This window comes from Prenolepis imparis, unplaced genomic scaffold, assembly GCF_030444845.1.
Source record: "Prenolepis imparis isolate NDT839.2.m4 unplaced genomic scaffold, iyPreImpa1.0 SCAF_5, whole genome shotgun sequence".
In the NCBI taxonomy this organism is placed as follows: Eukaryota; Metazoa; Arthropoda; class Insecta; order Hymenoptera; family Formicidae; genus Prenolepis; species Prenolepis imparis.
This window is the reverse complement of record NW_028141163.1, coordinates 8,367,063-8,654,672: the sequence shown is the minus strand read 5'-3', so window position 1 is coordinate 8,654,672 and position 287,610 is coordinate 8,367,063. Positions and strand designations below refer to the sequence as shown.

Below are 287,610 nucleotides of genomic sequence, written 5' to 3'. Positions count from 1 at the left end.
AATGATTCTGTAATCAATGTACTATTAAAATGTATAATCGATGAATTTTTGGCTCGTCTTTAAATATTAGAAATCGATACTTTTTTGCCGCTGAATCTATGCGACGCATCCTTATTTTATGTTTATCATATTAAAAAATTTGTACGCTGGTGTCTGCTTGGTACCAAAAGATTCTGTAATCAATGTGCTATTAAAATGTATAATCGATGAATTTTTGGCTCCCTTTAAAATATTGGAAATCGATACTTTTTACCGCTGACCCTATACGACGCAACCTCATTTTATGTATATCAAGTTAAGAAATTTGTACGCTGGTGTCTGTTTGGTACCAAATGATTCTGTAATCAATGTACTATTAAAATGTATAATCGATGAATTTTTGGCTCGTCTTAAAATATTAGAAATTGATACTTTTTTGTCGCGGACCCTGTCCGACTCATCCTTATTTTGTGTTTATCATATTAAAAAATTTGTACGCTGGTGTCTGCTTGGTACCAAATGATTCTGTAATCAATGTACTATTAAAATGTATAATCGATGAATTTTTGGCTCGTCTTAAAATATTAGAAATTGATACTTTTTTGACGCGGACCCTGTGCGACGCATCCTTATTTTATGTTTATCATATTAAAAAATTGTACGCTGGTGTCTGCTTGACACCAAAAGATTCTGTAATCAATGTACTATTAAAATGTATAATAGATGAATTTTTGGATCGTCTTGAAATATTAGAAATTGATACTTTTTTGACGTGGACCCTGTCCGACGCATCCTTATTTTGTGTTTATCATATTAAAAAATTTGTACGCTGGTGTCTGCTTGGTACCAAATGATTCTGTAATCAATGTACTATTAAAATGTATAATCGATGAATTTTTGGCTCGTCTTTAAATATTAGAAATCGATACTTTTTTGCCGCTGAATCTATGCGACGCATCCTTATTTTATGTTTATCATATTAAAAAATTTGTACGCTGGTGTCTGCTTGGTACCAAAAGATTCTGTAATCAATGTACTATTAAAATGTATAATCGATGAATTTTTGGCTCGTCTTAAAATATTGGAAATCGATACTATTTACCGCTGACCCTATGCGACGCCATCTTATTTTATGTATATCAAGTTAAAAAATTTGTACGCTGTTGTCTGTTTGGTACCAAATGATTCTGTAATCAATGTGCTATTAAAATGTATAATCGATGAATTTTTGGCTCGTCTTAAAATATTAGAAATTGATACTTTTTTGTCGCGGACCCTGTCCGACGCATCCTTATTTTATGTTTATCATATTAAAAAATTGTACGCTGGTGTCTGCTTGGTACCAAAAGATTCTGTAATCAATGTGCTATTAAAATGTATAATCGATGAATTTTTGGCTCGCTTTAAAATATTGGAAATCGATTCTTTTTACCGCTGACCCTATGCGACGCATCCTTATTTTATGTATATCAAGTTAAGAAATTTGTACGCTGGTGTCTGCTTGGTACCAAATGATTCTGTAATCAATGTACTATTAAAATGTATAATCGATGAATTTTTGGCTCGTCTTAAAATATTAGAAATTCATACTTTTTTGACGCGGACCCTGTGCGACGCATCTTTATTTTATGTTTATCGTATTAAAAAATTTGTACGCTGGTGTCTGCATGGTACCAAAAGATTCTGTAATCAATGGGCAATTAAAATGTATAATCGATGAATTTTTAGCTCGTCTTAAAATATTAGAAATTGATACTTTTTTGACGCGGACCCTGTGCGACGCAACCTTATTTTATGTATATCAATTTAAAAAATTTGTACGCTGTTGTCTGTTTGGTACCAAATGATTCTGTAATCAATGTGCTATTAAAATATATAATCGATGAATTTTTGGCTCGTCTTAAAATATTAGAAATTCATACTTTTTTGACGCGGACCCTGTGCGACGCATACTTATTTTATGTTTATCATATTAAAAAATTGTACGCTGGTGTCTGCTTGGTACCAAAAGATTCTGTAATCAATGTGCTATTAAAATGTATAATCGATGAATTTTTGGCTCCCTTTAAAATATTGGAAATCGATACTTTTTACCGCTGACCCTATGCGACGCAACCTTATTTTATGTATATCAAGTTAAGAAATTTGTACGCTGGTGTCTGTTTGGTACCAAATGATTCTGTAATCAATGTACTATTAAAATGTATAATCGATGAATTTTTGGCTCGTCTTAAAATATTAGAAATTGATACTTTTTTGTCGCGGACCCTGTCCGACGCATCCTTATTTTATGTTTATCATATTAAAAAATTTGTACGCTGGTGTCTGCTTGGTACCAAATGATTCTGTAATCTATGTACTATTAAAATGTATAATCGATGAATTTTTGGCTCGTCTTAAAATATTAGAAATTCATACTTTTTTGACGCGGACCCTGTGCGACGCATCCTTATTTTCTTTTTATCATATTAAAAAATTTGTACGCTGGTGTCTGCTTGGTACCAAAAGATTCTGTAATCAATGTGCTATTAAAATGTATAATCGATGAATTTTTGGCTCCCTTTAATGTATTGGAAATCAATACTTTTTACGGCTGACCATATGCGACGAAACCTTATTTTATGTATATCAAGTTAAGAAATTTGTACGCTGGTGTCTGTTTGGTACCAAATGATTCTGTAATCAATGTACTATTAAAATGTATAATCGATGAATTTTTGGCTCGTCTTAAAATATTAGAAATTGATACTTTTTTGTCGCGGACCCTGTCCGACGCATCCTTATTTTGTGTTTATCATATTAAAAAATTTGTACGCTGGTGTCTGCTTGGTACCAAATGATTCTGTAATCAATGTACTATTAAAATGTATAATCGATGAATTTTTGGCTCGTCTTTAAATATTAGAAATCGATACTTTTTTGCCGCTGAATCTATGCGACGCATCCTTATTTTATGTTTATCATATTAAAAATTTTGTACGCTGGTGTCTGCTTGGTACCAAAAGATTCTGTAATCAATTTGCTATTAAAATGTATAATCGATGAATTTTTGGCTCGTCTTAAAATATTAGAAATTCATACTTTTTTGACGCGGATCCTGTGCGACGCATCCTCATTTTCTTTTTATCATATTAAAAAATTTGTACGCTGGTGTCTGCTTGGTACCAAAAGATTCTGTAATCAATGTACTATTAAAATGTATAATCGATGAATTTTTGGCTCGTCTTAAAATATTAGAAAATGATACTTTTTTGTCGCGGACCCTGTCCGACGCATCCTTATTTTATGTATATCAAGTTAAGAAATTTGTACGCTGGTGTCTGTTTGGTACCAAATGATTCTGTAATCAATGTACTATTAAAATGTATAATCGATGAATTTTTGGCTCGTCTTTAAATATTAGAAATCGATACTTTTATGCCGCTGAATCTATGCGACGCATCCTTATTTTATGTTTATCATATTAAAAAATTTGTACGCTGGTGTCTGCTTGGTACCAAAATATTCTGTAATCAATGTGCTATTAAAATGTATAATCGATGAATTTTTGGCTCCCTTTAAAATATTGGAAATCGATACTTTTTACCGCTGACCCTATACGACGCAACCTCATTTTATGTATATCAAGTTAAGAAATTTGTACGCTGGTGTCTGTTTTGTACCAAATGATTCTGTAATCAATGTACTATTAAAATGTATAATCGATGAATTTTTGGCTCCCTTTAAAATATTGGAAATCGATACTTTTTACCGCTGACCCTATGCGACGCAACCTTATTTTATGTATATCAAGTTAAGAAATTTGTACGCTGGTGTCTGCTTGATACCAAAAGATTCTGTAATCAATGTACTATTAAAATGTATAATATATAAATTTTTGGCTTGTCTTGAAATATTAGAAATCGACACTTTTTTACCGCTGACCCTATGAGACGAAACATTATTTTATGTTTATCATATTAAAAAATTTGTACGCTGGTGTCTGCTTGGTACCAAAAGATTCTGTAATCAATGTGCTATTAAAATGTATAATCGATGAATTTTTGGCTCGTCTTAAAATATTAGAAATCGATACTTTTTGACTCGAACCCTGTGCGACGCATCCTTATTTTATGTTTATCATATTAAAAAATTTGTACGCTGGTGTCTGCTTGGTACCAAAAGATTCTGTAATCAATGTGCTATTAAAATGTATAATCGATGAATTTTTGGCTCCCTTTAAAGTATTGGATATCGATACTTTTTACCGCTGACCCTATGCGACGCAACCTTATTTTATGTTTATCATATTAAAAAATTTGTACGCTGGTGTCTGCTTGACACCAAAAGATTCTGTAATCAATGTACTATTAAAATGTATAATAGATGAATTTTTGGCTCGTCTTGAAATATTAGAAATTGATACTTTTTTGACGCGGACCCTGTCCGACGCATCCTTATTTTGTGTTTATCATATTAAAAAATTTGTACGCTGGTGTCTGCTTGGTACCAAATGATTCTGTAATCAATGTACTATTAAAATGTATAATCGATGAATTTTTGGCTCGTCTTTAAATATTGGAAATCGATACTTTTTTGCCGCTGAATCTATGCGACGCATCCTTATTTTATGTTTATCATATTAAAAAATTTGTACGCTGGTGTCTGCTTGGTACCAAAAGATTCTGTAATCAATGTACTATTAAAATGTATAATCGATGAATTTTTGGCTTGTCTTAAAATATTAGAAATCGATACTTTTTGACGCGGACCCTGTGCGACGCATCCTTATTTTATGTTTATCATATTAAAAAATTTGTACGCTGGTGTCTGTTTGGTACCAAATGATTCTGTAATCAATGTACTATTAAAATGTATAATCGATGAATTTTTGGCTCGTCTTAAAATATTAGAAATTCATACTTTTTTGACGCGGATCCTGTGCGACGCATCCTTATTTTCTTTTTATCATATTAAAAAATTTGTACGCTGGTGTCTGCTTGGTACCAAAAGATTCTGTAATCAATGTACTATTAAAATGTATAATCGATGAATTTTTGGCTCGTCTTAAAATATTAGAAAATGATACTTTTTTGTCGCGGACCCTGTCCGACGCATCCTTATTTTATGTATATCAAGTTAATAAATTTGTACGCTGGTGTCTGTTTGGTACCAAATGATTCTGTAATCAATGTACTATTAAAATGTATAATCGATGAATTTTTGGCTCGTCTTTAAATATTAGAAATCGATACTTTTTTGCCGCTGAATCTATGCGACGCATCCTTATTTTATGTTTATCATATTAAAAAATTTGTACGCTGGTGTCTGCTTGGTACCAAAATATTCTGTAATCAATGTGCTATTAAAATGTATAATCGATGAATTTTTGGCTCCCTTTAAAATATTGGAAATCGATACTTTTTACCGCTGACCCTATACGACCCAACCTCATTTTATGTATATCAAGTTAAGAAATTTGTACGCTGGTGTCTGTTTGGTACCAAATGATTCTGTAATCAATGTACTATTAAAATGTATAATCGATGAATTTTTGGCTCGACTTAAAATATTATAAATTGATACTTTTTTGTCGCGGACCCTGTCCGACGCATCCTTATTTTGTGTTTATCATATTAAAAAATTTGTACGCTGGTGTCTGCTTGGTACCAAATGATTCTGTAATCAATGTACTATTAAAATGTATAATCGATGAATTTTTGGCTCGTCTTAAAATATTAGAAAATGATACTTTTTTGACGCGGAACCTGTACGACGCATCTTTATTTTATGTTTATCGTATTAAAAAATTTGTACGCTGGTGTCTGCTTGGTACCAAAAGATTCTGTAATCAATGTACTATTAAAATGTATAATCGATGAATTTTTGGCTCGTCTTAAAATATTAGAAATTGATACTTTTTTGACGCGGAACCTGTGCGACGCATCTTTATTTTATGTTTATCGTATTAAAAAATTTGTACGCTGGTGTCTGCATGGTACCAAAAGATTCTGTAATCAATGGGCAATTAAAATGTATAATCGATGAATTTTTAGCTCGTCTTAAAATATTAGAAATTGATACTTTTTTGACGCGGACCCTGTGCGACGCAACCTTATTTTATGTATATCAATTTAAAAAATTTGTACGCTGTTGTCTGTTTGGTACCAAATGATTCTGTAATCAATGTGCTATTAAAATATATAATCGATGAATTTTTGGCTCGTCTTAAAATATTAGAAATTCATACTTTTTTGACGCGGACCCTGTGCGACGCATCCTTATTTTATGTTTATCATATTAAAAAATTGTACGCTGGTGTCTGCTTGGTACCAAAAGATTCTGTAATCAATGTGCTATTAAAATGTATAATCGATGAATTTTCGGCTCCCTTTAAAATATTGGAAATCGATACTTTTTACCGCTGACCCTATGCGACGCAACCTTATTTTATGTATATCAAGTTAAGAAATTTGTACGCTGGTGTCTGTTTTGTACCAAATGATTCTGTAATCAATGTACTATTAAAATGTATAATCGATGAATTTTTGGCTCCCTTTAAAATATTGGAAATCGATACTTTTTACCGCTGACCCTATGGGACGCAACCTTATTTTATGTATATCAAGTTAAGAAATTTGTACGCTGGTGTCTGCTTGATACCAAAAGATTCTGTAATCAATGTACTATTAAAATGTATAATATATAAATTTTTGGCTTGTCTTGAAATATTAGAAATCGACACTTTTTTACCGCTGACCCTATGAGACGAAACATTATTTTATGTTTATCATATTAAAAAATTTGTACGCTGGTGTCTGCTTGGTACCAAAAGATTCTGTAATCAATGTGCTATTAAAATGTATAATCGATGAATTTTTGGCTCGTCTTAAAATATTAGAAATCGATACTTTTTGACTCGGACCCTGTGCGACGCATCCTTATTTTATGTTTATCATATTAAAAAATTTGTACGCTGGTGTCTGCTTGGTACCAAAAGATTCTGTAATCAATGTGCTATTAAAATGTATAATCGATGAATTTTTGGCTCCCTTTAAAATATTGGAAATCGATACTTTTTACCGCTGACCCTATGCGACGCAACCTTATTTTATGTATATCAAGTTAAGAAATTTGTACGCTGGTGTCTGTTTGGTACCAAATGATTCTGTAATCAATGTACTATTAAAATGTATAATCGATGAATTTTTGGCTCGTCTTAAAATATTAGAAATTGATACTTTTTTGTCGCGGACCCTGTCCGACGCATCCTTATTTTATGTTTATCATATTAAAAAATTTGTACGCTGGTGTCTGCTTGGTACCAAATGATTCTGTAATCTATGTACTATTAAAATGTATAATCGATGAATTTTTGGCTCGTCTTAAAATATTAGAAATTCATACTTTTTTGACGCGGAACCTGTGCGACGCATCTTTATTTTATGTTTATCATATTAAAAAATTTGTACGCTGGTGTCTGCTTGGTACCAAAAGATTCTGTAATCAATGTGCTATTAAAATGTATAATCGATGAATTTTTGGCTCCCTTTAAAGTATTGGAAATCGATACTTTTTACCGCTGACCCTATGCGACGCAACCTTATTTTATGTATATCAAGTTAAGAAATTTGTACGCTGGTGTCTGTTTGGTACCAAATGATTCTGTAATCAATGTACTATTAAAATGTATAATCGATGAATTTTTGGCTCGTCTTTAAATATTAGAAATCGATACTTTTTTGCCGCTGAATCTATGCGACGCATCCTTATTTTATGTTTATCATATTAAAAAATTTGTACGCTGGTGTCTGCTTGGTACCAAAAGATTCTGTAATCAATGTGCTATTAAAATGTATAATCGATGAATTTTTGGCTCCCTTTAAAATATTGGAAATCGATACTTTTTACCGCTGACCCTATACGACGCAACCTCATTTTATGTATATCAAGTTAAGAAATTTGTACGCTGGTGTCTGTTTGGTACCAAATGATTCTGTAATCAATGTACTATTAAAATGTATAATCGATGAATTTTTGGCTCGTCTTAAAATATTAGAAATTGATACTTTTTTGTCGCGGACCCTGTCCGACTCATCCTTATTTTGTGTTTATCATATTAAAAAATTTGTACGCTGGTGTCTGCTTGGTACCAAATGATTCTGTAATCAATGTACTATTAAAATGTATAATCGATGAATTTTTGGCTCGTCTTAAAATATTAGAAATTGATACTTTTTTGACGCGGACCCTGTGCGACGCATCCTTATTTTATGTTTATCATATTAAAAAATTGTACGCTGGTGTCTGCTTGACACCAAAAGATTCTGTAATCAATGTACTATTAAAATGTATAATAGATGAATTTTTGGATCGTCTTGAAATATTAGAAATTGATACTTTTTTGACGTGGACCCTGTCCGACGCATCCTTATTTTGTGTTTATCATATTAAAAAATTTGTACGCTGGTGTCTGCTTGGTACCAAATGATTCTGTAATCAATGTACTATTAAAATGTATAATCGATGAATTTTTGGCTCGTCTTTAAATATTAGAAATCGATACTTTTTTGCCGCTGAATCTATGCGACGCATCCTTATTTTATGTTTATCATATTAAAAAATTTGTACGCTGGTGTCTGCTTGGTACCAAAAGATTCTGTAATCAATGTACTATTAAAATGTATAATCGATGAATTTTTGGCTCGTCTTAAAATATTGGAAATCGATACTATTTACCGCTGACCCTATGCGACGCCATCTTATTTTATGTATATCAAGTTAAAAAATTTGTACGCTGTTGTCTGTTTGGTACCAAATGATTCTGTAATCAATGTGCTATTAAAATGTATAATCGATGAATTTTTGGCTCGTCTTAAAATATTAGAAATTGATACTTTTTTGTCGCGGACCCTGTCCGACGCATCCTTATTTTATGTTTATCATATTAAAAAATTGTACGCTGGTGTCTGCTTGGTACCAAAAGATTCTGTAATCAATGTGCTATTAAAATGTATAATCGATGAATTTTTGGCTCGCTTTAAAATATTGGAAATCGATTCTTTTTACCGCTGACCCTATGCGACGCATCCTTAATTTATGTATAGCAAATGAAAAAGTTTGTACGCTGTTGTCTGCTTGGTACCAAAAGATTCTGTAATCAATGTACTATTAAAATGTATAATCGATGAATTTTTGGCTCGTCTTAAAATATTAGAAATTGATACTTTTTTGACGCGGACCCTGTGCGACGCATGCTTATTTTATGTTTATCATATTAAAAAATTTGTACGCTGGTGTCTGCTTGACACCAAAAGATTCTGTAATCAATGTACTATTAAAATGTATAATAGATGAATTTTTGGCTCGTCTTGAAATATTAGAAATTGATACTTTTTTGACGCGGACCCTGTCCGACGCATCCTTATTTTGTGTTTATCATATTAAAAAATTTGTACGCTGGTGTCTGCTTGGTACCAAATGATTCTGTAATCAATGTACTATTAAAATGTATAATCGATGAATTTTTGGCTCGTCTTTAAATATTGGAAATCGATACTTTTTTGCCGCTGAATCTATGCGACGCATCCTTATTTTATGTTTATCATATTAAAAAATTTGTACGCTGGTGTCTGCTTGGTACCAAAAGATTCTGTAATCAATGTACTATTAAAATGTATAATCGATGAATTTTTGGCTTGTCTTAAAATATTAGAAATCGATACTTTTTGACGCGGACCCTGTGCGACGCATCCTTATTTTATGTTTATCATATTAAAAAATTTGTACGCTGGTGTCTGTTTGGTACCAAATGATTCTGTAATCAATGTACTATTAAAATGTATAATCGATGAATTTTTGGCTCGTCTTAAAATATTAGAAATTCATACTTTTTTGACGCGGATCCTGTGCGACGCATCCTTATTTTCTTTTTATCATATTAAAAAATTTGTACGCTGGTGTCTGCTTGGTACCAAAAGATTCTGTAATCAATGTACTATTAAAATGTATAATCGATGAATTTTTGGCTCGTCTTAAAATATTAGAAAATGATACTTTTTTGTCGCGGACCCTGTCCGACGCATCCTTATTTTATGTATATCAAGTTAATAAATTTGTACGCTGGTGTCTGTTTGGTACCAAATGATTCTGTAATCAATGTACTATTAAAATGTATAATCGATGAATTTTTGGCTCGTCTTTAAATATTAGAAATCGATACTTTTTTGCCGCTGAATCTATGCGACGCATCCTTATTTTATGTTTATCATATTAAAAAATTTGTACGCTGGTGTCTGCTTGGTACCAAAATATTCTGTAATCAATGTGCTATTAAAATGTATAATCGATGAATTTTTGGCTCCCTTTAAAATATTGGAAATCGATACTTTTTACCGCTGACCCTATACGACCCAACCTCATTTTATGTATATCAAGTTAAGAAATTTGTACGCTGGTGTCTGTTTGGTACCAAATGATTCTGTAATCAATGTACTATTAAAATGTATAATCGATGAATTTTTGGCTCGACTTAAAATATTATAAATTGATACTTTTTTGTCGCGGACCCTGTCCGACGCATCCTTATTTTGTGTTTATCATATTAAAAAATTTGTACGCTGGTGTCTGCTTGGTACCAAATGATTCTGTAATCAATGTACTATTAAAATGTATAATCGATGAATTTTTGGCTCGTCTTAAAATATTAGAAAATGATACTTTTTTGACGCGGAACCTGTACGACGCATCTTTATTTTATGTTTATCGTATTAAAAAATTTGTACGCTGGTGTCTGCTTGGTACCAAAAGATTCTGTAATCAATGTACTATTAAAATGTATAATCGATGAATTTTTGGCTCGTCTTAAAATATTAGAAATTGATACTTTTTTGACGCGGAACCTGTGCGACGCATCTTTATTTTATGTTTATCGTATTAAAAAATTTGTACGCTGGTGTCTGCATGGTACCAAAAGATTCTGTAATCAATGGGCAATTAAAATGTATAATCGATGAATTTTTAGCTCGTCTTAAAATATTAGAAATTGATACTTTTTTGACGCGGACCCTGTGCGACGCAACCTTATTTTATGTATATCAATTTAAAAAATTTGTACGCTGTTGTCTGTTTGGTACCAAATGATTCTGTAATCAATGTGCTATTAAAATATATAATCGATGAATTTTTGGCTCGTCTTAAAATATTAGAAATTCATACTTTTTTGACGCGGACCCTGTGCGACGCATACTTATTTTATGTTTATCATATTAAAAAATTGTACGCTGGTGTCTGCTTGGTACCAAAAGATTCTGTAATCAATGTGCTATTAAAATGTATAATCGATGAATTTTTGGCTCCCTTTAAAATATTGGAAATCGATACTTTTTACCGCTGACCCTATGCGACGCAACCTTATTTTATGTATATCAAGTTAAGAAATTTGTACGCTGGTGTCTGTTTGGTACCAAATGATTCTGTAATCAATGTACTATTAAAATGTATAATCGATGAATTTTTGGCTCGTCTTAAAATATTAGAAATTGATACTTTTTTGTCGCGGACCCTGTCCGACGCATCCTTATTTTATGTTTATCATATTAAAAAATTTGTACGCTGGTGTCTGCTTGGTACCAAATGATTCTGTAATCTATGTACTATTAAAATGTATAATCGATGAATTTTTGGCTCGTCTTAAAATATTAGAAATTCATACTTTTTTGACGCGGACCCTGTGCGACGCATCCTTATTTTCTTTTTATCATATTAAAAAATTTGTACGCTGGTGTCTGCTTGGTACCAAAAGATTCTGTAATCAATGTGCTATTAAAATGTATAATCGATGAATTTTTGGCTCCCTTTAATGTATTGGAAATCAATACTTTTTACGGCTGACCATATGCGACGAAACCTTATTTTATGTATATCAAGTTAAGAAATTTGTACGCTGGTGTCTGTTTGGTACCAAATGATTCTGTAATCAATGTACTATTAAAATGTATAATCGATGAATTTTTGGCTCGTCTTAAAATATTAGAAATTGATACTTTTTTGTCGCGGACCCTGTCCGACGCATCCTTATTTTGTGTTTATCATATTAAAAAATTTGTACGCTGGTGTCTGCTTGGTACCAAATGATTCTGTAATCAATGTACTATTAAAATGTATAATCGATGAATTTTTGGCTCGTCTTTAAATATTAGAAATCGATACTTTTTTGCCGCTGAATCTATGCGACGCATCCTTATTTTATGTTTATCATATTAAAAATTTTGTACGCTGGTGTCTGCTTGGTACCAAAAGATTCTGTAATCAATTTGCTATTAAAATGTATAATCGATGAATTTTTGGCTCGTCTTAAAATATTAGAAATTCATACTTTTTTGACGCGGATCCTGTGCGACGCATCCTCATTTTCTTTTTATCATATTAAAAAATTTGTACGCTGGTGTCTGCTTGGTACCAAAAGATTCTGTAATCAATGTACTATTAAAATGTATAATCGATGAATTTTTGGCTCGTCTTAAAATATTAGAAAATGATACTTTTTTGTCGCGGACCCTGTCCGACGCATCCTTATTTTATGTATATCAAGTTAAGAAATTTGTACGCTGGTGTCTGTTTGGTACCAAATGATTCTGTAATCAATGTACTATTAAAATGTATAATCGATGAATTTTTGGCTCGTCTTTAAATATTAGAAATCGATACTTTTATGCCGCTGAATCTATGCGACGCATCCTTATTTTATGTTTATCATATTAAAAAATTTGTACGCTGGTGTCTGCTTGGTACCAAAATATTCTGTAATCAATGTGCTATTAAAATGTATAATCGATGAATTTTTGGCTCCCTTTAAAATATTGGAAATCGATACTTTTTACCGCTGACCCTATACGACGCAACCTCATTTTATGTATATCAAGTTAAGAAATTTGTACGCTGGTGTCTGTTTTGTACCAAATGATTCTGTAATCAATGTACTATTAAAATGTATAATCGATGAATTTTTGGCTCCCTTTAAAATATTGGAAATCGATACTTTTTACCGCTGACCCTATGCGACGCAACCTTATTTTATGTATATCAAGTTAAGAAATTTGTACGCTGGTGTCTGCTTGATACCAAAAGATTCTGTAATCAATGTACTATTAAAATGTATAATATATAAATTTTTGGCTTGTCTTGAAATATTAGAAATCGACACTTTTTTACCGCTGACCCTATGAGACGAAACATTATTTTATGTTTATCATATTAAAAAATTTGTACGCTGGTGTCTGCTTGGTACCAAAAGATTCTGTAATCAATGTGCTATTAAAATGTATAATCGATGAATTTTTGGCTCGTCTTAAAATATTAGAAATCGATACTTTTTGACTCGAACCCTGTGCGACGCATCCTTATTTTATGTTTATCATATTAAAAAATTTGTACGCTGGTGTCTGCTTGGTACCAAAAGATTCTGTAATCAATGTGCTATTAAAATGTATAATCGATGAATTTTTGGCTCCCTTTAAAGTATTGGATATCGATACTTTTTACCGCTGACCCTATGCGACGCAACCTTATTTTATGTATATCAAGTTAAGAAATTTGTACGCTGGTGTCTGCTTGGTACCAAAAGATTCTGTAATCAATGTACTATTAAAATGTATAATCGATGAATTTTTGGCTCGTCTTAAAATATTAGAAAATGATACTTTTTTGTCGCGGACCCTGTCCGACGCATCCTTATTTTATGTATATCAAGTTAATAAATTTGTACGCTGGTGTCTGTTTGGTACCAAATGATTCTGTAATCAATGTACTATTAAAATGTATAATCGATGAATTTTTGGCTCGTCTTTAAATATTAGAAATCGATACTTTTTTGCCGCTGAATCTATGCGACGCATCCTTATTTTATGTTTATCATATTAAAAAATTTGTACGCTGGTGTCTGCTTGGTACCAAAATATTCTGTAATCAATGTGCTATTAAAATGTATAATCGATGAATTTTTGGCTCCCTTTAAAATATTGGAAATCGATACTTTTTACCGCTGACCCTATACGACCCAACCTCATTTTATGTATATCAAGTTAAGAAATTTGTACGCTGGTGTCTGTTTGGTACCAAATGATTCTGTAATCAATGTACTATTAAAATGTATAATCGATGAATTTTTGGCTCGACTTAAAATATTATAAATTGATACTTTTTTGTCGCGGACCCTGTCCGACGCATCCTTATTTTGTGTTTATCATATTAAAAAATTTGTACGCTGGTGTCTGCTTGGTACCAAATGATTCTGTAATCAATGTACTATTAAAATGTATAATCGATGAATTTTTGGCTCGTCTTAAAATATTAGAAAATGATACTTTTTTGACGCGGAACCTGTACGACGCATCTTTATTTTATGTTTATCGTATTAAAAAATTTGTACGCTGGTGTCTGCTTGGTACCAAAAGATTCTGTAATCAATGTACTATTAAAATGTATAATCGATGAATTTTTGGCTCGTCTTAAAATATTAGAAATTGATACTTTTTTGACGCGGAACCTGTGCGACGCATCTTTATTTTATGTTTATCGTATTAAAAAATTTGTACGCTGGTGTCTGCATGGTACCAAAAGATTCTGTAATCAATGGGCAATTAAAATGTATAATCGATGAATTTTTAGCTCGTCTTAAAATATTAGAAATTGATACTTTTTTGACGCGGACCCTGTGCGACGCAACCTTATTTTATGTATATCAATTTAAAAAATTTGTACGCTGTTGTCTGTTTGGTACCAAATGATTCTGTAATCAATGTGCTATTAAAATATATAATCGATGAATTTTTGGCTCGTCTTAAAATATTAGAAATTCATACTTTTTTGACGCGGACCCTGTGCGACGCATCCTTATTTTATGTTTATCATATTAAAAAATTGTACGCTGGTGTCTGCTTGGTACCAAAAGATTCTGTAATCAATGTGCTATTAAAATGTATAATCGATGAATTTTCGGCTCCCTTTAAAATATTGGAAATCGATACTTTTTACCGCTGACCCTATGCGACGCAACCTTATTTTATGTATATCAAGTTAAGAAATTTGTACGCTGGTGTCTGTTTTGTACCAAATGATTCTGTAATCAATGTACTATTAAAATGTATAATCGATGAATTTTTGGCTCCCTTTAAAATATTGGAAATCGATACTTTTTACCGCTGACCCTATGGGACGCAACCTTATTTTATGTATATCAAGTTAAGAAATTTGTACGCTGGTGTCTGCTTGATACCAAAAGATTCTGTAATCAATGTACTATTAAAATGTATAATATATAAATTTTTGGCTTGTCTTGAAATATTAGAAATCGACACTTTTTTACCGCTGACCCTATGAGACGAAACATTATTTTATGTTTATCATATTAAAAAATTTGTACGCTGGTGTCTGCTTGGTACCAAAAGATTCTGTAATCAATGTGCTATTAAAATGTATAATCGATGAATTTTTGGCTCGTCTTAAAATATTAGAAATCGATACTTTTTGACTCGGACCCTGTGCGACGCATCCTTATTTTATGTTTATCATATTAAAAAATTTGTACGCTGGTGTCTGCTTGGTACCAAAAGATTCTGTAATCAATGTGCTATTAAAATGTATAATCGATGAATTTTTGGCTCCCTTTAAAATATTGGAAATCGATACTTTTTACCGCTGACCCTATGCGACGCAACCTTATTTTATGTATATCAAGTTAAGAAATTTGTACGCTGGTGTCTGTTTGGTACCAAATGATTCTGTAATCAATGTACTATTAAAATGTATAATCGATGAATTTTTGGCTCGTCTTAAAATATTAGAAATTGATACTTTTTTGTCGCGGACCCTGTCCGACGCATCCTTATTTTATGTTTATCATATTAAAAAATTTGTACGCTGGTGTCTGCTTGGTACCAAATGATTCTGTAATCTATGTACTATTAAAATGTATAATCGATGAATTTTTGGCTCGTCTTAAAATATTAGAAATTCATACTTTTTTGACGCGGAACCTGTGCGACGCATCTTTATTTTATGTTTATCATATTAAAAAATTTGTACGCTGGTGTCTGCTTGGTACCAAAAGATTCTGTAATCAATGTGCTATTAAAATGTATAATCGATGAATTTTTGGCTCCCTTTAAAGTATTGGAAATCGATACTTTTTACCGCTGACCCTATGCGACGCAACCTTATTTTATGTATATCAAGTTAAGAAATTTGTACGCTGGTGTCTGTTTGGTACCAAATGATTCTGTAATCAATGTACTATTAAAATGTATAATCGATGAATTTTTGGCTCGTCTTTAAATATTAGAAATCGATACTTTTTTGCCGCTGAATCTATGCGACGCATCCTTATTTTATGTTTATCATATTAAAAAATTTGTACGCTGGTGTCTGCTTGGTACCAAAAGATTCTGTAATCAATGTGCTATTAAAATGTATAATCGATGAATTTTTGGCTCCCTTTAAAATATTGGAAATCGATACTTTTTACCGCTGACCCTATACGACGCAACCTCATTTTATGTAGATCAAGTTAAGAAATTTGTACGCTGGTGTCTGTTTGGTACCAAATGATTCTGTAATCAATGTACTATTAAAATGTATAATCGATGAATTTTTGGCTCGTCTTAAAATATTAGAAATTGATACTTTTTTGTCGCGGACCCTGTCCGACTCATCCTTATTTTGTGTTTATCATATTAAAAAATTTGTACGCTGGTGTCTGCTTGGTACCAAATGATTCTGTAATCAATGTACTATTAAAATGTATAATCGATGAATTTTTGGCTCGTCTTAAAATATTAGAAATTGATACTTTTTTGACGCGGACCCTGTGCGACGCATCCTTATTTTATGTTTATCATATTAAAAAATTGTACGCTGGTGTCTGCTTGACACCAAAAGATTCTGTAATCAATGTACTATTAAAATGTATAATAGATGAATTTTTGGATCGTCTTGAAATATTAGAAATTGATACTTTTTTGACGTGGACCCTGTCCGACGCATCCTTATTTTGTGTTTATCATATTAAAAAATTTGTACGCTGGTGTCTGCTTGGTACCAAAAGATTCTGTAATCAATGTACTATTAAAATGTATAATCGATGAATTTTTGGCTCGTCTTTAAATATTAGAAATCGATACTTTTTTGACGTGGACCCTGTCCGACGCATCCTTATTTTGTGTTTATCATATTAAAAAATTTGTACGCTGGTGTCTGCTTGGTACCAAAAGATTCTGTAATCAATGTACTATTAAAATGTATAATCGATGAATTTTTGGCTCGTCTTAAAATATTAGAAATTGATACTTTTTTGACGCGGACCCTGTGCGACGCATCCTTATTTTATGTTTATCATATTAAAAAATTGTACGCTGGTGTCTGCTTGACACCAAAAGATTCTGTAATCAATGTACTATTAAAATGTATAATAGATGAATTTTTGGATCGTCTTGAAATATTAGAAATTGATACTTTTTTGACGTGGACCCTGTCCGACGCATCCTTATTTTGTGTTTATCATATTAAAAAATTTGTACGCTGGTGTCTGCTTGGTACCAAATGATTCTGTAATCAATGTACTATTAAAATGTATAATCGATGAATTTTTGGCTCGTCTTTAAATATTAGAAATCGATACTTTTTTGCCGCTGAATCTATGCGACGCATCCTTATTTTATGTTTATCATATTAAAAAATTTGTACGCTGGTGTCTGCTTGGTACCAAAAGATTCTGTAATCAATGTACTATTAAAATGTATAATCGATGAATTTTTGGCTCGTCTTAAAATATTGGAAATCGATACTATTTACCGCTGACCCTATGCGACGCCATCTTATTTTATGTATATCAAGTTAAAAAATTTGTACGCTGTTGTCTGTTTGGTACCAAATGATTCTGTAATCAATGTGCTATTAAAATGTATAATCGATGAATTTTTGGCTCGTCTTAAAATATTAGAAATTGATACTTTTTTGTCGCGGACCCTGTCCGACGCATCCTTATTTTATGTTTATCATATTAAAAAATTGTACGCTGGTGTCTGCTTGGTACCAAAAGATTCTGTAATCAATGTGCTATTAAAATGTATAATCGATGAATTTTTGGCTCGCTTTAAAATATTGGAAATCGATTCTTTTTACCGCTGACCCTATGCGACGCATCCTTAATTTATGTATAGCAAATGAAAAAGTTTGTACGCTGTTGTCTGCTTGGTACCAAAAGATTCTGTAATCAATGTACTATTAAAATGTATAATCGATGAATTTTTGGCTCGTCTTAAAATATTAGAAATTGATACTTTTTTGACGCGGACCCTGTGCGACGCATGCTTATTTTATGTTTATCATATTAAAAAATTTGTACGCTGGTGTCTGCTTGACACCAAAAGATTCTGTAATCAATGTACTATTAAAATATATAATAGATGAATTTTTGGCTCGTCTTGAAATATTAGAAATTGATACTTTTTTGACGCGGACCCTGTCCGACGCATCCTTATTTTGTGTTTATCATATTAAAAAATTTGTACGCTGGTGTCTGCTTGGTACCAAATGATTCTGTAATCAATGTACTATTAAAATGTATAATCGATGAATTTTTGGCTCGTCTTTAAATATTGGAAATCGATACTTTTTTGCCGCTGAATCTATGCGACGCATCCTTATTTTATGTTTATCATATTAAAAAATTTGTACGCTGGTGTCTGCTTGGTACCAAAAGATTCTGTAATCAATGTACTATTAAAATGTATAATCGATGAATTTTTGGCTTGTCTTAAAATATTAGAAATCGATACTTTTTGACGCGGACCCTGTGCGACGCATCCTTATTTTATGTTTATCATATTAAAAAATTTGTACGCTGGTGTCTGTTTGGTACCAAATGATTCTGTAATCAATGTACTATTAAAATGTATAATCGATGAATTTTTGGCTCGTCTTAAAATATTAGAAATTCATACTTTTTTGACGCGGATCCTGTGCGACGCATCCTTATTTTCTTTTTATCATATTAAAAAATTTGTACGCTGGTGTCTGCTTGGTACCAAAAGATTCTGTAATCAATGTACTATTAAAATGTATAATCGATGAATTTTTGGCTCGTCTTAAAATATTAGAAAATGATACTTTTTTGTCGCGGACCCTGTCCGACGCATCCTTATTTTATGTATATCAAGTTAATAAATTTGTACGCTGGTGTCTGTTTGGTACCAAATGATTCTGTAATCAATGTACTATTAAAATGTATAATCGATGAATTTTTGGCTCGTCTTTAAATATTAGAAATCGATACTTTTTTGCCGCTGAATCTATGCGACGCATCCTTATTTTATGTTTATCATATTAAAAAATTTGTACGCTGGTGTCTGCTTGGTACCAAAATATTCTGTAATCAATGTGCTATTAAAATGTATAATCGATGAATTTTTGGCTCCCTTTAAAATATTGGAAATCGATACTTTTTACCGCTGACCCTATACGACCCAACCTCATTTTATGTATATCAAGTTAAGAAATTTGTACGCTGGTGTCTGTTTGGTACCAAATGATTCTGTAATCAATGTACTATTAAAATGTATAATCGATGAATTTTTGGCTCGACTTAAAATATTATAAATTGATACTTTTTTGTCGCGGACCCTGTCCGACGCATCCTTATTTTGTGTTTATCATATTAAAAAATTTGTACGCTGGTGTCTGCTTGGTACCAAATGATTCTGTAATCAATGTACTATTAAAATGTATAATCGATGAATTTTTGGCTCGTCTTAAAATATTAGAAAATGATACTTTTTTGACGCGGAACCTGTACGACGCATCTTTATTTTATGTTTATCGTATTAAAAAATTTGTACGCTGGTGTCTGCTTGGTACCAAAAGATTCTGTAATCAATGTACTATTAAAATGTATAATCGATGAATTTTTGGCTCGTCTTAAAATATTAGAAATTGATACTTTTTTGACGCGGAACCTGTGCGACGCATCTTTATTTTATGTTTATCGTATTAAAAAATTTGTACGCTGGTGTCTGCATGGTACCAAAAGATTCTGTAATCAATGGGCAATTAAAATGTATAATCGATGAATTTTTAGCTCGTCTTAAAATATTAGAAATTGATACTTTTTTGACGCGGACCCTGTGCGACGCAACCTTATTTTATGTATATCAATTTAAAAAATTTGTACGCTGTTGTCTGTTTGGTACCAAATGATTCTGTAATCAATGTGCTATTAAAATATATAATCGATGAATTTTTGGCTCGTCTTAAAATATTAGAAATTCATACTTTTTTGACGCGGACCCTGTGCGACGCATACTTATTTTATGTTTATCATATTAAAAAATTGTACGCTGGTGTCTGCTTGGTACCAAAAGATTCTGTAATCAATGTGCTATTAAAATGTATAATCGATGAATTTTTGGCTCGTCTTAAAATATTAGAAATCGATACTTTTTGACTCGGACCCTGTGCGACGCATCCTTATTTTATGTTTATCATATTAAAAAATTTGTACGCTGGTGTCTGCTTGGTACCAAAAGATTCTGTAATCAATGTGCTATTAAAATGTATAATCGATGAATTTTTGGCTCCCTTTAAAATATTGGAAATCGATACTTTTTACCGCTGACCCTATGCGACGCAACCTTATTTTATGTATATCAAGTTAAGAAATTTGTACGCTGGTGTCTGTTTGGTACCAAATGATTCTGTAATCAATGTACTATTAAAATGTATAATCGATGAATTTTTGGCTCGTCTTAAAATATTAGAAATTGATACTTTTTTGTCGCGGACCCTGTCCGACGCATCCTTATTTTATGTTTATCATATTAAAAAATTTGTACGCTGGTGTCTGCTTGGTACCAAATGATTCTGTAATCTATGTACTATTAAAATGTATAATCGATGAATTTTTGGCTCGTCTTAAAATATTAGAAATTCATACTTTTTTGACGCGGAACCTGTGCGACGCATCTTTATTTTATGTTTATCATATTAAAAAATTTGTACGCTGGTGTCTGCTTGGTACCAAAAGATTCTGTAATCAATGTGCTATTAAAATGTATAATCGATGAATTTTTGGCTCCCTTTAAAGTATTGGAAATCGATACTTTTTACCGCTGACCCTATGCGACGCAACCTTATTTTATGTATATCAAGTTAAGAAATTTGTACGCTGGTGTCTGTTTGGTACCAAATGATTCTGTAATCAATGTACTATTAAAATGTATAATCGATGAATTTTTGGCTCGTCTTTAAATATTAGAAATCGATACTTTTTTGCCGCTGAATCTATGCGACGCATCCTTATTTTATGTTTATCATATTAAAAAATTTGTACGCTGGTGTCTGCTTGGTACCAAAAGATTCTGTAATCAATGTGCTATTAAAATGTATAATCGATGAATTTTTGGCTCCCTTTAAAATATTGGAAATCGATACTTTTTACCGCTGACCCTATACGACGCAACCTCATTTTATGTATATCAAGTTAAGAAATTTGTACGCTGGTGTCTGTTTGGTACCAAATGATTCTGTAATCAATGTACTATTAAAATGTATAATCGATGAATTTTTGGCTCGTCTTAAAATATTAGAAATTGATACTTTTTTGTCGCGGACCCTGTCCGACTCATCCTTATTTTGTGTTTATCATATTAAAAAATTTGTACGCTGGTGTCTGCTTGGTACCAAATGATTCTGTAATCAATGTACTATTAAAATGTATAATCGATGAATTTTTGGCTCGTCTTAAAATATTAGAAATTGATACTTTTTTGACGCGGACCCTGTGCGACGCATCCTTATTTTATGTTTATCATATTAAAAAATTGTACGCTGGTGTCTGCTTGACACCAAAAGATTCTGTAATCAATGTACTATTAAAATGTATAATAGATGAATTTTTGGATCGTCTTGAAATATTAGAAATTGATACTTTTTTGACGTGGACCCTGTCCGACGCATCCTTATTTTGTGTTTATCATATTAAAAAATTTGTACGCTGGTGTCTGCTTGGTACCAAATGATTCTGTAATCAATGTACTATTAAAATGTATAATCGATGAATTTTTGGCTCGTCTTTAAATATTAGAAATCGATACTTTTTTGCCGCTGAATCTATGCGACGCATCCTTATTTTATGTTTATCATATTAAAAAATTTGTACGCTGGTGTCTGCTTGGTACCAAAAGATTCTGTAATCAATGTACTATTAAAATGTATAATCGATGAATTTTTGGCTCGTCTTAAAATATTGGAAATCGATACTATTTACCGCTGACCCTATGCGACGCCATCTTATTTTATGTATATCAAGTTAAAAAATTTGTACGCTGTTGTCTGTTTGGTACCAAATGATTCTGTAATCAATGTGCTATTAAAATGTATAATCGATGAATTTTTGGCTCGTCTTAAAATATTAGAAATTGATACTTTTTTGTCGCGGACCCTGTCCGACGCATCCTTATTTTATGTTTATCATATTAAAAAATTGTACGCTGGTGTCTGCTTGGTACCAAAAGATTCTGTAATCAATGTGCTATTAAAATGTATAATCGATGAATTTTTGGCTCGCTTTAAAATATTGGAAATCGATTCTTTTTACCGCTGACCCTATGCGACGCATCCTTAATTTATGTATAGCAAATGAAAAAGTTTGTACGCTGTTGTCTGCTTGGTACCAAAAGATTCTGTAATCAATGTACTATTAAAATGTATAATCGATGAATTTTTGGCTCGTCTTAAAATATTAGAAATTGATACTTTTTTGACGCGGACCCTGTGCGACGCATGCTTATTTTATGTTTATCATATTAAAAAATTTGTACGCTGGTGTCTGCTTGACACCAAAAGATTCTGTAATCAATGTACTATTAAAATGTATAATAGATGAATTTTTGGCTCGTCTTGAAATATTAGAAATTGATACTTTTTTGACGCGGACCCTGTCCGACGCATCCTTATTTTGTGTTTATCATATTAAAAAATTTGTACGCTGGTGTCTGCTTGGTACCAAATGATTCTGTAATCAATGTACTATTAAAATGTATAATCGATGAATTTTTGGCTCGTCTTTAAATATTGGAAATCGATACTTTTTTGCCGCTGAATCTATGCGACGCATCCTTATTTTATGTTTATCATATTAAAAAATTTGTACGCTGGTGTCTGCTTGGTACCAAAAGATTCTGTAATCAATGTACTATTAAAATGTATAATCGATGAATTTTTGGCTTGTCTTAAAATATTAGAAATCGATACTTTTTGACGCGGACCCTGTGCGACGCATCCTTATTTTATGTTTATCATATTAAAAAATTTGTACGCTGGTGTCTGTTTGGTACCAAATGATTCTGTAATCAATGTACTATTAAAATGTATAATCGATGAATTTTTGGCTCGTCTTAAAATATTAGAAATTCATACTTTTTTGACGCGGATCCTGTGCGACGCATCCTTATTTTCTTTTTATCATATTAAAAAATTTGTACGCTGGTGTCTGCTTGGTACCAAAAGATTCTGTAATCAATGTACTATTAAAATGTATAATCGATGAATTTTTGGCTCGTCTTAAAATATTAGAAAATGATACTTTTTTGTCGCGGACCCTGTCCGACGCATCCTTATTTTATGTATATCAAGTTAATAAATTTGTACGCTGGTGTCTGTTTGGTACCAAATGATTCTGTAATCAATGTACTATTAAAATGTATAATCGATGAATTTTTGGCTCGTCTTTAAATATTAGAAATCGATACTTTTTTGCCGCTGAATCTATGCGACGCATCCTTATTTTATGTTTATCATATTAAAAAATTTGTACGCTGGTGTCTGCTTGGTACCAAAATATTCTGTAATCAATGTGCTATTAAAATGTATAATCGATGAATTTTTGGCTCCCTTTAAAATATTGGAAATCGATACTTTTTACCGCTGACCCTATACGACCCAACCTCATTTTATGTATATCAAGTTAAGAAATTTGTACGCTGGTGTCTGTTTGGTACCAAATGATTCTGTAATCAATGTACTATTAAAATGTATAATCGATGAATTTTTGGCTCGACTTAAAATATTATAAATTGATACTTTTTTGTCGCGGACCCTGTCCGACGCATCCTTATTTTGTGTTTATCATATTAAAAAATTTGTACGCTGGTGTCTGCTTGGTACCAAATGATTCTGTAATCAATGTACTATTAAAATGTATAATCGATGAATTTTTGGCTCGTCTTAAAATATTAGAAAATGATACTTTTTTGACGCGGAACCTGTACGACGCATCTTTATTTTATGTTTATCGTATTAAAAAATTTGTACGCTGGTGTCTGCTTGGTACCAAAAGATTCTGTAATCAATGTACTATTAAAATGTATAATCGATGAATTTTTGGCTCGTCTTAAAATATTAGAAATTGATACTTTTTTGACGCGGAACCTGTGCGACGCATCTTTATTTTATGTTTATCGTATTAAAAAATTTGTACGCTGGTGTCTGCATGGTACCAAAAGATTCTGTAATCAATGGGCAATTAAAATGTATAATCGATGAATTTTTAGCTCGTCTTAAAATATTAGAAATTGATACTTTTTTGACGCGGACCCTGTGCGACGCAACCTTATTTTATGTATATCAATTTAAAAAATTTGTACGCTGTTGTCTGTTTGGTACCAAATGATTCTGTAATCAATGTGCTATTAAAATATATAATCGATGAATTTTTGGCTCGTCTTAAAATATTAGAAATTCATACTTTTTTGACGCGGACCCTGTGCGACGCATACTTATTTTATGTTTATCATATTAAAAAATTGTACGCTGGTGTCTGCTTGGTACCAAAAGATTCTGTAATCAATGTGCTATTAAAATGTATAATCGATGAATTTTTGGCTCCCTTTAAAATATTGGAAATCGATACTTTTTACCGCTGACCCTATGCGACGCAACCTTATTTTATGTATATCAAGTTAAGAAATTTGTACGCTGGTGTCTGTTTGGTACCAAATGATTCTGTAATCAATGTACTATTAAAATGTATAATCGATGAATTTTTGGCTCGTCTTAAAATATTAGAAATTGATACTTTTTTGTCGCGGACCCTGTCCGACGCATCCTTATTTTATGTTTATCATATTAAAAAATTTGTACGCTGGTGTCTGCTTGGTACCAAATGATTCTGTAATCTATGTACTATTAAAATGTATAATCGATGAATTTTTGGCTCGTCTTAAAATATTAGAAATTCATACTTTTTTGACGCGGACCCTGTGCGACGCATCCTTATTTTCTTTTTATCATATTAAAAAATTTGTACGCTGGTGTCTGCTTGGTACCAAAAGATTCTGTAATCAATGTGCTATTAAAATGTATAATCGATGAATTTTTGGCTCCCTTTAATGTATTGGAAATCAATACTTTTTACGGCTGACCATATGCGACGAAACCTTATTTTATGTATATCAAGTTAAGAAATTTGTACGCTGGTGTCTGTTTGGTACCAAATGATTCTGTAATCAATGTACTATTAAAATGTATAATCGATGAATTTTTGGCTCGTCTTAAAATATTAGAAATTGATACTTTTTTGTCGCGGACCCTGTCCGACGCATCCTTATTTTGTGTTTATCATATTAAAAAATTTGTACGCTGGTGTCTGCTTGGTACCAAATGATTCTGTAATCAATGTACTATTAAAATGTATAATCGATGAATTTTTGGCTCGTCTTTAAATATTAGAAATCGATACTTTTTTGCCGCTGAATCTATGCGACGCATCCTTATTTTATGTTTATCATATTAAAAATTTTGTACGCTGGTGTCTGCTTGGTACCAAAAGATTCTGTAATCAATTTGCTATTAAAATGTATAATCGATGAATTTTTGGCTCGTCTTAAAATATTAGAAATTCATACTTTTTTGACGCGGATCCTGTGCGACGCATCCTCATTTTCTTTTTATCATATTAAAAAATTTGTACGCTGGTGTCTGCTTGGTACCAAAAGATTCTGTAATCAATGTACTATTAAAATGTATAATCGATGAATTTTTGGCTCGTCTTAAAATATTAGAAAATGATACTTTTTTGTCGCGGACCCTGTCCGACGCATCCTTATTTTATGTATATCAAGTTAAGAAATTTGTACGCTGGTGTCTGTTTGGTACCAAATGATTCTGTAATCAATGTACTATTAAAATGTATAATCGATGAATTTTTGGCTCGTCTTTAAATATTAGAAATCGATACTTTTATGCCGCTGAATCTATGCGACGCATCCTTATTTTATGTTTATCATATTAAAAAATTTGTACGCTGGTGTCTGCTTGGTACCAAAATATTCTGTAATCAATGTGCTATTAAAATGTATAATCGATGAATTTTTGGCTCCCTTTAAAATATTGGAAATCGATACTTTTTACCGCTGACCCTATACGACGCAACCTCATTTTATGTATATCAAGTTAAGAAATTTGTACGCTGGTGTCTGTTTTGTACCAAATGATTCTGTAATCAATGTACTATTAAAATGTATAATCGATGAATTTTTGGCTCCCTTTAAAATATTGGAAATCGATACTTTTTACCGCTGACCCTATGCGACGCAACCTTATTTTATGTATATCAAGTTAAGAAATTTGTACGCTGGTGTCTGCTTGATACCAAAAGATTCTGTAATCAATGTACTATTAAAATGTATAATATATAAATTTTTGGCTTGTCTTGAAATATTAGAAATCGACACTTTTTTACCGCTGACCCTATGAGACGAAACATTATTTTATGTTTATCATATTAAAAAATTTGTACGCTGGTGTCTGCTTGGTACCAAAAGATTCTGTAATCAATGTGCTATTAAAATGTATAATCGATGAATTTTTGGCTCGTCTTAAAATATTAGAAATCGATACTTTTTGACTCGAACCCTGTGCGACGCATCCTTATTTTATGTTTATCATATTAAAAAATTTGTACGCTGGTGTCTGCTTGGTACCAAAAGATTCTGTAATCAATGTGCTATTAAAATGTATAATCGATGAATTTTTGGCTCCCTTTAAAGTATTGGATATCGATACTTTTTACCGCTGACCCTATGCGACGCAACCTTATTTTATGTATATCAAGTTAAGAAATTTGTACGCTGGTGTCTGCTTGGTACCAAAAGATTCTGTAATCAATGTACTATTAAAATGTATAATCGATGAATTTTTGGCTCGTCTTAAAATATTAGAAAATGATACTTTTTTGTCGCGGACCCTGTCCGACGCATCCTTATTTTATGTATATCAAGTTAATAAATTTGTACGCTGGTGTCTGTTTGGTACCAAATGATTCTGTAATCAATGTACTATTAAAATGTATAATCGATGAATTTTTGGCTCGTCTTTAAATATTAGAAATCGATACTTTTTTGCCGCTGAATCTATGCGACGCATCCTTATTTTATGTTTATCATATTAAAAAATTTGTACGCTGGTGTCTGCTTGGTACCAAAATATTCTGTAATCAATGTGCTATTAAAATGTATAATCGATGAATTTTTGGCTCCCTTTAAAATATTGGAAATCGATACTTTTTACCGCTGACCCTATACGACCCAACCTCATTTTATGTATATCAAGTTAAGAAATTTGTACGCTGGTGTCTGTTTGGTACCAAATGATTCTGTAATCAATGTACTATTAAAATGTATAATCGATGAATTTTTGGCTCGACTTAAAATATTATAAATTGATACTTTTTTGTCGCGGACCCTGTCCGACGCATCCTTATTTTGTGTTTATCATATTAAAAAATTTGTACGCTGGTGTCTGCTTGGTACCAAATGATTCTGTAATCAATGTACTATTAAAATGTATAATCGATGAATTTTTGGCTCGTCTTAAAATATTAGAAAATGATACTTTTTTGACGCGGAACCTGTACGACGCATCTTTATTTTATGTTTATCGTATTAAAAAATTTGTACGCTGGTGTCTGCTTGGTACCAAAAGATTCTGTAATCAATGTACTATTAAAATGTATAATCGATGAATTTTTGGCTCGTCTTAAAATATTAGAAATTGATACTTTTTTGACGCGGAACCTGTGCGACGCATCTTTATTTTATGTTTATCGTATTAAAAAATTTGTACGCTGGTGTCTGCATGGTACCAAAAGATTCTGTAATCAATGGGCAATTAAAATGTATAATCGATGAATTTTTAGCTCGTCTTAAAATATTAGAAATTGATACTTTTTTGACGCGGACCCTGTGCGACGCAACCTTATTTTATGTATATCAATTTAAAAAATTTGTACGCTGTTGTCTGTTTGGTACCAAATGATTCTGTAATCAATGTGCTATTAAAATATATAATCGATGAATTTTTGGCTCGTCTTAAAATATTAGAAATTCATACTTTTTTGACGCGGACCCTGTGCGACGCATCCTTATTTTATGTTTATCATATTAAAAAATTGTACGCTGGTGTCTGCTTGGTACCAAAAGATTCTGTAATCAATGTGCTATTAAAATGTATAATCGATGAATTTTCGGCTCCCTTTAAAATATTGGAAATCGATACTTTTTACCGCTGACCCTATGCGACGCAACCTTATTTTATGTATATCAAGTTAAGAAATTTGTACGCTGGTGTCTGTTTTGTACCAAATGATTCTGTAATCAATGTACTATTAAAATGTATAATCGATGAATTTTTGGCTCCCTTTAAAATATTGGAAATCGATACTTTTTACCGCTGACCCTATGGGACGCAACCTTATTTTATGTATATCAAGTTAAGAAATTTGTACGCTGGTGTCTGCTTGATACCAAAAGATTCTGTAATCAATGTACTATTAAAATGTATAATATATAAATTTTTGGCTTGTCTTGAAATATTAGAAATCGACACTTTTTTACCGCTGACCCTATGAGACGAAACATTATTTTATGTTTATCATATTAAAAAATTTGTACGCTGGTGTCTGCTTGGTACCAAAAGATTCTGTAATCAATGTGCTATTAAAATGTATAATCGATGAATTTTTGGCTCGTCTTAAAATATTAGAAATCGATACTTTTTGACTCGGACCCTGTGCGACGCATCCTTATTTTATGTTTATCATATTAAAAAATTTGTACGCTGGTGTCTGCTTGGTACCAAAAGATTCTGTAATCAATGTGCTATTAAAATGTATAATCGATGAATTTTTGGCTCCCTTTAAAATATTGGAAATCGATACTTTTTACCGCTGACCCTATGCGACGCAACCTTATTTTATGTATATCAAGTTAAGAAATTTGTACGCTGGTGTCTGTTTGGTACCAAATGATTCTGTAATCAATGTACTATTAAAATGTATAATCGATGAATTTTTGGCTCGTCTTAAAATATTAGAAATTGATACTTTTTTGTCGCGGACCCTGTCCGACGCATCCTTATTTTATGTTTATCATATTAAAAAATTTGTACGCTGGTGTCTGCTTGGTACCAAATGATTCTGTAATCTATGTACTATTAAAATGTATAATCGATGAATTTTTGGCTCGTCTTAAAATATTAGAAATTCATACTTTTTTGACGCGGAACCTGTGCGACGCATCTTTATTTTATGTTTATCATATTAAAAAATTTGTACGCTGGTGTCTGCTTGGTACCAAAAGATTCTGTAATCAATGTGCTATTAAAATGTATAATCGATGAATTTTTGGCTCCCTTTAAAGTATTGGAAATCGATACTTTTTACCGCTGACCCTATGCGACGCAACCTTATTTTATGTATATCAAGTTAAGAAATTTGTACGCTGGTGTCTGTTTGGTACCAAATGATTCTGTAATCAATGTACTATTAAAATGTATAATCGATGAATTTTTGGCTCGTCTTTAAATATTAGAAATCGATACTTTTTTGCCGCTGAATCTATGCGACGCATCCTTATTTTATGTTTATCATATTAAAAAATTTGTACGCTGGTGTCTGCTTGGTACCAAAAGATTCTGTAATCAATGTGCTATTAAAATGTATAATCGATGAATTTTTGGCTCCCTTTAAAATATTGGAAATCGATACTTTTTACCGCTGACCCTATACGACGCAACCTCATTTTATGTAGATCAAGTTAAGAAATTTGTACGCTGGTGTCTGTTTGGTACCAAATGATTCTGTAATCAATGTACTATTAAAATGTATAATCGATGAATTTTTGGCTCGTCTTAAAATATTAGAAATTGATACTTTTTTGTCGCGGACCCTGTCCGACTCATCCTTATTTTGTGTTTATCATATTAAAAAATTTGTACGCTGGTGTCTGCTTGGTACCAAATGATTCTGTAATCAATGTACTATTAAAATGTATAATCGATGAATTTTTGGCTCGTCTTAAAATATTAGAAATTGATACTTTTTTGACGCGGACCCTGTGCGACGCATCCTTATTTTATGTTTATCATATTAAAAAATTGTACGCTGGTGTCTGCTTGACACCAAAAGATTCTGTAATCAATGTACTATTAAAATGTATAATAGATGAATTTTTGGATCGTCTTGAAATATTAGAAATTGATACTTTTTTGACGTGGACCCTGTCCGACGCATCCTTATTTTGTGTTTATCATATTAAAAAATTTGTACGCTGGTGTCTGCTTGGTACCAAAAGATTCTGTAATCAATGTACTATTAAAATGTATAATCGATGAATTTTTGGCTCGTCTTTAAATATTAGAAATCGATACTTTTTTGACGTGGACCCTGTCCGACGCATCCTTATTTTGTGTTTATCATATTAAAAAATTTGTACGCTGGTGTCTGCTTGGTACCAAAAGATTCTGTAATCAATGTACTATTAAAATGTATAATCGATGAATTTTTGGCTCGTCTTAAAATATTAGAAATTGATACTTTTTTGACGCGGACCCTGTGCGACGCATCCTTATTTTATGTTTATCATATTAAAAAATTGTACGCTGGTGTCTGCTTGACACCAAAAGATTCTGTAATCAATGTACTATTAAAATGTATAATAGATGAATTTTTGGATCGTCTTGAAATATTAGAAATTGATACTTTTTTGACGTGGACCCTGTCCGACGCATCCTTATTTTGTGTTTATCATATTAAAAAATTTGTACGCTGGTGTCTGCTTGGTACCAAATGATTCTGTAATCAATGTACTATTAAAATGTATAATCGATGAATTTTTGGCTCGTCTTTAAATATTAGAAATCGATACTTTTTTGCCGCTGAATCTATGCGACGCATCCTTATTTTATGTTTATCATATTAAAAAATTTGTACGCTGGTGTCTGCTTGGTACCAAAAGATTCTGTAATCAATGTACTATTAAAATGTATAATCGATGAATTTTTGGCTCGTCTTAAAATATTGGAAATCGATACTATTTACCGCTGACCCTATGCGACGCCATCTTATTTTATGTATATCAAGTTAAAAAATTTGTACGCTGTTGTCTGTTTGGTACCAAATGATTCTGTAATCAATGTGCTATTAAAATGTATAATCGATGAATTTTTGGCTCGTCTTAAAATATTCGAAATTGATACTTTTTTGTCGCGGACCCTGTCCGACGCATCCTTATTTTATGTTTATCATATTAAAAAATTGTACGCTGGTGTCTGCTTGGTACCAAAAGATTCTGTAATCAATGTGCTATTAAAATGTATAATCGATGAATTTTTGGCTCGCTTTAAAATATTGGAAATCGATTCTTTTTACCGCTGACCCTATGCGACGCATCCTTAATTTATGTATAGCAAATGAAAAAGTTTGTACGCTGTTGTCTGCTTGGTACCAAAAGATTCTGTAATCAATGTACTATTAAAATGTATAATCGATGAATTTTTGGCTCGTCTTAAAATATTAGAAATTGATACTTTTTTGACGCGGACCCTGTGCGACGCATGCTTATTTTATGTTTATCATATTAAAAAATTTGTACGCTGGTGTCTGCTTGACACCAAAAGATTCTGTAATCAATGTACTATTAAAATGTATAATAGATGAATTTTTGGCTCGTCTTGAAATATTAGAAATTGATACTTTTTTGACGCGGACCCTGTCCGACGCATCCTTATTTTGTGTTTATCATATTAAAAAATTTGTACGCTGGTGTCTGCTTGGTACCAAATGATTCTGTAATCAATGTACTATTAAAATGTATAATCGATGAATTTTTGGCTCGTCTTTAAATATTGGAAATCGATACTTTTTTGCCGCTGAATCTATGCGACGCATCCTTATTTTATGTTTATCATATTAAAAAATTTGTACGCTGGTGTCTGCTTGGTACCAAAAGATTCTGTAATCAATGTACTATTAAAATGTATAATCGATGAATTTTTGGCTTGTCTTAAAATATTAGAAATCGATACTTTTTGACGCGGACCCTGTGCGACGCATCCTTATTTTGTGTTTATCATATTAAAAAATTTGTACGCTGGTGTCTGCTTGGTACCAAATGATTCTGTAATCAATGTACTATTAAAATGTATAATCGATGAATTTTTGGCTCGTCTTAAAATATTAGAAAATGATACTTTTTTGACGCGGAACCTGTACGACGCATCTTTATTTTATGTTTATCGTATTAAAAAATTTGTACGCTGGTGTCTGCTTGGTACCAAAAGATTCTGTAATCAATGTACTATTAAAATGTATAATCGATGAATTTTTGGCTCGTCTTAAAATATTAGAAATTGATACTTTTTTGACGCGGAACCTGTGCGACGCATCTTTATTTTATGTTTATCGTATTAAAAAATTTGTACGCTGGTGTCTGCATGGTACCAAAAGATTCTGTAATCAATGGGCAATTAAAATGTATAATCGATGAATTTTTAGCTCGTCTTAAAATATTAGAAATTGATACTTTTTTGACGCGGACCCTGTGCGACGCAACCTTATTTTATGTATATCAATTTAAAAAATTTGTACGCTGTTGTCTGTTTGGTACCAAATGATTCTGTAATCAATGTGCTATTAAAATATATAATCGATGAATTTTTGGCTCGTCTTAAAATATTAGAAATTCATACTTTTTTGACGCGGACCCTGTGCGACGCATACTTATTTTATGTTTATCATATTAAAAAATTGTACGCTGGTGTCTGCTTGGTACCAAAAGATTCTGTAATCAATGTGCTATTAAAATGTATAATCGATGAATTTTTGGCTCCCTTTAAAATATTGGAAATCGATACTTTTTACCGCTGACCCTATGCGACGCAACCTTATTTTATGTATATCAAGTTAAGAAATTTGTACGCTGGTGTCTGTTTGGTACCAAATGATTCTGTAATCAATGTACTATTAAAATGTATAATCGATGAATTTTTGGCTCGTCTTAAAATATTAGAAATTGATACTTTTTTGTCGCGGACCCTGTCCGACGCATCCTTATTTTATGTTTATCATATTAAAAAATTTGTACGCTGGTGTCTGCTTGGTACCAAATGATTCTGTAATCTATGTACTATTAAAATGTATAATCGATGAATTTTTGGCTCGTCTTAAAATATTAGAAATTCATACTTTTTTGACGCGGACCCTGTGCGACGCATCCTTATTTTCTTTTTATCATATTAAAAAATTTGTACGCTGGTGTCTGCTTGGTACCAAAAGATTCTGTAATCAATGTGCTATTAAAATGTATAATCGATGAATTTTTGGCTCCCTTTAATGTATTGGAAATCAATACTTTTTACGGCTGACCATATGCGACGAAACCTTATTTTATGTATATCAAGTTAAGAAATTTGTACGCTGGTGTCTGTTTGGTACCAAATGATTCTGTAATCAATGTACTATTAAAATGTATAATCGATGAATTTTTGGCTCGTCTTAAAATATTAGAAATTGATACTTTTTTGTCGCGGACCCTGTCCGACGCATCCTTATTTTGTGTTTATCATATTAAAAAATTTGTACGCTGGTGTCTGCTTGGTACCAAATGATTCTGTAATCAATGTACTATTAAAATGTATAATCGATGAATTTTTGGCTCGTCTTTAAATATTAGAAATCGATACTTTTTTGCCGCTGAATCTATGCGACGCATCCTTATTTTATGTTTATCATATTAAAAATTTTGTACGCTGGTGTCTGCTTGGTACCAAAAGATTCTGTAATCAATTTGCTATTAAAATGTATAATCGATGAATTTTTGGCTCGTCTTAAAATATTAGAAATTCATACTTTTTTGACGCGGATCCTGTGCGACGCATCCTCATTTTCTTTTTATCATATTAAAAAATTTGTACGCTGGTGTCTGCTTGGTACCAAAAGATTCTGTAATCAATGTACTATTAAAATGTATAATCGATGAATTTTTGGCTCGTCTTAAAATATTAGAAAATGATACTTTTTTGTCGCGGACCCTGTCCGACGCATCCTTATTTTATGTATATCAAGTTAAGAAATTTGTACGCTGGTGTCTGTTTGGTACCAAATGATTCTGTAATCAATGTACTATTAAAATGTATAATCGATGAATTTTTGGCTCGTCTTTAAATATTAGAAATCGATACTTTTATGCCGCTGAATCTATGCGACGCATCCTTATTTTATGTTTATCATATTAAAAAATTTGTACGCTGGTGTCTGCTTGGTACCAAAATATTCTGTAATCAATGTGCTATTAAAATGTATAATCGATGAATTTTTGGCTCCCTTTAAAATATTGGAAATCGATACTTTTTACCGCTGACCCTATACGACGCAACCTCATTTTATGTATATCAAGTTAAGAAATTTGTACGCTGGTGTCTGTTTTGTACCAAATGATTCTGTAATCAATGTACTATTAAAATGTATAATCGATGAATTTTTGGCTCCCTTTAAAATATTGGAAATCGATACTTTTTACCGCTGACCCTATGCGACGCAACCTTATTTTATGTATATCAAGTTAAGAAATTTGTACGCTGGTGTCTGCTTGATACCAAAAGATTCTGTAATCAATGTACTATTAAAATGTATAATATATAAATTTTTGGCTTGTCTTGAAATATTAGAAATCGACACTTTTTTACCGCTGACCCTATGAGACGAAACATTATTTTATGTTTATCATATTAAAAAATTTGTACGCTGGTGTCTGCTTGGTACCAAAAGATTCTGTAATCAATGTGCTATTAAAATGTATAATCGATGAATTTTTGGCTCGTCTTAAAATATTAGAAATCGATACTTTTTGACTCGAACCCTGTGCGACGCATCCTTATTTTATGTTTATCATATTAAAAAATTTGTACGCTGGTGTCTGCTTGGTACCAAAAGATTCTGTAATCAATGTGCTATTAAAATGTATAATCGATGAATTTTTGGCTCCCTTTAAAGTATTGGATATCGATACTTTTTACCGCTGACCCTATGCGACGCAACCTTATTTTATGTATATCAAGTTAAGAAATTTGTACGCTGGTGTCTGCTTGGTACCAAAAGATTCTGTAATCAATGTACTATTAAAATGTATAATCGATGAATTTTTGGCTCGTCTTTAAATATTAGAAATCGATACTTTTTTGCCGCTGAATCTATGCGACGCATACTTATTTTATGTTTATCATATTAAAAAATTTGTACGCTGGTGTCTGCTTGGTACCAAATGATTCTGTAATCAATGTACTATTAAAATGTATAATCGATGAATTTTTGGCTCGTCTTAAAATATTAGAAATTCATACTTTTTTGACGCGGATCCTGTGCGACGCATCCTTATTTTCTTTTTATCATATTAAAAAATTTGTACGCTGGTGTCTGCTTGGTACCAAAAGATTCTGTAATCAATGTACTATTAAAATGTATAATCGATGAATTTTTGGCTCGTCTTAAAATATTAGAAAATGATACTTTTTTGTCGCGGACCCTGTCCGACGCATCCTTATTTTATGTATATCAAGTTAATAAATTTGTACGCTGGTGTCTGTTTGGTACCAAATGATTCTGTAATCAATGTACTATTAAAATGTATAATCGATGAATTTTTGGCTCGTCTTTAAATATTAGAAATCGATACTTTTTTGCCGCTGAATCTATGCGACGCATCCTTATTTTATGTTTATCATATTAAAAAATTTGTACGCTGGTGTCTGCTTGGTACCAAAATATTCTGTAATCAATGTGCTATTAAAATGTATAATCGATGAATTTTTGGCTCCCTTTAAAATATTGGAAATCGATACTTTTTACCGCTGACCCTATACGACCCAACCTCATTTTATGTATATCAAGTTAAGAAATTTGTACGCTGGTGTCTGTTTGGTACCAAATGATTCTGTAATCAATGTACTATTAAAATGTATAATCGATGAATTTTTGGCTCGACTTAAAATATTATAAATTGATACTTTTTTGTCGCGGACCCTGTCCGACGCATCCTTATTTTGTGTTTATCATATTAAAAAATTTGTACGCTGGTGTCTGCTTGGTACCAAATGATTCTGTAATCAATGTACTATTAAAATGTATAATCGATGAATTTTTGGCTCGTCTTAAAATATTAGAAAATGATACTTTTTTGACGCGGAACCTGTACGACGCATCTTTATTTTATGTTTATCGTATTAAAAAATTTGTACGCTGGTGTCTGCTTGGTACCAAAAGATTCTGTAATCAATGTACTATTAAAATGTATAATCGATGAATTTTTGGCTCGTCTTAAAATATTAGAAATTGATACTTTTTTGACGCGGAACCTGTGCGACGCATCTTTATTTTATGTTTATCGTATTAAAAAATTTGTACGCTGGTGTCTGCATGGTACCAAAAGATTCTGTAATCAATGGGCAATTAAAATGTATAATCGATGAATTTTTAGCTCGTCTTAAAATATTAGAAATTGATACTTTTTTGACGCGGACCCTGTGCGACGCAACCTTATTTTATGTATATCAATTTAAAAAATTTGTACGCTGTTGTCTGTTTGGTACCAAATGATTCTGTAATCAATGTGCTATTAAAATATATAATCGATGAATTTTTGGCTCGTCTTAAAATATTAGAAATTCATACTTTTTTGACGCGGACCCTGTGCGACGCATCCTTATTTTATGTTTATCATATTAAAAAATTGTACGCTGGTGTCTGCTTGGTACCAAAAGATTCTGTAATCAATGTGCTATTAAAATGTATAATCGATGAATTTTCGGCTCCCTTTAAAATATTGGAAATCGATACTTTTTACCGCTGACCCTATGCGACGCAACCTCATTTTATGTATATCAAGTTAAGAAATTTGTACGCTGGTGTCTGTTTTGTACCAAATGATTCTGTAATCAATGTACTATTAAAATGTATAATCGATGAATTTTTGGCTCCCTTTAAAATATTGGAAATCGATACTTTTTACCGCTGACCCTATGGGACGCAACCTTATTTTATGTATATCAAGTTAAGAAATTTGTACGCTGGTGTCTGCTTGATACCAAAAGATTCTGTAATCAATGTACTATTAAAATGTATAATATATAAATTTTTGGCTTGTCTTGAAATATTAGAAATCGACACTTTTTTACCGCTGACCCTATGAGACGAAACATTATTTTATGTTTATCATATTAAAAAATTTGTACGCTGGTGTCTGCTTGGTACCAAAAGATTCTGTAATCAATGTGCTATTAAAATGTATAATCGATGAATTTTTGGCTCGTCTTAAAATATTAGAAATCGATACTTTTTGACTCGGACCCTGTGCGACGCATCCTTATTTTATGTTTATCATATTAAAAAATTTGTACGCTGGTGTCTGCTTGGTACCAAAAGATTCTGTAATCAATGTGCTATTAAAATGTATAATCGATGAATTTTTGGCTCCCTTTAAAATATTGGAAATCGATACTTTTTACCGCTGACCCTATGCGACGCAACCTTATTTTATGTATATCAAGTTAAGAAATTTGTACGCTGGTGTCTGTTTGGTACCAAATGATTCTGTAATCAATGTACTATTAAAATGTATAATCGATGAATTTTTGGCTCGTCTTAAAATATTAGAAATTGATACTTTTTTGTCGCGGACCCTGTCCGACGCATCCTTATTTTATGTTTATCATATTAAAAAATTTGTACGCTGGTGTCTGCTTGGTACCAAATGATTCTGTAATCTATGTACTATTAAAATGTATAATCGATGAATTTTTGGCTCGTCTTAAAATATTAGAAATTCATACTTTTTTGACGCGGAACCTGTGCGACGCATCTTTATTTTATGTTTATCATATTAAAAAATTTGTACGCTGGTGTCTGCTTGGTACCAAAAGATTCTGTAATCAATGTGCTATTAAAATGTATAATCGATGAATTTTTGGCTCCCTTTAAAGTATTGGAAATCGATACTTTTTACCGCTGACCCTATGCGACGCAACCTTATTTTATGTATATCAAGTTAAGAAATTTGTACGCTGGTGTCTGTTTGGTACCAAATGATTCTGTAATCAATGTACTATTAAAATGTATAATCGATGAATTTTTGGCTCGTCTTTAAATATTAGAAATCGATACTTTTTTGCCGCTGAATCTATGCGACGCATCCTTATTTTATGTTTATCATATTAAAAAATTTGTACGCTGGTGTCTGCTTGGTACCAAAAGATTCTGTAATCAATGTGCTATTAAAATGTATAATCGATGAATTTTTGGCTCCCTTTAAAATATTGGAAATCGATACTTTTTACCGCTGACCCTATACGACGCAACCTCATTTTATGTATATCAAGTTAAGAAATTTGTACGCTGGTGTCTGTTTGGTACCAAATGATTCTGTAATCAATGTACTATTAAAATGTATAATCGATGAATTTTTGGCTCGTCTTAAAATATTAGAAATTGATACTTTTTTGTCGCGGACCCTGTCCGACTCATCCTTATTTTGTGTTTATCATATTAAAAAATTTGTACGCTGGTGTCTGCTTGGTACCAAATGATTCTGTAATCAATGTACTATTAAAATGTATAATCGATGAATTTTTGGCTCGTCTTAAAATATTAGAAATTGATACTTTTTTGACGCGGACCCTGTGCGACGCATCCTTATTTTATGTTTATCATATTAAAAAATTGTACGCTGGTGTCTGCTTGACACCAAAAGATTCTGTAATCAATGTACTATTAAAATGTATAATAGATGAATTTTTGGATCGTCTTGAAATATTAGAAATTGATACTTTTTTGACGTGGACCCTGTCCGACGCATCCTTATTTTGTGTTTATCATATTAAAAAATTTGTACGCTGGTGTCTGCTTGGTACCAAATGATTCTGTAATCAATGTACTATTAAAATGTATAATCGATGAATTTTTGGCTCGTCTTTAAATATTAGAAATCGATACTTTTTTGCCGCTGAATCTATGCGACGCATCCTTATTTTATGTTTATCATATTAAAAAATTTGTACGCTGGTGTCTGCTTGGTACCAAAAGATTCTGTAATCAATGTACTATTAAAATGTATAATCGATGAATTTTTGGCTCGTCTTAAAATATTGGAAATCGATACTATTTACCGCTGACCCTATGCGACGCCATCTTATTTTATGTATATCAAGTTAAAAAATTTGTACGCTGTTGTCTGTTTGGTACCAAATGATTCTGTAATCAATGTGCTATTAAAATGTATAATCGATGAATTTTTGGCTCGTCTTAAAATATTAGAAATTGATACTTTTTTGTCGCGGACCCTGTCCGACGCATCCTTATTTTATGTTTATCATATTAAAAAATTGTACGCTGGTGTCTGCTTGGTACCAAAAGATTCTGTAATCAATGTGCTATTAAAATGTATAATCGATGAATTTTTGGCTCGCTTTAAAATATTGGAAATCGATTCTTTTTACCGCTGACCCTATGCGACGCATCCTTAATTTATGTATAGCAAATGAAAAAGTTTGTACGCTGTTGTCTGCTTGGTACCAAAAGATTCTGTAATCAATGTACTATTAAAATGTATAATCGATGAATTTTTGGCTCGTCTTAAAATATTAGAAATTGATACTTTTTTGACGCGGACCCTGTGCGACGCATGCTTATTTTATGTTTATCATATTAAAAAATTTGTACGCTGGTGTCTGCTTGACACCAAAAGATTCTGTAATCAATGTACTATTAAAATGTATAATAGATGAATTTTTGGCTCGTCTTGAAATATTAGAAATTGATACTTTTTTGACGCGGACCCTGTCCGACGCATCCTTATTTTGTGTTTATCATATTAAAAAATTTGTACGCTGGTGTCTGCTTGGTACCAAATGATTCTGTAATCAATGTACTATTAAAATGTATAATCGATGAATTTTTGGCTCGTCTTTAAATATTGGAAATCGATACTTTTTTGCCGCTGAATCTATGCGACGCATCCTTATTTTATGTTTATCATATTAAAAAATTTGTACGCTGGTGTCTGCTTGGTACCAAAAGATTCTGTAATCAATGTACTATTAAAATGTATAATCGATGAATTTTTGGCTTGTCTTAAAATATTAGAAATCGATACTTTTTGACGCGGACCCTGTGCGACGCATCCTTATTTTATGTTTATCATATTAAAAAATTTGTACGCTGGTGTCTGCTTGGTACCAAAAGATTCTGTAATCAATGTACTATTAAAATGTATAATCGATGAATTTTTGGCTCGTCTTAAAATATTGGAAATCGATACTTTTTACCGCTGACCCTATGCGACGCAACCTTATTTTATGTTTATTTAATTAAAAAATTTGCGCACAATTAAATTACGTGTATTATACCAAAAGGTTTGTAGGCTGGTATTCTGATGGTACCTTCATAATGTGTAGACTTTTTACTGTTAAAATATCTGAAAGAATAATTTTTGGCGCGTTTTAAAATATTGAAAATTAAAACTTTTAAGCCGCGGACCCCATACTCCGCGGATTCATTTTACGTATATTATAACAAAAAGTTTTTAGGCTGGTATGATGATGGTACCATCATTATGTGTAGTCAATGTACTGTTAAAATATAAAATAGATTAATTTTTGGCTCTTTTTAAAATATTAAAAATTGATACTTTATAGCCACCAACCTATTAAAACTCGGATTCATATATGTATTAAATGAAAAAATGTGGAGGCTCGAATCTATTTGGTGCAGAAATAATTCTGTATATAGTCTGCATATAATGTACTATTAAAAAAAACATTCAATTAATTTTTTGCTCTTTTTATAATATTAAAACTCGATACTTTATTAACGCGAACCCTATATAGCAAAGAGTTATACCTTGTGTATTAAACCAAAAATTTTGTACGCTCGAATCTGTTTGGGGTATAATAGTAATCTGTATAAAATATACTACTAAAAAAGACAATCGATTAATTTTTGGCTTTTTTAAAAATATTCGGAATAAATCTATTCAAATTAACTTTATCTTTGGTCATATTTTAGTTTATTTTCAAAATTTAAGTTCCAGCTTGATTATTAAAGTTATGTGATATGCTTATCTATCTATCATCCTATATAGAAATAAAAACATTTTTTTTAACAATGTATTAATTTTACTTAATACGAGTTCATAGTATCCAACCATACCCAAAAATTATAATTTAAAGTCAATCTTATTTCGCTTAATTAATATTTTTCTTTAATTAGCTGAAATCTTTGATAATTGTTTTGAATGAATCTGATATTACTTGAATAACGAAATAATCAAACTGGAGTTAAATATTTGATAAAAATGCACAAAACGTGCACAAAGATGAAGTTAAATAAATCATATTCTCTTTAAATCTTAAAATTGATTAATCGTCAAATAGAAATGTATTTATACAAAAATCGATAAATATAGGCATATCATATAATTTTAATAAAGTAATAATTAAGCTAAAACGTAATTTTTGGTGAAGATGCACTCCGACATGCTCAAAGATGAAGTTATTTAAATTAGATTTATCCCATATCACTTATCATACTTAATTGACAAATTAAGTGAGGATATTAATTATGCAGGATGGGATTTATTTAAAATAATTTTAGGCGTAGTTGGGTCATGTCAATTCGCATTATGTTTTAAAATTAATCCATCGTCAAAAAAATGATTTTATTTCTATATAAATCGATAACTCGATAGGCATATCAAATAATTTAAATTGAGAATCTTCTCGAATAATTATTATTTAACTTTAATAAGATAATTAATTATAATAATTAATTTGGGATGTTTTTGATAAATTAAACTTCAGCTTTATGTATGTTTGAGTGCATTTTTATCAAAAATTTAACTCCAGCTTAATTATTTCGTTATTCAAGTTGTATGACGCCTATCGATATATCGTCTTATATAAAAACTTTTTTTTTAACGGTGGATCAATTTTAACACCTAAATTTAATGCGATTTGATAATATCCAACCATGTCCAAAAATAATTTAAAATCAATCCCATTCTGCTTAATTAATATTCACCCTTAATTAACTAAAAATTATAATATTTGTTTTAAGATGAATCTGTTATAACTTGAATAATGAAATAATCAAAATGAAGTTAAATTTTTGTAAAAATGCATTAAAAGTTTCACATAGATGAAATTAAATTGATCAGATTCATCCCAAATCAATTATCATAATTAATCAGCTAATTAGAGTGAATATTAGTTAAACGAGATGGGTTTTTTTAAAATTATTTTTGGGCATGGTTGAATACTATCAAATCGCATTAAGTATTAATATTGATCCATTGTTAAAAGAAATATTTTTATTTCTACATAGGACGATAGAACGATTGGCGTATCGTACAATAATACTTGAATAACGAAATAATTAACCCGGAGTTAAATTTTTCATAAAAATGCACTCAAACATGCACAAAAACGTGGTGAAATTAATCAGATTTATCAAATTAATTATCATAATTTATAAGATAATTAAGGGTGAATATTTATCTAAGAGCCAAAAATTTCTATTTAAATTTAATGATATACCTACCAATTTTTACCGAAAATTTAATTAGCAAATTAAATGCTTTAATCTTTAATCAACTGATGTATGTCAAAAATATTAATAAAGCGTTAATTTGCTACTTAAATTTTAAAATAATAATATGTTAAAAATTAAATTTTAAAATAATATATTAAAAAATTAAAATAGTAATATGTTGTAAATAATACGTTATAATACTTTATCCTCGACTAATATTTTTTGACAAAAAATAGCTGATAACTGTCAAAAATATTAACCGAGTTTAAAGTAGCTAATTTCTATCAAAAAATATTAATAAATCCTTTCGTCAATAAAATCATAATTAATCTCGACGTTGTGATTATCTCGATTATCAAAATCTTTATAGAAAATTCTATTTTTTTTTATTCGCACTTTTCGTTTTAGATTTAAATACTCAATTTTTATGCATTGCATAATTAATTAATATATATATATTTTCTTTATGCTTTGATTGCAATGCATGCATAAAAATATGTGAATTAATTATGCAATGCATAAAAATTCATCATTTAAATCTTTAGCAGAGAACAAAAAAAATAGAATTTTCTAATAGAATCTTTCGATCAAAATATCTGCGCTTCTATTAGATTCGCACGTCTGTACACATCCACCACGCTACACGTCTCGTGCGAGACTGATCGCAACACTCTGAGCAGTCGAGTCGCCAAGCATACCCCCCACGTCCACCACGTTGCGCGTCTCGCGCGAGACTGACTCTTCGATTGCGAGACTGACGATCTGACGATCAGTTTCATCAGTTCCGCGCGAGACGCGCAGCGTGGCGGATGTGTGGGGTGTGCTTGGCGACACGGCTGCTCAGTCTTGCGATCAGTCTCACGCGAGACATGTAATGTGGTGGATGTATACAGACGCGGGAATCTAATGGAAGTGCAGATATCTTGATCTAAAGATTCTTGTAGAAATTTCTATTTTTTTTTCTTCTCTCTATTAAAGATTTAAATAATGAATTTTTATGCATTGCATAATTAATTCACATATTTTTATGCATGCATTGCAATCAAAGCATAAAGATAAACGCAACGTTTTAAGCATAATTAAAAACGCAATCAAAATTATGAAAATATTGCAGTTTCTATGATAAAAGACACTGTTATATATCCTTTGACAATTGTTCTAAAAAGAAAGAAAAAAAAAGAATACACACACATAATAGAACATGTGTATCTATGTTAGTAAATCGCGCGCAATGCATATCCTATTCACACGAAAATTGAATTATTCATTCAGAACAGCGCATTTATCAATTTTTTATACTTACCTTTCTTTTATATTAATGTCTTATATTAATTACATTAATTATATTTTATAATTATCTTCTTTATTTAATTCTATAAAAAAAATGAAGCTTAATTTTATTTAAAATTACCTTAGAATTAAAGCGATCAATATTTTGAGAAGCTCGTGTGTGCACAACACAATATAGATAAAATATTTTCTTTATATCTAAAAATATATTTATATTTTCTTTTCCTCTCTAATTTTACGGATTTCAAAATTACCGAGTAGCTGACTATACTTGAATTATGAGATAATAATATTGTCATCTTTTATTTCTTTTATTTCAGATTATATATGTAATCCCGATAATATATATAAATATTTATGCCGTAGATTATAAGCACAGATGTATAGATAACGACCTGTTTTCTCTCGCCCAGGAATACGCATTTGCATGGCGTAAATCCACAATTTCATCACAAAATATTTTATGCAATTTTAAGGATACATAACACGCGCAATAAAAGACTACATTACACTTTGTAATTTGTAATTCTTTAAATAATTTCTCTCATATTTTATTTATTTATTGACATTTTTCTTTCTCTGTACAAAATTTTATATCGAAATAGAATGATTGAATAATTTACAATTATCACGAATTACGTCTGCATTATCTATGATTCGTCTAGCTTCCATTCGATGTATGACTAATAATAGTACTATCATAATTGCATCAATAAGCCGGAAGACAATCATAGATAATTCACACAGAAAAAATACATAATTATTAAATATTAACATGAAAAAAATTGACAAAATATATAACTTTTCGATAGAGATACACACATTCAAGAAAAACGCAAAGAAAAATATTCCAACATAACTTTGACACATATGTATATTGCATTGCATGCGCATTGCTATAAATAATGTAGTCATCGAATAAAAAAAGAACAGAAAATATTGTCTAAAATATTTTAGATTCCATCGTATATATCCCACGCATCTCGGCTGTACAATATTATGATACATGTAAATCTGCTCCTTATACATTCTTTTCTTTCTCGAAGAGGAGCGACTTTTCCGAGAAAGAACACTATCTATCTACTTCTATGTTCTGTATATTCTATAATTTGAAAAATATTTCTTTCCTGACAATATTTTGTCAAGCAATACTTTTGCAAAATAATATCCTCATAATCGTTAGCATATGATTAAACAATTTCTGAAAAATACACAGATCGCTCCGTTATACATTAGTTAACTGCAGAAATAAGTCTTGGCAGTTGGCACTTGGCAGGAATGTCTTCAGAAGGCAAAAACGTTGGCCGTTTGACTCCCGCTATTCGTTCATCACATGTGCACCACCTTCGGCGTGCTGAAATTACAAATCACATATCGATATTTTATTTATTCATATACATTTAATCGCGTATGATCTATGAATTTAAACTATAGAAAAAGATTAACAAAATAATGAATGTACGATTGATGAAATTGAAAACAAAAGGACACCAACGATCTCAGAAGCAATTATCTGCATAATTAAAAATTTGTAATTCTAAAATTATAAGATCTTATCAATAATGCGTACAGTGAAACATATACAAAATAAATTTAAAAATGTTTAATTGTAATTCTAGAGTTAAAATCGTGAAATTTGTCAAACTTTCAATTTAAAAAATTGATTATTTAATATATAATATATGTAGGTATACCTATGTAACAATAAAAACTTATATAAAATTATTAAAACTCTGAAAAATTATAATGCTACATGTATATAAAATTGGAAAATAATAGAATCAATAGATCGCCACCATGATTTTATATAAAAATAATAAGCTATAAAATATATATATATTTTATAATATATTCCTAATTTACCTCTTGCCCCACAACCAATTCAAAAGCACACTCGACTGACTCTGAACATCTCGAGCTGTAAACAAAATATCAACTCATTAATTTGCCATTCGCACTAATACGCAGCTTTATATATTTGATATGTTTACTAACTATTGTATACTTATCAAGGAATACCTACAGAGCGTGTAATTAGCGTTGACCAGCCTCGCGGCTGCTTCAGGTGGCAATGTACTTAAAACATCTCTGTGCGCTAACAAGGACATTTGTTGCGTATGCCTTAACTCCCGTTCGTCCTTTAATCGTACGTCCTTGGCATGACTGACCGAATGCAACTGCGACAATCTAAAGGGAGAAGAATCTAGCTTATATCGAGCTGCAAGCGAGTTAAGATATGGTGAGCAAGGCATTTGAACATCCTGTTGAAGGACGAAATTATTTTTCATTCTTCAACATTACTTGAACTTTGCAGGACAGACAATCTACGAAGAAGCATTCGATTTCTACTGATCGGCAAAATAATTCCGACTTTACGCAATGATCTTAATTAAAAACTTGTATTCTCTAAAGCGAGGTCATCATTGTTCATGGAGTATAACGTAGCAGCGACTAGGACGAAGAAAAATTTGATTAATCCTAGACGAAAAGCCTCGACTTGACTATAAAAAAAAAACTGTCTACCTCGCTCAAAAAAAATTTTTTTTCCAAATATACTATATACTAGAAAATCTATACTCGCGTCGACTTTTGGCATTAAATATAATCATCGATAGCATTAAAATTGGTTATATTGGATGAACCGAATTACAGAAACTAGCACTAAACGTGAGATATAAATATACTCGGATCTTTTTCTGCAAATTGATTACAAGATACTAAATGGATGTACAAATAGAGTGTACTGTAATTACGAAATTTTACTTACTTCAGTGCAAGAGCTTCCTTGTCCTCGATCGGAATATCGATGGCTTCTTTCGCGAGCTCGACTGGTCCCTCAGACTTCGAAGGTGAAGGTTGTTCCACGACGGGTTCGATCACCGCTTGTGAGGCCGATGATAAGTCTTTCGTTGGGCTCGCTTCGGCGCTACCTATCCTCCTCAATTCCTCGTTTATTCGAATCGCATTGGACAATCGCAGCTGCAACGTATCACGCTCTTCGAGCAATTGCATCAGCTCGTGAGTCAATTCTTCGCATCTGACGTCTCTCTGATGAAGCATGTATAATGCGAGGTCCAACTCGCTGGAAGTGCTCTGCTCGTTGTCGGGCATTTGAACGGTTTCCGAACTCTTCGGGGTCGCAGCCTCGATGACGGACACGTCTTTCTTCAAGGCGTTCTGTATCATTTCGTATTCGGATACCTTCTGCTCTAACAATTCCTTCAGCCTGTTCACCTCTGTCTCCCTGGTCGCCAATGTATGCCTCAGCTCGTCCAATTGTTTCTCCTCTTCAGCGGATAGCGCCGAGAGTTCTTCTATACGTGCCTCCTTTTCGAGAATCTGCATCTTCAAGTTGTGAAGTTCAGCGTCTTTGGTGATGCTCAGCTCGGCCAGTCTTCTTTCCTTTTCCGCCAGGTCGTCGATTGTATGCATCAATGCGTTCTCTTTTTGCGACAGCTTAATGCTCCGATCATCCGCAGTTATTCGCAACTGTTTCATCTGCGTCTTAAGGTTCTCGATATCGCTGTCCTTCGATTGAAGTTCTGCAAGTAACTTTTGATTTTCCTCCGATAGCCTCTGCTTTATTTCATTGATCTCGGATTCTTTCTTCTGCAATTCGTTATTCAGAAACTCTTCAGCCTCGATGCGGATCTGCTCTTTTTCCGAAATTAGCCTCTCGATGGCGTTTCTATTCTCCTCGGAGAGTCTCTCAAATTCTTTAAGATGCGAGATTTTCTCTTGTAACTCCACGATAGTCGACTTTAACGTTCGCACTTCCTGCTCCTTGCCGTATAACTCTCCCGTCAATCTCTGCATGCTTTCACGTAGTTCGAAGTCATCCGATTGCGGCTCCATACTGGCTTGCAGACACAATTGCGAGTCTTTCTCGGCTATAACATACTTGAGTTCGTTAATTTCTTGTTCCTTCACGTGCAGCTCGTTCTGCAGCGTGACGATCTCCTCTTGATCATGCGCTGATCTTCGGTCTCTGGAAAACGAACTGACTTCCTCCTTGGAAATATGTTCCTGATTCTGCTCGTTAATGCGCTGCGTCAAAACATTGACTTGCTCTTGCTTCTCCGTCAAAGTCTGCGCAGCCGCTTGCAAGGAAGCTTCCAATGTAGCCTTCTCATTATACAGGCAATTAATTCTGTCTTGCATTTGCTGAATGATTGCAGGATACGTGTTTTCGCTCAAAACGTACTTCAAATGTTCCAGTTCTTGCTGTTTAGCTTCCATCTGTGCCTTTAGCTCGTCTATAGTATTTTGCAACTCCGCATCATCGTCCTTGCCTCTCTTAAAAGCAGGAAGACTGTCTATCAGCTGGGAATTCTGCGACTGTTCATCGCGCAGTCTCTCCAGTTCGGCTCGTTTTCCATTCAATTCTTGACTCACGATCTCCAGCAAAGAATCTTTGTCATACATCATGGCTCTGATTCCTTCCAAATCATTCTCCTTAGCACACAATTCTGTATTCACGTAATGCAACTGCTCGGTCTTCTCTCGCAAATCTTGCCTTAAAGCATCGATCTGCTCTTTATCGCTTTCCAGACGAGTCCGACATGCCTTCATCTCTTGATCGTACTGCAACAAGATCGATTCTTTCTCCGATCTTAAAACTTGAATTTCTTGCCGCAAATTATGAATATACGAGTTGCACTCTTGTAGATCGATCGCGGTTGTCTCTGTGGCGTTCAATTGAATCTGCAGATGTTGGATGTCGGCTAAGTATTCTTCTATTTTTTTTGTGAGCTTCGTTTTCTCCTCCTCATATTGTATCAACTCCTGTTGTTTCTCCCGCAATTTTTCGTTCAACAAATTCGCGTCAGCTTGAGTAGCTCCGATTATTGAATTTCGTTCCGTCAGATCCTCCTTCAAATATACGATCTGTTGTTGTTGCGTCTCCAACTTGGCCGCGCTATCCTGCAATTTCAAGGTGTATTCATCGATCGTCGTTTGCATCGCCGTTAACTTTTCCATTAAATCGCGCAGTTCCTTATCTTTCTCCTCGATCTCTATCGCATGCTTCTGGACTAATTCTTGAGTAGCTTCACTGATGATAGTACTCATTGTTTCTACACTCCTTTGCTGTATTAGCTCGTGTTCTTTGTTGGTAAATGCTTCCTTCAAAGCTCCAAATTCTTGTTTCCTCTCGTCTAGTTCTTTTGTCAAATTTTGTGTCTCCGATTGTAGCGTTGCTTCGGCTTGTTGTCTTTCCACATACTGGACTTGAAGCTCTTGCTTCAAATCAGCGACTTCTTGAACTCTGATATTAAGCAACTCCGTAACTTCTATTAAAGATGTATTGACGGTCGAAAGTTTTTCCTCTGAATTCATTAGAGCATTGATCTTGCTTTCCAAAATTTCCTTCTCTTTCAAAACTTGTAAATTATTCGTCTGTAAATTATTTATCTCCGCTTCTAATCTATCTATTTTCTCCATAAATTCAGTTTTAAGGAAATCGCTGTTTTGTCGCATCGCTGCCACTTGATCATTCGCATCTATTAGACTTTGTTCATACTGCTTCCTCAGCATGTCGTATTCTTCTTTGCTTTTGTTTAAAGCGCTTTGAAGTGCCGCATTTTCGTTATTCAACGTATCTAACTTTTCTCGAAATTCTCCAGAGTTATCATCAATATTCTTCGATTCTAAATTCGCTATCACCGCTTTTTGTTCTTCTAAAAAGTGCTGCAACTGTTCGTTTTCTGCCCCGAGCGCTTCCAATTCGTCTTTCAAATCGTCTATTTCCTCCTTGTACTTTTTCGACATCTCTTCAAAGTTGTCGACAGATTCCACTGATTTTTTCTGAGTCTGATTATGTGCGATAGATTTATCGGTTTCATGTGACGGATCAATCTGATCTTCATGTTGTGAAAAAGAGGCGATATTTTCTACATCAGTTGCATTTTCCTGTAATCGCCACTCTAAGGATTGCACTTTATTATTCAGTTCCTTATTCTGAATACGCAATACCTCAACTTCCATATCCTGTCTTTCCTTCATCTCCATGTATCTTTCATTAGCCGACGTTATTACATCAAGTCGTTTCAGTAAAGCCTCTTTCTCAGTAATAATATTTTTCTTCTCCTCTTTAATTTCGTTAAGAGCTTTCTCCAAGTTGACGATCTGCGTTTTCAATTCCTCTTCGATTGCCGTATCCAGATCGAAAAAGCTGCCAGCCTGCTTTTGCATTTTCAATTGTTGTTGCAAGCTCTCTACCTGTGCCTTGTACTCCTTCAACTTCTTCACCAATTTAGCACTCTTTATCTGTGCCGCTTTATTCTCTTCGGCGATCTTAGCATTCTGCACTTCCAGATTTTTTATTCTGTCTTGCAAGTCTTCTACTTGCACGCGTAATTGCGTTTCGACGCTCGGGATTAATGGAATCACACTGGGCTCGTTAATTAATTGAGCGTCCTCCGTATTCCAACCCCATGCTTCTTCATCGACATTAAGCGGCTCAGACGAGTCCTGATCCCAGCCTAAACCGATATCTAACTGAATGTCTTGTATTTCTTTTTCAATAGGAGCTTGTGCAGATTGTACGGATTCTTGTTGACTAATCGGTTCTTTGATAGCTGTAAGAACTTGTCCTAATTCTTGTTGAACGAATAAACTGTCTCTATATATTCTCAATTCCTGAAGACTCTGTTGTGAATCATCTAAAGCTTGTGTGAGATTCGCGATGAGCGCTTGTGCCTGATCCCTCTCTCGTAAAGCGTTCTCCAATTCAATCTGTAGGTTGCGCTGACTCGTAGACGTTTCTCGTATTGAATCATCATCGTTGACATTCCTCGCTTCTGCTACTAAATTATTAATCTGAAGTTTATACGTTTCCAAGGTGTGATTTTGCTGATCTCGTTCCGTTATTAATGTTTGCACAGTTTCTGTCGTGGAAGCCAATTCTTCTCTTGTCGAAACTATTTCAACGTCTTTAAGTGAGATCTCTGTTCGCAGATTATTTTCTACATCCGCATGTTGTTGCGACTGCATAGTCATTTGTTGATTTACGGCATTCAATTCTGTAATCAATGAGTCTGCCTGCGCATTCTTCTCGATCACAAATTGCCGTAATCTTTCCAATTCCGCTCGAGTGATATTATACTGTTCCTGCAAAACTTTGAGTTCATTCAATTGAGAAGTCACTTTGTCCAATTCCGCATTTAATGATTCCAGCTGCGCGTTCTTCTCAGAAAAAAGATGTTCTACCCTCTTCAACTCGCCTTGTGAATTCTCAAATTGATTCTGTAAGTCTTGGTTATGCAACTTCCCTTCTTCTATATTCTTCAGTAAAAGATTAATTTCTTTCACCTGCTCAGAACATTGATTCTCTTTCTCGTTTAATAAACTCTGCAATCGCTCTATTTCTTTCTTGTCAGCATCCAAAGTAATAGTAGTTGTATCAAGAATCCCAGCTGTTTCCGGAGTTTCATTTTTGCCTTCTTCGTTCTTACGTTTATATTCTTCCAACTCAGACTTCAATTCCGACATTTTCTGCTCGTTCATGGATTTTTGCGTTCTCAAGGCATCGATCTCTTGTTGCAACGTATTTGTTTGGTCCAGAAGTGACTGATTAAAATGCTCCTGAGCATTCATACGCTCTTGCATCATCATATCGTTGTATCTCTGAGACTGATCGTGAAGTAACACGATATTGCCGTATGAATTAGCCAGCTCGTTATTTAGATTTTCAATCTCCGCTTGACGCTCCTGTAAACGTGCCTCTAACGCTTTTACATAATTTTGACACTGCTCGGAATGGTCGCAATGCTGCCTCTCTGTGTCATCCTCTTTCACATCCTGTTCCGGAGGTTGCACAGCTACCATAGTCATAGTCGCAATCTCTTTTTGCAACTGTTCGATCAGCACATGACGCTCTTCCGATTCCTTCTCGGCATTTTCCAGTTTCTCGTTGATCTGCGTTTGTTTGGACAATAGGAGGCCGTTCTCCGCCTGCAAATTCTTTATCGTGGCAAGCTGTGCCACGTATTCGGTCTCCATCACTTGCATACGCACACTCAGTTCTCGCGCCTCTTCTTTTACCTCATCTAGAATTAGTTGTTTTTGCTCGTTTTCCTTGCTTGTAGTTTGTTTATAGAATTCATATTTTGAAGTAATATGTTCCTTCGCCGTTTTCTCCGCCGCCATTTCAAGAGAGATCCATTCTATTTCTGCGCGTTGCCTCTCAATCTCCTCACCCATCTCCGTGTTGTGTTCCATCAGCACTGCCATCTTTTCCTTCAAACTGGCCGATTCCTTTGCGAATTTTTCAGAATTCGCGAGAGCCTCCGCAGTATCGTTCTTCGTCTGCAACAATTTCTCTTCCAGGTCGGCGATCTTGTTGTCCTTTTCCCGCATGGAAATCTCTACCTCCTGTATCTGTTTGTTTTTAACTTCTTTCTCGTCCTTTTCCGTCGTCCACTTCTCCTCCAACTCGGCAACGCGTGCTTCAAGTTCTTGGCATGCTATTTTCTTTTTATTGAAAGTCGCCACAATCTTTTTCATCTTTTCAGATTGCATCTGAAGTTTATTTTCCGATTCTGAAAGCTTTTCTTCCAGATCCGTGATTTTGCTCTCCAAGATAGTCTTCATCTCTTCTGTGACACTTTTATCAAGTAATTCATTCTTTTTCTCTAACTCAGCGTTTACAGCCTCATTTTCCTTTAGTTTCTCGATTAATTCTTCCATAATCTCTTCTAATTTTGTTTTCATCATTTCCATTTCCTCCGTATGCTTGATTCTAAGCCGTTCCATCTGCTTGTATTCATTCGTCAGCTCTGATTGTATGCTTTCAGCATATATAGTTTGATTGTCCAAAATTTTTTGCAATTCCCAAAGTTGCTTTTCAGTTTCAGTCTTATCGTTCTTGATTTCTTCAATTTGTACGTCCAAATTCTTTTTATCCATAAGCAAATTATCGATTTCCTGTTCTTTCTTAATTAATTCATTTTTAATATTCTCATTATCCTTTGATATATCTTCAATCTTTTGCAATAACTCACTGTTTTCTCTTAAGACTTCTTCGTGCTTATCCTGTAACTCGATATAATTTGTTTCTTTATTTCGCAAACTCTCTAATATTTCATTAAATTCTTCTAAAGACTTAGACTGTTCTAATACTTCAGTAATTTTGCTAATATTATTTTTTAGAGTATGAACATCCTCTTCTTTCTGCCTTATTATATCATTGAGTCTCACAATCTCTGCCAATGATGACGATAGAGTAGCTTCATTTTCTTTAAGCTTGATTGAATAACTGTTCAACTCGTCTTGCAAACTGTCCATAGTAATCATTCCATTTTGCAACTGAGCATATTTGGTATGCAATTCTTGTTCTTTCTTCTCAATCTCTGCTTTCAAGACCGTGATTTCATGTTCTTTTGCAGTTACATTCGCCATTTCATCCTGTAATCTTGTTTCGAGCGAATTTATAGTAACTTGAAATTGTTCTTGTAAAGTAAAAGTTGCTGCATCCTTTTCCTTTATCGCTTCTAACAATTCCTTATTATCATTTTCCAACGTCTTAAAGGCTTCCTCTATAGAGATCTTACCTTGCTCTAGAGCTTGCATCTTTACTTGCATATCGTCATATTTGAATTTCCACTCCTCTGCGGTGACAGACATGTCCTTCAATTCGCGTTGCAAACTCTCCATTCTTTCATCTGATACCTCGTAATCCAGCAATTGTTTGACTTTTTTCTGCAATTCTGCCTCCATGCTTTGCAGTTTCATATTCATCTCTTCCACCTGATTTTTATACTCTACGATTAATACTTTGCTATTTTCAAGTTTTTCCTCCAAAGATGCAACAATTACAGTTTGGGATTCCTCGCAAGCAGCTTCCTCCATCTTTCGCGTCTCTGACATTTCGTCAGATGATTTCTGTAAGAGAGTGCTAATTTGCTCATGCAGCTCCTGCCTCTCATAAACTACACTCTCCTTCTCTCGATTCAATTGCTCCAATTTATCAATGAGCTCCAATCTTTCTTTAGAGAAATCATCACAAGTCATCTGTTCCAACTTTAGATTCAACTCTTCTTTCTCTCTAGTAATTTTACTCAATTCTTCTTTCTGATTGTTGATATGTTCTTCAAGCTGTGAAATGGTCATTATCATCTGCGCATTGTCTTTCTCCAATGTCACAATTTTAGACTTTGCGTCATCAGTCTCACATGACGTTATGTTAACTGACTGCTCTACGGAAGCTTCTCGCAATTGTGTCAGCTCCTTTTCAAGGACTTGTTGTCTATCCACTAAAATTTTTATTTGATCAGTATATTCTATTATCTGAACTGACATTTGAGACATTTGCGCTTCGAGATGTTCCTCTAATTTTGTGCGATTTATAACTAATTCAGTATTCTCCGTTGTCAATGTTTCTATACGATCCTGCAGCCTGTTATTTTCTTCCGCAAGATCTCCTACTTGCATCTTGAGCTTAGCAATCTCTGCCATTAAATTGTCATTTTCCTGCGTGAGCGTCTCAACTTGCAATCCCGAGCTGTTATCATCTTTAAGTGTCTCTAAACTACTGTCAATCTTAGAGATACTTAACTGAGCGCCGCACTCTATTTGGCTCAACTGTTCTTCCAGTTTCGTAAGTTTAATAACGAGCTCGTTATTCTCCTGGGTAAGTAATTCAATTTTTGTCACACTGTCGTGCTCTGGAATACGTTCGAAGGATTCCGTGGAACCCGTGTCGGACGAGCCCTTCTCTTCGATTCTGCTCAACTTCATAGTTAAATCACTATTTTCCTGGGTCAACTGTTCAATTTTCTTCAATAATTCACTGCGATCCCCATCGTTTATGGTTTCGAAGGATTCCGTCGAGCCAGCATGCGAACCATCTCTCTCTTCCAACTTCGTTAGCTTGAGCGTCAACTCATTATTCTTCTGTTCTAAATCTTCAATCTTTTTCAAAAGATCGTTTCTGTCGTTTACTTGAATGGCTTCAAAGGATTCTGTCGAGCCGGTATCCGAAGCGCCCTTCTCCTCCATTTTATTTAATTTACTATATAATTCTGAATTTTCCTGTGTCAGAGCATCGAGCTTTTTCAGAAGCTCATGGTATTCAGACTCGGATACAGATTCGAATTTATTTTCACTCTGTTCTTTGTGTGCAGCTTCCAATTGTTCCTCCAGCTCAACAACTTTCATTTCTGCAGTCACTCTGAGATTCTCCGACTCTGCGTTTTCAGCTTCTAACGCCAAAACTTCCTGCTTCACTGTGTGAAGTTCTGAAAAAAGATACGTAACTTTACCTTTGCTAAAGTATAAATTTATGCTAATTCTTAATACCTAATAAATAATATTATATGTGTAGAATTTTAGAAGTATTCTAATCAATAACATCTCACAACGGAGAGAAAAAGAGAATAATAGACATGCCATCAAAAAAAGCAGAATAGATTATAATCTATAGTTCTATCAAAATATAACAAAATTCGATATTAAAAAAATTATTTAATCTGCCTATATACAGATTGTACATTTTATTCCGCATAGACTATTTGATATGACAAATTACCTTGCGTTAAATCTAACTTTTGATTCTCTAAGGTGGCGATTGCATCAATATGCATCTGTATTTCTTTTGTCTGAGATGAAACCTTACTTTCCAGGTCAGCAACACGTTCTTGCCAATCTCCTGCCGAGGCTGTGCAGATCGTACAATTTGCCGATAACATACATGCAATTTCAGTTTCATATTTATAAAACTTAAAACAAGCAGTTATTAAGTGCTCATAGCAAATTTTTCAAAGATAAAAAAGATAAATTTCTTTCTTTATACAATCTGTTAATTATCTCATTATAAATTGCTTCAAAAGATTATTCTTGGAGCAATATATTAATTACGTTTAAACAGCTACATTAATCTTATTGTTAGAAATTGCAAAAATATTGAATAGCATGTTTTTCCAAAGAGAGCAAATAAAATAAAACCTAATTCATTTCTTTACACACACACGTAAACATCCACTGCATAATATTATTATACAATTATATACACATGTACATATTAATATATACATTTTTATTAAAAAATTATATCTTTTCTATATTTATTCAAAATCATAAATCTGCTAATGGCATGTATTTTTTTAGGAACATCTCCTTCTATTTAAAAAATATTCCTTCTTTCTATCCATTTAAAGTTTCAAACACAAATTCATTTAATTTATTCTATATTTAATTGTTAGCATCATATAACGTAGATCGAAAATTAGTCATATGTGCAAAGTATTTTCAACTTTTGTTCATTTCATTATAAAAGCAGATATTGCAATTGCAATTGCAAACAAGCCGAAGAAAAGAATTCACAGTATAATTATTGCAATTCATGCAAATTAATCAATTATTTGTAAGAATAATAAGAAAATGTAAGTGTGATAAATACTAAAAATAAATCTACTTCTATGGATAAATATGCAGCAAACTTTGACAAGTAAAGTAGGTACCATGTGTTATGTCTAATTGTCAATAAATATTCACAAGAAAATTTCATTGATTAGTATTCTCCGTGAACGTTTCAATAATTACAACATACAAAACTACTAGCCGAGAGAAAGGATTCCATCACCAGAAATCAGCCTTAAAAAATATTTTAAAATTTGTGCAATATATTTCATATTTCTATACTCGCGATCACGTTTTTTTCATATATAAAATTTTTCAATAATATAAAGTTGATATGAATTATCATTACAGCTTATTCGCATATCATTTTGTTGCAAAAGACATAAATACTTTTCATAAAGGAAACAGGGCTGTGGAAAATAGGCTGTCTCGATAAAAAAATATTAACACAGATCGCATTGGAAATCCGATAATATAACTAGGACAACGGAAACGTCGGTGATAGAACGTTTGTCCTGGTTCCTACCTTTAAGCTCGTCAAAGTCTACCAGACTCAGCTGAAGGTTACCTTTCTCCTCCTCCAATAATGCCACTTGATTGCCCAATCTAACAAGTTCCGCATTCGTATCGGATACCTGTATACAACGCACATATTCCTATTTTCATAAATATCTGCACAGAAGCAATATCTTAATTGATTAATATATATAGTCCACATAGAAAAAACTAAACGATTATCTAATCATTTCTATTAAATATTCAATAAAATTATTCTATAGAAAATTTATATATATATAAAGTAAAAATATATATAAAAACTTATGTCATTTCTTAATAATTACAATCTTTAATAATTATATTAATAATTTTCTTCTTTAAATTCTTAACGTTAATTTTCTTCTTATTTCTATGTCATATTTCACAAAATCTACAAAATCTTTACAAAATGGAAAATAGAAATGTTGTAACAAAGTCTCACCGTTTTGAAGTCCTCCAATTGTTTTTGCAGATTTTTCACTTTACTTCTGTGTTGGGCCTTTAATTTGATCATGCTTTTATTTAAATCTTCCAATTCCTTTGTCAACTTTACCACTATATCATCTTCTTTAGGTGTCATTTGCTCGGCTGACAATTTTGATATCATATCATTCTTCTCTGTTTCCAATTTATGTACTTGTGTCTCTAAGTTTATAATCTTGTTGGAATATTCTTCATTTCTAGATGACAATTCAGTTACTTGTTTTTGCAGCTCTGTCTTCGATTCTTCTTTCAGAAATTCGTTCGATTGTTTAAGTTCTTCTATGAAATTTTCAAGTTCCGCTATTCTATTATCTTTCTCAATGACTGCACCATTATTTTGAATCGATTTGTTAGCAATAATCTTGTCCTGCAACTCGGCAACATTTTTTTGCAATTCGTACTTTTCGTCGAGAAGCTGTCGATTATTCTGCTCTAATTTCTCTATTCTAAATTGTAAATCCTCGACTGCTGGTGTAGTCACTATACCGGCGCCCGATTCTAACTGAAAAATTCTTTCTTTGGCTTCCACCAATTTCACTTCGTACTCCCCCAATTGCTGAAGAAGATTATCGTTCTTCAACTTCAATGAGGATTCAATAAGAACGAAATTTTCCTGCATCGACTTCATCGCATCTTTAGTCTCCGCTAAAGTATCCATAGTGGAGCGCGAGAAATCCGCACTTGCTGATTCAGCTATTTTCTGTTCTTTAAACTGCTCTTCAAATCTAAATGGTATAAAAAAATAAATAATTCGAAATATCTGAAATATTTTAAGATAATTCTAAATGAAAGATATCATTATATACTAAGATATATATCTTATATTAAGGTAAAAATTTAATATTTTATATATTAATATATGTCAATATATAATCAAATTATATTAACTGACAAGAAATTGTACAATATTTGATTTATAACATAATTTTGTTTAATAACATAAAAAGATTTTAAAATTTCTATTTGTCAAACATCAAAATTTCTTCATTTAATTGGAAATAAATATTTAATATATTTAATATTTAAATTTAAATGTCACTTATGTTAGTTATTTAATTCTATAATGCATAATGTATGTATTATTGAAATATATTACCTATTGATTGTGTGTTCCAATTCTGATATTTTGTTATCTCTTTCTTGCAATTGTTTCAGCAAACTGACATTCTTATCTTTCAACGAAGTTTCAATCAGGATAAAATTTTCCTGCATTGTTCGCATTTCGTCTTTCGTATCTTCGAGAGTGTCCAATGTCGTTTTACCCTTCCTAGAGAGATCCGCGGACATAAGAGTCACCGCCTTCGTTTTGGAATCAATCACAGAATCCTTTTCCTTTAAATTTTCTTGAAGGTCTAGTATAGTAGCTTCCAATTTGACAATTTTGCTATTCAGATCCACAATCTTTTTCTCTTTTTCTTGAATGTCCTGAATTTGAACTGTTGTCATCACCTTAAATTAAAGCATGAAAATGTAAACTTTATCATACTTTTATTAAATTATTTTTAAAAATTATTTTCCAAAAAGTGATATTCTTCTTTTTGTTATATGTTAATAATTATAGAATGATAGATTTAGAAATAAAAATTATATTTAAAGAACTATTGTAAAACTTACATCTGAAGTGATCACAAGAGGCCTAATTGGTGTGACAGCCAATTGATCCTTGTGTATTTCCGCTGCTAAATCTGTTTCATCTAATTGTTGCCTAATAGCCTCCACTTTCTCCTCCATTACTCGTTTTGTTTCCGTCAATTCCTTACTACGTTGTTCGAATGCTTTCCTATTTTCCACCAATTTTCGTTGAAGTAAAGAAGATTTTGCCTTTGGGGTTTTTGCTTGACTTATGTCATCGATTGCATCATCTGTCGTATCCTTTGCTGAAGATTCAGTCTTATGCGAATGCACTGTGTCTTTAGATGATGAAGCTCCTTCTTTACTACGACGTGACAATTTGGCTCTGGATTTGATCTTTGATAATCTTCGTGCATATTCCTTTTAAATATAAAAATAAGAAATATATTATACATATAATCAAAAGAAAGTATTGTTTTCTAATCTTCCGCAAATTTATATCTTAAAATTTATATTTCAAAAGATGAGATTTATGAAATATATTACTTTCATAGTTTATATTACCTGGACCTCTTCTTCTTTCTTTTTTAAACTTTGTTGATTCCTCATCATAATTTCTTTGAGGGACTCCAGTTGATTCTTATTCTGTTCACATGTTTCTTTCGTATGTACCACAGCCTCAGGAATGTTGCCTTCCATCACATCCGATGGTTCCTCCGATGCACTTGACATTATGCACTGTACAAATAGAAATAACACAAACCAGTGCATTATTCGTTTTATAAATTAACTGTCAATACACTTTGACAATAGATAACTGTTAAAGTCAATGGCAGTGAAAATTTGTCTAATATGGCAAAACACAGTATCACCTATTGCTCTCATTTTCTATATCTAATTGGATAGAGCTCAGACTGAGGTAAACTAATTGCATTAAGTCTCGACGCAGACCAAACATTCCACATCCCTCATCATTTCTATGTAAATACTCAGTACAAGCACAACAAATACTATGCAGCTTAATTTTCTACTTTAAGAGTGTCAACAATAAAAGTGGCAATAATATTAAAAAATAAAGAAAAATGTAAGTGCTACATTAATATTATTAAAAATCTTACATCCCATTTTTTTCAATGTATAAACATTGTCAATTTATTCATTATAGGATGAGGTATCGCTGCATGTGATCATTTTCTTTCATTTCTCTTATTATTTGTTATACCATTGTTAAACAAAAATTCAAGAACTTATTGTTTCTATAATTATTTATAAATATTTTATTCATAGTTTTAATTAATCCAGTGTTTTTTAATCATTTATTTTTATTAGCTGCTAATTATATCATAGAAAAAGTTGATTGCAAGTTGTAAGATTCTATTCAAAAAAATATATTGACAAGTAAAATTTCAATAGTTAACACTATGCTGACAAGTAAAATTTGAAATGATAAAATATATATTTCATGAATAAATTCCATTAAATCACATCTTATTGTTAACTAAAACACCATAATTTTTATTATAACAATATATCAACCATTTATTAATAAAAAAAAACAATAAAATGCCTATTCATTTGAATAATTCGAAACTTTTACGAGATGCTATGTTCACAGTTCATTTTAACACAGAATTTGAATTTGAATTTTATTTGTTCCAATTTATACTTTTCTCTGATTTAGGTAACAAAGAATTAGCCATGCTTATATGAGACACCTTGTACATAAAAAATTCCTTAACTTTTTGTTATCTACATATTGTATTGTACATGAATAATGGATAATCTTTAATCAATGATACAATTACTTTCAGCAATAAATATACATATAGGTATTAATAATTCCTACAACAATGAAAAAAGAATAATGATATAAAAATGTTTTGAGTGTTTTGATATATTTGCACATTTACTTTCAATTTTCTGAAATAAAGTCAAACAATATGATAGTAGTGCAAAGTATATGGAAAATTATATTGAAAAAGTGAAGAGAGAAATATTATAAAATAATATATAGTTTATAATATATAAACTGTTATACATATCAGCTTTGTTAAACCCAACTCAAATAATTGCGAATATTGACAATCTAAATACAAAACTGTAAGTCTTTAGATCATCATTGTAAGCCAGTGTGTCAAATTGGTCAAATTATATCATCCCTAAATATAAGATATATCCATCGTCGCAAGTTTTACGATCGAAACAGCTCGAAATCAAGAGATGGGAGTTTCAAAATCTTCATGTATCGAAAACGGACAACTATCATAGTATATCCTCGACTTTGTCGAACACGTAGCGAAGTGACGTAACGTCCTCGCGATGCTAAGACGCACGTGAAAGAAAGCGCGGATCCGATGACATATATTCGGCAGAGAATCGAGCTCGCGATCAGCTGTTCGATCAGGGAAGATGACAAGTAACGACGAAGCGTACGATCGAGGGGGACCAGCCTCGGCAGCGATTTTCTATATCCATCCATACCTTTTATTCGGCGTTGCTCAAAGTGTCAGGAATGTAACGCGTCGCTGCTCATATTTAGGTCGCTTCGTCACCGATCGCAGTCTTTCGACGCTGCAAGCGAAGGCGCGTCAAACGTACATACTCCGGCGAGACAGCCTGTGGTATCTATATCCTCGATCGCCGACAAAATTCTACATAAATCCGTGACGAAATGGACTTTATATCTTATCGCCGTGCCATATTTTCACAGCCGGAAATAGGTTGGAGGTTGGAAATTGGAGACGCCACGTCGCGTCGCGGCGAAATCCCTCACTCCTTAGGAATCCTCTTTATCTTCCGATAAAATTTATCCGACCAAGTTCCGTAGTTCCGTTCCTCGCCGATGCTGGAGTCTGGAGTTTATAGTCCAGCGCCAAGTGTACTGAATCTTTAAATTTCAATTTCGGCTAGAAGAAATTGCGTGAAATCAACCGAAAGCCACCGAATAGTTAGTGCTTTTTCTGCTTCTCTACGTAAGAATTCAAAATTATTCCAAGTTATGCGAATAAACTTGGTATAAAGTAGCATCTCCCCTGGAATAAATAAGCATTTGACAGGTCATTAACATATTCGAATTTCAGCGAGATTTCCGTTATCGTTCGCACCGGTCGTATGATGACTTCGCTGTTTTCGTGCATGTCTCTAATAAGAGACGATTCAAAAGTATCGTTATTCGCGACGAGGGAGATGCACCAGAATAATGCGGGTATCTCGTTCACAATAAGAAGATTGAAGGATGTCCGATAACAGGCAGATATGGTTCCTTCTGAGAATTCCTAACCTGTTGCGTGCTTATCTGTTTATCTCAACGGTAAATCTCGCAGTTATATATATATATATATATATATATATATATATATATATATATATAAATGCATTCCTTATTTTTATTTATGCTTTTCTCATCTCACTTTGATTACCAGATCTAACGAGAAATAGCGTCATTAATTTATTTTCTTATTCGAACACATTCAAATATTGTTTTGATATTGTAATTAGCAGTGTTTGCTGTTATCTAAATAAAATTATATAGATGATCATCTAGATGAAATTTTGGCATTATCTTATCTTTATATAGATAATTAAAAAATGTATTATCTATATCTGCATCTTAGATAAAAAAAAAGTGTTATCTTTACTAAATGATCTAAAATAATATTCAGATAATTTGATTTAGAGTTTCATAGCACATGAAAATATTTTAAGTAGTAGAACTTGAGCAGTAAACGATAAAAACTTATAAATAAAAAGCTATGAATATATTTTTATATCTCTTTTATAATTTCCATTTTTTTATTTTACATTACATTTTTATTTATTTACATTTTTTAACTGTTTACATAAGCGATTTTAAAAATAATATCTGGAAGTTATCTAGATGAATCGTCATATAATTTTATCTTTTATCTAGATATATTTAAAACAAAATCATCTTCATCTTATCTAAGATGAATTTATATATTTTTATTTCATCTTTATCTAGCTAATTTTAAAATCATCTAAGCACAACACTGATAATTAGAAATCACTGGATATGATAATATATCCAGTGATTTCTAATTACATTCATTATAAATGGATATATCCATTATAAATTATTATTTGATTTGATTATTTATTCTAATATCGAGTGTCTTGCAATTAGAGCTTTATAGTCAGCTTCTTTTTTGGAAGAAAATTTAAGGCTTGGGTATATATATATATATTATTTTATTACTGATAACACATAAAACACATATTTAATGAAACGTATGTGACCTGTGATATATAATTGTTTTCGTAATTTGCTGATAAGTCATTAAATTAAAAATAAAACAATAATTTAGATACTAAATTTAAATATACAGTTTTTTTTAATTAAATCGTTTTATATTATATGACAGTAAGACAATGTGCGTATAGGATTCATTGAATTATAATTTTACTTGTATATATGTATTATATTTATATATATTATATATTTATATTTATATATATTATATATATACATAATATGTTTATATATATACATATAAATATGTATATATTTATTTATTTTTATTTATTTATATGCATTATTATATACTGAGAAATTGTGAATATATCAATCTCTTTTTGCAGGATACGAGGACAATACATTGTGTATTGTATACTCGGCGTCGACGCCACGGGACGCAACGGCGCACTTTTGCAATTCACGGTATCTGGTTCGCGTCATCGCCGTCGTCACCGTTGCCATCGGTGCTATCGACCATCCGAGCACATCTCGTCGCGCTTGCTCCACGTCGCCGAGCACCGTGTAGTTTTTCAGCTTGACGTTTGACGCACCGCCGCCGTGTGTGCGACGATGGAGGTGCAGCGGCAGTATAAAGGTAGGGAAATTATGCACGATCGCATTAAAAATACATATAATTCCTCCTCGCCACTTATTGCGACGCACATATTTGCGATTAGTTTTCTTATTTTTTTGCGCCTCGAAACGATACGTCTACATTAACCCAACCGAAGGCCGATAGAAGGAAGTCGATGCTATGTTTACGCTTAGAGAACGTTCGTCCACTTGTCGCCAAGTCCGCGAAGATCGATGTACGCAAAAAAGTGCTTCATTTCCCTTTCCAATTGTAGCAGAAAGGACGTTCTTCTTCCTGAGCCCTAAGTAAAGATAACCTTTGCCAATGACGTCTGAAACGGCGAGATTCTGATAGCGCGAACGTGTTTTCGCGAACGAGCCATTTTGACTATGGATGCAATTTTAGTTGCATTTTTTTCGCCGACAAAGATATATTCGTTTTATTGATGAGCTGAGAAGAAACGCAAATTTTCTACTACGCGTCTTCCTCTTCCGAATGTTTCCCGTAAATTCCACTTTACAAAATTTTATCGAGAAATTTTAGATGCGAGCTCTACGCGCATAAAAGTGGTCTCTCGCTGAATTTTCATTGCGAAAACTGAAAAATCGAAGATGCGAGGAAAACAACAACTTTCCGCGATAAACGCGCGGTTTTTTTTTTTTTTTTTTGCAATATGAGATACATTTGTTTACGGAAAACAATGCAGAGCACTTGCTAATGTGCAAAACGGAGCATTCAACACGCACGATATGCATCATATTGATCAATAACGAAATTTCTGTTTTCATCGAGAGGTTGACCCGGTTTCTATCCTTTCGCGATTATCAAAACATCGATATTTCACTTTCGATATTTCACAGATATTTTTCGACGCTCTCATTCTACGGGAACGAATTTTAATTTTAATTTTAATTAAATTTAATTAATTTAATTAATTTTAATTAATTAAAATTTAATTTACAAATTATAAATATGCTATACTGTGTGCTATATTTGACTATATTTGATAAACAGTTTTCCACATTTCGTGAAAAAGAGTTTTCATGTCAATTTGCAATTTTATTCTATCGAAATGTAAAATTAATTACAGCAAGCTTTACTCAAGCTCGTTCTTGATATACTGGTACCTGTTTATATTAGATCGATCTATAATTTGATCGATTTTAAATACTATACAACGTATAGTATAATATCTTTCTAATACTATATATATATATATATATATATATATGTTGCATTACACACGTACGCTGCTTATACTACTAATTAAATGTAGAATCACGCAATGTATATATTGTTTACATCTGAAACGCACTGATCTATAAATCCTAAGCTACTTATATAAAACAAATCTTATAAGTCAACCTAACTTAATATGATATTGAAGTAGACTATTCCTCCCAGTTATTTTTTCATATGATAATGCAAATGGTATAATAATTATTTAACAAATAAAGTTATAGTAATTACACATCTGAGCAAATTATTTTATTACATTGTAGAATTTCTCAACTATTTGTTTTTCTAAAGCTCGATTTTTTTCTAAAACTTTATATCCAGTTTTAAAATATTGATTTCAATGAATTTTAATTATTTAAACTGACATGGCACATTGATTTTTTGAGCAGTACTTTGAGTTTTAAAATTAAAATTATTTTCCAAAATTACTTTCAAATAAATGTCACATGTATTTGCAAATATATACTATTATTAAAATAGAACACTATTATGTCGTAAGCACACACACAATAATCTCTGCTTTTTTGTGTTCTTCAGTAATTGATATGTTAACATTTAACTTTATTTCGTTATATCTCAGAAAGATTTGTTATTCTTCTTATCTTCGTATTCTTTATCCCAACTGATATCAAATATCGATTATTGTATTTGATACTTAATGTGTTATCAGGTGCTTTACGTTAGGAAATAATTTTATATTATTTACATGAAGGATGCAATGAACGTATATCAATCAATTTCATATTATTATAATTTGTCACCCGAACAAACATCTTGCTATTATCAATATAATACGCCACCTCAATCAATTTTTATTATTTTAATCTATTTCATCTCTTTCATTTAATTTCACCTCTTTTTCATTTAATTTCTCTTTACAATCTTATTTATTTATATATTTAAAAATAGTAGATTTTATAAAGTATAAACGCGTCCTTTTTATATAGAAAATAAAGTGTTTTTATTTAGATGTGAAATTCTACAATACTGTAATGATATATTTTCTATAATATTGTGATGATATATTGTATTTGAATTTGCAACATATAACGTTTGAAAAGTAAATATCATTCAACTGTATTAAACATTACGAAAATAAGAATATCTTACATCATTTATCAATACTTTTAAATTTGATAGAATTTAATGGATTTTCATCTCTTTCAATCAAAATAGACCTGTAACATTAAAATTATTCTCTATAACTAGTTTTGTAACAGAAAATGATAAATATTTTACGCTTATTTATATCAATTCATACCCTTATCATCAATCACAATCAATATCAATTTACCCCACATTAAGGGGAGTATCAAAGATTTACGTATATAAATAAACGCACATTTACACAGTGTACACAAGAGAACTATGTAGAGAAACACCGAGTAGCAAAACTATTCCGATTGACTATAGGATGAAATCCGACACATTTAAACACGACAATGCGATTAAACTCCTCTGTTTACGTGGTAAGATAGGATGTAAACAGCTATATAGCTGTCGAATAGCTATAGAGATAAAAAGTCCCTGATGAGAATGCACATCTCTCTTCCAAACTATACATATTGCAAAGTGGCTTTATCGATATATGAGCTCAGACACTTCTCCTAGCAAAACACTCATAAAAAAGTTACTGCAATCACTAACCAATCAATCGTACATGATGGTTACTTGGATATGCATTTGACATTGTTGGAAATTAAATAATTATAAATAAGCGATGGAAAATAGAAAAGAATTAATCTCTGATTTATCACATTTATTTATTTATTTGATATTTAGATGAAATAAATTAAATAGATTAGAGAAAGAGAAAATTTTTCATTTATTTTATAGTCTATTTTTTTCGCATAGTAGATACTCTCTATCTTCTCTATAAATATAAGAGTAACTTACACATTAGATATTTTTCTTCGAATTGATATTAACGTGAGGATATCATTTGTGTATAGAAAAATCAATAAATCTATAATTGTGTGCTACGCATTATATCGTATTTTATGTTATTGTGACAGATCGTGAATAAATCTATGATAGAGATTAATGATGCATATTTTTCCTCCGTTCGAAATAAGAGACAAGGCAAAGGTAGTGATTCACAAAGCCAGCAGCCAACAATACGTTTATTCATTGATGACGTAGCATTTATCGCGTATAATGTCATGTGCAATTACAATATTGTGTCACATCGGCATACATCAATTAACTCTTCTACACGGCACTGACATTTAATTTATTTCGACTTAAACTGAAATAATATTTTATCTATGAACGTGTTATTATTGATGATTTGTTTTAATTTAGGAAGAGCGCGCTCTCAAAATTTTGCGATGTCTCTTAACACGCTTCAATATTTTTTTATTTAATAGATTATTGATATGAATTAAATTTTTAACGCGCGTATATGGATATTACTTAATACACACTTTGCATTATTTATATCATTTTTGATAACGAAACAAAAAAATTCTTGCAAACTCATCAAACAAGTATCATTATTTTTATTCAATGCAGCGATATAGTTTATTTTGTATTGTCTATATATTTTGTATTGTGTATATATATATATATATATAGGATGAAACTTAACTTTATAACCCAAATTATCTTTGTTATGCATGTAGTTATCGAAAAATGTTTCCAATAAACGCATAAATTCCTATATATAAAAAAAATCTGTTATATTCATGTTCTCCCTAAAACGATAAAACTTTTGTTTATAATATTTTTCAATAACTACATGCATAATAGAAATAATTTAAAATCATATATTAAGTCTAAGTTTTACTCTGTATAAATCTTATTTTTCTTAATATCAAGAATCTATGTTGAAAATATTTAACATTGAAAGCAAAATGTTCGCGTTTGTTGCTAATGAAAATAATCGAACCTATTTCAAGGTTCATTATTTATTATTTCTCGATAATATAAAATGTATTGATATTGAAGATATACATCTAAATTCATTCGTATATCATATATTTAACGTAAGACATAATTGATTCTCAGAGATGAGACATTATATATCATTTTCGATAGAAATAAATTAGTCAGAATTAGACAGACATTTAAAGACCTAGATTTAAATACAAGAGGTACAAGAACATATGAGCTCTCTCGATGTGTCTGTATCAAAGTGCCGTTACTTCAACAACGGTCAGAGATAAAGAGGACACTGAAAAAAAATACTCATTTACACTGTATAATTAGGAAAGCTATCGAAAGATGTGAAAATATGAATATCAAGAGCAAAGTAGCACCAAGCCTCGGATACAGATCCCATCTCCAGGCATCCCTACCCTATACTCTCGTGGCGTAAACAAAGGAAACTGGAGGCGCCGGGGCGACGGGCACGGACGTCCCGTCGTCCGCGGACCTTTACTGGCGAGTCGTGAAACGTCCGCTGGTCAGTACTGGTCAGATGCGGTGAATGATCGGCGAGTTCACACCGCGTTCGGCTTTAAACCGTAAGTGCCACGATAGCACTCGAGGATCCGCTCGAGAGACCAGTTGCGCCTTCCCTCGCTTTGGAACAATATGTTTTGGTTGTGGAGAGCCCCACGGGCCTCGCAAAAGTCGGAATGCAACGCGAAAAGTGAGTGCTCAAACATCGTCGATGCTCGATATTAATAGCGGCAGCTTAAAAGACGCATCTCGTTGATGGATGCGGATGAATTGTTCGGAGCTAACGCGATGCTTCCTTAAAAAAAAATATACCACTTAGCTGTTAAGACATAATTTCTTGCTCTGGAGATATCCATATATACTCCGCTCGATACTTTCGAATATTTTAGTCTTGAATGCTTTTGCTTTTCATGCTTCAATGAAATGTCTAAGGTCTCGTAGGTCTCAGCTGGATCGATTAAGATCGCCTCAACTTGTTCAGAAGATTTACAATTAATTAGAATGTATGAGTATATATATAGAAAACACACACACGAAACAGTTATGTTAATATACATTAGTTATTTATTTTTATCAATTTACATAATTTTTCTTTGCATAAATTTCCATCTTATTTATTGATGAATTCAAATTTTTAAACCTGCTAAATACATTTTGATTATTAGTGACATTCTTTGTATGGAATAAAACTAGTATCTTTTCGCACTTTGTACGAAGTGCGAAAAGATACTAGTTTTATTCCATTGATCTCTCTGATCAATTTTTTTTAAATTTAGATAATGGAAATATTTCTTTATGACTGTTCTAATGATCGATAATTATATTATAGTGTAGCGCATTAAAATAACTTTTATTAGCTTGAGTCATTTATACAAGATTAAAAGGCAATATTATTTTTAATAGAAGGAATAAAATTATCTTCCTTATTCTATTATTTTTGTTTTTTGTCTCATAATTTACTCATTAATCAATTTCTTATATAACTTCAATGTCTTTGCCGTATTTATTCACAGAATCGATTTTTAGATAAAAGTTTAACAAGTTCCCCATCGCATACACGCGACTTTTTTATTTTTAATATTAGATACTTTAGCAACTCTCCTAAATTAAATTTTCATTAAAATAAAATCAACTTGAAATTAATTCAAAATAAGTTCTTATTATCGATTTACGCTTTAAATAGTCTTTTCAAAAGCATTTAATTATCAATATTTAAACGCACTGCAACTCTTTATTTGATTTTCATTAATAAAAAAATTAACTCTGTAATTTTGGCAGTTAAACTGTTAAAAAGATTTATAAATCTTAATAAGAACAATGACTACAAAATAACGTCGATTATTAGGTAGCTTGTGCAATTCGCGAAGCTATCATGTTAATATCTTGATCTCCAATGTGACTTAATGCAAAGAGATTTGATGATTGTGTTGTATCTTCAAAACAGCTATTGCTCTACACATACGTGCAATCATTTTTGAATTATTACATTACATAAATACGTGAATTTGGCTATCATTCTGATTAATACTTTGAGTTTACCTTTGCTTCAAAGAGGCCACATTATTGAAATCTAATTGTAAGATCAAATTCATCATCACATCCTCGTGATTCGGTTCAATTAATATGTATATATTGAAATTCGATAGAGTCAATAAATAGCACACAAAGGGTATTAAAATATGAATAATATGAATATCAGCGGGTGCTTGTGCACTCAAAGAGGTCGATGCGTGAGTCAAATATAACGATATGACTTATCAATAAAAATTTAATCCGTTGTTTTTTTAACAAGTACCACCAACGCATTGAAATAATTGTTTGATAAATTGTATTATTAATTATTACATTTGCTTCGTGTATTTTGATCTTTTTTCAGTTCGTAGTTTATATATATATTGTTATCTAAATATAGCATTTCGGAGTGTTTTGCAAGATAGAACCTAATTACATAACTAGTAACATAAATGGGCAAATTAAAGAAAGTGCGCAGTAAAAGATAGCGCAGTTGAAATCATTTAAGCCTTGTACGGCATAATTCATCAAGATGAGATCACATCATTCTGTTTACAAAATCGCAGTTTGTCCAATTATCTTGTTATCTGTAAGATAAATTCTCCGATTGAACAAATTTCATTGAAAAATCATCATATTTTATCGCAGAATTGATCGATCGTAAAATATGATAATCACAAATCATCGAGTAATTAAATTTCTTTTAAGCATATATATGCATACATTAGAATAGATAGTATACAATTAGATACACTACTAGAATTGTAATAATTAGTTTAATTAGTTACTAGATACATTATATTATTAGTATAGCAAAGAGGTTTTCTTGTTCGTTTATGACTGGTTTTATTTTTTTATATATTGAATCTAAAAATCTTTATCTAGAGAGAAAGAGAGAGAGAGAGAGAATATGTGTTTTAAAGTTGTCACCATTACTTTTACAAATTGTTTAATTGGTTATATATCGATCTTTTTTTAAATAACTTTTAAAAAATAAAGCATTAATTTATTTCAGAAATTTATAATTTTACAAAATTTTAATTTATAAATATTCTTAGACTTAAACTTGATAATTACAATCTTGTTAGAATTGTCTTTCTTTATTTTTGTAAGTATAAAATTTGATTTAGTACAATCTTTTAATTTTTTGTTGTATATATAACTTTTGTTATTTTCAAGAGAGTAATATCTACTGGTTACATTAAGAATAAAACTTTTTTTTATATCGTAAAATGCTTTTTTATATCATTATCTAACTCACGTAATGACCTCTTTGAATACACAAGCACATGCTATTCGTATTATTTATATTTTAATCTTAAATTATCTAACTTATCGCAAATTATACCGAGAGCATGCAGACTCGAAACGATCTGGGCCAACAAACAAATTGTCTCGTTCTTTAAAAATTGAATCACGTTTGCGTCGTTAAACATCGGACAAGATGTTAAACGAATTTTACGACGTATATGAAGTGGCGATTGAAAATTTCCGCTTTTGCTCTATTGCTGGCTTCCAAGTCGAACAATTATCGGATATCGTCGATAGAATACTGATTTGTCTTATGTAATGCAATGACTATTAAATAGTCTTTTCGTAATACTATCATTTTCAATACATTATTATGAATACTCTAACATGAACGTATACTGTGATAAATGAACAATGTGAGGAAAGAGAAAATTCTTAATTAAATTTTTGAATTAAAAGTGTATTAAAAATTCCAAAAGCTTATCTTTCCCACGACTCTAAAATTCAATACATCCGTATTAATACTTATTATTATGCACTATTTACATATATATACATATATAAGATCAGTGGCAGTTTTGCTGTAACAAAACACATATTTACTACGAATATACTACACTGAAAAAACATTTTTAACTTGACTAAACCTTTCAACTAAATTACTATTTTGTTATTTGAACATATGTATATTAGTATATTTAAGTCAAATATAGTTTTATTACATATGTTATATTTAATTTAAATATTTCTACATGTTCAATTAACAAAATAATATTTAGTTGAACGATTTAGTCAAGTTAACAAATTTTTTTTTTTTTTTTTTTAGTGTACGGATAAACTTGTGTCAACAGGAAATTAAATTTGCTATTTTTACATTTTTATGTGTCATTGTCTAACTAGTTACGATAATTAAGGTAATCGTTTTTATGATTAATTTACTGTTTGCAGCGACTTCCGCTATTGGCGATGCCTCGAAAAATCAAACTCCACCAACGCTTCTTTCGAGTTTGAGAAGCGTACTTTTCGTTATCGGAACTGTAGTGATCGGATTCGCTGCCTTTTGCAATTCTCTAACATGGTAATGTAAAATCAATTGCAAATTAATGCAAATTGCATTGTGTTTTATTTTAGGAACTTCTTAGAAATAAACAAACAAATATATACAATCAAACTTTCTGCTCGTTTTAAAATTCTCAAATTTTCAGCTCGTTATTATTTATTTTTTGACCACGCATACATAGAAAAAAAATGTCATATTGAAAAGTATAATTCTTTATTATAATTTTGAAAATAATCACGTTTGTGCAGCCCGATAAAAGAGATTGTAAAATAAGTTAAAACTTGTTATTGTTTAACATCGACACTTCGCACAATCCAATACAACACGTTAAAAAATAAAAAAAAGAACTAACTTCTTGTGTATTTGATGCTATTGAAATGCTATTTGTAATTGTAAATTGTGGCTCTAAAAAGAAATTCTTATAAAAAAAGTTATCTCTCTTTGTACAGAATTAAATAAATTCTCGATTATGATTATGTATTACGATTTATATATTATATATTTCATGATTCATAAATATTTTTGTTACATAATTTCTTCAAATTTTGTTAACTAAAAAAAAATTTTCAGGCATTTACAAAGATTCTGGGGTGCATCTGGCGACTTCTGGCAAGCCCAGTGGGACAAAATTTTAGATAAGTTTGGAGATGACCCTGTAACACTATGGGTTTACGGTAAATAAAAAAAATATATACAATATATTATTAATTTGAATAACAGATTCTTTGATCAATGTTTGGCATTTTCTAAACTAAAATTTTATATAATAATTTTAGTCAATATTAGAGATTTTAGAATGACGTCCCACATATATATAATATATAATATTTGTCATATTTGCTATCATCTATCTTAATTGCATTACATCTGCTGTTTGTGCAATTATACTATTAATAAAAAAAATATATATATATTCACGTACATCGTGATAAACTCGCGTGAACTCGCTGAATGTTGAACGTCAAATTTACTGTCTCATACTTATTTTTATATTGTAGGATCCTTATCTTTGATGATCGTCGTTTATTGGGTGATCGGGGGAATTTACACCATCCTAGATATCACTAATCGACCAGCGGCGCTGCGCAGATACAAAATACAACCCGGCACGAACGAACCAGTGGACAAGAGAGAATTATGCAAAGTGATTGCTCAAGTACTGTTCAATCAGATCGTCGTCGGCTTTCCTATTATGTACCTCGGCTATTATTTCATGGAATGGCGCGGTTATCCCCCAGTTCGCGAGCTGCCGACCTTCCACTGGGTACTCGCCGAGATCGCGATTCACATATTATGCGAAGAGATTGGCTTTTATTATTCACACAGGTACCTAAATTTTATCTAAAAATCAAAGAAATTAATTGTCCATATTAAGTTCTATAAATAATACGCGAAGTAAATTTACTCTCGGAACGGCCACCAATTTTGCCGACTAATATTTGGAATTAATGTCTGGCTAAACACGTAAAAAAAATTAAATAGGTAGAATAAAGTATGGAAATGAGAAACTTATATGCAATGCTAAAACATCATCTATGTCAATTAACATCGATATTGATTCGAGTCATTACGTCTAGAAAAAACTTATGATATGTATAAAATTGAATAGAGGTATATAAAAGACGTACCTATTAAGCAGATAAAATGAACAAGCTTATACATTTTTTTTTTTTGCCATTACCATAGTAATTATCTTTATGCGATTATAAAAAATGATCGCACAATGTTCCTGTAAAAGCAAGTTAAACAAAAAAATATTTCTGCGACGTGTGATGCAGAATATATACATGCACAATAAAAATTAACGCGAAAATTATTGAGTAACTGGCTTATATATAAAGATATCACGATTATTGTACATTTGTACATTTAGACATATGAATTTTGACATAATTATAATATTAAAACCAATTTCTTACGTCACATTTATATACTTTAGTTTTTTTATTTAAACTATTCTAAACTCAAAATAATTGAAATGATATTTATTGACATATGTAAATATATTTGTGCATACTGATCTAAATATGTAGACATAGATATTTATATTTTATATTCTCCATGCGAAATTTTGGCTGCTATTGAATTATCTTGCAGATTTCTCCACAAACGCTCCCTGTACAAATATATACATAAGCAGCATCACGAATGGACTGCGCCCATAGCCGTCACTGCTATGTATTGCCATCCTCTGGAGAATATTGGTTCGAATCTACTTCCGCCTTTCTTGGGTGTATTCATCATGGGTTCCCACGTGGCTACCGCTTGGATTTGGTTCTCGCTCGCGATTCTTTCGACATTGAATGCACACTCTGGTTATCATTTACCGTTCTTCCCTTCGCCGGAAGCGCACGATTTTCATCACTTAAAGTATGTGGATTTCGTCAAAATTCTTTTGTAATTTTAATTCACATTAACACGATCTCGATTTATTTATTATAATAGACATCCTTAACAAAATAGATTTCATATAATAAGATTGAAAATATACAAAAAAACAATTTTAAACAATATTTTTACGATATTGTGATACTGAATATGTATGTATGTATATGTATGTATATGAATATGTATATATATGAATACGTATATATATGAATATGTATATATATGAATACGTATATATATGAATATGTATATATATGTATATGTATAGATATGAATATGATACGATAATATAATATAAATTTAGATGATGTTAGCTTCAATATTCAAAAAACTATTTCATAAGTTTCGATGTGCATACGTTCGTTAATTTTTATAAGTAAACAAGAAGTCTAAAACTTCTCTAATATGTACAAAATTATTTTCATAGATCTTTAAGTTTTTATCAGAATTCCATGCCATATCGCATATCGTAACGTTCATCTTAAGTTTCGCATAAAAAATCTAAATTTATAGTTGCTGTTCAAATGCTTTCAGGTTCAATCAATGTTACGGTGTACTTGGCGTTTTGGACCGCATTCACGGCACCGACACGCAATTTCGCAATTCGCGAAATTACATTCGTCACGTAATGATGCTTAGTATCATACCACCTAGGGAAGCTTTCCCGGATGAGTCAAAGTACAAGTCAAAGTAGAAGGATTTTTCGACGACTCTAAAAGTTTAAATAATTTGAAAAAAAAAAACTCCGCACTGAATGCGATATTTTCGCAATGATAATCGGATTTGAGAACGGCAGATCAATAATCGATCTTGTCCAGTTAGTGATACAACTCTGGTAAGCTTCTTCTGTAAAATTAATTTTAACAAGTACATCCGATCTCGATCAATCCTTTAATCTGCTGATTTTTCTTTTTATCGATAAAAAGAACTCAATACATGAATTTACATTTATTCGTAATATCCGTATATTCTATTTAAAAAATTAAATTGTCGTAGCTTTTAATATTAAATATATTGACTAGTAAATATACTTTTAATCTTCTTTAATTACTTCCTCTTATTACTTTATTTTATTTATTTTTATGACAAAATTTTGAATTTTCAGATTCTTTTTAGATTTTCGATTTATTCAATATATCATGTAGTATAATGTTTAACTTACTCTGATTAAAGGACTGTACGCGAGAAACTCGGCTATCTGCTGATTTAACGATAATGACTGTACATATAAATGTCAAGGTTGGACTGAATAGAAAGTAGCGAAAAGATCTATGAAAATTTAAGATATGAAAAATATATTTATATATATATTTAAAATGTCGACAGGAAAAAAATTGATAAAACAAAAGCGCTTCTAATTTAAGTTGGGAGGGAAAAAATGAAATTTTCATTGAGTATATATTAGACTGAGTTTTAATAAATTCCTCTTTTTAATCAATCTTATAGTTTTCGAATTTATATAAGTTATTTATGTATACAAAATTTATATTATAAATTTATTAATTATCATATTCTTAAAATTATATACATATGACAAATATAAGAATCTCCAGTAATTATTACTCAAATTTTCTTTCAGTTCAACCTGGGCGCCACATTCATACATATTTTCTATAATATTTTTAGCATTAATGCTAAAAAAGATTGTATTAAATATATGTATTTAAGCTGTTACATTCAAGCACAAGTACATTCTTATATTACACCTAGTATGGTGATATTTTAATGAATGATACAATGAATTGATAAATTAGATGCATATATATATATATATATATATACACTTTTAAAGCTTCTTCAATAATTGGAGAGAGATTTACTTTTTTAATGATAAAAAAAACAAAGTAAAAATATGTGAAAATAAAATATCTGTGTGATTATTTTGTATGAAAGTACTGCTTTTAAATTCCTATGTTAATTAATATTTGAAATCAAGATATTATATTTGTAGTACTTTCAAGCATATTGGCATTGCAATGGAAATCTCAGAATGAATAATATTTCGGATATAATTGATATTTTTATATTTAGTTTCATAATGCAGATTTTAGCCGGACTTGGATTTAGTCTTCAAGACGAGATCTAAGCAACTGTACTTCTTTAGGCTAAGTATAACTTATATAGTTGAAACAAAATGTTTTTTTCAACGTTATAGATTTCTCTTTATATATGTAGTACAATTGACAAATATATATTGATTATATAGAAATAGATATATATAAATATATTAATACCGATGATTTTATCTAACAATGAGTCTTTGTTATAACATTATATATTTTTCTTGCAAAAAAGAACTCTATTAGAATTGAATAAAAAACGGAAATATATAATTTTTATCTTATTTTACTAACTAGGGACAATTTTCAATTTTATTTCACAATGTTTCGTCGTCACAGTATTAAGTTCTTAAGACTTCAAATAAGTACAAAATAGAGGAAAATAAATAGAGAATCATGATACTTTGAAATCACCGAAATTAAATTAAATTACCGAAGATTAGTAAGAAACAACATTGGAGATTAATGTCTGAATGTGCAAATATATAAAGTACGCACATAAGTAAAGTTCTCTTTCTGTATTGTGATTTTCACTGAATATAAATATATAAGGCTCGTAATTAATATATAATAACACACACATTACTGAATTTATGTCATATCTATTACAAGCTTATTAATAAAATCTTTACAAATATTATTTCCTCTCTCTCTGTCTCTCTTTATAAAGTTCTTACATATATTATTTTGACGGGTTACAAAATGAGTGATAACACAATAGATAGAGCTTGCAAATATATTTTATAACAATATGAATATTTTTTTACATAGTACAAAAATAATTATTATTATTGCTTTTCGATATATATTTGGTAAAATATATTTTTTAAAGGCCTAAAATGCAATCTTATTTTCAAAAATCACAATCTCAAAAGGTCTTACATAGATTGAGTAATTTCGCAAATCATTGTCCATCATATTTACATAGCAAGACGAACATTTCATGCTGTTTGCTTTGATATTCTGTATATGATAATTGTTAATAAAGTATCCTCGTTATAAGTTATAAGTGAGCTTGAACAGATTAGAAATTTCTAAAACATTCCGCAAAGAAAAATTCTGAATTTTAAATATAATATGAAAAAGGTACAAGTAACAAACTTACAATATATATTACACAAATCGAATAACTCTTTGGTAAAAATTTGTGTACATTATCGTATTTCATATATAATATAGGACAGTATCTTACAAACTACGGTTCTTGCATATGGAAAGATTTGCGCGAATTATTCGCTGAGAGAGCACTTTCGAAATACAAATCTATCTTGCAAATCGAGGATACAAGCTCGATTTTTGGCTTTGTAGAAATTCAGATTGCTAATATTATTGTCAGATTTTTTACAATTGGACCCTCAGTAAATCTTTTGCATTTTTTAAATGGCATTAAATGTGACACGATAGTTATATACATATACAACCTTATCACAATTTTATATATGTGTATGTATGTATAATATATATGTGATAAGATTTATATTAAAATATTTTCACTATTAATATTTCACTAATAATTTTCATTAATAGAAACAAGTTTAAAGAAACATTTTTTTATATATTTATATATGAATTGTACTTATAAATTACTTTAGACTGATTACTTTGTGTTATAAATTTTCTTTTTAAATTCTATAAAATACTTTCAAAATCGTTGTTCAATGCCTTTGACAAAATATATCTCTGTTTTACAATATATATATATATATAATCTCAAAAAAAATAAATATCAACGTATCAATTACCATGTAATAAATTATGAAATTTTCATTACTTATTAATAGTATATAGCAATAGTATAATAAAGAAATTGTATAAGTTTTTGGACATTTTAGCATAGCAAGTTCAGACATTATAATATTATGAATAGTCTTATGTATTGATGGCGTAGTAAAATGTCAAGCCCTTTTTGAATAATAAATATTGTTGTCATTTGGGCATTATTATATGTGAGAAGGAACCAATGCTAAGTGTTACTTAACTGTTTCGAGAGAATATATACAAATTTACAATTATGGAAGAACGCGGAAATTGATGATTAGATTTCCTCTTACGTAACTACACTATCCATTTAGTCTCGCAAAACGAAAATTTTCTCACACGATTATTCTCAATCATTATACATTCCATCGATCAGAAAATCCATCCTTCGGTAGTGTCTCTTATCCCAGCAATCTCGACCGCGTCTGTACAATACAAAAATAATAGCGCCCAGTATTGGTAAAGCAATAATCGTTATAATCACCGGGACGATATAGTCGATTTTTCTCGGCATTCCCAGTGGAGGATTCTTTGTTCGTGAAGACAATCTAGATTCATTAGGCTCCAGTCCGTCAACAGTTGTCACTATAGGTTTAGGTTTCGGTATATGTTTTTCAATATGCGAAGAAGCCTTTGGCGTTGTATGGTTTGTCGCCTCTGTGTGAGATGTAGTTGTATTTGCTGACATCAGACTTGTATTGGAATTCATACTGTGATCTAAACTATTGTTGACATGCAAATTAGTGACATTTAATTTCAGAGTATCAGTGGTAGAAGTTTCAAATTGACTATTGACATGAACAGTTTCCGCAGAGGCAGTTTCCATCACAGATTCTGTATTCTTCGAAATGGTCTGATTAAATGATACATTTGTCACCTGTGGATCCATATTCTGATCTACACCCTTTCTCGGTTTTATTTTCTCCTTCCTAGCAAAAGGGTTGTCATGTCTCTCTTTAGGCACATTCTCTCTTGTTCTGGACTCATCAGGCTTGTTTAATCCATCAACTGTACTACTTTTAATGTTTGCGTGTTGAGTAGTTGTGGATATTGATATAGGTCCTCCTTCTGCCAGCCTTCCGGAATCCCATGACTTGAAATATATTTTACTGTTTTATAAAATTATTTACATAACTTCCTATACATATACATATATATAGAATTATCATATAAAGTTAAATATAAATTCCTGAATGAACAAATATCATAAAGATGACAAATGATAGTAGTATTTAGATAGTGATAGGATAAGCAGAAAAAATAAATATAAATAAGATATAGCAATTTTGTAATTTGTAAGGAAAAAAAGAGAGAGAAATACTTTCAATATACAGCAATGAAATAAATTCCAAATAAAGTAAGAACTGTAAAACAATGTAAAAAATATTTGAAATAGAAATTAAAGATACTAAAAAAAATAAAATTCACAGAATAGAATACAAAAACAAAGTAAGGCAAAAAATATATCAAACAAAAAGAGCAAGTTGTCAAAATGGAAATTGTGAATCATATTTAAAAATACAGAGAAACCATAAAATGTATAAAAGGATAACATAAAACAGCAGGACAGAGAGGAACGCTAAAAGAATAAAAATAAAGCTGAAAATAAAGAAAATAAAATTGACAACTTTCACATATGCAAAAATGGAAAAATGCATTTTACAGCTGATTTACCTTCGACGCTTTCTTATCGCCGACGAAGTCGAATCTGTGCTCGATCGTCGACGATTTGGGCGAAGAATCCGAAGATATCGAGGATGAAATACCATCTGGTCCCGCGTTGACAGATGAGGTTAACGCTGCAGCTAGCAGCGCAATTAGTAATAATGACAGATGTTGAAGATCGATCGTAGCCATATCCGATCGCGTGGCGGATCGGATCGGGAATTTCGAGCAACTCGCTGAGATATTTATGCGTATGTGTGTGAACGAAAAACTAAAAATAAAAAAAAATAAATAAGCTGCACCGAAAGCCACCGATTGCGCCGTAGTTAATCCATGGCATTCTCTCTTTCTCCCTCTCTTTTCTCTTCTCTCTTTCCCTCCCTAACCCCTTCCTAGATAATGGTGCATTTTCACTTGCTGTCACGCTGGATTTCAGCGTGACAGCGTCAAGCATCAATAAAAACAAATTGACGCCTGTTGACACTGGCGTGGAACAACTTAGCGTCCAAGTTTAGATAGCTTGATTCTTTCGTTCTTCGTTCTCTGAAAGCTGAACAAATCCATCTTTTTTTTCTTGACGCTAGCGTCACAAATCGGTTCACGTGTTACGAGTTTATGGTCGATAATGTAGTTTACTAGTCAAGCTCATTGTCAGAGCTACATTGTTGAAACAATTATTACTATTGTGTCACGAATGTACTATAGATCAGATCTATAAAATTGCCTTTAATGTATTCTGTAATTCAGACAACTCTTCTCAAGGTAAATATTTATCTTAATATAATCACTTTGTGATTTATCTAATGCTTATGAGATATATACAGAAATATATGTCTTAAATCAGATATATCAATTAATAGAAAACTAGTTGATCTGAAATTATTGGAGAGACTCGTAGGAAATTGCACTCACATATCATTAATTTATATTTGTATCAAGAATCATCTGATTAAAAAAACATGCGACAACATTTGACAAGTCATAATAGATTTCATTAGTAAACGTATGTGAACGTTTTTATCTCTCTTTTTATTAATCTCATATAATTTATAATAATAATTATAATAATGATAGTAATATGTAATATCTATGATGTAATGTTTTATTTTTTACAGTGGCTCGAAACTGTTGTCATAATTTAGCGGGTAAGAATCTGTTTTTCGAAAACGGTTGCACTAACTGATGAAATCCATAGTGCCATAAATAAATTTAAACAGAAATTATTTCTATTTCCTGTATGAAACATACACCAAGATATGAATCAATCATCTATTCAATATAATATAATAGGTACAAATGTCGAATATATATATATTTTTTTTTTATATTATATATATATATTTATAAATTTTATTCATAAAAACATGTATTTACATGCTATACTTTTTTCCAGACTATCTCGAGTCACAACCTGCGGTGAATGATCTGAATTTGCCTGGAAGAAACGGCTCAATGGAAGGATCTTAGGAATTTTCAGAAAGCAATTAAAACGAGACTCTTACATACCGGGGTGAACACCCCGGATATAGATCACCGCTATAAAAAGATAGAATAAAAATTGTCAAGTATCTCAATCTAACGGGAGTTCTTCTGGAAGCTGTAATGGAACCTTTCAAGTGAGATCTCAACTTATTGCATGTAGATTCTTATGTGTCCGTTTGTTACCTATATTGATTTGTCGAATACTTTGATTTCTTCAGGAATTATTTGAGGAGCAGAGAGGACATCGTACGTTCTGTCGTTAATTGTCTGCTCGAAGGTTCGTTGAGCAAGTTGGCCGACGAATTAATAAAGTACGTACAATTAAACAACAGTTGGACGATTGACGAGACTCATGATTGGAAAAGGTGAATGCCGGATCCTGTCAACGCTAATCCCGGTAAACCGCGAAATTTCATTAGTCGCGTTTTAAAAGCAGCTGTGTGTTGTACTGGCTGGCTTCAGTATTGTATAGCGTCAGTATTAAATATAGAATTTGTATTTATTCAATTAAATCAACGCAGCAAGGTGTCTGACATAATCTCTACCCTGGTGAAGGTGTACAGCAGTCAGGATTTATTTGTCAATGAGCATCGCACAATTTTAGTGAAGGAGTATCAAGCTGCAAACTATTTTCTACGATAAATTTATTAATTGTTAATATATATTAATTATATTAATAATTATTACTATAGGTAGTTATTAACTTTTTACAATTAATGTGTAATTATACATATATCGTGACAATAGAGCTTTACGCATTTTTTGCATAATATTTTTATTTAATCGAGTAAGAATCGGAGTGTGAGAGAGAGAGAGAGAGAGAGAGAGAGAGAGAGAGAGAGAGAGAAACAAACATAAATGTAATTAGAAATTCAAGTTTCATAGCGATCTTTAAGGACAATAAATATTTCTTTAATCGTAATTAGAATCGCAAATATATTTCGTCCGATGTTTTATCGCGTTTAAATTTCGTTGATTTAAATATAAGTCGGATTGAGAATGCGCAGTCTCATTCTCTCAATACGCTCGTAAATACGCGTATGAAATTAAAACCTCTTCGGAATATATGTTTTCCTAAATCATGCCTCTTTGTAAGGTATGTTCTCCGTATCATCTCTCGCCTGAGTTAATAGCAAAGCATATGTGGCAAAGAGGTATGTATTAGGATATAAGTGCGAAGAGGTTTTAATTCAGGCATATTACTGGCGTAAAAGGAAATCATTACAGCTAGTAAACTACATTATCGACCATAATCACGTAACACGTGATCCGATTTGTGACGCTAGCGTCAAGAAAAAAAAGATGGATTTGTTCAGCTTTCAGAGAACGTAGAACGAAAGAATATGCTATCTAAACTTGGACGCTATGTTTTCACGCCAGTGTCAACAGACGTTAGCGTCAATTTGTCTTTATTGATGCTTGACGCTTGACGCTGAAATCCAGCGTCACAGCTTTGTGAAAATGCACCCTAATAACAGAGGGAAGTCTGAGAGAGAGAGAGAGAGAGAGAGAGAGAGAGAGTGAGAAAGAGAGAGATGTGGCGCGTTTGACATCGTTTGACATTCGTTTCACATTGCGTTTTAAATCTTTAGATCTGTACATAGTTATCTCATTAGAACGCAAGAAAGTACGATCTACCTTTTTTTTTACACGACGCATATATTGCAAGTTTAAAGGATTAATATAGAGTTCTTCGAAATCGATGATCAACGATCGTTAATAAAGTACGGTATTTAATTTACAATTCTAACCCTAATAAAAAATGTATGTGTAATTTTATATTCTTTGTAATTTAAATGTTATTTACGGAAGTGCGATTGTAATTAATTTACAAGTTAATCTGTGGCACTGATATACTGACACAGGTGTTTATATACAAAATCATTCTGTTATATTGTAATATATATAGGGTCTTCTCATATAAAATTAGTCAATTATAACTTTAACTAGCTCGTGATTAACTTAGAGAAGCTGCATAATATATGTAAAAAGCTTATATAAGTGCATCAAGATTAGACAGACTGTTGATGAAAAGTGCAACAAAAATTTAATTGCTTATACAATCTTAGGCCTAATTACAATATCTTTCTGCATACATAGAATCTGAATAATAGATTTGTGTGATTATTTTCCACAGTAAAAACACAAGATGCGAAGCAGAAGCAACTCTGGTGTCCGTTTGGACTACTATCAAAGGATTGTTCACAAAATAATTATGAATTATCAGAATCCTGTCACTGGGCTCTTTCCTGCAAGTCCTGATAATGACCATGCTTGGATACGTGACAATGTTTATTGCATACTTGCTGTGTGGGGTCTGTCAATGGCCTACAAGAAGATAGCAGATGCCGATGAAGACAGGGCAAAAACTTACGAATTGGAACAAAGCTGCGTGAAGCTAATGAGGGGTCTGTTGATGGCAATGATGCAACAGAAGGAAAAAGTGGAGAAGTTCAAATCCAGTCAAAATCCACATGATGCGTTGCATGCAAAGTACAGCTCTGTTAACGGTCAAACCGTAGTTGGAGATACTGAATGGGGACATCTTCAAATCGATTCCATTTCTCTGTATCTTTTAATTCTGGCCCAAATGACAGCATCTGGCTTACAGATTGTTTTCAATTTGGATGAGGTATAAATATACTTTATTCTACATTTGTTACTATATTATAAATTTGAAGAGTTATATAACTGTGATATTTATCGCAATAAAACATTCAAATTTTTTTTATTATAAATATGTGATTGTAATTGCATGATATATTTATACAGAATTAAGAAAATATTTTAAATTTAGGTGTTTAATTTTAGGTGGCCTTTATTCAGAATTTGGTATTTTACATCGAATCTGCCTATTGCACACCGGATTATGGAATTTGGGAGAGAGGCGATAAAACTAATCATGGCTTGCCGGAATTAAACGCAAGCAGTATTGGTATGGCCAAAGCTGCGATGGAAGCCATGAATGAATTAGATTTATTTGGCGCGAGAGGTGGACTTACGTCGGTTATTCATGTTCTGGCTGATGAAGCACAGAAATGTCAAGCAGTGCTGCAATCCATGCTGCCCAGAGAATCAAACTCCAAAGAGCTGGACAGTGGTTTACTGTCGATCATAAGTTTCCCTGCATTTGCAGTGGATGAACCTAACTTAATTCACGAGACACGAGACGCCATCATCAAGAAATTGCAAGGACGATATGGTTATAAAAGATTCCTAAGAGATGGATATAAAACACCAAAGGAAGATGTGAACAGGTACTGTAGTGTATTGTTTTATATTTTTAATTTAATTTAATTTAATTCGATTTACTTTGACTAATAATTCTTATCTTTGAAAATAGATTGTATTACGAACCATGGGAGCTTCGTATGTTTGAAAATATCGAATGCGAGTGGCCGCTGTTCTTCTGTTATTTAATATTGGACTATTGTTTCCAAGGCAATAAAGAAGCAGTTGAGATATGTACTAAGCAGTTGGAGGAAGTAATGATTAAAACAGATGATGGTATGAAATTGGTGCCTGAATTATATTCTGTTACATCTGAGGATGTATCAGCGGAGTACGCTGAACCTGGTAGTCAGAGTCGAACAGCTTTAGGCAAATGCCCATTTATGTGGGCGCAATCTCTTTATATCCTAGGAAAATTGCTGCAAGAAGTAAGTAACTCAGAAACTTTGTTAAAACAGATTAAGAATATCTTATTATTATGTCATATTTAACATTACATTTTTTTTGTAACTTGCATATATATTTGAAATATTAAATGTGTTTAAAAGAGATACTGAGTATAATTTATTTTATCTGAAATTTATTTATTTTTTTTTAAATTTAATTTTAAGTTGTATTTTTATTTTTATTAAAATTATAGTATTAATTAATACATTAATAACAAGTTTCGTAATTCTGTCTTATTATAGGGATTTCTCGCGGTTGGGGAGTTGGATCCCTTAAACAGGCGACTATGCAGTGAGAAAAAGCCGGATGTAGTGGTGCAAGTAGTTATCTTGGCAGAAGATACAGAAATCAGGGAAAAAATTGCACAGCACGATATTCATGTCCAAACAATCGCAGAGGTTGCGCCGATCGAAGTACAGCCTGCAAAAGTCCTAAGTCATCTGTACACATATTTAGGTGAATGACTGTGTGAATAAAGTTGCAGATAGAACCTTAGAGACACATGTTACTGAATTTAATTTATTATAATTTAATTATATATTTAATATATTTATATATATATTTAATTAAAATTTAAATATTTGTTGTCAGGACGTAACAAGAAACTAGGCTTATCCGGACGTAAGTCAAGAGATGTAGGAATCCTCAGCACTAGTAAACTGTATTCCTTGCACGATAAGATATTTGCATTCACGCCGCAGGTAAGCAAGCACAATTTTTATGGTGTGCTCTACCATCTCTCTATATCTTTATTTCTTCTTTCTTACGTTTCCTCTTGTTCTCGCACCGAATTGACTAGTTGACAGATATGACCCGCTTCTACATCGCATCGGACTATGAGCTCATGATTGACATATTCAAAGGTGAAATTAATTTCTTGAAGTCTAGTTGGCAGAATATGTTGGGCCGGCCTCTCGTGGTCATGCCCCTCAAGAATATTCATCTAGGTAATTTTAACGATTTCACAAGATCATAGTTGATTTTTATAATTACTAATTTAGGCGTTCTGAAATTCGTTGAAGTTGCCACAATTAAGCAAATTCTGTGGTTCTCTTATATTCTTAGAAATTCTGACAAATTCCTTGCGTGAGATTTTCATTTTCTTAGAAAACCTGTGACTGTCCGCTCTCAACAACTAACGTGTCTGCTTGCATGCATTTGTTATTGAACGGTTCTCTCATTTAACGATTATTTAATCCCCTATGGTTTAATATAATTTTACTTTAATGTAATTTTCAATTTTATCTTTTAATTTTTTTTTTAGTATATATCATATACTTAAAAATGTATTGTAATATAAATTCTAGATTCAATCTCTGTAATAGGTTCTGTAATAATGTAATTCAATTTTGTAATTAGTACATAATATTATCCATAGAGGGTTACGACATGAGCTTTTAATTACTTTTCATTTATGTTATGTTTCATTACATTCTTCATTACTAACATGAGCCAAACATTGAAAGTGGATGAGATTGCGAGTTGTATCGAATATTGAAGATGATTCGACCGATACGAGGCAGGATAAAAACAAAATGTTCGAGAGAGAGAGAGAGAGAGAGAGAGAGAGAGAGAGAGAGAGAGAGAGAGAGAGAGAGAGAGAGAGATTGCTTCCTCTTCAAGCATCAAACAATAAAATTATCCTAAAGATATGGCTTATTATGTGTTCGGTGGTATGCGCGTGTGTTGCATGTGTTAGAACTTTGACACGGAGGAGAACTACACGACAAACGACGTCGACCTGCTTGTCGATACTTTCACAACCACCCTGGCCTTCCTCAAAATCAACTGGAAGCAAATGCTCGGCAGACCAACCGTAACCCTTGTCGCTACTCATAATCATTTAGGTATGCCTTCGTCGGAAGCTTTAGATATCATCCTACAACGAAAAGCTCGTCAGAGATTATATATAACGTAGTGTTGCTGTGAAAATTGTTAACTATATATAGAGTATCACAAAATTCAAGTATAAAAATGCTGTAGCAGAAAAATTAGACAAACAAGCATATAATTTTTTATTTATATTATTTTCAAGCAATAACTTTTTAAATACAAATTTAAAGTTTGGCCCAAGCTGCGATTAAAAATATGTGAATCATGTATATGATAGTATATAATCTTTTATCTAATGGTATAGTTATATCGCAAAATCATTTAACACATCTTATAATTGTTTAAATTTTAAACGAAATTCTTGTATTTAAAAAAATATTGCTATAAAAATTGCATGCATTTTATTCCTTAATTTTTCGTAAATTTTTTTGCTACAGTGTTTTTACCCCTGAATTATCCTGTATAGAAAAAATACAGGATAAGTTATCGTTTCCAATGCAAAAGGCACATATATATGTATATATTATTTATTGTGATTTTTTAAATCAAAATTTAATAATTTTTTTCTAGATCAGGGTAAAATACCATTAGCTATGATAACTACTATGAAGAAACTTAAGAGCGGCTACATCAACGGTACGAGAGTATCATTAGGAAATTTGAATGATTTCTTAAGCACGTCATGTATTACAAATCTTAGTTTCTTGGGGAGTTCCGAAGACGGTCGTCCTGACAAACTAAATCCTCAGGTATATAAAATTCAAATTATATATCTGCTTAAAGATCACAGCACATAAAACATACACATACATACATATAATATTAACAGAATTCTTTTTTGCAAAATATAATCCAAGTATTTTGTCTTATAAATTTTAATGCTGTTTTTCAATCAAATTCCGCATGCTTAGCATATTAATCTGGATGGCATAAAATACATGTATATAATTGATACTTATACATATTAATAAAAATATTAATAAAAATATTGTACATATTAATTACATATACATATTAATTAATTAATTAAAAATAAACATTTTATATATTTAATATTTAATATAAAATAATTTAATTTCTGTGTCCACACAAGATTCAACAATATTTGGAGGAACATCTAATGCGGCCATTTCCTCATCGTACAGGACTTCTCAATAAGCCCGGCCCGATCCGTACAGGGAAAAATCTACGGCGCAAAATGTCAGTGAAAGGCGCGATAAAAAAGACCCGATCCATAGCTGTCGAACGTGAGTAACATTTGTCTCGGATGAAATGGTTTTCAACTTCCTAACTGTGTGCTGATTATATGTTTTTTAAAGAGGATCCTTAAACAATATTGCAATGTCTTCCTACTACCATCTTCTAAGAATGTAAGTGTATTAACTGACTACTATATTATGTCTGATTTCTGTCTTTTAATATTTAAAAAAAAAAATCGTGATTTTAATCGTACTTGTATAATAAAAAAAAACACTGTATGGTGTGATTTATTGTTATTGTCCAATTCTTCTAAAATATTTAATATCATACATATTGTTAATACATAATTATACAGATTAATTATGAATATTTATATACAATTAAAGTTTATATAATAAATAATGTTTTAATATATGAAAAATACAAATATCAATATATATCATTAAATTTATCAGATTAAAAACTGATTTTTGTACCTTTTAGCTGAAATTCTTGGGATGGCAGGGGAAGACCGTAGACATTCTACCGTTTTAAGTATAAATTCATTTATTGAAGTGACAGACACTACATTATCTCTCAATTCCACCCAACCGATGACGGTTGAGCGCACGCCATCGCCAATGGATGAGCTATTGTCGTGGAGAAATTCTTCTAAAACTAAACATAGAACAACATCCGAGACCCAGTACGCTGAAACCGAGGTGGAGGAATTGCTATCTATGCTTCGCGAAACGGAGAGTCTCGAAGAGCAAGGAGATATCCTGCAATATCTTGTTAGTTTTACCTTCACTTATGAAAGATTCTCTATTAAAACTCTATTAAAACGAAATAAATAACATTTTACATATAGGTAGATTCGAAAGGATTATACTTTGACACGGGCGTAAAGGAAGAGGGACATCCCGTTTTGGTGAAGGATCTACTGAAGAGCCTTTACGAAAAGGTTTGTCAGCAGAAAATGTGGGGCATCGTGCGACACAGCGCCGGCATGCTAGGCAAAAGGGTGGAGGACTTAGCGAAGGCGGTCACCGATTTACTAGTGCGTCAGAAACAAGTCACAGTCGGGATGCCGCCGAACAACGAGCATACCATCGTCGCACCTTTGCCGGAGAACGAGCTACGAGCTCTGATCCATCAGGCTTACGGCGACGACGAATCGACCGCCATGTTGACGGAGGAATTGCTCGTTTATTTAGCGATGTTTATCAGAACGGAGCCGCAACTGTTTCACGAGATGCTGAGACTGCGAGTAGGTCTGATCATCCAAGTTATGGCAACGGAACTGTCGCGAACGTTAATCTGCACGGGTGAAGAAGCTTCCGAGCACTTGCTAAATTTGTCCCCCTTCGAGATGAAAAATTTATTACATCACATTATCAGCGGGAAGGAATTTGCCATTAGTAGCGGTACGTTTCGCGATTTAGTTAAAAATTTGAGATACACTCGATTGTACGCTGATTGTATTTGTTCTTGTTGCAGTTGGTCGCGGCAACTTTTCTGTCATCAGTTGCAAATCTAGCAGACTCAGTAAGGTAATATTGTCAGTATGTGATATAAAACTACATTTGACTTAGTTTTATAATTTCCAATACTTAATAACATATTAATTTATAATATACTGACTCATACTTAAATTTTTTAATTTGATATAAATTTATTTTTTGAAATATTTTACTATAACAACTATTTTAATTAACTTACAATTTATATTTCATAAACTTTATATTGAATTCAAGTGATCTCATTATTTACAAATTAAACGAATATGTAGAGAGTTGAAGATATTCTTTTTGCTTTCTATAGAAATCTCAAATTGGTGGTTTCTTAAGCGCTGAACAAAATGCCGATAGTACCGAAGCAGAAGCCGATCGACAAGGTCAGTGGTTACGGAGGCGACGATTAGACGGTGCACTGAACAGAGTACCAAGAGATTTCTATCCACGTGTGTGGCAAGTACTTGAAAAGGTAAGTTTGTAAATCATCATTATCTAATAATTTATATATTTATATATATATATATATATATATATATATATAAATTATTATATGTATATATGTAAATTTTATATAATTTATATAATTTACATATATATACATGTATATAATTTAATATCTTTTAATCCCCCATAAAAATTAATTTTTAACAGTGCAACGGTCTAGCAATTGAGGGAAGAATACTGCCTCAGAATCTCACACAAGAAATGACATCTGGCGAGCTGAAATTTGCATTGGCTGTTGAAACCGTACTGAATACTATACCACAACCAGAATATCGTCAACTTGTGGTCGAGGCTCTGATGGTATTGACACTAGTAACTGAATACAATGTCGTACCGTCTTTGGGTGGACTGATCGAAGTTGAAAATTTAGTACATAAAGCAAATGCTATTTTCTTGGAAGATCAGGTATTTCAATGTTTCTCTTTTTTTTGTTTATATAAGATATATTAATAATGTAAAGTAATACCTAATTGAATTTTTAATTAATCTAATTATCTAATAAATATAAAATATAGCAATAAATAATGAAGGGTCTAAGGAGAAAAAATAGTTTATTTAATTTTCTTATTCTTTCAAACAATTTAAATTTAAATCATCTATTATTTTGTCAGAACTGATATTGATTTAAATCATGATACAATATTTGTCAATTTATTTTCTTTAAGAGAGATGAGCCCTTTATTTTCTATTAAGACTTGCTAATTAAAATGGATAGTGTTGCTATTTTATTATCAAAAAGTATTTCTTTTCTCTACACTTTTTAAGTGCAAAAAACAATTACGAAATTTATAGATGACGATTGATGGTGATGCAACATTATGTTGTGCAAAACCAAAGGAACATCGTGAAATGACAGCTATGGGAACGCTTCTCTGTGGTGGAGCAGCATATATTTGTCAACACTTTTATGATACTGCTCCCAGCGGAAGTTATGGAACGATGACATACATTACAAGAGCCATCGCCTTAACGCTTGATTGTTTGCCGAAGGATGGCGATTTGGAATGCTCAATATCGTAGTAAATATTTTAAAGGTAAATGATCTTTACTTGTAGCAAAAATTATCAATATATAAATATTTCAGATAAATTTGCATTGCGACATTTTATGTATAAATTTCGCATTGTACAATTATTTTGTAATTGAACATTTTTACCTTAATTGAGAGAAGAAAATGACCAAAGTAATTATTAATAAATATTAATTATGAATTGCAGAGAAAGAATGTTAAAATCAATGTTAAAATAATGCTTTGTTATATACTGAACTCTATTGCATATTTTGAAAAAATGAGAAATTGAGTCAGCAATATGTTAGGAGAATAAATTATATTTTGTTGGTTCCAATAAATCTGCTTTATTTATTTATTTTTTTTTATTACATTAATATATTTGTCAAAAAACATTTATTTCAAAGAAAGTTTGTAATGTTCAAGAAATTAAATTGTAACTTTCTTTGTGCATTATCTAACAGAAATTTATCTAGGTAGTCTTCGGACTTTTTGAGAAAGGATTCATTTTGTTTAACCAACTTCTGTAAACACAAAATATTATTTATTAAAAATCTTGAGAAATGCACAAGTATTATATGTAAATAGTATATACATACGTTTCCTCTGGTACTACAACATCCACATTTTCAGCTTCTTTAATTTTATTCTCCTTGAGTTTGGCAATTAATTCTGATCTATATTGAATTTTCAAAGGTTGTGGTACTGTTTTCTTTAATTTTAACCACTTTTGGCAGGCTTCTAAATATGTCAAACCATACCATTCTATTTCCTCTCTTGTATACTGAAAATATATTAATGTTGCCCAATTTATATTCAATATAACATGTCAATATTATCAATATTTTAATATTAAAACAAATAATATTCTTTTTATTTCAATATTTAGTATATCTTGCTTTAAGTCATTTTTTGATACAGCATATAGAGGAAGTACTTACATCCTTCAAGTATTTCTCGTACTTTGCGTACACCTCTTCATGCTTTTCTGGATTATCAGGATATAAAGTTTTATCTGCTAATGCTACAAGTATCTGACGTTTCAATCTCAGAGCAAGTAAAGATGCCAAGTTGCAGGCTTCTGTCTATAAATAAAACAGTAACAATTCTTATAAAAAAAATTATGCTTCTTAAAAATCTTGTAATATATATAATTATACTATACTTTTTCTTTAGCTAGTTAATTTAAGGTTAATGCACCTTTAATAGATAATGATCAAATCCGCAATTTTCATGAATTAAATTCATTGCTCTCTGAGTAACAACAATATTCATATATGTGTCGAGGACTTCGCTGTAGACCACAGACTTTTTCAGAGCAGGCATCCAAAAATGTGGGACTCTTCTTTTATATTTACCCTTCTTTTTAAAGCCTTGTACAACAGATTCTCCTCCCCATATGCCATTATCACTTTCCTTTGTATACAGTAGAGGTATTGGTACATTCTGTACTGGAAGTCTGTAAGCAGATTGTGTTCAAATAATTAATATAACAGACAGTAAATTATTTATGGATAATTATATATATATATATATATATGCAATACATTTGTATAACAAAATGTTATACAAGAATCATTAAATTATTTCATTAGTTAATAATGAGATGTAACATACACTTCTCCACGAGAATTTTTCCAATAAGTGCCCTTCTGTTCAATATAATGAACAGCAGCTGGACTCTTTCTCCATTCTCTCCAAAACTTTTTGTATTCTAGTGGTAATTCTGCACCAATTCCTTTACTCCAACGATTTGGTCTTCGAAAAAAATACAATCGCTGCAACAATTTTGCATATTTGTACTTTTACTTATCTCTTTTATTTACAGAAAAACTTTATGTTTAGTTATCATTAGCAATATTCTTTCACTTAAGTGTGTGTGTGTGTGTGTGTGTCTCAAATCACAATAAACAATTAATATTATAACAGTAAGAAATGTTACATATATGATAAGGTTATATCTCCCATTCAAAATTAAAACAACGTATATAAGAGAGTGTTTTATACGTTGATAATATAAAAATAGATAGACAAAATTTAATTTACAACATATGATCAATCAATATTGTTAAATCAGTGGACAAATATAAATTAAGTTTTTAGGTTAAGTTTTGCATAAGACAATTTTATACACTATATACCGTTGTAGCTTCTTTAATCGAGGAGAGAGACATAACGTTACACAATTCTTGATCAATTAAATAAGAATTATACGAATAAACGTTTTTTCCTAAAATAAATCAACCAACAAGTGCCACACTTTTATCAGCTTACATCTGATAAATGAGGAATCAGAATTAAATGCCATCTACGTATATATACTATCCATATACTATTTGTGCAAGTACGAATCTAAGCAGGGTTCGAATCTTAGCTAAATAGGGTTCGAATCTTAGCTAAGCAAGGTTCACTATTTCTGAAGCCTTCCAGCCAAAAAAGAAATAGGAAGAGCAAGATTCGAATTTCGACTTTCGACTAACAATCGAATAAAGCAGGCTTGATCGATCCGAGATCGATTAATGACGTCATTGATCAATCGCATCATTAATCGATCTTGGGTCGAAGGTAAGGTAAGGTTCCAATCTCGGCAGACTACAAACTTTAGTGTCTTTAGTGATTAGTGCAAACGTAAAATCATTTCTCTGCGATTTTTTCAATATATCTTTCATTTCAATTTCATTAGATGCACGTTCATCGAGATACCCAAGCATTTCCTTCAATCCGAAAAGATTCCTTCACCTCCATATAATGGTCTCTCTTTACTGCTCTGGCATTTCTTCTCCATATATTTACGACGCAACGACTTGGCTATTTTTCACAGGTGCGTATGCGTTTAATTCAGAGTTTTCCAAATCTTTTTGGCTTACCGCCCTTTTTCCAAACATAATTTTTATGATCAATCGGTCGAATAAAAGAAATCTGCTATATATATAGTTACGCATTAATTGTAAAAGTTAATATTATAACCTCATTATTATAACCTTAAGTAATAATAAACTCATTTAATAACCTTTTATCATAAGAAATATAGTTTTCTGATATTCGATTGCGATTGCGTGTAGAAAAGGGTCTTTTTACAATTAATGCGTTAAACATTGCGATGATAGATCTCGAAACGTATTTTTATTGTGCATTCTCAATCTGAATTTAGATCATTGAAAAGTTAGGAGGGGGGGGGGGGGCACGATAAACGATAAAGCATTAGAAGAAATAATATATATTTGAGATTCTAATTAAGATTAAAGAAATAATTATATTGTCTTTATAAAGTATTGTCCTTATAAAGATTGATATTGGAACCTGAATTTTTAATTTGTATTTATGTCACTTCGATTCTTTTATTATGAATAATACGCGAAAAATGCGTTTCAAGACCTATCGTTGCGATATATGTAGTTACACAATTATTGCAAAAGTTAATAATTCATTAATTATAAATTAATAATTTTAATATTTTCTTTTCTGTGATAATATCGAGAGCAATATAATATTTCCTTCATTTATTGAATAAAAGTATGAAATATAAATATCATAATTATTATTATCTTTGAATGCAATCGGTATATATTGAATATATAAATTTTCAATAGATCAAAGTAAATGAAAGAGAGAAAGGGAGAGAAAGAGTAAATGGAAATTTATTCAAGTTTAACAATATATTTTTTATATTTAATTTATTAAACTATGTATTTTTTATATATTTCTATTTGGTAAGTTTGAACAAAATCGAAGAGGACGGAGCTCTCCTTCAGTTTTACCAAAGATATTTCTTTATTATTAATCTCTATCTTACGTAACAATAAACAAATATTAATAATCTCTAAATTATTAATACCAATTAACATATATTATCATTTAATATGATATTGATAACCTTTATAAAATTAATTTGAAATTTTGAGTTTCTCTCTCTCTATAGATTTTTTTAAAAATTAAAACAAAATTGCTGATATATTAAAAAGATTAATACTGCAAAAGTAAACTCATCAAAGTAGTATAATTTCATTAATGGAAGAAATATGTGTGTTATTATGTAACTGAAAATGACATTGTGTATACTTATTTAATTGAATTAGTTTTGTTGACCTCTATATTACTATTACAAAAAACACGATAATTCTATTTTAAAAAATCAAGATCGCCTTACTCTTTTATCAAACAAAAAGTGTTGGGGCAATTTTTATTATGTTGTCAGTTAGAAACTGATAAATGTCTGATGATGATTTTTCTTTGTCAGATAATCGTAAGTGCCTTAAAAATCGTGGTAACCATTACGAGAATCATTTTGCATATATATAGTTATAAAATAAGCTTTAAATATACGACTTCATATATCGCACACTTGGTCAATTCGCATTCGCGTCATCTGCTTGTAAAGAGGTACACTGTTTGTTTCAAACGACAGTACAAAAATAATACTTGTGAGTCACTCCAATCTGTCCACACATTTCACACAAACGCGCGCATGAGAGAATTTACAAGGATATTAATAAATATCAGACTGTGTCTGTATAAGAGACACTTGAAAACACGAGGGAAGACAGCAGGGTGACAGTAAGATGCGGCATTCCCGGTTTAATCTATACATAATCAATTTATTTGATTCAAGATTGCGCGGTGTGCAAAAATATTCCTCCCATAGAAGATTCAATATGAATGATCTATTCGAATTAGACGAGCAAGTTGAACGAATTAGTATCGATGATAATGTTGTAAAATTTAGAGATTTCTTCGAACGAAAATTTCTACGATAGTTATATTTGCTGCTCCTTTTCCGCTTTTTTTTTTTTAAATCTGTATTTAGTTTTATCTTAGGCTGTACAGTGTATATATAATATATATATATATATATATATATATATATATATATATATATAGTATTTTTTAGTGTTTTAACAAACTACTCTGTACAGAAGATTTAATTATTTATTAAAATAACGCTGTACAACTATTTGTGCAAACCATTTTATATTTTTAATCGTCCTCGATATAATCATTTGCAAACATCGGTCGAATTTTCCTATAATCGCTCGTCGAAAATAGAGATTTCGAAATTATGTTGTGCTGTAAATGCAAAACTCGTCATTTCTAAAAACAGTCTCCAAATGTTTTCCGCGTATCTAAAATCATGTGTCGATTTATAAGCAATGATTTTCCCTTTAATAAGTGTTAACACTTTCTTCCTAATTAAATTTATTTATATCGTACATACATTTTCTGTATTTTAAACAAAGCAATGAGAAAAAGGAAAGAATGAAAGCTGAAAATATATTAACAGAAGCAGACCTCTCGTATAATATATTTAATATCACATTTTAATATCATATTGTTCGAATGACAAATGATGTAATCCTATGCCTCGATCTATAATGCGCAATTGAATAAATCGGACATGTTGAAATACATTATCGTAAATATATATAATATTGCATTTTACAATACATTTGTATTGTATATAAAGTTCCATCAAATAATAAATAGTTGAAGACTATATTTAATTAGTATAATTGAACTTATTGCCAGTTTTTCTTTCTCTTTATTCATTTTATATTAATTTTTAATAAAGTACAATTTAATCTAATTTATAGTTTCACACAAATTTCTTTTCTTTCTTCTCTACATAAATTTATAGCAATAAATTTTTAAAAATAATTAATAACATAATCATTTACATAATTTATGTATTTAAATCGTAAATAAATTATTTCTAATTATACATACAGATGATGCAAATGTGGTTATATAGATTATGTATGTACATAAATCGATAGCGAAGAAAATCTGAGATTGGAAAACTAGATTCGCGCGTCTCGGATAATTCTAATAAATGCATAAATAATTTTTCTTACGAGGGGGAGGACAATGCGTAATGAAAAGGCAAATATTTCCGCGAGAAAACGACTTTACGCGCTAATGGATTAAAGGAAGAGGAGATGGGTGGACGTGAAGTATGGGCGGCCTTCTCCCTCGTCGGTTCCTCGGCAACAAACAGGCAGGCCGAATTGAGAACCGCGAGAGAGAACACTCATCGTCTAATAATAATATCTTGCTCAAATTTCTATTTTCAGGCCGATAAATGCGCGCGCGCGCGCGACTTTTATGTAAAAAGCAGCACAAGCAGCCTTACGCGAGGCCGCGATTTCGCATTACCGGATCCGGCGAGCCGGTCCGGATCGAGAGTATACCGGAAGCTACCGCAACCACCGCCGGAAGGTCCGCTACTTCGTAGTAGCAAGCACACGCTATATACAGTTTACTTTCGCGAGCAAATAGTCCGCGGCGCGTAAACTTGTCAAACTTGGCGAATAACGACCACCGCCTGCTACGAGAGTAAATTCGAGTTAGCGGGATAGAACAGAAGTGGTTTAACGTATAACGCTCCGGGAACGTAGAGGTATAGAGGAGAAAAAGAAATGCGAGAGAGACTAGAACGTACTAGAGCGGCTATAGGTGTGCGCTCTCTTGCATATGTAAAAAGAAATTTCGCGATAAATAAATATTCAACTAAATCCAGATGTATAAACTCTCTGACGTAGCTTTGCGCTTCGAGATATACGGCACGACGTTAAATATTCCATCTTTCCCTTTTTAATGTAATCAGCTTTATATATGCAGAGCGCGATGATTCTCTAGCTACGAAATCTCAAAAGCAAATATATTCCGTACTTAGATCTGAAACAAAATTTTTATGAGATAAATTATATCACAGAAGATTATAATTATGATTATTAAAATTTTATTATTTTTAAAATGTTTGAATTTTATAACTTGAGGATACAAAATAATTTATTGCATTTGAGAGGGAGAAAGAAATGTGCGGTTGCACGTTATATTTTGTAAATACTGTTACACCGTATGTGTAAAAAGGAATTATGTAATGCACATTGCAAAGATGTGCTATGCATATAAAATAATGTCGAGTGATTTATATTCTCTCTGCATTTGTTTTCTAAAATTTTCGTCAGATAATTTTCTCGTCAACATTCGAGACACAAATGCATCGTTAAAAATATGCCGTATGAACTTGTAGATTATAACTTATGGATGATATAATATTTTATAATTTTAGATTATAAATATAAATATATATAAATATATAAATAAATTTATTTATTCGTTTATATTTATATATATGGGTGACCGGAATAAAAGCGTTATTTATACGTCGAGTCATGTATGTCAATTATATCTATCGCGTAATTTAGTCTGCCTTTTGATGAATAAGACAAGGAACTGAAAGATCGAGAGCATTTTCTTCTTACATTATATTTTATTAGCTTGTTTATGTTATTTTAAGAGCATCAAAAATAGTTGCGGAAAAATATATGTTCTACACATATATAGTATAATGCGTCCGATCTATGTAATGCTTTACTACTTACAACCGTGTAAAAAGAAAAATACTCTATCGATATAATATTTAATCCAATTAATGCAGTTTAAAATTGCAATCGCAAGCTAGTTGACATAAATTCTTTATATGCAACTTTGTCATAATTTTATTGTGTCTCAGGAGAATCTCCTCAGCTCTGTTACATCTGCCTCCATTTATATTGTCAGATCCACGACAGATATTACATTACGGTGTGCGATAATAATTCGCGACGTCGTCGTCTCTTCATAACCGTAAGCACACATACATACGGTTTGCACGTAGGCACGCGTAACCATATACTTGGGCCTTTTATATAAAGGCATGTGTGCGCACACGTATATCTTCCTAAAAATAGAAATTTGAGCAAGATATTATTATTAGACGATGAGTGCGTGGCCGCTCGCGATTCCTCACAGTGCTTATACCACGTTACGAAAATGCGAGAGAGAGTACGGTCCCCTTGCTTTAACCACCGCCCACGCTTTTCGTTTCTCTCGAGTCGTCGAGGAAACGAAAAATTTCGGGACCGAGGGTGCTCGGACATGCGGAAAACATCAGTTAGTCGAGAAATTGTAGGCCGGTTAAAAATCCCCGAGCAGAGTGGATTGCAAAAAAATATTCGCGAATTATCATCCTTTTTTTAACGATTGTTGTTGAATTAAATTTATACGAACGTACATTGACCACTCTGTCCACACAATTCTCTGATATTTCATGCAATGATTATTGTCATCTTAACTGAAAAGTCTTCATAGAGATATCTAGAATGAATATATTATATATTTATATTCTAATTATGCAGCTAGAATATAATTTGATATAATGAAAAACCTCTTGTAAAGATTTAAAAAAATTATATTATAATAGAAAATATAAAATAAATACATAATACAAGCAATAACTAAAGCGATAACAAGCAAACTAAAAATTATTGGCTTTTGCAGTTTTAATTACAAAATTAATATAGACTATACTAAAGTTTAACTAAATTTTTTTAGCTCTATATTTATTCTATTTTTATATTTAGAAATTTAGAATATAACAAAAATTAAAATTTAATTATATGTAACCGCGTTGTCGTTAATCGATATATTGGAGCAATCAAAATCAAATATCATCTTTCAATCTTTTATAGCCTTTTACGTAAAATCTTTAAGATTTTACGACATTTATAATGACAGTTGATTATCCGATATATCATGAAATTCAATCATAGTTAACACTTACTAAGATTATATTTATAAAGTCGAGGATATTCGTAGAAGAAATCGAACATGTGGAAGCTTCAAACGCTAGCCTCGCATATTTTTCCTATGTTTCACTAACTACTACGAGTATTCATCAGAATTCTTCCTGTCTACCATCTTCGATGTATTTTTACTTTCTACCACGACCATAATTCTTCTCAGGGGCGGAACTTTCCGTCGTGATGCTTTAAAGTGGGTCAAACGTGTGTACCTTTATGTGAACATAGTGCTTCTGCCATTGAAAAAAAAAATGTGTTAACTTGACTAAACCTTTCAACTAAATTACTATTTTGTTAATTGAACATATATTAGTATTTACGTCAAATATACGTTTTGTTAGATTTAATATGTTATATTTAATTTAAATATTTCTATATGTTCAATTAACAAAATAATATTTAATTGAAAGGGTTAGTCAAGTTAATAATTTTTTTTTCAGTGTACCATATACACAAATATCATATAATATTCTATGTAAGGATTATTCTATATAAGAATATATTATTTTCGCAATTTTTTCCCTAAAATTTATAACATATGTATATTGATTTCAAGACAAAAAATTCCAAATTTAGAACCTCAGAATCGAAGATTTCGAGAAATTATTACGAATACGTGATTTACTGAAACTCTCTCTTGAAAATTCTTCGTTTATTCTGATATATCTTTAATTCTGGATAAAAATTTAATTTTCTGATATTAATTTGTAGTATGTGATTGTGCAAGATATACATTTCTGATTTATCTACATTACTGACACTTTGATTAAGCTACCCCTATCGAATCGATTTTATCCAACCGGGAATTATAATATCGCAGCAATATTTTTTTTTTTATTATTCGCTGATAAACATAACGTAACACTAATCTAACGATATGTATAAGCTGTGCCATTCGTCAGACTGCCAGGTCGTTCAATTGCTTTTTTTCTACTTCGATATAAAGATGCGCAAGTTATAGAAATTTATTACATTTTACATCTAGCAATATCCTTTTGATATTTAAAAATATGTGTGTTGATGTGTACATAAATAAATATGTTATATGCAGACTTTGAAGTAGAATATTAAGGCTTTCGGCTTTGAAGTATTCATTTTCGAAAATGTCTTATTGTTTTATGTTTTCTGTTTCATCAATCTGTAATAATTGCTGACGAAAGTCGAATTAGCTCATTTTGGAAAAGATAAAAAAATATATTTCTACATAGATATAAGCATTATAATCGCACTGTAAAAAATATAGACAGCAGCTTAGAAGATTTGTTGAAAATTCATAGATAGTAAGTAGAATGTAAAGAAACCGATTATAATCGAGTTAATTTGATCGAAGCATTTTACTATCGAAAATCTTATTTTTAGCAGCAAAACTTTGAAAAATTTACGAAAAAAAATCATATTTCGGTCTAGAGAGAGAGAGAGAGAGAGAGAGAGAGAGAGAGAGAGAGAGAGAGAGAGAACCCTCAAATCTTATCTCGACAAAATCCCCGCCGTTCGTCGACGGTCACCACTGGTGGTACACCGTCGTCGTCGTCAACAGCACTGACGTTCCCGATGCACACGTGCCGTGTGCAAAGCCTAGGGGGGCTATGACTAGGACGCTTCCGACGCGAGCACAGTCATTCGAATCCAGTATTAGTGCGGTGTAGAGTGCTCGGTGTTTTGTAATCCATTTACTCGAATTCTCCTTTCTCTTTCTCTCTCTTTTTCTTTTTCTCACGCGACTACGATCGATTAGTGGTGAGTATCCAGATAATAGTGTGGACGGATATTATGTACTTCTTTACTACTATCAAATACTACTACTACCCCCCGATGACGATACCCGAATATACTGACGACATACAAAAACATAGCCACTTGTATCGCTTCAAGAAATGCATCTAGAATTGCATTACGAACGTGTTTTATCTCAACTGCGTGTTTTGTTTGTTTTCTCTGTGTCTCTCCCTCTCTCTCATAAAATACTGAAATTTGCATAGTGCCCTGAAAGGTATTTATCAAAGTCTTTGAACGTGAGTCAGGTCAGCTGATGAATTGTCACGTCACTTATAATGTACTTTTTTTTATACAGATCAGTTTACAATCAAGTAATTTCTCATAAACAATTAGAATGATCAAGAATTCGTCAATTTATGTAGTTTATAAAAATCTTGATTTGTGCCTTTACGAAATTTCATTATTAATTATTAATACTTTACCAATTAATATAATAAAATTGATAATTATTTAATTGTCACAAGCTATATATCAACTAACTTTGAATTAGCAGCTTGTTACTATTTTTAAATTATATAAAATGTTCTAGTCTAAATTTTTAAATTGCGTATTTTTCTTAACTTATTCAAGACAGAAGAAAGTAATATAAAAAACATTTCGATTTTGAAAATATAATCAAGTCTTTCAGGTAGAGACTTTTGCTACGACACGTAGTACTTTTATATCTCGAAGAATTTCGAAAATAAGCCAATTCCGAATTTGAGGTGAAATATTTTGTAATTCTGTTTAATAATGTAGACGAAGGAGGAAAATTTAGTTAACAAGATTTAACATTAATCCGCGCGGCCGACTAGACAGATGAACAGGGTGAAGGATATCTATGCTATCTAGGATGGATATGCCATGATGGAAAATCTAATGTCTTTAAGATCTAATCTCGTGCTAGAAAGATTCAAATAGAGTCACGATCACTGAACATAGATTCTACATTATGTTATAATTAGAAATTTGAGATATTAATAAAATTTCATGACCCGCACGGGATCTGTCAGTCAATTTGCTCGTACGATTGAGTGTAAATCATTGAAATGAACAAAGGAATAAAAATAAAAATAATAGAAATATCACATTTTATGTACAAAAATTGAAGATGATACTTAAAATTTTTAAATAGAGATAAATTAATTCCAGTTAAATTTATAATACTAACGATTACTTTGTATACAAAAAATATATAAATATTATTAATATAATTTTTTCATGAAACATTTCTCTGTAGATAAATTATAGACAATACACGTGTTTGCAATATTTCATATGCATAATGCTTAAATAAATTTTACGTAAAATATACAATCACGTGCCCTACTGTCATAAAAGTTATTATTATCTCACACGTTTCCATAACGAGTTGAGACAACCTCGTTAATGTTAAAAATATGCACGCATTCTCTTTGCTATTATTAATTGCCGAAACTCAATCTCTCGTCGACTAACGACGCTAATCAAACTAACTTATCAAATAAATTTAACGAACAAAATATCATTATCAAATTAAGTGAACGTGATTAGTCGAATAGTCTCGATGCCTATTTTGTAAAATCATTATAACGTTATTTGCAAACTGATAGCTAATTGTAAAATAAGAACCTAAATTAAAAAACATAGACTCTCAAACGAATATATTAAAAGACTGTTGTTTAAATATTTATCAATACAAATGATTAATGATATAAATGCGATAAGAATTCACTGATATTTAAGAATATTTGTTAAAAATATTGTTAATTTGTTACAAATGAAGAAGGCACTTAATTTCTTTATACTTTTAATCACAAATTTAAACGATATTATGTAACAAATTAATAATCGAATTAATACGCAGGCACACAAAAAATGGATTTATTTTTCATTCTTTCTTTGCATCAATATTTTGATTGTTCATTTGCTTCGATAGTATGTGATGCAAGATATCGTATTACATCTGAAATGTTTCACTATACCAGTTGTAATTATACATCATACGAGTCATCGGGCGCTTAGGATTTCTTTATAGCGTGACCTAATTTTAGGATCTTAGTTTCATCCGCTTGTTTATGCTATCCGGATGTGATTTATCAAGCTAGTTTGAAACACGATGCCGCAATAATATTTCCGGATATTCGTGAAAATGTTAAACCATCTATTATGAAAGATTATTTGTCTTAATTGTATTGTAATCTTTCTTTTCAAAAACGATTAATCTATCATACAATATAATAATCTATTTTTTCCCGTAGCAAATTATCTCATTAAATACAAAAGACAATAATTATATTAGTAAATAACAAATTTGAATAAAAATATAAATTTTATGGAATAATATTCAATAATCTAGTCAAATGTGACAGTTCTCTCTCTTTTCTTCCTTCTTTCTTTCTCTCTCTTTAAATAATTGATTAACTGAATTATAAAAATAAAGCTAAAATATATATAAAAAATTTATATAATACATTTTATCAATTTTTTATTAATATAATATTAAAAATATATGAAAAAATATGTAGAGCATAAGCTATTTCATACTTTTTTGAAATACGTAAAAAATACGATACTTATAAAATGAAAGATCTTTGCATTTTGCGATAATTATATTCCATTTATTTGACAAACTATCGTTTTTGCTACAAATCTAAAATTCACACAAACGTTTTGTAAAATGAGCATATTTGATAATCGCCAGGTCGATGATTCACCCGTTTATTAGTGCCAACACTTACCGCACTGCAATTAATCATTCTTGGCCATTTTCTATCATTATTTTATTTTCATTTTAATTTTAACTCATCTCGACATATTGCGCAAATCACAATGACTCATTTTCAATAATATAATAGCAGTATTTAAAGCTCTTGTAATCGAACTCTTTGCGTTCATTGACCGATGTATATTGTTTTTTAATAATAAAATGAAGAAAAGAAAGAATAAAATATCTATATATAAAAAATCTAAATTTAATATTTTAAAAATTCTACATAACAAATAAATATAATATAATAAAATTAAATTTCCATGTTTTTATGTACGTAATACACAATCAAGATTATATCAATATTACAAAATATATATATTATGATACTTACATAGCATACAAAATTAATATAAAAAACTTAAAAATTGAAGAATACAGAATCAAATATAAAAAAAACTCTATTTTAGACAAATCTTTTACACATCTTAAATGCAAATCTTATGATTTTTATAGAGAGTTTTACCATATAAATGTAATAACACTTGAACACATAGTACAACTACTTTGCAACTGTTACTGCGTGATAAGACATGCAAGTTATCATGCATTCCATACGTCTCCCAATATGTGTAGGATTAAACGGTAGGGGTAAGAGGAGACCCACTATACCGTGGAGAACCTAGCGCCTTCCCTAATACGGCCTCGCAGATCGCCTGTACGCGTCTGCACGGATATAGACACGTCTGCTCTCTCTTTCTCTCTCTCTCGCGCTCTCTCTCTTTCTTCTGTTGCCCGCGCACTCCCGCATGTTACTACTGCCCGCGCACTCCCGTCTGCTACTACTGCCCGCGCCGCTGTTAACATCGTTACTACTACTAGGCGTGCCATATCGCTACTGTTACTACTTACTGTCAGGAGTAACAGAGCGTATCTGTACAGCCGAATAGTGTGGAACGTTACGACGGAAATTCTTGGTATAAAAATAAGCTAATGTTACTTTCTAAGAAGGATAAAAAGAATACTTAAATATTTAATAAAAATTAGAATATCATTAAATATTGTCATCAAAGTCAATATGATAGTGAATATTATATTGTACTATTTTTATAAGTCGACTAACGAAATGTTTTATTTCAAACGGCTTATTTTTAATGTATTGTTTATTTATTTTAAATACAAACTAATTTCTTTTATCAAAAATTAAAATAATACAATATATGATATATACAGTAATAATATTGCAAATTATGTAAAATCTGCAGATAGAAAAAAAAACAAAAATAATATTAAAAGATATTCTTTAAAGTAAATTTTATGCTTAAAAAATACAGCATAGATCTATCCTTTTTTTTTCATCATTACTAACAAAGAAAAATTATATCTAATAGTAACAATCTAATAGTAACAGACTAAATTATTATGTATTTTCTATTTCGCGCTTATCACATTATATAAAATAATATAGACATTTTGCAAATCTAAGAATTAAACTCGTATAATAAATACAAAAGTAGTGGATGATATAATGCGTGATATAATAGCTACAATGGCAAGAATAGCTTGCGCGAATTAAACTGCTATATAATAGAGAAATATGAGAATCAGAAACACCAGATATTTTATTAAATTATGTGATATAGGACAGATTTGTAGAAAGACATATGTCTCTCTTATCATTATCATAAATACTACTATAATAATATCTTAAATCAGTTATATTTGATTTGTTTATTCTTTTAATTTCTATTACAATCGTTGCATTTATTATTTCTGCAGAATATTAATGCCGCATCATATCAATTATATTACATTGTTATCTTTACTGATTACTTTTATCCTTACTTTTATTATTTTATTATTTCATATACTATTGAAAAATGAAATATTATAATGATATATAATCAACAATCAACTTTGCCAAGTGCTATTATGCACACCCACTACTTTCATGCCATAATATCATCTTGTTGCAATATATCGCGTTTTTGGCAATAATAGCGGCGCACATAAATTTTAAATTTATTTGATAAATAATCAGAGATTTTTCATATAATACAATTTAAGTCATTTCCAATATTAAATAATAAATATTTATTGTGACAATAATATATATAATGCTATTTTCTTTCAATGCTATTATCTTATAATATAGAGCTATCGTTTAGAGTTAAAAAATATCTGTGAATTTTTAAATATACGTACAAATAAATTTCTTGGCTTTTTTGGGCAAATCTTATTTGAAAAAATATGATGTCTTATATTGATTTATATATAAGACTTTTTTATTCCATACATCATTAGTATCATCAGAAAAGTAACAATATGTCTGAAAATAAAAATATCTATAAACGTCATTTATATATTTTCTATTTTAACCCAAAACTCGTTAAGTTCTTATTTACAAAAATAAAAAATCACTCGATCATTTAAATAATTATAATTATTTTCTTTAACTTCTAATATTAGTGTTACAGATTAAATTCGAAAATTCTCTATATAAAGCTATCACCATATCTGTGTGTAAACTATAGGGAGAGACCCGTCCCTATTTATGCTTCTATTCAACGCCCTGGTTGTCGTGCGCGAAATACTTCTCTTCTCCTATTTTACACCCCCGTTCTTCCACTTGCTCGATCGTGCACGCGTTTAAGCTGACCACAGAAATAGAATCGACGAATCAGACGGAAACGGCGGATTGTTTACGTCCTCGTAAACGGTCGGTTAGGTAACCGAGATGAGTTACCGTAACGACGATGATTCCCCTCGATATTAATAAAATCATTTGGTTCGATTTAGCTTTCGCGAATTTGGAATTTCAAAATTGCGGATTTTTTATAAAAACGCATATCTCACGATTGCGTTGTAATACTTTCGTATCGATTTTCCGATGAGATCTTTTTTTAACAATAAAAGTTGTTCTCACGTGTGTAGGGGCGGTTCTAAACAAAACATTAATACATTTTTTAAGTTATATGTACATAAAAAATGATTTAATTTATTTCTCGACTATTTATCTATTTATGATGAATAATTTTGCGACAAATAAATTAATGTAACATGTGACCGTAGTAAAGCGCACGCGGACGATAACGAAATTGTCTTTTTTGTTGTAGTGTAAAAATGCCTTTCAAGCCCGTGGAAAATCCAAAATGCCCTAAATGTGGCAAGTCCGTTTATGCTGCAGAAGAGCGAGTTGCCGGTGGACTGAAATGGCACAAAACGTGTTTCAAGTGCGGTGAGTAAACAAACATAATCTTGTAAATTGGAAATAGAGTGGATGAGTGTTTTCTTATTGGCGCACAATAAATCGATATCTTGAAACTAGAACAACCGGTGTCATTTTGCCACTTAAAAGTTGAAAGAAAGAAAGATATACATATACATGAGAAAATTGTATTACCTGTTTACGTTCGCAGGATACTGAAATCATATCCTGTTACAGTTTTGCACTTTCCCCAATTTTTAGGAAGAAGAAGGGACTGTTACATTGTACTTTAATGTAAATCGCAATTTTTAACATAAATATTTGATTTTACACAGAAAGAGCATAAAGAGAAAATTTATTGCATATTTTATCACAATCGCCTACATTTTCATAAATATTTGTTGGAAACTTGTAATTTATAAAAGTATTTCTGATAATTACAGTTTTTATGATAAAAATAATACAAATTCAGTTAGTGCAATCGCTTTTTAAATAGTCTATTTTAAATAGACACTTCAATAAGTTTAAAGCTATGATTTTTTTTGGAACAGTCTCAATTTTTATCTGTGATAAAAAATTTAAATAATAAGAGTCATATATAAAGTTTGTATTTTTTTTATGTATAATTATAGATTATTTAAAATTTACTTTTTATTCGATGAATATTTAATATACTTTAACTTTAACCATAAAAAGTGTTCTATAAGAATATAGTTAAATATTACGGAAGAGGCATTATCGAATCGCCTATTTTTAGGCCAGTCTAAAATAAATTTTATATACGGATAATTTGTCGCGACTGGATCTGTGTGTTGGTCAAAAATCAATTGACGACTATCCAGTAATGATTTCGGGTGCAATGACCGATATCAATAATTCATAACAATCTTAATGTTGAACATCGCGTCTTGAAGAGACGCAACGCGTATCTATTTCTAGAATAACGTGAATATTATGAAGTTTCGAGAAGTGAATCGTCGGAGTGAATAAGAATCGATTTGACGTATCTTGCGATGGTATCAAAAGTATGTATGTTTTTGAATATTTTATATTACGCGTGTCAATGGCAAATATACATTACACGTCTTCTTTCCTATGTACGTAGGAAAATATATATGTATATATAAATATATATACAATTTACTTATCTCTTTATAAAAAATAACCATGATAATAAATAATAACATCTCGATACTCGGGCTAGAAGAGTAGCTCGAATTCTTCAATAATAAAATACAAATTGAAAAATATAATTAAATACATTTATATTTAAAATATATACTTAGGAAATCGCTGAAGAGAAATATAAGTCGAATATTTTTTAAATCGAAAATAGTGCAGTTTACGGATCTTAATATCGTGTCTCGAGACGCGAGTATACTCAGGAAGAAGCGCCGCAATCTTCAATGACGTGCGACGATCGTGTGTTGCAGGTCTTTGCAACAAACCGCTCGATTCGACAAACTGCACCGAGCACGAGGGCGAGCTGTTTTGCAAAACCTGCCACGGCCGCAAGTTCGGCCCTAAGGGTTACGGATTCGGTGGCGGAGCCGGCTGCCTGTCTATGGACCAAGGCGACCACCTGCAAGCGAAGAGCGAGTGAGTGCATCCACTGTCGCGCAATCTCAACCCCCGATACCCTCTTCTTTTCTTTTTCCTTCCCGAGTAGTCCACAACGCGATTCCGTATCGGAAGCATCTGTCATCCTGTCCCTTTTCACGTATAAAGACACTCTTCCACGTGCGCGAAATTAAAACTCACCGACCGAACAACCGTCGTGAACACCCGTGATCCGTCAGCATGATCCTCCTCTTGGTCAATTGCGTCACCAGCAACTGGGAAGGAGCCGCTGCCTGTACCAGGAAGCAGAAGAGCGTCTACGTATATACGTGTACAGCGTGTCCGATACAGTGAAAAAAATCGCGTTCCTCCTTCCTGTTCTTTCCTCCCGAATTCCCGAAGCATGACAAGGAGAGAATCTCGTCCAACCTGGTTTTTCTTTATCTCCCTCGTGAAGTTAGATCGTAGACGGTCCTTTGTGTCCCGATAGTTGAATCTAGACGGTCCAACAGGACCAGACTGTTCTATTCTCTCACCTTTGTGGAGTCTGTCATCACCGTAGTGTAGACGAGCATGTTACCTTGTCTCTCCGTCTTTTCCTTCAAGGGACCCTTATATGTTGTCCTTACTTTTCCTCACGTCATCGACATTCGATATAAGATATATATCCACGTTCAATCCTTTTCTTTTCTCCAAGTTTGCTCCTCACTGTCTTCTCGTGCGATCGACCGCACACGATTTACCGAATTGTTCTCTGTTCTTTTTTCTTCTATGTTTTTTTTTCTTCTATGCGAATACATGAGCTAGTTTATAGGATCATTTGTACCATCTGTAATAAGTGCCATTAAAAGTGGAAAAAAGGGAAAGATAAAATTGGAAACAAAACAACCAAGCGTGTCTTTCATTAACGAATAACATATGAATTTTTTCCCTTATTTTTCAGTGTGTAAATAGATCAATGTACGAATGACGTACATATGTATAACGAGCAGTATCTTTCAAAGACGCGAAATAGATTCGCGGAGTTGATGTTACGGTCAAAGTTGCAGAATTGTCAAATCCACGCGCGTGATTCTACTTTAAGTTCTATGATGAGAGATTAAAATCGGTAAATTTTAAATGTAGACGCGGAAAACCGCGGTTTTATTATTGCGAAAAAATATAAAGACGATCTTACGATATCGAGGTCCTATCATTTTCTCGCGACTGTAACTTTGACTAAAGTTAAACAACGCAATCTATTTTTGCACGAATCTAATGTAAGAAAGTAGAGAGTGTGCACCATTGAAGCGTGCACCATCGCTGCACGTATACCTTCTTTATCTGTGATTTCGAGCCTTTGCGTACGAAACCCGCACATCTTCGGCCCTTCGTTCCCCTCTCTCTTTCGCCAAGAAAGGGAACGAAGTGTGTATGAAAATGAAACAAAAAAGAAAGACAAAAATACAAGAAAGATATAAAAAAATGAAAGAAACACACGACACACCCCGCTCCCGCCAGCCCCGCCGAACACGAGCCAACCGGGAGGCAACCATTGAACGATATACCGTTGTCACTTTATCACATAGTACGAGCTGCGTGATAAAGAGAAAATACCGAGTACGAGAATGGTGAGCATCGAGTCAAATTGCGCCTCTGCCTCTCTCTCTCTCTCTATCTCTATCTCTCTATCTCGCTGTCTCTTTTTCTCTCGCTATTTTTCCCTCTTTTTTTTCCTTTTCGCCGCGTGACAAAGCAGCTTCTTTTTCTTTTTTGTAGCTTATATACACGTAGCTCTCCCGCATGGCCTCTCTCGCACCACTTCTAATCCTATAATCTCGCTGACACCTTAACTATTAGCGTGGGTGCTGGCGCGTGCGTGCGTGTACGTGCGTGCGTGCCCGCGTGCGTGTTAGTGTATTCGCGTATTATATCGATATAATGAGGTAATGGCGATCTTTCAACACCCCGTTCTCTTAGAGAGATAATGACAATGTTGCGATAACAACGCCATTGAGATGAGCCTTGATATTTAGCGGCTATGTTCTTAGTTTCTTAGGATGCAAAACGTTTACAATCCAGTGCAAACGCACTTGTCGGAGCACTTGTTATGCTCCGTTTCTGAAACGTCTCAGATTCCCTGCGCATTGTCTTTTCATTATATTTTATGGAGTTGATTATCTTTTCACGAAGATTTTAAGAGATACACACATTAAGAATTATTTTAAAAACTTTTAAGAACTTTTACAAAAAATTATTCATCTTTTTGATGAAATATTTGAAACTTTAGGTAAAGAGAAAAAAAATGACATTTAATGATTTTAATTTAATATACGCTGAGAAAAAATCGATCGCGAATTTATGAGCTAATAAAGAAAAGAAATTACCTATCATGTATATCATCCATCATCATTCCTTTAAAAATTATTGTAACATATTTTAAAAATTTTCGAAACATATACATCTGTATATATTTCATTAAATTTGAGATAAAATGATGAATGATTCACTTCGCTTGTTCACTTGGCTTTTCCGCATCTGTTTCGCACCTTCTCATACGTCATTATACCGTAATATAAAACCCCCATCTCAATGGCGCAATTGTCACACTTACAAGAAAGACAAACACACACGATCGGTGTCACCTCACTGTGTCGATGATATTTCAGCTCACGGTACGAATGCGTGCGTGCGTGCGCACGCACAGGCTCTCCACATTGCACCCGATATTTCGCAGCACTTCGTGTATTGTTCTATTTCCTTATTCCTTGTCTCTTCATGTCTTTTTCCCTCCACCTTTCTTTCTCTTTTTCTTCCTCTTTTTTTTGCATTTTTTTCACTGTATGACTATACCGTATTACGATTTGCTTCTCGGCTCTCCTCTCTCTCGGGGCTCGGCGGAAGCCACGTGCCGTGGTTGCAAAGGGGAAAAATTACGCTAATACATTGACTAACACACGCCTAACACAAACTAACCTGTGGTATCATTTGATATATTTATGTCTATTTTGTCTCCTGAACATCCGACGAAAGTTTCTTTGGTGCTCTTCGAATGAGAATTAGATATTAGATGCACAGAAGAAGGAATTAACGTGAAATCAAAATAAAAGTTTTGACGTCGTCTAAGATCTTTTCTCAATTCGTTTTATAATTCGACAAATTTAGATGAATTTGAGATCAACATATTGATACATACATGTATATTTTAGATGTCAGAATTATATTAAATATTGTTGGCTAAAAATTAATAAGCTATATTAATTATTGATAATACTTTTGTGAAGATTAATTATCAAATGAAAAATAATAAGCACCCTCCTCACATAAATGTTATCCACATGACAAGCTAACACCCTATAATACAAAATTTGATATTAAATATTTCCGTAAAATAATTGTGCTAAAGAATCATTTTGATTCTTTCTTTTACAAAAGATTATTCGAAGAATTCTGATTCCGAAGTCGGATGTTTTCTATGAGTTTGATAGTGCTGTTTATTTCTGTAGATTAGTATGTATATAGCGTGTTTAGGTGTGAAATTGACGGATCACCGTATGTTTTAATCATTTCCATAAATTATATACTTGTGCCATGTTTCGCTAATATGTTAGCAGGATATAGATTTTGATATTCTTGCAACTATCGGTCCCTTTAAATTTTATAAGTATTTGATGAGTATATTTTTTTACTATTTTTTTAGAGAATACCTTTTTTCTCATTTGTAAATATATATCAATTCAAAACTCTTTTGTATATAGCATCAATTTTTTTTCTATTTCAATTTTCTTCCTGATTTTCTTTTGTATTGCATATATTTCTATAACGTAATTAATTATTCCACGCATAAAATTTACTTCTTATATTATAGTTTATTTCCATTATACCAACCACCTTACGTGAATCATCAATTTCACATCTCAACGATCTCTTTGTGTGTGTGCTCGTGTTTTTTACAGCTTTCACACTTGCTTAAATATGACATTTAGATATTGAATTGTGGGATTCAAAGGTAAAACAAATTAACGTCGGTAAATATTAATAAATCATAAAATGCCATTTCGTAAAAATTTTATTGCATACTATATATTGCATATTAAAAATTAGATGAATTGTTTTACCTCCTGAATCTTACGATATATAAGCAAGTTTCATTAACAGACGGATTTTAATATACATGGATCTTTTAGGGGTGAATTTTCGCGGGGTTCGAACGCCATTCTCGAGCCGCGGGCTATCGCGAAGGCACCCGAGGGAGAGGGATGTCCTCGCTGCGGAGGATACGTCTACGCCGCTGAGCAAATGTTGGCCCGAGGAAGGGTGAGTACATTCTAAGTACACGTATGCGACGCGCATTTAACACTAAATGCAAGGGTAGATATATCAAAGAAAACAATTTCAATTAAAAATTATTAGATAATATAATAGTGGTAGATAATATAATTTTTTTAAATTATTGCATTATTCTTTTGGTATCAAAGTAAATTGTACGAAGGCTAGCGACGTGATCGTAATCATATGGTTGCATTTAGAGTTAAACGCACAATGATAAATCTCTCGCGTCAACTTGGTGCTTCGACCGATCGTTCGTTCGTGTATATTTTAAAGAATGAAGAATCTTAGTCAGTCAAACTTAATTAAGTATATAATTTAGTCAATTGCTTTTGTTAAAATCCTTTTAATTTAAAATACTATTAAGCTTTTACCTAGCTTTAAGCAAGGAGAGATACTGTCTTTTAAAATGAATCAGTGAAAATATCAATGATTAAGGCGACATGAGATTTCACCGAAATAAAAAACACATTGTGCTTCTCAGTCTTATGTCTCACTATATTATGGCAGTAAAATTTCACTGTAAAATTAGTAATAATCATACATATTTGCAAGATGTAGTTATTTATTTTGAGTTGTTATTTTTTAAGAGAAGGCTTCATACACATAGCTGGAATGAAACACATATAACTAATATTCAAATTCAGAATTAGATACATATTACACTTTCTTATTCTTAAAATTAAAATGTGATAAACAAAACACTTGGTTAACAAACTCAAATATTTTTTAAATATATTGCTACAAATTTATATATATCATATATAATATTATAATATAATTTATCTTATTTATATAATATCGTAATGTAAAATGCATTTTAAAATATCACTGATTGAAACAGCAACTACTAACAGATATTTTCCGAGATTTTACTGATTTAGCAGTACTTATAATTGAAACTATTCACTGCGCTTTTCAGTGATAATACTAATTTCAGAGAAATTTAAGAAAGAGTAGTTTGTAGAAAGTATAAGTAACTTTCGAAATACTTTATACATTGATTTTACAGAGCACGAATATTTCAGATCTAAAATATAATAAATAGTCCTCGTGCTTGAAAAATCTTCTCTAACTCGGAAAAACACAAAATTGCAAGACTCAGATCTTTGATTATTTTTTTCATTTTCATTTTCAACCGATTTCGCATCTAATTTTAGATTGGCGGATGAGAGCCAAAAATAATCCTCCATATACTTCTCGAGAGTCGCGACCTTATTATTCTAAGTACGTGATACCTATGAGTGGGCCGGCCTCGAATCTGGACCGCGGATATTTCCGCGGGCGAGAGCGGCTCGCGGGGGCAACGTGCGGCGCGATTTAGCACACGGAGCAATAAAATCGGCCGCTGACGCGGCGACAGACAGGTTGACGCAATCGGCGTCCTCTCCGTCGCGCTTACTCACGCGTATTTCGGAAAATCTGGACGGAACCGCGCCGCGGTAAAAATGCGCCACACCCGCGGCTCTTTTGCCGCGCGTCTAAATTCGGCGCGCGACGCGTGGCCCGCGTTCTCGTAATCTTATCCAATCTCCATTTCATAACAATGCGAGGAAAAAAAATGGCAGAGGGAAGAAAGGAGGGTGAGAAAGAGAGAGACAGCGGGGGTGTAGAGAAGAGATTGAGAAAAGGAGAAGGAGAGGAGGGCTCGTCTCCCGTTGGTACTAAGCCCAGTAACTTTCTCGGTGGTTTCGTCAGAGAACGTCTTTGGCGAAGCACCAACTGGCCGGCCAATCTTAGTCGGCTCGATACCTAGCGATAAAATGGCTCGCTACCAGAAGAAGCGCCGCTCAGAACCAGAGAAACGGAGACTAATTGCCTGGCCGACAATCTGGTCCAGCGATAATCCGCGCGCGAAAACTGCGGCGATCCATTTTCTTCATATGACTCATCGCATATCGTTGAGATCGCTTATCCCGCAAGAGTTTGATTCAATATAGTTTCTTATTAGCTTCTCTCCTTGAATAAAAAAGCTACACCAAATCGGAAAGTTAAGGATCGCATGGAATATCGCAGCAAATTGTTCTCCAAAGATAGATATGCGTGTAAAATTGGGCATTGATAGAGTTTAAAATATTAAAATGATCAAAAAGAATTATAATTATTACATAACAAGAGATGCAAACGTTTTGATTTGAGTTACCTCTCCGAATAAAAATTATATTACCTTTCAAACCCATCTTACATCTTACATTAAATTAATCGATTTTTAATTTAACTGACTCGATTCATTGGAATATGTATATTGCATTTTTACATTTTATATTAAAGTATTATTATTAGTAAAAGTGATATTACTAATATAAAAAAGAAATTGCATTCAAAAATTATTATATTATATATATAAATTATATATGATTAAAATAGATATATCCATGATTCTTTTTCCTTGTCACAATAAATGTAATTCTTATATAATTAGAATGATATATATCTCGCTATATAATTGTAATAAGATTCATATGACATTATTGATCATTTATTACTTCGTATTATATCTTTGTTGATTTGCAAATCATTCACATCTATATCATATTGTTTTCGATGAGACAAGCGATCAATCTTGTATCAGGATGCAGATACATCCTTTAATTTGAAATCATTGATCTCTGGTATCAAAAATAGAGAAGAAAATATATTAAACTTAAGACATCCTAGGAACTTGAAAATTTTTAAAAGTCGAAAAGATATATCCGGCGATTCGTCGCGGCACCAAGAACGATAAGCGTCTCGTCGTATTTTATTAAATTGCCGTTCTGGTCAATCCTCGTTCTTGTGATAGGCTTACCATAAAATGTGCTTCAAGTGCAAATTGTGTCGTCGAATTCTGGACTCGACGCTTCATTGCGATGGTCCCGACCGCGAGATATACTGTCGAGGTATCTTTCATCTAAAGAATCTAAATAATCCCCTTTTGGCCTTCGCCAGCCCTTGATTCTTTTTCGATTTGTTACACAGATATCCGTACTGACAATTCTCTGTGTTCTGATATGTTGAACGATCGCTATCTAGAACGTACTTATTTATCTGTCTCCGTCTGTTTCTGACTCGTTCGTTCTTGTTATTGTCGCCCACTAAAACTAATTTGTGAATTCTTCCAATGCCGCCAGGAAACAGCCCCCGAACACAAAAGGGCTGCAGAGGCTGCGTAATCAATTATTTTGCTACCTTTTTTCTCATCAACATTGTTATGTAGACACGCGAATATCTGTTTCCCGCTCTATGTCGCGAATTTTGATAATTATGATAAATAAACTAGCATGTTTCAGAAAGAATGACTGCACTTTAGGAAATAACATATATTGACAAATAAAAAAGGCTGTTTGTTTCAGTGTTCAAATATTACTCGATAGGTTTTGAACAAAAAATAATAGAATCGAAATTCTAGAAATATTCCAAATTAAAGTTAAACTATAAGAAGACTATAAATAGATAAAAAAAATAGAACGTTTAATTTTAATAAAACTTTAATTAAAGAGCTAGGTATAAAGATATTGTATGTTGAGTATTATTGAAAATTATAAAGAAAGCTAAAACCAAAGTAAATATATGCTTTTCAACTTTAAAAAATTTTATGAAATTATAATGATTGAAGCAATATACATATATAAATATATTATAAAGTCTAAACGAGAACGCAAATAAAAATTACGAAACACTATCTGTCAATGCTGTCATAAATTTTGAATAATGTACAGAATTATATAACACAATCTAGAATTAATTTAATTTATAGAAAGTCTGATACAAATAATTTATAATCTAATTTAAAATTAAATTGTTATAAAAATATTTTTGAATTATAAACGTAAAAATATTGCGCAATCCATTTCTTTAATATAAATATTTAATATAAAAATATTGATTACTAAATCTTGGCGGACTCCAAGAAGCGCTTTTAATGTCTGCGCTTCTGAAAGATTTCGATTGATAGAAAAACGATATTATATAAGAGCACTTTCACCTTTCCCTAAAATTTTTAGTGACTAACCCACCCTTTGTGTTTCGTGCAGCAATGGCACAGGGAATGCTTTAAGTGTGCCAACTGCTCCAAAAGATTAGATTCCGTCAACTGCTGCGAAGGTCCTGACAAGGACATCTATTGCAAAGGTGAGGACACGGTATGATCGTAAGCACGAAAATATAATGTACAGAATATGCAACGCGATATAACATTAATTTAATTTATAGAGAGAGAGTCTGATACAAATAATTTATAATCTAATTTAAAATTAAATTGTTATACAAAATATTTTTAAATTATAAATGTGAAAATATTGCGCAATGCAAAATTTCTTTAGTATAAATATTTATGAAGATATTGATTTACTAACAATAAGTAAATATTTTGAAAATCAAATTTGCAGCACTGAAAAATAGAATTTTATTTGAACAATTTTATTTGTGCCAAAGTATGAATTAATAAAGAAACTTATTAATTCGTAAATGTTTAAAACAACAAAGAGATTAAAAAATTCGAAAAAAAGCAATTTCGAATATATTCAGAAGATATTAAATAAAACACTTTATAAACTTGAAATACATATAATTCTAATAGATGTAATATCTCTACTTGTAAAAAATATTTTCTGGAGAAACTCTAGAATTATATATTCTACAAATATACACAATTAGAGCTTTATTAAAATTCGAATTGAAGCTTTAATATTACTATATTGCGTTTAATAATCCAATAAAGGATAAGGATGATAATGTCTAGATACAAGAACAAAGTCTGGATAAGATCGCATCGACATATCTGTACGATTATATCTTCGTCGCAGAGCATCATCACGAGATAACGTTAGGCGACGTGAAATCTTTAATCGATATTGTCTGCAGTATGCTACGGAAAGAGATTCGGACCGAAGGGTTATGGTTACGGCCAGGGTGGCGGCGCCCTGCAGAGCGACTGCTATGCCAATGGGTGGGTTTTCAGAGTCGGTACTGAGACGGGAAGCACGCGAGAGAGAGAAATCCCGCCTCGGCTTCTTCACATTTTCACTTATATATGATGCGCTTGTCTGCTTAACAGCTTGCTATCCGAAGAAATTCGGTCCGCGGGGTATCGGCCACGCCGGGATTATGTGGAACGGGCTGCAGTGCGATATAGAGGACGAGGGGTACGCGCCCCCCTTAATTATACCATCACGATCATTTTCGCGCGCGTAAACAGGATGCCCGGAGCGCGCGAGCAGCGACAGCTTCACCTTTGAGCAATTTACTGCCGATTTTGTGTTAGCGTAAAATTCATCGGATTTATTCTTGGCGTTTGTTCATTTTGTCTCTCGCGAGACGAGTAGTCAGTCAATCATTGTAATTTAAAGCATTTGAAACTGAATGAACAAAACTTAATTCTCTTTCCAGACGAATAACAGGATAATGTTGATTATTCTTGTCCCGAGACATTTTTCGTATGAGAATAAGAAATATTCTTTAAAACTAAGTGTAATATTAATTATTAAAAATTAATTAAATTTCAAAAGCAAATATTTAATAATACAATACTATATTTTTCGTTCGGACAGTAAATTTTTTAGGTATCAAGAAATTTTCCAGTGGATATTAATTTAAAATGAATTTTACAATTAAGAATGCGAAAAATAAAGATTTTAAATTAATCTTTAAATATGTAATTTAATACAATTTGTACGATCTCTTTCGAATAGTTAATTATATTTTTGCAAATATGATTATATTCTCTCAAGAGTGTATTATATGTGTGGTATTTAATTTAGTCGATATGAAAGATCTTTTCATTATTTTCTCATATTGCGAAATTTGCTTTAAATTCACACAGAAATTATTTTTCTAATAAAAATAAAATATTAAATATAATTTTTATATACATATACTACGATAATATATACGATAATAAATAAAACTTTAAGAAATTGAATTTTCGCTGAGCAAACATCGGCTTCGACTTTCTCGAAGACTAAAGAAAGATTGTCACTTGCACGTGCCTTTTCCGGAACACTCTGTACACGCGTGCGTTTGTGTGTTTCCGTGTACATACAATATATATATATATATATATATATATATATATATATATCTATCTATATATGTACATATACATATAAACCGACGCCTTAACGCTTTGCGCTATTACTCACCTTGGCATCACAAATCAGCTGATCGTATCGGAATATCGAGTGTTTCTTTTCGAGGATATCTTAATGGCCATCACAACTCAGAAAGATTCACACGTTTTTAAGGAGTACTTACGCGTTCAGTTAGTTGTTGCCAGAGACTCTTCCACATACATTCGACATTCCTTCTGTTGCCACACGGTCTGTAGGATCTTGTGCATGTACTTATGAGAATCGATGATTCAAAGCGAATCTGAAATTCATGTAAAATCGTTACTAATATAACCTTCTGCAACTAGATATCATATCACTACATGTGTAAACTCACGACTCTCATCTTTTCCCTTAACTAAATAAGAAATCAGATGTGTGATGTATAATTTACTTGAGACACCCTAAGATAGAAATTTCGTAATCGCATATTAAGGCTGTAAATTCGATTTTTAATGATTACATTTTTATATGTAAGACTATAGCTCGTTTTATGCATATAGAAATATAAAAATATTGTAATTTTTATTACTATAGAACTCTCTTGATTCAATTACGTTTTTATATTTTCATTCTATTTTTTACGTATATGCAAAGTATTGACTATTTTGCTATTTCACTATTTCATGAAAATGACTTTTATTCCATTTTCGATATCATACAGTATAGAATAATTTTCTTTTAATTTAATTTTAATGACAAATTTTCTAAAGTGTATTTTTTAAATAAAATAATTAATAAAAATAAATGTGTGTATACCTTAACAAGCGATTACCAATTTATCAATCGCCCCATCATTCGCATGCAACTCTGTTCTTTTCCGATTGCATAAACGAGCCGTAGAGATAGGAAAAGCGAGATGAATTAAAATTATATATTCTTTGGAAAATCCGACTTTGTGTGTCTTTCGTTTTCCCAGCATGAATTTTAAATATCTGATGCAATATATACTAGAGATGATCGGACAGAGGAATCAATCGCTTTTTCCTAATCTATACGATTCGACGCACGCGATCGCCGAACGCGAATGATAACGCGAGTGACCCTTTGACGACGTAGTGATGCGGCTCCTCGCACCACCGTGATCGACACCGCGATAATCAAGGCCCCCCCGGGCAAGGGTTGTCCCCGCTGCGGTGGCGTCGTCTTCGCCGCCGAGCAGGTGCTCGCCAAGAGTCGCGAGTGGCACCGGAAGTGCTACAAGTGTCACGATTGCACCAAGACCCTGGACTCTATCATCGCCTGCGACGGCCCGGACCAGGACATCTACTGCAAGACCTGTTACGGGAAGAAGTGGGGACCGCACGGATACGGATTCGCATGTGGCTCGGGATTCCTCCAGACCGACGGGCTCACGTAAGTCGTGCCCGAGTCTAGGACTTTATATATCCGTAACTCGGTTCTTACGCCCGTGTGATACTATAAATACAACTCGATTTATATAACCGAGGTCTCTCAGCCGGGTCTCTATAAATGTGCGTTGAACGAAATGCACCCGAACATTTCAAATGATTTCGTGAAGACTTCCATGACTTTGCTAATTCATGATTTATTTAAATGTAACGCGTTATAACAAGAAATTAAAATCACGACAATTCTTATTAGAGTTATGATAAACTTTTGTCACGAAATTTATCAAGAAAATTTGTAAAAACATTAGTTCATATAAATGGCGATCTCATTATGTAAATGTGAGATATATATCTATTTCTAACATAATTTATTAAAAATGAAAACAAATTTTAGAAAAATATCTTTGAAAAATATGTTATATATACGTATAATCCAAAGAAATTAATAAAAGATTTTTAAATTTCAAATAAAATTGGCACAATAAAAAAATATTAGTTTTAGAGGAATATATTCTGAATTGCAAAATAATACATATATCTCCAATTGCATATTTTATTACTTTTAAGTAAAATTAAATTGTTCAAACGGAAGTATGGATTAAATTTAAACGAGGAAAATTAAATATCAATTGATCAGGATCGTATTGAGACGATTACGTTAATTACCCGCAGGGAGGAAGAAATTTCAGCCAGTCGACCTTATTACAATCCTGACACGACCTCGATTAAGGCGCCAGCTGGGCAGGGTTGTCCCCGTTGCGGTGGCATGGTGTTTGCTGCGGAACAACAGCTCGCCAAGGGCACCATGTGGCACAAGAAGTGCTTCAATTGTGCCGAGTGTCATCGGCCTTTGGATTCTATGCTGGCATGCGATGGTCCCGACAAAGAAATTCACTGCCGCGCGTGCTATGGAAAGCTCTTCGGGCCCAAAGGCTTCGGATTCGGCCACAAGCCGACTCTCGTCTCGATGAACGGAGATCATGCTCCCTCATAGTAAGTGCATTCCGCAGATTCCTGGAAATTTCTGAAACAGAGTAAAAAATGTTATAGTATTTATAGTTGTCAAGGAAACATCAATTTAGCGATCTTAATAATTAACTTACTTGTGATCGTAATTTTTAATAATTATATTAGAAGACATTATTTGGATCGTTAAATATATAGCGAGTCAACTTATACATATAATATAATAATGTTCAGAAGCATATCCTTAAAAAAGAAAAGTAATTTATAGTAATTTATAGTAATTTAATTTATAAAGTATAATATATTAAAACTCTTTCTCTTCATTTTTATTTATAAAAATATTTAAGAGTAGAAGAATCTCTCAATAAATAAGAAGTATATTTTTGAATAAATTTGAGAAATGATTTCTTAATACAGAAATTTAAATAAAAGTTATTTATTTTATATTATCTTAATAATAAGATTTATTATGAATTGATTGTGTAAAAAACAAAATATCGTTGTTTATCTATAATTATAATTTCTTTCAATTTAAAAAATTTTAAATAATACTATTTAAAATTTCAAAAATATTATGCATTTAAAAGCATCTCCATTTTTAAGGAATATCCGATATAAATCAAGCATAATAGTAAATAAATCAAAAACTAATTTTTCAATTATGAGAAAATTAATTTCATTAACTAAATATATGTAAATATACGTACACATAGCTTTGACAGGTCGAAAAGTGTGTTTATGAGTAGCGTAGTTTCTTCTTAGATCATCCTCGTCAGATCAGATCGGCTTTCGATTCCTTCGCTATCCATCACGTTAGATTTTTAGACAATTTAATCGCTTTTTTCGCAGCATCGATGCCAAGCCCCAGGTCGGCCAGAAACGAAACGACGGTCACGGCTGCTCGCGCTGTGGCTATCCGGTGTACGCCGCCGAGCAAATGATCTCGAAGAATCGCGTGTGGCATAAGCGGTGCTTCAGTTGCAGTGCGTGTCATCGTTCTCTGGATTCGACGAATCTGAACGATGGCCCGGACGGGGACATCTACTGCCGCGGCTGCTACAGCCGGAACTTTGGGCCCAAAGGTGTGGGCTTCGGGATAGGCGCGGGCACCCTAACGATGGCCTAACTTGCCACCAGCACCCCTACGCACCCTTCGAGAGGAGAACCCTCCAGTCTTACATATTTATGTAAATATACATCTATATATATATATACATATATATATATATATATATATTGAGGCGTCTCTGACTGTGTATCTTCGATGACAGACGAACGCGCTGCTCCGGAAACTTTCGATTTCTCCTTTCCTAGTTCACGACGATTCGATGATTTCGATGACGGTGCTTTCATTATTTGCGAACGCGATCGTAGCGAAGGATGGTGATGTCTTGAATCCACGAGTTCACAAGAGCGTAAACGGATGAGCCGCTGCAGATTGTTGATAATATCGCGATATAATATTGCACGTTGATTATATTATAGATAAATTAATTATCGATTAATAATCTATCTGTAATATAAATCAAGGCAAAAATTTGAAAATGTCATTTTAATAATGATACGGTTCCTACACACTTTTCTCTTTTCGAAATATGAAGCTTTAATATTAAAGAGATAAGAAATATTAAAAAAATAAAAAAAAATAAAAAAATATTTAGAAACTTAAAAAAAAAAAAAAGATGAGTATGTCAATTATTATGTAATATTATTTAAAATAAGTATTTAAAGCCATCTACTACGAATTTTTTTTACTTTAATTTTAAAACTTCGTATTTTGTCACAGAAGAGATCGAGTGTTGTCATTATTAAAATAACACGATAATATTGCGATATAAATTGCTATAGCGCATTAGCTGATATCGCGCCATATCAATTTATTCTAAATTATCGACAATATGTGGACTTGTTCCTGCAATTAATTAGATCCATCTCGCTTAATCGTCACGATGGCTTGCGGGTTGCTATGAAGATTTCACGAGGTCTGTAAATTGCAAGAACCAAAACTGAATGGCCAATAATTTGGACGGGGATGTTCGACAACATTTGCTCTTCATGGGATTTTCATAGCAATCTGCTCGATGATGCTATGCGCAAACGACTAATCTGATGATGAGCAACGAATGTACGAAACTTTTATTTTCTTTCTCTTTTTTGTTTTAATTTCTTTTTTTTTTCTTTTATTCTTGATCAGGAAATTGGAGATTACGACTCGAGAATCGATCCGCGAGATGTCTGAAGGGGAAGTTGTGAAGATACTAGAGAGTATCTTTGAATTTATATTTCCTTTGGTCAAAGTTGCTCAAAAAATTTTTTTATCTTTGTTTGGAATCTTTCTAGATAATTTTCTCTTTTGCTTCTTGCCACTTATAATCCGAGCTAATGGTTGAAATATCAATTTTAATTTGTCGAAATAAATATGAATTTGAAAATTATCTCACATTTACACAAAAAGCTGAAGGCAAGGATATTTTTAATAAATAAAAAGCACATTTCGTTAATGAAGCAAATTATCAATCAAATTTTTCAGATATTGATTTTTTACATATTGCTCAGGTTAGCATTTTTAATCGTTAATATTGCTCAGAATTAAATGTGTAGAAGTTTAGATGATTCGTTTTTGTCCTTTATATTAGCCATGGTTTGCGAAACAGAATGCATCATATGAATTAAAGATGCATAGCTTTTTAACTGTTTCGACAAATTATGCAATGACGATCGTGAAAACTTCACTACGGACAAGTATTACTCCTACATCGATTTTAACTTAAAAAAAAAAAAACGAAGGTTTCGAAATTTGTAATAATTTATTACCTGGTATCGATTGCAGCCGATATCCGCGGACGATATAAACGTATAAATACGAATAAAAATTTATATAACCGGACTACGACCAGCAGCAACGATGTAATTGACGACTAAGACGAGAAACTAATTTAATTATGATTTTCAATAAATGTATACTTGAAATTCTGGACATTTTTCTTACCCGAACAAACTTAAATAATCGACTAACATTTTTAATATATAAAATATATGTAACACATACCAGATTTCATGCTTTTTTCTAAAGTATAATACTTTGTAATATAACACACACATATATATATATATATATATATATATATTAAAATAACACATTAAATATATAAAAAAATATATATATAATTTAATAAGAGAGAAATAGAATAAATATATGAAGAATTAACATTAAATGTAAAGATGTGTAACAGAATAATAATATAAACGATATATTATATTATCTGAAATGAAGAGTTTCAATGAAATTTAAGAATCATCAGAGTAATTTGAACGGAGAGAGTAAGTATGAATATGGTGTAAAACACTAATTTCATATATTTATAGCAACAACTGTACAAGTTCCGGTTCACACATATCGATAATTACCATTCGTTAATCTTAACAATAATGGCGGGAGCAACGAAGCTGTTCAGAGTTCACGAACGCTTCCTGGCTTGCGGAGATGAGCCTTTCCCCTCTCGTCGCCGTCGCGTGTAATCGATAATCCGCGTCTTTCCCGGACGAGTGAATGTGCGGCTCGCTACCGCGCCAGTAGTATTGTAAAAGTGTCTCGTGTTAAAAAATCACATTCGTTATCGAACTGGGATATGGATTGCCTCGGGACACGATAGAAATTTCCGTATGCTATTGCCCTTAATCTTCAGAGGACTAACGCCTTTCTCTGCAAATACAAAGCGTATTGTCTTTTCTTTTTGCAGTAATCTCTAGATTTTTAATCGCGTTAATGAATAACGATGAATTTCTGCTCGTTAAATATCTGATGCCAATTTCTCTCAATCATAATCGAGATTTTAATCCTTTATGAAATTATAATATTATATTATATCGAAGTATAAATAAATACTTTTCACGAGAAATTGCAATAGAGCGATAACTTTAAATATTTAATTTATTATCAATAAAAAAAAAAGATACGATGGCCGGCCCTCTAAAGATTAAGGCGAATTTGACGAAAGTCTCGATAAAAGAAAAGAAAAATACTTTTGAGTGAACTATACATACCTTCGTCTTAACTAATGTACATTTATACATCTCACTATAAAATAGATTCAGTCGTAAACTATACATATGCAGAATAAGGTGCGCTCGTTATCGGCGCACGACGAACGAGTCACACCGTCGCCGAAATTGTCCATATCGTATATTGTGATAAGACAGGTACCCTCGCTCTTCTTGGTACGAGACATACAGGACGGTATGTATTTATCTTAACTTCCTAAAGAGGAATTCCGCCGATCTGCGAATTAATTTACGAATTTACTCGTCTCTCTCGCGGTACGGCGATTCTCGATATAAGACTTTCTTTGTAGAGTTTGCGTGTATATAGTATCTAAATTTGTTCTTTTCGCCGAATTGAAGATCAATTAATAAATCACAGCTGCAACAACAGTTCTGTAACAAAAATATGTATAGAATTGATGTAATTAATAGTTAGTTGAACTGGCAAAATCTTAATTGAATTTGACTTTACTATCGAATTGCAGATAGTCTTTTCGGATGAATATATTTTGAACGTAGATGGAATTATTTTGATTAATTGATTAAAATAAATTCAATCAATTCTAAATTACTTTCTATTAATTTAGAGTTGATCGAAACTAATTAATAGAAATTAATTTTATTTTCAGAATTTTTTCTGTTCTAATTTGACACAAAACGAATTTTCATATATCGAGAGTCATTTTTATTTCGACATCAAGTAAAATTTCGCTTTTTTTTCTTTTATGGCCTATTGATCGCTGTTCTAATGCTTAATCGATCAGCTATTCGACAGGTCGATGGAATCGCATTAAATCAATGCAAAGTACACTCGATATTTGTATCAAGGATTTTACTGTGGAAGTATACTGTGTGTGTGTTCTGCTACTTATTGTTACATAATAAATATCGCAGCAGATTTTCGCGATATGATTTATAATTTTCAGTATGTAAATCAATCTCGGTAAATTAAGTGTCAGTTAAATCCGGTCTGTCATCTCTGCGTGATTAATAGTATTTTTATAGATACTATTCTACGCTGTGTTTCTTGTTAATTCTACCTCGGCATCAACGAAAATAATAGAGATGAGAAGCACATGCCAGAAACGAGAGTTTAACGTTCCTCGAAAATTATAGTGATACTAAATAGCGTTTTTATCGCTTTGAATATAAAGCTCAGTATACATATAATTATAACGAAAGGAATAAATAAATAAAAAATGATGTAAGATACTTAGATTATTCTCAGATTATATATCTTACGGTTGAATTAATGATCAGAATAGCTGTATCTAATATCACAAATGAATTAACTTCGTTCAAACTTATTGCTTCATTAGAGACTCTTTTGGGAAAATAATTTATTTACAATAAATTAAAGATATGGAATTAAAGAGATGCCTCGCAACTCTATTATTCTTGATATTAATCAAAATTTTAATCCGACACGAATTTAAATTCATTCATTTCACTTTCGATTATTTCGGACTTGTAGTCTCGATTTTTAAACTAGATAGCGATACTTTAAAGCAGCGTTTCCCAAGTTATACCTCCTTTTAAAATTACTTTGTCAATCAATACGATATATTTGTATGATACAATATCGATAGCAGAAATAATAATTTTATATGATGTAATGTACACTACTATCTACAAATACGCCAACGTAAATTAAGATAATATAAAAGATTATCAAGGAAATAATATATATACATGTATAATAATATATTATTCAAATATTTTTCTATACTTATCACAGGAATGCAAAACAAGCATAGCACACTCTGACTCCTCGAAATTTGATGTGTCAAGAATTATTTCTTTTCCGTAAAAAACTTAAAAGATAGTATATATTCAATTGGCTTCTTTCTTCTTTCTAAACAATTCTCTGTACAATAATTACCAATTATTAAATACCAAAATTTGCTAAATGATATTTACCTCGATCTTGATTCTAACGACTTGACTTGGCGTCATCCGAGTAATAACGCTCTGTCTTCTGACAAAGCTGGGAATGTATCTCAGCAGACGCTGCCTCAAAGCAAGCAATCCACATCTGCTGCCCGTCTTCCCGACTGCCTAAAGTATCTTTGTCAAAAATATGTCCTATCGAGGATCCTTCGAGTTCTCGAGGATACCTCTGGTATTTGCGGTTGTATGCCGATATATCGATTCGCGTGCGGGAAATCGGGGCCCAGGGGAGAGAGAAAAAATCTGTGAACGCTCTCCCGAACACGGATGTGCTCTCAGTATATATTTACACACGTAAGGTCAGGCCAGGAGGAGAGACGAGAGTTTAGTAGAGATTCGCGGTCTTCAGAGGCAGCGGGTCCAGCAGGTAGGGCGGCAGGGCCGCCGAGAAGGGCCTGGGGCTGCAGGAGCCCCAGGTACCGCTTCCGCCGCGAATATTAGGCGAGCCGCTGTCCCCGATGCCGTCCGCGGTATGTTTCACGTTCACCAGGCTCTGGTTGGCCATCGGCTTGATCTCGTTCGACGACAGGACGCTGTTTGTTGAACTGCCGGGCGGCGTCGCCGGACTCCTCGGCGAACGACCCTCCGCCTTCACGGTGCCGGTCACCGGACTGGACGCGCCGCTGTCGGCCCCGATACCGCTCTGCGATGTCGACTTCTGCTGGGCCAGTCTCTCCTGCTTGCGGAACTTGGCGCGCCGATTCTGGAACCACACCTGTAACATCGACAAGGATGGCCGACCAATTTTAGGGCCCGTTCTTCCGTCTTCTTCTCCTTCGCGTGATGAAATTGATATAATTCAGTGTTATTCATCAAAAATCAGATGGTAGCAATATACGATAGTGATAGCATTCAGAATATAAGACCAATTAATACAATTATCGTAGCAATAAATTAATCGTTGTTAAAATGGATTATTTTAATATAAAATATAATCAAATATTTTATATCTTTTTTATCCATGTACGCACATGTAGAATCTTTGTTTATGCCATCATTTTTAAAAGGATTATGTATAAAATAAATTTGTTTTTTTTTAATCAATATTATTTTAAATGTAGGTAGTATTTTTTATTTTTGCATTATAATGTCTCGTTGTTAAAAGAAATATATTAGAATATGTAGTGAGGAAAGAAAAATTGATAGAAAAAGTTATATATAGCAATAGCAATAACGATTATCTTCAATAGACAATAAGACACTTCATATATAGGTACTATTAAAATTCAAGTACCTACATATATAAATTAAATACATATACATATAAAATGTAAATTGACAGTTTAATTTAATATGTAGATTGGAAATAATTGATATCTCTCTCTCTCTCTCTCTCTCTCTCTTAAATAAATAATTACGCTTCTGTTCAGAGATGTTCTCAATGGTTCCTATGTTTTAGACATTTAACAAGACTCAAGTTCACGATGTCCATGAGGGATGTTCATGATGAGGGAAGAGCGTTACATCACAAGTATATACGTTCTCTATCGCGAAACGAGAGAGAATATCGCGCGAGAGACGCGATTCACCAGAGTTCGACGCTCGTCAGGGCGAAACCGGCGGAGACCGGATGTTCGGCGCGCTCGTAATTGGCCCTAGCCGGCCAAATGAAATATTTAACGAATAAAATAAACAGACACCTGCGGTGACCTGCATGTTAAAGTAGCGGATTTATTTGCTTTAGCGTTTATCTGACCGGCGGCGCTGCCGCTCATCCACCCTTTTCCCTTTTCCCCTTCAACCCCTCTATCCCTCGTCGCTCTCTGCCTCCCCCCTTCCTCCCATCCTGCCTCCCCTTTGACTCCCTTATACGGTGCAACGATCCCCTTCAATCTCCATCCCTCCTCGTCACTCTCTGAACGTTCGTTTCTCAACGTGCGCGCACGTGAATCCCACCCCCGGATTTTCCAGGGGCGGCTACGCTTAGGACTCGTAGGACGTAACTGCTCGGAGCTGTCGGAGCGAGGGGAGATCGCACGGGGGTGGTTGGAAGGGACGCGAGAGAGAGATGGGGGTGGCGGAGGGAGATACCGCGACAGCGACGGCGGGGGTGCAGGACACCATGATGAACGTGATTGCCCTTTCCGGCTGGCAAACACTGGGGCTATTGGATTTTTATCAGCTGCTGCTGCTGCTGCTGTTGCTGTTGCTGCTGCTGCTGTTGGTCGTCGCGCGTGGCGATTTTTCGCGAAATTCGAGTCGTAACTACGCGGCGAACACCGCGAGCCTGTGTGTATGTGCCGCGTTAATTAATCTGAAATTGATTACACCTGGCGTCGCGCGTCTCTTCGTCATCTATTGTAAAATGATAAAATAAAAAAAAAACGAGACGGCGAAGAGCGAGTCTAGAAAATAAAGCGAAATCAAATTAACTCTTTGAGAAGCTTATAAACTTCTTCTCGAAAGGAAAGAGAAATTCTGTTTTATAAAATTAATGAACACGGTCGTTTAAAAGTTTCACACTATGTACGAGGGAATTGGCATCGATTTTCATAGTAATTACTTATTTAATACAGCGGCATGACTCATTTCTCTGAACGTTTTCGTATAGAGAGACGCGCAGAAAATCTAAATTAAAAAAAAAGAATGAAAGAAAAGGGTGGAAAAGTTTGAATTTAATTAATCTTTGTAGAGCTCTCTAATAAAAAAAATGATCCTTAATGAATCCTGAGAAACGTAAATTTTATTTTTAAAAATGTATTGTATAAAAGTTACTTGGTTTTTTAGAGAGGACATTCTATTCACGTGCTACAGCACGATTTTGTTCTAAAGCTACAAACCCTCTCTAATAAAAAAACCATCTAAACTCAAAGTATGTTGTTAATTTTTTGTAAAGTTATCTCGATCGCCGGCTACGTCATAAGCATGCTTGCCGGGGTACATGCCAAAGACAACGCTAATAATTCGTATTTGGCCACGGACCAAACCTCGAGTAGACCGTAGCATGTGTGCCGTTGTTTGCAGAAGTGATGACGACGACGAGGCGAATTAGGGTGAGAGAGAGCGCGCGCTCGCGCGAAGCGTTAATGTTAAACAAATATACCGCGCCAAAATAAAGTGCAACAAGGCATATCGACAGATGTCCGGCACCTTCTGGATAAATATTTAATCGCCTCTTTATACGGGAACTCTCTCTGTGTGGGAATTTTACCCTCCGCTCTTTTCCGATCATGCGTTTCAATACCTGTTTAGCGCGCGATGTACTTTACCTTATTTTATTATTATTTTATTATTATTATTATTCTATTATTTTTTTATTAAATGAAAGCGCTTCCAAGATTGCAAGACTATTTTTTTTTAATACAACGTTTTTTTCTTTCATGTATCGATTCTCTTTGGCATATATGTAAAAATATTAAGTGTATAAGAAAAAACATACGATTTTTCACTTAAAAACACAAAGATGATTTTGAAATCTGGAAAGGGTTTGTAGCTTTTTAGAACAAAATCGTGCTGTAGCACGTGAATAGAATGTCCTCTCTAAAAGACCAAGTAACTTTTACATAATATATTTTTAAAAATAAAACTCATATCTCTCAGAATTCATTGAGGAGAATTTTGAGTGACTCATATAACTCATAGTGACGGTATAAAATATTGTAATGTATGCATTGATACACTTTTCTACATTCGTAGATATTAGAATGTGCTGTCAATTCACATGGGAACACGAAGCGGTTTTATAATAGCAATAGTTATTTTTGTCCTCGATATTGTTTGATCCCCGACTAAATTCTGTGTTGATGCCGATCAAAGTAAATGTCGAAGCATTAGGAATTCTACAGAAGCACCGCACGATCGTGCAATTTGTGCTACGCTTATCCATCCGGTTCACCCTACGTTTAGGCATCGCCGTGATTTTCCCTTCTCGAGCCAGTTAACCGCGGATTTCGCTCGGTTGCCTTCTGACCCCGGGTCGATCTAATTCGGCATCGGCAAAATATATCCTGCAACATAATTATTCCGATGCCATCCGCCGACTGAGCTCGAGCATGTGTATGCAAAGTCTTTTATAAAGCATATGTAGTCTTATACCATTCTGTATTTTATATAAATGAACTCTAACAGAATTTTATCAAATTTAATTACGAGAAAATTGAATAAAAGTCGCGGAAAAGATAATGCATAATCCAATTCTTGTTAAAAAATATCGATTGCAAATTGGTTAAATTCTACAGATAAGAAATTGAGATATCTTCACATAAAACCATATACAATTTTATATATGAAATTTATATAATGATACACAAACATACATACACACAAAGTATGCATTTTATTGAAAAATGCATTAAAATGCGCATTTTAAAAAAATATTTTGAAATTTAAATCACAATACTTTCTCGTTTTCCAGCTTTAGAAATAAATATATTATCTTTTAACAATTGTGAGAACAGTTTATATCAAAGTATTATAAATAATGATTTTATTTATAATTACAAAAAAAAATATTGATTCTGTATAGAATTAAACTTTACGTATCTGTAATTAATTTGTAATGGAGTCATTTCGACGATCGTACCAATAAAAGCAAATGTCTCCGTGCTACGCAGAGCAAATCGTAATTAAGACTGAGATGGCAGCGTGATGCGCCTTCACCCTAAACTTATTTCCTTAATTGAATGTCTGGACTGCTGCAGTTTCCGCATACAATAGATACAGTAAAACGGAGTACAAGAAAAGTAATTATATTAAATCTGATTAATTTTGCACATAATTCGCTTTTATAAAATACATTAATTGGATTTTTTAAGATGCAACATTGAATATCTAATTGCAAAACTCTTTACTTACTTTTATATAAAAATTACTAACACAATGTTTTAAAATTAAAAAAGAATTTTAAATTAGGTAGCCGTAAAATGTGTCTTCAAGATTAAATCAGTTTTTCTCGCAAAATATTGTTTGTCTTCACTCTCTTCTTCTCAAAATAATAATGTTACATATATATATATAAAATAATGTTGCAATTTTAATATTGCAATATAAATGTAAAATGTATTAAATTAAAGTTAATATTAGTAAGTTTTTCCCAAAAAGAAAAGTCTTTTTCTGCTTTTGGACAATTATTTTATAAATTGTGTAACAATAAGCATAAAATCTAAAATTACCGTAATCTGAAAAATACCGTGAGAAAAGCTGCGCTTAAGTATGCATATTGCAATTTACTTTTTCAAAACATGGCGATCGGACTGCAATAATCTGAGGGCAACGCGTAGATTGCTGAACAGAATGCGCGAAATGACGTGGCCGCGAAACGTGACGGAATTATTCTTGGCGGCTCGCATCCTGGTCGTTTCGTTCCTCTCTTCTTTCCCGGACGGACGTCCTTGATGCGTCGTTCCGCCGCGGATGATACCCAGCAGGACAGTTTTTAATCACTGTAAGTGGATCTACATAGAGCTCGCAATTACCGGCGCACACTCTGGCATGGGCCCCTTGTGTATCAACCCAGCCCCGACACCAGCCGCCAGAGCCCGGGCGAATGTTTTCCCCATTTCATCCCTCCGTGCTACCGACTGCAGCAACCCCTCGGCTCCCGGAATCGTCTCCAGTTCCCAACCCTGTATCCCCCCTCTCCCCCCTGGTTTGTTCCACCTTTCTATCCCGTTTTCTCCCTCTGTTCCCATCCCTTAGACGTCGCATCCTTCTTCCTTTTATAGTCGCTTCTCGTTCTCAGTATTCATCTTTCTTTTGTACCTTCCTCTTTCCTTCTTCCTCAACATTTTGTAGCTTTGGTCTATCTATTTCTATCCTTCCTTCTCTTTCTCTTGGAGTCGTCTCCTCTTTTTTATTTCGTTTTTCCCGCATCCTTTGGATTTTCACGTTTCTTTTTGTCTCCCTTAAGATCTCGCTTGCCTTCTTTTTTCATTGTTCGATATTTCTCCCCTTTTTTCCAATTCCTCTTTCCTCAATTTCTGTTTCTCGCTCCCGGCTTCTCGTCCCTTCGAGGACGAGCTCGCGGTCGTGCTTGTCTCTGTCTTTCACTCCCGCATGAGACAAGGGAATGTCTTGTTTCACTTGACAGCGATGTATCCTATCCCGAGAAATAGAAGGAAATTCACGTTGATTTTTCGACCGCGTCCCTCGTATTTCCGAGGTCTCGAAATTGCCCTGTCCAACTTTCAATTTGTACGTGGGTCTCTCGAATGCTCACTTCAAATAAACAATATTTACATCGAAGCTCAAGTGCCGAATTAATGAAAAATAAAATAGAAAAATTATCTACGCTAATTCTAGTCCTCGCAATCCTATTGCTTTTTATAATTAAAAATAATATAATAATATAATATAAAAAATAGTATAATATAATATAATAATATATTATTTTTTATTTGTATTCACATATTTTGTTAAAGTTTATATTTTTATTATCTATATAAAACTGGTTTTTGAAAACTAAATCTTATAACAATTAAAAATAAAAAGAAATTATATCCTATGCTTTAATAACGACTTTAGAAAATGTTATCATTTCTTTTATTTTTACACGAGTGAATTTAATTGCTGTCTATGCGACAGCAAAAGCAATATGTCACGATCTGACTTGACTGCTGCGCGCTCTGCGATAATAGCCATTCAATTGTTACAAAAATCGACAAATAGTAAATGATAGTTAAATAATAAATATCATTAAATGAAAATATGAACACTTGTACATTAATGTCGTATATTATATATTCAGTTAAGTTATCCGTATCTATAGTAAAATTCTGTACCAAATTAATAATAGTTTAACATTTTTATTTTTTGAATATCCAAATATACAAACTATATATAATAAATATCACTTTTGATAATTAATTATTAAATATTTCAAACGAATCCACACTCTGAAAACTTATTAATTATTCTTCGTGACACTATCTGCAAAAACACAATTCTCTTGTGTATATAATATTTATCTCATGTGCAGGATATTTATAAAAGTATTTAAAAAAAGAATTTTTTTTAAATCACAGCTGATCTTCGCGAAAGTTTGTGTTTTTCGCTTATCTCATATCGATCTGTGTTCACGGGTGAATATTAATCTCATTAGCGGCGAAAAACACGACTTCGATCGCCTGTCCCACATTGGAATGCTATTGTCACCCCTCGCTCCCTTTACAATATTACACTCTGCACATTTGACATCCCAATCTAGAGAAGGAAAGAGAGAGAGTAAGAGATAAAAGAAGGATAGATAAAGAGAGCAGATTTGCACCGTATTATGCACAGCTCTACTACACACACTCTCTCTCTCTACTACGATAATGGAATTGTAATTCATACTGGGTGACATGTGACTCAGAGCAGCGAAACGTGCCGCCACGCGACGGTCTAAGCGCCGTAGTCAATGGGACGTGCGATGTAACGATGTAAGTATGAAGTATCATTCACACATAAGGCTCATCGCAGTTGCAATGTAGTGGAACAAATGCAAAATTCTTAGCTAATTGCAATTTAGTTTGCGCAAATCTAATTTTCTAGTACAGATAGAGATTCATAAATTTTGTGCCAAAAGTGTAATATTTCACATCTGTGAAAGTTATAATCCAGTAATGCAGTCAGTAACATATGCACTTACAAGTTTATTATTTTACTCCGTAACCACTCCCGATTACAAGTACTCGTGAAACAAATATATGTGCCTTCATAAGAATTGATTTATCGCACAATGAAACAGACAAGAAGCTGCAGAAACAAAAGCTAATTTCTATCAATTCATTAATTACATTACGTTAAAGCAAGCGTTACTTCAATGTATTATTTCAAAAGTTTAGAAATGTTTTTTTTATATATTATCAAAATAGTTTTTTTTTTAAATTAAATATAATAATAATTTTAAAAATTATATAAAATGTTCTCAAAATTAAAATACTTCTCATTACGTTATCTTTTGCATCTATGACATATTTATTTGTTCTTCTTATAATATGCATAAATTCTATCCAAAGTTTTTATATTTTATATACTGACTCAAGAGAGATATATGGCACATTTTCAATATATTACGATTACATTTGGTACATTACAACGAGACAAAATTGCATTATTGTTGCATAAACAGGTTTTAAATCGATGGAAGCAGATTTCCTTCAGAAAATCGTCGTTCCTTTACGCGCGGTTTGTGTTGTGTGGCATCGGTCCAATCGGAAAGAAATGTGGGCCAACGTTGATTAATTTCGTGCCACGTTCGTTGCCGAAGCGGCGCAAAAGATGGAAACGTGGTACAGGATCTTTAAGTATAATTCAATCACTGAATGATTCACGACTGTCTCCTCGAAGACAGATGAACCGAGGGGACAAAAATCACCAGTCTTGAGAAAGTTTGCATAATTAGAAAAGCGCAGAGATTCTAGATCATTCAGTCGAGGTGAATATTTTTAACGAATAATCACAACTAATACGTTAACAATTGAGCGATCGTTATCAAAGCGACAAATATAATGCTTGGAACAAAGAATTAATGTAATCTTATAATTTAAAAAGTGAAAGAAATATTATAGAATAACATTAATTCTTTTATTCTATAATATAATAATTATGATGTAGAGTAATGTATTTTTGAACGTATAAAAATAATTAATGTTAATTTACAATTTACTAAAAATATAAGAAAAAAATCTGAAACAATTTATTAAAATCATCAAAACGTTCTTATCTATAGATAAATGAATTTATAAATGTTTTTTGCATACACATTTAATACGATTATAAAAGAGATTAACAGAAAACTACGAGATGCATTCTAAAAGTGAATGTGACATAATCGTGTCTTACACACAGTAACCAGAGAAATTGAATCTACAAAATACACCAATTGTCTCATCACGGGTATATTACGAGTTTTACTAGTGAAATGGTTTCGAGTATCGTGATCGTTTCTATCGATCAAACTCACTTCAATATTCCTCTGGAACGAGCAAAACTATTATCAACAATTGTCAAAACGAATAACACGTTTTTTAAACGCATTTTCGTTCAAAAACTGGTATTGGTACAGTGTTAGTAATAATCTCGACGAAAGACATTACTTTAGTATTGCATAGGTGGATCGTGTGCAGAACTGATTTATCAATATTGCATAATGCAGGACATTAATGTCATCAATAATATATATTCTCGCCAATCCGGGTGAGATCGAATTGTTTCTAACAATAATATCCTAGCTTCTTTTTATCTTAGCATAAATATATTCTTATATGTTCTTACTCAATATATTTATAATATAATTGTGATTATATTTTATGACGAAATATATATATTTTAAATTGCATATTATATATTTTTACAGCAAATAAGTATTAAGTATATTTTTATACAAATGATTTGAAAAAATAGAAATTAAATCTCAAAGAGCAATAAAGTTATAAGTCTCTCGAGTTATTAAATTATAAATCTGGATATAGATAATAAATAAAAGTGTAAATATTAGAGATTTAAGGTTTCAGAGAAACATGATAAAAGATATTAAATTATTATTAAATTATAAAATATATAAATTATTTGTTTCTTGTTTCCTCCAGCATTATTTCGGCTATGTAAAAGTTTTTCAGACATTTACATTACATAGCGTCATTTATATCAGTTTTCATAAGAATTTCAGAAATTGCCTTTATCACATTGATATCGCTTTTATGATCACTGCTCAATTTTTGCCAATATTTTGTTCCATTCGTCGAGAGAGAGTGCCATTCTTACGGAAACATTCTCATTCGCCGTTTTGGGTACCGTGAACGAACAGTCGATCTCATGCACGACTATCAAGTTATAGCCGCTGCATAATGCAACGGATAATGTTACAAATTCAATCATCTTTCGGATATTTTTATCGACATCAGCCGCGCCAACGACGAGCGACGGGATATTTCTACGCGGTGTTACACGCGCACCTCGAGAGAATCTTGACTATCAATAGCACGCTGACTTAGTTATGCGTCCCTACCTAAAGCGCTCTGCCAAGTAGAATTCCGATATCCGTTAGAGCCTGCTTGTGTTGTTGCAAGGTAATCTGATCTAGCACGTTTTACCTCTTCTTAAGATGTCTCGTGAAACTCTGCTGTGTTTCACACTATAATTACGCCCCATAGATCATCGAGCATAACAATATCGAATCTATTTTGCGTTTTTCTACAAATTTATAATTTAATAAAATTATATAAAAGTGATTTGCTCGAAAAAAATCGACGCGAGTTCGATGATGATCACAGAGATGAGAAAATAATGATAAGCACTGCTCCAATTTAGTGATTTAACTTCAGGAATATCGTATACCAAACGGATACTTTGTAGTATATTTTTTCTATTAGAGTCATGTTGAAATCATATTTAAGGTACTGGACAAAAAATAAACTCAATAATATATATATAAATATAATCGTAATATAACATGTTGTATTTATAGAATACGATGGCGTATTTCGTATTTCACACATCATTAATATGAAATCAAAATGAGTACTAGATAGGATGGAGAGTCTAACTTGTTCACAAAAGTAAAATATTTATACTTTTTATTATGTTCAGCAAACATTTATGCATACTGATTTATTGTTATTATATTTAAGCCTTGATTACTTTTAAAATTCTAATGCTTTGCACACAATTTTAAGCAGTAAAATTAGAATGTATTTTAAATGAAAGGTAGAAAATAAAACAATTTTTCTACATATAATATTCGATTCAAAGAATTTAACGGAGATAAATATTTAATTTATATCTCAGACTAAGATACTAAAAATATTAAAAGAACATGAAGATAATCATTATAACTGATTGGATTACATTTTATAAATTAAATACAAAGAAGAAGAAATGGAGAGATAGATGCTTAAGAAAAAAGTCTTTGGCATATCTCTCTCCATGTGTATAACTTAATTTATATTTCCCACTAGAGACAAAACTAGGGGTAAGATAGAGATAATGACACCAACTGATTAGAAAGTATCTTAAATTCAAGGAAAAGGAGAAATAATGATAGATAATGTTCGAGGAAAAGAGTTATAAGGGAAACATTCCTGCGTAACTTAATTTATACTTCACGCTAAGTGAAACTATAGATAGTGAGAAAAAATAGGGGTAGTAATGGCAGCCGATTAGGAAGTATTCTGGAGACAGGATGTGCAGGAGAGGGCAAACGGAGGAAGCCAATGACTCTCTCACGACGCGAGAGGGAGGAAATTTTATCGAGCAGCCGCCATCGACGAGATAGAGGACTGAGAGGGATGGAAAGCAGGAACCGAGGGGATGAATCGGAGGGTTGGAAGACAGCGGGGGTAGGGTAACTCACGGTAGCGAACGAACGAATCACGAATGAAGGGATGAGGAAACTCTTGAGGGACCGTACGTCCTGTCAGGACAGGAGGAGGGTAAAGTCGAGCAGACAAAGGACTTACCCCACCGCGGGAGGATAAACCTCGCCAGAGATGGCGGTCGCGCCGCGAGCCCGCAAACTACTAGAGTATTAATAGTTATCTCGCGCTTCATTATCGCGCGGTCCTCGCTCATGATACGCGAATACGCACACGTCCGATGAAGCGCAATGCGATACATTAAGCGATTACCAAAAGTTATAAAAATGTCCTTTCCAAGATCTATTCATTATTACTTTAGTCAAAAATTGCACATAGAAATAAGAGCTAAATCGAATTAAATTAAAAGAGAAATTCTCTTATGGTGTCCTGTAGAAAAGAGAGAAACTTGAAGAGAGAGAGAAAACTTCTAAATTATAAATTGATTCTCGTATATTCTTTGCAGCTCGATATCTCTGAAATATCTCTTATTGTTAATGAAGAAAAAATTATTATCCACATGCATTTAAATTATATATATCATAAGCAAACATTTAAAAACAAATTTATTAAATATTTTTGAAGAATAAATATTTTTTGTTCTATTATAAGTCTTCACACAGTATCCATATAATTTTACACAATGTCCCCACAGTTGAAATCATACGTAATCGCATATACTTTATAACTATTTATGACCAAGTAAAAATTATTAATTATACCATATAAATTTATTATGACATTAATAGAAAAAAATACAATTTACGTAAAAACGAGAAAAGAAAGATCACAAAGATTGTAAGAGAAATAAAGAAAGCAAACAATAAAAAAAGATTTAAATAAATCCAAGAAGAGAACATATTTGAAGAGATTAAAAAGCATGTGTAAATATCAAGTGAATGAGTAAATAAAGAAATATGTTAAAATAAAGAACGCATGTTTTATATCAGATATCATCGTTTCAGAAATAGCTTTTCTCCTCTCTTTTCTTAAGATAGATTGAATAACTTTATTTCCATTTAGAAAGTTCGAAGACATAGAGTCGAATATATAGCTAAATCAAATTCTATACACATATTTATGATATCAATGATCATATAATTTTTATTATAAATTATTAATTCTAATATTATATTAATTTTCTCTCCCTCTCTCTTTCTCTCTAAAATAATAATGTTGATAAATATAAAATGTTGAAAAATATCAGTTTTTAGATGAAGTCGATAAGAATTATGTATGAATAAATTGATTAATATGGTATGAAAATACATACAATCAAAAGCTAGGTTCTCAAGTTCTCGTACTCCGACCAATACGGTATCAATCACGAAACATTAAGACTGTAGGGTCAAGGGGTTAACGGCAGCTTAAGTAACTGCTGTTGCCAAAATGATCACGCGCGTTGTGCAAAAGTGGATTACACATGTCGGAATATCAAGTCGTCGACGCAAATAGCGGACGATTTGGTTCCATAGTTTTCGACTCGCTATCTCGCCATATAATAATATCGCGATCGTCGATGGCGAACGTTATATTAATCCGCGCCTACGTTTCGAAGAGAGATAAGATTAAATTTATTGCCCCCTTCTCTCTCTTCAAGCTCAAAAGCCAATGAAATCGTCCCGCGATCCTCGTCCGCGCTGGATAATCTGAATGAGATTCGGCGAGAAGGTACTTCGGCGGCGTTAAGTGATGCACGTCAGTCGCGAAGTCTAACTTTAGGACCCGTTAGTGTCTGGAGAGCTTTCTAATCGCGTTACCGTCCATGTACCTCACCTCACCTGTTCTTCCTACGACATCTGCGTCCTCGCGCGAGCAGGTAACTTAGACGCATATGAGGGACGGGGAATTCGACGAGGAAACTGTGACAGGTAGCTTCCTCAACGTGCTCACAAGATCATGTAAATTCGCACAGAGCGAGAACAATTTTCCCTACAGAGCGCTCGATAAAAATAGTGATTATTTTATCACGTTATAAATAATATTTAGATTGTACAGTATCGAATATTGATCAACAAATTGCGTGATAAATAACGTTAATATAATAAATGAATAATAAAATTTTCTCTTTTATGCACATTATAATTTAATAATGTGTGTTAATTTAGATTTGATTGATATAATATTTAGGCACTAATCTTGTACAATATTTGATTAATGCAATATTTCGTTGTATGTCTAGTGTTAAATATAGCTATGTGACTTTATATTCAGTTTTATGTCAAATATTGACACAAAGGAGAATTGAGGCATAGTTAAGCATATTTAATAGTTTTAAAAGTTGATAAAAATATTTAACTTTTAAAACAAATTTTCGTTAACGAAAAATAAACGTCCAAAGAGAACAGCATTAACTAATCATTTTAATAATTTGGGAAAACATCTAGAGCAAAAAAGTATTAAAAAGATATATCTCTATTTATGCGGTGAATTTGCATGCATAATAACTCCAAAATGATGTAAATTGAATTGTGTAAAATGAGATTGATTTTTATGGACAGTTGTTACAAGAAAATTTAGTATGTTTATCTCTTTTAAACAACTGTAATTTTGGGGGAAATTACCCTCATACATAAAAGATACATCTCAATTTGCAATCCCGAATTGCGCAGTGATCGAATTCCCGAGAATTACCATGTAAATAAAATCGTGTAAAACAAGAGGAATTGTTTTGCAAAAAGATCACCAATTGCCATTCAATATAATTCTTTTCTTCTATCGATAGCAGTAAAGAATTTAAAAAATATTATATCTTAATTTTGCGTAGAAACGATTTTTACAATAATATTTGTACTATTCCTAAGTCGTTCATCTTTCGTTCATGATAATCCGTCAAGCGTATTAGACAGCATAATCCATCAGCTCGCGACCTGTAGGTAGCCGTGAAAACGAAAATGGAGTCTGTAATGTAATTACACTACACTCCTTCGGCTAACTCACCCTCAACTTTCCGCCCTCTCTTTGTACGAATAAAGCAAATTGCGCAATATACAATGCAAAATTATATATAAACCGAAAAAGGGACGTACTTCTTTCGCGATATAATTGTGATAAATATATATATTTCAATTAATTCGTATCGATTGTTTTTCATTCAATGTGCTGCATTAATATCCCCGAATTTTTACAAGAAACCTTACATTTTTCCATCATACGAAAAAGCTTTGAATTAATGTAGAATTTAATTAAGAATTTAACGTAGAGTTTCACATGAAAAGGATCGCGCAAAACGAAAAATGCACTTACTTGCACTCTGGCTTCCGTCAGATCGATTTTCATAGCGATTTCTTCTCTGGTGTAGATATCTGGGTAATGCGTCTCCTGGAATGCACGTTCCAGTTCTTTCAGCTGGGCTGACGTAAATGTTGTTCGTATCCGACGTTGTTTTCTCTTCTCCGCGAGACCATCATGCCCTGAATAAGCTTTATATCCCAAACCACCTGAAATTAAAAATATGCAAATGCATTAAAAATAAAAATATGTGATGGCCATATAATAATAATATAATGCAATCTTGAAAATGTGATATTTTTTTGCTTTATTTACAATGGCAAGAAGAATAATAATGCAATAATGCGCGAAATAACTTTAAAATCATGACGCTTATCTTAATTGTGATTGGTGATGAATATTAAAAGACAATCTTTGTGTGCATATGTGTATGTGTGTGTATACACATGAACAAAAACACAACCAGCGAAATATTAATAGTCTGCAAAATGATAATAGCATCATAATAAATAGTAAATGCAACATTTACACTGGAAATATAATTAATTATAAGCGCACACAATTTAAAAATAAATTCTGCATAATACAATTACAAAATTTTATTAGTAAAATAAAATAAAAGAAATTAATTTCCTGCAATAATGTTTATCACACATATTTATTTTTTCAAAGGAAAAGACATACATGTATGTACAATATATATATCTTTTTACGTTTTATACGTATATTAAATGTTAAAAATGTTTAATTTTTAAAAAAATTGCAAGCATTAAAATTTTTTTCCTTTATAAATAAACAACTTAATTTCCAAAATCCATTGAATAGTCATGCTAGAGATGTATATCCGTAAAAGACGTTTGCTTTGCTCAATTAACGTCGCCTCTGATAGCCTTATGATTATTTCGTTTTGGTAGTTATTTATAACTCAGGTTCCTTCATAAAACGTTAATTTAAGCATGACAGATACTATGTTGCATAATCTATTTGTATGACATTCTTGCATGTACCATGTCGAAACAACACATGTGATGTTAAATTCAATCAGGATCAATTATCAAACTAGAGAGAGCGAAGGGAGCTTAGCTCCCCGTTCATGTGTGACATGTTTAGTCCCTTCTAAATCGCTGGAACAAACACAACAAAGCGTCGCACATTCATAGCCCGACGGATTGACGTGAGGATAAAGGAGTTCTTGTTAAGCCAGTCGGAATTACAAATGCAATATTATTTATTTATTAATATACGATGATGTGTGATAATATATTAATATTAATATACGACATAAACTATATATTATTTATCAGCTATTTGTTGACTTGAGTCATTTAGAATGACACAAAAAAACCTTAATTAATAATTAAGTAAAAAAAGACTAAATATTTTAATATAAATATACGATAATATATAAATTATATTTGTTTGAATACTTAACAAGATGTGCTCTGTATAATTGGATTAGATAATTCCAGATATATTTTTTTTATATAATTATAATAATAATAAGCTCTTTCACATTATGACATTTTTTCCAATTAAGATGAAAGTTTCTTGCATAGTTAGATGTTGTCGTTAGATGCAACAAAAATACATCTGTCGCTTCTCGTTAATTAATACATAAAGATTGAAATGTTCTTCTCGAAATTTAAGTAAATTACCAGTACAAACATTGAGAAAATTCTATTCCTCTCTGCTATATGACATTATAATAACAAATTTGCTGAATTTTAAAATTTTAATGTTTTCTTTAAAAAAACTTGGAAATATTACAATTCTATTTTCAACAAAAACTATATAATTAAATGTCGAATTAAAAGTTTGATAAGATAAAGCTTTTTTAAAATTGAATACACACAGAATAAAACTCTTTTTATCTATTTGCACAGAGTCAGATCTTATTACGAGAATAATCTTTGAATTTCTATTATTCGTAATTCAAAAGATTATCGATATCTTATTAAAGAAAAGTCAATTCCAACTTTGGGCAAAGAATATGTCATTAAAATTTGACGCTTAATAGAGTCGCTTGTCTACAGAAAAGAATAGCCACATATCAAATCATAAAACAAAAGTAGTGAGAATCAAAAATAAATCAGACATTCCTTCAGGAATTAAAGTTTCGACAAAATACCTAAATTTTTTTTGGAGGAAGGGGGATTTTGATTCTATCAAAATGCAAAACAATCGAGTATCATCATAATCAGCGAAAATTAGCCATCGCTTGTCTACAGAAAAGAATAGCCACATATCAAATCATAAAACACAAGTAGTGAGAATCAAAAATAAATCGGACATTTCTTTAGGAATTAAAGCTTCGATAAAATACCTAAATTTTTTTGAAGGGAGAAGGATTTTGATTCTATCAAAATGCAAAACAATCGAGTATCATCATAATCAGCGAAAATTAGCCATCGCTTGTCTACAGAAAAGAATAGCCACATATCAAATCATAAAACACAAGTAGTGAGAATCAAAAATAAATCGGACATTTCTTTAGGAATTAAAGCTTCGATAAAATACCTAAATTTTTTTGAAGGGAGAAGGATTTTGATTCTATCAAAATGCAAAACAATCGAGTATCATCATAATCAGCGAAAATTAGCTATCGTCTACAGAAAAGAATAGCCACATATCAAATCATAAAACACAAGTAGTGAGAATCAAAAATAAATCAGACATTCCTTCAGGAATTAAAGCTTCGATAAAATATACCTAAATTTTTTTGAAGGGAGGGGGATTTTGATTCTGTCAAAATGCAAAACAATCGAGTATCATCATAATCAGCGAAAATTAGCTATCGTCTACAGAAAAGAATAGCCACATATCAAATCATAAAACACAAGTAGTGAGAATTAAAAATAAATCAGACATTCCTTCAGGAATTAAAGCTTCGATAAAATACCTAAATTTTTTTTAAGGGAGGAGGATTTTGATTCTGTCAAAATGCAAAACAATCGAGTATCATCATAATCAGCGAAAATTAGCTATCGTCTACAGAAAAGAATAGCCACATATCAAATTATAAAACACAAGTAGTGAGAATCAAAAATAAATCAGACATTCCTTCGGGAATTAAAGCTTCGATAAAATACCTAAATTTTTTTGAAGGGAGGGGGATTTTGATTCTATCAAAATGCAAAACAATCGAGTATCATCGTAATCAGCGAAAATTAGCCGAAAGATAAATAGATAATTAAAAAGTAGTTTAATTCGATCACTCACTCTGAAGATTGATGGCCGATGGGAAGATGGAGGCGGCGTGCCGGTGAACTTCCTGGGACCTGGCTGCCATGACGGAGCACGGGGTCGAGTGGGCCCCGTGGTGCGCGTGGGTGTGGGAGTGCGCGGTGTGATGGGCCGTAAGCGGGGTGCCGCCGGCCCCAGCGCCGGCGGCGGCCGCGTTTCCGGGGTAGCCGGCGGCCCGTGCCGCGGTGTAGCGATAAGCCGCCTGGCTCATCTGCGAGCACGAGCTCAGGTCACCGTAGCTGCATTGCATCTCGCCGGCGGCCAGGGCGCAGCTGGACGCCTCGAAGCCGGCGGCCGCCGCGGCCGCGGCCTGGTTCAGATACGAGTAGTCCATGATGGAGGAGAAATCCCACTTGACGTTACTTCGACGTTACACTTGGTCGTTACTTCGCACGTCCGGGAAAGAGAGGACCCTTCTCGACGACGCGCACGTCTACCGCATTTGACGATCTGTTCCCGAAGTAGAGGGATGAATATAATGTCTCTCGTGTATGAATTTTATTAGGAAAAAAAAATAAAAAAAAATAGAAAACACTCGTTGCGAGAGGATGTGATGATGATGGACGAAGATCTACGCAGATCGCGGTTAATCGGGGGGCCCCCCGTTGACGCGCGCGGATTTCCTGGGCCCGCTCGATCGCGGGTAAGTCCCGGGGTAGACGCGAGGGTAGAAGCGGCACGCCGCTCTCTCTCGGCAACGCTTCAGCGAGACCGGGAACCGGGCCGGGGCCGCCGGCTGGGCTCCTCGATAGCGGCTTATGACGCGTAATCAGATCAGCGATATCAAATTATTGCGATTACACCGCGGATAGGAAGAAGTTTTTCGGCCCGCTTAAGAGCGCCCCGTACGACCGACTGGTGGGTCTCCTCAAAATCAAATGATAAGCTTAATTCAATAACCGCCGGTACCGCGGGTAGGAACGTGGGTGTGGCCGCGGGTTGTCCCCGCGGGGGTTGCGTTTCACGGGGGTGCTCGTTCCTGAGGCAGCTGATTCGTCGACGGTCGAACCATCCCTGTTACGAGAACGGGGGTTGAAACGCCGCCCCGAACGTCGAGCAACGCCGACTTTCATCCCTCCCGAGGTTTACGCAGAGGCCACCCCCGGTTTACAGGGGGTACCAGACGGCCCTCTCTTCCCCAAACGGCCATCAGCCCGAATGAGTGCTATCATTCGATGACGCGCCCCTCTCGGCCACCCCACCCTTGAGCTTTACGATCGATTCCGCGCGGAGACATCGGCGACGGAGGACGCCGCTGTGTCCTGGCTCCTGGCCGCTCCAGTGGACACGAGGAGCCTGCAGGAAGCGACGTCGCGTCCTGTAGAGCGCGGCGAGGACCTTCTCTCTTTCGAGGAGCTGTTTACACCTGCGTGCCGTGCCGTGCCGTGCGAAAGATGTCACACGAGCCGGATTATTCGCGTCGTGTGACGACGCTGAAACCTGAAACATTTTAATTAGACACGTTTTTATCGCGAAATTTTAGATTAAAGAGAGTAATCGTTCCTTGACAAGTTTCTCTTGAATGTGTATAAAAAAATCTGTTTATTTGTATATACAAATTTAATTTAATAATTGCCATCGCTCGGTTTCTTAGTTATTTCAAACTACTTTGTAACCATGAATGGAGTTTATTCTACTCATTTTATTCGTAGTAATATTACTTAAATAGAAAAAAGTATAAAACAATAATAAAAATCTTAAAATCAGTTTGGGGATATTCTTTTTTTTTAAACCTAAAGATTTTATTTATAAAGTATCAAAATATACCAGAGGATGGCTTGATATGGTCGAGAAGATGGCAATTATTATTTTAATTAAATCTGTATTAAAAGAATGATTTTTATATATTTAATATAAAACTGTTAAAAACGAGCTGTCATTTTCTTGCAACAATTTTTATTACAAATTAAAGCTGATATAATTTTAATGAAATAAATAATTGCTCTGTTTTTCAGTTATTATTTCTCTGTACAAGCAAAATGCCAAATTCAATTATGTCGACCACATGGAAAACTAAACTTGCTAAAATTATATCAATTTCGCTATTTAGTGATAAAAATTGTGAGAGAAAAGAAACCCCAAATTTCTCACCAGAAAAATCGATCTCTTACGCACAAAGTGAAAAATTATTTTTGTGAACAGCTTCCAATGTTTGATTGTTCTACTATTAAGCTTTCTTAAACTTTTCTTAAAGCTTTCTCAAACTTTTCTAATTTATTATTACAGCTCATATAGTCGTACTTAAACGCGAAAATTAAAACGATACAAGAAACCTAAGAAATGTTAATAAATATCAATAAATAGATTATATATATCACACATATACACACATAAAAATTAATATTTTATATCCACAAAATAAATTTATAAATCAGCTAATTAGAAAAATAGAGTTGTCTATACACAAAGGGTAGACGACTCTATATATTTTTCTAATATATATGTATATATCGCTCATTTGCTGCAACAATGACATAACTAAAAATTTGTGATCTTTCAGGAAAAATAAATTGTAAATAGTACATGTAGCAACCTTTCTCCCTGTACTAATAAATCAAAAAAGGCGATTTTTTTAGTTATGTCATTGTTGCAGGAAATTATATATCTTTTTATTAGAAAACAGAAGATTGATTAATATATTTATTAATCAATCATGTTTTTTAATAAAAAGAAATATGCACACAGAGAGAATTTTCTCTGATTAATATTTATAATAAAAAATAATATCTATCACAATAAAATCTAAATATATGTTTGATTAATTTTGCTAAACTATGTAGTAAAATTAATCAAACATATTTTATATTTTATTGTGATAGATATTTTTTATTGTGATAAATATTAATTAGAGAAATTCTCATAAAATTCTTTCTGTGCAGCAGTTCGAAATATTAAAATTTGAAAATATTAAAAGTATCATCGCACTTGTTAGTAAAAATTTTTAAATTTTATACAATGATAATAAATTTTATACATATGATAATATCTGTTACATCAACCTCAAGTAACATAACTATTTGAATGGAACTAATTTTACAATGAAATATTTCCATTGTAATATTGTAATCAATGCGCACAAAATTACATATAAATTCGTTTTCTTTAAATCAGTTCCCTAACTTAATTTAACCTTTTACTTAAAAAATATCTTCTCCGATATCATTATTTTCAAGTTTCAATTTCACAAAAACTTGACACGACTTTTGATTATTAAAGTATGCGTAAAAAATATCAGAAAATAAAAAGTTATACAACAAAAGGTGTCCTCATTCGATTTCTGCGAAAAAAAAAAAAAAAAATCCGAATCAATTAAAATAGTCCGCTCTCAAACTAAATCAAATTTAAATCTAAATTCGTCGAGTAAAATCAAATTATTAAAAAGTAACGCAATAATTTTGGGAGATATATATCGCATACTTTTTTTACGCAAGATAAGATACAAGACAAAAGCTTACATACCCAAACAAATTGAAATTTCTCACATCTTCCGCAGGATACGACTGAGATAGCCGAGAGGGGTAAGGGAAGATATGATTTATATTTCAACCTGGAACAATTTACGCGAGACTGGCACGGCGGTGCGCATCGGCCGACCGACTCCTGTGCGACATTCGTTTTGCACTTGTTCTCACGAGAGAGAGTGCCAGGATGAGAGCAGCAGAGTCGCGATGTGTTCCACCCTCTTCCCTGAATCTTATCCCAAGGGAATCCCATTCCCGGCACGTGGAACGTGTGTCGCACGCTGCTGGGCGATCACACGTATACACAATCAAATATTACATAGGCGTATCATTTTCAATAAATTCTGTTTGACGAACAAAATGTTAGATAGATGTAGAAAGTACAATCTTAGCAATCTCGGAAAACAATACCATGCTAATTGAAAAATTCGTAATTTTACAAAATATAGTTGAGATAAAATTAATATTACAAGCTCAAAAATAAACAACATTTCGCATGCAAATTATAAAATCAGAAAAATATCTCTCTTTTTTTTAATGTAGAAAATGAAATTAATATTTGTGTAATAAGTTATCAATATTTTTGCATAAATTATATAATTACAAGAGATATATTTCTTTATTACATTTTTCTCTTTTTTCGATTTCAAAAATTATTGAAATCAACAATAAAAATAATATTATAAATTTTTATAATTTTCCAATTTAAAGAAAATGCAAGGATTACTTCTACAGGATTACGCCACTGTTTGCTGAGGAAACGACACGTACATGAAATGTGTGTATGTCTTTGATATACACGAACGTGTCGGTCTCCCCTTAGTGGCCTGATACATATGTCCTTGATTTGTCCGGAGAATAATATTCTCTTCTGCAAAGTTGATTAAATATTGGTTAGTGATCTCGGACACCCTTGCATCGCCTTTTGGCCCCGAGGACCCGCAGGAATACAATTTAATATTTCCGCGCCCGAAAACAGCGGGTGATCATTTTTCTTTCATGTGAGCGAGTATATCAGAAATTGGCGATGTTTCCGAATCTCTGAGGAAAATCTATAAACAGTACTTAGAATTCAAGTAGTATAAGTCAAGCTTATCGCATCTTAAAACGCTTCAGTCAAGTCTGACAATAGAACATGAATGAAATAGAAAAACGATGATATATATTTATTCTTAGTGTATATTTATCTTGTTTCAATATTTTGATGAGCTATATAAATATATAAAATACTAAAAATAAAAGATTTTCATATCTTATTTTACCATATAGATGTCTCAGATTTCGTAAACAAACCATTTTTCAAATCAAAAAAGTTATATTTTTACAAACATATATAAATGTGCAATGTTAAATAAAAATTACGTTATTATTGGTTACTCCGTTAATAAATATAAAATAATATCGTTTGATTAAAATATATACATATAAATTATTGACAAAAATAAGTATTTTTAAATTAACAATCTTAAAATTTATGTTAATAATTTCAAACATTTTTCAACTATTTATTAAATTTGACAACTACTTAATGTCATTATTCTTATGAACGACATTTCGCCGAGGATAAGAACATATATGTATAATTTTCGATTATTTTTTTATAAACTTTATTATAAAATATTGCATTGTATTAGAGTCTTATCGATGTCCATCGCGTTGCATAAAAATATAAGCAAGCCATTTTTGGGACATCTACTATTTCTTTTTTTTTACAAATATTTTTTTACGTAATATAATTTATTTTAAACTATTTACATATATATATGTATATATTTATATTCAATCTTTTTGAAAACACGCTGTACATTACGCTTTATATGAATATTGTATGAAACTCGAGTACCACAATGTTGTACATAATTACAATAAAAATATAATGTAAAATGAATTTTTTACAGGACGTATTTTATGTTAACAATTTCAGCAAAAATATTTTTTATCAAGTAAAAGTTTCATAATTGTTTACTCTTATCTTACGATTTATGTTCCAGTCTTCACATGCTAAAAATTTTACATCTATAATCATATAGACTGTTCTATCATTATTAGCTAAAAGTTAAATGGCTTATTCTTTGACAAATTTAATATCGATTTGTTTTAATAATCAGAATATCAGAAGTTCGCTTTTTAATGTACTTCACAAACCTAAATATATATCTTGCTTTAGCAGAGATATTTTATTTCTAAAATTTAATAAAATATTTATAAAGCTTAATATTTAATATATTTATATTTTAAGAAATTATAACTAATCTTTTTCGGCGAGATACCTCATCAAATTACTGCTAACTAAAAATCGACTTTGAATTAAAGCATATGTCGTTTTATTTTGTATAATCATGCTATGGGCATTTTTATATAGCTAATGTATATTTCCTAATTAAAAAAACTGTTTAAATATAATTACCCACTCAAAAAAAAATATTACATAATTTACTTATGGATATAGAAAAAATAATTGGATCGGCTATAATTTGTGCGACGTGTTAAACAAATACAAATGTAATATTCTAAGTTAATCTGTTGTAATTTTATTATAAATAAAAAACGTTTTTTTTTCTAATTCGTGCTGTAATTTTACAGACTGCGTTGCTTTCACGTCCAAAACGATACAAAACATGTAGGCATTTTGTCATATAAAATGTATTATGATAATTTACTTACATGACTCCAAGTTGTTCCGAATATTGATGTTATATTCGATACATTGAAAGCTGAATCAGTGATATACATGCATTATCGATCATAGATAGGACTTCGTCTTTTCTTTTTAATTACATTTCGCCTGCTTTCTATGCTTGATAATAAACATTTTATAGCTGATCCAGCTAATTTTCTTACATCCGTGAATCTATTTATGCAAACTTTTCGTAAATGTATTTACTGACATTCCTACTTATATCTTCTTCTAATTTTAACGACATACTTCTCGTACTATTTTGTACATTTATTTGTTATTTCAAAAATTGTAAATTTTTATAACCTGAGTCATCCATAACATACAACTGCATTTACATGTCTAATGTTTAAGAATTCAAGTCATTTAACGAATTTTTCAGTAATATGTTGGTTAATATATAATTCTTTAACTAATATATATATTAAATTCTAATCTTTTGTGTGTATATAAATAAAGAGATATTTTTTTAGTTTGTTAATGAATTAAAATTTTTAATTATTTTTTGCATGTAATTTCCTTCTTCCATATATGTTGAAATAAATAAATTTAAACATGCATTCTATTTAATTAATTTCTGAAGCTTTCCAGGCTTACTGACATTTGTTTAACTTTTTCCTACTGCTTCTCTACTTTTTATCATAATATTTATCATAATAGGCAGTTGATTTAATTACCTTTTAGCGTCCAAAAACTGCATCGATCAAAGTGGAATAAAAATCAAAAGGCATTGAAAGGATCAATAAATATGATCGGCGATCATCGTTACATGTTCGGATAAATAGCGTAATATGGGTTCTTGAACTGTTTCGAATTGTACACACTTGGATCCTCCACAGCGAACGGCTGAATCACGTTGGCGGGCACAGTTTTCTGATTGTGCACATTCGCCACCATGTATTGCGGCGTAGATACGACTTGACCTACCGTCGCTTCCTCCACCAGCTTTCTCTGGGAGTAGATCAGCAGTTGAGGCATAGGCGCGTCGTTCTGCTGCGCCGTGTTGTCCGGCACGGAGACCGCGAACGTGGTCGTCGTCGAATTGGACAACTGCTGCGCTTTGCACTTCTTCGTATGGGCGTACAACGATCCAGCATTGTTGTAGCTTTTGGTGCAGAGCTTGCACACGTACGGTCGCTGACCGGTATGCGTGTACGTGTGCTCGTTCAGCGAGGTCAGTCGTCGGAAGGACTTGGCGCAGACGTTGCAATGATACTTGGCTTCGCCGGTGTGCATGGTGATGTGTCGCGCCAGAGTATTGGCTCGAGCGAACGCTCTGCTACAGTATTGGCAGATGTACGGCTTCTCGCCGCTGTGGGTCCTCAAGTGCAGCTGCAAGTAGGTGCTTTTGGTGAAAGCGCGGCTGCACGTGTTGCACACGTACGGCTTGATGCCGGTGTGCGTGCGCATATGCGCCACCAGCGAGCCGCTTTGGGCAAAGCACTTGCTGCATTTCTCGCAGAGAAATCGCTTCTGCGTGTCCTTCACTCGCTTGTGCCTTTCCACATGGTTCGCCAGAGACTGAGCCTGCGCGAACGCCTTCGGACAGAGTGCACATTTGTGCGGCCTGTTGTGTCGGTCCTGTAAAAATTGTATTATTAAATATTAATATAATTAATAATTTAATTATTCAAAATTTATTAAATATATAATATTTATTGAATAATAAAATAACACGAATAATAAATAAATAATTAATTAAATTGATAAAATTAATTAATTAAATAATAAGTTTTATTATTGAACATGAAGATTAATAAACTTTATTAATGCTTTCGAATGAAATAAATACAAAATTCATAAATAATATTATAAAGATAAACTTACCTTCTTCCGACTCTCGGAATTTTCGTTGACTTTGTTCTCATTATCCTCATCGTCATCATCCTCGTCGTCAGTGTTGCCGAATATTTCCTCCTTATGCTTCGATTGTTCGTGATCCTTCAGCTTGTCAATCCTTGAGAATCCTTTCCCACAGGTCGAGCAATTGAATTTCAAGCCGCTATGCGTCGAGATGTGCCTCTTCAGGTTCCTCTTTGTGGCAAAGAGCTTACCGCACTGCGTGCATTGTAGACTTTCGATCGGTAGGTCGCTGTCGTCGTCGTCCTCTTCTTCCTCTTCCTCCTCGGATTCATTTTCTCTGAACGTTGGTGTCCTCTCCTTCTGCTCGCTCGTTGTCTTATTTGCACACTGATCGAATACGTCACCCGAAATCTCCTCATTGTATTCAGGATGACTTTTGGCGTGAGATAGAAAGGACTTTTGATATATGAATTGCTTTGAGCAAACTTTGCATGTAAATTTAAAGTTTTTCTTCTCCTCTCTCGTACCGTCCAACACGTTGCCACTTCTAGTAACTTTTGCCGATGTTTTAACTTTTTTATCTTCATTAGCTACTTGCGTCTTTTCATCATCCACCGTATGACTTTCATGAGTGTTAAGCACATGGCTCTTCAACTTGGCAATGCTCGAGAATTGCTTGTCACATACATGACACACATAACGCAGTTTCGTCTTGTGCTTATGTTTGTGTTTGTGCACGAGCATATGTCGCTGTAACGATACTTTCGTCGAAAACGATCTCAAGCAAAGCGAACATCTATAATGTCTGGTTGTCCTATTTATCAATGGCTTTTCTTCATCATCGCTACAGTTCATAATGCTTTTCATATCTTGATTGTCCGTTTCTAACATCTCCTTCGAAACGTGATTATTAAAATCTTCCAACGACACATCGTTCTTAACTTCGATCTTCAATCTGTCTCCTCTATTTTCATTCGTTAAACTTCCCGGGGTCTCCTCAGATAATATTAATTGTTCCTGCTTGATGCATCTGTCGTCCATTGTCGAATCAGACAATCGATTCGACTGATCAGTAAGCGAATCGTCCATGTGAGCTTCGTGACATAAGGCTATTTCAGTGTCATGTACACTCTCTTTGAGCATATCGTACTGCGCATCTTTTCCATTTGACTCTGTAATTTCCTCCGTCTTCTGCAGAAATTCGTTATGCATGCAAGATTCGTGATTAATTATCGCATCAGATTGAATAGTGGTGCTATCGAATGTAACAATATCATGGTGTGTATAGATTTTCTGTCCCATAACATGATTATCTTTATCACAAGAGACTACATCAGATAGATTTGTAATTATATGTTTCACCATTGTTGTATCATCCTTCGCGTGTTTGTCGTGCAACATAGGCCGAATCTGCGACTTCAGGATATGACGTAGTTTCATATCGGCCTCTTGAATCTGGCACTTAAAGTCGTAGGACATGTTGAGGAGATGGTTGCAAGATAAACAAATACAAGCTGGAAGACCATCTCCCTCATCCACCTGTAGATTACAAAGATCTCTAGTTAGTTTGATTTTGTAACAATATTATTAAAACAAAAAAAAGTTATATGCGACAACAAAATTAGCAATTTATGAAGCAGTGATATTCGTCTGCCTTCGAAATAACGAATCTGTTGTAATGACAGATGAGAATAATATTGAAAAGTGCTCGTGATGAAAGATCGGGACGAAGTAGTAGCGATTCGAAATAAGCGAGCGAAAACTAACCTGCACGGCGGCGATAGCCATCAGCTTTTCCGGCATTCCGGAGTTGCGGAAGAGCTGACAGGTCTCCGTGCAGGACTTGAGGCAGATCCGGCACTCGTCGCCCACGATTCGCTCCGCGTGAGCCATGTTATTCATTATCACGTCATCGTTCGAAATTGCCATTGATGATACGGAGGCGTAATCTGCTCCGCGAGAAACACAATAATACAGAGCCAGTCCCTACGTGCCACTACGCGGCCGCCATTTGCTCTGACGTGTAATCGACCTCGAGTTTTCATTAATCGATAGACCGATAAGGATCGATATTGACGCTGTCTGAAAAGTTTGAAAATCGCCGCAAAAAATAAAGGAGAGAGAGGGAGAGAGAGAGAGAGATCGGACAAAAAGTTATGATTTCAATTCCATTTTTAAATCAATGGAAAAAAGAATTAAATTAAACATCGTACATACATCGAAAATTATCGCGTACATATATGTATCTCGATTTATTTTACATGGATAAATACGAAGTCAAAAAAAGAATTTATTTTTTAAATCTATTTTTCGATATCTTTAATCTTCTTATTCTAAAATTAAGTCTGTAGAGATCTAAAAGAAATTATTTTCATTACATTTGCCGAGTATCCACATACAAAAGAAACATAATGTCAATAATGTAATAAATCAAACTTTCCATTATCATTAAAATAAATCTACTGTAATGGATATTAACATGGAATATATTGGATATTAAATGTGGGAACAAATATAATACTATTCGTTATTCGTGCTTTTGTCATACTCTTACTTTAGAAAAATTTATTCCATGTATCATGATAAGCTAAGACGACATAACATTATGTTTTACTTTTATTGAGATATTTATATACACATAGATTTTATTTATCGGTACAATTATACAGCTGTATCTTACAAGGTATCATAAGATATATTCATATACAGAGTACCCTGCAATTGTTATTACAATCGGGCAGGGGTAATGAATTTACATAAAAAAAATTAATTGACATAAAATGAAATGTTTTCATGCGAGGCTTAGTTTCTTAGAAAATTTCGATTTTGCAAAATGAAAAATTAACGATCCTTCCTCTTTATTAAAATACGACAAATTTGAATAATTTTTCTATTAAATTATTGAATTCATTTCACCAGAATATGGATTAATAATAATAAAAAATTTTACAAATTTAGAGAATAAAGATGGAAAAGCTTAATATACATTTTTTTACATATAAATTTTCAGAAACTTTGATTATTCTTTATTCTTTTCAAAAAGATGTTACCCCAGTTATACAGGACCCTGTATATATATATTTATATACACAATAATTTTCTCACACTATATGCTAAGTAATTGTACAACATCAGTCTTTAACGAAACGCTCGCTTCTCGTGAATACACGAAACTTTCTCTCGCTTTCTCTCTCATTCTCTTTACATTTTCTCTCGTCTCCAACTTCATTAGAAAAATTCATCGTTTAATTCCAATAATGACTTTCTATCTAATATCTGTACACACTTTACAACTTGGTATCTGATTCTTCTATTATTTTATAATCCTTTTAAGAGATGGATGATATTCTTATATAATGACTAATAACCTGGCACTTAGTATCTGCATTCCTTGCGCATTTACAATTAACAACAATATAATGAAATCTCAACAAGATATTAACAGTTAATATATCAATCACATGAGTTGTTTTAGAAGTCGCATATTTCTGTTAGACATTGGGCGAATTAAAATTAATCAGTGAAATGAGAAAATTAAACACTGAATTGAATGAGACAACTCATTTGTCACCAGCTTTTTTAATGATATTAACTTTATCATATAATTATATTTTTACTAAAATTTATCTCAAACTGAAAGATCGAGCAAAAATCGAGTGCATTTTTCTATTTCTAAAATGTTTACTTTTTGTTTGCTATCTCTTTTTAAATTTATGCGACTTATAGAACAGCACATATAAACTCTATATAAACATTGTATAATTTGTCATGTTGTTTAATTGTTAAGCGCCAAGCTCCACTGATAATAGGTAAAATAAAATCACAGCTTTTTTTTCTTTACGTATAGAGACAGATTTCTCTACATAATTACTGAAATATACGCATTAATTATTGTAAGATCAGAATTCTTTTGATATTCTTTGTCGAAATCATGATATAAACAAAGTATCGTCTGACTGAATGCAAGCATAAATATATAGTTTCAGAAAATGATATATAGTATAAATTTTTAAACACTATAAAACTGTGCGCGGAACATATATCAAGTTTAACTCTAAAATGTTGATATAAAATGTTAATTTTATATTTCAATATTAAAAAATTAGCCATTGTGCAGAAACAATATCATATATTGATAATTAATAGAAATATAATAGCACGCATTTGGAAATATGATATTATTATAATATTAAGTTTATTATTGTAAATGTTTAAACATTTTTTAGAGATTAAAATTCTAAATCTCTAAAATAAAATTAATAATCTTTCATTATGCTTCAACAAGAAAAAATAGAGAAAATTAAATAAAAATAAAAACTGAATGAATTAAGAGAAATTGTCTTTTAACATTCTTATAGTACTTGCTCCAAATAAAATGAAAAAATTGACGTTTTATTTTTACATCTCCTACCCAATAATCTTCTTAAAGTTAACAAATCCGCTTTTTCTTAGTACCTTATTTTAAAACTAATCGCACATATCTCAGGATAGTTCAAAAAATGAATAGTGACAAATGTAAAAATTGTTTCATTTATCCGATAACAGATCTGTAAGAGATGTATGCTAAATATATCCATTTCATGTTCTTATAATACTTCTTTCAGCTAAAGATCATACAACATACGATGTTATATATAACTAATTTAATATGTGAATGCTCATAAATGTACATCTACGGCCTATGATTTAATATGTACATAACGATGCGACATCTTTCTACATAAATAAAATAGAACAGCCTAATATACGCTAATTCTCTGGTAGTTATTCTAACATTAACATTGTTGCTTTTGTCTACGAGCAAATTTGACAAAATATACGTTGTTTTATTAAGAAATAATTTTTTATCACATATTAGCGAAATATCAGCGAGGAAAACCACAAGATAAAAACCTGATAAAATTAGATTATTGAAATATATAGTATATAGTGAAATAATATATAGTGAAAAATGTAGTAAAATTATAATATAAAGAAAATATGTAACAAACAGAATGTATCGTTATAATAAAGACAGATTGTACCTATAATTTATGAGGCTGTTTAAAAAAGTTTATGGTATTATTTTATTTCAGAGAAATCTAAAACATAATTATTTATACTCTCTCTCTCTCTCTCTCTCTCCCTCCTTCTCTGTTGTGTGTATGTATGTATATATGTATGTATATATATATATATATATATATATATACAATACACACACACACACAATTATATACTTCTGTCATGAATAATTGCAAAGTTGTTAAAAGCATTATTGAAAAGATTTGAGTCTTTTTAGATTTTTGCAGCGAAACAAAATTTAGAGACACGTAAGATTTCTTCACATGAGAATTTTTATAGATTGTAATACAGTCAATTCCAAGAGTTTTTAAAAGCTATCTTGTACATAATTTTATATAATAAATGTTGTTGGTATAGCAAATATAAACTGTTGAAATTATATTAATATTGTTACAACATTTAAAATTAATAATTTTCACACATTTAATTTTTGAATTAGTAATCTATTATCAATCTGTGATCATAATAAGTATTATATATAGATTACATATTTCGGGAATCATTTTTAAATGTATTATTTTTAGTAACATTTGTTGAGAGATGCAGTATATAAAATAACTTATAATTTTTGAAGTTCTTGTTCAAGAATCATTATTTGATATAACATTGCTTAAAATTTAAGTAAAACATAGAACAAAAAATAATTATTAAAATCTAATCATAGAATTCAATATTGAAATACTTATCACAATGTTACAAACACCCAATACGAATCTTACTAAAGCTCTAAAGTGGAAGTATGTCGAAGTTTTCAAGGAGTGGATCTATATTATTTGCAGGATCAGAACTAGATAAGATAATTCGTTTCTAATGAAAACATAACGGTCACATTTAAAGTAACTTAAAAACGTCTAGCATAATTCGCAAAATCAGAAACTGTGATTATATTTGTTACTCCTATCGAGCACTGTATAATAACAAGTGTTCTACATAAATCTGCAGTTTTGCATCTCCTTTTTCATCTTTAATTTTATAAGTTATAAACAAAAAATTTAAAAGATCAACATACGAGATGCAAAAAAAACCTGCAAATCGTGAAATAGAGAATAAGCAAAATTCGTCAGAGGTACTTAAAATTTAAAGTGACTATTAACATCACACATTCTGAATTCAGACTCTGGAGTTCGATTTTTACAGCAAAAAAATAATCTTATTTCTCGAATAAATCTGATAGCACAAGCCTTTTTTTCGCATTCATATGCATCCATGAGTTCGCGAGAAGCGAAGTCTCAGCTTCCTATGCGTCTATGCGACATTATTAAACAACATCTGCTTTCTCTAACTTTACCTCTCTCTTTCATTTCCTGAAGATACACTGGGTCCATGTTCGGGTACGTACATGCTACCTGAAAGGAGGAAGGACTACTTTTTGCTATACTGTCAGAGCACAGAGTGCAATCAATGCGCCGGTGCCTTTTTAAGTACCCCAGGATTATGACATCGAGCATGTTTCTCCAACGTCGAGCTGCTCTCTTGTTGCGTCTAGATGTACGATTAGATTTTAGGATGGTGCTCCGAATATACGCGCGATATTCGCCTACTGCAGAAGGGAAACGATTGGTGGACGGCCCTTTACTCAGGGGCCGTAAGCAAGTCCTAGGCCAACTCTCTTTTCGCTTTAGCTTCACTGTAGAATTCCGATGCCGCATCGGTACTGGATGTCGTCACCGTGACGGGCCGGAAGTGTCGGGTCAGCACATAAACTACCGCCTCGTATGTTGCCATTATGATGGCGGTATTCGGAATCTGCCGGATCAGCTGGGTACCAAGACCACGATAGAGACCTCTCGTGCCCTCCTCCGCCCATACGGTGCTCAGAGTTTGCCAAAATGTCCGATATTTGGTACCTTCTTCTCGTAATCGTGTCCTTGCGACTTCTGAAAAAGATAGGAGATTTTATATCCATCTTTAATTTTACGCATCTAACATTTAATCTGTAAAATTATTATCGAAAATTTAATCTGGGAAATTATGAAAACCTATAATTGGTGACAAATTATTTACTTAAAATTATTATTTATTTATTAATTATGTTAATATATCACTTAAATTATTTAAATTGAAATTTTATCTTTAGATCAGATTAATTTTCATATAATCCTTCTCAATTTTTAAAATTAAAATTTAAATAATTATAATCGTATATGTATAAGTATAACGCGCGAAAACAGATTCTTTATATAAGATTTCTGTGACAACACAATATGGTTTTATTGTACGAATAATAAAAGAGCATTCGAAACGTATAATGATAAAATTGGTTTCCTATTGTCATAACAAAATGGCTCGATAATATAATGGTATACAAATGGTCTCTTCTCTGAATATGTTCTGCTAGAAAACGTATGTAAATCTGTGCATAATAATGCTGATTTGCAAAATGATTTTAAAACGCGAATGAAGCATGATAGATGTGGATGAGCATATTATTTTATGCAAACAAAATGTCGAAATGTCGCGAACGAATTCGTAAATAGTATGCAAAGCGTAATTGCATATCGTGTTTGGCACGCGTTGCGTGGCTCGCGTTATCTTTAGAACAACTCGGAATATCTTCTCTGCAAGGCAATGAGAGATATAGAAAGAGAAATATATACTACTCTTCTCAATGAAATCAAAACATTATCCAGCTATACTCTGCGACTTATCTGACACGGGAGAAATTATGCGACCGTAATGAAAGTTAAGATATCACTCGTTAATTCTAAAAGATAATAGATAAATGCACAAAAATTATTTTTTTCAAATTTATGCTACTAATAATTTTAAATAATCAATAAATATAATTTTTTTTATTTATATAAAATAAAAAATTATTAAGCATTGATTGAAATTAGCTTCTACTGTGAGCTGCTGTTCGAATAGTGATATCAACATATAGATCACAAGTAAATAAAATTAAAAGTAAGTACACAAAACAAAAAGTTAAACAAATTTAATTAATCCATGTGTACTAGTATGTCGTAATTACGAATATAATATTCTTACCGTGAGGATAGGCAACGAATGACGCTATTGTTTTCGAAAACGATCCCGCTGCCATAAATTCGATAAAGTCGCGGAACGTCTTTCTGTCGTCTGTTTGTGAAGCTCGTGATCTGTGCGTGGCTAGCCATGCTTTCACCGCTTCATATATCACAAAGTGTATCACAGTCTCACTTATGCCTACGTAGGACGCCACGATGCCTTTATAGAATCCAAGAATACCCTAAAAGCACAACAATCAAAACATATATATGTATATATAAATTTAAAGCTCTTTTGTATCTACAATAATTTCTTTCGAAATTGCATTGATATGTGTAATCGTCAAATAAATATTTTATAGATTCTCTTAAATTTGTGCAATAACAGTCAATTAATAATTTGGAAATCATACTGCTTTTGTTCTATATTACAAAAAAATTAGATACTAAATAATTAGACTAACAAATTGTTCAAGTACAGATTTTTTAAATAGTTTATATATGTAACATATAATTCATTTAATATAATTAATTCATATTAATAATTCATGAGAATTAGGTTTATATAATGTAAATAGGACAATCGTACAAAGATGACTATGCATTTACTATTTAAGCGTGTTAGTAAAAAAAAATCATAAGATTCACGATTTTCTTACATGGTATCTTCGAGCAATGGAATAATAGTGATACGATCAAAAATGACACATCTTATCAGTAATGTTAAACTTGAATCTTTCCCAAAACAGCGAACATGTGATATCTGCGTGCTCGATTTAATGCTATTCTTAAATCGAGCCTTCATATCTGTGATAAGAAAGTTAAAAATATTTGAGATGCCGCTTATATTTCTGTTAAAAACAGATCGGTGTTGATATTAAACATCATAAGTAGATAAAACAATATTTCGAATGATATATATAGACCTATATCAATAATCAATAAGTTAATATAATACAAAATAAGCTAATTATCATCTTATTAACTCTCAAGTTAGAAGAAAAAATGTGCGACTTACTTATTGTGCATTACTATGATTTAATTTAATTTACATGTATATTTTCAAACGTTAATTTTTAATTTTTTAAGTGCATTTTTTACGCTTTTGCTTCGATCGATACTTCAGCTTTAATTTTACACATGGAGTAACGCAATAACGTACAGAGATGATGAAATGAAATAGAAAATATAGAGATCTATTGACTACACGAGCGTGCGTTACTTAACATATTTTTTAAGATATTTTTACATAGATGTACTATTCGCAGATCATGGCGCTAGTTATAAAACTGGCTCAATTCCGAGATGCCGAGTGCGATTTCAGTGCGTGTATGTACTGTGCAGTCACTCTTTCCAAATAAACAATCTCGATTTAACACACGTCCACAGAACGATACTTATGGCAAGCAAATAATATGTTGCAATATTTCGTGTCGATACGAAGTTTCTCGTTATTTCATCTTTTTCTACGAGGAACAATGAATATATTTACTTTATACATTATATATATGTTAAATTAGAAATTAATTTTCATGTAACTTAATTTTCCTTTCTAGGAATTAGATATAATCTTTATTTTATAATAACTTTATTACATTATTTTCTATTAATTGAATATCTAATGTTTATATATTTTGTACTAAATAAGATGAGATAAAAAAGATCGAGACCTGCATAAAACAACAGATCGAATAATCTATGAAATCTTCAAGAAGATTATATCATCATTAAGTAATAATTATTATTCAAAAGTGTATCTCGCAAATTTCGAGTTACTGAATTTCTTCGATTCTAAGAAACTTTCAATACATCTGACGTATTAAAAACTGATTACATCAGTTCTATATCCGACAAAGCTACTTCATTTTAACAAACATTGTTATGCATATATGTACCTACATCGTCGCGGTGATCAAGAAAATAATCTTGGCCGCAACTAGCATTCGTTAAATATCTATCTAATACCCTTGCAACATCATCGCTAATTTCGTGCACTCCTCTATATCGTTTTATATTTGTTTTAATTTGTTATCCCAATTATATTACAATTATTTCATCGATTCGTGCGACATAATTTTGAAGATGACCTCGCGAAACCGATCGATGCTGAGAAGTTGTGTCAGTTTTTACGAAAGAAGAAAAATCGGAAAAGGGGAGGAAGATAGTCGGTTCTAGAAAAATTCAAGTGATAGATGTAGTATGTCTAAAAAGGAAATGTAAGTCAAAAATCAAACAAATCCAAAATTTAACCTTTCTGTTAAATGTTATAATAATTAAAAAAGTTAGTGTATATTTTGTATAATATTTAACTTTATTATTAAACTATTTTTTTAATTTTAACTATTTTTTAAACTATCATCTTATATCAATATACTTAGAGTTTTTATCTTATATGAAACTGTGCTACATTATGATGCTACATCGCATTACATGTCTAGTTATCATTTATTGTTAGATAACTGTGACATTTCGCTTACTTTTAATTAGACTTCTCCTTCTTCTCTCTAATTTTATTTAAATGCTATTTCTATATTATGTAATTTATTTTCTTTCCATTTTATTTTATTTGTTTTATTTCTTAAGCATTATTATAAATTATAAAAGAGAGATTTTCCCTTTTTGACGCTTCCTTTAAGCAATAAAACTTATTTTGAGTATCAAGATGTTTAGATCATGGGGAGAAAGATCAGCAATGACATATTTAAGAGTAAGGAATTCGTGAATATAAAAATTATATGATATATATATATATATATATATATATATATATATATATATTCGGGAGAATCGATATGTAATACGAGATACGTTTTATCGAATTTTTCGGATTTTTAATCGCGAAACGAGAAATAAAATCTATTGTCTTACCGATGTTCGATATATCCTCCGCATGCATTCTATTGCTGTGACTTTTTGTGATCGGTGGTCCAGCTGTAGTCTGGTTTTTACAAACCAAATCGGATTTGTCAATGTACACGCGGTGAAACCTGCAAAGTGAATGACCGTTTATTGAATCCGCACGATGCTTTGTAATGTGAATGGATCACTATGTCTTATTTTTCCAACGGAACATTAATTCAATTTGAATAGCAATTTATTATTCAACAGATATTTTGTAAAAATAAAATATTATTAATTTACATGTATGAAAAGCAAAATTATTAATTCTTGACGTTTTCTACGTGTGTATATTGAGAAAATCGACTATGTGTTTAAGAGAAAATAATTTTTTTGAGAATATCTAAACGTGAATATTTTTGAACAAAATATTAATTTTTCAAATACTTATAAAAAAAGAAATTTATATGGCTAAAATCATTTCTTTTAAATTAATTTTGTAACAATAATACTATGTGAGAAAGATTTATACATAATTTATATATATTGTGTCGCGGTTCTTTTTTGTAAGCTGATTTTATTTTTGACAATTCTCACGCAAAAGAAATTTAAATCCTACAAAAGTATCGAATTGAAGAATTTCTTTCTCTCTCTCTCTTTCTACAATATATTACTTCCTATATTATTTCTCCCTCTTCTCTCTCTCTTAATTTCTTATTTGATAATACTGCGAGAGAAAGTACTTCTTGAAAGAGTGCAGTGCAGTATTTTTAAGTTTACCATAAATAAGTTTTCTCTTTAATAATACTGCCATCGAAATGAAATTAATCTTTTAAAAATATAATATACAATAAAAAAATTAAAATAAAGTTCAGCATTTACAAAATTTAAATAGCGTTAGAAATTCTATAGTATATGTATATGTGCATATTCTTATAGAATATTTAACTAATCATTTTTACATAATAAAAAAATGATAGTTGATTTTTATTTATTGTTAATATCTCTTTCCTTGGCTACTTGTAAAAGAGTGATTTCTCAATGTCTTTACATACGCGTAGCGAGCTTTGTTCCTTATAATGTATAGGAAGTTATATTGTATAGAAGATTTGCTGTTTTCATTAACCCGATTTTGTGAAAGATTACTAGGGCATCACACTATTTGTGCTACAGCACCAAAGACATGTGGATAATTCACGAGACTCATCTGATTGTGAGTTACGTAATCGAGAGAATACCTACTATACATTATATAACATGTACTTTATTATGCGCATGACGACTTGTTTACATTTTACGCTATCGGAAGTTATACTCGACGAAACACAAAATTCAATTCCGTGTTGAAAAAATCAGTATAAATCGAGAAATAAAAATCAAGAAACTGAAGAAGATTGATAATATCATCGTGACTACGCAATTTCGCATAAATATTCAGAGGTACCAAAATTATATAAAAGCGATAGAGAAAAGCTTGAAAAAAAGTTAAATTAAAAATATTTGTTACGGAAAAGCTTGAAGGAAATTGTTTCAATCCGGAAAATAGGATCGCTGATTTGTTGGCGTACATTTAAAAATGCGACTATTTCACAAGTATAAAATTCTGTTCAATTTCATGTTACATTTCTCACTCGAATACTGATTTACTGACACATTTAAAAATAAACCGACTATTTCACAAATATAAAATTCTATTGCAATTTCATGTTACATATCTCACACAAAATACGTGAATACGATATAATCTATAATATTCGAAGCAGGTATACATATGTACGTTTCGAAAAAAAAAGGGAAAATCTGTACTAAATATATAAAGTTGCACTCAAAAGAAACGTTGTAGAGAAATATATTTCGTAATTTTTTAATGAATATATTTAAATGTACATATGTGTACACAGTTGGAAAATTTGTGTTTTCTTGTTAGAAACGGTCCCCGTTAAAATTTTTGTGTTAAATATTTAACACAAACATATTGCTGTTGTGTTAATTGAACTAAAATGTTAAATTATTAAAATAACTGAAAATAAGTGTAAAAATAACACAATGTGTATTTACTTTTAATTTTACATAATAAATATGTTCGATATTATTAGTGACAAGATTTATCTGTTAAAATTTACAGAAAAAAATGTTAATTTTACTTTATAATATAAGTGGGGATGATAAAATGTAAAATTAACAATTTTTTTAGTTAATTTTTACATTAAAACTATGTTAATTTAACACAAAATTTATTTCAAGTTTACTTGAAGTTTGCATTTATTTTATGTTAAAATATTAACACAATATTCGTGTCATCATTTAACATATCCGTATTATGTTAAATTAACACAAAAATTTCTGTGGACCGTTTGGGACATGTGATATTTGTTAAATTTAACACAAATTTTTCAACTGTGTATATGTTTTTCGCGTCTTTATTTTAATAATCATATATAAGTTTTAAAGAAATCAATATCCTATCAATATGAGAATTCAAGTGCATTCAAGTTTAAATGTGACATAAGCAATTATTATAATCGCAAAACTATGTAATATTTAAAGAAAAAATAAATTGTAATTATACATATACCTATATAGATCGTGATTATTATACTTTATTTAAAAATAATATATTTATTTATTTTATAATGTTACTTTGTAGATAATTCAAGAGCATTAAATGTATTACAATTTAATTTGATAAACTTGATAAACAAATTGGGTTCTTAAATTTTAGAATTAGCTATTGGAATTTATTTTTGGAATTTATAATATTAAATTTATCGACTTGTTTACACACCATCTAAAAAAAAGAGTAAAGAAATTTTAGGAGGAAACTGTGTAAGAAAATGCCATGTCCTCGTGTCGAATGCGACGTATCGAGCTTCAAACGACGCTATTTACAATTATAATCGAATCATGCGATGGGAAAAAAAAAAACGTGTCGAAAAAACATGCATCAGAAAGCCGACTCTATTACTGATCATACATTATCGTCAATCATGATGCAATTCCGGTTGCACCGTTGCGGCCGGCATGGTGCACGAGTCTTCGACGATAGAGCTATTGTCGCTTTACGTTCGACCGCAAAGCGTGTAGAAGGCCGGGCATTGAATTACGTGGTGAGGATGGCTAAAAATAGCAACACGTTGTCGGAGAGGCACTCTCTTGCTTGTCGGCAAAGTGGCGCGACAGACAGAAAGAGGGAGAAGAAAAAAGGGAAAGGGAAAGACAAAGATGAAAAAAAGAAGGGAAGAGAAAGAAGGAAGATCGTCTAGAATACATCTGGGTGTGACTTCCTAAATTAAAAAAAAAAAAAAAAACAACTCAAGGTTGGATGTAGAAAATCGATATTATGCGTATAATATAATCATTCTTTCTTTAAATATCAGGTCGGATCTATTAAAAATAAACCTTACAATTATGTCATTCTTACACATTCTTTCATTTGCAAACATATGCAGCTGTTGCACATAGGTATATATGTATATGTTTTAATGGTATTTTGATGGTATTTTAATAGTTTTAATATTTTAATTATAAATTCAAAAATATTTATTCGACACATTAAGGAGGGAAATATAATTTTGTGAAGGGACTAAAAATAATGTGATAAATTTTTTTTAAAAGAAATTAATAATTAAAATTAAATAATTTTATTTAAAATTATTTAAAATAATGTATCTTCAAAATTATATTTTTTATTATTCAAAATTATATATTTTTAACTACTTTCATAAATCTTATAAATTCGATTCGTATATAATTAAGATAACAGGTTTGGAATCACTGACAATGTAAAAAAAAATTACTATGTACGATCTGCTTCAAAGAAATTAAATGCAAACTTAAACGTGATCGTTTGAGACAATCTTTATCGTTTGTTTACGCTTATTTCCGGTTAAATGATATATCATAATGGTATCATGTGTAGGCATTCGAATTATAATTGCTAAACGGGAATCCAATGAATGATGACAGTGAAGTCAACAGATTGACATCTTGGCGATATACGCGCATGCCGTTAAAAAAAATTTAACAAAAATATGTCATTCTAGTGACGGATTTATTAAAACGTCTCAAATTAAAAAAAAAAAACTATCGTAGAAAAGAATAAAGAAAGAAAAAATAATAAGATATATTTACCGCATACTTTCGATTAAATGTGTTTGTCGAATTTAATTTAATAAAAAAATTAATTAAATTATTTAAAAAAGTAATATACACGAAAAGCTAAATATTGATATAATATAAGAATATCTATTTAAAGGAATAATATATATAAAATTTTCCAAATTATATTAGCTTAATGACACGTTATATTTTTTGTAATAATCAACTTGATTATATATTGTATATATGATATAAATAAAAATTTTTAACATTATTAGAACGATAATCAATATTAAATGGATAAAAATGACTGATGAAATATATTTGTAATATTATTTGTATCTTTTAATCACACACACATATACAATAGCATAATACGCAATAAACATATATCTTCTAAAATAAAATGTTCTATCAAGTTTTTCATAATTACACGTTTCTAAAAAATTACAGTTTAATAAACTGTATTGCCTTCCTTTTTTTGTAGCCTCCTATCAGTATCTGTAAAACGCGCCAGCTATGAGCCGATTTTATCTCGATCTATTTTCAGACTAATTTAAGCCTATTGAAGAAAAATGTTTGTAGGAGAGCTACGTTACGAGCTACCAAAGACAAACACTGACTGGTAGGAATTATTAGGAGAGTCCTGGATCCATTAAAATTGATCTAAAGATATATACTCGTATGACTTTATATATAATGCTTTATATATTTACTTTGTAAATATCACGTACATGTGTGTGTGGATATAGCATTATATTCACAGCCAAGAGGCAAAATCATATACATATATTGCTTCGCGCAGATGCGAGATGTGAATGATACAAATGACATTCAATCGTCAATGAAGTAATTATGTTAGCTTCTAAGATTGTTATAGTTGTAAACGATTGTTATAGTTGATCATCAATCAATGTTTGATAAAATGCAAACAGAAATAAAAAAATAAGAATATTCAAGTTGTTATTACAACGTTGCTGTCGCAATTTAACATGTAAAAATAAAATAAAATTTCTTTCTTTTTATTTATAATTATATTACGAGCGATTTATTTAAGTATAAAGATGTTAGTTGTTATTAATAAATTAATTTTGGTCCAAGTTGGAGTTTATATCTCTTAAAATTATCGAGATATTAATAAACCGTATTGCAAAAATTTAAAAATAAAATTCTCGTAATTCACCGAATAAGAAAGTGATAACTTCTATCATTTAATTTAACAAACTTTTGATTTGAAACGTATTTTGCATAAAATTTGATAACTTTTAAAAACTATTATAGTATTTTTATTTTATTTCAATAAGAATTAAAGTGCTGTTTTTAATTATCTTAAATTAGACATTTCTCTCTCTCTTAAATATGTTTTAGGAATTGCATTTATACAAAAACTTTGTCCTGTTTATTTTATATATTAAATAATCTTCTATAATTTTTTTTAGAGAATTTTTTTTATATAAAAATTCATTCTGATATAGAGAATCGAGAAATTGTGACACAAAATAGCGTAAAATCAATGTTTTACTAAGGTTAAATCTCAACAGTCAAGAATCTACGTTAAAAAAAAATTCTTGAATAGTCCGTGCTTACGTAAAAGCGATGGACACACAATTGATAAACAATCGCGAGAAGAGACACACGCGCCGACCGCATGGCTCCCCTGCGAACAGATCTACAATGAATGTCATTCTTGTCCGATCAAAGTGCAATATTCCGCAAGAATAACTTCTTGTATAATTCGCCTTATTGACAATGTATCGAGTGTCTCTAAACAAGCATGCGTAAATTTCTATGCATAAAGAAAGTGCATTTCGTAAAATAGGATAATCTATGAGTGTTAGGCCCTGCGCACAATAGAAAAAATATTAGGAATAAATATTACATATTAAGAATAAAAATTATCTTAAAATGATAAAATCGAAAAAATTGATACATAAATACAAATTCGAGTATAAAGGACGTTTACTAATTTATTAGAGCCCTTACTAGTTCTTTATACTCAAATTTGTATTTTTATATCAGAGTTTTTCGATTTTATTATTTTAAAATAATTCTTATTCCTAATATTTTCTCTATTGTGCACAGGACCTTATAATTGTAAAACGAGGGATGTACAAAAGTGCGCATTGTAAAGTCTATTGCCGTGTTATGCAACATTACTCTTCGTGGGTCGCGGCTATTTCGAGCGAGAATCTCAAAGTAAAACGAGGTAAATGAGATACGATAAGGTATGTAAAAGAGGTACATAGGATTTTTAAGTTGATTCGTTATATGACCAATTTTTGCTTCTTTTTTTCAAGCTCATCTTCTCTACACAGTTCGGCGCTACACAAGCAGAATACTAAGCTCACGAGATAACAATAAGCCTGTTTAAACATTAGACTAGAAATATTTATTCAGATAATGGTTGATTGGTTCTTTTATCTTAAGAACACTCTATTAAGAATCCTATGCGCATTTTCCGCCTCCAAGTGTCATAAAAGCTTGTGTACGGATAACAGAAATATGTATATTTAGAACATTTTTGCTTTACTTATCTATGTGTATGATGATACTTTGTTACACGACATTAATTATCCTGATTATCTATTGAACACTTGTTAATCTAGTGCTCTCTGTATATTAAATGAAAGATATATAAGATTTCTTTATTATTAACTTGTAATTATATATATAAGATTTAAAATGTCTTCGTTATTAATTTTTCGATTTTTAAGACGCTTAGTATTTAAGTTGTCAAACTCTTTATTGTATCCGTAATTTATTCAATTATTTTTATAAATGCTATATTAATAATATTATATACCTGATTTTAGTTTTATATTCAAATATATTACATTAATTGAGTTTTAAAAATTTAATTTTATCTTTAGAAAGTTTTTTTTTTAATTTTCATCAACACAAGTTGACGATCCGTCATATTGTTAACGATTTATTAAGTAGATAGAATATTTTTTACAACTGTTATATATACTCTATTATATTATAAGCAAAAAGAATTGTATTCGAGTAATTATCAAATATTAGAAAATTCAATGAATGAACATAGATTGGTACATCAAGAGTAAAGAGTAATTGTGAAATTATATCTATGTCCGCGAATATATCTATGTCTTCGAAGGTTATCGACATTAAAGGAGTTCGAGATATGCGTCAGAGAAACGCAATGAGAAATATTCGTACTTCGATAAATTCATTAAAGATAAACGCGTGAATGACGCGCAAAATATTTTTTATTGGAACGTTAGATAGTCATGCATCTATCGCTGCTCCGGTGATTGGATTTGCTGAAGAGAAATATAATACGACAGCGCAACACGCGATACTATCATATATATTTGCAGAGCTTTCTATTTTTTTTCTCTGCTTTATCAGTAAGGTCAACGCATTATGCATTATAAAAGAATGTAAATCAGAAAAATTATGATTCCCTGTAATGAGATAGATATAATATAGCGAATGCCGTATTACGATGAGAATAAATAAAAAAAAAAAATTATTATCTAATTCAGCCTTTCTTTTACAGAATATTCTAGATTCATTAAAAAATATTTTAAGGAGATACATTCATTAAATTTCAGATTAATACTTTTTTTATATATTATATTAGATTAATAATTTTCCAAATAGCCTAATTTTTTATATGTAAATTAAACTTTCAGGATAACAAAATTGTTTTTTAACTTTAAATTCAGTTTAAAAAATTTTAATCAAGAAACTTTCCGATTTTGACATTTCTTTCAATTGAGAGACTAAGTGTCGATAAACAAATTAAACTTTTCTAAAAATTAAATTATATTCGATATATTTTTGTCATTCGAAATAAAAGACTAAATTTCTCAAAATTTACGCGTGATAGAAAGAAAATATATTACAATTTAATATAAAAAGCTATTCATAAAATAGCTATATTTGTTTTTGAGAGTATATATATTATAATTATCCTCTCTTATCTCACGGTTATTGCGTCGTGATCACTTGAAAAAATAGTTTATCTCCCGCTGAACGATACGAAAATAGTAGTTGATCAATGAAAAATAGCTACAAGAGATATAGAATAGTGGTACTTATAATATGCGCTGTAGTATAATTTTAAGCGGTTATGCGTACGCAACGAAATGTTTCGCAAGCAACAACACGAGCTGGTTTAAAGCAAGTGACACGAAAAAATTAATATGTAATACCGTCTTAACGATCATGATGTAATAAGTCGTACTATATAAACGATTGGCGCATATAATAGTCGATCAATAGATGTATATATTATTGTTATGTTCGAGATAATATTTTTATATTATTATATTGTGAAATTATTAATTGTTAATTGATAGAAGATTAGTTTATTTTGGAGGACTATTTAAAGATATAAAATATATAGAAAAAAGAAATTAAATTACATTTCAGCAAATAAACGTTCCAACAATTTCCATCAGAACACAATGCAGGAAATATGTGAATAATTAAAAGTGACTGAGAGAGAGAGAGAGAGAGAGAGAGAGAGAGAAATAGGAGTAATTAAAATTAATTTTCGCTTATATATTGAATCTATATTTGCATCGACAAAAAATGTGGGTCAACGTATGAAAACTATAGAATTTTCAAATAAATAATAAAACAAAAGATTTCAAAATCGATAAAATGTTTCAGTGTAAAAATTTAAAACTATAATAAACTATATTGTAAGTTTGTCTGACAACTAGATGTCTAATTATAAGAAGTAAAATAATTTTGCATCAGTTCATTATTAGCTTTGAAATTTCCCAACATTTTAAATCATGAAATATAAAAAATAACACAAAATAGATCATATTTTGTTAATCTATGTATAATTATTCATCATTTTATTATTATATATATATATTTTTTTTTTTTGTTAAAATATACTAACAGAATGTATACTAACCAAATTTAATTCTTTTGAAAAAAGTAGCTGACAAATTTTTCAAAAGGTCGATAACTCGAAATTTTATAACGAATAAAATAAAATTAAATTAAAGATAAATTTCAAATAAATGATGAAATGCATGTATACGAACGATTAATAAGAGGAGAAATTTAAATATTATTCTCAAATATTATTTTAGTATAAAAATATTACAATTAAAATTATGTTAACATAAAGCAAGTTAAAAACGTCATAAAAATGTTTAAAAAATCAATTAAAAAATAGTGAATTTGCCCAGTTAATTTCCGTTTGTTTCTATTTGATTAAAATTCACATTTATTTGAAGATAGAAAATACGAGTCGAGCCAATGTATTAAAAGATGCAATTGCAAAAAACGAGAACCATAATGAGTCGATGTGCTCCAATATGATGAACATAATAAAAGACAAGTACGATATTATATTATTCAGAAACGAATCGATTATTAAAATTCGATTGTTCGTATATGTATATGTAGAGATGAAAAACTCAATCTCAGATATATACACGAGAATTTTAATGTGGTAATAGACGAAGTATTCAGCTTAATATTATTATAAAAGCGTAATCTTACCAGCACAGGACGCGGAGAAAACATGAACGATCGGTGTGTCGGGAGGTAGGATCGCGTTGAATGCGACTTTGCTCTTGGAGTATGCACAGAAATAGATAGCTCTGGACGGTGCCACACCGATGAGATTAGGACCGAGACCTTTGAATAATCCTCGTGCTCCCTCATTCTTGATAATATACCTTAAGCACTGATAGATGCCCGGCGCGTGTCGGGAAGAATTCGGAGGCGAGGTCGAGACGCCGAAATGCGAGAGGGCCACAAAATGGCTGGAATATCTGAACATGAGAGAGAGAGAGAAAGCTAAATTTCAGAATACATAATATTGCATTTCCGTGTTCACCCTTTATACGCGCATTGTCTCGACACGCGATACAAAATTTCTAGGTTTGATTCGAGACAATTATGTAACATATTGAGATATTTTCCAACGAAGAATCTAATGACAATTTTACAGAAACGCGAATGCGCATTATAATTATATTGTATATGTAATGATAACACATTTACACTTATTTTTTACCTAGGGTATCCAGTGCATAGCCTTCTGCGTTGTTCAGGTGTCGGCGAGCCCTTGCATGTGGGATGTCCGGATGTGAATTCTTTGCTTACTGGCGGCGGATGAAAACCGGAAGACGACGACTGCAATCGGGTCTTCACTACTTCGAGCGGACAAGTTACAATCGCTCCTGCCGTACCAGCCACTCTAGAAGATGTGAAAGGAGGAGAAATTTATGTGAGATTTGTGACGATCTTAGCAATGTTGTTATCTATTTGCGAGATTACACCACCACACGACAATCAATATTTGATATCTGCAGAAGTATGTTTGTTTATTATGTATATAATCCCCCGTATTTTTGATATTACATTCAGTTATTTCATTCTTTAATGTTACATATTTATGTACGTAAATAATAAACTTTCTCTTTCTTTATAAATGTGTATGTATATAAAATTATGTCGCATCTCGATGATTTTGTTATTTAGATAAAATTTATAAAATACATAATATTTTTAATATAAAAAGTCATAATTATTTTTTCACAAAAATGAAACTGCATTTATGCAATCAAGTTTTATGATCAATCATAAAAATTATAATAAAGTGCTACTAGTTATAATTTATAACATTTAAAATATAGTTCAATAAAATAAAGACAGAGAAAACAAAATGTTCGTTACAATTTTATAAATAACTTGTAAGTTTCCTTCTTTCATTATCTTATCTTTATTTAATAAAATAAGATAAAAATTATGGAATATTGTGGAGGTAAAAACATGAGGAATATAGCATGACGATTCTAACGAGAGAAAAAATGAATATCAATATTTAGTCGATGCAAATTCTTTTACATTTCATTGACACAACCTTACGAATTTTTTCAATTAGATCTATAAGAATCATTTTGTGTCGAAGCACAAAGTATGTTATGCATTAACGATGTTAGTGTGAATCAACATTTACTATTCGTTGCAACGTGTTAACAATGTCGTGTTTATATTTATCGAGATTCGTATTTAGTAAAATTTATTGTTGAATTTTTAATGTTTTTCAATATATATTAAGTTTACAAAGCAAAGGTAGATAAACTGATAACATTGAAAAAATTATAACAAATTAAATATCTAAAAATTTTATTAAACTTCAAAAATATATATTTAAACTTAAATAGACGAAAGAGCCAAAAATATTTATGTTTAAAAATATAAATAATAAACCCTCTTTATTTGATATTCCTTTATTTTTATATTTTCATGACTTTAATAAAATTTTAATTTGAAACAAAATATTCAACATGAAAAATTTTAAAATTGCAATGACATTCTATATAATTTTTTGTTAAGCAAACGTTAATTTAAAATTTCTCAAAGTACACGATGAAGCTAATTGTAAGAGAAAATACGATAAATTATGTTCTGGGTGTATGTCCGTAAAAAAGTCTTCTAAATAGATTAAATGTACAAGCTTGAATGTAATTTAATGGAAAAAACATGCTTGATCTTTGAAAGTGCCTACTAGTCTAATTCATCTGCCCTTAAAATCTTTCCTGTATGGTATATGTCATATCTATTATCAACTCCAGAGGAACGTTGTCGTAAATTAGCGTCCGATTCACACATTGGGCATCGTTAATTTGTATCTTTCCGCGTTGAAGAAAGCAGATACGTATTTACGTTCTTGCGCTTAACTCTTATCCTACATTATATTAAGTATAGAATTTGCATCGCTCGGTGTAAAACGAGCTGTGTTGATCAAAAATTTTCGCGCACAAATTGAAATGAATGAGAATAATAATGTAAGAAACTTAGCGATTAAAATTAACAAAAGATTATTCTTGTGATAAATACATCATTTTGCGTTTTCAGTCTATAATTCGGATATAAAATAATAAGTTTCTCATTTATTTAACAATCGTTAATTAATTTTCTGCGTCGATCAATTTCGCAATTATTTATTCTTTTTATAAAACTGCAAAATTATAATATTAAATGATAAATACGAATAAAGACAAATAAGGACTTAGTCCGTTAATTTAATCAATAAAGAACAGATTTCCTCGCCCCCTCCACCCCTAAATTCTTTGTCCTTAATTGTAACTATTAATTAATCGATTTATATCAAATGTTGTGAATTTTAAAATAGTTTGACAGTTGATTATTGATATTAATATATATATATTTTTTTTTAAACAATTGATATTACAAATTTTGTAGATTTATAAAGTATTGAAATGAAATTTCCAAGACGTAGAATCCGACAAACAAATCATTTAGTCCATCATCATCAATCAAACGGCACAAATGTTAGTCTCTTTATATAATTTACTTATTTGACCTTTCAATGATCTACTTTTGGATAAAAAGAAGGAAAATACCAGATTCGATATCGTGAGATCGATATCTCATAATACGAATGCGACATATAGGGTGCTCTAATAATATGTATAGCAATCTTTTAAAATAGAGAGATATCAGATATTATATCACAAAAAACTGTAATATACAGATGTTTTTATGTTGAAACATAAATAATTCTCTTTAATTCTTAAATTATAAAATATTGAAAATCGAGTTTAAAAATTTTAATTAAATTTCAAAGAGATTATGAACAAATGAAATTTCTCCTTTACTAATCTTATAATCCTAATTGAAATTTCAATTTTAATTACTAAAATTTTAGCAATTTAAGTTAAATTAAAAATTAATGACAATCATCGATTTTCTTTATTATAACATAAATTTGATTTTAAGATCTAAAGGAATAATTTTGAAAAATGTGTATTAATCCGATAAAATTGCATCAATAAATACAACTTCTTGCATCAAATAAGTTTTTGAATATCCTAAAAATAAGTTTATAAGTTTCATTAATTATTGATCATGTTTTTAGACATTGAAAATTCTGTATATTATATATCGCATATAATAATAATAATTCTATATAATTACACATATATATTTTATTCTATATATAATCCTTTCTTGCTGTAGAAAATTACACATCATGATGCAATCTTCTCCAATTTATCGTATGTATAGGTTTAAAGGAATTCCTTTAGATTATTTAATCTAATTAAAAAAAAAATTCAGATCATGAATTTTTTTGAACACTCCATAGACATGAGAACTTGTCGTGCAGAAATGTAATGTGTTATGTATATATGTATGTGTATATATATATATATAATGTGTGTGTGTGTGTGTGTGTACATGTATGCGCGCGCAACCAGGTAGCGAATGCACAAGCGTCGACTGATTGTGAGTTGATACACGTTTGCATAACTGCGTCGTCGAATTTCTTTCCGAGTGAGTTGACACGTGATTTTGTAAATAAGAATCTTGTGTTTCGGCATTGGTAAGGCCGATTATACTAATTGTAAGCTATTTGATGTTATTGTTTACGAAATATGTATGAGCGTAAACATAAACAAATATATATTGTATACAGTACATCAGTATATAGTATGACCGATTATTAATTAATTGACTATTACTAATTTACTATTATTAATATGACTAATTATTAATGAAAATCAAAGTTTAGCTTTAATGATACATATGGTAGTATAACGTAAAAAAAAAAAGAGAAGAATAATTAACTAGAATAAATTAATCAAGATTATTTATCTTAAATATGTTAGCTTATTATTTTTAAAAATTATACATAATCAATAATCATGAATAAAGATAAATTAAATTCTTTTACATCTTAATTGATCGTATGAATTACATAACAATATCATTTTTAAGCTCGGTTTTAAATTTATTTCGGTTTATATCAGAGCTAAATATTCTTCTCCATGTAAAGATTTCACATCATACCATGAATTATTAATTATATTTCATTGATGTCTCTCTCTGCAATAAAATTCTACCTATTATATAAACACAGAGAGATTTGATTTTATCAGCAATTTTATTAGTGATCAGGATTATATATGTAAACGATTTCAGTGAAGACCAGTTTTATATATATCGCGAATATAAACAACAAAAATCATTAAACTAGTTTCAGAATCAGTTAAGGTTATTAGTCCAATGCAGCTTCAGGTTTCCTTCAAATGCAGGATGCATTTTTTTATCGTATATACATTACAGTATTGTGAATATAATAAAAAATAGAGACAATAAATTTATGTTATTGATGAGGATTTGAAAAGAAAAATTAACAGATACTACAATCGCTACAAAGAAATAAAAATTGTTGATCAAAATATGTAATTTTATAAAAATTGTTGATTGCATTTCTTTTTGCGCATTACAATTGTTCTCATAAATGACATATATGACACGCCATATTGAAGACAGTTAAAACGCAGAGATTTTATCAAACTAGAAGTAATTGTCTGATAATTTTGTTATGGTTGCAACTGCGTATGTGCGCATTATTAGTTTAATCATTTTTGATAAGAATCAGACACATAATATCAATACCTGAAGCTGTATTTATGTGCGTATTTTCATCTTCATAATATACAGGGTGTTACAAAAGCATCGGATTTGCTTAGCACCATGCGATAGAGAATGAAAATCTAAGAAGATTTTTCCTCAATGAAAATGTCGAGGCATCAATAATTTTCGAGTTATAAGTGATTGAAAATGAAGGGCTTTTCGCAAAATAAACTTTATGGAATTAAAATATTAACAAAACTGCATTCTTCGGTTAATTTCAGGTCGAGTTTAATTTAATAGAATTTTAATTTAAGGCTTAGTCACTAAGATATATGATGGCAAAAATTGGGAACTTGCAAAAAATGATGACCTCCCTCGACATTTTCGTTGAGGAAAAATCTTCCTAGATTTTCATTCTCTATCGCATGGTGCTAAGCAAATCCGATGCTTTTGTAACACCCTGTATAACTGATAATTATAATTGTGATTACGATAAAATTGGAAGAAATTTAAAACGTTTATATAAGGATATTTATTTTATCATGATTTATTCTCGATATGGAAAAGAAAATAAATTCGACGTTTTCATAACGTTGTAAATAAGAAAGACGAGTTGATTTTATCGCAGTAATGTGTTATAAAATGCATGTCCTCGCCATAACATCAATTTATCTCGTTTTCTTACGAAGATGCATTTGCATTACACTTATATAAATTATTTTCTGTCTCGAATGTGGACCTTTCAAGTTATTTTAATTCAGATTTTAATTGCAAATAACCTAAGAATTGAAAATTTGTTTTATAATATATTCAATCTATTTACAATTCTAATGACTGAATTAATAAATTCACTTTCCATAAATATCACAGTTCTAATCTTTGATGTGTACGATTTTTTAAATTAATTTAGAGCTTATTTTTTATGAAAATAGAAAAAAGTATCTTTATTACACAAAATATCTTTGTTGCAAGTTTTCAATACTCAACATTAAATATTTTTATAATTCTCACCAAATTATTTATTGAAATATCCTCTCAAAATTAAATAAATGAGTTGTTACAAAATTATGCTGAATCATGCTGATCAATTTTCTGAAAAGTCATTAAAAAATAATGTTTTTCTCGTTTCCCCTATTTCTACTATCTCATTATTTTAATAGGTTTATTTATAGGCATATAAATATATTGCTTTTCACTTAGAAAGTACTGAGAGAGAAAGAGCATGATGCAATAATTTGAATCTACATCTAATATATCTATATGATGGCAAGTTAAAAAAATATTTATACAATTGTTATAGCGTGTAATATCCTTTTCATACACAATACATATTTACGAGTAAAAAAAATAGCAATGACGATGTTAATTCAATTTCCCTTCAAACATATATAATAGACACGTGCTTTATTCACGTAACAACTGATTCAAATCTAGATTTTAATATCTGTTTATCCTATACCTGAAAATTCTTTCTCAATCCCACACAATCCTTCATTTTGAATCAAGTTGTAACCAAAAACTTATCATTCCCGAGATATTTTTGTCGAAGAAAAAGTCGGTTAATTATCAATTAATCAAAAATTGATGAAAAAATGTGGAGATAAAAGAAAGGTCAATAGGTATCTTATCATATACGTACACACATCGAGTATGCTCCTGATTAAAGACAATCTCTCGAGATTGATTTTAATCGCACTCGGGCCGGCTGGGGTCAGCGAAAGCTAACCATAATAAGACACTCGGAGCGATCGGGATCGCGTAAATCGAGCACGAGTCGTAATAAAGGAGACCGAACCAGCCCTAAAAGCGAGTCAAGGCCGCGACGCAGAAAAGCCGGGCCGCGCGCGCGCGCTGATCGAAAATGATACTCACCCTCCGGCGACGAGATGTATCGCCGTATCGCGATCCAACATTCTGCGCGATCGCGAGAGACGCACAGAATCCGCTGTCGATCTAAGATAGCATGCACTCTCGCGGATCGGCCGCACAGAGGACAAGAATGACGAGACGAGACCGAGACGAGACCGAGACGAGACCGAGACGAGACGCGCAATAACGCCACTGTTTCCTCAGACACAGTTTTCGTAATAGTACACAACGACTTACAACTGAACAAACTGCACTCTTTTCGCGACGATTACGAGGAGACACATGAATCGTACCGTATGCACAACCGTACACTGTTTTAACATTACGCAAAACAACGGACGACTCCGACCGGGACGACAACATACCACGCACTGCCGCCGGATTCCCCCAGATTTTCCGACCACCCTATTTTCCCCCACCCCTACCTCGTTTCGCGCGCGCACGAACGCTCGGGTATTTGACGAACGTAAACAAGTGGCGCCGAGAGTGTGCATCGTCTCAAGGGCGAAACAAACACAATTGGCTGCAACTCGCGCGATCATTAGAATTTCTTGTAATAAATGCGTCTCCGATAATTTACTATAATCGAAGCAAAACGCGTCTCATGCGCGTGTTGTAAATTTTATCCAAAAGGCATATAATTAAATTAAAAGTAATGATTAATTATCTTTCGTTATGAGAGAATAATTCGCTAATATAAACCCACCCGAAATAATTTGCACAGTTTATATTATTAACACTTCTCGGAAAATGTTGTATTTAATATATATTATCTACGAATATATTAACAAAAATGTTTTATAAAAAAAAACTTTTTAAATTAACACAAAAGAAATGTTCATATTTTTTATATAAATTTTATACGACATATATATGTTTTTCAAGATTAATCCCGGAACTCATCTATTCAATTACCTTATATATATATATATATATACATATATGTCTGCGCATATATAGAACAATCAAATAAAAATTTGTAGAAATATAATGTGTATATATATGAATGTAATAAATATAACACATATATTATATATTACACAACAGAATCTTTCTTAAAATAAAAATTTACTATACTTTTTATTTAAATCATTACTCTTTTAATTATAAGCTTATTAATTCTCGATTGGATACTTATATAATTATCCAAACGAGAATTAATTAAGCTTTTAATTAATAACTTATATAACTTTAAGTAATAGTAAAGATTATATAATTTAAGTAAGATAATATAGAATAGATGAAATCGAGATTATATTCAAAGAAAGAAATTATTTCATAAAAATGTAATTTAAACCTGTATTTGATGTAAAAAGAGGTTTCGAAGAACTTGATGGATTGCGGGGTGCACTAAAACCATCAGTTTGATATCGTTTTGTTGGATCGATTGACTGTATAGACTTAGATGACATAGGTGTTGCATTAGAGAATTTCAGAAAGTCCAATGATGATCCTGACATATACCTGTAAACAATAAAGTAAAAATGCGTTAATTAAAAGGAAAAAACGCAGTAATATAAAATATCATATTATTTAGATATATTTTAATATTTTTGAGTCATTTATTGTAATTATAATATATAATAATAACAAATGTTGAAATTTATGAATAAATATAGCGTAATATGTGCTTTTGTATTTTACCTTGCGCTTGAAGATGACTGCATAGAACTAGGATGAGAAACTGTCGGCGTTTTTAACTGGCTAGGTAGCGAATTACGCATTTGCTGTATATTTTTTCTGGTTTTTTCTGTTTCTTTCTTGAGATTCGTATAATTTTCTGTTAATGTTTTAAAATTACGTTGATCGTGAAAACACTGGTTTTTCAGTTTCTCATACTTTTCATCCTTGAAAGAGAGCATCATATAATTTGGTTAGAATCGTTCATATAGAGATACAAAGAAATATATAATATAAGAAATAGATATAATTATATAGATATTCATATAAAATCAAATAAATGATTTTATACTTACAAGTTCGCGATAGCGTTGCATTGTTATCTTCATCTGATTGCTTCGCAACGTATTCGTTTTTAATAACATTTCCCAAATCTCGCTGTAATTCTCAAGAGGCTCCAAAAATGAGATCATCTTAGGCATCACTGGTTCTTCTAACGATAAAGATGCGGGACTGATATATTGACATTGTGGACATTTTTCTTCGACTGTAATAAAAAATTAATCGTGGATATTTATAACTGTCTCTCTCTCTCTCTCTCTCTCTCTCTCTCTCTCTCTGTGTGATGTCATCGTTTCTACGCATGATTTTATTATTTACCTTGTTCTATACAATTTCGACAGAAAATGTGGCCACACTGTGTAATATTGTAAGGCTGCTGTCCTCTATATATCGGGACTAAGCATTTGTTGCAGATTAACGAATCCATGTGTGAAATGTCGCTAAAAAGAGAAATAATACGACGTATATAGCTGTGCAATTTGCAACACTATTGATCTTTTTCACGATTTAAGCGAAATAGCAACAGTTATTTTGAAATTAAATAGTATTCTAATCCAGTACATTTTCTTTGTATATACATATTAAACAATGTCAAAACTCACTTTTATTCGCGTGTGAATCTAATTTTATCAAATATTTCTCTGTTTTCTCTCTGTTTTTTTCGCAAAAAGAATGCGATACGTTCCGAAATTACCTAATGGCGCCAAGAAATGAATTGAAGTTATTCGTGCAATCAACGTCGACAGGTTTGCCACTCGTGAAAAAAGAAAAAATCAAAAACGATCTTACGAATCGATCAATCGATTTGTATGAATCGAATCTGTCACTCGAAGAGCGAGAGTAAATGACAGAATATAAGTTAAAACTCGATCGGGATAAAAAAAATAATACAAGTTTCGTTATATTCGCAAATTAGCCCCATGTGTTTATAAATATATAGGAAGAGAGGAACTTCAGTTTACGGGTAAACAGCTGTTTCAGAATAGAGGGAGATGCAGAATAGAGAGTTTCCGCTGTAATAGGGACTTTCGGCGTGACGTAAGAGAGTGTGTGAGCCCCCCTGCGAAGAAGTGACAGAATAATCGTCCAACACAAATAATGGCGACCATGGTGGAGGATCAGAATTCGATTGATATGAATGAGGATAAAGATTCGACGTAAGTTTTTTCCACGTGGACAAATCGCGGTGGCGAGCTTCGCGAGTCGTTCGCGAACGGCGGATCATATGGTGATCTGTCAAATCGCCAACGCGACACTCGGTGCGGCTTAACCTTAAATCGTTCACGCTTCCTGGAGCGGTATTTTTTAACTGTGCCATGCTCTTTTTTTTTTAGATTCGACCAGGTCACGCACAATTGGGTGGACATCACTCAAGAGTTCTTCGAGGCGATCACAGGTACTCGATTGACAGATTGATTACGTTACTTCGTCCCGATAATCTGTCATTTTCCACGTCCCGCACTTTCCTTCTGTGAATTCTTTACGATCTTCTGTGCTATGAATATTGAAGCTGTTCGTTTCTCTAGTGCTAGATTCTTTACACTCTATGTTTAAAAGAAGATAGCTGTATAAAGTCTTTAAAAGGAAAAAAAAACGGGAATGCAATAATGCAAGTAAATCAAACAGATGTTTCATCTGATTCTGATGTTCTGAATTTTTTAATTGTTTCTATGATTTCTCTAAAAGAAAATGTATTATATTTAATAATCCATAAAATTAATGTTTAAATTTTGATTCTGTCTTGTTATTAAATTAATTCTTCAGTTTTTCTTTTTTATTTCTCTTATTTTTCTTTTGTATTTAATAATTATATTATTATATATATTTTATACTATTTATCATACGGGCTTTCATATATTGATTATACTGTCCTAATCTCTTTATCAATATTATTCTATCCTTAAACTAACAAGGTATCTATTTTACTTATTTTAATTTTTTTATTTACATCTTAATATTTTGGCTTTAATAAATTGTAAAAGTTAGTATTAAGTCTGATTACAAATTTTAATAAATATTACTGAACAGCCTTCCTTTGTATTGATTTCTTTTAGTTATCTCCTAATTTGATCTTATTAAAGTTATGATATTGACATAAATATGATAATAATATAAATAAAAAAAAATACATGTTCTTAATAAATTATAAAAGAAATATTGTCATATAAATTACTACATAATAATATATGTCAGAATAGAAATATAATTTCTTTATGATAATTTCATGATTTAGTCATTGTGAACTTTTTTTTTATCTCTCAGAATAATAAATAATAGTAATATCATTAAGATATTAGTGTGTAATGGAATATACTAGTGGAATATTTTATTATTTTCTGAAATATATGGAAAAATTTTAAATGTTTCCTTACATTCTGTATCCAGAATTGGAACTGGGAGAATTGCTGCACGATGAGCTGTTTGGGTTGTTTGAAGCCATGTCTGCCATTGAGATGATGGATCCAAAAATGGATGCTGGCATGTTGTGCAATCGAGGGAACAACAAGCCTTGCACTTTCACCCAGGCAGTCGATTCAGGCACAATCAAATTAGATAATTTTACACCTGCAGAAATTATAGGGATAATAGATTCCACATATGCGTGTATAGTATCTTGGCTGGAGGGTCATAGTCTTGCGCAAACTGTTTTTACAAACTTGTATTTGCATCAACCTGCGCAAATATTAGATAAGCCTCTGAAGACCTTCTGTTATGCAGTGTACAAAATAATAGAGATAATCAAGGATTGCATTAATAAAGCTTTAGTATTTGAAGAGGAAGATTTCCAAAGCGTTACTTATGGCTACAGATTACAGCAAGACATTACGGAACAAAAAACGATATCAATGTTGCGAGAAGTGGAAGAAGAGTTGCATCGAAAAAGCAGAATAAAACTTGTTGATGTTGAATCCGAAAAAGAGGTAAATTTCTTAATTTTAATTTTTTTTATTTATTTGAACTTTAAATTATTGAATCTTAAGTTTGTATCTTCTTTAAATTTAATAACAATTTTGTATCTATATCTCTCTCTTTTAATACATAATTTGTTATATTTACTATATGATTTGTTATTATATTAGTACTTACTTGCAGTATAACGATGGGATAGCATTTTACGCAAGGATCCGCTTTACCAAAATGTTCTATCAAGTGTTAACTTTGATGGGCAGGAAACAGCAACTGCAACAGAATTTAAGTGATTGTCAGAGATTATTGTCAAATTGTTCCGATATGCTTCATATTATGATTTTAACAGTGGGTCGTGGTGAAAAAGCTGATGAAGTTTGTAAGTATTTACCATGTAGAGAATATATTGTGTATTTTTCTTTCATATTATAATTTTGTTTCATAAATTTTGGACCAATTACTTCTTTAGAAAAAAAATATTAATATGTTGTTTTTTTTTATATGAAATAATATTTTTTAATTTATATTTAATTATAGCTAATCATCCAAATATTATGGGATTCGATCCAATGGTGAATCAAAGATTATTACCACCAACATTTCCTCGGTATACCAAAATCAAGCCAAGAATAGATGCCTTGGAATATTTACTGGAATTAATAAATAGATTCAAAATGGTTACCAAGATTACAAATCACACTGGATTTCACGTCGCCCTGGTAATTTACAACGGATTAATTTTTTTTATCAATGCAAAGTTTATATGCAAAGTAAATAAATTTTCTTTTAGGACTTTTTCTTAGAATTTTCGCGTCAGAGTCCGTGCATATTGTCTAGGTCTATGCTGCAAATCGTTTATTTGCCTACCACTAATCGTGTTTTTGGTGTGCACAATTTCGCCGACGTGCTAAAAGATGCAGCGCGAAATTTTATCGCGCCACCTGTGTTGATGCCAAAGAGCACGTTGCTTCAAAATCATCAGGCTAAGGAGTATGTCGACAGTTTTCTATCGCATTGTGTCAGCTTATTTGGAAGCTTATTACAGCTTAGTGGACATAATAGGGCAAGGCAAAGAGATAAACTGGCGCATTTATTAGAAGATTTTGCAACACTGCAAGATGAAGTAAGAGAGATTTTCTTGTAAAATTTTTAATTATTTTTATATTACTTTAATTAATTTCTTCTCGTTACTTTTTTAAATTGCTACAAGTGTTTTTTATTTTGTTTTTCTCCTGTAATAAGTGTCTATAATATTATATATTTGCTTTTTTATTCTATTTAGTTTTTCAAAAATTGGCATTTCTAATAAAGGCACTCTAAATTTTAAGTAAACTATAATTTAATCTAATAAAAAAAATTATAATAATTAAGATTACAATATGTATTTTAGGCGGAGAGAGTTGATGGATATCTGCATACTCTGTCGTTAAAAAGTGATACGCCAAGACCTCATTTGGCCTGTTTTGGTACCTGGATTTTGTATCACACACTACGTGTGATGGTTATGTATCTGTTAAGTGGCTTCGAGCTCGAGTTATATTCGGTGCACGAATATCACTACATTTTTTGGTATCTGTATGAATTTCTGTATGGCTGGCTCGTATCTGCAATTACGAGAGCCGATACATTCTTAATGGAACAGGATGTACACAATGATACGCATAAAGGTAGAGGTGGCAAGAAGAGCTCTAAAAATAAAAAGAAGAAATCGACTCCGAGACCTTACAATTTAGAAATATTGATGTACCAGGCGTTGCAAAATATATGTGGCGGATATTATAAAGTAAGTTACTTATCTTTAATAGAATATATCAATCGTATTGATCAAGAATATTTAATGCATAATATGAACTTTGTAAAATTATCAGGCTTTAGTCGGTTTTCGCATGGATGGAAAAATACCGCTCCCAGAGATGCAATTCGATTCAGAGCGAGTGAGATACGAACATAGATTATTACCGTTCTCGTCTTTGTTAACGCCACCACCTGTTCATTATCAAGAATTTCTAGACATGACAAATGCCCAAATGCATAAAAGAAATGTAAGTTTAATTCTTAATCACAGCTTTAAAACATGTGTTAAAAAATATCATAGTTTAAAATGTATTAAAAAATAATAAACAGCTCATAAATTACACTATGAATTACAATTTTTGTTTTTATAGGAAAAAGTTACTAGCGAAATGCAGTATATCGCCGGTTGCCGTCATTTTCATCAAGCTAGAAATATGTTGGAACGTGCGTTATTACTTTATCCATCAAATAGCTTAATGGAAAACGAAGTAAGTTCATAAAAATATAAGTTTGTAACTATAAAATCATTATTATAATAATATTATTATCTTTATCATATAATTTTGTTTTGTTTTGCAGATCAACAACTTATTAAAAGTAGCAAAGACTAATTTCGTGGTGCTAAAATTATTGGCTGACGGACACAAAAAAGATTCGAAAGAACCACCGATTTTCGATTTTTCTTGTCATAGGCATTTTCCTCTGATTAAAATAACCTAAATTATACATCTGTATCGATTATTTTTTCACAATATAAAGAACGTGCTATTTATTTCCAATTCCTTTATATACAAAAAAGGACTATCTGTCTTTGATTTGATTTTTTATTTTTATTCTAAATATTTCTAAATGATCTCTTTATTTCATACATTTCCTTTCATCATTTAAACATAAATCATAAAAAACTAAAAATCGAGAAATACATTTGGTGCTGACTTATATATTATCTTGTACATGCTGGAAGGAAGTGATATATATTTATGTATATAAATTTTTTTGTTTCTTTATCTCTACAAGTCATGTTTACTTTAAGAACAAAACTAAGAGATGGCTATTATATTTATAATATTCATCATCACATACAATTGTTCAATTGTATTAGTTTTAAAAATTACAAATTGATAAATTACAGTTAGTTGATGTGAGCTGTAAATACATTATGCAATATAGAAAGTGATACAAAAAATCTACAAACAGACATATTTTTCTCGAATACCATTTTAGTGATATAGCTGTAAAAAATTTATTTTGATGTATAGTTTAAGAAAAAAATTACATTTCTCTCTTCTGATATCGTATAATAAATCAATATAATTATGATAAGAAAATAAAAGTGCTTTTTTAAAACAAAACAATGAAAGGTCGCATGATTTTATTTTTCTATATATATTTTCTATCATATTGACATAATGACATATACGAATGAAGTATAAATATATCTCGAACCTTCGGTAAATAATATAGACATGATTAATATAATTTGAAAGTGCGTGTTTATCTAAAAAGATTAACAATAAGATGTTCATGACACTAAGGTGTCTCTTTATGGAATTTGTATAGATTTAAATAAAAGAAAATAAGAGGCTGGATTTAAAGAAGTTAGCATTTAAGATGACTTTACCGGTTAAAATAGAAAAACAAAGGATTTTCAAACCTTATCTGGGTGGATGGCGTCACAAAATTACCAAAATAGAATACGTAAACGCAGCTTCTCAAACTGGACCTCTGCCAAAGCAGATATCATGGCAGAATATGTGCAGCAGGGCGGTGCAATGTGCGCAAACGAAGAATGGAGCAACACAATCATTGCGTCATTGTGCAACGCAAATGTGGCGGTATTAAATATTTATCATAAAAAAATATATTTATAAAAAAATCTCTTCCCTATAAAAGTAAGTAATATTGCATCTACATAATGCGATTATAAAATATAAAATCGTAAGATAGATAGATATATTTGAGAAGAGTTTATCAAAGAAACAATAAGATAATATATTTATATAAAAAAGAAAACATAAATAGATATATATATGTAATAGCAGATAAATCGTATGAAAAATTTCTACTGTTAATTTAGAAACGATTGCTACATACCTAACGAGGAGGATAAATATATGATTGTAAAGCCATATAAAAGCCATGCCAAAGTACAATCTTATTTAGATAGATACGCACGTGTAATTCAGAGAAATTATCGAGCATATAGATTGATGAAATATATCAAGGAATGCGCGCAAACTTATCGCAATATGCTCGAAAAATGTAACGAATACGAGGAAGAGAAAGCTATCGCATACAAGTAATTCAGATATAATTATTCATTTTGAAAGAGAAAAATTTCTTGGAACACGTGATAATTTCTTGGAACACGTGATAATTTCTCCATCTTCTCAATTGCATTTATATCGATAAATTACAAGTAATTCAATACAAAATAAAAAGAGAAATAATTAATAATTGGAATATAAATATTTACACGCTATCTCAGTTTGTAATCTTGTGAAATTGTGCAGAATAACTCTTGGGTTTTTCGCTTTTTTTATTTTCATTATCTATACTTTTTCGAATAATTTGAATTCAACTTTCCTCAACAAAAACTTGATTTATTTTTAAATATCTGTGTTTCAGTTTTAAATTAAAATTTTGTTAAAACAAATATTTACTTATTTATGAAATTAGAAAAAAGAATAAATTTTTGCTAAGATAATATCTGCCGTATTTGCATCGTCATATTGATAAACAAATTTTTTTTGAAATATGCATTTTGAAAAATGTTGGAGTCAGAAAAATATGTTATATGAGAAAAATTTTTCGGTTTGACGAACATGATCAAAATAATCTTTTCTGCATATAGAAAATTTCTGTTCACACACAATATATGCTTTCTGCACAACTTTCGAAAATGTTTCGAGCGGTTTCACACTTTATACACGCCATAAAATCACATATTGTGTATTTCTTCTTATATAGAATGCGACATAAATGCAACATTCTTCGCCAAACTTATCCGCGATCGAGGGCTGACTTTGACATGCTCTATAGCCTGATCGAAAGATGGAGATCCGATTGTCTGAAAGACATAAAATCGCGATTGTTCAAAAGCGGGCAACGTGCCGAGAATTACAGAATTCTAGAAAAGACAGTAGAAATGTTCAATCATATCGACAAACATAAACAAGCTATCAAAAGCTCGTATAGGAAACAAAGAGCTCTCAGATTTTTGACGCTAAATTGCAAGTCGATACAATGGACCGGTTACAAGGGTAAACCTGTAGAGATGATCACTACAAAAATTCAAAAGGCTCGGGAGTTCAAAAGAGTCTATGATGCATTGAGTAACCGCGACGTTAGTTCAGAGGAACGAATAAAGTTATTAATAATGCTAAAGAAATCGCTCAAATCACACAATTGTATCGAAGCTTTTGATTTGATCTCTTTATTAGATCAAGAGATCGCATTACTGAATCGAAGGATTGAGGATTTATCGCTCGATTATTTAAACGAAAGAATAATACGTAAGATATTAAATTTGTAAGAATAGCGAAATTAATGATTTTTTAGACGCCTAGTAGAATATTTATTGACTAACAATGTTTTTAATAACCAATGCTGCGAATCATGTAAATATTAATAATGTGTCATATGTTTAAATGTTAACGGTGATAAATGCAACTTGAAAAAATATGTACATAAAAAAGTAAATAAAAATTACATTTATATGTTAAATAAATTGGATGATAAATTGACACATTTTTTATTTTTTTTTAAGTTGTATTTATCGCTGATAAAATTGCATATAATACATAATTTTACATATTGTATATAATATGTCTTATAGACACTTATTTAAATTTTGTGAGCGTGTATAGCACGTGCGGCTGCATCGATGTAAATTCTAAAGAGAATGAATTACGAGAATCTTTAGAGACAAGAATGAAATTCTGTCGGAATTGCTTAAAACTACTTCCTTTCCATAGATTTTTACCACATACCAGAATGAAAAGACTATCAGTTTGTATCAGTGAGTGATATGCAATATGGATATTATTATTTCATAATATTTTATTCATTGATCTGTAATAATACTCTGTTGATCTATTAATCATTAATTTTTAATTAATTTTTTAAATTGAATTCTCAATGAAAAATTTTAATTTCTTCATGTAGTTCTTGACGTTTAATTTTTTTTCTATATTATCTTATTATCTCGCACTTTAAAGAGAAAAAAAAGAGAAATCGCTTATTTTTCAAAAGTTAATTTTTCTATTTAATTATACTAATCAAATTTTTGCTTTTTAATTTTGATGAATTCTTATGTATAATTAAACATCTTGAAATTAATTAATTAAATATTTCTTTAAGGTTGCAGTTCTCTAGCTCGGCGTAATTTTGCGCATGTGGATTATGATCCTTACATGTTTATATTAAATTGCGTGCGAGCTGAGGAAAAACGTCGGAGCTCCAGTTCCGGTTTGGCATTTATGATGCAGGAACACGATATTTATCATCTAGTTAATCACATTTGGCACGGTCAATCAGCGGTCAGTAAAGTTAAAGATCTCTTTGTTCTAAGATTGATCAGATATCAAAAGGATATTGAATGGGCGCCTTGGAATTGTATTCTTCTTACGGAGGATGAAGCCAACGTACATTATCGCATTTATGATCTCGCTACGGTATACTCGAAGCATTTGATAAATCAGATCAATTTGAAACATCAGATTGCAAAGAATTATTTCAAGTATGTAAAAATATAATAATTTTGCCCCCCATTTGTGCATTTACTTGAACAATATAAAAATCTCTTTAATGGTGTTTGAAATGATGTTTGAAGAATGATTTTATATATTTCTCATTTCAATCTTATTCTTTGGCATTTTCAGACAATTGATGATTTTTGAAAAAGATTTCCGAGAATCTTGTCGCTTCTCTAGTATTCAAAGTGGAATACAATATAAACCATCGTTAACTGTAGAAAATTATGATCCGTCTAAAAAATACAAGCAATGACAAGAGATTGTGTTACCTGATGTTTTGCGAGAATAAACATCAATTAAATCCCTTCAAATTTCTTGATTATTTCGCTTTGATGCATCAAATAATTGCTATTATACTATATCGGTTATTTGGTCATTGGTTTAATAAATTTTTGTTATACATAACAGTTTTATTCTTTCGTATTGCAATTGGATTTTATTGTACTTTGTTCGCGTAAATATTGTTCGAATAATATTTGCGGTTTATCCATATATATGTATATCCGTAAAAAGAAAACAAGTAAAGTGAATTAAATGGGATAAAATTCTGTAAAAATTTGATGTATTTTTATAAGCATATTATAGTTTGCCTGAAAGTTATATATAATATATAAAGTTAACATTTTTTATAAATTATTAATGATTATTAAAAATAAGCTAATGTAATGTAATATATATGTAAAAATGCGTAAGAAAGAAAGAGAGAGAGAAAGACTGAGATATAAGAATTTTTAATAGTAAAATTTAAATTATTTAAAACTTTTTAATGCACATTGTGTTAACAAAATAATTTAAATATTTTTAAGACTTTATTCGTGCATATTTTCGAGACTTCACTCTTTGTTTATCCATCAGCGAAAACAACACGCAACGAATGAACGTTACTTTTTTGGTAGTCAGCAAAAGTAATAAGCTTACGACTCTTAACCACCGCAAGCTCTTGCATTAAAAAAAAAAAACTATAAAAATACGCAATTTCTGCACTGAACATTCCAACATACTATTGCAACTCGAGAAAAGTGTTTTACAAATGTCTCCGTTCAAAACCGATGGTATTAAACTTGCGTTAAACGAATAAAATTATTTGCGTTAACTCTTTCATTATTAACTTTGTCAATATTTAAACTGTTAAATTATATAGTAATACATTTTTCTGAATATACACACATATATATATGACTTAAAAAAATTAACTTATGACTTAAAAGTTATTTTAATAATATGTTAATATTATTAAAAAAAATTTTTTTTAAATTATAAATGTGAATATCGTATATGCATTTTTTAACCATTAAGAAGATGATTTTTTTTAATCGTCAATACATATTGTTAAAGTCTGAAAAAATAGCAGAAAAGGTTTTACGTCATATATGCAATGTTATTTCAAAAGTTAAGGGATATAACACAGAAATAACCAGTGATAGTGAAAGCTTTTACGTAAGGAATGTACATCACAAGGATAGCAATCGGTTTTTGCACTGTAAAAGCTATTGCGTAATGGGATATAAATTGTTCACTATTCTAGAACCACCATTTGCTATCTCGTATCACTTTATCGCTGTAACACAATCTGGCTTATACTTGCATTGCAAATATCAGCCGCACTACCCTTAATTGGTTGCGAGGAATCGATTTGTATTTGAGAGATGCAGTTAGAAACAAAAATAAAATAATACAATTGTTTTCAAAGTCTAAAATAAGTTTGAATAGTTGAATGATCTATTTAGAAATTTAGTTGTATTTAATATATATTAGTAGAATTTAATATATATTAATCTAATGTATTGAATTTGGTATATTTAATTTAATGTGTTCTTTCTTTTCTCTCTCCTTTTTCATAATGCAGAACACGAAAGAAAGGCATCTGAGAAAAGCAGCGGAATCCACAATTCGAAAGCGTATCAAATATGATACACTTGAGGTTTTAAGGTGCATGTTTGGCACTATATACACATCTTGTAGAAAACGCTGAAAGCGGAGATGTATGAATGCCATTGAAAATTTTCTGCCCCGTGGCGCATAATGTCCGCCACTAGTCTGAATTCATATCCGTCATGGAGGCTTTTGAGGTGAGGAAACATAAAATCGAAAAATAATAGATAAGAAAGGGCTTTTGACCGATCGACCAAGCACGTTGCCACTAGCAACGTTGGATTTAAGGCTTTGAGCTTTCAGGTGCCGCGCTGCGGCATCCTAACGTATATAAAGGTAGTACCTAGGTCGCATTAAAAGCCGCTCTTCGACGCAATCTACTTATCCCGCTAGATCGCGAATGTCAAAATTTGATCGACGATGCACGTTACTTTGCGCGCCAACTCAGTTTAATCCTACTAAATCGTTCAATCTTTCCGCGTTAAAAGCGTTTTTCCGGCTTATAATAGCGATAACTGCAATTTTAGTGAGTCATAAAAATTGTATTAAAATTACAGAGAAAAGAAGGGATAAAGCTGTGTTATATAAAAAATATCTTACGAATATATCGATTCGATATGAAGAAATTAAGAAAATTATGAAGTGTTTGTGCTCGTGATGTGCAGCGTCAAAGTGTTTGTTGTCGGTAAGAAATTTTTTTCTATAAACTCTGTGGCGGTATTATGTAAGAATTATTATTTTGAGAGTTTTTCATTTAAATTATACTGGGAAAAAATCGAGACAATACAGCCATTCTTCTCTAATAACGCTGCAACGACGAAAATATGACGTATTAATATTTATACGCTTCAAATAATTGCATTGTGCGGCAATTAAATCCAATGGATGTAACGATTGTTCGTAATACTTGGATCTTTAATTATCATTGACGCTCTCGTGTACTTCTCGAGTGTCCAATTAAAAACGTTTTATTAAAAAAAAAATGCAAAACAAGCGCTTTTTTTTTTCTTCGCATTTGCTATTTCGTATTACTTCCTTCTGGCGGTCTACAACATACGCCGTGTTTCGCTGCAAACTCGTTTGTTACTACGAAATTATTCGAGCAACGCGATCGTTTGTTTATCAGTTTATTTCAGTGTTGTACCAGCAAAGTTGCACCACAAAGTTACGTTGATACATTATTACGCGGTGCGTGTAAAACGATTTCCGTGTAAATTGTTCTATTTGGCTTTTTTCTTTTTTTATGTAAAATGGTATTCGCGTATAAAAAGATATGGCTGACCGGATTGTTAAAGAAGCATTAGCCTTCGTAATATGAAACCATTTTCCGTTTCATCGATTACCAATGTGGGCACACTGGAAGGCGCCGTACTTCATAAAATTCAGCTTTCCATCACAAAATCCCTTGAACCTCACTAGAAGTACCCTTTCCTTTCGCTGCCTTAAAAAGCGCTTTATGTCTCCAAATATTTTATATAAAATATTTCTCAGTGAAAATCCCAGAATTACATTTATATATGCCAATAATAATTTGTCATAGCATTCAACAGGTCAATTAAGAGTTAAATCAAATTTCGTTTTAAACATATATATCGAGATAAAAAATAAATATGTTTTTTACTCTTGATTTTTTTCATATCATATAAAAGATCAAAATCATTCAAAGTAAAAAAGTTTAATAATTTGTGGATTTTTACCCTTCAAAATATATCGAATATAAGGTAATCCATTAGGGAAGCCAACTGATTGTTGAAGCTATCCGCAATCTACTCTATTAATGTCCTTTTTCTTTGAGAAAAAAAGACGCTCATGCCATCCATAGTATAAAAGTAAAAACAAGCCATAACAAAATTCTAACTTATGAGAATTCCTAATGTTCCCAAGTAGACGATCCCTAAATGATTTATATCACTCGTCCGACAATGGTTTAACTCCTTCATTTATCTCACGATCATTAATCTCCCTTGTCTTATCCATATTTGTCGCTGAGTTTACCGGCGAATTACGCTCCTCGAGGAAGCGCGCGCGGATAACTTCCGTCGAAAGGAGAAGGAGAGGAAGGTGTCGCGACGACAAACTTTCTCGTGCCTGTTTATGTCTAACTTAAAATTCACCCCCGTCCCCCCGATATCCTTTCCTTTGCATAAATATAACGCGCCCTTCTCAGGCGTGTCTCAGGCGGCGGTCTCACAAAAAGTTTCGCGGCATGCCGTTTCTTAGCAACATCCTCTCGTCTTTTTCTTCGTCGTCCTCTCCTCCTGTGTTCCGGCATCTCCCGTGTAATTTACAATATATATATAGAAAAGTATGTCGCACATCGCGACCCACATGGTCGGGAAAGTGTATTCCCAGGTGTGGTTGATCCCTGACCCGCTATAAGCGAGCTTGTCGGTGCTATTTCCCGCACAAATGTCAACCACCCCTTTTTCCTCCTCCCATCGTATTCATGACCGCTCTCTTTTGTCCTCCCTGTCCGAAATTAACATCTTTCATAATTATTGTCCGTAAACTGTCACTATACGTGCCGAGGGCATTATTCGATGAAAGTTAGTCCTTCTTGGCCCCGAGCCTTTTTCCCTTCTTCGAGTAACTTAGCTGTTTCGTCGAGATCCCTAAAAGTGTTTTCTTGTTTCGTCGCGGCGGGAAAAGAATCTAAATAAGACGCGCTCGTATATTTTAGGATCATTGTATTACAGGCTTTCTCTTTGTGTTGTGTCAAACACCTTAAAAGATCAAAGAGCAATAGACATTTGTAAAGAACGCGAAAAGACAGAAGATTTTTGAAGAATATTTAACAATGAATGTCGCAATTAATGAAATTTATATTATATTTATAATTCAATTTTAGATATTAGATATTAGATATGCAATATTGGATATGCGATAAATCATATACACGATTCAGAATTCCTTTATAGTAAATATATATTTTTAGTAGTGAAGTAGTTCAATTTACTTGCAAAATTTTGTCAAAGAGAGAAATTTGTTAATCCCAGTATCCGACCGAGAAAAGAACTTTTCGAGTTCAGAGATACTATGAAAGGAATTTGTGAAATAAGAGATCTATAAATCCAAATGTCTAGGAAACGGACAGTCTGCAAAGTCGAAGATTTATAAATTCATGTGTTTGTGAAATAATAGGTCAACGAGATCAATAGATTCGAAGAAGATTAACACTGTAGCATCAAAAAGTAAACTTGCAATACGCGAAATCCCAACAAACAAGTTTTTGCTTTAATCATAAAATATATGTTATTTAATCTCTATACTCATATTATTGTATATATTCATTTATATAATATGTATTTAATTTTGCGAAAAAACGACATAGAACATATTTTTAGAATATATTTTGTTAATAAAGTCAATTTGTATAATAAAGAAATTTTCACGCATATATACATAATAATTCAAAACCACCCGCTATTATATTATATATAATTTAGTTAAACATTTTATTTAATTTTGAAAATTTTTTTTAAATACGCGATAATATTATCATAATTTTTTAAATGATTTTATTTGACTGTAACAATTTTATATTTTAATCAACAATAAAATTATTTTTATATATAATATTATTTAAATTTTAAAATAATTAAAGTAAAACTATTCGAATATACATTGTCGATCAATTATTATGCTTATCCTGCTTATCTTACGCTACTGTATACCGATAGATTTTTTGTAAGGCTACGAAGCTTGCACAAAAATGCAAAATGTTAACCGATGCAGTTTCCATCGTAGCTTGCTATTGAATTCTTTAAACTGAGAGAAAAGTAATTTGTTTTATTGCCGGATATATTATTGTTATTTCAAGCAATTATCCTTCTGCTTACTTAATTTTGGCAATTTTTTTTTGTTTATGTAGGCATTTAAATCTCATCAGATGGGTCATTGCTATATTAGTATGACAATGCATGAAGATAAAAGAGATCGCAAGTGACAATCATTCTAGAAGAAGAATTAATCTCTAATGAAATAGCTCAATGAAAACTGAGAATTATAATCGAAGAATTCAAAATAAAATTTTTAAAAGCATAAAACCGCTTCTATACATTATGTCATAATCAAGAAATATTTATTATACATATATTCCCTTAAATGCAAAATGTCTAATACGATATGATTCGATATTCTTCCATTTCATATTTTCATCGACGTGGTCGTCCGATAATCACGCGTGGATATGTTTTTTTCTTTCAGCTGTCTCGTTCAGGCTCTTTTCTTTCTTTCAGCTTCCCGACTGAAATCTTTTCCTTGTAAGCGTAGGCGATTAGATTTCGCGGGACAGTTGATGTACCATGGAGATCGTAGCGAAGATACAGGATTCAATGGCGAAACCATTCCTCGGCGGATGGAGGAACACCGTTACCGGCCTAATTTATCACAATGCCTGTACGCAGACACACGGCATTCGTACAACAAGGAGCAGAATTACGCAAACTGTCACGGTTGTGGACGCGGTCACCGACATTGTTCACGACCAGGCGGTGCAAGTGCAGTTTTTGCCGGATGCGCGCGATAAAATCATTACGTCCGGAATTTCCTCCTTTCTAACGCCGGAAACGGTCGAAGAAGTCAGACCGTTATCTTGTCAAGATGCCAGTACCATTCTCGATAGCGTTGTTAAAATACAAAAATATTACAGGTAATGTGAATCTTGTGTTACGCGTGTAATATAATCTTTATAAATGCATGCGCAATTTAACATCAGAAAAAAATGTCCAGATTTTTACATGAAAAATACATATATGCGCGCAGTTTTTCAAAAAATATTTTTGTAATCAATTTTAAATTAGAATTTTAAATTTTCTGTATGTTAAAGAATAAAATAATGCTTATTAATTAAATAAGCGTAGAAAAATCATTCATTTATTTTGATTCGCTAAAATGTATCTTACATATCGAAATGAATCGCAATGCAATTAATAAGTCGTAGGCAATTACCGATTCGAATCTGTTTACAGGGCTTATTGTGCCAGAGCCGCGGCTAGAGCAAATGCTCTCGAAGTGACCAACATCTCTCAACACGACAAGGCAAACGTGACCGAGCACGCAAGACATTCTCAGGCACTGTCCGCCTACAGCAGCACGGATTTCGTGATGCTGAATCGCCGTTCGCCGCGAACGAGCTCGGACTTCGAGTCGCTCTACAATCTCCTCGATCGTTGGCGAATCCTCGAGGTTCAACGAGCGAGTAACACGCTCGTCGGGTCCTCGAGGGTCGCCGCCTGCGGTCTGATCCTGTCAAAGGAGATCGAGCTGCTGCGCGCGATAGACACCAAGAAAACTGCCGTCCGGCTCAAATGCAGAGAACGGAAACAATGCCGACTTCTGGATGAATTATCGAGACCGGTCGCCTGGCAGGACAATCGAGGCCAGCCGATTCTGATGGACACGCTACGCGTTCAACGAGCCCGCCAGCACAGAAACGTCTATACCTCCCTGGCAAACGAGAATCTGTCTGTCCCGGAACGGATCGATCTACTGCGCGATCTAAAACGCGTCACTGATATGCATACGTGTGACCAATCGCACGAGCTCGTTTATCTGATCGATCAAGAACTGGATCTACTGGCGTGTCGAGTGGACACCAGCAGGCTCAACTGGCTCAGAAATCGGCTGAAGCTGAGCTTCCTCAAGCTGGCGCGGAATGCTCTGCAAGGTCTTTTAATTCTCTACATGTTTAGCGATTTTTCGATTTTAATTTTTACTTTCTTAGATTTAGATAGAGCAAAATGACGTTATGAGCTTTTTGTTCAATAACAAGCTATTTGCTCAAATAATTTATTGAAACAGTGAGAGAGTGATTGAAGATTTTTATTCTTATAAAAAATAACTAATTTCATATTTCTTATCTTCAAACTATCAATTTCAATCGCAGAGACGTATTTTTGCAGATTATGCTCTTATGCTCTTATGCTCTTATGATTCGTATATTTTTCTTAAAAAAAAAAAAGAAAAAATCTTTTGTGTCCATAGTAGCATTCTGCCTTTATATCTGCCTTTATTCTTATGCTTTTATCATACGTTATCCTTCTCAGACGACCTCGAGGAAGACATGAATAGATTCGGTTGGTCGGACACCAGTATTACGCGGCTCTGCAGGACCTGCGATAGGCTTTTATCCTTGGAAAAGTTTCCTCGCGAACAGCGATTACGGTCTTCCTCATGCGTTTACTGCATGTCCATGCGAACCCGAAGAGGTCCTCGCGTCGTATACGAGATTTACGAGAGGATGTTGCAGAAACTCAGGCGCTTCGAAGCAAAAATGGGCTGTTATAGCAGTCTGGCCTTCGTGGTCGGGGCTAAAATCGTTTGTCGTCTAGTCAACGAAATCTGGCATGGGAGATCCGGCATTTCCGAGTGCAACGATCTCGATCAGCTGATGCTGACTCGCTTTCGACGCGAGCTCGAATGGGCGCCTTGGAATTCTCTATTACTGACTAAGAATGAGGCTGCGATTCATCACAGTATCACTGATATCGAGGACTTTTACGACTCGACACTCCTACAGAAGTTTTGCACGAAGAATCTCCAGGCAAAAGTATACTTCGAATCGATTTCTCAAGCGCGAAGAAACATCGTGACACCGTCCTCGATGGAGGATCAATAATGTATTTTATTTCCTTTAATTAATAGATGCGTCCAATAGAGAGAATAAATATTTTTTCAGATTTTAAAGAGAGAATAATTTTTTAAGACGAGAAAAAGAAAATTCGCACAATCTTTAATTTAATTTTTATCTTGTCATGTCGTATCACGTAGGTAAGGATATCGTGTTATTACTTTCTGCAAAAAAAAAGAAAAAAAAAAGAACAGCTGGAAAGTTGACGAAGTTATCGCATTATCGCACTTTTGTTATAGAAGTTTAATTTCCGACATAAAGAACACACCAAGAATATATCGGACTTCCACTTGTGACCCGCGCAATCTTTACCCGCCGACGAACATTTCAGAGCCACAACTGTTTCCGGTGCGAGTATGGTACACGTGTTACCACGACGGTTTCGCGAGAGAGGTTGGCAAGTTGAAGGTATCGTCCTAAGCCAATTACCAAGTTGTAGAGAAACGCGCCCATCTCCGGACGCTGGCCGTTCGTCCTCGCGGAAGTTGGGCGTTGGGGAAATACGTTGAGCTCGCATTATAGTCGAGACATCGTTGTTTCTCGCGTTTTCCCGTGTCGCCTTCAAGACAAGATGTCCTGGTCACGTTGATAGTGCCAGTTAATCGTGTTGCAGTTTATGAGCTAAGTTTCTAAGGGAGAAAAGAGCGCAGAGTCACATCACAGTTCGAACATTTAAATGTTGTCCACGTGCGCGACTAATATAATATATATTTCTTGTTTTTCTTTAACTTTCTCTCATCAGATCAGAAAGTTACGACATCGAGTTCGATGGACGTGATTATGATATCAATATCAACGAAGATAATAATAGATGAAAAGTTATATTAAAGATATTTATTTAAATTAAAAATGGTGTACTGTATCTATCCTAAAAAAGAGATGTATTAGATAATTAAGAATGCAAAAAATTAATCAACTGAGGGAAAAATTAACAAATGATATTTATATATATTCTTTGTTATATTGTGTGTGTACATGATTATATATGTATATAATAATGTATACAGTGTAAAATGTGTTTTATCTTTTGCTATATGCCATTATCTCTGCATAAAATAAGATACGTGAAACTATTTTGAGTTTATAATATCTGATATCGGTGAAGAAATCTAGAGACTATTATTTCAGTGACGAAATATCGATAAATTGGAAAAATGACATGCGTCTATGTTGAAAAACGTCTAAGTTGAGAAATCGCGTCGTATATGGAAAATAAAGTGTTATGGCAAGGTCGACAATAAAAACAGTCCCCGTGTAGTAAAAGAAATAATAATGCAAAGATGAAGTGTTCGCGTGACAGGCCATTTCGCGGCGGTATCCACGTATGATGATGATAATTTTTATTTCTTCCCCTCGAGCGACCATGCGTTTCGACCAGCGACAGGAAATGCCTCCCCGGAGTAACGTTTAAAACGAACTTTCTTCACGATAGCTCGGAAGAAATTCAACTCAGATATAAAAGCACTAGCGTGTCACATGTATGAAAGCTCAAAACGTGGAAATATGCATAGTTTTTTTTTCAGTGCCTTCGATAAACGAATTTTGACATGTGTCAAATTATGGTTTTTGTTGATAAGATTCAAATCTCGAGATGTATAATTTAATAGAGATTGCCTGGATGTAAACGGCATATTTTTATTTACAAATTATTTAATTAATAAATAATACCTAATATTTAAAGTTAAAAAGTTATGAAAAAGTAGAATGCTCTTTATGTAATAAAGTTAAAATTATTTAATATAAAAATTCAATAATTTAAGCTTTAATTATGTATAGAACATTATTTTATATATATAAAAAAATGTTGTCTTCTTTTATTTATCAATGCATGTAATAATTTTACAGATAAGTTTTTATATATTATATATTATATATTATATATTATATATTATAGATTGTTATATATTATAGATTATTCTTTTAATAAAATTAAAAATATTCAATATAAAAATATATAACATAAACTTTGTTATTGAAAATTATTATAAATACTGAAAATAGTAGAATAACTTCAGTATATATATGTTATTGTAATTATTAATTTATTCAATTATTCAACGAGATTTATACTCACTATATATCTGAAAGGATCGAGCTTCTTCGCGAGTACGTCGAAACTGTCTCTTAAGTGATGCTACTTCGCGGCTGACTGCGAATGCCACGTTTACTACTTTTTATTTAACACGTCCAAGCAAAGCTTTTTAAGCTTAAGCTTAAATCTATTTATCGAACTGCATGCAAGAAATACGCTGTTTTTCGAGCATGCATTTTTTTACGAGAGAAAGAGAGAGAAAGTGACTCGGATATATATCGTGTATACATATAATGAATCTTTTTGGCGACACACGAATGTATACAATTCATTGATAATATGAGCTAGTCGTAGTCTTTCAATCAGCATTCAGAGCAGTTAACCGCAGATCAACAGATAATCGTATTAACCCGGAAACGCCGCTAATAAGTACACTGTAAGCGATCCACTACGACGAATTCATCATTGTGGTCGGCCGATAGCTAGTCAATGGACAATCACGGTACTTCCTAATGGATTTGTCGTGATTAAATAGTGGAAGGGCACGATACATGGTCGGACGCGCGGTAAGTAGTAAATGGACGTTCGCAGTCAGCCGCGATATAGCATCACTTAAGTAGTAAAGAGACAGTTTCGACGTACTCTCGCAAAGAAGCTTGATCTTACATTCAGATATATAGTCAACATAAATCTTATTAAATAATTGAATAAATTAATAATTACAATAACACACATATATAGGCTAAAATTATTATTATTCTATTATTTCAATAACATATTTTATATGTTTTTATATTGAAAAATTTTAATTTTTTATTAAAAGAATACCCTATAAAATTTGATCTCTGTCTGAAAACTTATCTGAAAACTTATCTGAATATTATGTATATTGTAAATAAAAAAAAAATATATATTAAATTTTGTTTACATATAAAATAATTTTTCTCTACATAATTAAAATTTAAGTTATTAAGCTTTTATACTTTTTAAATATTTTTTATTTTATTGAAAGAAAATATGAAATAAAATAAAATATGAAATATGAAATTTTAATTTTATTTTTTGAAAACTTGTCAGAGTAATTATTATTTATTGATAAACAAGAAATGGAAAAAAGATAAAATATTAAACTTCTTTTCTATTTATATAGGGTGTCCCAGAATCACTACATCACCTGTTAAAGGTAGATTCTTGAGACGATTTAGAGATGATTTTCCCTCAGCGTAAATGTCAAAGCATCAATTTTTAAGTTATAAGCGATTCAAAAGAAGGTTTGCGCACTAAATTTTACTAAATTTTAAGAAGTTAAAAGATTAAAAAACCATATTTTTCAATCAATTTTAAGAATTTCCTTTAATAGAATTTTAATCTAAGACATAGATTACAAAGACATATAATGAAAAAATTGGAACCTTGCAAAAAATGAAAATCCCTCTCATTTTCACTAAGGAAAAATCATCTCCAAATGAATCAAATCTTAAAAATTCGCCATTAGCAGATGATGCGAGAACCCTGGAATATTCTAAATATCTTTATATAAATTATAGATTAAAAGAAGACAATTATGATAAAGCATAAGAATTTTAACGCGCAAAGAAAAGATCATAATTCATGCTACGTTGAATAATCTGTTCGATTATACACCGTCGTTAATTTTATCGTTTTCCTTCGGAATCAAATATAGATACTTTCGACGATCACGGTATAATATGTGCGGCAGCTAGTCTCTTATAAGTTGAAGTAATGAGGGTTTTACATCGAAATTAGGTTTTCGAGTTTAAATTAGAAAGGATCCATATTTCGTTCTTTTTCTCTCTTTCTCTCCCTCTCTCCCTAGAGAGGCACGTGAAAAACCGTCTATGTGCCTTTCATGACTATAAATAAAATCGATTTTAACTACGATACAGACAAGGATATATCAATGTCTAATGAGAACAGCTTGTTTTAAATGCAAATGTGCACCATTTCTCTTGCGTCGGCGGCCTCTTGATATTGATCGGAGAAGCAGCTGGCATTAATTCCTAATTATTTCCACCGTAATCGCATTCCCTCCTATATTTCTTCCTAATAAATTAGAATTCACACCTTGCTTTCTTATCTATATTACGCATAGATGTAAACAATAAATTTTTATTAACAATTTTACCGTCAAAAAATGCCGGAATTTTAATAAATAGTAAAGCGTTATATAATGAAAATATATATTAAATACAATCAAGCGTTAGAATTTTCAATTCTATCTTAAATATAGAAGATAGAATGTGTTCAATAAAAAATCAAGCTCAATGTTATAGCGAGGTTTGTTATAGCGATGTTTAAAAAAATATTATTTAAGAAAATAGATGATTACTTCTATTCATCTTTTCATTATAGGAAATATTTTACGTAGAGAAAGAGAGAGAGAATTTATGTTTAATTACAAATTAAAAAATCTATGTAAAAATACACACATATTAAACATACACATACACATGCATACATATAATTAAGCGTTTGATTATTTACATTTTAGTTTGCAAGAGATAATTTGAAAGATTAGCATCTTTCTCATCTTAAAGGAACGAAGAACAAGATTGCTCTAAACTATCACGGATTCCTGATGAAATGTTCGAATAAACAAAAATCTTGAAATCGACGCTTGGTGCGCAGTCTCTCGAGTTTGAACGACATTTCCGCACGAATATTCAAGACTGGAGAATCGATAGGAGCAAATTGAATTGAGAGAAGTTTCCCTTCATCGTCGTCGAACTTTCCTATTATTTGAAATTATGAGAGCTTTCGAAGCTCGGAAAACCGGTGAAAACCGATAGCCACTGGAATATCAGCGTCGAGGTAAAGCCTGAATATTATCATGTGTAATAACATTTTTAGATGACCGCAATAAAACGTAACCGCGCACACTTTGCAATTTCTTTTATTTTAACTTGCTAAATAATAATTTGATAATTGTTGTTAAATGAAGAATCTTCTTTTGTACTATTTCTTTTAATTTTAATTTGATCAGCTGACGATATCTTGAAATTAATTTAAAGTTTCTCAAGTAGTTTTGAGAAAGATTGATATATTATTTCACTTATATTTCTTGATGTATTATTTCTGCCAACAATTTTTTGCTTGTAGAAACAAAATAAATTTCAAATAAATTCATCGTTTGATATTTCTGAAGATAAAATTATATTTATTCAGATGTATAAATTTCAACGATACGCTTAAAAGCAAAAGGATGCATTGTAAATGAATAAATATGGACTAGAATAAATTAAATAAATAATTATTAATATTATACTGTACTGTAGTATAAATAAATAAAAATTAATTAACGTTGAGGATGAGTAGCATTTATAACACAAATTGAGTTAATACAAAAATTATATTATAAATAAAAGCTTCTATAGATTTCAAACGACTTCCATAATTATTATTTAAATAAAGCAGAATATATTTAATATATATTAAAGCGTGAACACAAATTTAAATTCTATTATAATTTATTTACTTAATTACAAAATTTTCATTCTTCCTTTTTTTTTAAATTTGTGATTTAATTGGTTATTCCCTGCATTATAATTTTTGCGCAATAATAATTATTATTCAACGATATATACCACGTTATTCACAGCTGTTAAAGCTTGTAGACGAATATATTTGGTATGCGTGATTAATGAATTTTAGATGTGCAAAACAGTGGAAAAGCAGGATGTCATTATAACATTTGCACGCAATTCTACGCATCGATGCCAATATATAACGGTGAACTTCTCTCATTCAATAAATTGAACTTCACTCGAACTTTGTCAAACCATTGATTAATTAGATTTAAATTTAACAAATTAAAAAGATGAATTTAATACAATAATTACATAAATAAATATTATAAAAATATAATAGAACTCTATATATCTATAATTCTCCATAATAAAGATAGTAAGTACATATATATATGTATATATACACTCGTCAAAAAAATTATCGCAACACGTAATTAATATCAAAATTTAGCATAAATCCAAATAAGTGTATCTCCGCGAAAAATTGTCGTATTTCAAAAAATTTTGTTTTGTTTTAAAGGGTAAAGTCTCTACTTTAAGGAACTTTCGTTCGATTTTGATTTTATTCTCTCCCCCTTTCTCCATCCCTTTAAAAGGAGGGACGTTTTTTTTCAAAAAATTGCATAGTTTGACGAACTCTACGGAGTGTACTAAATTTTTTCCGCAAATATCATCATAACTATCGTAAAATATGGACTTTTCTCTACAAATTTAAAAAAAAATTGAATACCGTACGATTTTTTTCGCGAAGTTACGGCGTATCAAAAGTTACCTATGCATTTTTGCCTATATATTCAATTACCGCCAACATTAGCATTATCCGATGGGCACTACGGGGAAGTTGCTGGTCGGATTTTGCCCATTGTGTGTGTCTGTGTGTGTGTGTGTGTGTGTTCCCCGTAGTGCCCATCGGATAATGCTAATGTTGGCGATAATTGAATATATAGGCAAAAATGCATAGGTAACTTTGATACGCCGTAACTTCGCGAAAAAAAATCGTACGGTATTCAATTTTTTTAAAAATTTGTAGAGAAAAGTTCATATTTTACGATAGTTATGATGATATTTGCGGAAAAAATTTAGTACACTCCGTAGAGTTCGTCAAACTATGCAATTTTTTGAAAAAAAACACGTCCCTCCTTTTAAAGGGATGGAGAAAGGGGGAGAGAATAAAATCAAAATCGAACGAAAGTTCCTTAAAGTAGAGACTTTACCCTTTAAAAAGAAAAAATTTTTTGAAATACGACAATTTTTCGCGGAGATACGCTTATTTGAATTTATGCAAAATTTTGATATTAATTACGTGTTGTGATAATTTTTTTGAGTATATATATATATATATATGTATAATAAATAGATATTGATCCACAAATAATATATCTTGTCTAAATAATTAATTGAAAATTCCAAAGTTATAAAGTTATAAAGAAACAAATTACATATGGCAGAAATAATACATCAAGACAAAGAATTTCGTATAACTATAATAGAAAAAGAAATGGAATTTAATAAAAGTATTTACCTTGTTATTATTCATTTTAACAATTTTATTGTCTCATTTTTATTTTACTTCTATTTCTTTAAGAACTAACAAGTAAATTTTCGACAAATTAAATTTCTTTTCTTTCTATTTATAATATAAATTGTTTATTATAAAAAATAATTATGTTGCAATAATAAAGCGATTATGTAAGTATTATTTACATAAATCTTAAGAGTTTTAATTTAAAACTTTAAAAAAAGGTAGAAAAAGATAAAATTTGGTAAAATATGCTCTACCAAGTTTAGACATAACTAATAAAATGTTAACAATTAATAACAAGAACGTACATTCTCGATACTAAATTTCATTAATTCCCTGGAGAATGTAATGCTGTAGTCCGTCGAAAAGTGGTGGCGTTGCATAATTAACGCTCAAACAATGATTAATAATCACATCGTGGACTCGAGCGATTTGCACGCGGTGTATATTAGCAACGTCATCAACATTAGCAGTACATATATCGATCATCTAGATACAACGAAAGACCGAACTCAATATATCTGCGATATTCCGTTGCCCATATTCAAAGGTTTAAACATTTAACGAAGTGCGCATATATAAATGCAATATGTCATTGCAATTTTGCATGGAACATCGTGATAAAATATGATGTTCCTGAAATGCCACGAACGAAATATCGCTTTTAATTTGCGTAAATTCGATGACACTGATATTTATCCGCGAGTGATTCTAGAGTTGGCGCTTTGTGACAGCTTGTTATCTCTCTCTCTCATTTTCAAATTATATTTCAGTATGCTCTCTCTAAAGAGGATACTTTATAAATCTCATCCAATATTTACATACATATATATAACAGGGCTTACGCAGTGATAATATAATAATCATTTTAATTTTTACGAAATTAACTCATTTGGTTTATATTATATAATTATATGAATAAAATATCGTATGTAAAAATATAATAAAATCATATAATTATTGGGATATTGCAAGATCTACGTGGAGACATATTTTGCACGAATATATTGCGAAAAATTTCGTGCTTATTCGCGGGTTAATAACGTCGCGACATTAATTACGTGTGGCGGGAGAGAAGACCTGCTCTCAATGCCGAATTCCATTCGCAGTTTATGCCAACGGAAACGTACGCGGGCCTCGCGCGTTACACGAGTAACGATCGCATAATAAGTATGGAAATTAATATCAAATCGCCGCGGGTATATACATATACACAGCGGGCCGAAAACACGGCCACCGCGCCGGGGCGCGGTGATTCATAACACGGCCGTCGCATAAATTGCGGGTGATATGTTGGCGCGCAATTAGGGTTTGCTAAATCGGCATTACTAATTAGATTCGGCGTACCGCCCGCACGGTCGGCCGGCCGCCGTCGCCGCCGCCACTATACCGTATAGGTAGGTATAATTGATTCGAGTTTGAAATTAATCTATACCCGCCGCCTGCCGATGATGATCGATAATCGACCCTGAATGCCACGAGAGCCCGCCGAGGGAAGTTGAACGGCGAACTAACAAATGGTTACGAAACATACAGGCGCGCGAATAGTATTATAGGTATCACACGAAACTTTACGACGTTTATATGTGGCTTTTCGCTGACAGCGCAAATGAAGCGCGTCAGAGTTAATTAGAAGACACGGAGAAGTCATCCGTCATAATGGAAAGCTATTTGTTTCGAACGAGAGAACATAAAAAAAGTATTTTGTCGAATAAAATTGAACTTTCTTTCTCTTGATTTTTGATATCATGCATGATATTAGTTATGCATTGTTATATTTATATTTAAAGTATTATTTAAATTGTTTAGATTTCCCTTATTAAAATCCGTTTTGATCGAAGAGTCACAATTTCGACGAGCAAAAATAAAACTTATCGGTGAGACTTTTGCTTAGATAACTTTTCGAGTTTAAAAACTTCCCTAGTTTTTCTCCTACTTCCGATCTCAATTTTCAATCTAACATTCACTTCTATAAGCGCAGTTAGATTATCCTCTTTTGAAATTATATTTAATCTATAATTTTGTCGAAAGCTCTGCTTTTAAATCTCTAAGTGGAAAATTATTCATTTGCTGCTTATTTGAGATGCAAAGTAGAATCTTAATTTTTTTTTATATAATTAAATCTCGAAATTCTCTAGAATTTATTAATATGAGAATATTGAGATTGATAATAAAATTTTTCGACTGAGATTATCAAGTAATTTTTGCCTAGCAAAAAATAATTCTTATAAAAATAAAAATCTATTATCGTAAATTAGTTTTATCATTTTTTTCACTTACATATGTACACACATATGAGTATCTGTTTATTTTAAAAGATTTTATACATATATACATATAATTACTGTATAAAATGTATGTTATGATGACTTGAATTAATAATTATCAATTTTGTTACTGGGGAACACTGTTGAGTCATTTACACCTTTGTCATAATTATCCTCATTAATTCTACTGATAAAACGTTGTATAGCCTATTATGTTGAAATTTAATTGGCAACTTACGCACAATGTTCTCTATATTGTAACATATTATTACAAACATAATTGTATAATTTCTCATACGCATCTGCTTCTTCGCGTTTAGATATTCACTAGAAAAAATAAGTGTGTCAAAAAAATTTGATATTAATATCACTGAGTAAGAAGAAAATATTTGCATACACAACAAAATTCATGTCGTGGTTTGAAAGCACTATTGGTCATCGCGAAACAAACTTTAAAATCAATTGAAAAAACTCTACAATTTTGTATCGCGAGATACGACGGCTATTAAAAGTCAATATTAGTAATGATAAAAGCTGTTTTACGGCTGCTTTCACGCGATCGTAAATCTACATTTGCGTTAATGTTGCTGTACGATGATAAAATCATGATAAAATGAGATCATGCTCTCCCCGACGACGATGTGATGTAATTGGGACGAGGAAGCAACGGCTTGTCGCGTTTTACACCACGCGTGCCGGATATCTAAGCGCAAAGAAGCAAAAAGTTGATGAGCTGTTTACTAGTACTGTTCGCAGTGATAAATCCGTTCGTATCGGGTGGCGTAAACAACCCTCCGCACATCCGTCGGCGTAATGAATCGCGGAAACTACTACCATTCTCGTCCTCCACCCACTCGTGTAAGTTTTGGATTGCTCGAGCGAGATAATGGCATCTATTCTTTTTGTTGTTGAGAGAGCAATCTGAATTTTTCCGGAAATCCGATAGTTTGGCAGATATTTTTGAAGATTTTTTTAATACATCAGTTTTTAGAGAGAGAGAAAGAAACACACAAAAAATGTTGTTATCGTTATAAAAACTGTTTTATATTTGTGTTTTATATATGTATTATATCGGTTGTCTTTTATATTAAATTATATTATGTCTTTTATATTTCAATTTTTAAATAAATTACTTCTCTGTAAAACCATATAGAATATTGAGAATAGTTAAGTTTTAACAATTCTTTTATTATATATATATATATAATATTTTATAGCTTGCCTTTTCTCCATTTATCATTTAGAGCAGTATTTTTTCTAAAATAACAGCAATTAAATTATTAATAATAGAGAAACACAATATTCTCGATTTAAAAGAATAAAGTGCATTATATTTTGCTTCAAATTTTTTCAAAAAATATGTTTGACTTTATATATATGGGACTAATAGATACCGAATGTGAGTGAAATATTGATATATTTTTCATTTAAGCATTTCTACTTGTGTTTTCTCGATTTCTTCTAGGATAATGAATCATCCATTTATTCCAAGCGCGAAAAGCACAAACGACAGAGAAAAAGATAAAAGATCGTCCAAAGACACTTTAAAAATGTCTGTCGTTACCGGTACTGAGGCGAGTTAAGCGCTGTAAACAGATTATACGAACAAAACTGCTGAAAATTTATGTGGTCGTAATCCAAGAAGACCGATCACGTTTGTGCACCTATAATAAAAATAGTTCTCCAGAGTGGACGGTTTTTTCCAATTAATTTCCAATACTGGATCATTTTGAAATAAAGAATTATCGATGGCTATGTGTCAAAATGAATATTCTGAGAAATTAATAAGGTTTTAGAAGAACTTGCCTAATCTTAAAAAATAATAAAAATAGAATAAAAGTCGCGATATTTAAATTACATTATATTTGTTAAGATTAAAAAAAAAATTCTTGATGACAAATGAGGTAAATTTTATTCTTTAAATAAACATTCAATTTTATGTGTTTGCGACAATTTGCTCATCTACCAAAATTAATTTAAAACACAAAAAATATAGAAAAAATTAATTAGTTTTTATGCGTAAAATGTATGTGTTAAATATTTCAGGGCGACAATAAATTAATTGTCATTGAATTTAGCTTTGTAATTAACAATATTTGGTGTTCATTAATAACAGCAAATTTAACATGCTATTAATATGCGACTGTTTTGTCAAAAACAACTAATATAAATAATAATTATTATTAATAATTATTAGAAATACTAATAATTTGCTAAGAAACAATATTCGGGAGAATTCACTGTTCGAAATTCTCACTCTTGTATACAGACTTATATATATTATTATACTTTTTTTATATGTATAAGCATTCTTAACAGTTATCTCTGTCACTTTAGATTATAAAATTAAAGTATTATAATATTTTTTAATATATATCTTCTACGAAAAAAAAATAGTTTATTAAAAAGTCCGAAAGTTCTCTGATTAATTTTTGTGTATACTTGACTTGAATGTATTCTTAAAAATTCGTGATTATTTTCTACTTTTTTTAAATTGCATTGTAAAAATATTTTCTTGTAAAATATTTTGCAATATTTTAAAATATTTTCACATAAAATATAAAGAAAAAGAAAATAATCACGATTTTTAAGAATACATTTAGTATCATAACTAATCAGAGCACTTTCTTCGATCCAAAAATATTTCAAATAATATATTTAAAGACATATTAATGTTGAGTGGAAGAAATTGAGTATTGAAATATTTTATTAATAATCTTATTAAAAATGTGAGGTAATTATGTACGTGATTGAATGTATAATATTAAACTTATTGTTAGATTAGCATTATTTCCATGTATACTACTTAAGATATATATATGTATGTACGTTTATTTTATATACTTATATTTTTTGAAATTTGACGTTTCTTCTCTTATCGTTTCAGGAATTTTTTTAGTCATCTTTTTATCGAGACATTTTGCTTTTCGTTGATGTTTTTGTTGTATCTACTTATAGAGAGTTGCATATGCATTTTCAGATGGACGGAGTATAAAAACATCGCAAAGAGTGAGTGAAAAAGTATGACAAAAAGAGAGCGAGAGAGAAAAAGAAAAGAAAGAGAAACGACTTACTCACATGCGCTTTGCTAAAAGCTCCTTATAAACGACATCTTTTCGTTTGGTCATAAATTTTATTATTATTAAAAATTCTTTCCGCTCAGTGACACATATATGTCGGAGAGAAAAATGCATCAATGCGTGCATTTTATAAATATATGAATGACTACGAATAAATAATGTAAAAGAGCACACAGAACTATGTACAGGATATCAATTTTGTTTTTATTTATTCTCGTAGTTTTTTTTTTATTATAAAAATAAAGGAAAGAATCTTAATATTATAATTTAGTTTAATTATTTAAATATAGATTAATTTAATTATTTAAATGATTTAACTATTTAATTAGATCTGCATATAAATATACCTGTATTCACTTGAATATAATTTATTCTAAAAATAAACTAGATAACTTTAATTTTAACAAAAGTAATCTCAATAGAAACGGATGATTGTAATAACAAATGAAGATGCCTGAATTCTATATCTTTCTGAAAGCAAGTAGTGCAGGCGCGTTTCGGATCAAACAGAATGACGTTATTCGAATAATCTGGCAGTGCAGCACAATTCTGAATGCATCCCGTGTATTCATCGAAATTCAACGGTTTGTGATCGATAGGCAAATTTAACGAACATCAAATTGGAGAGTTATGCATGGAGAATCCCAAAAATGGCTGTCGATATCGAGGGACATAAAAATCATTTCGATAAAGGAGGTGTCGTTTCAGGAACTAATTCGCAGGTTATCACAAAAAAAATTTCGAATTTCTCTCAGAATAGCCCAATGGATTTAACTTTAACGGGAGCGAAGGAGTTTTCTCGAGGTATTTTAGATAGGATCAAGAACACTTGATCGAGCGTGCTCGCAATTACGACGACAGTGTTTGGAAAGAGAAACGGGTGATAGTGCTCAACATTTTTGGCCCAATAAAAAACTAGAAAATTACCGCTCGTACAAAAGAATTAATAGCAAAAATCTTCCTTTTATGTGGCAATTAGACAATTTAGATAATTGTGGAATAAATCAGTATGTAAGTCTGTTTTTAATTTAAGATCTACTTATCCTTTAATTTTATTCATTCGCCATTTATGCCAATTACGAAGTTCTGCAATTACAAGTAATTAATTGAATAATTTACTCTTTTTCATTACTAAAGTAGGAAAAAAATTTATTTGGACCGTATTTTAAAAATGCATCTCCGTTGTCTCTCGTATTGTTCACTCGTAAAAATACCTTATCACTCACTATCCTTTCTTTCTCTCGGTGACAAATGCGACAAAAGAAAGCAGTAAATCTCTCCAAAAGCTCTTTGCCTCACATAGAGTGCCGAGTAGAAAAAAAACTCCTTGTACTATGGTTCGTTTGTAATCATGGACGTGTCTGGATGAGAATGACAGACCGAATAATGCGCAGGAGTACCGATAAAAATTGCGATGATCATTAGAGGCTGTGTTCTCGTTTTGAAAAAGAATTTTGATATGTTGTGAGACAACATAATTGAATATCTAGAGCATCGAGAAATGCGACATTGACTAGTATCCATGAATAATAAAAAAGAATAGAAAATAGAAATAGGAAATAAGGAACAGTTCAATATAAAACATATGAAATATAATTTAGTAATGCAGAATAGAGGAACACAGGAAAAGTGCTAAAGTGATGAAATTTCTTTATTATGTGTTATTAAATTACATTTCATATGTTTAATATTGAACTGTTCCCTATTACCAGTTCCTGTTTTCTGTTCTCTATTTCCTGTTTCTATTCCTTTTATTGTGCACAGCCTCTATATTTGTATATTTTAATTTTAATATATTTCACAGCCTCTATATTATAATATACTAGAACAACACAAGCGCGCGCTACGCGCGCGCCATTCTTCGGTTTTATGTTTATTAAAAAATAATATAAAATTTGTTTAAACTCGATTAATATTTTTTCATAGAAATCAACTGATTAAAGCATTAATTTGGTAAATAAATTTTAAAATAATATGTTAAAATATTAAAATAGTAAAATATTGTAAAATTGTAAATAATATATTATAATATCTTATTCTCAATTAATATTTTTTGATGGAAATCAGCTGATAACTTTCAAAAATATTAATCGAGTTTAAAGTATTATAACATATTATTTAAAACTAATATTATTATTTTTTTAAATTTTATTTTGAACAAACTGTCAAACTGCTAATTCTCGCGATAACAGCCTCTCGATGCTACGAATATAACACACAACGCGAATCTTGACAGCCAATAAGCATCGCGGAAAAGCGACAACAATACTTCGAGACTTTCGGGAATCGACTTAACATGCACTTTTTAGAAATGGATTACACAGAAATAATCGCCAGAAAGTTTTAATCATGTTCATATAAATATGTAAATGTACATGAACAAAAAAAACGAGAATTTTTAATACTTTTATTTGCTGGCATATTTTTTTTATTTTTTTAAAGAAAATTATGTAATTCATTGTTTTAATGAAAAAGTTAAAATATAATTTCTTAAATTTTTTTTATATAAAGTTAATATATAATTTCTTCTCTTTCTAACTCTTTTTTCTGAATTGCGCTCTATAGTTAATTTTTGGTGATTAATACATATACAGATAATGTTATAAATGTATACATGCAATACACTCACCGATACGATGTGCAACAGCGTTGATCTATAACATATAAAAAACACAAATTATGTATACAAAATAGTTTTCAAAATAATTAATATTTGAAAAAGTCAATAATGGGTAATTAAACTTTTATTCGTATCATAAAATATATTGAATAAAATTACGTCATAAAAATTATTAAAATTTTGAATCATTTTTTAGATCTAAGTTTATATAAAATATAATAAAATTTCGAGTAAAATTTAATTTTTAAAAAGTTAAATAATTATGAATTGTATAGACAACATTAAAATTATATACATATATAAGTATATAAAATATTTTATTATTAATAATTTAATTATAATAAAGTTTAATGTAATATTTTTTGTAATTTTCTGTAAATTTATATAAATTATATATATAATTATATATTTATTTATATATTTGTATAATTTATTTATATTTATATATTTATATAATATATAATATTAATTTATATAAATTTGTTTTAATTATAATCTGCTTACCACCTGGTTGCTCCGCCGTTGTCCGATGCCTCCCCGGGCCACCTCTTTCTTTTCCTTAACTTCTTTTCTTCGTACGTATGTCTTTTTGGCACTTACACAGCACACGCTCGCGAAAATACGATCCCACGCGCGCTTTTGTTAATTATACACGCAGTGATGCCGCCTGTAAAAATAATTATAAAGATTAGACTTTCGCGATTGATCGAATAAATTATGTAAAATTATATATATAAATTATATTTCGTCGAATAAATTTTAGATCTAAATATATATGAAATATGATAAAATATACTTTTCATATAAAAAGTTGTGTGTATAATTATGAGAATTTTATTATAATTTATTTATTAAAAAAATAATTAAAAGTTGAATTAAATAACTGAAAGTTTTGAAAAGTAAAATATCCAAAATCCATGCTACATGCATTATATATTATACATTTATGTAGAATGAATCGTTATCGCGAAAATAAAAGAGTAATTATTATAGTAATAAAATAATAAATGAAATAAGTTATAATCTACTTACGACAAGGTTAGGGTTAGGTTGCTTCGCCGTTGCCCGGGCATCCTTCTCTTTTACTCGTAATCTATATGCAGTCTTTATATGTACTTACACGATAATACACGCTCGCGAAAACACGATTAATTACGACAACACGCGCATTTATCAACAAAGTAAAATAATCGCACTGAACGACACTCCCGACCGTTAATTGTACGCGACTCTACGGTACTTCCGATCTTAATCGCGCGATAATTTGTGCGGAACTCCCGACATTCGTACGTGACTTTTCATGCGACACTTCCGCTTTTAATCGTACGCATATATGAGCTTTTGTTAATTATACGCGATGCATATTTGAGAGAACAGCACGCGACAGTTATAATTAAACGAAGCTACGATTCGCACGACACGTCACAAAACGCGGGATGTCGCCACATGATGTCAACTGTATAATTAGAAATTATCAGTCTTTCGCGATTAATCGATCATTGAAAAGATCGATTAATATCGAGCGCCTCACTCGCGGCGCGGCGTGACAAGTGCTTCGAATAATATTTTAATCGGCTAAAGAAGAAAGAAATATTTTCCTCTTGCTTCAGAACAGTTTCTTTTAAATCGGGAGAAGAGGAAAATGTTCTTTCTCCTGATTGGCCGATCAAAATATTATATGAAGCACTTGTCACTTGTCACGTCGAGTAATGTTAATCGATCTTTTTCAATGATTAATTTTTAGTGACTTTCAACGTCGAGTAAATCGCAGTTGGCCAGACTGACAGACTGCCGCGCCGAGCGCCGACCTCGCACATACGTCACGAACCCCACCACCGCGACTTTGCGTTGCGCGCATGCGCTGCATCTTGCTGTGCGTCTCGTAACTGGCACTGCCTGCCAGTCCGACGCCTGACACCAGTGCTGCTGTTACCAAGTACATTTTCCGTTGTTCACGATCGACGTTTGCGCGCTCATCGCCGGTTCGCGACAGTACGAGTGTGTGTTTAGTATTTTTACGTGCTTAATTATCGTACAAATCCAATCGCGTCGCGAAATCGTGTACCGACATCGTGTAGCGCCCATTTCTTGGAATATCGGCTGACTTCAGAGTGCGTCGCGAAGAAGTCGCCGTATCATCGTCGTTTGATGAGGCTCTCCGATAATGGACTTGGAAAAAAGCGGCGACGCGAAAACAGAGCATCGGTTCTATTAGCGGCACGCGAATAAGCTCTCGCGTTTTACCGAAACGTGTCGAAAATGTGATATCTAAATCCGAGCCGCACGTCGCGAACGAAAAAAGTAACGCGAATGCAAGTGTTTCGAGTGCCATAAAAAAATGGCGCGGAGAGAGAGAGAGAGAGAGCGAGAGAGAGGTCGGTGGCCCGGGGAGGCATCGAGCAACGGCGGAACAACGATAGGGTAAATATAATTTATAATTTATTTAACTTTTTATTTGTTATTTGTGAGATTCCATTTATCTTTGCGGTAATGATCCAAATAATTTTACATTGTTGTTTAATAACATGAATGTAAAATATCCTAGATTTTATGTTTTGAAATACTTAGAATATTTAATAATAAATTTTATGTTTTGAAATACTTAGAATATTTAATAATAAATATAATAATTTTTAATAATTTATAATAAAATATAAATATATTTGTGTATATGTGTAAAATACAATTTCTACGCGATTCACGCGCGCCATTCTTCGGTTTTGTATTAAAAAGAATATTTTTTAAAAATAATATAAAGTTTATTTAAATTCGATTAATATTTTTTGACAGAAATCAACTGATTAAAGCGTTAATTTACTACTTAAGTTTTAAAATAAAAATATGTTATAGAATTTAAAATAATAATGTAAATAATATGTTATAATACTTATTTAAACTCGATTAATATTTTTTAACAGAAATCAGCTGATAACTGTCAAAAATTTTAATTGTATTAATAGAACTATAACATTATAACATATTATTTAAAATACATATATTATTATTTTAATTTTTAATTAGCAAGTTAACGCTTTAATCAGTTGATTTCCGTCAAAAAATATTAATTGCGGATAAGGTATTATAATATATTAATATTTTAATTTTTTTGACATATTATTTCACACACAAAATGTAATTAGCAAATTAACGCTATTTTAATAATTATTGACAGAAGTCAGCTGACTAAAGCGTTAATTTAAATTTTAAAATAAAAATATGTTATAAGAATCAAAATAATAATGTTATAAATAATATGTTATAATACTTTAAACTCGATTAATATTTTTTGTTTGGACGGTTATCAGCTGATTTCTGTCAAAAAATATTAATCGAGAATAAGATATTATAACATATTATTTAAAACATATTACTATTTTAATTTTTTAACGTATTATTTTAAAATTTAATTAGCAAATTAACGCTTCAATCAGCTAATTTCTTGTGAAAAAATATTATATTATACTCGCATATAATATGCAATATAATGTACATATGCAATAATAATGAGAAAGTGATTTTTTCCGAGTCTGGCGATTAATCAGGGATAGAAAGTAGCACTGGTCAGCCGATTTCAGTGATTATCCGTCCGATATAACCGACAATAGTAACGCGTCCGAACTCTTTTCATCCCTGTACGCTTTTATTCCTCGTTCGAATAATTTCGACGAATATCGCGATAATAGCATTAATAATGTTATCATTTTTTACAACAATTTTTTTTACAAATATTTAAATAATAAACTCTATTAATGAAGTAATAAAATATTATTTCCACGCGACGTATAAAACTCTTTCAGTTTGATGTTTGAAATCGGGGGGAAAAAAAACAGAAAGTTTTATATCATATAACATTATGTATATATGAGCGTTTCGACAAAATTATTTAACAAATCTCGCTCGAATGAGTCATATTATACGCGCATATAATATGCAATATAATGTACATAGGCAATAATAATGAGAAAGTGATTTTTTCCGAGTCTGGCGATTAATCAGGGATAGAAAGTAGCACTGGTCAGCCGATTTCAGTGATTATCAGTCCGATATAAGCGACAATAGTAACGCGTCCGAACAGCTATGTAAACCTAGCATTCGACTTTTTAAAAATTAATATTTTAAACGGAAAATGATAGCATTTTGTTTGTAGTAACAATAATTTCGTTTGTCGTTTTAATAATTAATAAATAAAAAAAATTTTTTTAATGACACCCGACATTGAGATATAGCAAATCCGCTTGCGCAGTCTTCTTTAGAATCGTTTGTAGTGATTTTCCTTTTGTTTGTAGTTGAGCGGTTCAAACGTTATAAACAATTGTTTATTCGTCCAAGAGGTAAATTTGTTAATTTTAAAGATATCGCAAATCCGCTTGCGCAGTCTTCTTTAGAATCATTTGTAGTTGTTTGTAGTGATTTTCCTTTCGTTTGTAGTTGAGCGGTTCAAAAGTTATAAACAATTGTTTATTCGTCCAAAAGGTGAATTTTGTTAATTTTAAAGATATCGCAAATTCGCTTGCGCAGTCTTCTTTAGAATCGTTTGATAACTTTTGAACCGCTCAACTACAAACGAAAGGAAAATTACTACAAACAACTACAAACGATTCTAAAGAAGACTGCGCAAGCGGATTTGAAAAATCTTAAAAATTAACAAATTTACCTCTTGGACGAATAAACAATTGTTTATAACTTTTGAACCGCTCAACTACAAACGAAAGGAAAATCACTACAAACAACTACAAACGATTCTAAAGAAGACTGCGCAAGCGGATTTGCGATATCTCAATGTCGGGTGCGAGTCATTTAAAAAATTTTTTTTATTTATTAATTGATAAAACTACAAACGAAATTACTGTTACTACAAACAACTACAAACGAAATGCTATCATTTTCCGTTTTAAAAAATTAATTTTTAAAAAGTCGGGTGTTAGGTTCACATAGCTTGATTTTCAGGGTAAATTCTAAGAGAAAATTCTCTCAGTGTACTTAAATGTATAATATAATGCATAGGATGGACTTTTTTATTAAAGCAATGAATTACATAATTTTCTTTAAAAAATTAAAAAATATATGCCAAGCAAATAAAAGTATTAAAAATTCTCGCTCTTTTTGGTTCATGTACATTTATATATTATGAACATGATTAAAACTTACTGGCGATTATTTTTGTGTAATATATTTTTGTGTAATATATTAAAATATACAAATATAGGGGCTGCGACAATAAAAGGAATAAGAAACAGAATAAGAAAAGGAATAGAGGAAAAAAAACAGGAACAGGAAATAGGCAACAGTTTAATAAAACATATGAAATGTAATTTAGTATCGCAGAATAGAGAAATTTCATTACTTCACATTAGTACTATTCCTCTGTTTCTCTATTTTGCGTTATTAAATTATATTTCATATGTTTTATATTGAACTCTTCTCTATTCCCTGTTCCTGTTTTCTGTTTTTTCTTTCCTGTTCCTTATTTCTTTTATTGTGCGCAGTCCCTTGAAAATAACTGTCATTTAATATTGAAAAGATATGACTGTACATTGAATACATATATCAATTGAAGTAAGAAGCAGTGTAGAAAGAAGAAAAAATTGAAAAAAAAACTGAATATTAGGCAGGAACTTTAAATGCTGTATATTTCATTGCTGTATATGAATATTTTGCCGCAGAATATACACAAGTGTATTCAAATTTAATTGTACTACTGGAGCGTGTTTTTTTTAGACAATGATTTGTCAAAAATTATCTCAAAGGAAAAACATAAATCAAAAGCGGCCAGTCACATGTGACAATACAAGATATAAGCACGCAAAAACAGGTTTACAGATTAAGGAACTTTGGTCGCACTTAAGAAGCTTCCCACTTTCCCTGGTAAAATTCATGCGGCATTATTTATGGTAGACGTAAAGTCTCTATAGGACCACCTTTTATCGATTTTTATAAAACGACCGATTTATCTCCCGGCGTGCACGCGCATTTTGGATCTTCTTCCAATGAATATACAAGAACTCCCTTTCAGAAGAATCGATAAATATTTAACGCGTCCCCGCTGAATCAGTTGCGAACAAAAAATATCGCCCCAGATTACGAGCTTGTTTCTAGAAAACGAAAAATTTATTCTATATTTTTAATCCAATTGTTGTTGCACTTTATTTATGGAATAAAATTGCCATTATAAATTGTTATTATAAGTATAAAATGGATACAGCAAAAAATAGTGCATTTTTGTATTAATCAAATATTATTTTTATACATTTATTATTTATTATTTATACGATATATAAAATATTTAAATGATTAATTATTATTTTATTATTTAAAATTAATCACGAATGAAAAATGTTTAGCAAAACGACTAAATTAGCAGTGTAATCAATTTTAATCTATTTCAGTAAGTACATAGAGAGAATTTCTTCTTTGAATTTACCCTGAAAATCATGGTAATCGTGGGACAATATGGTATGGAAAGAATTTTATGAGAATTTCTCTGATTAATATTTATTACAATAAAAATAATAATATCTATCACAATAAAATATAAAATATGTTTGATTAATTTTACTATGCAGTTTAGTAAAATTAATCAAACATATTTTATATTTTATTGTGATAGATATTATTATTTTTATTGTGATAAATATTAATCGGAGAAATTCTCATAAAATTCTTTCCATATTGTCCCACAATTACCATGATTTTCAGGGTAAATTCTAAGATAAAATTTTCTCAGTGTACTCATTTCAGTCTAATAAAATCTAATATCTAATGAAAGGTATTTATTCCTATAAAACTCTATTTTTTGAAAAAAGAAGTCTCTGCTTCTTCGATCTCTCAGAGTTTATGAGAATATATTAATTACAAAAAAAAAGAGAGAGGGAAAAATAGTTAAAGAAATATATTTCTTTTTATTATATGTATATTATATATTTCAAATATAAATCGGTAATAGATAGGCTATTCGAGCCGTACGCGGATGTCGATGCGTCGATTCCAACGAAAATTAATTTTTCGTTGGAATTAACTAATTGTGCACGGGACACACATTTTGCTTGGTACACCGCCAAGACTTTATTAAGATTGTTCCTTAATAAAGTCTTGGCGGTGTACCAAGCAAAATGTGTGCCCCGTGCACAATTAGTTAATTCCAACGAAAAATTAATTTTCGTTGGAATCGACGCACCGACATCCGCGTACGGCTCGAATAGCCTATCTATTACCGATTTATATTTGATATATATCGAGCCTTTATATTCTTAGTGTATATTATATATTATTTGGATGTTATTTATATTTATAATAAGATTTCTTTTTATATTTAATCTATTCTTTTCTTGTTAATTTAGGATTAATCTCGCATAATATTTTTGAAAAAAATTTATTTTATAAAACAGTACATCATATAATACTTAATGCATCTACCTCGTCTTTAGATATTGGGTGTTAATACGTCTTTGCGTACTTTCCATTTCCTAAGTTGTATGCGGGGATGCTTAAGAAAAGAGGTACTTATTCGCATGTATGTGTGACGGAAAGCTGACACGCGCAAATGTTTGTGAAGCGGATTAAAAAGCGAGGAGCATCTGCGCGAGGAGAGAAAAAAAAAAGTTCGGCTGTGGATGGTAACATAGAGAGTGAAGGAAGACGTGAAAAAGAACCGGAGAGGTATAATTGCACCAAATGTCCTCTTCGCGTTTCAATGAAGCCATTGTGACAGCTTTTTTACACCACCTGTCCGCCTCTCTGTCATTCTAATCCTTTTCTTTCCTCGCCCTTTCGTCTTCATTTTTCTTATTGCAGCTTTTTCATTTGGTTTGGATGTTTTATCATTTCTCTGATAAATTTTTATATAACAAAATTATGATATCTAATTATTATATCTGTTTATGTATAGTTTTCGCACTTTTTTATGTATTATATAGTATTTAATGAGCAATGAGAGAAATTTAAAGTGCTATATATTTAGCTGGTGATTAGAAGTAAAAATTTCTTCTACTTATTTTTCTTCATTTTTTAAATGTCTTAAAATTATATTTTTGGATAAAATATCCGTAATTTTTCCATAAATATTTCATATTTCAAATTTTATCTTCTAAATTACAACATTTCTTTTAAAATTATTTTTTATAATATTTATTATTCGTTATAATTCATAATCACATTAAATGCATTTTTTATTGCGGTCTTTCTTTAATTAATATAATATAAAAATTTAAATTTAACTCTTTAACAATTTTAGTAATCTCAGATAATTTAACGTTTTAATTAATCATAACATAACGTGCGCGCGTATAACAAAATTAATAAAACACATTATTCTTTATATTTTATGTTAGAGTATAATGTATATACATTCTCTTTCTTTATCCCTTTATCTTTTTTTCTCACTTTTTTTGTTTTGTATTTCTACCTGTGACTATACATATATTCATCTCTTTTCCTCGCTCACATACACATAATCTTTTCGTCTTTCGTAAAACTAACTCGTTTCTTTTCCTTCTCCTTTTCGTAACTTTTGAAGTCCACGTTTTTCTTTATTCTACTTATTCCTGTCCTCTTTTTCTTTCTTCTGCGTATCTACCTTTACTTTCATACCTCGATTTCTATTTCCCCGGGGAGCAACAAAGGTCTCTCGATTCCCATCGAGAGAATCAACCACTCCTTGATCGAAGACAAAGCATGACCCATGATGTGTCCGGCTCGGCAGATCAACCAAGTAATTCGAATAGCATCCATTGACTAGAATTAATAAGGACCAAAACTTTTAACCATATGATAACCATTCATAATTCGTTGCCGAAATATTACGTACCTATAATTTACATATTATGACATATATTAATATGTATATGTACGTGGAATATTAAATTATATTAGAATTTTTAAGTACACAGAGAGAGTTTTCTCTTAGAATTTACTCTGAAAATCATGGTAATCATGGGATAATATGGTATGGAAAGAATTTTATGAGAATTTCTCTGATTAATATTTATCACAATAAAAATAATATCTATTACAATAAAATATAAAATATGTTTGATTAATTTTACAATGCAGTTTAGTAAAATTAATCAAACATATGTTTTAGATTTTATTGTAATAGATATTATTTTTATTGTGATAAATATTAATCAGAGAAATTCTCATAAAATTCTTTCCATACCATATTATCCCATGATTACCATGATTTTCAGAGTAAATTCTAAGAGAAAATTCTCTCAGTGTATAGATTAATTTATTAATTGATTTAATGAATGTATTACGCGAATAATGTATTTGGAGATCTAGGATCGCGATATATGTACACAGAGAGAATTTTCTCTTAGAATTTACCCTGAAAATCATGGTAATCGTGGGATAATATGGTATGGAAAGAATTTTATAAAAATTTCTCTGATTAATATTTATCACAATAAACATAATAATATCTACACGTTAAAATATAAAACATGTTTGAGTAATTTTACCATGCAGTTTAGTAAAATTAATCAAACATGTTTTATATTTTATTGTGATAAATATTATTTTTATTGTGATAAATATTAATCAGAGAAATTCTCATAAAATTCTTTCTATACCATATTGTCCCACGATTACCATGATTTTCAGGGTAAATTCTAAGAGAAAATTTTCTCTGTGTAGTTACATATTAATTGTAGAAGTTAATAACTAATTAATCATTTTACACAGAAAATAATTTTAATAAGATTAATGAAAATTAATAAGATACAATTGGCTAGATAGATAAAGATAATCTCTTCTCTGTTTTTGAAATTAAATTCTTCGAAAAACAATAAGCAACTTTGGAATCAGCTTTTAACAAGATCATTATTGCACAGAATGTTTATAAAGTGCTTGTTTTAAACTTCAAGCGTACACGCATTCTTTTCGATGAGATTATATTATATCTTTACAAAATTTAAATTGAACGATAATCATATTATTTAACGTTGAAAATTATTACGTTGTAATAAATTATGTAAGTTCAACTTTAAAAATATAGTATACGAAGTATAAGAATATACATAATAAAATTTTACTCTCGTCAATTAATCTTACGTAAACTTTATAATAAAATTTTAATTTAGAATATTATTTACTATTATTTAGAATATTAATATTTTATTATTTAGAATATTATTTACTAGAATATATATAGTATTTTATCAAGAATTATAAAATTATATAATTTTTGAAAGACTAATAAAATTCGAAGACAGATATCAATATTTAAACAATTTTGAGATTATGTTTATTATACTCATTAGCAAACAGCAACATTAATTTTTTTTAAAATATGTTAAAGATATTCTATATTCTAAAGTTATTTCTATATTTCTATATTCTAAAGTTTTTCTTTTTAATTTGGATCATGCTAAAATTCATTAAATTTTGATATTGATGAAGCGGAGCTGAACTGAAATGTAAAGCTATCTCGATTGGTCTCTTTCAAAGATGTGATATATCTTGCACTAAGAATATTTCTATAACTCGCCTAAGCATATCATCGTCGATCATTATCGGTGAATTTGCTGTCGATAATCATAAATTCACTTGTAATTTTCGCTTGTACCAGTCAATTCCTAGATTCATGTTAACATGGGATTGCATCGAGCTATTCTCGAGGCCCAATCGGCGAATACCTTTCGCGAGCTCGTATCTACGGTCTCGTTGTTGATCGTTCACCTCTCGGGAAGGATTTATGACACCGGTGCACGAACACGATGACACGTTCCGATCGTATCGCCGGTCCAGCGATTTGTTGTCTAGAAGCATCGACATCCGCGTTGCACTGACCAATATCCGATTTCTCAAGATAGAAAAGCCTTTGCATTTTCTCCATGCTACTTTCCGCGTATTATCAGAATATCACGAATGTTTTCATGTATTTCGTAATATTTGTAATGACTTCAATTGTTCAACACATATTTTATCACATACTAGAACAAAACAAGCGCTACGCTCGCGCCATTCTTCTTTTTTATGTTAAAAAGAATATTAAAAAAAAATAATATAAAGTTTGTTTAAACTCGATTAATATTTTTTCACAGAAATCAGCTGATTAAAGCGTTAATTTGCTAATTAAATTTTAAAATAATAATATGGTAAAAAATTAAAATAGTAATATGTTGTAAATAATATGTTATAATACCTTATTCTTAGTTAATATTTTTTGACAGAAATCAGCTGATAACTATCAAAAATATTATAACATATTATTTAAAACATATATTATTATTTTAATTTTTATAACATTATTTTAAAAATTAATTAGCAAATTAACGCTTTAATCAGCTGATTTCTGTCAAAAAATATTAATAAAGCAAAAATTTGCTAATAAAATTTTATAAAATAATAATATGTTATAAAAATTAAAATAGTAATATTTTGTTATTTTATTTTTTTGTTACAGGTAGCGTTGCTGATAAGCTGTGCGCGAGTTTGAGATTCTCGAGTGTCGAACGGACGGTTAATTCGTGCGATTATAGTTTTCGCATCGTTATTTCTCATTGCGCAATGTACGCGAAATACGCGTACGGGAGTGCCGTGTAAAGTATCGGGCGATCGTAATTATTCGTGTTTTCGCGAGTGTCGTGAGTACTACTATGGACCGAGAGAGAAGGAGGAGGCCCGGAGAGGCATCAGGCGACAGCGGGGCAACTGTAAGGTATATATATATATATGCAAAATGAATATATAATATTTCTTTTAAGAAATACATAATTTTTGTTATATTTGTTAAATATCTCTATATTATATGTATTTTATTTGTTATTACAGGTAAGCATTAGTAATAAGAGAGGAGGAGAAGGTATAGCATTGCTGATAAACTGCACGCGAGTTTGCGCGATTCTTGAATGTCGAACGGACGTTGATTCGTGCGATTACAGTTTTCGCATCGTTATTCTCATTGCGCAATGTACGCGAAATACGCGTCGCGTCGGGAGTGCCGTGTAAAGTATCGGGCGAATGTAATTATTCGTGTTTTCGCGAATGTCGTGAGTGCTACCATGAACCAAGAGAGGAGGAGGAGGCCCGGGGAGGCATCAGGCGACAGCAGGGCAACTGTGAGGTATGTCAAATACCTAAAAACACTTTTTTCTAAACTGCGTTCAGATATTCGATCCTTTCTAGACTTTCAAAACACCCTGTACACACACATACACCCTCCCCCCCCACACACATGTATATACATAATTTGAATTTTTTGTTTTCAGATCAACGTGTGTGCTGTGTACTACAACTTCCCTATTGCACGTATTGGTGAGTGAGAAATTGTTTATTTCAATTGACTTGAAAGTATATTATAACATCTCTTTCTAAAGAAGGCATGTTAAGTTCATTCTTACAAGTATTGTTGCATTGTTGCATCTTTTCCGCGATGCTTATTGACTGTCTCGATTCGCATTGTATGTTATATTTGTAGCATCGAGAGACTGTCATCGAGAGAGTTAGTAGTTTGTCAGTTTGTCCAAAATAAAATAAAATAAAATAATATGTTTTAAATAATATGTTATAATACTGTAAACTCGATTAACATTTTTGATAGTCATCAGCTGATTTCTGTCAAAAAATATTAATCGAATTTAAAATATTATAAAACATATCATTTACAATTTATTACTATTTTAATATTTTTAACATATAATTATTTTAAAATTCAATTAACAAATTAACGTTTTATTAATATTTTTTACAGAAATCAGCTGATTAAAGCGTTAATTCGCTAATTAAATTTTAAAATAATATGTAAAAAATATGAATATAATGCACAACGCGAATCGAGACAGCTAATCAGCATCGCGGTAAAGAGGCAACAATACTTGCGAGAATCAACTTAATGTGCCTTTTTTTTAGAAAGGGATGAATGTATCATAAGTTTTCTTTTAATATATTCATGCAGAAAATAAATTGTGAAATGTACAATCAGAATTTCTCAACAAGAAAACAAACAAACAAACTGCACAAGAGAATATATACATTTGCATAATATAATGAAAAATAATAATGGAAATGTTGCGCGCGCATTAATATCGGGAAATAAATAAAACAAATTATTATCGTGTGAATAATGAGAAATGCTTTGATCTTATTTCTAACGTAAGAGTTTTTCTTACGTACATATTATATGAACATATATGTATGTACGTGCGTATCCACGTGCGTGCGGGGGGGTCTTTTTCGTACAAGACTTTAACCTTGTTTGCGACAGGAAGCTGCAAGTCGCGTAAGAGAAAATTGAGTTTCTCCGGCATCATAGGGGCTGCCTGAACGTTTCCTTTCTCTCCTTTCCCTGTTTGCTCCTTCGAGATCCCTTTTCATTTTCCGCCTTCTTCTCCTTCTCTTTTCCCGTTTTCTCTGCTCGGACCTTGTCGTGAAAGTTTCGAGGGACTTTTAGGGCAACGGTAACGCAGTTATCCCGCGGGTATAAAGAAGGATAGGATACCGGAGAATGATCGGCGGATACAGGGTCATAAAAGACCCCATGAAAGAAACGTATCTCTGGAAAACGCTCATCTCACTTGGAACTTTCATGAAGTTCGATCAGAATCTCGATCAGAATCTTCATATAATGATAATGTTTAATCAATTTGTCAATTACAATGTGCGGAAACCTTTATAATGTAATAGCTATCATAAGAAATTGATGCATTGCATAATATAAATATCAAAACAAAAAAAAATTCGTAAAACATCAATAACTAACGAATAATTGTATTTTACTAAAGTAAACAAGAAAAAGTACAGTTTTAATACCTTTTTGCTAACAAAAATTCTGAAAGCATTCGTGAGCTTACGTAGAGAAAGTTTTATCAATACATATGTTTATTCAGGGTGCATAATATTTAGAGCCGAATGAAAAATTACCTCCAATAAACAAATATATAAAATTTTTGACGTATTTGAGAAAAAGAAATAATTGCCAATCGCGCACAGAATATATAAAGATGAGAATGTTCTATCGTTCTTTCGAGGAGAAAAGTTTGTTTTTATTCGTTGTTTTTAAAAATCTTCCCTCGCGGCGAGTTTTATGCCGCTCAAAAGTTTCATAAGATTCATCCAATATTTGGATTGTGCAATAAAGAGATAACAATAAGTTGATCTTCATTAAAAAGATGAGACAACAAGATATATTAAGAGAGTATAATAGCAGGATTACATTTAAGATAAATTTAAATATAAAAAAGTATATAATACTGTCATCTTGAAACATATTGCTTTTCTTCATTTTAATAAAAGCTTTCCGAATTATTATTACTTAACATAACGTCATTTACTATTGAAATAATTTCATACATACTGTATGAAATAAATGCATTATTTGGACACTATTATTTTCAACATTGCATTTTACGAAACTCGTACATTAGTAGTTCAGATACGAATATAATTTATTTTATAGAACTGGAATATATACATATAGTTTATCATAATTTTATACATCATCCTCCTCAACGATTCGATGCAAATATTCATATTTCACACAAATATCATCGACCATTCTAGACTTTTATCATATTAAGAAACGATCGACCATTTGGAAATGAAGCAATCGGATAAAGAATATTTGCACGAGGAAAGTGCATCCAAAATTAATCTATAGTCGATCGAAATGTGTGGCACGTGCTGGTACAAGGATTAATGATAGCGTGTCGTTATCGCGCGTTCCTTCGGCGGCAGGATATACAACCGCGGAATCGCTACCGGGTTGAAGAACCAGTAAGAAATTTTATACTGCACATTGGCATTGCCTTATCGGAGATGCACTTTTATACCGTGAACGCGATACAATTTCGCACGAACGTAACGCGAAAAATTTTCATTCTGCACGTTGTAAAGCAGCTACGAAAGATATATCGTTCTCGAGTAGCGCATACACGATACAAGGTGTACAGAGTGGAGAAATTGCGACGAGAACGGGATCACCTGTCGCAAAAAATAAGACGACTACCACTCAGCTCTCTTCGTGAATTGTGTGCAAAATTCGCGTTGAGCGTCTTCGGAGAAATTTTGATATTGATTAATGACGAGCATTGATTTCGTTACAATACTTCAGTAAGTCTCATGACAAATTTCACCAATCTTCCTAAAACTCTCATTAGGGATTTTCACGCGAACGATTTATCAATATTTCACAATTCGTTAACGATGAAAACGATTTATCAATCATGTTCATAATAAATCAAGTGCGAGAGGCTCAAAATTTCGGATATGTTAAAATATTAAGATGTGCCATTGGCATTCAATTTTAAAACTTCTATTTCCTCGCATATATAATTCAATCATATTGAATTATATATGATGTTAGAAGTGAGAAATTATGTAAATTTTATTGTACTTTATGTCGAAATATATGCCTCTCTTACATATCATTATATATACATACACGTTTGATAAAATAGATTAGAAAAATATAGAGAAAGTCTCTTTTTTTCTTTCTTCTTATTTTTTGCGGCAATTACCTCGGAATACCACTATGTGTATTGAAATGTGGTCTCAACGTTTAGCGGTGTGATACAATAAACGTAGACCAGCGAAATTTCAGTTCGAATTTGCGTTTCTATTAGATGAATGGAACGTTTCATCAATCAATGGCATTGTCACATGTTTGTTATTACAGCCATCTTGTTTGCGCCAAATACGCTAATTTCTCGTTGCAATATTATTTCGTTTAATGTCGCAGTTTTCTCCTTGAAAAGAAATATAATAAATTGTTTAGCAATAATTTTAAAATATAATATATAACAAATCTTATAAAATCGCGAATAAAACTTAAATGTTATAGCTTGATTTAATATTGACTTATACACGCGATCGTTGTCAGTGATGTTCAATCTTATATAAACATTCAAATAAAATAATTAACTTTTGATAATAATTTATAATGGATAAATGATTTAATTCCGTGTCGGAAATAAATAACGAAATTATATCTTTTAATTATTTTCAAAGCAATTTTACGGAAATAGAATTTTTATTCATCATTATGAGAAGCTTATTATACTTAAAGCAATATTTTGACTACAGAGTGACGTAATTCCAAGTTTCCATAATCTTATTAATAAAGGTACGTTATATTTTGTGCTTCTGTTTAACTTAAAAAGCGTTTCTTTTTCACAAGATTGAATTTATCAATTTTAAATACAAATTTATCAAAAGACTTGAAAGATTTAGTTTCATAATAAATATTTAACATATAAAAATGCTACAAGTTACTGGATTTACCAGTTTGTAATGTGTGTTCCTACATATACATACATGCATAAACAGATTTCTATTTTTCTCATTTGAGAAGAAAATTTAAAATACTATATTATTAATTAAAGTAGTAGTTTTACTAATTAATATTATTTTTATTAATTAACATTAAGAGAAAAAGAGAAAGAGAGCACAGCGTGTCATTATATTTTATATTATTTATATAATATTTCTAAATTTTTGAAGAGTTCAGTTACACTTATATGATAGAGTATTGTATACATAACTTTTAAAATCATTTAATAAATCAAATTTTACAAAAGACTATTATACTATTAGAAAGATTGATTATGCATATAATATAAAATAATTTATTGACACATGTCTCTAATTTTGACGACATAATTATTTTATTAAAATCCAAGAATTGACAAATAAATATAAATACACAATAAATTAGAGATTAACCTTTTATTAACAATAAAAGATAAACGCAAACGCTTTATCTTAGATTGTAAAAAAATATCTCTTTGTCTCTCGATTTTACGACGAAACATTAAATAAATCATAGACGTAATTAAGAATTAAAATTAAACTGCCGCGAATAGCTCTGCGCGGAAAGTAATCCGCAGTCCTGAAAGAATGGGGAGGGTTGTCGAAGGGTTATGCAGGGTGGCACCAGAATGCGCTAACAATGGGTAAAACAGCTAACTTGCGGTTCGTTTTACGCCGGTTGAGCTTTCGCACCGCGAAAGGATTTCCGACCCTCTTTTGATTTGTCCTTCCCTTCCCGACCACATAAACCTCTATTCCGTGCACTTCCCCCGTTTCAATTATCAATCTACTTTCGCGTAGAAATTGCAATTGCAACTTTACTATTGAATTTTTTTTTTGTGTCGACAATAGTTGGATTTATTTTGTTTGTTGTAACAATAACTCAACAATAACTTAAATAGCGTTGCCATAATTTTTACAAACTTTGTAACTGTATTTTTCTCTTATCTTTATAAGTTGCACAAATTTATTTAAAAAATAGGAATATCTTCACAGAAAGAGGTACTTATTTAAAAAATAATGACCAAAAATATTGTAACCGAAAATATTTTTATATTTATATTTGTAAATATATATATTTCTAATTGTTAATAAGAAGTTAATCTCTAATTGTAGATTTATTTGTGTGTCAATTCTTATCTTGAATTTTATAAATAAAATAATTGCATAATTATGTCGCCAAAATTTGATATATATATATATATATATATTCTTTTTCTTTTTTATGTTAATAGTATTTTGGGCAAGAATTCGTGATTGTTTCACAAATTCTCATACTATAGTGCGGATTATGCCGTATTTTGCTACGCTGTTTAATTACACACAATAGTGTTATCGGTTTCTCTCTAGTAATTACCTGTCTGGCGTATCGCTTGCTGCATAAACTGAAATTGGAGATTTGCCATTGGAACGAATTGAAAGTGATGAAAGTGGTCTATATTTATATCTATCAGCGAGATGATAGACAAAAAGTATTATTTCCCTTATATTACGTACTTATCGATTCCTGAGATTCGCACAAAAGATCGTACGAAAACTTATTCTTCTACAATTTTTGGGGCATTATTTTTACTTATATTACTGAAAATATTTGCTTTTTTTAACAAGATTTATTACGTTATCGAGAATTTATTGTGCTTTTTTAGCAACATATAATATATATATCTTTTTCTACGCAAAGCTATGTACTATTGGCTGCGGCGGTAAAACCACTCGATATTTTGTTTAAATTTTATATTTCGTCATACCTGCCTCGTCACGTGCCATACTTTATGAAATAAACGGTGAATTGTGGACTTTGGGCTCAGAAAATTTAATTGCTCGCTATTGCCACGTCGCGTCAATGCGAATCGATTCTCGTTGCGAACGACCGTTCGACTTTCAAAATCAGCTCGGCCATTCGACGCCGTTCTGGAATTGAACGCCCTATACTGGCCCCCGTGTTTGAGCAGTGCGTTTTGTAGAAACGTCCTGGCATATTGCACTTCATCGTCGAAAAGGAAGGTAGGTTTGCCGTTATTTGCTCGGTCGGAGTCCAAATGAAATTTCCAAACCATTTCGACAGCGCTTGCGGCTGTTCGCGAGGCATAACTTCTTTCAATCTCTTCTTTTTTTCGAGTAAAACGCTTTCTTGGTTTTCAAGTAATTCATATCGCAAATAGTACTTTAATTAACCGTAAAAGCAGCTAACATGCTTCGAAAGCATATTAGATTTGTAAATCTTTCTTTTTAAAGAATACTAAAAATTAATGTAAAATCAATCTTCTTCCTACCTAGTTTTATAAATGCATGTAATTTTATATCTATCTTTTTTATAAATAGCGTGTTATATTTATTAATGCAAAAAGCAAAAGATTGCAGAGAAATTCGGTAGGTCAATTTAAATTTAATGAAAAAATTACAATTAAAAGTTACATTGATAGCCAACTTAAATTTTAACGCGACATGATTAATCAATATTTGTAATATAAGAAATTAATCAATATTTGTAATATAAGAAATTTTGCTCTAATAATAAAAAATTAACAACGCCAATAATTTTTTCCATGCACGTTGAAATGTATCTGTATCGCTAATATTTCATTTCCTCGGAAATTACATCAGCAGCATTATCGATCAGCAATTAACATGTAACTTAATTACATCCGCTATTACCATACATCCCCTTGAAAATGCATTAATTATATCGGGTGCGATTTAACACAGTTCCGTTACCATGTCAGAATATTTCCGAAAAGTGGATTAGCGGCCGATTCAAACCGCGTCAATAAAAATGTTGCAAACGCTTGGCGGAAGCTAAAGCGGATTAGCGGAAGCCGATTTCTCAAACTAATTTACTGCTACGCAATCTACTCCGTACTCGTTTCCTCAAATGCAAAAATTTTTATTTATGCCGCGTTTTATCCCGAAGCAAACATTCTCGTCTCTGCAAAACGCAATCCGAATCGCGCCGACCTTTCTTTCGTTTTATTTTGGGAGGGTCCATCGCTTGTTGATTTATTTTGTTTCGACACTGATATTGCGTTCAATGCTACCTCTTTGCTTTGTGTATTCTGTACATATGTGTTACAATAGCCACCGTATTCTGGCGCAAGGTTGATCAATCTTGTTTATTGTGGATAGTATGCACCCGATGGCTATATCGTACAAAAGTCTCTTAACAAATTTCGGAGTAGACAAAACGTGATTTTCACAGTGAATTTTTATTGTGTGCGTTTCACCCTTTATCTCGTTTAAAATAATTTTCTACGACATTTCCTACTATTTGATACAATGTAGGTTTCCTAAAATTACAATATTCTCGTAATATTTTTAAAATAGTGATTTCAAAATAGTGATTTAAATTATTTTTAAAAAACTCAACTATATATAAAGGCACATAATTATGTTTTCTAATATATAATATAAAATCACGAAGACAACAAAGATCTCGAATTAGAATTAATGTATAAATGGTTTTAATAATATATATTACAATTATATATATATATGTTATAGGATCAAATAAATATTTTTAGCAGAGATTTATTGCATAATGATTGAATAATACAAAAAATACAAAAATAATTGAATATAAAATAATTTCTGCTAATGTAAATATAAAGCTTATACGAATTCTTCGCTTTAAACTTTAAATCGTTAATATTTGACATTATCTTTTATTTTTGTCAGATGCTTATAGTAATTACAAATATTTTTTTATTATTTTTAAACATTTATGTGAATTTGCGGAAAATTACATAAATAAAATACGTAAATAAAAAAAGCATATCAAAACTGGCCATATAAATTTTGAATGAATTATTGCGTAAAATTTATTCCGTTTCCCGTTTGTGGCGCGATACGTTATCTCTGGTATTATACAAGTTATTTTTTATCTTTCGATATTTGGAAAATTAAATATCAGGAAAATTTATTTCTCGCAAGAATGCACAATCCGCTTATAATTTTGTTTTGTAAAATCGGATTGCTGTTTATATAATAACATTTATTTTCAACATCGATGTTCATGATATCTGCTAATTCTACGATTTTATGATATAATGATAATATTTACTTCCAGCTATAAATTATCTCAATAAAAAATTTATATTGTATATATTACAATATTATATTATCACAATATTTATGCAAACTTGTTATACAATATATATATGTATATATATATATTAGTCTCTCTCTTTCTAAAGTTTTTATGAATAAATTATTCAGATAATGAATAATGAATCTCGAATTCAAATGATATGTCTTGACTTAAATTAAATGTCAATAACATTTTGTTCACCAATAATCTTAAATGCCAAAGCATTTGTTTTACTTATAAAAAAGAAAAAAAAGAAAAAAAGTATGCACTTTACTTATTACACAATTAAGACATAGATTAGAAAATTATTGTATAATCATTTTTCTTAAAAGAAGATGCAATATATGTAAAAGAATTAATTTACATAAAAATAAAAATTAAAAATTTAACATACATTTATATTATTACATACATTTATATTATTATGTGTTTTAGAACAATAAGTTAATTTAAATTTTAATATCGTTACAACATACATATATGTACATATACATATACATATTTAGATTAGATATTATATATATTTAGATAAATATTATGAAAATCTGTAGGAATTTAAAAAGATTTAAAAAGATTTTTAAAAAGTAGTTACATATTGTGATTTTAATTTAATTATTTTCAATTAAGAATAATATTGAAACGGTTCTTTTTATAAAAATTGTCTAAATACTTTACCACATATTTTCTCTTTCTCTCTCACAGACCGCTGTCTACATATAAATATTCCGCTTGAAGAGTATGACTTAAACTGATTTCGCTTCGAAAGATTTCATAATCCTATCTCGTAAACTCTTTTACATTATGATAACATGTCTGGATTTATCACCACGATTACGCTTTCTCACGTAAAGTCATGTAACGAGAGGAAATTCGCAAACGACGATTTCCCATGAATAACGTTCGCGCATATTCAAAGTAGTCATAAAATTTATGTCGAAATTTACCGGAAAACACGATGCGAGACGATCAGTATGCAATGTTCCGTGACAATACAATTTCCTTTCGAGATAAATGACTATTTTCATCATGATATATATAATTATATGATTAACTTTTTTTTTGTTATAGTAAATTGGAATTTATAAAGCAAAAGAGCGTACTTGAAACTAATTTTGAATGTTGAATCAATTCGAATGGAAAATAATAATAGATGTTCATATGAGAAATGTGCTGAATATATAATATTTAAAACTAATAAAAGAAATTATTTAAAATAAATTATTTTCTATTCAAATTAATTCAACAATCAAAATTAGTAAGTATGCCGTTTTATAAATTCTAATCTATAATAACAGAAATGAAAACAAAGTTATGCATAAACTTTTAAATCTGACATTAATTGTAATTGCTTTCGTATAAACAAGAGAATCGTTAATAAATCTGTATAATGTACTAATGTACTTATAAACAAATTTTGACAATCCTATTTATAGTGTTTCATTTTCATGACATGAAGTTTACAAAGATATTAAATCTATAAATCTACTACACCTAAAGATCCGTACATTTATTCATAAAAGAACACCATAGTTGACCATCGTCACGCAAAACGGTTTACGAAGATTTTTTAATGGATCGCGAAGCACAATGTGTCCAAGCTATCTTGTAGTTTCGCGAGTCTACACGTAAAATGTATGCAGAATGCAATTTCGCTGAAAGTCACAGCCAACAGCTTGCGAAAGAGCCGCGTCGCGCGTCTTGTCGGTTGTCGGAGACAATTCCGATGGAATAGCATGTGAAGAACGCCTTTTCGATCTATTTTTTAAATCACTAGAACAACACAAACGCGCGCTACGTGCGCGCTATTCTTATGGTTTTATGTTAAAAAAAATGATATTTAAAAAAAAAATAATATAAAGTTTAAACTCTCGATTAATTTTTTTCACAGAAATTAGCTGATTAGATAGCGTTAATGTACTAATTAAATTTTAAAATAATAATATGTTAAAAAATTAAAATAGTAATATGTTGTAAATAATATGTTATAATATCTCATTCTCGATTAATATTTTTTGACAGAAATCAGCTGATAACTGTCAAAAATATTAATCAAGTTTAAAGTATTATATAACCTATTATTTAATACATATTATATTATTTAAATTTTTATAACATTATTTTAAAAATTAATTAGTAAATTAACGCTTTAATCAGCTGACGCTTTAATCATATATGTCATGTAGAGGTTCAATTAATTTTTTTTCAGTAGTAATATAAGACATTAATCAGACGTTGTGATTGCTCGGTAGATACACTGACAAATTATCCAAATTAATTATTATACAACAAATTAATTATTTTTTACAATAATCAAGCTTCAGATACACAAGACATCTCGAAAACATTTCTATGAATACGAGAGAGAAAATATTATTGCGGAGAAAGAGACATTCTCTTTCTCAATGTCTCTTAATCAGCTGATTTTTCTGTCAAAAAATATTAATAAAATTTGCTAATTAAATATTCTAGCTTACCTATTTATATTTATATTGTGTATGTTATAATTTGCTAATTAAATTTTAAAATAATAATATGGTAAAAGTTATAAAATAGTAATACGTTGTAAATAATATGTTATAATACCTTATTCTCGATTAATATTTTTTCTTTCTAAAGCTATATCTTTTCGAACGAATCTCCTTCGAGTTTTAATTAATTATTAATATTTTTTAAGTCATGTATATAGTATCGCGCGCGCGCTATTAGCATGAAGTTGCCGCTGTTTGTAGCTTCGGCCATTACCGAAACGCCGCGAGATCAGGCAGTTGGAGCTGCGTCTCGCTGTGATTAATTAGTAAGCATAATCGTTAGAAACGATTTCTAACTTTTGTATTCTAATATTTATCAATCGCATATTATAATTTCAACGTTAATATGTAATCGTAATTGTTCGAAACGCATATTTCGCGAAAAATTCAATGCAAAATCTCTTGCCAACATAACCCAACTTAATCTGTTTTCGCGCGCGCGATCCGTGGATATATCTATCGTTAATTCTAGCTTACATATTTATATTGTGTATGTTATAATGCGAAATAATAAGATTATTTTAATATATGTATGTATTTTATTTGTTACAGGTAGCAGTGCGATTCACGCGTCGTGTCGGGAGTGCCGTGTAAAGTTTCGCGCGTCGGGAGTGCCATGTAAAGTGTCGGGCAATCGTAATTATTCGTATTTTCGCGAGTGTCGTGAGTGCTACCATTGACCAAGAGAGGAGGAGGAGGCCCGGGGAGGCATCGGGCGACATCGGGGCAACTGTGAGGTATGCAAAATAAAACATTTTTTCTAAACTGCATTGTTTATGAGATATTCGACACACACATATGCATATACATAATTTGAATATTTTGTTTTCAGATCAATGTGCTGTGTACTACAACTCCGCTATTGCACGTATCGGTGAGTGAGAAATTGTTTATTTTATAATATTTCTATAGCGGTAATGTGGGATGGGGGTATATATAATATGTTGAAAATATTAAAATAGTAACATATGTTTTAAATAATATGTTATAATATCTTATCTGCGATTAATATTTTTGGACAAAAATCAGCTCTGATAATTGTCAAAAATATTAATCGAATTAAAAATATTATAACATCCTTTTCTAAAAAAGGCACGTTAAGTCGATTCTTGCAAGTATTGTTGCATCTTTTCCGATGCTGATTAACTGTTTCGATTCGCATTATGCATTATATTCGTAGCATCGAGAGACTGTCATCGCGAGGGTTAGTAGTTTAACAGTTTGTTTAAAATAAAATAAAATAAAATAATATGTTTTAAATAATATGTTATAATATACTTTAAACTCAATTAATATTTTTGATAGTTATCAGCTGATTTCTGTCAAAAATATTAATAAAGCGTTAATTTGCTGATTAAATTTTAAAATAATAATATGGTAAAAAATTAAAATAGTAATATGTTGTAAATATATTGTATGCGCGATTAATATTTTTTGACAGAAATCAACTAATAACTCAAAAATATTAATCGAGTTTAAAGTTTTATAAAATATTATTTAAAACATTATATTATTGTATTTAATTTTATTTTGAACAAACTGTCAAACTGCTAACCCTCGCGATGACAGTCTCTCGATGCTACGAATATAACGCACAACGCGAATCGAGGCAGCCAATCAGCATCGCGAAGAAGAGGCAACAATACTTGTGAGAATTGACTTAACATATGCCTTTTTTAGAAAGGGAACATGAACACAAACTCTTGTCAGTCTACTGGATCGCGCACAAACTGATACGTTTCGATCGCTATCAAGTGAAACAATGCAACAAAAACGATTGAATGATTCGTGCGAATAGCGTAATTCATTGACAAAAAATTATATTTATTATATTCTGAAAATGTTACATAAATAGTCATCATTTTGAATCGGAAAAGTCAAATATTGTGCAGTATTTTTGATTTCTAAAACCTCATATTATCATAAATATTCATTTCCTTTTCTAATCTATATTGCATTTAAAAAATGTTTTGTATAAAAAATGAATTGACTAACTGAGGGTGATATGAGAATAAATGTGATATTAAAATGTGTTTTTGTATCATAAATCTAAAATAATCTTATAAAAATATATAATAATGATAATTTTTAGTACATCTATTTCGATGATGAAAGCATTGAAATGAAACATTTATAAAATAAGAAATTCGAACGAGCCAAGAATAAATAGCTTTGCCAAGAAGAAATATCGAAAGAATTAGATTTAAAAATCAAAGTAATATAAATTCATAATATTCTAATTCAATTTATTTTTCTTTTTAACTATATAAAATTGGAGAATAAATGGTTTCAGTTAATTTTACAAATAAATGTTATAATATGAATATGAGTTATAATATAAAATATTTCTTCATCTTTTTAATTACACGAAAGGAAACATTTTTTCCGAAAAATATCGTTTTATCTGATATTCTTAAATTCAGCTGAAGAGAATCGCCTTGAACCAATCATATGAAATGGAATGATGATATACACACAGAATTTTCTCTTAGAATTTACCCTGAAAATCATGGTAATCGTGGGACAATATGGTATGGAAAGAATTTCTCTGATTAATATTTATCACAATAAACATAATAATATCTACACGTTAAAATATAAAACATGTTTGAGTAATTTTACCATACAGTTTAGTAAAATTAACTTTATCATACCATACAGTTTAGTAAAATTAAGTTAATCAAACATGTTTTATATTTTATTGTGATAGATATTATTATTTTTATTGAGGTAAATATTAATCAGAGAAATTCTCATAAAATTCTTTCCATACCATATTGTCCCACGATTACCATGATTTTTAGGGTATATTTTAAGAGAAAATTCTCTCCGCGTAGTTAATAATATTCTCGGTAGAAATTGAGCTGCTTACACTTTTTTTGTATCTCAACGCTTTTATCATTGAGACAAATTTTACACTACAATGTCTGAAATGCTAATTAACTTTTAGATTGCAAATGCTTTCGATTTGGAGATATAGTGCAAACACGATAACACGAAATAAATTAATGCAATCTGTTCTCAAGTGATCAAGATAGATCCTTTAGATCCTTTTCATTGAATATTTTTCTATTATAAAAAATTCAATAATTATTATATTACCTAATAATTACCAAGCCATATTTATAATAATTATCACATTTGAAAAAAAATATTAAAATTTTTATAATAGGTACATACATATATTGTATGTACACACCTGTCGAGTACACACTTATCGCGTATATAGATTTAGTTTCACTGGATGCGAGAAAGATGTTACTGCAATTTCAAAAGTTACATCGTGCGAAAGGTTACGTAAAACCGAATGACATGTACAGTGACGGCGACACACACGTTATGTTATACTTACGGTGACGTAAAATTGGTAACACGTCACACGATTTGACTGATGTCTATATAAACCGCAACTTAGTGCATCGGTTGCATCTGAAATGGCCATATATCGAGCGATGTAAACGAAAAGCAACATGATCGACACAATATAAGTTGAATTTCGCGTCTCTCTCTCTCTCTCTCTCTCTCTCTCTCTCTCTCTCTCTCTCTCTCTCTCTCTCTCTCTCTCTCTCTCTCTCTCTCTCTCTCTCTCTCTTTGTATAATAATTTTGTAATTTAACTTTAATTTAATTTTTTAAATATAAATTGTGCTATATTCAATAATGTATTATCATAAGATAAATCTATATTAAAAAAGATATGCAATTAGTTAATTAATTATAAATATAACTATAAATATACTGTAATATGATATACATAGTTTTATTCTTTATACAAAGTAATTAACTATTTAAAATATATTTAGATATTTAGATATTATAGGTATAAAGATATTTTTATATTTATAATTACACAGTTGATATAAACGTACAATTAAATATTTTAAACAAAAATTAATTTTTTCGATCAACATAACATATTCCTAAAAAGATATATTTAATCCTAGAATCTTAAAAAAAATTAATTGTTGAAAAAATGTATGTGATTAATAGAATGTATTTTATTTCATATATATTATATATATATTAATTAAATCAATTACGATAAAAATTGTACTTTCTAAAATATTTTCGATTTATTTGTTCGAGTCTTCGCTAACACCATATAACTACAGACGTTGATTTACATACGCACCTGAAATACCGTTAGTATTCCCCAACTAACAGCAAAATTCACATATGCAAGATTTGCGTGGTCCAATTTAGAAATTTAGATGCACATTGTACGTGAACGTTGCATAATTTCGTACGAATAGACGCATCTGTCTCGATGCAAAATTCATGATTTGCTGGGTGGGGAGAGTAAGAGAAACTTAGAAAACAAAGATAATCTTTTCAGGGTAAACGTGTATCAATATTTCATACGTACAAAGATACATGGCACGTAATCGGTTTATATGAGCACACATATGATATATATATATCTAAGTACATACATATGTGTATGTCTTAGTAGAAAATTTTATTTTCCAAACAAATTGCAACTATTGTAATACAGATAATAAATGTTATGTAATAACAATAATCTTGATAAATTAAATTTCCAAAATGTGAAGAAGGCTTACATACTCCATCATATAATTAATAAAGATTTTATTATTTCCATCAATTTTATCGCAAAATATTTTTTACATAGTATATAATATATAAAATATTATATACATATATCTATTATAAAAAAATTAAATGTATGTGACATTTCATCTAAAAAGTTTACAAAATTAATAAAATAAATATATGTATAAAAAAATGAAAAGATTATTTTATGTTTTTGTACATGATATTTTATATAGCTATTATTTTTCTTTGATATACTTTTTTTAAATATAAGAAATATTTCTTTATTTTTAAAGAGAATTTAGCACATAATATTTCTAATTATATTTGCAAAGAATGCAATATGGCTCTTATCACACAATTACTGCGAAAGTATTAATTACTAGATTAAGTATTAAAAAGTAAAATTAAATCTTCCGAAGAAAAATCAATTTCAAAATTTTTCAGAAATAAAATACTATTGACCTAAATAGCTTTTTAAAGACATCTTCTATCCCCTTGCATTCACCGCACTGTATATATGAAATTTGCACAAGTAAGAGTTGATGGTCTGGAAAATCAGGCTAAAAATTTTTCTCTAGATTGTAAGGTATTCGTGAGCAGATTCTAAGTAGTCGCATGCCGGAACAGAGTCGACATTGCTTGTGCACGATTGAACGTTTTCTGACCTAATAATTCTATAATGATCCGATTAAATGCGTGAAGATAAAACAAAATTTTTTCGCATTTTTTAATAAGATATGCTCATCAAAAACAAATTAACGGTATCAAGATTACTGAATAAAAACGTTCGATTAATAAAATTTGAAAAGTTAAAAAAAAAGTGACAAAACTATTATCGATAAATAGTTCTATAAAGTTAGCTCTTATTTAATTATAATTATTTAATTATAATTTTTTATGCCATTACATTTAATTGCGTCTAACTCGCGAATTATATATTTAATTACTTTTTAATATTCATGATACATTGAAAGCTGTACAAATCAATTATTAAGATTGCCTAATTATTGAAACTCTATTATCGAGTATTATTATATAAAGTGCTTATTCGCGATAAAGTTCGAGATAGGATTAACGGCACACTGTTGCGCGTTTGAAAGGGGCTATTGCGCGTGACTAACACAACTGGAATCAACTTCGTTAACTTGCCGAAAATTAAGGACGACATAATTTGTCTTACTTGTCGGTGATGAAGGTACGACAGTTACTTCGAATCTCGCGAGATATGTACATTTCGGTTACGAGCTTGGCCAAATATGACGAATTAATTGAAGCGCTGAGAGTATAATGGAATTAGCTCATCAATTTCTTAGAAGAGAATCAAAAGAAAATATCAAAAAGTTTTAATTCAAGTTTAATTAAATAAAAAAATAGTTTATATTTGGAGGCATCCGCGCGTATACAATTATTGTAGATGCATAAATTTTTAGAAATTAATAAAAGAATTAATACTGGCATATATAGTTTTTTCTCTATGATCAAAATCTCGTTAAAAAATTGTTTTAACACTTCTACAAGTTCTGACGAAAGTATTGTATTTCAATATAATTATTAAGATGTTTTGTATATCCTACATATGTCTAGATGCAGAATTGTTTAATATTATTCATGTACACTTTATTTTTCTCTTTTTTAAATTTCTCTCTCTCTCTCTCTCTCTCTCTCTCTCTCTCTCTCTTCGGAGATTTTTTTGTCAACGTGATCTTCTCTCAACTATAAAGAAAGATGAACTTAATCAGATTGAAGACTTTCTGCATAACTATAGATAGCAAAATTAATAATAATTATTTTCAATATATCTCCCAAATTAACTTATAGAATTCTGAAATTAAACAGCGCAATTTTTGGCAAAAAAATTTGGATTTGCAAAAATAAAATTTTTAATGTTTTATTCATGCTTTATAATTTGACGCATGATTGATTCTTGTAAAGCCATTTATGTGATAAAACAAGTTCTTTAATAGATTTGATACAAAAAATAATTTTAAAATATATTTTATTTTTATTAAAATTTTTATTTAAATCCTCTTTATATGAATAATTTTTTATAAATATTTTAAATAATAGGAATTATTAAAAAAATGTAAAATAAATATATAAAAAAAGTATTTTTCTATAAAAATCTTTTCAAAATAAAAGTAATTTCTTTCATGTGAATTCTGATTTATATTGTTTGATAAATACGTATGGCTACTTTATACAATTTACTCTAAAAAATATAAGAGAATGTTATGTTTTTTAGACAAATGAGCACATCGTTAATTGTTTGCTGCACTCGATCAACGAGCTTCTTTCTTTTCGTAAGTTAACATCACGGCGCATTTCGGAGAAAAAAACGTGCAAGTTCGACAAAATTACTTTTCTCATGAAGCAAACCGAGGTCCGTGGACCCCCATTCGGTATGATGAGAGGGCAATTGTGATTCGTGTATTTTGCACATAGAAAAAGTTGGCGCAACAATCGCGGCGCCCGGCTAGATTGCGCGATGCAATATCCACCGTGATTACGTCGGCCGTCATATTTCGCGAACATAATTGAATTTGCGACGGTGTAGCCGCCCTGATTTTCTTTCGCTCGTCCGTCGTGCCATCCTAAATGGATTTTTCTATTCATCCAGGTTTCGGAACTGGCTTATTTATGCAAAACGCGGCAATTCTACACATCTTGGCTTTAATAAATTAAATTCCTACTCTTAAATTGCATAATTACGCATTACAGCTTTGCCATCGAGTATCGAGATTTCCGAATTCTAGTAATCTTATTAATAATTTTTCATGCTTTCTGATGCTTTGAAAGCTTTTTTGATGCTTTCATATTAGACACATTAGAAATCTTCAAAGAAATTTTTTGGGTCTTTGAAATTTTTTCAAAGAAATTATATTTTTTATTAAGATATCGATTGTTTCCAAGAGAAAGATTTGGGATTTTATTGACTTGGTTTTGTTCTTTCTCGGAATGATGATAAAATATCGATTTAATCGAAATCAATTACAAATTGCGTTTAAATATAAAATTATTGAAACGTTAAAAATACTTAATTTAATGTATTTAAATACGTTATTTGGTGTTGCATAAATACTGTTAGATTGTAGTAGTAGATAGAGATCGCGATAGAGTAGATTTTCGTAGAACTGTCTGCGGTTTTACATACAAACACACACAAAGTGTCACAAATTTCATTTAAAGTCGAAATTTTCATTTGCTGAAAACATGCGGTAAATGCGCGGTTCGGCCTCTCTTTCATGCATTAATTACAAGAGAGAGAGAGAGAGAGAGAGAAAGAGAAGAGAGTTTGTCGGCTTAAAAACAGGAAACGCGCTTGATTAAAAGGGGTGATAAAAGAAGATCGGAAGGAAAAGCGACGTCAGTTCAATTTACGGTCGACAAAGCACTCGCTTCCTTGCTTCCTTCCTTCCTTCCTTCCTTCCTTCCTTCCTTCCTTTTTATCTTCCTTCGAATGGCCCTTCGTGTTGCTTCGTACAACGCGAACTGTTTCAGAAAAGTTGTAAAGGCGCTTTTATAACGCTACATTCCATCGGACATTCATCCAGCATTTTTAACAATATCTTTAATCTTCTTAAATTTCCTTTATCTAATAATTTAAAGAGCGAAAATACAGATTATTATATTGATAAATTAGAGATGTTATAAGATATAAAATTTATAAATTGGAATTGGAATAGGTGGCTTTTACTTAAAGATTCCCGAAAATTTAATTAATTATAAATAAGAAAGGTAGATAATTTTTATGTATCAAAAGTATTTATATTGATAGGACTAATTGTTATAATTAACGAAATGGTTATAATTGACTTGTTGTTTATTTCAACTTTTTGATTATCGATAAAAAAATATTTTTTGGTACGTAATTAAAAACAGCAAGTAAAACTTCTGTCAAAGTAAAGTTAATTGTAACGTATGTACAATAATATATGAAATTGATCAAGAAATAAGTTATTATTAAAGATATATTTTTGGAACTTACTTCGTGAAATATTTTTTATCTGTAGGAACACTTTTCTCAGGCGTTCGCTATTCGGGCCCTCGAGATAGATTGTTTGCGTACTCGTTAACTTGTATTAACTAGTGATCGAATACAGCGAGTCGACGACTGTCTGTCGGCACCAGAGAGTCTGATTCGACGATGTCTGGGAAAGCCGGGACATCGGAGACATCGGAGACGAGACCATTGTGATCGATTTCTTTCAGCAAGTTGTTGTTCACTCGGTATATTAAGAAAAGAAAATATACATTCTGATTGTGAGTGTTGCTCGTCGGATGGGTATATACTTAAGATAAGAGATCGAGGCGAATCTCTACATATTCTAATTTAAAATTTTTAATATCTACACTGAGAGAATTTTCTCTTAGAATTTATCCTGAAAATCATGATAATCGTGGGATAATATGGTATGGAAAAATTTTATGAGAATTTCTTTGATTAATATTTATCACAATAAAAATAATTATATCTATCACAATAAAATATAAAACATGTTTGATTAATTTTACTAAACTGCATAGTAAAATTAATCAAACATTTTATATTTTATTGTAACAGATATTATTATTTTTATTGTGATAAATATTAATCAAAAAAATTCTCATAAAATTCTTTCCATACCATATTGTCCCACGATTACCATGATTTTCAGAGTAAATTCTAAGAGAAAATTCTCTGTGTATATAATATATTTAATTTATAATAAATTTTAATGAATTATTTTTGAAACTTTCTCAAATTAGTTAACAAATCTATTATTCAGATTTATAATCTGATAGAAAAATATAACTTATATATATTGTACATATATATGTACAATATTTAATGGATATAATTTTATGTATATATATTCATGTTGCAAATAAAATATTATAAATGCAACATAGTTCTATTAAAATAAAATAATAAAGAAATAATGTTAGGAGGAGAACGTAATCAACAGAACTATATATATTTCTTATAATAATTAATGTATTGTTTTTAAAAAATCACAGAAACATTCCTATGAGAAGTTTTTATAATGCATTTAGCGTTGTTATTATAAGAAGAAAAGGAATTATGGAATCCACTCGACTGTACTCAATGAAACGGCTTGGTATCGTTCTATATTAAAACATCTCAAAATGAGAAAACGGCTGGGACTGGCAGATAAGAAAGCATGGAAAGCAAATAGACAATCACTGTATACAAAGTTCTTTATTTCATTTAACGACCTACGAAGTCTTGAATTCTACAAAATGCATAATGCAATTCTCCTTTGAATATCTATATTTACTCGAAAGAAATGCTGTACTCGTACGTATTAAAATGCGTTTTTAATTTAATAAAAACAATTTTTTTTTTAGTTTTGCAACCCAATGATTTATAAAAATTTCTATTAAAATAAAAATTGAATAAAAAATAAGTACTTACTGTTAAAAAATCTTCATTAAGGGCCGGTTTTTCAATAATAGTGTAAACTTAGATCGAAGTTTGAACTTTGTGCAGAACACATGTGCGCATAAGAAATACAATTAAAATAAGATATTTATTTTCCTAAATTCACGTTTAAAAATATTAAAGAGAAATACAGAATCTTTAATATTTTCTTTCTACAAACACCATTTGTATATATTATGAATCTTCAAGCAACATTTCGTAATTTTTGAAGGTAGTTTGAAACTAATAGTGCTCGACACATAGCTTTTAAATGACTTGTCTATATAGTGTTATACTTCCGTCTTCTCACCAACCATTTGCACGTATGGAAAAGTAGACTCCGTTGTTTTCTCTCTAATCCCTTTTCCTTTTGTTTCAACCAGTTCCACAAAGTTTTAGCGATTAGCATATTTCCAAAAAGAAAAACGCCGTTCATCTTGCGCGCGACCGAGCTGCAACAAAGCATGGTTAAGATTAATTTTTAATGCGTCTTTCGGCGAATGAAAATATCTCTCGTCGCTGATCACCTCTTCTAAATTCAACGCTAAAAGCTATGGGTTACCATGGATAATCATTACGGAATTAAAATGCAAAGTAATACTCGTAAAAAGAAAATTTTTTACGGTACCTACACCGATGTTGTTTACATTGCATCTGTTTTACAAAGCAAATAGACACGAGATAAATTACTGCCATTAATCATGTAAATTTAAATTCATAAAGATTTAATAAGCATTAATATCAAATGCATTTCAATTACTTAGCAGGTCTTCATTTATGTCTCGTTATTAATTGGTCCATTAGTAATATTAAATCTTCATGTGCTTTCGAAAGTAATAAAATGAACGAAAACTAGGAGAGAGAAGAACTGATACACATATCGATTGGATACAAAATTATCATATATTCTGTGAAATTTTCATTAAAATAATGTATAATTATAATAATGTATAATTAAAATATATATAATATAACTAACATTATATTATACTAACATTGTATTACACAATACACAAAAAATTTAATAAATAAAACACTAAGTGTTTTAATAATAAATTAAATTTTATTATAATTTAATTAATATTTTATTATTTTAATATAAATATAAAATAGAAATATAAAAAAAATCTCTACAAGAAGCAAATATTTATTAATAAAGTGGATTAAAATAATTTTTGAAAAATTGGAAAATCTAAGCATATCTAAATAAACTAATTTTTTAAAGATAAATAATTTCTCTACAAGAACGTATGTTGAAGCAAATGAATATCTTATGTATAATTAACTATTAATTAAAAAATTAAGAGAATTTAAAGAATATTTTATACATTCTTGGATTTATATTTATTAAATAGTGCATATAGTCATTAATTCTCTTTTAAAAATGCGATATAATATTTTATATACATATATTATATATGTATATATCGTTTTTGTGCTATTTCTTTTTTGGTATAAAATTCGCGAATTCTCTAAATATAGTTCGCGTTGCACGCAAAAAGGCGCACATCACTATTGAATTAAGAACCAATTGGAAACTCTCGAACGACTGCAATGTGCAACTTGTGCAATGCGTGCATTGTCGCGTTATCGCGCGCGAAATTCACCGATTCGCCTTTGTGCAGGAAACGCCTCTCTGCGTCTCTTTATCGTAAGAAACTCACGTCGATGTAACTTTCATCTCGGTTTGTTGCACGCAATTTATGCGCGTCCCCGCGACCGCTTCCTGCGCGATTTAAATTAGATTGCCGGCGCGGCGCGCCGGCGAAAACGCGAATTAATCTCAAGATTAATTAGCGAAAATACACTTAAACGGCCGCGATCCGTCCGCGAGAATGTCGGTCGACGGATGAGACGTGGCGTCGCCGGCTTGCGCGTTACACAGCCATGAATAATCCTCTTCATACGTCTCGCGTGCATCACAGAACGAGGCGAAGCGCTCGGAAGATGCTCGCGCTTCTTGCATAACAAGTGTTCCCGGATCTGCTGCCGCGGATTTCACATGAAAATTGAAATTACTTTCTCCACAGTTTAATGTCAAATCATTACTTATCGCAAGTTTTCAATTTACGAGATTAAACGTTTTAATCTCGTCGAATCCTGTTAGAGAGAGAGAGAGAGAGAGAGAGAGAGAGAGAGAGAGAGAGAGAGAGAGAGAGAGAGAGAGAGAGAGAGAGATTCTGTCATTTATTCCCGTAAGATTAAGTTAAAGAAATTATGTATACTTGTTATCTGTCTATATCCTCATAGAGCTTTGTGCATTTCAAAAAATATAATAAAAATATGCAGTTACAGTTATATATAATAAGACAAACGCGCGGGTTATGAGGTAAACCAGAGCTATAATTATAACGACGTGAGGAGTTTCGCGAGTTTCAGCCAATTATAATGAACTCTTGTGGTTCTAGGTTGAAGACAAAGATACGTCGAGTACGATGTATGTAACGCGGTTGCCAGACAGTTATGCATATACATTTCCGCGTACATAGTAGTATATGTTTTACACATGGATTGTGAAGGCAACGTGTAATATGGAATGTCTGTGGAATTGAACAGAATATTAACGTTGTCAATTTCGTCAAGAATATGTTTGGAATATTTTAAGATCTTCTTTTTCACATCGGATCGCAAACGTGATTCAAAACTTTTGACAATGCGAGTTACTATCGAGTTAAACAAATAAGATTAAAAGTAGAACATCCGCGAAAGTGTTACAGAGTTTGTAACTGTCATGGTTGATTTGAAATGTATGTACGTACCATTTTGAAATGAACGAACGCGTCTGCAGATGGATTAAATCCTGCCTACAAAATGCATAAAGCAGCTTTCAGTGGAATGAGCTTTTGAGCAAATGTTGATCTTAAACTGGATACCATTAATTTATTGTCGTGTACATCTGTTAAATCAAAAGTCATTGAACACACATGCATATAATATAACAAAAGAGAAAAAAAGAAATTCTCTATATTAATATTATTAATATTAATATTAATAAATTTAAAATGACGCTTGCGTGTGTTTGTTGTAAAATAATAATAATTAAAGACAAAAAATAATAATTTTATGGATTAACGCAATATGCCACTAAAAATCGGAAAATCTTTTGCTTTTATTATGTACCTGCGTGATTTGCTAGTTTTTATTTAACAAAAGTTTTTTCAAAATCTTATTTTTCCTTTATCTTTTCCGATATCTTTGAAAGTATATAACTTTGAAGTATGGAGGAAAGCAGAAACACTCGTAATATCTCTCTTGTCATGTCCAAAGGATACAATTTATCTCAGCAATGTTAAGTTAACACATAGCGAAAGCATTTTGGCAAAGTGTTAACAGAAAGATGAAACATGTTTGCATTTATGTTTGCTTTAGAGACTATAATGTATTGTGAAACTATAACGCATCTGGAGTAATAAGATCTAAGTGAAGTTGAATATGTAGTCAATATAAGAAGTGCAAACAGTTTGCAGTCAGTCAGTAATAACAGTCTGTATATAGTCAGCCCAGAACACGAGCATTTAAGCCGATATCTTCAAATGTATGTATAGAGAACGCAAGATAAAGATGGTATATAAAAATGTTTATTAATTATATGTTTGCGAAAATAATAATAGAGAATATGCAAATATAAAATAATTTACATTATTGTACAAATATATAATATACATTAAAACAGCTATAATATATTATGTACATTATCATTTTACCATAAGAAAAAAGTATTTATATAAATAATATATATCAGTTCTTCCTAAAGAATATATAATTATAATATTTAGAGATTTTAAACTAAAGTATCAATAATGTAAATACGATTTAATACTGTAGATATATACTCGCGGTAATTAATTCTAATCGAAAGAGAATGTAATATTACACTAAATTCGTTTTACATTACACAGAAATTATCTCATTAACGAATGTTATTAGTTATTTTAGAGTTTATACATATACAATATGCTCTGTATTTACTTTATATCTCAAAAATATCAAAATCTATTATTTCGTATAATGATATGTGCTTTCTAAAATATTCTGAAATTACACAACGTATTATAAATGCATTATAAAAGAAGCGAAAGAATGTCACAAAATTATTAATTCAGATCTACGTAGAGCAATCTTCTAAAAAATTCCTTCGCTCTTTTCTATCATACAAAAACTACATGGTGTGATATGTCACCGTGCATACCTACCGCACATTTATAAACTATTCACGAGATTGCCAGGGAAGCGACAAACGGGGCAATTTTATACTCGGCGAGCGATCGCGAACGCGCGATATCAAAGTAGCAGAATAGTAATTGAACGATGCTAGATACACGCGATTTTGATCTCTTGTTGGATCTCTTCCGTCATAACGCGGACCACACCGACACCAATCGACCGCATTCGCGTTTTATAGTCCACGATGTAAACGACGGCAGTCGTAATCCCAGATGGTCGCGCGAGTGCTCGGGATATAACGTGTGCCGTCTGTAACATTGCGTGTAATTGCGCTTATGGGAGTTTCGTTCCCTATATTGTATATCTTTTTGTTGATCGATCGAGCGCGGTTTGCAGTTGTTTGAAACGAGAGAAACTTGTTTTACTATTGTGTATATTCGAGAATTTTTAATCATTGCAAAAACTTTTAAATTGTTGATCGTTCTCGCTCTGCAAAATTTAAGTGATGATAATTATTTAACATAAGGAAATTCCAGGTTAAATGTGGAATTGTATAATAACATATCTGTAATTAAATCCTTTGTTATTTACACTTTGTGATCGCTATCTTTGAAGGTAGGAGCTAACTACACGATAGGATAAGTAGATATTATATATTAGTAGAACTTTACTTTACTTCGAGAAAATTAAATTAGAATATATGATCATATTATCTGAATTTGAATTATAATTTTGAGATTTAAAATGAGACATTACATTTCGAGTTTAATTTGCAAACTAATGGATAATAATATAAATACACACACATACATAAATTTTTAATAGAAAATACAATAAATTAAATATTATATTATATAATAGTTTATATATATTATACAATAGTTTAAATAATCATTTATTGCAGGCTGGAGTTTATTAATTTTTGGATTATATAATTTAAAAAGCGATTTTCGTTATGTGGACCGAGAAAGATCAAATTAAACGTAGAAAAAATGTTGCAACACAAGCATGGATTACGAGAGATTCCCCGAGATCACCGACGAAATTCCGGAGTTGTAAAGTTATATTGAAATATCTAAAGTTATATTGTCAGTATTCCAGTTTAAGTAGTTTAAAGTATCTTGCCGATTCGACAAAAACTTGGTTTGAAAGGTAACTTGTCACGTTTTAAATTATACAATTTATTTATAGTACAATTATTGAATTGCATGAATGAAAATACAAATTTCAAAATATAAAATTCTCCATATATATACAAATTAAATTTCAAAATATATATTAATTATAAGAGAAATTTGGATTTTTTTCAAGACACCATTTTCCAATCTTATTATATAAATAATTATATAAATAATTGAGAGAGGGAGACATATTTTAATTTTACACAAATAATTAAGACATATGCAAAAAATTAAAAAAAAAATGTTTTAAGGGAGATGCATCAAAAATTTTTATTTTAACTTTTACAAAGTACATATTTACAAGCAGCTACAACTGTGTTGACTGTTAATGGAATTCAAATTGTTCTCTACTCTAAGTATTCTGTAAGTTAAAATAAAAACTTTAAATGCATTTTTCTCTTGAAGCAGGTTTTTGCACTTTTCAGCCATTATTTCAATTAATAACAAACTTTACGTTTAATATTTCAAGCGGTAAATAAAAGAAAAAGAAATACAGGCAAAAAGAAAAAGTAGTAATATTTATCAATTATATAATATTATGTTCTTATTGTTTATAAATTTAATCAATATAGTTATAAAAAAATTATAGAATTTAATAATATACAAGAACTTGTTTGTGAATTAAATTCTGTCAATTATTATTATTATTAAATTGATATGCTTAAAATGTATTGCAAGACAGAAATAATTGATATACATATACATTTTTCTTTTAGAGAAAATATTTTATTTTGCTCTATTTTTATATACATTTATATCTAACTTGTATCAATCTAATTCTTTATTTAATAACTTACTTATTAAGTCGGATATATAGCTTCTTATCTATTTTATTTGCACCTTTAAAGAGAGAGGGAGATCGTGGTGAATTATACGTGATATAGCAAGCGTTTTGTATCCGGTAAAGGTAACACTTGTACGACGAAACTTTACTCGAGCGGGATTTATTTGGATGTTAAATAATCCATTTAGCGGCGTAAGCTCGCGCTCGAAAACTCAGCTCGCTAATACGATTATCGGCCCTTTATCAAAGCAATGATAAAAGCGGTTCGCGCAGACTATGCTCGCGGATTAGCCGCGAGACGCTACGGACTCGTACATTACATCGGTTCGCGCGTATAAGCGCAACATATGATTAAAGTTACGCGGTTTAACGAGCGGTATCCTCGTTTCACAGAGAGATTAACGATGGCGCGGAGCAGGGATTCTTGAATTCATAGCGGACCACACAAATCAGGTCGTCTACAAATCACGACCCTATTTCGCGAAACAAAACGAACGCGACGCGAAAGAGGGAAGAAGAAAAAAAAAGAAAAAAGAAAAAATAAATGAAAATAAAAGAGCGTAATATTCCGCAAAACGGTAGAGTCACGTCGCGATGCGGCGCCTCCGGTTGATTTAATGTAACATTTCGCGTCATACGTGACGTTAATAGCGCGGTGTAAATTCGGTAATGAACGTGTTACGGTATGAACGAGAATAAATTATCGCTCGCTGCCAACTGGTTTGTGTTACACAGACATTCGTATTCTTATTTTTTGCGCCTACAAAATTATTTCACTTTACAAGTGAATGAGTAAATAAATAAAATGACACACACACACACAATTCTTCAATTTAAAGAAGTGTTTTAAAGATGATGATATGTGTAATGTAGAGTTTGCAACTATTATTTTCAATAAAATCTTTATTTGATTAAAATTTTTCAGAATTCTGTGGGTCATAATACATTGCGTAATTATATCTGGTTTAATATTTGTGGTTTATATTTCCTACAAAGAATTCGTGACGTCGCCTATATTGACTTCTATGGACACCGATAGTTATAATACGGTCAAAATAGATTTTCCAGGTATGAAGATCAATCCTAAAATTTCCTGAAATTTGCATGCATAGTTATAAAAATTTAGTTTTGATATAACATGATATTTTTGATATAATATAACTTTTTGATATAATATAAACCAATATATCAAACAATTAATTTCTGTTATGATTGTTAAAACTATTATATAATTTCATAAAAAAGACTAGTATTATTTCTCTTCAAATGAATAATTACTTGAAAACTATTGCCTGTGGAATCTCGATATTGTGACAATTCACAAAAATATTAAAATTTTACTCTGTGTCAAGTAGAAGCTCTTAGTTAGAATAAGAACGAAAAAAAATAATTAAACAAATTGAATATCAAAAGAATTAAGTTGAGTATTGACAAAAACATCAATGAATGGCACAAACATAAATTCTTGCATTCTTGTTTACTATTTTACATTTCTAATATATAAATATAAATATATCTTTCCTCTAAAACAGAAAATGTTTTATTTTTGCTGTTGCGCACTATATGCAATATAAGTTAACAATATTAAGCAAAGAGAGAGAATTTTAAAAAACAATATTTTATTTATAAATGAAAACAAATTTTTATATTTTGAGGGGAAAAGACAAGCAATATTTTTTTTCCGTTTTTCCAATTTTTCCGTTCTACTGCGCTGTTGATAAAAAACACACTGATGAATTTCCAGCAATCGCCATCTGTCCCATTAATAGGATAAGTCGGCGATCCGCGATAGAATTGGCGACCAACATGTGAGCGATTTTATGTATTAAATAAACGCACACCGAATTCACGTATATTAAACAATAGATGTATTTGCATTTGCACGAATAACGACGAGGTGGTGATGCACGTCGCAGTTCGTTCTAGCATTTTAAATGCACGTATGATTTCGCACTAAATTGTACCAATTGTACCAATCGCGCGACCGATCTGGATTACTCGAAGTTGCACCAGCTGTTTAGCGCATATTATTCCACAAATTTTCTCTGCACGTGTTAAAATGGTCACCGGTTACCGGTGCAACGCGAATCGCAAGCACGTATTATATCCGCAAATATCTCCAATGTCGGTTCGATCGCATGAATTACTTTTAGATTACGTCAGCATAAAAGCGACCATGCAAATATTTTGCAGTATCGATGATGCCTTATCAATATATTACATTATGCATTATTATTGATCATATTGACCTATAATAAGTTTATCGTCGTTATCAGACTCGTTGAATTCTCTCAATTAGATTTTAAAAAAATTATAAAGTCGAGCTACTATTAGAATTGGTTAGCAATACTTGTAACTTACTAGCCAGTGACAAATATTGATTATATTATCCGCAGAGAATCATAAGAACACACACATTGCAATAATGGATAATTGACGAGTAATATATTCTCACCGATTATAGACCATTGTGGTGCAACAAATGATGTGTGTTCATGGTTGATAGGTGCGAATTCATGGTTGAGGATGAGTTCACTAACCATGTTGGCATTCCCATAGAGAGTTTAGCTTGGGGTAGGTAGGATTAATTTGCCACGGTTGACGTGCGATATATACGGGAAGCTTAATTGACCGATCAACGCATTGGATTCTACTCTGCTTTTTACGATGTCCCGAGTCAATTGGCACGCCGATTATCGTTAATTCGATGCCGCGCACTTGGAACGCAATGAGAACGGATCGATGCATTGCGCATTGATGGAGAGCGTAGAATCGGCGTGGTTACGGCTCATTTAATAGGGCGTTAATGTCCCAAAATCCAGCCGTTTCGCGCGGTGCTACCTCGTAGCCACCCGCAAACTTTCGCCCCTCGTAATGGAAGATACATTTCCGGAATCGTTGATTCGGAACCGAAACCTTCGTGAAGTTTCGTAGGTAGATAGGTTCGATATAAAAGTTTCCACCTCGTTTGCGCATTGATTAATACCACATTGATTTTTATCAAACTCGATGCGTTGCTGATGATTATAAATTTCAAACAAGCGCTCGTTAAATGTACGTATTATTTTTAGAGGTACTTATATTATCGAACATATTTCCAATATTCTTTTATACAACTTTTATATTTTTCAAATTCTTTTATATGTATTTAGCAATAAAATAAACGAAGCAAACAAAACATTTCAAAGCAATGTAATGTTGTCTATTACATACACGTCTCTAAACTTTTATATATATATTATCAGATAAGATTAAAAATTCTTTAATATAAGAAGCACTAAAATACAATTACGTTCTACATATATTAGTATATAATAAATTAATGCTCAGAAAATTATATTCGAACTTCTGTTGATTGATATGTTTTATAAGAGAAGCGTATGCATAAATAAATTTTTATGACATTTAAAGTATCATTTATTATATATACGCAATTAAGTTGTTGATTAAATAAATTGGATGGGGGTTGTGCGAGTTATTAGAATTATGTGTGCATGTATAACGAATATGCTCAGATTATCTTGCTTATTAAAAATATCTTACAATTAGACATATTATATGATATCTTTATTTGTGTAAAATTTACACAAATTCTTTTCAGTTCTCATGCAAACGTTACGAAGCTGTCGCTCAATGAAATTGTTCACATGCTTCAGCAATTAGGCAAACATTATTCTTCCAATTTTATAACGGAAAAAAATCAAGATTTGGAGGTTGATCAACTTTTAACGGCTTATTACGATGGATTTTACGACATTACCAAAACGATGAAAAATGTACATATGTAAAATTAATGCTATAAATATGATACGCTAGAATTTTATCTATACAATTATTTTTATTGGATTTCTTACTTCTTTTAGGAGAATTCTCTTTTAATTAAATAATTATTATAATAATAATTGATTCCACATTTTTAAAATTTTAATATTAAATGGTATAATAATGAGAGTTTGAAAAAATTAAAACTTGTTTGAAGTAATTTTAAATGTAAATTTCTTGAAAAGCTTGATACTCGATTTTCTACGAGTATTTTTCACATACATAAATTCATCTTTTTTACTTTAAATTTTTTAATGATTCTAAAAAATAAAAATTACTTATACACGAGATCGTGACTGCAAGTATTTTATTTATTTATTTATAATAATACGTGATATATTGTAGTTGTATGTTAAATGGCATTTCCCGTGGAGATCAATTAAACATTATTAATATATATGATTTGCGTGTGTCAATTGACATTGCTATCACGCGAGTTATGTCGGCAATTCATGTGTTGTGCTTCAATTTTCCAGTTGTCGCCGCAATGCTTGACGATGCTACTGCGATGTAAGCTGCATGGGACCTACAGAAACTGCTCGCAGCTTTTCGAGTTTCGCAAGACGCAGGACGGATTCTGTTGCACCTTTAATTACGTACGTGAAAGGGACGACATTCCCACGTGAGTATCCCGAGCTTTCAGAATGGTGAACAGACAACATGTAGTAGTTTACCGCTTACTCGACTAGTTTACGCTTGCACGGTATGTTCTTTCAGCATAGGCAAACGAAACACACTAAGACTATCATATTATCATATATAATATGAAAATGTTTTATTTTATATTTATTTTTATTATTGTAGTTCTTATTATATCTTATTATTCCTTATTAGATCTTTGTAATTAATTATTTTAAATATGTACATCAACTATTTGCTCAGGATTATTTAATTATAGGATAATTTTTAGGATTATTTAATTATATAGGATAATTTTAAAGGATTATTTAATTATATAGGATAATTTTTAATTATACATATATTTAAAAGTGATACATCGCTAGAATTGATTTATAATATAAAGTACATTATTTTTAATAAATTGCTCACACGATATTTACTCACGTCGATTTAATCGCGTCGATTAGATCGCAGTTTGTCGATTGTATCTCAGAAAAATAGTGTTGCACTTTATTTTAATTTTCTTTGTACATATTATACATATATGACGTGTCGCAAGAATGCCACGATGATCTTTATATCTATAGAATGATTCACATGTATTCTTCTGATTTGTTTCTATATATTACTTTAATTTGTAATTACATTTTTCTTAACCGATAAATGCAAGAAAAACAAATTAACTTATATGTATGTATATCTACATACATATGTACATATGTATATGTATATATGTATATATACATATATTGTATATAAATTTTTATCTAAAAATCTAAATTAATTGAAAAAAACAAGTTTTATTATTTATTTATAAAATATGTATTTGCCAATAAATTTTTAATTCTTAACGATTTTATTATTATTGATGCTTAAATATTTAAAAAAGGGTTGCTATTTATATTTTGTTTGATATTTAGAATGTATCGCTGCGAAACGATAAAACGATAAATGATAAAATATAATAGTATATGATGTTTATATTTTATTAATATATAAGCTTTCTGATGATAAAGCACGGTTTTGTATTTTATAGGATATTAATATTACAAACATAAATACAGTTTCTCGCGCTCTGAATAAAAAAATTTATATGTTTTGATTGCAATCTTCTGAGGAATTTATAATGACAAATAGCTATACAAATATAGGTCAGCTTCATGGAAAAAAATAAGGGCTGTTTAGTTTAAAAATCTATAACGCCGTTAAGTGTAAGCTTTAGTTACTTGAAAAATTAATAATTGTGATTATACTTCTGTTAACAGAATGAATGAAGTATTACATAAAGCGAAATGGAGTAAAGTGCATACAGTAGACGATCTCGGAATAGAAAAAGGTTTATCGGTCGTGATGGAGCCATTTTTGGATGATTATTTCTATCCGATACTGCCTGTTAAGGGTTGGAAGGTATATAAAAGTAACATCAAATATCATTTAGAAAGACCAACGGTCGAGAAAACCAAACAGAGCAACTCGTAATATCCCTATATTCGCTAAAATGATTTCATTTTCAAGCTAAAATTAAATCTGCCATCACGGTAAATTTATTCATTGCTCATGCGAGATTAAAATATCTAGCAAATTTTTGGCAAATTTTTTCTGTTTTAATTAACGAAAAGAACGGCTTTGTTTAGCCGACATTAGGCCAACATTAAGAACAGTAAGATGCTACATAATTACACAAAATGTTTCACTTAATTTAGTCAGCGTTATTCATAATCGTCTTTCTTATTCATAAGTAAAAGTTTTGTTATAAGCTGTTGTTGTTTAAAATAATTGCGAAAAAAAGAAATTATATAGTCAGAAGAAATTTCACGACAATTAGTAGTCCTAATTAATTCACAGTTCTCAATTAAATCGCAGGAACCTAGTTTTTTATTTCTTTAAATATATTGAGCAAGTTCATGTATAATAAATTGTAGATAGGTATATAACATATAGAATATACATATATAAATTTTTTAAATTGCTAATTTTTAAAGTTACAGTTGAATATTTAAAAAGTAATGTATGTATTCTAAGTATCATTATTTTGCACATACATTATGCTAAGAATATTTTTAGCTTTCTGGCACAGACAGTATTCTGATCTAACATATAATTTAGAAAATCTCGCATGAAAATTGCCTAGAAATATTTTCGTCTATGCGAGCTGCGAAAACGGGTCATATTTGACTCACATAACGAGTTATTACCACAAGTGTTGAAAAGGGGCTAATCGAGCGAAATGAAAATTTATTCTCTCAATGCTTTATCATACCAAAGTAGCATTAATGTTCGATTTTACAGCAAAGTATCATGAAATATATTCATGTTTTAAATGCATTTAATACACATAATTAGAAAGTAATAATGTTCGTTGGTTATGCATAGTAAATGTCTAACGATTAATTAGTTTCAAGAATAAAGCTATATGTTATAAAATTATACATATACATTATTGTTATATTTATACAAATCTTTAAAAAAAGAAGTTAAGAAAAATAGATTATAAAATCTTATTTTTTTATTTATTATCAAGCTAATTATACATAATAGAATTGTAATATTACAAAATTTTAATTTTAATTTTACAATTAGTAATTAAAATTATTGGAAGATAAAAATAGTTAAAAAAATTGTTAAATCATATTTAATTTACTCCGAGAAATTAATTAAAAAATTTAATTTATGCCCAAAAAAGCACAGAGAATCTGATGTACTCCATAAAATAAACTTCATAAATAAATTTTTCAATATTCAATAATATCATTTTTAGACAAGTATTAATGTTTTAAGCATTATAATATAATTGATGCCAGGATATAGCAATTTTGAAATATAAGAAGTACAAAATATATGTTATGTGCTCAATATATAATTAAATTACCGAGTTACAAAATAAAACTTATTGCTGCGATGAAGATCAGTAGCTACATTGTGCCTTGAACTTTTTCCATGCTTGTCACGACATAATAAGCCACCTGTGCTTTATTCGCGCATATTGCACAGCGATAAAAAAACTCACGAAAGTCATTAGCAGCACGATATAATCGCACGCGTCCTTCACTTCATATTTGCGGTGTAGTCTGTTGTTACTTTAGGCCATAAACGTTTACGTATTAACAACATTGTACAAATTAATTAATTGATTTTTATCAATGCGAATTTTTTCGAAAAAGTTTGTTTTTACTGTTGCACTTTAATGAAACATTAAAATGTCAATAGCATCATAGTTACGTGCGGAAATAGATCAACACATTATACAAATTATATCTTTTTGCAGTGTAAACATATAATATATCTAGTTATAAAAACTATAAAAATCTTTCGAATAAATTCGAATAAAAAAAAAATATAATATGCAATGTTTATATTAAAAGTAAAAATTTTAAGTTTTATGAATTATACTCACATTGAGTTCTAACGATCGATTATCTAAATGTAATTCGATGACGTTCTCTTGAGTATAACCGAATAATACCGAATAGGAAATCAGATACTAATGTGAGAAACCGAATATTCTCGAATATTTCACAGACAAACGCAACAAAAATTATTTAACATTATCTTATTTTCAAATTTAATGAAGCAGATATTTATCGTGTTTTGTAGATTATCGTGTTTCATCCTTACGATTATCCGGATGTATGTAGCGGTGGTGTCACGGAAGTACTCGTGACACCCCGCACTGAGACGTACGTGGATATGACTCCAACGTCTTTCTTTAGCACTGATATTATCGAGACTTTCCCTATCAATCAACGCAATTGTATTTTCTCAGAAGAAATACGCACTAGTGGCACAACTTATACTTACAGTGACTGTATCGTCTACTGCAAGATTAACGACGTGCTAGAGCTTTGCAAATGCAGACCGTTTTACTATCCACGTCGTGGCGAAAAAGAATGTCAGTAAGAATATATATTATTGATTTTCTTTAACTTGATACTGGCTTTTCATCATATCAGAAAATCATTATCTTCAGTATGCAAAAGTTTATTATTAAAAATTGTTTAATTAATATCAAAGGGATTCGCGTTTATTTTTAGAGGAAATGTGTTTCATAAGTTAGTTATAATTACAATATTTAACAAAATTTTCAAAATACAATTAATATCATTTTTAAGATAAATAATTGCGTTGCGTTGGACTAAAAATTCTTTCCACCTTTATTTGCATTAAATTAAAAAAGAATTTTTGTTGCATGACATTTTTAAGTTGCTAACTAAGAAATTAAATAAGTAATAAAGAACGCAATATTAAATCTTCTATGTGAATAAAGAATTCTTAATTTTTCGAGGTTTCAAATTACATTTCTTGAGAGCTCTCGAAATCCAGCTGTAACCGACTTATAACCCAAGCTTTGCAAATTGAAAGTTTAATCATGCGAATTATTTTTGCTGACTTTTTTATTTTTTAAAATTTTAAATGCAACTCATAAATGACATTTGCTGTTATTTATTTAAAAAATATTGTGTCAAGTAGGAAATATTGTAAAACTCGCTTTTTTAGAAATATACAAGGTCCTTCAAATTCGTTTCAACGAATTCTTTATCTAATAAAAAAATCTTTTCTTTACATATCAAAATATTTATAATATAATCAATTAAAGACATCTTAAAATTAAAGTTTTTAAAATTTTAACAATTTAAAGATTTTATATATTTTTTTTAACATTAATGGAGCATGTTCATCAAATACGACAAGTTTCATATAATAATTACGAATAATACTTTATGAATTTAATGTGTGATCAGATTATTTTGTGTGATTGAAAACCCTGATAAAACGCTTTCTCGATACTAGCTTGATCGGTCTTGATCAAATCGTATTTCCGAGCGATGAACGAGTTTCAATGTTAATAGAAACGAGCGGTAACATCTCTCTCTTTCTCTTTTTTTCTTTTTCTCTCTCTCTCTCTCTTTTCTAAACTTTGCACTCTTGTGAGAATGTGAATTGCAGCTTTCATTGACGTTCCTTCGCATTGTACCAAATTATATTAAGGCTGACAATTCGACAATATTACTAGCAATCTTCGGAGTAAATCGTGTTGCTACTTTTTTGCACTTTTGTTTTCTCTTCAAATTTTTATCTCTTAGCTTTTATATATCTTTCATTCGACGGCGCCCTTGAAAAATATAGTGATATACATATAAAAAAATGTGATAAAAACATGACATATTCTTTGCAACATTATTATTAATGCGAATAAATTTTGATTAACAATTTTATAAGAACATAAAAATAGCTGAAAAAGTATCCATTTTTATTGATGAGAAAAATCTTTAAAGTGTTTCAAATCATTTGTGATAAAAAAATACTTGTTTGTGCGAATTGAGAAATATATAATACGTGTCTTAATTCTTTTATTATTACATCTTTTTTGTAATATTGTCATATATACTGTTTTTTTTAACATTTTTTTTTAATATTTGAAAATATTGGAAGATTATTAGGGATTCAAAAAAAAATTTGCTTCAAGAATAATGATTATTTCCGTTTATCAAAAATTGAGAAATTAATAAAAGAAGAGAAATGAGAAATCAATCTGAGCGATCCAATATGGGTCTGTAATAATGTCATAGGCAACGTATCTTTCAAAGTCAATAGGTTTCTTTCAATTCTTGCTTTCTCCCTTACATACATACAAGTTTTACTTCTTTTTCTTTTTATCATGAAAATTAGAAGAAAACAAGAATGCATTAAAAACGTAAAATCAATAAAGCTTAGTGATAAAAATAATTATTATAAGCATCAAGATTATTTGATAATTAATTGCAATACACAACGCGCGTGAATTATAATTACTATCAATCATATAAATTAAAAAATGCAATTAAAAATTAAGGGCAAAAATATAAAATTAGATGTAATAAGAAATAATTTGTATAACAAATAATCGTTGAGATCGGAACAGTTATGATTGCGACAATTGAAAGAAATGCGTAAGCCGTAACGAGCGCGATTTATTTTACTCAGAAATATTACTTGATGATTTATTTTAATCAGAAATATTACTTGATGATTTATTTTAATCAGAAATATTACTTGATGATATATTTTAATCAGAAATATTACTTGCGAGACCAGAAATAAGATTGAGGAAGGCGAAAATACGCGGTAAGGACCGTATCTCATTGGATAAATCGGGTTTCTCTCGGAGTTCCGTGTACCCTCTTACATCTCTCGGCGATTTCTTTCTTCCATCACGAAGTCGAGAGGCATGGGCGGCAATCTGTAAAGGAACATTGCGCACCGCATTGCGAAGCGTACGCGTTCGCGAGCTTTCTAACGAGGCTTTACCACGGGTGGCTTAAAGCATTAAAGCGGATCGTGCGAAGCACCGCTCTGTAGGATTAACTTACCGTAGCCGAGGCTCTCTGTAGCAAAGAAGAGGAACGCGCTGAAAGCTGAGTTCCTCTCTCTTTTTTCCCCTTTCTCTCTTTCTCTTTCCCTTTTTTCTGTTCTTTCGTTTTAAAGCCGCTCCGATTGCTCTTTTTCCCGCGCGTTCTATCGATAGCACAGGGTGCTTGGACTCGTTTTTCTCGCGGCTGCCTTCTTCGTTCTCCATATTAATCAACAACACGTGCGACGACGCCTGCATGATGTATTCCTTCATTCCTACCTCTCGTACTGTTCAAAATATAAGTACTTTTTTGCAAATTCTTATTTTTGTAATTTTATCTGATACTGAAAGTTAATTTCGGCACAGTTTCATCTTGTATAATATAGTGAAGCTTTAACTCGTTGAGATTATGAGAAACAGAAAATATCCTTGATTTTTGCCAATACAAGTGATCTCTAGTTTATAGTAATAACTAAAGATAGTGATATATTATATATATATATAATAATAATAAAATATACATATATTTTATTTTAGATATGCAGCGTATTTGTACTAACAAAGACTTACCCTGCTTAACTAAATATAGATGTAAGTGTGTGTGTTATCAGTGCATTATCAATTTAGAGGTTTCTCAATTTACAGTTCTTTCTTCATGTAAATAGCTAATACATTTCAAATCGAATATATTTTGTATATTTATTTTATTATATATAATTATATATAATGTACTAATTAATAATTATATTAATTAAGGAATAAAAATATTTGCTATATTAAATTTTCCATTCTTTTCTATGATATATATAGCTAAATGGCGGACGGTTTTTCCTCATGAAAATAAAGAAGAAATTCTTGCAAATAACAAATGGGCTTTGCATTGTCGTAATTGCTATCCTGCTTGCGATGATACTGGTTATGATGTGCTAAGTTCAATGAGTTATATGTCTACCGGTGAACATAGAACTGAATTACTGTATGTGGCATTCTTGGCAACACAAAAAATACCTTGTAAATACAAAGGCCCATATTCTGGATTTCCTTTTATCGATAAAAGCGTTTTTAAGCATACAGTTTCTGTAACAGAAACTATATGCTTTTAAAAGCGCTTTTATCGATAAAAAAGAAGATCCAGAATATGGGCCAAAGAAAAAAATTCTTTAAACAATCTTATAAAAGGAGCTAAAATAAAATAGTTGTGCGATTCTCAATTTCAGAATGAACTACAACGTTACTGATCAGGGGATACTGCATGTCTTCTTCTCGAAATACGGCACAATCAGGTTGAAACAAGACGTGATTTATTACTGGTACGAACTCCTGAGTAAGTACATATTGCCAAAAAAATTTATTTGAATAGAGTGCGAAATAGAATCGAAGATTTTTAATTTTGCATTAATCAAAATATTTAGATATTTTTGTCGTGCAATAAGAATTTATAAGAAAGATTATAAATTTAATAATTTGAATATAAAATCAATTATTAATTTAAATATAAAATATTCATTTTATTGATATTCCATTTCAATGAATTTATACATTTATCAAATTTATATATTCGCTTTTGTGAAATATATTTCAATAATAAAATTTTTGTACAAATTTTTGTAACAAATGTCACAGAATGAAATTCTCTGTATCTTCTAATTTTATCTCAATCTTATTTGTTTTGTAAAATAAATAAGATTGATAAGTAGAAGCTATAGAGCATTCCATCAAACTTTATAATTGTGTTTATGAACTTGGCATCAATAATACTAGATGGACATTGCGCTATAATTAGATTTTTTTTAAAAATAACTTGGAGATTTTTTATTTTACATTACTTAATTAGTTGATGTGAAAAAAGTCTCAAATCGAATTATAAAATATCATTGCTATGTACATTAACAACGAGAAAAAAAATCTTTTTCACAGTTAATACAAAACATGAAAAAGATATCTTATAAACAAAAGTAATGTAGAAAAGACATTTTTTACCCGCTGCCCGAGAGTTCGTAAAAATGGAATTTTAATATACCGACTATATGTAATGTTTCTTCATTCTTTCTGATTTTCCGTGTAAAAAGAGAATACTTTTTTTCTCACGTGGAATAGCCATTTTTAATTGCTAACATTAACTTTGTGAACAAACTGAAGCAAGAAATATTTCTTAAAGAATCAGATTTTAACATGAATATATTTATATTTGATGGATATGAATATAATTTTATGATTTATGCATATATTGAAAATCAGGAAAAAATAATAACTAGTTTTTAAATAAATACTAATTACAACTTTTACAAAAGTTGTTATTACAAATATAAGACGTATCTGCCCTGTAAAGCATTGATTAAAGAGCCTTGTAAACGGCCTTGTAAAGAAGGAGGAGGAAATGGCGTTGAGATATCGTTGTAAAAATCCATTATCGTTTTTACAGCGTAAATCGCTACTGCTCGTAACATTTCTTATCCCTTTAAGTACGACATTAAAAAACGCGCGGCCGTTTCGTCGAATCGTCCTATCCTTCCACGCTATCAAGGCGGAGTCGTGCCGTAAAAGCTGGTCATTTTGCAGGCGATATCGGCGGTATATGTGGTGTCTTCATCGGCTTCAGTTTCATCACTATCGTGGAGTTGCTATATTTCCTCGTTCTCATATTCCTCGATTTATTCTGCGGGAAATCTTCCTTAGAGGAAGATGACGAAGATCACGAAAAGAAGTCTAAATCAGTCCATAAACAGACTATACAGACAATTTATTGGAACGAGTTGTTACCACGATCTTGGCAATCGGTGACATTTTTTAATAATAGTCAGTTTTCTAACAACAGAGCTAAATATTGATACAGCCGGCGAGCTATCATGAAACTATTCGGAAAGGTTTCCAATCGGAACGATTCCGTTTTTCCTAAGTTGTTCTATCGTGGACGTTCGAATAATACTCGAAACGATAGGACAATCTTCAACGCTTTGCGAGCAAATGGAAAAGCATCGGTTCCAGTCGGGACAAAATCTTGGGCAAAAAAGATTGCGGAAGACGGTTTGTTTCGTCACGTGACAATGATAAGTCCAAAAAATATTCACGATTGAGATTCAGAGACACAGACAGAATTGTAATCGAAAACTAACTAATCGGAAACCTGCGTTTTGTAAATAGTTCCATAATAGCTCTGATTATATGATCGGTTGATTAAAGAGGTTTTAATTTTTCTAAAATTGTATTAGCCCCTTGTATTAATCCCTATAAAATTTGCTTTTCTATGATATTAATCCTGCGATAAAATTCTGTATATTATTATAAAAGATATTATAAAGAGCAAAATCAGTTTTATGCACAGTATAGATTAACGAATATTTCGATGATATTTTAAGTTCTTTAGCAAAACAGATCGATATTATTATAATATGATCCTAGGAAGTGTGCCGTAGTAATAATCTATGTAAAATTTTGGTAGCCAATTTTGCATAATTAAACTGCATGTTAAATTATCGAACACTCAAAGGATTTTTGCGATGCCAATTTTATAGACAGATTTTACACAGAATGGCACATTTCTTACAAGCGTATGTAATTTTAATAACACATTTTGAGAATTTACAATTGCGTGATAAAACTTTGATGAGAAATCATCATTTGTTACAACGAATAATTGACTTATTATACAGATATTTTGGCAATTCAAATATATCAAACATAACAATTATGTCAAAGTTTTGAACACAAAATTTTAGACGAGCACAAGATTTTAGAAATGATTAATTATATAAATTGATGCAATTATCAACAACTTAGAAAGAACTTCATAAGCTGCAGCTTCAAGTCAACGGTTATCACATTAAGAGCGATATTGTTGGATAAGAAGACGTTATTAATGAGAGAAGTGCTAAACAATGAGGCAGTTGTTTACGAGAGAACATACGGAGAGGCTATAATACCCTCGCTGTAAGAGCATGAATAGGATGTGATAGATACACGAGGCTGCATATAGGAATTGTTATCTGCAGCGATGACACTCACCGGAAACACGTAATTAATTTCTCAGCGTAATTATAGTTTTTAATAGACATTTATGTAGATTTGACATTGGAAATAAAAGAGTTTATATGAGAGATCATTTATCGAACGTTTATCAAAACGTGTTTATTAAAACGACTTTAATAGAAGTGATCGGATTCCGATTGATTTTGCGAAAATGTAACCGAATCTTGCAATCAATGTTAGTAATTCGATATTATGGTAAATAAATTCGACTGATTGCAAATATTGATTATTGTATAGTATTGACGATGCACGTAATTTCATATGTAAATATTCGTAAGAGGTTCGGTTGTGTTTTATATGTATATGTAATATGTAAAATATTTTAAAAAATCATTTGTGTTATTATATTATCCGTTATTATACACAATATTTTAAAGCACTACTATAATTTTAAAATAAACTTTGAAGAGAAAACTTGAGAGAGAAGGGGGAGGGAAGAGGAATGAAAAAAACGAAGAAAAAGCAAAGAGAAAGCTGATAATTATCATAATAATTATACGAAATAATCGACATTCGCATGATAATATGGTAATAGTATATAGAGTCCTTATCTTCTCGCTCGACTTTCACTGTGCGAATGATGACGAGGCTGTGAAATGTATCGCGCAGACTATGTATACCATTAGTGCGTATATAAAATATTTCGGCAACGAGAGAATTCGGTCTTGACGTCGCCTAGTGCGCTATTGTTGACATGCTGCAGCTCTGTTTATCATTCGCGCGCTGACACAGGAAAATAGATGCGAGACACTCCGTCGACTTTTTGATGATCGATATACGTAATTCGGGTCGAAAACGAACAATCAAATCGCAGGATCAAGTACTAAAAATAAGGATATATATATATATATATATATATATATATATATATATATACTCTTATGTGATATCCGCAATAAGCACACATTCACATATTACATTTACTTATTTAATTAAATTCTCTGAAAGGAGAGAGGTTTTTGATATCATGCATTTTTCCTATTTCTGTGTTTGCAAATAAAAAATATATAACTTAAGTTACATACTAATTATCTTATATATCTTTATTATTAATATTTTTGCATTATTGAAGAAGAAAAAAAATATTAAAAATAGAATATACCTATATATATATATATACATATATATAATTTTTTAATATTTTAATATTCAAGAAAGGAAATATTCAGTCCGGTCGCAACGTGTTGCTTTCACCGACGAGCATTTTTTATTTTATTTTATTTTATTCGTTTGATGCTTAATATTACTGCTTTAGAAGAACGCAGAAAATTGTAATATACTCCTCTCGAGTTTGCAATATGTCGAAAGATTCATGGAGATTGCATATTTTGACAGCTTTTTTTTAACGCTTGGCGACCAGAATTCGTTCGCGGCATGCTGTTTTTATCGCCAATGAAATATTAAACATAAAAATTACTTAAACAAAAGTATAACAAATGTTTTTAAAAAATTATGGTTCAAATAAAATTGGTATTTTGACCGATAATAAGCAATAAAAAAATTTAAATTAAAAAGTTTGTAGAAAAATTTGAAGAGAAAGAGATTTGTCGCTAACAAATGATCTTAGAACTTTTTATACATTTAAATTAAATAAAAATGATTGACTAATGTTACGTTTATAACAAAATTATATAATAAATCTTTTAATATATATGTATATATATATGTATGTATATATATTCAAATATATAAAATATATGTAATATTTTATATATAACTATATATTAATATATATTTATATATATATATTTATATATAATATATATGTATAATACATAATAAATATAAATAATAATAAATACATATATATACATATATAAAACAAGTAATATTCAATTAAACTTTTAATCAAAAAATCTTTATGTGGACTTTGTCAGTGAAATTCCGTAGAGATTGTCCCGACCGACAACCAGTAGTTATGCGCCAGTTGTGCGCGACAAACTTCCGTGAGGCAGGTCAGGATGGTCTCGAGAGAGAAGAAGAGTAGGGGGAGACAAATATTATTAACGGGACAGGTACTAAACGTTTCGCGGTAGCGATATACCCGGCGGGGAAGAATCGAATGACGACGGCCAAGAGCATAAGGACAAAATGGGGGGAAGAAAAATGTGGCTATCATGGTTGCAATGCGGTAATAATCTTTCCGTGGTATCGTCGCCGACTATATATATTCGACACTGACAGGCCGTGCAAGGAGTCAGATTCCACGTGGGAGAAGATTTATTAACAATAGCTACACCGTGGGACACTGATAAATTGTTGATAAAAAAGGAGCGACACGATGTCGACCTCGATACTTTCTTGACAATCCTTTCGTTCTTTCCTAACTTAATATTCCATTATTATTGTTATGGTCTTTGCATTTTAGGTTCATATATGCAATATGCTATAAAATATATTCAATCAATATCTTGATACAAAATATAAACAATAACTTGTTTTCTTTTTTTTATCTTAACATCAAGTATTATTGAAATGAATACATTTTAATTAACAATGTTATAAAAATGTAAATTGTTGTCGATAGTATTTACTAATTTATGTTACAAAATGATAATAAATTTTATAGTTTTATTTTTATTTATAAATTTCTTAGTAAAACTTTACATTCTTCGTGTTTCTTTTTTCAATTTTAAACAGCAGTTTCACAAACTAAGACATTAAGTCTGTCATATTATATACAATTGCTTTTTATAATATGTTATATTATATTTGTTATGCACAAACAAAAAATGTACAACATTTAAAAATCTATATAACATTTAAAAATGTGTGATTAGTGAATAGAATAGAGTACTATAATTGTATATGCAAAATAATATTTTTTTTTTTAACTTTAGAAAGTTCGTATATATCGTAAATATTTAATATATGTGTAATCTTAATAAATTTGCGTGACATCGGTCATCGTCGATAGTTTGAAACTTGTTAATTCGACGGACAATTGTCCAAGTTGTATTTGCGCTATTTGCCATCTGAATGTCGCGAAGTGGAGTCTCGACCGGCAATCTTGGTGCAATTCGAACTTCCCCGCTTTGTGGACATATCGGGTAAATATCTATCCCAACAAACAAAGCTGCATACGCCATATATGTAAATGAAGATAACGATCCTAGATAGGTCGATGGAACAGAAATGCTCGATACATTTCTCATTCAAGAATATTCCTTCCCAATGGGAACAGTTGCTATATATAAATTAGTATGCAGTACTAGTTCTTATATTTCCAACAAAACATTTTGAGAATATTGCAGTATTATATATATATATATATATATATATATATATATATATCTTAGAGATGTATATTTTTACTTTGAATAACCACTTTTTATTTTTTTTTTGTAGTATTTTTTATATATATTTCAAAAGTTTATTTCAAATTGAAAAGGTTCTGCATAAAAATATTAACAAATATTATTCATATTGGCTAACTTTGTATAACTGGCTATTTTGACAACGATATTTATTATAAATAATAAAATAAATTTAATTAACTTTTTAAATTGTTTAACTCTTTTCAGCTGCTTTGATCATTTATGTACACACACATCTGTTTCTCGAGCAATATATTATAGCTTAATTATAATTAAAGGAATATTGTTTTTTGATATATTAATAAATGTTATATTCATCGATAATAAATTTAATCGATTTTGCTATCTGTCCTTTTGTTATATCTCTGACGCGCATCCCATTTACCGCTATCGTTAATTTCGCATCCGAGGATGCGCGAACATAATGCCAATAGACTCTGTGCGTCGTGCAGAGTATCGGCGTGGGTGGCCTGTGTATGGCGGAAACCAAAGGGGCGTGAAATATGAGGGATATGCGTATGCGTTACCGCACCTGTGTATCGCACGAATTATTGCAACAGCATTGTTGTGCGGCGATTAACCTTTAGAATATTAAAACGCCGATCGTGCTGCTCGCTAATTTTTTTGCAAGAAACGCCTTTTCTTGAATATATGTATATACCTTTTATTTTAAATCTTATAGAAATGTTCTTGACAAAAAAATGAAAGAAGCAAATTGTAAATCGGTTTTGTTAAAATCTGTTTATTAATTTTATTATTATTTTGAGATTTCTGTTTGATTAAATCTCTCTTTCAGTATATATCCTATAAGTATTTTGAAAGCGTTAGTAAGTGGAATTTATAATGCAAAAATTTATTCTACAGGTCAAAAGAAGTTTTTACCATTCTTTTTTTTATTTAGTTTAGAATTAAAAATAATTCCTAACCAATATAATACAACACACACAATATAAAATGTAGAATTCAAGAAATGCAAAAATACATTATATGTACATTTATTCTATATTTTATATACATTGCATGTGCCTATATATCGTCATGTGCTATTTTTTTTATTAAATTCTTTTTATTAACTCATATATAGGAAGAGCATATGTTTGAGTTTCGCGTAACACATTTCCGCGTATGAAATCCATCCTTTCCGCTGGGATATTTTCCACGAATAATCATCGAATCGATTTACAGGCGAAGAAGAAAGAGGAAGAAGACTACTCCAATATTCCGTCGAGTGACTCGGTTATATGAAGCCCGCAATTTTCCGTCTCACGGACAATCGGACGTACACATGTACGTGCAGTATCAGAAGGGATGGATGACCAGGTCGTCGATATTGATGTCGACTGGCCCGAGGGCTGTGGTTCTTGGCCGTCAAAACAAAGTAATTTGTCTACGGATCCGACGTGCGGATCCGTCGTCTCACGTCGCCTAGTGCACGTGGCTGTGCTTGTTACAAATCGCCGGGCAACCGTCAGTCAGGTTCGACGGTTCCACTTCGTGTCTCCGGATTCCCGCACCGGATTGCCGCAGCTGTTTCCGAATCGCGGAAATTTCGTAGGATCGATCTCGTGCAGCCGCCGCTCTGGGGACAGCGATAAATAATTGCGCTCCTAACTTCGACAAGCCATCGAAGAGGGTAAGTCCGTTAATCGAGTTAATTCTTCTTATTCCTCGTACATAATCATTGAAGCATTTTTTCGATTCGTCTGTTTAAAAAAAATGTTTAGAAATCACCGATATTTTTGGTGAAAATTTTTATCATTCTTTTTTGTCACACGAAAAATATATTATTAATATTACATCTTTAGAGAGAGATCTTCAGGAGTATAACAGCGTTTTGCGCTCACAATACAAAATACAGTTGACCTAATATTTCGATGCTATTTGAAGCTTAGATATTTTCAAGTTTATAATACAAAATTCGATTAGCATCGATTCTGTTCACATATTTTTATAATATATATATATATATTTCTGAAACAAGATAGCTAAAAAACTTTTAAAATTTTATTCAAATGAATTGTACTATTTCTGCGAAGAGGCTGAAATAATATAATTCATTCATACTCGACGAGCGATTATGAATATTCTGCATAGCGGACGTTTAATATTTCTCAAGATTTTAAGTGTCCGATAATGGCTATACTCACGAACGAGTGGCTGTCGATTGGATTATTGAATTATACGGACGATATTGTTCCTCACGAATTCGAACTTTCGTATGTATATTCCGCCCGACCGAGCGCAGAATTCCCAGACATCAAAGCTCGTCGATTCGGAGTCCGACGTCACTTGGCCGAAGTTCCAGTACGTAAGGAGGAAATGAATAGACAAGGCGGTCGGCGGAATGAATAGGAAGAGATGTCTGTTCCATTGTTTGCGTGGCTTTGCCTTCGGCTTTGAGAGCTTCCTTGAAAGGAATGTCACTATCGGAACTAGAAGCGCGAGAGAAAGCGAACAAAAATTTTAGAGTCGACGAACTTCGTACTCCTGCAATACATTTTATAAAGTTCGTCAAAAAAATCTTAATATTAATAATATTCTTTGAAGAATTTAGCATTAATTTTTTTTTAAACGTAGCATTAATATTACAATTAAAAATCTTTTTTTTTGTTTGCTTAAAAAATAATAGAAAACTTTTAAATTTATATTAATGTAGTATAATAAATTTTAAATTTCAAGTATCAGTCAGTAATATTAAAAATGCATATATACCATATATCAAATTCATAATAAAATTTAGAGAGAAAAGAATAATGATAAGGTTTCAAAAATGTTTGCAGAGATTTGAATTAAAATTGTCATTTTTGTGTTGGAACGGAGATATATATTCCCCTTTTTTCCTAGCGAATCAACCACTCGGCGAACCACTCAATCTTCCTGTGTGCATCCGTTTTTCCGTCTCTTCGCCTCGCTCTTTCCGAAGCCCTTCCTCAGCTTCATTTCGCCTCTCGCTTCATCTAGCATCTAATTCATTCTGCGTTTCATTCCTCTTCTTTCTTTCGTCAACGAGATCCTTGTTCTCTATACACCGTCCTTTCTCATTTCTTTCACGCTTTTCGCCTCATAACGCTTTGCCGCCACCAATCCTTTAGATCAGAGCTGTACGCGTCATCTTGTCGGATTCTATGCTCGTATTCTGATCACACGCTATCGACTCCATTGAATTTTATAGATACGAAGTCTTTTGTATCTTCACGCTAGAATAACGACAACAAATATTTTGGGAATATATATGTATCATATTTTTAAAAAATTTAGTGAAGCAAGTCTCTATACGAAAATGTACAATAATATATTTTCTTACGCATATAATTTTTCCAATTAATTACTTTCTAGATTGTACGCACAAAGAAGAAGAAAAGAAGTTTATTATAAAATTAGTTAAATTGTACGAAAATACCTACTATCTTTGTAAAGATAATTTGAAAATTTTTCGAGAAAAAGATCTCAGAATAGAGATGTCAGAATAGCTGGGGACACAGAGGAAGATATTATAGATTTGTATAGTTATGTGAACCTAGCACCCGACTTTTTAAAAATTAATTTTTTTAAACGGAAAATGATAGCATTTTGTTTGTACTTGTTTGTAGTAACAATAATTTTGTTTGTAGTTTTATCAATTAATAAATAAAAAAAATTTCTTAAATGACTCGCACATTGACCCGACATTGAAATATCGCAAATCCGCTTGCGCAGTCTTCTTTAGAATTGTTTGTAGTTGTTTGTAGTGATTTTCTTTTCGTTTGTAGTTGAGCGGTTCAAAAGTTATAAACAATTGTTTATTCGTCCAAAAGGTAAATTTGTTAATTTTAAAGATATCGCAAATCCGCTAGCGCAGTCTTCTTTAGAATCATTTGTAGTTGTTTGTAGTGATTTTCCTTTCGTTTGTAGTTGAGCGGTTCAAAAGTTATAAACAATTGTTTATTCGTCCAAGAGGAAAATTTGTCAATTTTTAAGATATCGCGAATCCGCTTGCGCAGTTTTCTTTAGAATCATTTGTAGTTGTTTGTAGTGATTTTGCTTTCGTTTGTAGTTCAAAAGTTATAAACAAAATTGTTTATAACTTTTAAACCGCTCAACTACAAACAAAAGCAAAATCACTACAAACAACTACAAACGATTTTAAAGAAGACTGCGCAAGCGGATTTGAAAAATCTTAAAAATTGACAAAGTTAGCTCTTGGACGAATAAACAATTGTTTATAACTTTTGAACCGCTCAACTACAAACGAAAGGAAAATCACTACAAACAACTACTAACGATTCTAAAGAAGACTGCGCAAGCGGATTTGCGATATCTCAATGTCGGGTGCGAGTCATTTAAGAAATTTTTTTATTTATTAATTGATAAAACTACAAACAAAATTATTGTTACTACAAACAACTACAAATAAAATGCTATCATTTTCCGTTTTAAAAAATTAATTTTTAAAAAGTCGGGTGCTAGGTTTACATAGCTGCACGCGACGTATAAAACTCTTTCAGTTTGATGTTTGAAATCGGGGGGGGGGGAAAAAAACAGAAAGTTTTATATCATATAATATCATGTATATATGAGCGTTTTGAAAAAATTATTTAACAAATCTCGCGCGAATGAGTCATATTATACGTGCATATAATATGCAATATAATGTACATATGCAATAATAATGAGAAAGTGATTTTTTCCGAGTTTGGCGATTAATCAGGGATAGAAAGCAGCACTGGTCAGCCGATTTCAGTGATTATCCGTCCGATATAAGCGACAGTAGTAATGCGTCCGAACTCTTTTCATCTCTGCACGCTTTTATTCGTCGTTCGAATAATTTCGATGAATATCGCGATAATAGCATTAATAATGTTATCATTCCTTACAACTATTTTTTTTACAAATATTTAAATAATAAACTCTATTAATGAAGTAATAAAATATTATTCGCACGCGACAGCTATGTAAACCTAGCAACCGACTTTTTAAAAATTAATTTTTTAAAACGGAAAATGATAGCATTTCGTTTGTAGTAACAATAATTTCGTTTGTAGTTTTATCAATTAATAAATAAAAAAATTTTTTTAATGACTCGCACCCGACATTGAGATATCGTAAATCCGCTTGCGCAGTTTTCTTTAGAATCGTTTGTAGTTGTTTGTAGTGATTTTCCTTTAGTTTGTAGTTGAGCGGTTCAAAAGTTATAAACAATTGTTTATTTGTCCAAGAGGTAAATTTGTCAATTTTTAAGATTTTTTAAATCCGCTTGCGCAGTCTTCTTTAAAATTGTTTGTAGTTTGTAGTGATTTTCCTTTTGTTTGTAGTTGAGTGGTTTAAAAGTTATAAATAATTGTTTATTCGTCCAAGAGGTAAATTGTAAATTTTAAAGATATCGCGAATCCGCTTGCGCAGTCTTCTTTAGAATCATTTGTAGTTGTTTGTAGTGATTTTGCTTTCGTTTGTAGTTCAAAAGTTATAAACAAAATTGTTTATAACTTTTGAACCGCTTAACTACAAACGAAAGCAAAATCACCACAAACAACTACAAACGATTTTAAAGAAGACTGCGCAAGCGGATTTGAAAAATCTTAAAAATTGACAAAGTTAGCTCTTGGACGAATAAACAATTGTTTATAACTTTTGAACCGCTCAACTACAAACGAAAGGAAAATCACTACAAACAACTACTAACGATTCTAAAGAAGACTGCGCAAGCGGATTTGCGATATCTCAATGTCGGGTGCGAGTCATTTAAGAAATTTTTTTATTTATTATATTGATAAAACTACAAACAAAATTATTGTTACTACAAACAACTACAAATAAAATGCTATCATTTTCCGTTTTAAAAAATTAATTTTTAAAAAGTCGGGTGCTAGGTTTACATAGCTGCACGCGACGTATAAAACTCTTTCAGTTTGATGTTTGAAATCGGGGGGGAAAAAAAACAGAAAGTTTTATATCATATAATATCATGTATATATGAGCGTTTTGAAAAAATTATTTAACAAATCTCGCGCGAATGAGTCATATTATACGTGCATATAATATGCAATATAATGTACATATGCAATAATAATGAGAAAGTGATTTTTTCCGAGTTTGGCGATTAATCAGGGATAGAAAGTAGCACTGGTCAGCCGATTTCAGTGATTATCCGTCCGATATAAGCGACAATAGTAACGCGTCCGAACTCTTTTCATCTCTGCACGCTTTTATTCGTCGTTCGAATAATTTCGATGAATATCGCGATAATAGCATTAATAATGTTATCATTCCTTACAACTATTTTTTTTACAAATATTTAAATAATAAACTCTATTAATGAAGTAATAAAATATTATTCGCACGCGACAGCTATGTAAACCTAGCAACCGACTTTTTAAAAATTAATTTTTTAAAACGGAAAATGATAGCATTTCGTTTGTAGTAACAATAATTTCGTTTGTAGTTTTATCAATTAATAAATAAAAAAAATTTTTTTAATGACTCGCACCCGACATTGAGATATCGTAAATCCGCTTGCGCAGTTTTCTTTAGAATCGTTTGTAGTTGTTTGTAGTGATTTTCCTTTAGTTTGTAGTTGAGCGGTTCAAAAGTTATAAACAATTGTTTATTTGTCCAAGAGGTAAATTTGTCAATTTTTAAGATTTTTCAAATCCGCTTGCGCAGTCTTCTTTAAAATCGTTTGTAGTTTGTAGTGATTTTCCTTTTGTTTGTAGTTGAGCGGTTTAAAAGTTATAAACAATTGTTTATTCGTCCAAGAGGTAAATTGTAAATTTTAAAGATATCGCGAGTCCGCTTGCGCAGTCTTCTTTAGAATCGTTTGTAGTTGTTTGTAGTGATTTTGCTTTCGTTTGTAGTTGAGCGGTTCAAAAGTTATACACAATTGTTTATTCGTCCAAGAGGTAAATTTGTGAATTTTAAAGATATCGCGGATCCGCTTGCGCAGTCTTCTTTAGAAATGTTTGTAATTGTTTGTAGTGATTTTCCTTTCGTATGTAGTTGAGCGGTTCAAAAGTTATAAACAATTGTTTGAACTTTTGAACCGCTCAACTACATACGAAAGGAAAATCACTACAAACAACTACAAACATTTCTAAAGAAGACTGCGCAAGCGGATTTAAAAAATCTTAAAAATTGACAAAGTTAGCTCTTGGACGAATAAACAATTATTTATAACTTTTGAACTGCTCAACTACAAACTAAAGGAAAATCACTACAAACAACTACAAACGATTCTAAAGGAGACTGCGCAAGCGGATTTGCGATATCTCAATGTCGAGTGTCATTTAAAAAAATTTTTTTATTTATTAATTGATAAAACTACAAACGAATTTATTGTTACTACAAACAACTACAAACAAAATGCTATCATTTTCCATTTAAAAAAATTAATTTTTAAAAAGTCGGGTGCTAGGTTTACATAGTTTATTTGTATGTCTGACAATGAATGGAACTCGCAAAATTCAAAAAGCACAATTATGTTTATTGGAAAACGATATTTATAAGTTAAAATAATATTATATATTTTTTAAAAAAACATTACATAAATATATCAATAATAATTTTACAATTAAACAAGATTGTGATTTTTAAAAATAACAGAATTACAATATATGCATCAATATATAACACAATAACGTAACTTTAGAATGAAAATTAATTTCGTATAATAGAATGTCAAATAAATTATTAAATAATGAAAATACCATTTAATAAAGATCGCATTTATCACAAAAATCACGTATCAGTTAAAGATATTCAAATAGCTTTGCGACGAAAAATAATCATGATTTGCAAATAAGAGTTAAATTACCAGAACATCCGTACGTCTCATGGATTCGTTCTAGTTATGATTTATTACCATTGCATGTATAACTTCGTATATTTGCTTGAGTAAATCGGAATGCAATCTCGTCGCACGAAGTGCTTTAAAGAATTATGAACTAACGTCGCGTCGCATTGCTCGATGCGAGCACAGTATCATGTCATATAAAATTACATTACACGCAGCAAATATGGAGAAATTGCTATTGTACGCAGTGGCATGTATTGTTTCGGCAACAGGAATTAGTTCTGCCCATGACAAAATGATAAGCGACCCTGTCTGAACAAATTCCGAAATCTCATTCCGCGAATGCATACGACCAGCATTAAAATTTTATTTCTCTCATGATACCAGACACTGACCATTCGTATATGAAAATCTTGTGAGGTATACGATAATGTTTCCGGTTTCTCATTGCATACGCGTATTATGACATTTCCAAAACAATATGCAATTCTTTAGTTTTTTCCAGCGTAGAGATATTTTCCTACATTTTAACCATGAGTTATTGCATATAGATGATACAATTAAAAAATCCAGTAAATTAAAAGATGCAATTCTTTGCAAAATAATTGTGTCTTTATGTATAAATCTAATAATCTTATAATATGATTAAAACATATATTACCTTAATATATTATTTAATTATAAATACATAATTAATAATATACATAGCTTACTTTTTAATGAGTTAAAGTTTTAGAGAATAACTTAAGAATATTCTGAAATAACAAGTTTTTAATCATTTTCAAATAATGATCATCAATAAACGCTTAATATAATCTCGATGTATTTGCGACAAATTGTGATTTCTATAAAACGATATTGGCACATATCGAGAAAACGAGATATTTTCTTTAATAATAATAATATCTATGGATCTAATCGTACGATTCTCTCTCTCTCTCTCTCTCTCTCTTTCTTTTTATGGCTTGAGAAATTATTTCTCGGTCTATAAAGAAAATACATGCTCCATAATCATATAAAAACTTTAAAGTGTAACACGTAGGATTTTGCAAAACGAAAATACGTGGTAAGATATGCATACGAAGTATGTGCAAATTCGCAACGGCTAAAAAGAAAGAAAGAATATTTCTAACACAGTAAGGAAAAAGATTGTCTCTGTTATGCAAAGTTTCAAGAGAAGACTATCATTTTATAAAATAGACCGTCAATGTCTTCAATTTCTAATTGTCTGTCGTACGAAAAAAGATTTTTCGTTGGATATTGATTGCTAGTAATTTTAAACGTTTATAATTAACCAAAAATATTATAATTCTAGTATAATCTATAGGTATATATTTTTCTTTATATAATAATGCTTACGTAATATGTATGAAAATGTATATAATACGTATAAAAACAAATATAAAAACAAAATATTGATAAAATATTAAATTTGATATTTTTCATTAAAAAATATTATACAAATTTAATTCTCTCCTTTTTTTTCTAAGCATTTCTAAATATGACGAATAAGAAAAAATTACGCAATCGTATACTATAACTTTATATTTTATAGTGAATAGAAATTGGATACTGTCAATCTGTGCGTCGATTTTTACGCAAATTAACGCTTTTATGATTCATATTTCGCTGGCGCTTTTTATAGCTCGTTTAGCTATTTTCGCAGAGCTTTTTCCATGCAAAATCCTCACGGAATTACATTGTCATTCGATAACACTTCGTTTTTCCGTTCCGACGTCATACGTGATATTTTAGACGATCGAGAGGCACTCGTGCCGGGAAGAGGATGGGCGAAATGTCCTGAGGGAGGAAGAATAAGGACGCTTACTTCGATTCGAGACAGAAGTGCAGCGAAGGGAAGGCAAAAGGGAATATTGTACTTGCATGAATGGAACACGACTTTTCGATCCTATGGTTTCCTTTCTTCTCTATCTGTCGCGAACTGAAATTACATCTACCGCCGATCTCTCTCTCGTTCGTTCCTCTCCTCCTGGCTTTATAACATCCCATTTCCAAATTCGAGACACGCGCATCCTAATTCAACGACGATAAGTCGTCGTGCGCAATCATGTTCTCTCAACCATCGACGAGATTCGCGTTGGATGACAACGAAGAAGCCGAGATCTGATTAGATGAGCTGATTAGATAGGGATTGAACAAGGTGACAGCGGTATGCAATCGGATAAGACAGATGAGAGGAGAGGCAAGCGCTGGAATGCTCTCGAAAATACCGACGCTTTTATGAGAACGAACCATACTAATTTTGCAGGATTTGCTCCTCATCGGAAATTTCGCTTCTCCGAAATCTAATCGCGGAGAATAGTTTTACATATCTTATCCTTATTTGATTCCAGACACGTTTTCTAATCTGATAGCGGCAATTCAACGACGATCCGCCGACGAGCACGTAAGTATTGGTAGCATTAGATGAGAAAATTGGGAATAAAAGGCAAATGTGAATGCAAATTCAGCGCGATGTCGCACAAGTAAATGCTTCAAAATACGAGTTTGAATAAATGTTTGATACTAGAACAACAAGGATATAGAGTTTCATAACTATAATGCAGCAAACTTTCAATAATATCCGTAGACCTATTCAAATTACGTGATCTCTTTCATTATATAAAGTTTTTGATTAATTTAAAGTTTAAGTTTCTTTCTTTTTTAAAAATTTAATTGCGCGGCCTTTTCCTACATCATCCCCTGATGTTTCATAAAGATATTTTTTTAAAGTTTATTTGTCTATTTTTATTTTTTTCTAATTTTTTAATTGACTTTAATTGTTATTATGTAAATTTATTTGGATATACAGATTGTGTAATGTATAAATTGAAATATTTAATTGAAACTTTGATTTATATTTAAAATTAATCAGATATATTTTTGTTGATGTATAAATACGCAAATCGAGAATTGAAAGTTTCCAAATAAAATAGGAACCCAACACTTATATAGAGAGAGATATATATATATATAGAGTAAATATATTTATTCCGAGAGAAAGAGAGAGAGAGAGAAATGCATTATATATATATATATATATATATATATATATATATATATTATATATGTATATGTATATAGAATAGCCCGTCTGGCACGAATAAATTTTGGAAACTGCAGCGTCGGAAAACTTTTGTACATATAACTGATTGTGAGTCGAAGTTTCGGGCCTGTGTGCCGCATTTTCCCTTTGCGAGTTTAACTCATCGCCAACTATTTTCAGACAGCTCGTTCGCACACTCCGCGTATATTCACCTCGACCGAAATCGATTTCCAAAATCGAGCCGTCAAAGGTTTCCGCCCAAAATCTGGCGATTTAGCGGAAAAAGAGAACGCCGCATTTGAAAAATTGAAAAGGCGAAAGCATCGCTGACAAAGTACTTTAAAAATACATATTTTAATAGGCAAATTTTCCAAGATATGTAAGAAACACTTATGCTATTTCAAAAACTGGAAACGTCACATTCGTAAATATATATAACATGCGCATAAGAAGTAAAATAATAGAATTGCGTAAAAAAAGTGAAGCATTGTAATAATAGCTTAATACTTTTAGCAATTATTACAACATAATATTTATGCTTAAATTTTATGCGCAATATGTGTTGCATAATGTTTTATAAAATATTTTACAAAATGTTTTATATAAAACGAGAGAAAACCAAATTGTAAGATACAACACATTAATTAATATTCGAAGAAAGAAATTGCTCGAGCAAAATGTGCAATAATGTTATTTCAGTCGAGAGTATACTTGGTTGTTCTTGAAATGCGAATGGCAAAACTTTTTATATGATGCGATGATCCCGCAAAATTTACAAATTATGCAGGACCCATTCATTTCATCTTTTTCTCCGCCGGCTGGTAATGTCACCCTTCGTGAGTGTGCTTGAAAAATTTTTGAATTATACCGTGAGTCCGTTAACCTTCTTTGTCCGGGCTTCTCCTCGTGAGATGATGCCGCGATTTCTCGATCGAGTTGCATGCATCGCGAATACCAAAATATATTCATAAATCGCGTGATATATTCATGCGCGGCGGAATCACGTCGAGCAATTTAATGTCGTTTCATCAATTTTTCGAAATGTTCTTTCGCAGCATCTATCATCAACTTGTCTCCTTCGATTTCGATTGCGATTATTAAGTACGGCGAGTATACGAATCACTTGTAAAATAAGTGGTGTGGGAGTTGTTTTTAAAAAAGTAACGATTAATTGTGTCATTATATCCGCGATCGTACCTTTTAGCGACGCGCTAATTACTTACCGTGCCCACACCTTCTGCAGCCATTAGCAAACTTGTTCGTAACTTTACGAGGAGTTTCCAGACCAATCTTCTGATGCTGCTCGTAGGATGATTGTTATCCGTAGACTGAACCCTGCTCTCCATTACTTAGTATCAGTTAGAATATTGCGTGAAAAATTACATTATTGCAAGTAATACCGGACGCTTCGTAAAATATGTCAAGTTGATCCTTTATTTTCTTTTTTATGATTTCATCATCTTTATTTTCTCGCTTATTTGAATATAATAAATTATATATTTTACATTAAAACGTTAATTACACATTATATTAGCGAAAATGTATATAAATATGCATTTACAAAAACATATCACTTCTACATAAAGTAATATAGAACTTGGCTCTATAAAATTGTTAAAAAATATTTTATATATTTTTTTAAATTTATATTTTTTTAAAATTAAATTGATTCTTTTTCTTAGCGCATTAATTAATAATTATTTGACTTTAATCAATTATACACTATAATAATGATTTTAATATTGACAAATTTTGAAATAATACTACACGATTATTTAGATTTTAATGACTCTGTAATATATGCTGATAAATTGCATCTACTAATAAAAAGTGAAGGTATATTTTCTTTGATTTATGATAAACGTTTTTTTCAAATTAAATATTAGTAATTGTATAAAAGTAATTTAGCGAGATTGTAAGCTTTGACTTTTGCCGTCGTTCTGTAGGATGTCACGAAAGAAATCCGGACCTCCCATTATTCGATATTATACCATATCCGGAAAAAATTTGTGAAAGAAAATAGAGGAGATCTCGCAGTCCGCTATGCGCACGCTATGTTTCATCGCGAAACCGGGTCCTGTTCTCTTTCATACCGGTGACGCAATATGATGTACGAGCGCTACGTGCTCGCCAGGGAAAAGAATACAAAGTGATCGATGGTATAATTAATTCAACCGCGACGGAATCGCGCGATGTACGATCGACCGACAGGTATCGATTGCAAACTGACAAATCTCTCTCGCGACGGCGGAGTGTTAAGTATTAGCATCATTCGTTAACCGGGTGACTATCGCACCGATCGTAATTGCAGTAGTAATACGATAAAACTGGAGTTTTATAATGTAGTATTAATAATATTTTTTGTTCGTTAAAAATAAATACCTATACACAAACGCGCGTAACAAAGTTTGATGGCGTAGAAATAATTTACATCATATCAATGTAAGTATCAATATATCTGATAAATTATTTAATATTGTGAATATTATTATCAATTAAATATTTAATTGTAAAAATTTAACTTTTGATTAATAACTACATATAAAAAGAACGTATAACATATATAGACGTAATACTGTTTCGCATTATTACATAAAAAGGAAATGACACTTTTTTTTATTTATATATAAATATATTTCTGAAATATACGAGTAAGAAAACTTATTATTCTATTGCTAAATTTTTGTTAGCTAATATCATTATTTTATTTATTATTTAGTATGAGAATAAAGGAAAAAGGAATCATGCAAAAGACGTGTACGAAATTTTCGCATTGCAATATGTAGAAGCGAGATGTTTCTGCTCTTAACCGAATTTCAAAGTTTCGCAGGAGATTTCCGACAGACACCTTTCACGCAGATGTTACCGTATTAATGAAGCCATCAACTGTCGCGCTCGCATTCTGTCGACACCAAGATACCTTCTCATTGCTTCATAATATAATAAGCATTCCAACAAGACTGATACGTGCGTGCATTGAGAAATGTAATATCGAAAATATGGAATTAAGATATATATATGAGGAAGCTAACTAGCAACACTTTTTGGGGGATTTTACATCGCGATTATAAAGTATCGCGAGTATGAAATTGTAATTGTAAGTTAAATAAAAATTAATTTCATTATTGACAGGAAAGATTGACTTGAAATAATATTAGGCACATCTTTGTCTTGCATCTATCTCTTTGTTTGACTATGCAAGAAGCAAATATTCGCGATTTAAACAGAAGAAATCTCTTTTATTCTACTCAATCAGAATGGCTGGACCACGGTTTTCGAAATTGTTTATTTAAGCACGTTGTAAAGACTAAACACTAGCGAACTCATTTGGCGACTGTTTATTTGCACACCGTCCACGTAATGACTTTTTAAGTGATAAAAGTGACGCTCGTGCAGATGATCGTATACGAAAACAGCAAAGAACGACTTTTTTGTATTCTTCTCATCGATAGTAAAGACGTGGAATGTGTATTTTTCTATATTGTGTGTCCCATTGAATTTTATAACGCATTTTGCTATTCGAGTCGGTTGTTCTTGCACAGTATATGTTTCGATTATCATCGTATTACGATTATCCTGCTGTAAACTTTTATGTGTTAGATAATAATAATCGAAGCAATAGTAGTAACAAGATTTTCTTCTAAAATATATATTTAAGTATTCGATATAATAAATGAATATAAATGCAATACGTATGTATAATGTACACACGTTTAACATGACAAAAATTTATTTTCCGTAAATTTAAAACTGC

At 31.1% G+C, this 287,610-nt stretch overlaps 14 protein-coding genes and 2 long non-coding RNA genes across 35 annotated transcripts in view; 9 read left to right on the top strand and 7 right to left on the bottom strand.

Moving 5' to 3' along the window:
* Nucleotides 1-44,439: 44,439 nt before the first annotated feature.
* On the bottom strand, nt 44,440-61,916 carry LOC145935908 (uncharacterized). Of its 5 annotated transcripts, XM_083037686.1 has the most exons (11): nt 61,640-61,916; nt 59,723-59,896; nt 59,201-59,578; nt 58,683-59,035; nt 57,546-58,311; nt 57,093-57,201; nt 55,737-55,865; nt 46,977-55,446; nt 46,233-46,396; nt 46,073-46,127; nt 44,441-45,563 (listed from the first exon to the last, which is right to left on the bottom strand). In XM_083037686.1, exons 2-11 carry the CDS (start codon nt 59,888-59,890, stop codon nt 45,539-45,541), a joined length of 10,617 nt encoding a protein of 3,538 aa, XP_082893812.1. In that variant the 5' UTR covers nt 59,891-59,896; nt 61,640-61,916; the 3' UTR covers nt 44,441-45,538. The 5 variants fall into 5 exon arrangements, with proteins under 5 accessions (XP_082893811.1, XP_082893813.1, XP_082893815.1 ...); XM_083037685.1 differs by lacking the exon at nt 61,640-61,916 and having other exon boundaries at nt 44,440-45,563; nt 59,723-59,944; XM_083037687.1 differs by lacking the exon at nt 61,640-61,916 and having other exon boundaries at nt 44,440-45,563; nt 57,135-57,201; nt 59,723-59,944.
* Nucleotides 61,917-62,329: 413 nt separating this feature from the next.
* On the top strand, nt 62,330-63,952 carry LOC145935916 (uncharacterized). The gene is made up of 2 exons (XR_014425298.1): nt 62,330-62,468; nt 63,758-63,952. It is a non-coding gene; the product is annotated as an uncharacterized LOC145935916 (long non-coding RNA).
* LOC145935912 (fatty acid hydroxylase domain-containing protein 2) lies at nt 63,848-77,542 on the top strand. 2 transcript variants are annotated; one of them, XM_083037704.1, is made up of 6 exons: nt 63,848-64,008; nt 72,343-72,472; nt 73,025-73,128; nt 73,453-73,780; nt 74,552-74,824; nt 75,377-77,542. In XM_083037704.1, the coding sequence occupies exons 1-6, from the start codon at nt 63,984-63,986 to the stop codon at nt 75,534-75,536; spliced, it is 1,020 nt and encodes a 339-aa protein (XP_082893830.1). In that variant the 5' UTR covers nt 63,848-63,983; the 3' UTR covers nt 75,537-77,542. The 2 variants fall into 2 exon arrangements, with proteins under 2 accessions (XP_082893830.1, XP_082893829.1); XM_083037703.1 differs by lacking the exon at nt 63,848-64,008 and adding an exon at nt 68,608-68,821.
* Nucleotides 77,543-77,624: 82 nt separating this feature from the next.
* On the bottom strand, nt 77,625-80,517 carry LOC145935914 (uncharacterized). Of its 2 annotated transcripts, XM_083037707.1 has the most exons (3): nt 80,335-80,517; nt 79,145-79,753; nt 77,625-79,085 (listed from the first exon to the last, which is right to left on the bottom strand). In XM_083037707.1, exons 1-3 carry the CDS (start codon nt 80,515-80,517, stop codon nt 79,062-79,064), a joined length of 816 nt encoding a protein of 271 aa, XP_082893833.1. In that variant the 3' UTR covers nt 77,625-79,061. The 2 variants fall into 2 exon arrangements, with proteins under 2 accessions (XP_082893833.1, XP_082893832.1); XM_083037706.1 differs by having other exon boundaries at nt 77,625-79,753.
* Nucleotides 80,518-80,945: 428 nt separating this feature from the next.
* On the top strand, nt 80,946-82,636 carry LOC145935918 (uncharacterized). Of its 2 annotated transcripts, XR_014425300.1 has the most exons (5): nt 80,946-81,087; nt 81,441-81,615; nt 81,719-81,941; nt 82,026-82,204; nt 82,329-82,636. It is a non-coding gene; the product is annotated as an uncharacterized LOC145935918 (long non-coding RNA). The 2 variants fall into 2 exon arrangements; XR_014425299.1 differs by having other exon boundaries at nt 82,026-82,636.
* Nucleotides 82,637-83,125: 489 nt separating this feature from the next.
* Nucleotides 83,126-91,893, top strand: LOC145935909 (putative phosphorylase b kinase regulatory subunit alpha). Of its 4 annotated transcripts, XM_083037692.1 has the most exons (16): nt 83,126-83,531; nt 83,945-84,439; nt 84,619-85,064; nt 85,151-85,466; nt 85,728-85,941; nt 86,077-86,186; nt 86,285-86,432; nt 87,889-88,067; nt 88,412-88,565; nt 89,002-89,291; nt 89,369-89,924; nt 89,998-90,050; nt 90,322-90,483; nt 90,666-90,923; nt 91,311-91,552; nt 91,736-91,893. In XM_083037692.1, exons 2-15 carry the CDS (start codon nt 83,957-83,959, stop codon nt 91,536-91,538), a joined length of 3,597 nt encoding a protein of 1,198 aa, XP_082893818.1. In that variant the 5' UTR covers nt 83,126-83,531; nt 83,945-83,956; the 3' UTR covers nt 91,539-91,552; nt 91,736-91,893. The 4 variants fall into 4 exon arrangements, with proteins under 4 accessions (XP_082893818.1, XP_082893819.1, XP_082893817.1 ...); XM_083037693.1 differs by lacking the exons at nt 86,285-86,432; nt 91,736-91,893 and adding an exon at nt 87,185-87,332 and having other exon boundaries at nt 91,311-91,729; XM_083037691.1 differs by lacking the exon at nt 91,736-91,893 and having other exon boundaries at nt 83,127-83,531; nt 91,311-91,729.
* Mrpl28 (mitochondrial ribosomal protein L28) lies at nt 91,863-94,287 on the bottom strand. 2 transcript variants are annotated; one of them, XM_083037709.1, is made up of 6 exons: nt 94,267-94,287; nt 93,145-93,305; nt 92,728-92,986; nt 92,469-92,612; nt 92,127-92,311; nt 91,863-92,051 (listed from the first exon to the last, which is right to left on the bottom strand). In XM_083037709.1, exons 1-6 carry the CDS (start codon nt 94,270-94,272, stop codon nt 92,000-92,002), a joined length of 807 nt encoding a protein of 268 aa, XP_082893835.1. In that variant the 5' UTR covers nt 94,273-94,287; the 3' UTR covers nt 91,863-91,999. The 2 variants fall into 2 exon arrangements, with proteins under 2 accessions (XP_082893835.1, XP_082893834.1); XM_083037708.1 differs by lacking the exon at nt 94,267-94,287 and adding an exon at nt 93,669-93,809.
* Nucleotides 94,288-101,678: 7,391 nt separating this feature from the next.
* LOC145935910 (muscle LIM protein 1) lies at nt 101,679-125,042 on the top strand. Of its 8 annotated transcripts, XR_014425297.1 has the most exons (10): nt 101,679-101,885; nt 107,709-107,830; nt 109,234-109,399; nt 113,527-113,656; nt 116,451-116,547; nt 118,704-118,791; nt 120,814-121,110; nt 121,779-122,099; nt 122,922-123,259; nt 123,344-125,042. XR_014425297.1 is itself a non-coding variant. In XM_083037695.1 (9 exons), the coding sequence occupies exons 2-9, from the start codon at nt 107,716-107,718 to the stop codon at nt 123,196-123,198; spliced, it is 1,491 nt and encodes a 496-aa protein (XP_082893821.1). In that variant the 5' UTR covers nt 101,679-101,885; nt 107,709-107,715; the 3' UTR covers nt 123,199-125,042. The 8 variants fall into 8 exon arrangements, 7 of the variants coding, with proteins under 7 accessions (XP_082893821.1, XP_082893822.1, XP_082893825.1 ...); XM_083037695.1 differs by having other exon boundaries at nt 122,922-125,042; XM_083037696.1 differs by lacking the exons at nt 116,451-116,547; nt 118,704-118,791 and adding exons at nt 117,682-117,778; nt 118,511-118,595 and having other exon boundaries at nt 101,686-101,885; nt 122,922-125,042.
* Nucleotides 125,043-125,248: 206 nt separating this feature from the next.
* On the bottom strand, nt 125,249-149,725 carry LOC145935913 (uncharacterized). The gene is made up of 4 exons (XM_083037705.1): nt 149,270-149,725; nt 145,787-147,250; nt 142,583-142,776; nt 125,249-128,778 (listed from the first exon to the last, which is right to left on the bottom strand). The coding sequence occupies exons 2-4, from the start codon at nt 146,142-146,144 to the stop codon at nt 128,389-128,391; spliced, it is 942 nt and encodes a 313-aa protein (XP_082893831.1). The 5' UTR covers nt 146,145-147,250; nt 149,270-149,725; the 3' UTR covers nt 125,249-128,388.
* A 1,071-nt stretch (nt 149,726-150,796) lies between these two features.
* On the bottom strand, nt 150,797-156,013 carry LOC145935798 (uncharacterized). The gene is made up of 3 exons (XM_083037411.1): nt 155,519-156,013; nt 153,776-155,290; nt 150,797-153,529 (listed from the first exon to the last, which is right to left on the bottom strand). Exons 1-3 carry the CDS (start codon nt 155,678-155,680, stop codon nt 152,714-152,716), a joined length of 2,493 nt encoding a protein of 830 aa, XP_082893537.1. The 5' UTR covers nt 155,681-156,013; the 3' UTR covers nt 150,797-152,713.
* Nucleotides 156,014-156,349: 336 nt separating this feature from the next.
* On the bottom strand, nt 156,350-181,361 carry Rim2 (replication in mitochondria 2). The gene is made up of 6 exons (XM_083037412.1): nt 180,979-181,361; nt 174,734-174,916; nt 174,214-174,488; nt 164,650-164,768; nt 161,804-162,023; nt 156,350-160,692 (listed from the first exon to the last, which is right to left on the bottom strand). Exons 1-6 carry the CDS (start codon nt 181,017-181,019, stop codon nt 160,412-160,414), a joined length of 1,119 nt encoding a protein of 372 aa, XP_082893538.1. The 5' UTR covers nt 181,020-181,361; the 3' UTR covers nt 156,350-160,411.
* A 2,635-nt stretch (nt 181,362-183,996) lies between these two features.
* On the top strand, nt 183,997-188,819 carry Naa35 (N-alpha-acetyltransferase 35). 2 transcript variants are annotated; one of them, XM_083038409.1, is made up of 10 exons: nt 183,997-184,094; nt 184,272-184,333; nt 185,323-185,858; nt 186,031-186,223; nt 186,382-186,563; nt 186,635-186,967; nt 187,235-187,627; nt 187,713-187,886; nt 188,010-188,126; nt 188,218-188,819. In XM_083038409.1, exons 1-10 carry the CDS (start codon nt 184,036-184,038, stop codon nt 188,356-188,358), a joined length of 2,190 nt encoding a protein of 729 aa, XP_082894535.1. In that variant the 5' UTR covers nt 183,997-184,035; the 3' UTR covers nt 188,359-188,819. The 2 variants fall into 2 exon arrangements, with proteins under 2 accessions (XP_082894535.1, XP_082894536.1); XM_083038410.1 differs by having other exon boundaries at nt 184,055-184,196.
* A 345-nt stretch (nt 188,820-189,164) lies between these two features.
* LOC145936040 (IQ motif and ubiquitin-like domain-containing protein) lies at nt 189,165-192,648 on the top strand. The gene is made up of 6 exons (XM_083037910.1): nt 189,165-189,473; nt 189,716-189,937; nt 190,609-191,153; nt 191,477-191,659; nt 192,001-192,379; nt 192,522-192,648. The coding sequence occupies exons 1-6, from the start codon at nt 189,250-189,252 to the stop codon at nt 192,646-192,648; spliced, it is 1,680 nt and encodes a 559-aa protein (XP_082894036.1). The 5' UTR covers nt 189,165-189,249.
* A 5,923-nt stretch (nt 192,649-198,571) lies between these two features.
* LOC145936032 (IQ motif and ubiquitin-like domain-containing protein) lies at nt 198,572-200,886 on the top strand. Its single transcript, XM_083037902.1, has 3 exons — nt 198,572-198,918; nt 199,238-199,935; nt 200,315-200,886. The coding sequence occupies exons 1-3, from the start codon at nt 198,572-198,574 to the stop codon at nt 200,884-200,886; spliced, it is 1,617 nt and encodes a 538-aa protein (XP_082894028.1).
* A 48,095-nt stretch (nt 200,887-248,981) lies between these two features.
* Nucleotides 248,982-287,610, bottom strand: part of LOC145936313 (uncharacterized) — a 283,300-nt gene continuing 244,671 nt past the window's right edge. Inside the window, exon 11 of the mRNA XM_083038404.1 lies at nt 248,982-249,254. The gene's annotated coding sequence lies outside the window, so the exon portion shown is untranslated. The remainder of the gene's footprint in view (nt 249,255-287,610) is intronic.
* LOC145935960 (sodium channel protein Nach) lies at nt 253,212-269,859 on the top strand. The gene is made up of 12 exons (XM_083037795.1): nt 253,212-253,581; nt 253,871-254,118; nt 255,857-255,999; nt 256,676-256,739; nt 258,533-258,707; nt 259,230-259,375; nt 260,640-260,781; nt 262,969-263,263; nt 266,240-266,293; nt 266,513-266,678; nt 266,920-267,026; nt 268,262-269,859. The coding sequence occupies exons 2-12, from the start codon at nt 253,922-253,924 to the stop codon at nt 268,528-268,530; spliced, it is 1,758 nt and encodes a 585-aa protein (XP_082893921.1). The 5' UTR covers nt 253,212-253,581; nt 253,871-253,921; the 3' UTR covers nt 268,531-269,859.

Coding starts and splice junctions, on each gene's coding strand:
- LOC145935909 (XM_083037692.1), top strand. CDS start 83,957: ATGCGAAGCAGAAGCAACTCTGGTGTCCGTTTGGACTACTATCAAAGG. Junction 85,467..85,727: donor TAGGAAAATTGCTGCAAGAA/GTAAGTAACTCA, acceptor GTCTTATTATAG/GGATTTCTCGCGGTTGGGGA. Junction 90,051..90,321: donor AATCTAGCAGACTCAGTAAG/GTAATATTGTCA, acceptor TGCTTTCTATAG/AAATCTCAAATTGGTGGTTT.
- Naa35 (XM_083038409.1), top strand. CDS start 184,036: ATGGCGACCATGGTGGAGGATCAGAATTCGATTGATATGAATGAGGAT. Junction 186,564..186,634: donor CTGGATTTCACGTCGCCCTG/GTAATTTACAAC, acceptor ATTTTCTTTTAG/GACTTTTTCTTAGAATTTTC. Junction 187,887..188,009: donor CCCAAATGCATAAAAGAAAT/GTAAGTTTAATT, acceptor TTGTTTTTATAG/GAAAAAGTTACTAGCGAAAT.
- Rim2 (XM_083037412.1), bottom strand. CDS start 181,019: ATGTTGGATCGCGATACGGCGATACATCTCGTCGCCGGAGG. Junction 174,917..180,978: donor ATACATCTCGTCGCCGGAGG/GTGAGTATCATT, acceptor CACATCTTCTAG/AGTGGCTGGTACGGCAGGAG. Junction 174,489..174,733: donor CTATGCACTGGATACCCTAG/GTAAAAAATAAG, acceptor TCTCATGTTCAG/ATATTCCAGCCATTTTGTGG.
- LOC145935798 (XM_083037411.1), bottom strand. CDS start 155,680: ATGGCAATTTCGAACGATGACGTGATAATGAATAACATGGCTCACGCG. Junction 155,291..155,518: donor TGGCTATCGCCGCCGTGCAG/GTTAGTTTTCGC, acceptor TGTAATCTACAG/GTGGATGAGGGAGATGGTCT. Junction 153,530..153,775: donor ATTCCGAGAGTCGGAAGAAG/GTAAGTTTATCT, acceptor CAATTTTTACAG/GACCGACACAACAGGCCGCA.
- Mrpl28 (XM_083037708.1), bottom strand. CDS start 93,701: ATGTCTCTCTCCTCGATTAAAGAAGCTACAACG. Junction 92,987..93,144: donor AAAAATTCTCGTGGAGAAGT/GTATGTTACATC, acceptor ATCTGCTTACAG/ACTTCCAGTACAGAATGTAC. Junction 92,312..92,468: donor ACGAGAAATACTTGAAGGAT/GTAAGTACTTCC, acceptor ATATATTTTCAG/TATACAAGAGAGGAAATAGA.
- LOC145936032 (XM_083037902.1), top strand. CDS start 198,572: ATGGAGATCGTAGCGAAGATACAGGATTCAATGGCGAAACCATTCCTC. Junction 198,919..199,237: donor AAAATACAAAAATATTACAG/GTAATGTGAATC, acceptor ATCTGTTTACAG/GGCTTATTGTGCCAGAGCCG. Junction 199,936..200,314: donor GGCGCGGAATGCTCTGCAAG/GTCTTTTAATTC, acceptor TATCCTTCTCAG/ACGACCTCGAGGAAGACATG.
- LOC145935960 (XM_083037795.1), top strand. CDS start 253,922: ATGTGGACCGAGAAAGATCAAATTAAACGTAGAAAAAATGTTGCAACA. Junction 259,376..260,639: donor GAAAGGGACGACATTCCCAC/GTGAGTATCCCG, acceptor TTCTGTTAACAG/AATGAATGAAGTATTACATA. Junction 266,294..266,512: donor CTGCTTAACTAAATATAGAT/GTAAGTGTGTGT, acceptor TGATATATATAG/CTAAATGGCGGACGGTTTTT.
- LOC145935913 (XM_083037705.1), bottom strand. CDS start 146,144: ATGGACTACTCGTATCTGAACCAGGCCGCGGCCGCGGCGGCCGCCGGC. Junction 142,777..145,786: donor ATCGGCCATCAATCTTCAGA/GTGAGTGATCGA, acceptor TTTTAATTTCAG/GTGGTTTGGGATATAAAGCT. Junction 128,779..142,582: donor TGACGGAAGCCAGAGTGCAA/GTAAGTGCATTT, acceptor TCGATGTTACAG/GTGTGGTTCCAGAATCGGCG.
- LOC145935914 (XM_083037706.1), bottom strand. CDS start 80,517: ATGGCTACGATCGATCTTCAACATCTGTCATTATTACTAATTGCGCTG. Junction 79,754..80,334: donor GCGATAAGAAAGCGTCGAAG/GTAAATCAGCTG, acceptor ATATATTTCAAG/TCATGGGATTCCGGAAGGCT.
- LOC145935910 (XM_083037695.1), top strand. CDS start 107,716: ATGCCTTTCAAGCCCGTGGAAAATCCAAAATGCCCTAAATGTGGCAAG. Junction 107,831..109,233: donor CAAAACGTGTTTCAAGTGCG/GTGAGTAAACAA, acceptor CGTGTGTTGCAG/GTCTTTGCAACAAACCGCTC. Junction 109,400..113,526: donor CACCTGCAAGCGAAGAGCGA/GTGAGTGCATCC, acceptor TGGATCTTTTAG/GGGTGAATTTTCGCGGGGTT.
- LOC145935908 (XM_083037685.1), bottom strand. CDS start 59,929: ATGCACTGGTTTGTGTTATTTCTATTTGTACAGTGCATAATGTCAAGT. Junction 55,447..55,736: donor AAAGTTAGATTTAACGCAAG/GTAATTTGTCAT, acceptor ATCTTTTTTCAG/AACTTCACACAGTGAAGCAG. Junction 45,564..46,072: donor AATTGGTTGTGGGGCAAGAG/GTAAATTAGGAA, acceptor TTGTAATTTCAG/CACGCCGAAGGTGGTGCACA.
- LOC145935912 (XM_083037703.1), top strand. CDS start 68,764: ATGTTTTGGTTGTGGAGAGCCCCACGGGCCTCGCAAAAGTCGGAATGC. Junction 73,781..74,551: donor GGCTTTTATTATTCACACAG/GTACCTAAATTT, acceptor ATTATCTTGCAG/ATTTCTCCACAAACGCTCCC. Junction 74,825..75,376: donor CACGATTTTCATCACTTAAA/GTATGTGGATTT, acceptor AAATGCTTTCAG/GTTCAATCAATGTTACGGTG.
- LOC145936040 (XM_083037910.1), top strand. CDS start 189,250: ATGACTTTACCGGTTAAAATAGAAAAACAAAGGATTTTCAAACCTTAT. Junction 191,660..192,000: donor AAGACTATCAGTTTGTATCA/GTGAGTGATATG, acceptor TATTTCTTTAAG/GTTGCAGTTCTCTAGCTCGG. Junction 192,380..192,521: donor ATTGCAAAGAATTATTTCAA/GTATGTAAAAAT, acceptor TGGCATTTTCAG/ACAATTGATGATTTTTGAAA.